General features: G+C 35.0%; 2 protein-coding genes and 1 long non-coding RNA gene across 12 annotated transcripts; all 3 read left to right on the forward strand.

Annotated features, from left to right (window-relative positions):
• Positions 1-11,654: 11,654 nt before the first annotated feature.
• On the forward strand, positions 11,655-60,666 carry LOC143241115 (uncharacterized). 8 transcript variants are annotated; one of them, XM_076484702.1, is made up of 8 exons: positions 11,655-11,892; positions 33,700-34,052; positions 47,934-49,818; positions 52,460-52,592; positions 53,471-53,653; positions 56,531-56,741; positions 57,994-58,126; positions 58,838-60,666. In XM_076484702.1, exons 2-8 carry the CDS (start codon positions 33,869-33,871, stop codon positions 58,881-58,883), a joined length of 2,775 nt encoding a protein of 924 aa, XP_076340817.1. In that variant the 5' UTR covers positions 11,655-11,892; positions 33,700-33,868; the 3' UTR covers positions 58,884-60,666. The 8 variants fall into 8 exon arrangements, with proteins under 8 accessions (XP_076340817.1, XP_076340814.1, XP_076340818.1 ...); XM_076484699.1 differs by having other exon boundaries at positions 11,664-11,898; positions 52,460-52,604; XM_076484703.1 differs by having other exon boundaries at positions 11,664-11,898.
• A 14,175-nt stretch (positions 60,667-74,841) lies between these two features.
• LOC143241118 (uncharacterized) lies at positions 74,842-196,523 on the forward strand. 2 transcript variants are annotated; one of them, XM_076484709.1, is made up of 8 exons: positions 74,842-75,493; positions 112,303-114,941; positions 125,332-125,819; positions 179,543-179,830; positions 185,369-189,660; positions 190,842-191,118; positions 192,731-192,871; positions 193,917-196,523. In XM_076484709.1, the coding sequence occupies exons 2-8, from the start codon at positions 112,519-112,521 to the stop codon at positions 194,072-194,074; spliced, it is 8,067 nt and encodes a 2,688-aa protein (XP_076340824.1). In that variant the 5' UTR covers positions 74,842-75,493; positions 112,303-112,518; the 3' UTR covers positions 194,075-196,523. The 2 variants fall into 2 exon arrangements, with proteins under 2 accessions (XP_076340824.1, XP_076340825.1); XM_076484710.1 differs by lacking the exon at positions 179,543-179,830.
• Positions 196,524-198,113: 1,590 nt separating this feature from the next.
• On the forward strand, positions 198,114-211,060 carry LOC143240020 (uncharacterized). 2 transcript variants are annotated; one of them, XR_013021521.1, is made up of 6 exons: positions 198,114-198,244; positions 199,194-199,261; positions 201,405-201,507; positions 206,234-206,329; positions 210,342-210,390; positions 210,804-211,060. It is a non-coding gene; the product is annotated as an uncharacterized LOC143240020 (long non-coding RNA). The 2 variants fall into 2 exon arrangements; XR_013021522.1 differs by lacking the exon at positions 198,114-198,244 and adding an exon at positions 198,458-198,594.
• Positions 211,061-237,291: the final 26,231 nt, after the last annotated feature.

Raw genomic sequence — 237,291 nt, forward strand, 5'->3', positions numbered from 1 at the left:
CAATGTAAACACACTTGCCATAAACTATCGCTTCTAAATATAACTAAATGTAACACTTGTGCTATATAACTATGTAACTATTTTTATAGTCGCTACAGGTGTATCAGAGTGGGTTCTTTCATTATCACCGTTTACTTTTATAGTTACTCAGCAAGTTATACTTATTATTTAACACTTGTAACTCATACCTATCCTTTATCACTGTAACTCATACTTATCCTTTATCACTATAACTCATACCTATCCTTTAACACTGTAACTCATACCTATCCTTTGTCACTATAACTCATACATACCCTTTATCACTGTAACTCATACTTATCCTTTGTCACTGTAACTCATACTTATCCTTTATCACTGTAACTCATACTTATCCTTTATCACTGTAACTCATATTTATCACTTATCACTGTAACTCATACTTATCCTTTAACACTGTAACTCATACCTATCCTTTATCACTGTAACTCATACTTATCCTTTATCACTGTAACTCATACTTATCCTTTATCACTGTAACTCATATTTATCACTTATCACTGTAACTCATACTTATCCTTAACACTGTAACTCATACTTATACTTTATCACTGTAACTCATACTTATTCTTTATCACTGTAACTCATACTTATCCTTTATCACTGTAACTCATCCTTTAACACTGTAACTCATACTTATCCTTTCTCACTAGAACTCATACTTATCCTTTATCACTGTAACTCATACTTATCCTTTAACACTATAACTCATACTTATCCTTTGTCACTGTAACTCATACTTATCCTTTGTCACTGAAACTCATACTTATCCTTTATCACTGTAACTCATACTTATGCTTTATCACTGTAACTCATCCTTTAACACTGTAACTCATCCTTTAACACTGTAACTCATACTTATCCTTTATCACTAGAACTCATACTTATCCTTTAACACTATAACTCATACTTATCCTTTGTCACTGTAACTCATACTTATCCTTTAACACTATAACTCATACTTATCCTTTATCACTGTAACTCATACTTATCCTTTATCACTGTAACTCATACTTATCCTTTATCACTGTAACTCATACTTATCCTTTAACACTATAATTACTATACTTATCTCTTTATCACTGTAACTCATACTTATCTCTTATCACTGTAACTCATCTTATACTTATCTCCTTATCACTGTAACTCATACTTATCCTTTAACACTATAACTCATACTTATCCTTTGTCACTGTAACTCATACTTATCCTTTGTCACTGTAACTCATACTTATCCTTTATCACTGTAACTCATACTTATCCTTTATCACTAGAACTCATATCTTAACACTGTAACTCATACTTATCTCTTTTCTGTACTGTAAACTCATACTTATTCTTTTTCACTAGAACTCATACTTTATCCTTTATCACTGTAACTCATACTTATCTCTTAACACTATAACTCATACTCTATCCTTAACACTGTAACTCATATACTTATCATACTTATTTCTCACTGTAACTCATACTTATCCTTTCTCACTAGAACTCATACTTATCTCTTAACACTATAACTCATACTTATCTCTTATCACTGTAACTCTCATACTTTATCTTATCCTCTTATCACTGTAACTCATATACTTATCCTTTTATCACTGTAACTCATACTTATCTCTTAACACTATAATCTACTTATACTTATCCTTTGTCACTGTAACTCATCTTATCCTTATACTTATCCTTTGTCACTGTAACTCATACTTATCCTTTATCACTATCACTAACTCATACTTTATCTTATCTTTTATCACTGTAACTCATACTTATCCTTTATCACTAGAACTCATCCTTTAACACTGTAACTCATACTTATCCTTTCTCACTGTAACTCATACTTATCCTTTCTCACTGTAACTCATACTTATCCTTTATCACTAGAACTCATACTTATCCTTAACACTGTAACTCATACTTATCCTATTTCTCACTGTGAACAGTAACTCATACTTTATCCTTTCTCACTGTAACTCATATCTTTATACTTATCTCTTTCACTGTAACTCACTTAACACTGATACTTATCCTTTATCACTATAACTCATACTTATCCTTTAACACTGTAACTCATACTGATCCTTTAGCACTGTAACTCATATCTATCCTTTCTCACTGTAACTCATACTTATCCTTTAACACTGTAACTCATACTTATCTTATCACTTATCACTGTAACTCATCCTTATCCTTTAACACTGTAACTCATACTTATCCTTTATCACTACAACTCATACTTGTCCTTTAACACTGTAACTCATACTTATCCTTTGTCACTGTAACTCATACTTATCCTTTAACACTGTAACTCATACTTATCCTTTATCACTGTAACTCATACTTATCCTTTGTCACTGTAACTCATACTTATCCTTTATCACTGTAACTCATACTTATCCTTTAACACTGTAACTCATACTTATCCTTTGTCACTACAACTCATACTTATCCTTTAACACTGTAACTCATACTTATCCTTTCTCACTGTAACTCATACTTATCCTTTATTAAATAGCTATGTGAATGCCCTTTCTATGAAAATAAGAATTATGAACAAACGGAACATAATATCGTGAACAAGTAACTTATCTATGTCGTGCCAAGAACTGGTTCCACTCTTCCAGATGCATTTGGCATTAGCTTCAAACGATGCACCTGTCACATGAACGACCTCGTATCCTGAGAGCGAGGTTATTAACCTAGATCCACATCACTTTTCTTAAAGAGATGTCGTCTCGAGCATAAAAAAATACGCAGTGAGAGTTCTGTGTTGGAAGGCGGAAACGTCTGAATCGAGAACGTGAAAAGGATCTAGGTAACGGGAAGTTTTCAATATAGCTGGATGTATGTCACCATGTTTGATGGATGTATGTCAGCATATTTGGTGGATGTATGTCACCATGTTTGATTTGGGGGTTTAGTTGAAGTAAGACGATGGTCGCTTTCTATTATTCGCTTGTTCACGTTTAACACTTGTACCCATCGTGAGTATGAAACCACGATATATAGTGTTATAAGTTCCCAAGATTGCCGCAGAGCCACAGGGAGAGAAAACACTTTCTACAGCTGCCCAATTTATGCGTTACTTATCCGTGAGTTTCGTGGTGAAGTGTCTTGATATAATCAATAAAATAATTTAAATATCTAAGCCTCATTATAATAAAATTTGATAGAAAGCTACACGAGGGCTGTCTGCGCTGGCTATCTCTAATTTAACAGTGTTAGACTAGAGGAAAAGGTGCTAATTACCACCATCCACTGCCAACTTTTGGGCTACTCTTTTACCAAAGAATAGTAGGATTGACCATCACATTATAACGCCCCCATGGCTGAAAGGACGAAGATGTTTGGTGTGACGGGGATTTGAATCCGTTACCCTTGGATTACGAGTTGAGAGCCTTAACCACCTGGCCATGCCAAGACCGAAATGTTTGTTGTCTTCATAAATAAGAAAGTGGAACACGAATCTGCAAGTTACAAAATATGTCGGTTGGGCAGAATCAGTTCATATTTTCAAACCTTGTTGAGGAATACCATTGTTTTTTGGCTCTGCTGTTGGTCATGCATATTGGCTTTGTAGAATAAAGAAAAAAGTAACTGAAGCATACACAAAACGAAGAAACCCCATTTGTAGAGATATATACATACAGTCATGTGAAAAGTTAGGACACTCTATGAAAGCCTATGTATTTTTGTAACATTTTTGGATATATAGATATTTATTCTCAATATTAACAATACTGAGAGATTATAGTATTATAACTAAACAATTAAAACTGAAGAAAAGACTTTTCAAGATCTTCTGTAAATGTAATTCTACAAAAATGCATATTCTAACTGAGGAAAAAGTTAAGACACCCCCACATATATTCCCACGTAAAATGGCTCAACTCACACACAGGTGTATCACACTAGGTGCACATGATTAGAAGATCGTTACTCAGCATTGTGAATAAGGCTTGCCCTGTTTAAACCTCAGACATTTAGTTTGGTGTGCTCCTGACTGTTGAAGTGAGAGTGAGCACCATGGTGAGAGCAAAAGAACTGTCTGAGGCCTTCAGAAAGAAAATTGTAGCAGTTTATGAGTCTGGTAAGGGATTTAAGAAGATCCCAAAACATTTTGAAATCAGCCATTCCATTCTCCGGAAAATAGTCAACAAGTGAAGGGCTTTCAAAACAACTGCCAACATGCCCAGGTCTGGTCGTCCAAGCAAGTTTACCCCGAGAGCAGATCGCAAGATGCTAAAAGAGGTCTCCAAGCACCCTAACATGTCATCAGTGGACCTACAGCAGGCTGTGGCTACTGTTGATGTGAAAGTGCATGCCTCTACAATCAGAAAGAGACTGCACAAGTTTAACTTGCATGGGAGGTGTGCAAGGAGGAAACCTTTGCTCTCTAAGAAAAACATCAACGCCAGAGTGAAGTTTTCCAGAGAGAATGTAGACAAAGAACAGGACTTCTGGAATAATGTTTTTTGGACAGATGAGTCCAAAATTGAATTATTTGGACACCAGAACAGAGGACATGTTTAGCGTAAACCAAATACAGCATTCCAGGAAAAGAACCTCATACCAACTGTGAAGCATGGAGATGGAAGTGTCATGGTTTGGGGCTGCTTTGCTGCAGCAGGACCTGGACAGCTCACAATCATAGAATCCACCATGAATTCTTCTATGTATCAGAGAGTGCTTGAGGATCATGTGAGACCATCTGTAAGAAAATTAAAGCTGAAGCGGAACTGGACCCTGCAACACGACAATGGCCCAAAACATACTAGTAAATCCGCCAAGAACTGGCTGAAAACTAAGAAATGGAGAGTCCTGGAATGGCCGAGTCAAAGCCCAGATCTTAATCCCATTGAGATGCTGTGGGGTGACTTGAAACGGGCTGTACATGCAAGAAACCCCTGAAACATCTCACAGCTGAAAGAATTCTGCATTGAGAAGTGGGGCAAACTTTCTTCAGATCGATGTAAAAGACTGGTAGATGGCGACAAGAAGCGTCTCACTGCAGTTATTTCAGCCAATGGGGGTAACACTAGCTACTAGGGGGTAGGGTGTCCTAACGTTTTCCTCAGTTAGAATATGCATTTTTGTAAAATTACATTTACAGAAGATCTTGAAAAGTCTTTTCTTCAGTTTAAATTGTTTAGTTTTATTCCAATAATTTCTCAGTATTGTTGAAATTGAGATTAAATATTTATATATCCAAAAATGTTACAAAAATGTACAGGCTTTCATTGGGTGTCCTAACTTTTTCACATGACTCTACGTAAAAACGGCTGATATGGATAGAAAAACTCTATGTAGAGGAGCGGACAACGTTTCGACCTTCTTCTGTCATCGTCAGGTTCACAAAGAAAGAAAGAAGTAACTGATCGATAGCTGACAACATGTTTGAAGGGGGTTGTGTAACTGAGTATAGGAATTAGAGGGCGTGCTTATATGTTTGATTATTTTTATTAATATAGGTATAAAGGTGTTTCTTTGTATTGGTTTATTTTGGGCTTGAGTTGTTTTATAAGTAAGTTGTTGTATATCCCATGAATTAAAAAATCACGAAACCATATACTGCTGCATACCATATATTCCCAATATCAGCAGAAAAATAGCCAATATTTAGCACAAAAACTTAGATCTATCCCATGTAAAAATTACACTGACAAATACCACACCAACATTATTAATAAAATACAATGTGATAACTGCCACGACTTCTGTATTGGAGAACAATTTAAAAAATGGAACTCAGGTCCAAAGAACACAAAAAGCCACCTTCACACGTTTTCGAACAAATAAACACAACATAACCATAGAAAACATCCAAAACTAAATAAAGAAACAAACATAAACAAACGCAAAATTAAAGAAGCCTTACTTATACAACAACTCAAACTCAAAATAAACCAATGCAAAGGAACACATTTATACCTATATTAATAAATATAATCAATTATCTTAGTACGCCCTCTACATTCCTATACTCAGTTACACAACCCCCTTTAAACATGTGGTTAGCTATCGGTCAGTTACCTCTTTCTTTTTTGTGAACTTGACAATGACCAAAGACGGTCGAAATGTTGTTCGCTCCTCTACATAAAAATTTTCTCAACCCAAACCGCCGTTTTTACATATACATTTTTCTCTACAAAACGAAGAAATGATCAGTTCGTGACAAATTCATTAATACGAAAATAAGAACACGTTGAAATTGATGAGTTATTCAAGTTTTTGAACTACCATATTAAAAGCATTCGTCAATTCCTCTAGGGCCCTGCATGGCAAGGTGGTTAAATCATTCGATTCGTAATCTGAGGGTCGGAGGTTCGAATGCCCATAACTCCAAACATTCTCGTCCTTTCAGCTGTGGGGGCGTTATAATGTGACGGTTAATTGCACTATTCCTTGGTGAAAGAGCATTTCAAGAGTTGGCGGTGAGTGGTGATGACTAGCTGCTTTCCCTCTAGTCTTACCCTGCTAAATTAGGGACAGCTAGTCCAGATAGCCCTCGAGTAGCTTTGCGAGAAATTCAAAACAAACAAAACTTTCCCCTAGTGGCTTAGCGATAAGTCTGAGTACAGCGTTAAAAATCCGGTTTTGTTTAACAATAAACAAAAAAAAATCGAAGTTCTCTCTCCTTGACTCAATGGTAAGTCTGAAGGCTTATAACGCTAAAAGACAGGTTTTGATACCAGCGTTGGACATAGCATAAACAGTCTATTTGATAGCTTTGCGCTTAATAATAAAAAACACAAAGTATTTAAGGGCCAGACATATTCTTGACGTACGTTTTGTTTTATCCAAAATGTTGTTTGTGCCATGCTACATTTTGATAGTTCTTTCTAGGACTAGAATTCCGTGAAATTTCGAATTTGCTTTCTAGCCTACCTGCAAATAAAAACATAGGTGTATTTACAAAGGGTGACTAATTTTCATGGTCCATAACCTAAACTAGTCCTATTAATCGATAACCTAAACTAGTTCTCCTAATCCATAACCTAAACTTCTATCTTTCCTTCCTTGTTTCCTTCAAAAACAGTTCTAACATTAGTTTTTATCAACGTTATCTAAATCTAAATATAATCAACAAACTAATCTTTCATTAGACTCTTCCACTAACCATCTGGTAGGTCAAGATGGCGCTGAGCTATTAGAATTCGTCGTATATCTTTTGTTGTTGACTTATATTGTCATTCAATTAAAACCAACATACAGATCAAAGAAAGAAAACTAGTTCACAAATAAAAAGTTTTAATTCTGTGTTATTCATGTTTATTCATATCAGGTTTTATTCCAAAGTACAAAATTAAATCTGGTTCTTTGTTTAATTATTCAACTTTCTCAGCTGTCGTCCGAAGACTTTACATCCACCACGCTGTACATTAAAAGTGAGATTAAATGTTTTTACATTACTATGATGTGATTAGAAACAAATCGGTAAACAGTACTAACTTATGGTGATGGCCCGTTTCTAAACAACCTATTATAGTGTTCTAACCAGGACATTGCAATTTTCAATTAAAACATAGTTTGACCAATAGCATTGCGATGACTTTCTTAACCTATAAAGTTTATCAACACCAAATTACTTCACTTCTGTTTAGAAATGATAAAATAATAGACGATCGAAGGTAAACTTTTTATTTAGTAAATCTGTTTGTTTTGGTTGAATAAGTCATGTTGTTGTTAAAAGAACGAACCGTCTACTAGGTTGTGTCGTGTCTTTTTTCTAAACAAATATTTTCTATATCTCTTTTTTTTTCTACAGTTAAACTCCAAAAATGCACAGAAGAACAACAGCAATTATCTTGTCCAGGGTTTCTTAAATGTAAAAATATATGGTGTTACTGTTGCTTTATCCGTGGTAATGTTTTTTCCTTAGTTCTTACAGTTGACTAAGTTCTCAATTTAACGAAGACTAAGGGCGCCAGGTGGTTTTAGGAAAATATTTTGTCGATGAGAAGAACGTGACTTACAAACCAGAATAACAATAAAAAGAGAACTTTGGGTTTGGCAGGTAAGGAAATTGAGTGGGAGAGTCCGAAATGGTGATCATAGTGCGGTTATGTTATGCAAGCAAACCTGGTTCAATATCTAGCGACGTCCTTCGTATTTCTGATGAGCTGTACTTTAGACCAGTCCAGTCTTACCTCTATGTTGAAAGCGTTATGACCTGATTCTAAGCGAAAATAAAATAAAAATTATGCACCACTTAGCTTTCCTTATTTAGATTCATGGTACATAGTACGATACAAACAAGTTTCAGGCCGTTCTGTACACAATACGAATTTTTAACCACTATGAAAATAAAAATGGGTCAAATATAATAATATAGAGCGCTATTGTGAAAATTTTTAATTTCAAACGAAGAAGGTGGTTTTCTTAGAGCTGTTTAAATTCCGTTCATATTGTTTTATCTAAGTTAAATTTCCTTGTTTACTTTGTTTGTTTTTGAATCTCGCGCGAAGCTACACTAGGGCTACCTGCGCTAGCCCTCTCTAATTTATCATTGTAAAACTAGCTAGTCACCACCACCCACCGCCAACTCTTGGGTTACTCTTTTACCAACGAATAGTGGGATTGACCGAACATTATAACGCCCCCGCGGCTGAAAGGGCAAGCATATTTGGTGTAACGGGGATTCGAACCTTCGAACCTCAGGTTACAAGTCGAGCACTTTCTCTTGCAAGATAGTAATTCTTTTAAGGCAACCAGTAAACAAATATATTTAGATTTTACTGATTACAAAATAACTAAAGCGATAGCATATCGACAGGAGATGTTGGAAATTATGTAACATTAGCGGAGAAGGAATACATCCCTAATACATGGGGTTTATCAGTAAACCTTCGGCATTTGTATTTTTAATGTGCTATAAAGCCGTCATTTTTTATGAATTACAAACTTAATTTATCCAATATATTTTCTGTTTTTAATAAATTTTGAACCAATATTCAAGGAGCCCCATTGAAAAGATTCTGCCCCAGGAAAGTGAGCGTCAGGCCACAGTACACAACTACGGGTCAACAACAGAGGGTCTACAAGAAAACTTTGTGGAAAAGTTTACAAGTATCCCGGATGAAAAAGAAGGATATGTTATAGCCAGTATTTTTAGACAGTGACGCTCATCTAAGTTGTTGTTTTTGAATTAAGTACAAAGCTACACAATAAGCTATCTGTGCTTTGCCCACCATGGGTATCGAAACCCGGTTTTTAAAGTTGTAAGTCCGCAGACATACCGGTAAGTCACTGGGAGGCCGCTGATCTATGCGTTTGAATAAACTCTGAATGCTACATTGAAGCCGAAGTTGTTAACTGATCATCCATCGTACAGTGTACAGTTTATTAAGGTATTTTTGTATTTCCAACTAAAAAAGCATCTTATCTGCCATCAAATCGGTAACCTCTTGAAGTCAGGCAATATGTAGAATTGTTGATCAAAAGAGATGGTTACAAACCAGCTCTAACTCATGCTCACACGGCTGGTATTAACGAAATAGCAATATTAACAGTCATTTTCTACAACGTTGAGGACCTGAGGGACTGAACGTGTTCAGTCATATATCGCGACTCGAACCATGGACTTTCAGATCTTCAGCCTAGTACACTAATCAGTAATTAACAAATCATTCGTTGCTATTGGTATCTTCTCAGTAAACTATTACCGAATATTTTACTGCACTAAATGTTGGTACAACAAACTTTCAGTTTGTTGGGGAAAGAGATAAGTTTCCTCAATTACATTGTTAAAATCTGAGGTTCAATTCTGTGTGGTGGACGCAACAGATAGTAGAAAATCGAATTGTACGGTTACTGGCAAAAATTATTAGGTGCTTGATCTTTAAAATAGTTAACAATTCATACTTTCATTATCTTTGATAGTTAAGTACGTTGAGGCTGAAAATCAAAGGGTGAAATATACGATCGTAACCTGAGGGTCGCTGGTTCGAATCCCCGTTACCAAACACACTCGTATTTTCAGCCGTGGGAGCGTTTTGATGTTACAGTTAATCCCACTATTCGTTAGTAAAAGAGTAGACCAAGAGTTGGCGGTGGGTGGTGATGACAAGTTGCCTTCCCTCTGGCTCGGAATGGCCAGGTGGATAAGACACTCGACTCGTAATGTGAAGGTCATGGGTTCGAATCCCCGTCACACCAACAATGCTCGCCCTTTCAGCCGTGGGAGCGTTATAATATGACGGCCAATCCCATTATTCGTTGGTAAAAGAGTAGTCCAAGAGTTGGCGGTGAGTGGTGATGACTAGCTGCCTTCCATTTAGTCTTACACTGCTAAACTAGGTATGGCTGGCGCAATTAGCCCTCATATGGCTTTGCTCGAAGATTTAAAACAAACAAATACATGATATTTATAGCAGTTCCCATTTATAGCCCATATAATAATATGAGATCTGTGAAGAACCCCTATAAATTTGTATCTTCCGTTAATTTGTTAAGCTACGTTATTGTATTATTAAAAATAATTTCTAGTGACGTATTTTCCGTACTTACTTTGTCCACCATTATAAAAATGAGCTCGAAATTCGGTTTTGTGGATAGAAATATTTACGTGTGTTTGTTTCTGAGGACAAAATTATACAATGGGCAGTCTGCGATATGCCCCTTGTGGATATCAATTCCCTTTTATTAAAATTATAAGCCCTCAAGCCAATCCCAAAATTATCTGCGTATAGTAGTGATATCAATGCACTATTTGTCACACAATATAGCAAAGATACTAGAGGAAAGACAACTAACTAGTCAATACCTACCAATGCCAACGTTTTGGGATAATCAACGAATATTGGAATTGACTGCCACTTTATAAGAGCTGAAAGAGCGAGCATGTTTGGTGACTGGATTTGAAATGACGTCCCAAACACTTTTTAAAAGATGAAATTCAGCTGAGACATCCAAAAGAACTAAGGATTTTTACTGATATTGGCTTGTTTTGTATTTCGCGCAAAGCTACTCCAGGTCTACCTGCACTAGCCGTCCTTAATTTAGCAGTGTAAGACTAGAGGGAAGGAAGCTAGTCATCACCACCAACCGCCAACTCTTGGGCTACTTTTTTATCAACGTATAGTGAGATTGATCGTCACATTATAATGCCCCCACGGCTGATAGGGGAGCATGTTTGGTGTGACGGGGATTCGAACCCGCGACTTTCGGATTACGAGTCGAGTGCCTGAACCACCTTGCCATGCCGGGCCGGTTTTACTCAGATAACGATGTTTAATATGTTTCCAGTATTTGCTGCCAAAGAGTAACAACCCTTGTTACTTTCTCCGAGAAATAAAAAACAAAAAACTTTTTTTCCCTATCGTATTTTAAAATAAACCGATGCGCTCTGTGCCTCATGATATGTTAGATCAACTATGCTTGCGTGAATATGATAACAACTAAAGCGAATAAACTTCGGGAGATCGTGACATTAAACTGTTATTCAACAACATAGTACATCTTAGCGGTACTTGGCTCGTTTTGGGGTCAGGAGGTAGGATAAAGCAGAGGTGAACAGAGTTAGCAAGTTCTATTTGAAATCTTATAGGTGGCGTTACCTTGCCCCTGGCGTTAAAACTTGTCCGCCAGATGGTGGGCATGTATGTTGACTAGGGGAACAACTATTACGTTCGCCCACGGCTCGTACCTGGAACTTCTCTTCTTGGATTTTTACGGTATTTCGTACAGTTACAGGTAGCAGTCTACAGGCCTGTTCAGGCTTTCTTCACGAACAAGTGTGAAGACATAGTGAACATTTTACAATAGTCACAAGAAGCCATTTTGTCCTGGAAAACGTATTTTTGAAGATCTTCTCATTGTTACCCTTCAAGTTTTCAAATCTAAGAATAAAAGGTACAGGTAGGAAGCAGTTCAAGTACTCTACATATTTTTTCCCCAAAGTGCTAAGCCTATTGCTTTCTACAACAATGACGAGGCCTTTCGAACTTTTATCAGTAATTTTAAATTCCTCCCAGTCTTTGGTGAATATATGTGTAGTAATTTTAAATAGGTGGTTTTATCCTAAAAACTTTAAATTATTTCAATGTAATTTCCAAGAATTATAAGATACACTAACGAAAGGCCATAAATAAAACATAACATTAAATTATTTATAAACGTATGTTGTAAAATTACGTACCTACTAAATAAATGTTATTTTTAAAACTTGTCAACACGTTATAAACGTGTAACTTAAAGTTAGAATGTACGACTTTTCGAAAAGAAAAGCCTAAGAGTTAGCGGTGAGTGGTGTTGATTAGCTGTCTTCCCTCTAATCTTTCTTTGTTACATTAAGAACGACTATTGTAGATAACCCTGGAGTAGCTTTGCGCGAGATAAGACAAACAAACAGAACATATGTGTCTGCCTTCTTGCATCATCAGCTGCTATGAAACCAAAATGACGTAATGAGTACAACTCCTGGATAGCATCCAATAAGTACACCAACGTAAAGCAACACTGCTGTACCCATTTCCTTGTTTGTATCATTACGAATGCTCCTTTTATCTACCTATCTTTATCCGCCTACCTATCACTACCTGTATGCTCGTATTTCTATCTATTAATATAGTTTGACGGTTTTGCGTGGTTGGGGAACACCAAGTGGAGTGTGTGTGTATGTGTTTTCTTATAGCAAAGCCACATCGGACTATCTGCTGAGTCCACTGAGGAGAACCAAACCCCTAATTTGAGCGTTGTAAATCCATAGACTTATTGCTGTACCAGCTGGAGACAAACCAAGTGGAATAAAAAACATTTGTCGTAATGAAATATCTTTAATCCAAAGCAATAAACAACATGTATGACATTACGAATCGTAGAAACTAATTAATAAATGCTGTGACGTCACTAGTTCACACACCATTGTAGCATTCATTATTTCAACAGAACCGTGTGTGTAAAAGCTGTACCTTATGCTTTAGCCTTTCACTGATAGCTTGACCTCTTTTTTCCCTTAAAAAGAAGGTTAAATATGTGTGTGTCAAGTTTTGTTACTCCAGTTAATTACCGCTACTTAGGTGATAAAAATAGAAAGGTTCTGCACAGTAGAATTCCTTGCACCGAAGAGACTGTTCTATAACAAGAAAGGTAAGGCAGCCTTTCAGAAGGGTGAAACTACAAAAGTTTGTGTTAAGTTTGTGCTGTATTCTCTTTCTTTATTGGAGTTCATGTTTATTATACCTTATTTTATCATGTTTAAAACTAGTAATTTGAAGAAAAAAAAAGATGGCGAATAGAAAGTTCGGGCAATAATAACATTTTTCGTACCAGTTACATAAATTAAGCCTAATATAAACAGAGTACAGGATAAAACGCTTTTACTGACATTGTTCCTCACATATCTTACAGTTGTTCGTTTTTTTAAGTTATATTACAGTAGTTTTTATTATCGTTTCGCGAAACGCTGATTTTAAAGCGAGTCGCACGAAAGCACGAAGTTAATGTCCTGTAGGAATCACTCTGCACACTGGGCTTATTTTGAAGTTGTTGTCTTTGTTATTTTGAAATGAGCATAAAGCTACACAATGGGCTGTATGTGCTCTGCCCACCACAGGTATCGAAACCTGGGTTTTAGCGTTGTAAGTCTCCAAAGATGCCCGCTGTGCTACTGGAAGGTGCTATTCAGACGATCCAGCTACTTTTTCTCCTACCGAATACACAACTGTTTTTATCTCTAGTGTCTTTTATCTTGCAAGGGCGTCGACTGTCTCGCAGTTACCATGGTTACTTACAAAAACATCTGCGAGAACGTGATTACAATTGGAGGACATGCAGACATAGAAACGCGTCTAATCGTTGAAATGGTGTTTCGGATCGCTGCTATAAATACACGTAGTGCGGAGTCTAGTTTATTTGTGCTGATAGACGAAACAAAAGTCCAGAGAAGAATTTCCGAAGTCAAGTGTTTATAGCGTAGAGCATCGAATAAGCTGTTCTAGTTTTACCAATCTCAGGAAATAGTTGATAGATGTGTTAAAGCGTGAGTTAAAAGTCTATTTTTATCTTTTCCTATTCTCTCTCTCTCTCTTTCTCACAATGAGTTCTCTGTGTTCAGCCTATCTCAGGTATCGAAACCGGAGTTTAGTGTCGTAAGCCTACAGACTTACGGCTAAACTACTGGGCGGGAATCAAGGGAGAAAATATTATACACAATTTTCATGTAAAACATACTCGTCTTCTCAGCCGTGGGGACTTATAATGTTACGGCTAATCTCACTATTCGTTGGTAAAAGTGTAGCCTAAGAGTTGGCGGTGGGTAGTCATGACTAGCTGGTTTCCCTCTAGTCTTACACTACTAAGTTAGGAAAGGCTAACAGCCCTTGTGTAGCTTTGCGCAAAATAAAACAAACAAACAGTTTTCATATTCTGTTTTGTTGGTGAGTGAGATAACAACAGTATAGGTAAAATACATAATGATAGGTGATGAGTAATTGCTTCTAAATAATGAACTGGTTGAGAAACGAAATCAAAATGTAATTCAGTCTAACTTTTCGAAGTTAAGGGTAGAGCTTATGAAAGACCCTTATCTCTAGCTTAAGGGTAGAGCTTATGAAAGACCCTTACAACGGCTTATCTCTAGCTTATGGTGAAATATTGGGGTGTAAAGAATAATCCACGACAATTCTTCTATAAGCTCAAAAGCTTATAATTCCAATATTTGTGGTTTGATCCCTGCGGTTGGCACAGTATAAATAGCCCGTTGGTCAGTTTTGGGCTTAAACAAATAGTTTTTCACTGTTAGCCTAGTGGGTGAATTTGGCACTAAGTGGAATCTCCTGAGACGACCAGGATTCGTGACGTATTTATTACTCGTGGATAAAATGTCGTTAACAAGGGAGTTGACAAAGCGACATTTGTGTACAATGTGACCGCTATAGGTCTAGTTTAATTAAGTTGTAAGTTGTTTGCTTGTATGGTAAAGTTTGATCACAGGTTCATATCAGTTATCTATAATAGATGTGAATCTATTATTTTACAGCTTTCCTCTCATGAATTCCTAACTGCCCCAACGGTAAGCCTGAGTACTTATAACGTTAAAAACCTGGTTTCGATACCATTCATGGTACTGTGGAAATAACTGTTGTCTATGCTACCATTCCTTGGCACTTGTGTAATGTTCAATGTTAAAAACATTTTTCTTTATAAAAACGCTGCTGTTGAGCAACATTTCGCATTTAGGGTCGTGGGTGCCCTATTACAGTTACAATGAAATCGCGCTGTTTGGCCAGACAGAAGTCGCTCAAGAGCTGACAATGGGTGCTTTTGACAAGTTAACGTTCTTTCAGGTTCGTCATGACCAGGTGCTTAAGGCGTTTGACTTGTAATCTGAGGGTTCATGGCTCAAATCCCAGGCACACCAAGCATGCTTGCCCTTTCAACCGTGGGACGTTATGATGTACAGTCAATCCCACTTTTCATTGGTAAAAGAGTAGCCCAAGAGTTGGCGGTGGGTGGTGATGACTAACTGCCTTCCCTCTAGTCTTACACTGCTAAATTAGGGACGGCTAGCACAGATATCCCTCGTGTAGCTTTGTGCAAAATTCTAAACAAACAAACAAATCTTTGCGTGAAATTCCAAAAACAAATAAACCTTTCCTTTGGTCATCGTTTCAAGATTGTTGGCGGCTGCCCTTCATATATCTCTTCACGAAGACTATAAAACAAGCTTTCTTCTTTCTTTTCTCACCCGCTGGATTTATAACGCTACAGTCAGTGATTCGATTCCCGTCGGTGGACACAGCAGATAGCCCGATGTGGCTTTGTTATAAAACAAACAAATCTTTCCGTAATTTATAAACGTTTTGCTATTTGTGTATATGTGGTTTTTGACAGTTGCCGATGGAAATAGATAAAGTTTTGTTTTCTAACATAAATTACGATTTGTATATAATTTTGTCTCTAAATTATAAGATTTTGTGTTATATGTTTAAGTGTTTATGGAAGGGAACGTTTGAAGTCCATATGGTTATTCTTGGTATCACCTATAACTCTATTTTAAGCTATCTGTGTTACACCAACATTATTTGTATAACAGTTTTATTCCGTAGAATCATTATGTATGTTCCAAAAGCAGGTTATGTTTTAAGTCACACAGCCGACGTTCAAGTTGAGCATGCGTATAACGTACCTTCTTTTTGTGTGATATCTTTTAATATGATTTTGGTCTTTTAGCTCCGAATAGGATGTGTAATTATATATCTACTTTTTGTGGATTTACCAGTCTTTGATTCTCTCATATTATATTACCCGGACCTACCGTATGTCGTAAGCACTTTTCATTTCCTTTTTGTATCTTTTTTTCGTCTTTGTTTTGGGTTTTAAGTGAGCACAGAGATTCGTAACTAATAAAAAAACGGTTTATTAGCGAAGTGCATGGGAGCAGCCTACATAACCTAAAAAAAAAAAAAAAGTTATATTATAGCTTGACCATCCATGACTTGTTTCCAGTTCCCGACGAAGCTACCTAGACTAAGACTTGTAACGCTAATTTGAACAATCTCGGTTGATTTATCAACCATAAAAGCAAGATTGAATGTCCTAGGCATTGAACTTGGTGTTGGTTTCTCTTCCAATGTGCAGTTGCATTATTTTGAGACATAGGAGTTTAGTAACCGGAATGGATGGTTGTCTTGGTTACAGATAAATACTTATTTTATCCTTGGGGTAAAGTCACACTAAAGGCTGTTGAGCTCCATTTCTTTATGTTATTCCGCTTTTTTGTTTGTTTTTTTATTCCAAGCCGGCGGCATGAAGTGATTAAAGATACCCTGTAGATACTCCAGAATATAATTACCCAGGTTTCAGAAGCTGGCTGCTACAGGACCACGCCTTAGGTATACGTTTAGTCCACGTCGACCTGTATCGTGCTGGACGTGGCGAAAGGGAGGTATTGTAAAGGAAACAATGGAACGGTAACCACGTGCTCACCAGGTATACGGTTGAATACAGAGAAGCTATTTTCCTTGCCTGCTCTTGTTAGGTGAAATAATTACAAAGACTAATGTTTCCTTCTAATGAGTAAGTAAAGTTTACCGTCTTTTCAAGTAATTTTATCAACTGTAGTAGTAAAATCTTTATATTTTGTACCGTCCGTTTATTCTACAGTTGTAGTATTCGTTCAGGTTAAGAGAACATTGGACTTAACTGTTTATTTATGGCTAGTGGACAAGGAAAAAGTTATGTTACCATCGTGTCATCAGGCTTTGTTGAGGAAACTAATTACGATACCTTAATGGTAACTAGATAATGTATTCACAATGGTTGTTGAAAAATTCAACCATTTATTTTCTACCATAGAGTTATCTTATCTTTAGTTTTCCGATTAGTTTTATTATTACTAGCGTTACATACGAACTTTATGTTTGTTTGTTTTAGAACAAAGTCACACTGAGGTATCAGCTGTGTCCATCACAGGAACCAAACCCCGGATTTTGCTTTGTAAGTTCGTAAACGTACCGCGGTTTCACTTGGAGGACTCACAAACTTTAAACAATGTACTAACTGTGAATTAGTACAAACTTTACTCTGCCTTCTTACATCTATAGTAAAATCGAACAAACACGCTGTATACCTACAGTTATGAGACTTCTTGTTTTAAAAACTAATAACAAAGCACACTTTAATATCACAATGAAGAAATAAAATGCAAAACAAGCTACAATTAGTGACTTAAGTTAGACTAAATCGAATCGATTTACAGGTTTTTGGTTTTTCTCTAAGTTCGTGGTTAAAGAACATTTCTTTTCCGTATTTCGTTTTTTTTTACAAAATTTTCCGTGTTTGTTGGTCGTTAACGAACCACAGTTCATGGTATTCAAAATTGTCTCGTGATGCACTTGTTCTTTTCCTTAACAGACCTTTTGCTGTTTGGAACAAATCTATACAATAAGCTATCTATATTGTGCTCCCGTTTAGTATCGAAACCTGGTTTTTAATATTATAAGCCTATAGACTTACTTCTGAGCTTCTAGGGGGATTTCTAGTCATAATTATTTTTATCATTGTGTTTCACGTATTCTTTTGTCTCTAACGCAGTTTCGGTTTTATGTTTACAAGTTTTGTTTCTCTGTTGAACATGCAAAACTTTATAGTTAAGTTACACTTAATGGTTGAAAAATCTAATTTGTTTTGTTTTATGGAATATTCTCTCATTTGCCTCTCTAAAATGTAGTCATAAACACAAGTTATCACAATAACAAAACAACACCATTCATAACAGATTGGACAATATGACTTGTGAAATAAAGAATTTTAAAACTGTCAGTGTTCACACACGCTCGTCTGTGTAGGTTCATAGTACAGTGTGGTTGTCCGTATAGGCCTATAATACCGTGTTGTTGTCTGTATAGGCCCACAGTACAGTGTGGTTGTCTGTATAAGTTCATAGTACAGTGTAGTTGTCTGTTTTGGTTCATATATAGTCTGGTTGTTTGTGTAGGTCCATAGTATAGTGTGGTTGTTTGTGTAGGTAGGCTGTACAGTTTAGTCGTCTGTTTAGGTCGACTGTACAATCTGGTTGGTTATTTACATAATGTAACTTCTACATTTTTTCACGGTATTTTCTCATGCGCTAGGAAAAAATAACTAATAAATTCCAATCCTTTAAGACAAATTAAAACATTCGTCTTGCATTACAATTTCTCAGTTTACTGATGGCCAAATAACCCAATAACCGAGAAAATCTTCCCAATACCTAGACTGTGTTCTCTGGCCTATAACTTCAGATGTTCGTTGGAATATTTACTTCTGACGGTCACGAAGACCTTTTTTTTTTTTAATTAAAGCTTTAATAACCTGCTGATCGTTACAGTTTGTCATGGTTTTTAGCGTAATAAGCCTTGAGACTCAATACTGAGCTACTGTGATTCCCATGGTGATTCAGCGAAAAAATTGAGGGTTCTATTCTCTGGATGATCAGCGCTGAGATAACCATTGCGTAGGCTTGTTTTAGAACAGCCAAAACTAAAACAATATCGCAAAACTTTATGTAGAAATAACATACTATTCACGTGTTTCAGTGTTATGTAAGACAGTGTTTTGTGATGCATTGAACTGATTGAAACGCCGATATGTGGATAATATCTAATAGAGACAATTTGAATCACTGTTATTATCGTGGCAAACAGAAAAAGCGAAACTTCTATCTCGGATATCTCTGAAATTGCAGTAAGTCTATTTCCTAGGCGCCTGCATATTTTAGACTAGTCACGTGTTCGTTCTAGAAGAATCAGAGCTTTCAACTTGAATAACTCCTTATGAGTGCGTCAGTTAAACGACCAGGTCAGAAACCCCTAAAGTTCAGGCATGGCTCTTCCTGATTTTGAAGACAGACAGCCAACAACAAAAGTCACCATAAAGGCTTGGTACAGCTCGTCGAACCAAATAATGAAATTTATTGACACTTTTATAACACGTCCACATCTCAATATGCGAACGAGTTAAGCGGCATCCCGTCACGTACTTTCGACCCTTCTGTACAGAGCCGACACTATAACATTTGTAGATGATCCTCGGCTCGTCTTAACAGTAGCTGAGGCACACGTGTCTGTTTCTCAAATTAGGTACAACAAATAACATAAGAATTTTGAACAACGATTTAAGCTATCGATTATACATAACATAATAGATATTAAAATGTTGATCATAAAAATTAACGAACAGACAATGAAATTGTAACATCAGATATGAGGTTAGAACGTGTATCAAAAATTATGATATTACAAAATGTAATTCACATTTCGTGTTTGGGCCCTGGCGTGGCCACGTGTCTTAAGGCGTTCGACTCGTAATCTGAGGGTCGCAGGTTCGAGTCCACGTTGCACCGAACATGCTCGCCCTTTCAGCCATGGGGGCCTTATAATGTGACGCTCAATCCCACTATTCGTTGGTAAAAGAGTAGCCCAAGAGTTGGCGGTGATAACTAGCTGCCTTCTCTCTAGTCTTACACTGCTAAATTAGGGACGGCTAGCGCAGATAGCCCTCGAATAGCTTTGTGTTAGATTAAAAACAAAACAAACATTTCGTATTCGGTTTAACACACCCGGTTACCCTTCGTTTTTGTGAAAGTTAAACTGATTAATAAAATTGGTAGAAACAAGCTATCATAAATTAATAGGCGAATTTTAGGCTTAGTAAAGGTTTGTTTGTTTGTTTTTTTTTAATTTCGCACAAAGCTACTCGAGGGCTATCTGTGCTAGCCGTCCCTAATTTAGCAGTGTAAGACTAGAGAGAAGGCAGCTAGTCATCACCACCCACCGCTAACTCTTGGGCTACTCTTTTACCAACGAATAGTGGGATTGACCGTAACATTATAACGCCCCCACGGCTGAAAGGGCGAGCATGTTTGGCGCACCGGGGATGCGACCCCGCGACCCTCAGATTACGAGTCGAACATCTTAACACGCGTGGCCATGCCGAGCCATTTGGTAAAAGAATTCTGTGTTAGCAAGTTCCAAAAAGTTTCTTTCTCGCAAAATGCGATTAATATTTGGACTTTATTAACGGTACTTTTTTTTTATCACAGCTACAAATTAGACGAAATATAAACGAGGCTTATCGCTTTTAATAACTGTTAAACTTGAAAGTATTCTTTGTTGATTAAGTAAACAATTTTGTGGATTGTTCTAGGCCAGCCCGATAATAAAATAGCTGTACCTTGCTCTGAAGTACTATTTGTTTTTTCTTATTCACGAGTTGGAAGACTTGTCACTAGATGTAACAAATGGTTATTGTCAAATGAAGTCCTCGTGTCCATTGGTGCGTTTCCCTTGAAAATAACATCAGTAATTTCTCGTAACAAGTGATCTCAAGCGATATTGATTTTTTTGATTTCACTGTCGATCAATTTAAACTTTCAAAATGCATTTACGTATACATACAAACACACAGAGATTCTCGCTTTGTTAGCGCGGAGTCAAAATTATGTTCTACAGAATTAATAGGTTTGTTTGTTTGTTTTGAATTTCGCGCAAAGCTACTCGAGGGCTATCTGCGCTAGCCGTCCCTAATTTAGCAGTGTAAAACTAAAGGGAAGGCAGCTAGTCATCACCACCCACCGCCAACTCTTGGGCTACTCTTTTACCAACGAATAGTGGGATTGACTGTCACATTATAACGCCCCCCCCCCGACTGAAAGGGCAAGCATGTTTTTGGTGCGACCGGAAATTAACATGCATCTAAGTTCATTTATGTATGCACAAAATACATGTCCACACGAAGGTTCAATTATTTTTTTTTGAGATTCAGGATTCTGAAGGAAACAAAGTTGTTAATTTATTATAGACAAACCAAACGGGGTGTAATACGAATTTACCTAACAAATAACTAGAGTTAAATAACAGAGTTAACATGAGGACAATAATACATGAATGACAAGGTTAACATGAGGACAATAATAGATGAATGACAGAGTTAACATGAGGACAATAATAGATGAATGACAGAGTTAACATGAGGACAATAATAGATGAATGACAGGTTAACATGAGGACAATAATACACGAATGACAGGGTTAACATGAGAACAATAATAGATGAATGACAGAGTTAACATGAGGACAATAATACATGAATGACAGAGTTAACATGAGGACAATAATACATGAATGACAGGTTAACATGAGAACAATAATAGATGAATGACAGAGTTAACATGAGGACAATAATAGATGAATGACAGAGTTAACATGAGGACAAAAATAGACGAATGACAGGATTAACATGCTTTACCTAAACAGAAAAAAAAAAAATCTTAATAAATTGTCATAGGATGGATTGTTTATTTCTTCTAAAGCATAATGCTACACAATGGACTATTTGTGCTCTGCAAATATGTAAATCGATTTTTAGTGTTTTAAGCCAAATTACTTTCTGCTGCGCCTCTGAGCATTTTCACGGATATTGCAAAAAGTTAATTTTTATGGGTAACCATTTTATTCTTACGTGAAACCAAAGACAGTTTGAAGACTTATGAAATGTGATAAGTTTGGCTGTTTTACTAAATTTTTCTTGTGTTAATTGGTACACCGTACTTAAAGACATGTAATATCGCGAAAATAGTTTTAGATGTAGAAGTCAGTATCGATAAAGTCAGTATTCATAAAGTGCTCATTAATATACTTAGTTGACACTAGATGACGCTTTACTTGTTTCCTAGCTTGTTTTTCACTCAAGTTGTTTTCAAGATTGACACCAGTTTATGATGCTTTAAATAATAAAATATTTTAACGAGCTAACTAGTTCACCTTTAATTTACTTAAGCAGACGAACAAATATAATCTCTAAGTGATGGAAAGTAACGTTCTAATCGCCATTTTTAAATTTGATAAAATTTTCCGCGTAAAACTTGATCAAATAAATTTGTGAAGTTAGCTACAATTCTTTTGTAAGATGTAATAGACGTTAAATATGAGCTGTGGAGCAAATTGTTTGTCGTTGTTTTAATTGTCTTTATTTCACGAGAGGTAAAAAAATTCAATTCGGCTTGTTAGAAAAATTTTGCTCATTGAATTCAGAAGATATGTTCTCTAGTCCAGCTCAGTTTGAGAAATTTTATCACCTCCGTTTCTAAAACATACTTGCATTCAAGAAAATCAGATCTCCTGTTTCAACGAGATATTTGAGTACCAATATTTATTACAGTCGTTTTGCTTCTTTCAGTAAAAAGCGCAGGTCGGACGGAGTCGAAAATTACCTTTTTCGTCGTTACTGAGATGGGCGTTTTCATCAAATGTCATTTAACTCGCTGCATGACTTTACTTACGAGTGACGTGCGCTCTTACAACTGAGTTATGATGGCGCTAGCCTCACTTACGTTTTTTGTTGCCTGCAACTTTCGACGGCAAGACGCCGGTGATTACCTACCAAACTTACGGCTACAGTCGAAACTGTGCAGTCACAGCTGTTATTGAATGGGCTGTTCTTGATATTGAACCGCGTGACTGATCATAATCCAAAATCAAATAATATATTTAACAAACAAATAACGAGTCTACACTGCGGTTTAACACGTCCGTATAACCTCCCACAATACACTTGTCAAGGTACACGATACACCTTGAATGTGTCTGAAGAAAGCTCCGTATAGATAGTAAGTACGCTACGATCGAGTGTTTCCCGGAGTCATGATTTGAATATACGATTACAGAATTTCGGTGACGATATATGTTGCGCCAACACTTTCTTATCTTTGAATTAAAGTTAATCGTAGCTGTTTACAGATATCTTTAGAGAAACTCTCTTTATTTCGCTAAAGTTTTAATCGCAAATACCATGTTAACATGCCACGTTAAACGTCCCTTATGTGACGTTATTTGAGTGTCAATTTGCAGACTTACGGATAACGTGTTGTTATACATTGGTTCTGTTGGTTTAAACATGTGACCCTGCCTATCGGCCTTCGGAGAAGTGATGGTAGACACCTGGTGGTCGTTACGCAATTATTCTAACATCGGTACATTTTGCTTCTAACCAGTGGTACAGCGCTAGAAACCTGGCTTCGATACCTGTGGTGGGCAAAGCATAGATAACCCATTGTGTATCTTTGTGTTTAATTACAAACAGACAATAAGTCCCCCCGTGCTGAAGCCCTCTGCAGCAAGATCCAATACATTGTATTTGTTTGAGACCGTATTACGTCGATAACATTCTTTATCTACCTAAAACACAATGCCAATAGAGGGCGCTAGAATAATTTATAAAATACAAAGATAGCCACGTGTGGAGAATTACCTTTATGGGACATAAAGGTAATTATATGAATTATTTTCTTTCTGCAATTAACGCAAGCAATATTTATACGTACAAACATACACACACAAAAAAAATATTAGGAAAAATGGTTTGTTTGGTTTGAATTTTTCAGAAAGTTACACGAGGGTTATCTGCGCTAGCCGTCCCTAATTTAGTAGTATAAGATTATACACTAGCCAACTTGTGGGCTACTCTTTTACCGAAGTATAGAGGGATTGACTATCACGTTTTAACGCCTGAGCAGATAGCCCTTTGTGGCTTTGTTATACGAAAAACACACACACACATCTAGTTATTAAATACGAAAAATACTACGGCCCATTTTATTTTTTTTAAGCGCAAAACTGCATAATGTGCCAAGTGTGGGTATCGAACCCGGATTTTTTCTCTAAGAGCCCACAAGATTATCGCTGATCCATTTATTAGTTAGCGCTTTGTTTGTTTTGGCCTTTAATAAACTTAGTATCAGTGATTTTTTAACAGTGAACTAGAGTTTGACAAAATTATTTATACTTCCAAACATCAGAGTTTGGAAGAATAACATAAAATCTGGAATGCTGTAGTAAGAAACAAATATGTTGTAACTTACCAGAATGTAAAGATGTATTCTGATGGATGATACACCTTTATCAAAAAGTAAAATGTATCTGATAGATGTTGTACTTTACCAAAATGCAAAGATGTATTCTGATGGATGTTACACCTTATCAGAAAGTGAAATGTATCTGATATATGTTGTACCTTACTAGAATGCAAAGATGTATTCTGATGGATGTTACACCTTATTAGAAAGTGAAGCTGTATTCTGATGGATGTTACACCTTTACCAAAAAGTAAAAGAAAATGTATCTGATATATGTTGTATCTTACCAGAATGCAAAGATGTATTCTGATGGATGTTACACCTTAACAGAAAGTGAAGCTGTATTCTGATGGGTGTTGTACCTTACCAGAACGTGAGATGTATGTTGCACCTTACTGCACTGATAATGTGATTGCATGTTGTGGCTCAGAGTTTCAGAGTTAGTTAAAGATCCCTTTTGACGGGTGTGTAACGTCGTCTAGAAACCCTTTAAAAAATTGTTTCATAACGCATTGCACTAGTTCGCCCCCAAAATAATCTTTTAAACTGATTAATCATGGGTTCTTAGTTTTAGATCTAACAAGAGAGGCCCGGCATGGCCAGGTGGTTAAGGCATTCGACTCGTAATCCGAGGGTCGCTGCTCGAATTCCCGTCACACCAAACATACATAATACATAAAGATGAAGGCCTCTCAGTTATACATAATTTTCATTTCTTGTCATATCAAACATACTCGTCTTCTCAGCCATGGGGGCTTATAATGTGACGGTCAATCCCATTATTCGTTAGTAAAAGAGTAGCCCAAGAGTTGGCGGTGGGTGGTGATGACTAGCTGCCTTCCTTCTAGTCTTACACCACAAAATTAGGGACGGCTAGCGCAGATAGTCCTCGAGTAACTTTGCCTAAGATTCATAACAAACAACAAACAAACTGACAAGAGGCCTGAAAATATCTGTGACCAGTATCTTGTGCTTGGAGATTAGGTACGTTGTCCACAAAACATACTCATATTTGATGACGAGAAACACATCTTTTAAACAAATAAGAAACCTAATAATTATATAATCTTGTCTAAATATTGTACATTTGTAACAAAGTTTCTTTTCAGAGCTATTCAAGCCGTCTACAAACTGTATTAAATGTACTATTCCTGTTGGTTTTGTAGATTACCTAACAAACTTATTCCTTTTGGTTAGTTGGAACCTGGCCTAATAAACTTACTATTGGTGGTCTGGTAACAGGTCTTTTGAACTTACTGTTCTTGTTGGCCTTGTTGATGTTCAATAAACTTATTGCTTTTCTAATATTTGCGCTACTCAGTGACCAATAGCAACGTTAGCTAGAGGTTCACAAATACGATCTGTAAGTTCTTTAAAATTCTAGGAGAAAAGATGTCTGGTCCAGAGGATTTATCAGTTTTTAAGTTCCAACTTTTCTCTTACAATTTAACGGTTAAAATGATATTTTTACATCAATGTTCTCCACCTACATTAACAGCTGAGGTTGAAACTCAATACTTGTATCTTCCTTTATAAAAACTGAAGAGGACAAGCTTAAAGTATAGTTCGTATTCGCTGTGTAATAAATGTTGTATGAGGAAAACGTTACGAAGTTGATCTATGGCTTAAGGTTATGGGAAAAGCTAAGGTCGTTTTTCACGTAAAAATAATAATAACAATAATAATAAAATTTGTCGCACTTGTTTGTACGTAAGCACAAAGCTTCACAATGAGCTATCTGAGCTTTGCCCGTCAGAAGTATCAAAACGATATTTCTAGCGTAGACTTATTCCTGAGCCACTAGGAAACATACAAATAACTATCTTGCCTCTTGCTTCGCGCTCCCATGTCTCTGTTGTACTTAATAAACAATTTCAGTTCACATTGAATTGTTTCGAACTCACAATAGTTATTGCTTTATTATATTACTATAGGTATTTGTTTATTACATTACTATAGGTATTAGTTTATTACATTAATATAGGTATTGGCTTATTGTATTACTATAGGTATTGGTTTATTGTATTACTATAATTATCGGCTTATTACATTACTATAGGTATTGGCTTATTATATTACTATAGGCATTGGTTTATTGTGTTACTTTATTATTGTTATATACTATGTTTATATTGTAAGATAAATAATGAGATAGGAATTATGGTATTACTCCTAACTCCACCCCTCACCCACCAGTGGCACAGCGGAATGTTTGCGGACTCACACTGCTGGAAACCTGGATTTGATACCCGTGGTGGGCAGAGCAAAGTTAACCCATTATATAGCTATATTTTTAATATGGGCAGAGCAAAGATAACCTATTATATAACGTTATTCTTAATGTGAGCAGGACAAAGATAACCCATTACATAGCGTTATTCTTAATGTGAGCAGGACAAAGATAACCCATTATACAGCGTTGTTCTTAATGTGGGCAGAGCAAAGATAACCCATTATATAGCTATATTTTTAATGTGGGCAGAGCAAAGACAACCTATTATATAGCGTTATTCTTAATGTGAGCAGGACAAAGATAACCCATTATATAGCGTTATTCTTAATTCTAAACAATCAACCAGTACTCCTGCATCACAATTTTTATTATTAATCGAAGTTGAACTGATTTCGACAATCGAGTAAAAACGTTATATTGATAATTATGGTGCAATAATTGATATATAGCCTGACACAGTTTCTCATGAATAATTGTCTTTCTTGTAAATATGCTCGACTTTATGACAAGTATCACTAAAGAAAGACCGTAAATGTACAAATCACGGCGTCAGTTTGCACGGGAAGTTCTGAAGGAAATTCGAGCAGCCGGAATGACGAACCGGAAGCTACGTCAGGGAAGTTAGTGATTAATACGTGTGGTTCAATTTCCTTGAGACTCGTGGTTTTCTTCCAAGTAGCCACTGAGCTTCTTCATGTAACATTATACCCATATCGTCACTGTAATAAGAATATGTCATCATTATCATGTTTAAAGATAACAAATGTTTAATAAATTATTTTAGGACTTCGAACCAATGACTGCCTCAAAGCATAACACAGTGGAAGATAAGTATGACGTCATTATGATGAGAAAAGAAAACGGATTGCTTAATTGTGGTTTGTTGTTTGTTTGTTTTACAAACTTGTTGAGAAAAGAGTAAAGTATACGATTCGCGTTGGTCTTGTATTCTACTTCCTTCAGAATTAAAAAAAACAAGGTAAGACATACTATTATTTAATGTAAACAACTCCATAGTAACTTATCAAACGTACCAGCCCCCAGCACCATGAAGGTAACCTTCATGAAATTTGACCGATTTTAATCTTTACTAGTATTAGTCCAGAGGTGAAAGTAAGTAACAATGAAACCAAACGATAACAGAAAGTGGAAGCCATGCCTAGTAAAAATCATTATGAACGTCTTTGGTGATTGTGTAAAAATACGTTCCAGATTCTATCGCTTAATCCACGTGTAGTTCTTGTGGCAAAATGCTGGTATTAATACAAACTCGAGTTGCTTTCGAAAGACTTTCTTTATCATCCCACCATTTTTATGTTAATTTGTTATGAGAAATAACAGTTATTAAATGATTTAACAGATTCTGAGTACAAGGAGAGAAAAATATTATTTATCTTGTTTTAACTGTGAGATTGACAAAAGTGTCATTGTGATGGAGAAGGAAAAAAGTATATAAGGCACTTAACTGTAATGTAGTAGAAAACGTTATTTATTGGTCACTTAACTGTAATGTAGTAGAAAACGTTATTTATTGGTCACTTAACTGTAATGTAGTAGAAAACGTTATTTATTGGTCACTTAACTGTAATGTAGTAGAAAACGTTACTTATTGGTCACTTAACTGTAATGTAGTAGAAAACCTTACTTGTTGGTCACTTTACTGTTATGTAGTAAAAAACCTTACTTATTGGTCACTTCACTGTTATGTAGTAGAAAATCTTACTTGTTGGGCACTTCACTGTGATGTAATAAGTAAGAAATTACCAGATGGACATTTAACTACAATTTTGGATTCGCAATCCAGAACGCTAACCATTATGCCACGCCCAACCCCGAAAGACAAGTAGATAACTGAGGTCAGTGATGTCGAGAAAACCCACTTGTAGAGAAATATATTTGTAAAAACGGCTCGTTTGGGTTGAGAACATTTTCAGAACCTGAAGATGACCGAAGAAGGTCGAAACGTTGTTCACTCCTGTACGTAAAAAAATTTTCTCAACCCAAAGAGCCGTTTTAACAAATAGATAACTGAGGTGTTTAACTGCAGATATAAGGTGGTTGTAGGTGTTGGGAAGTATTGATTTTGGTTTGTTTTAATCAATTAGTTGAAGACATGTTAATTAACATTTGTTGAAATACTTTTTGTTATCAGAGCAGAAATAACAGCTGTTCTTCTGGCAATTTTATTCATTGACAAACAGACAGTTATTGTGCAGCGGGTGAACAGTTACGTCATTTTTCTTTTTTTATGTTTGAAGCACAAGTGCTTATTGTTTTTTCTGTCGTATCTAAAGCAACATACTCTTTTTAATTATGGGCAGTGAAGTTGGGTGGGCTACCGCCCCAAACGAGTCTGTGTTATTAAATACTGTCCAACTGGCAATTATGTGGCTGTTACAATATCTCTATGCGCCAAAACGGGCGAGATGAAATTATGATAGCTTCTGTTCGAGGTACATTCTTTACTGTAATTGGAATGCAAAGAAAATCTTTAATATCAAACCATTGGCCATATGGTCACTTCAACCAAGGCACACTTTAGACACATGCATTTCAGTCCATTCATATCTTTACTATTCTGGAACTGGTAGATAAAACATTAAACCAGCCTACTAAACCGAGAGAATGGGCATATCTTGAACTTTCTTCGAATACAAATGTTCTTTATCTCAGACCGTCCCTGTAGACGTAACGCAGCTGGTTTAACTTGGAGGTTACGTTCAATTTAAAGGTGTTACGCTATAATTATTTTGGTCGTTCACGCAGAAAGTGTTTTGATATAATATCGTTTTATCTCCTAGACAACTGGCTAAGCCTTTTCCAGGCCTTTCTTTGTAAGCATTAAAGGCCAAACGAATGAGATTCTTTCGATTGACTAAAATAAATAATTTGACAAATAGGTGCGATGTTGAGTCAATAATTTTATAATTTAATTTCAAAAATTGCAGTTCTTGCATATTAAGTAGCAAATATTGGAATTAAATTCACGAATAGTTATTTTGCTTAACACTGCTTATGTATGTTGCCATCTATAAAATATTTCAGTAAATTATCACTGTTGTTAATACAAGTAATAATCGAGATATAAGTTAGTTGTTCTGTGACCCTATATACAAAACTGGCAATTGGAAAGGAAGACAGTTAAGGCTATGTGGAATAAATTTAGCTTTTGTAACGTTCCTACATATCTGAGGCCCGCTGTGGCCAGGGGAGGTTAAGGCGTTCGACTCGTAATCTGAAGATCGCGGGTTCGAATCTTCGTTGCACCAAACATGCTCGCCCTTTCAGCCATGGAGGCGTTGTAATGTTACGGTCAATCCCACTAGTCGTTGGTAAAAGAGTAGCCCCAGAGTTGGTGGTGAGTGGTGATGAGTTAGCCTTACCTCTAGTCTCACATTGCTAAACTATGTAAAGCAAGCACAATTAGCCCTTATGTAGCTTTGCGCGAAATTAAAAACACAAATAAAACAAACCTACATATCTGAACTCGTTATTGATCTAACCAGCCTACGGATCATTAACAGTTTCCGTTCATACGTTCGAATTTATAACTTTTTACAAAATAATTCGTTTTGTTTGCTTTCAAGTACAAAAGTACAGAATGTGGTGTACTCACTTCGAATATCGAAACCCGAATTTTAGCGTTACAAACCCCCAAACTTACCGCTCAGCTATCGACATGAAAGAGCACTTTTAAAAGAAGTCATTATTTTATTATATTTATTTTAAACCCGTACAGAAAACGGATATTTCGATCTGAATCTTAGTGTAACAAACCGTCAAATTTACCGCTGAGCTAACATTGAGGGGGCGCTTTAAAATATGTTCTTTGTTATTTTGTTTTTATTGTTGTTGCTATCGTTGTGGGAAGTGCTTTTAAAATAAGTTTGTTTGTTTTTATTTCTCCATACAGACGTTTAAGGATTTTTTCTATCACCACATTTTATTGCTATAGTGATTAAAATCACGCGCATGTGAAGACGTCTTAATTTCTTATCAAACCGCTAACTATTAGACAGTGTACTTTAAAATCTGCCAATCACGTGAGTTAGTTGGGATTTGAACTAGCACGTGGCCTTGATTCTATGCAGAGCTATTTGAGTCACAAGCTCTAATATCTATCACACATGAGAGCAACAGTTGAAACACATGCTGATAAAACTTACAATAAAAGTACCTTTACACTACAGATAAATATAAAAGAATATATTTTACTTATTCATTTATTATTTTATATTTATCTGGAATTTAAAGGTCGTTTTTTCCGTAATTCTTATCAAAGTGTGTAAATCACTCAGTGTGCGCTACAAATTCTGAAACTCATGCTATGTAACCAATATTAAATCGCTGTATTTTTCTTCTGTCAACTTTGGAACATTTAATATTATTACTAGCGTTTAACGTCATATAGCAACATTTATTTATTTATAAACCGTTCATATACGTAAAACTTCACTTCTTCCATTTCATTCAGTACCTACGGAACCAAACCACATTAAAGAAACATTCTATAAAACCTTCAGTAGTAATACCTACGTTCTTTAAAACCTTCAGGGGTAGCATCATAATTATGTAAATTCTTCATGGGTAATACTATTGTTATGTATAATAGTTACTGTAATAATCAGATTTTTTATTTTCTTCTGTAGATGAAAGCTGTCTTGTAATAAAAGTAAAATGTACTGCTTTAAATACGTGAGTTCTAAGTAAAGGTGGGAATCAAAGCCTAATTGGTTGATGGGTGAGCATCAGAGATACGACGCCCATTATATCAGTGGGTTATTAATTTGTTCTTGCTTCGACGTTAAAAATAATTAGTGTACAGTATAAATAACTGTGTTTTACTACATCCAACCTTCAGAAATTACATCTGCTGTTAATGTAAAGATAGGAAAAATGGAGAATTGTAGTGGTATACTTCTTTTAATGAGCAGTGTCCATTACTACAGCAGACAGGTGCTGCGTTCGTAAGATTTCAAAAGTGCCCCTCAAATAAATCGTTTTATATCCGTCATACTGTTTGGATAACAACACGTTGTCATATATATTATCTTGTTGCCAAAGATATGAAATATTTCATCACTCGAAAACGTTAATCTTCAATCAAATAAAGTGGTTGCAGGAACAACATACTTTGTTGAATGCTGTTGCGCAGATTTAGCAAGTCAGTTTTTATAGTTTGATGGGAACTAACTACAGATTGTTCTGAGGTTTAGGTTCAATGACAGATTTAATCCTATTCCTGTTTCCTAAACACAGAAGTACAGTTTACTTTATTACTGATGTTTCTACATTTAGGTCCCTACTAAATAAAGCACTTCTAAACACAGAAGTACAGTTTACTTCATTACGGATGTTTCTACATTTAGGTCCCTACTAAATAAAGCACTTCTATACACAGAAGTACAGTTTACTTCATTACTGATGTTTCTACATTTAGGTCCCAATTAAATAAAGCACTTCTGAACACAGGAGATCAGTTTACTTCATTACTGATGTTTCTACATTTAGGTCCCTACTAAATAAAGCACTTCTATACACAGAAGTACAGTTTACTTCATTACTGATGTTTCCACATTTAGGTCCCTACTAAATAAAGCACTTCTGAACACAGGAGATCAGTTTACTTCATTACTGATGTTTCTACATTTAGGTCCCTACTAAATAAAGCACTTCTGAACACAGAAGTACAGTTTACCTCATTACTGATGTTTCTACATTTAGGTCCTTACTAAATAAAGCACTTCTGAACACAGAAGTACAGTTTACTTCATTACTGATGTTTCTACATTTAGATCCCTACTAAATAAAGCACTTCTGAACACAGGAGATCAGTTTACTTCACTACAGATGTTTACACCTTCAAGGCTAAAGGGTTAAAGAATATAATTATTTCAAAACTGTATAATTCTGAGTTTGTAAAAGCAAACATTCGACAAACAAACCACTAAGTCAAAGACACTATCAATATGTCTTGTCTTTAGTTGTTGTTGTTGTTTCTTATCTCATGATTGGCAGATCGGTTAGAATTAGCTGTGTGGCCGCCAGGTGGACAATCAGTGACACTAGCAAGGATCTGGAAGTGAAAGAACTTACTCTGCCATACTTTATGAGTACGATACCATTGGAACTCGAGCGTTCAATCAGTACTATTAGTATTTATTCAAAGCTTGAAATAGATGTGTCACCGGATGAAGTACGAATTGTTACCGGTGGAAAATTGTGTGGGAAACGTCACGTGTGAGAATAAATAAATAAAACGTGATCAGGAAATATCTCTTGAAGAAGAATCAATATTCCTACCAACCGTTGTTGTTACATCTAGAAGTTACACGAAAAACCTCCAATGACTAATCGGTAAGTCTAAAGACTATAAATTGGGTTTCAATACCCGTGGTTGTCAAAGCATAGATAACCTACTGTGTAGCTGTTTAACAACAAAGTTATACAAGGGCTATTTGCGAATAGCCCGTTCCTAATTTAAAACTACAATAAAGGTGGCGAATCAACAGCAGCTACCGCCAACTCACGTGGTACTCTTCTCCGATTGACCAATCGAAATTAGCCATTATTCTTATAGTGGGAGAGAGAAGCGCGTTTGTAGGATTACGGGACTTAAATCTCAAACTCTTGATTTCACAGTCCATGCGCGTTAATGTCTGTCTAGTCACACACGCCCAGCTCCACCATAACAGAAGTAATGCGATAGTAACTGCCAGCTTTGGACGTGCGAGCTTATGTTACAAACGAGAACATTTTAAGCAGAGTCTGTTCCTTTACCTGAGCAATAACGTTATTAAGTAGTTCCAATAAACTAATATTTATGTAGAGAAAATTAAATATGTAAACAACGGCTGGTATGGGTAGACAAAGCACTATGTTACATCTTTCCTTCTTTGTGAACCTGGCGATGACCGAAAAAGGTCGAAACGTTGTTCGCTCCTTTACACAGTGCTTTCTCTATTCTTACCAGCCGTTTTTTACATATATAATTTTCTCGTCATCACGGATTAATATTTATGTAGATATTGTAAACAATCCTTATTAGTTCAACGCTGAAGTTTTTGTTGCTATTGTTTTGTATTTTCTCCAGTATTTCAAGACTGTAACACCGGATGTTTTTATGTTGATGGTTTTCACTATAATAATTACGAAGATGAAACAGGACACCAGGTGATTGGCAAAGATAACGCTTTCTGCATCTTAGTCCAGTTGTTGGTCTTTCGAACTAAAGGGGGCGTTCTAGCACGCGACCGACTGTGATGCGTCTCCTCAAGAAGCGGTCCCCGTCACCTCCTCAGTTGATACGATTGGCCGCTTTGCCTGGAGAAGACGTCACTCGAGGAACGCTCGGTAAAGAACTCCCCAGTTTTCGGAGTCTAACAGAACTAGAAGACAGGCGTGAGATTATGCCAGGGCTTGGGACGTCAACCAGGCCAATGAGAGGTAAGCCTTTTTACAAATATTGTAATTTATTGGTAGCGAGGAAAAAAAGTTTTGCAACTTGAAGTGCTAGAAATCTTCGAGTGCACACAAAGAAAACCTGTAACACTGAGAACAACAAGCGAGTGAGTGTACGGGAGTACTTCTTTGTTTGTTTTAGACTGCATGTGGGTACCATTGTGCCTGGAATGTACATTCGTTGTGCGACTTCTCTATAGTTTTAAACCATCTGTTTACCTTTTCTCAATTAGAAGTTAATATTCACAGCACGTGACGTACAAGAGTTCGTGTGAATGTTCACGTGTTTCTACACTTTACTTTTTAAAGCAAGGTGATTAGACACAGTTGTTTTGATAAACATAACACTGGTGAAAGGACGATTTTTAATCACTAGGCTGTAAGTAGGCGATTAGTGATATAGGTGGTTTTGTTTAACAGGTTGTTAGTAGGCGATTAGTGATATAGGTGGTTTTGACTAGCAGGCTGTTGGTAGATGCTTAGTGAAACAGGTGGTTTTGAAGGTCAGGCTGTAAATATGTTGCATCTTGTCTGGTGGTCAAACATTTCTGGAGAGTTGTTAAACGGATTACCACTTTACCGGTATAACAGAACCTATCTACCTCATCTTACCGGAATGATTGAACCTGTCTATTCCTAGAAGTCTTTAAAACATCCTGATAAACGAACATTGTCATAGGAACTTGAATTATGAGGTTTAATTTATGTAGTTTATACATGTTTCAATCATTCGTAGAGTCTTCTCGTAACCTCGAACCTTTATAGCTTTTGAAATAATAAAAACTATAGATGATATATGAAACCCCAATTAACAATGTTTGAATACAATATGGTTCAATTACAAGAGTTCTTGGATGCTATTTTCCCATCTCCTCCCCATCATTCTTTAAATGGAGCCAGGTAAAACCGTCTATTCATCAAGCCCTTTGGAGGAACTTAAAGCTAGAATCACGAATTATATATTTTCAGAGAATTAGAAAATAGGTTTGAGAAGCGTATCGCGACAGATGGCGCTTATGATGGAACAGTGTGTGTGTTTTCTTATAGCAAAGCCATATCGGGCTATTTGCTGAGTCCACCGAGGAGAATCGAACCTCTGATTTTAACGTTGAATGCTTTCATGCACCATTTATAGTTTGTTTCTATTGCGTGAATAACAAAGGTTATAAAAGTACAACATACACGAGGGCAGTTTTGACACCCCAAATACCACCAACAAAAGTTGAAGTGATAAAAGAAAGAGAAAGAAAGACGTAGATGGAGGTCCAAGTATCGCAGTCGACCCATGCGAGCACGTGCGGATTGAGAGAGGTGCTTTCCGCTTCACCGTAATAGCATTGTTCAGCAGGTATTTATTATACGGTGAGGTTTTGGTTTTGTCGTGTGGTGTTTTAAGGCTTAGATACCACTCCTCATGAGTGGTGTGTTTATTAGACTACAGATCCTGTATCACGAAGAAAGGTTTATTAGGACTTAAGGCTTTTGTACCTGTTTCATCGAGCGCTTCTAAACAAATAATACGCTTTAAACAAAAGAAAAAATATCGTGTTGTGCATCGCTCGTTTTCTTTCAAAGGCAGTTAAGTACGACCTAAATACACTTTGTCACATGCGACAATGACACGTGAAAAGGCTCGTGCTTCACTCACAAGTTATTTCACAACGATTCAATCCAGTTCAACACGCCCAGTCTGGCCAGGTGGTTAAGGCACTCGACTTGTAATCCGAGGGTCGCGGATTCGAATCCCCGTCACACCAAACATGCTCGCCTTTTCAGCCGTGGGGCCGTTATAATGTGACGCTCAATCCAACTATTCGCTGGTAAAAGAGTAGCCCAAGAGTTGGCGGTGTGTAGTGATGACTAGCTGCCTTCCTTCTAGTCTTACACTGCTAAATTAGGGACGGCTAGCACAGATAGCTCTCGTGTAACTTTGCGCGAAATTCAAAAACAAACAAACACGCCCAGTCATATATTATTTTATGCAGTTTTAGGAGTCTCCACGTCAGTATGTAAACATGGTGTTAATTTACAAATATATGAAATGACATGTGACATCTCTATTTATTATATGTAGTTTAGAAACACAAAAATACTTTAATAGGTCATTCGTGTCTCATTCATAAAACATTGTAATTTAAAGAAAAATATCTCTCAAGAAGCTATACGATAAAAGAAAAATATTTAAGTCGAGAGAGCCGGAGACGTTTCCTACAGAAAAAGGAAGCCAGTTTCCATTTATGGAAAGACATACTTCTAATGCATTTATACTTCTAATAATCTGGCCAGAACGTCACTTTTCGATGAAATTCGACGAATTTATCAGTGAAAGTAAAGAGCAATATCTTATAATACGTCAACTATACTACATTTGTCGTCTTTTGTGCCGATGGGTGCATTCGCTAAATACCAAGGTTCATCATGCCCGCCTGGATGCAGACTAGTGATGGTCTAAGAGCTACTAATCTCGTGAACCACAGCAGTTATTATGTGAACTAAAATAAGTAAATAGACTGTTGTTATTAATTGACATCATTAATTAATGGAAGTTTTAAACAACAAGTCAGAGACTGTTGATTTACTTGTAGTTATTGGGAATGCTGACCGTGAACCCAGTTTCCTTACATTAATATATGATGACAGTTTTATTAATGTAAACTCTTGTTTGTTTTGTTATTTTTCTGCTCAGACTCATAAATTAGACACGTGAAGGAAATAATAATAATAATAATAATAATAATAATTAGTAATAATAATAATTAACAATAATAATAATTAGTAATAATAATAATTAATAATAATAATAATTAGTAATAATAATAATTAATAATAATAATAATTAGTAATAATAATAATTAGTAATAATAATAATTAATAATAATAATAATTAATAATAATGATAATAAATAATAATAATAATTAGTAATAATAATAATTAATAATAATGATAATAAATAATAATAATAATTAGTAATAATAATAATTAATAATAATGATAATAAATAATAATAATAATTAGTAATAATAATAATTAATAATAATGATAATAAATAATAATAATAATTAGTAATAATAATAATTAATAATAATAATAATAATAATAATGATAATAAATAATAATAATAATTAGTAATAATAATAATTAATAATAATGATAATAAATAATAATAATAATTAATAATAATGATAATAAATAATAATGATAATTAATAATAATGATAATAAATAATAATAATAATTAATAATAATGATAATAATTAATAATAATGATAATAAATAATAATAATGATAATAATAATAATAATAAAAATAATAATAATTAATAATATGAATAATTATCTTTCAATTTAATTTACACATCTTTGTTAGTAAATGTAAAGGACGAACAAACTTGCATGTTAAATGTACACAATACATAACATTACTACTACATGGTTAAAACAAACTTGTTTGTTAACTCTACATTATTCATAACATTTTCAACACGTGACATTCAGTGCGATTACAGCTAAAAGTACTTGAAAGGCTTAGTGGGAAAGAAGGCCAAGTTTAGAAGCTTTCTATTGGACAATCCTTGATACCGTCATTACTAGTGTTATCTTATGTCTAACCACGTTTCGACTGGTATCCGCAATATAAATACTAAAAAAGAAAAGCTCTTATATAATATGTAATTTTGTGTTGTTGTTCTTTTTTCCATCCAAGTGTTCATCTTTAGACATTAAAGCGATATTTCTGTAGTGGACGACAGTAAACTGATTTGCTTATCAGTGGCGTAGTATGCGTCTGGGATTTTCAAGGCGAATTCAATAAAAGCAATGGTTACACATGAACATGGTTAATGTTGTATACACTTGATAACAACATAAAACGAATATATCGTACACGAATGCTCGTATTGAGTGAATCCTGTGATGTCATCCGAATGTCTTAAATTGCATTAAAGTATATATTTGTCCCTAACCAACATCTTACAACTTTGGTTTTTAATTAGATATGTATTTAAAGGTGGACATCAAAGTTTACCAATATTGTTGCTCTCATGTTGTGACGTAAACAGCGGTACAATATAAAATAAGAATACTGGATAACATCAGTTTAATTGTTTTCCTACTTAAGTTATTTCTGGGGTAAAAAGTAATGAATAGCAACATCTCTTTCAAGTTTTCTATCGATAAGTTATTAAAATGCGAGTACGTTCAATACGAAAAGTTTCACCTGGTAAGAAGTCGTTGTGCAATTTTACATATTTATCGAAATATCTTAGAATTATATTTATGTGTTAGTTTCTCATTGAAGTCGTGCTTCAATATAGAACAGTTATTCTCTAATGGTTTACCCAGCTTTTCATCTGTAACGGAAAGGTCTGGCGTACGTGATAAAAGACATACAGCTTTGGTTTCAGAGATACAGTTAGTGAGAGTTTTATAGTTCAGTCTCTGACGTCAATGGTTAGTTTCTAGTGATAAAACTAGTTTATCTCTTTTGAGTGTGAGAGTATGAATTTTGAACCTTGAAAAATAACACGTTCCAAGTTATTGTGGCTACACGAGAGCTCAGTTGAAAACATCAGGGCCCGGTATGGCCCAATGTTTGGGGCAACTGATTGACAATCTGTGAGTCTTGTCACTAAACATGTTCTCCCTTCCAACCGTGATGACGTACCAGTTAGTTTCAATATTCCTTGATAGAAAATGCTGCTCAAATGTTGCCGGTTGATAATATTGACTAGACACTGGTATATTAAGGATCTCTAGTGCAAACAGCTCTCGAGTAGCTTTTCGCCAAATTAAAAACAAAACAAAACACAACAACAACAAGTGAACTTCAGTACAATACGAATTTGTAATGCAATCATATCAGTTTTAAAATTAATTATAGGGTTTCTTCCTTTAGATAAATTAATAATTAAAAACATAAAAGTGGTTTCTGACTTCGGTTTCGAAGACATCCGGCAGAAGCTGAACGTTAATATCACCTTTGCTTACAAGGCTTACGTCTTGGTTGATTTGTTAGCGCTCGTGTTTCTCATTGTTCCACGTGTAGACCACGTTCAAAACGTCACTGTCCAACATGTTCCTTTACAGAGTCATTCAGTTTTCAGGAGAGGAATGTGAGATTTGATGTTTTTTACAGAGCTCTCCTCTGTTTTCACTCGCTTCATTTCTCGTCTGTTTGTTCGTTGTGGAAGTTTACACAAAACTACTTTAGGTTTAATGGTGATGGCCCTCCCTAAGTGACAGACCAGAAGAAAACCGCCAGTCACACCAGACATCGCTAACTCTAGGGCTGCTCATTATTTTATTTGATGGTCATATCGTGATGACCCCATGGGTGAAAGGACAAACGTGTAAAGCAACAGATTTCGATCCCACGGCCAAAATATTATGAGTCGCGCGCTATATCTACTGATTCTCACGTATAAAAAAACTGGGATTTGTTGAGATACGACACAAGTTAATCCCTACGTGAAACCACGGATTTAACACTGTGTAAGATAGGTGTGACATTGTTAACACTGTGTAAGATAGGTGTGACATTGTTAACACTGTGTAAGATAGGTGTGATATTGTTAACACTGTGTAAGATAGGTGTGATATTGCTAACACTGTGTAAGATAGGTGTGATATTGCTAACACTGTGTAAGATAGGTGTGATATTGCTAACACTGTGTAAGATAGGTGTGATATTTCTCAAACACATGTTGGTAAAAATGGAGAAGACGTGCTGGTTTAAATGTGTCGGGTTTCAGCCTGTTTTTTATTTACATGGTTTTTATTTTAGTAAAAAGCAAAAAGTCACAGCCCCAGGCAGGAATCTTCTAAGAATAACAAATAACTACTTGTGCAAGGACTGGCCTAAATTGTAGAGTTCATTGATTATATGACCTAAGTGTGCTAAAGTTGTGTTTTTCTTTTTGTTGTTGTTGTTTTATTTTGTGTGTTTTTATACTGAAACTGAACTGGTACAAATCTGCTTAAATTTAGTTAAAATAATCATAATACTTATAACTTTGTACCAAGAGAAGCGTTAATTTTAGTTAAAATAATGATAATACTTATAACTTTGTACCAAGAGAAGCGTTAATTTTAGTTAAAATAATGATAACACATAACTTTGTACCAACAGAAGCGTTAATTTTAGTTAAAATAATGATAATACTTATAACTTTGTACCAAGAGAAGCGTTAATTTTAGTTAAAATAATTATAACACATAACTTTGTACCAAGAGAAGCGTTAATTTTAGTTAAAATAATGATAACACATATCTTTGTACCAAGAGAAGCGTTAATTTTAGTTAAAATAATTATAACACATAACTTTGTACCAAGAGAAGCGTTAATTTTAGTTAAAATAATTATAACACATAACTTTGTACCAAGAGAAGCGTTAATTTTAGTTAAAATAATTATAACACATAACTTTGTACCAAGAGAAGCGTTAATTTTAGTTAAAATAATTATAACACATAACTTTGTACCAAGAGAAGTGTTAATTTTAGTTAAAATAATGATAACACATAACTTTGTACCAAGAGAAGCGTTAATTTTAGTTAAAATAATGATAACACATAACTTTGTACCAAGAAAAGTATTAATTTCACATATCTGTTATTGAAATCTACTCTCCCTCTCAGCAGAGTTTGCGTGTTAAATAAGGGTCAATCCTACTTTTATTTGGTAAAAGATTAATTAACAGTGGGTGGTTTATCACTTAAAAATTAAGGACAACTAATGTAGGTAATCCTGAAACAGCTTTGTGTGAAGCTTAAAAAAAAACAAAAAAAAAACTGAATGCTGGCAATATAAACACAAATTTATTTCTTACGAAAGTAATACAAGTTATTAAAATTTTAAAATAAAATAGTAAAGTACAACACCCTCTACCTCAGCGGCAAGTTTCCGAGCTTAAAACGTTAAAATCTGTATTTTAATCCCTGTGGTGAACTGAGCTCATTTTGACCTTTGTGTAGAATAGCAAGTGTTAAAGATTCTCTGGACGGTACAGAGTCTACGCTATACTACTGGTGAAAGATTGGGGTGGGGGTTGAACGACTATTGAAAGACGACATTGAGGGTTACATATATAAAAAACACAAAACCATTGCTTCTACTCGTAAGGTTCACCATCAATACACATAAAGCAAAGGCTTTGGAATTCTATCCCTCCAGATGTGGGGATGGTGGTGGCCATCGGCATCTGTTATCTGTTCAGTAAAGATGTAAGATGAAGAATTCTACTTTTAGTTAATAATCCATTCAAATATTTACTGTTAAATAACAACAATCTGTTGGGATCACTGCTGTTATTTTTGTTAATAAATTAAAATTATAAAATGATCTATTTCCTTCCTCTTAACTAGTAAAAAACTGGATGATGGCGATTTGCCAAGCCCGCAATTGTTTTACTTTACGCAGGGGTGGGGCGTACACGCGGCCGATCGACCTTGCACGTGAGATGCAAATTCAAGGTCCTGGCCGTGCTTTGTTGTGGAAGTAGAGGTTAATGCCACTAAAGGGTGTCTATTTTGTACAAAGAAACACCTTTAAAAAAAAGATAAAGAGGGTTAAAACCACCCCATTGTGTTTATTAGGCGTGCCAACAAGATCTTAGAAGGGGTGGAGATTATGTCTAAATAGGTGTTTAATCACTTTCAAGTAAATTAAAGTTGTCTGATATCAGCCTTTATAAGGTATGAACAAATTTTATTGATTCTGGAAGTATTCAAATATTTTCTGTAACAAATAAACAGCATCACCAAGTTTGAAAATACAAACATAAAGAATTGGGTAAGATCTTTGTATGGACAAACAAATAAGGTCAACGTTTTGAGCCACCAGGTGAAGGTTGTTTGATACATTTCTTTATATTACAATGGTATTAATCAGTTTCTTCTACTCTGATATTTTAATATACTTATAACATGTCTGTTCTGATGGATACGCAGTTACAATGGCGATAGTGTTATGACGATTTGTAGCTTTAAGCGCGTTCTTAAGGTCACTCAATGAAAACGAAAGCGTTTTTTTTCTCTTGCTACACGTTCTACTAGTTAGCCTAACTAGTGTTCACTCATAGGCTTAAGTTCTCTTGCTACACGTTCTACTAGTTAGCCTAACTAGTGTTCACTCATAGGCTTAAGTTCTCTTGCTACACGTTCTACTAGTTAACCTAACTAGTGTTCACTCATAGGCTTAAGTTCGCAGCTAACACAATTTCAAGTTATTTGTTAATTGTCTTACTTTTACAGTACTTCTCGTAGTTCTAGTATTTTGTTGAAATACAAGTTTAATATTCCCAAAACTGAACTGACTAACAAACCCAGTTATCAGCCATTCACTGTAACAGATTTAACATTTTCATAGTGTTAAAGTCGTTTTCTAAACTTTGAAGAAAGCTTCATTTATTAAGCCACATCCATCACGTAAAGCTAAAACTCCCTCTAGATAAACAGTAATTCAAGCGTATTATTTAACAAGCAAACAATACACCACAACAGTAAGCTTAGTGTCAAATAAACGTCTATTGAATACCTACTGCTCAAAAGAATTAACAAAAATATTTTTTTTTAAATATATTTCCATGGTGGAACGAATCAGCGAAATAGTGTTATTCGCCGCTATCGGTTCAGTTTATGCGAATCTTTTCAAAGTAATCAGTCACGTGATTTTTAATTTAATTGGTTAGCCATTTACCCTACCAGTATATAGTTGTCTCACACGCTGTTATTTCAATTACCTCAATGAAATAAATTACAGAATTTGAAGGGCCTCAGATTCTTCTACGAATCACTACTTGACTTCACAAAAGATACATGGGTGTTTCTCTCAGTGATGACTCCTCAGACAAATGAAAGTCAGCCAGCCGCAATAGGCTGTTGCTAACTGGCTACAGTTGTTGAAAAGTACTGTTAGCTAAAGTGGAACAGTTTAGAAACCAATGGTAGTTGTTCGAGTTATTTGCAATTTTCAATCGTCGAAACGGTGTCTTGCCTGTTCTAAAACTGAATCAGATGCTTGTAGCCTGGATCACATACCAGGTGGCACTCGAGCACAGTGGTGCCGGGAAAGTAAACCCACAACACGTGAAAAAAATATTATTTTTACAGAAAACTCATGCTTCTTCTTGCAGATGAATACAGATAGTAATGTGTAGAGTATCTGGAACCGGTGGAGAGTATCTGGAACCGATCCTGGAATGTGACTTTGAGAGATCAAGAATGATGTTAGATACACAAAAACAAGCCCTCATTCTAAGACCCTGCAGTCTTACAACCATGTATCAAACACACGTTGGTTCAGTCTTACAACTCTGTATCAAACACACGTTGGTTCATCGGCCATGTTTTCAGCTTCAGTCTGATGCATGAGAACTGTGTTAAATTGACCAAAACGACTCTTAAAGAAAAATAATCGGGTGTCCTAGTTACTTTGCATACTTGAACTCAATGTAATCCCTTCAAGGAACAAGAGCTGCCGAAAATATCCTAGTGGTGTGATCGAACGTACAACTTCACGTAGTTGTCATATTACAGAAGTCAACAACTGTAAAGACGTAAAGCCACTTATAAAAAATGTCCATTCACCAGAGTAAACCGAATGACTAATCATTTGATTTCATATCACACGACCGATTATCATATACGTGATTTGCATACAATTAAACCGAAGGAGATGATTGATAGCATTTTAGAATAATTATTGTTATTGGCGCTGTTTCTTGCTTTTTTTTTTTTACCTTTTCAAAAACGTTGTACGTTATAACTATCTATTGTTTGTAGCACGTTTGTTTGGTACTTTGATACGTTTGACTGGGTTTGTTTACAAGTAAATTATAACATTCATTGTATGGCTGGTTTTATATCAGTCTTTTCAGTTTCTGATAAGTGTTTGTATGGGAATACACTGGTTGGTAATAACAGAGTTATTTTAAGTAATATGGTTGTACTAGGGGTTGAAATGCTGTTCACAGTATTAGTTTCTCTGTCGACAGGGAAGTCTGGTGCACTACAGATGCTGTAGTGGTGAGAATAACACAAAGACTTGGTCAGGGCAGGATTTGGACCATTTTAGTCTCCTACAATGCCGTAAAAGCATGCCTTCGATTTTCCTTTCGACTGTGGTCTCTCTCTTTCAGAAGGGGAATGGCCGAATATAACCTAGTGATTTAATCGTGTTGGACTGTGAAGCCAAAGTCCATAGTTCCCAGTCGTTGGAGACAAAAATGCGTTATAAGAGAGACAATCAAATCCCCCATATTCTATTAGAGTGAGCCTGGCATGGCCAGGTGGGTTAAGGCGTTCGACTCATAATCTGAGGGTCGGGGGTTCGAATCTCCGTCGCACCAAGCATGCCCGCCCTTTCAGCCGTAATGGTGTTATAAAGTCACGGTCAATCCCACTATTCGTTGGTAAAAGAGTAGCCCAAGAGTTGGCGATGGGTGGTGATGACTAGCTGCCTTCCCTTTAGCCTTAAACTGCTAAATTAGGGACGGCTAGCGCAGATAGCTTTCGTGTAGCTTTGCGCGAAATTCAAAAACAAACGACGCAAACTATTAGAGTATCCCAAAAAGCTGGCGGTGAGTGCTGTTGGCTAGCCGCATTCATCTTATCTCTCAGCTCACAATTAATAAGGACTAACACAGATAGCCCTTACGTAGGTTTCCGCGAATAATCGTCACAAACAACAAAAAAAAGAAATTTCTTCGGGCGACATGCAGGTAGTTAAACAAAAATCCTTTATCGAGGCAGTCATCCATTTCTATAGGTCAAGTCCAGAGCACATAGACGTATGTACTTGGTATCTTTCTACCTAGCCTAGCCTTGCCCTAGGGGCGTTATCTTTAAATGAATATTAATCAGAGGCCGTGGCAAGAATGTTTTAATGGAAGGTTCAAGGCCTCTAGAACAAGATGTCGACTTTGGAAAGATGTCGGGGACGGGTTTTTATGTCAGTGTATACGTATCAAAATGTATCTGGTCACGGTTTTCAGGTAAGTGTAAAAGAGAGCTGCTATAGTAATATTTCATTTCGGAATGAAAGAAATATGATATCATACCAGCAGTGGAGTGAAAGAATGTTTAACACGATTTAATGGAACTCACCACAATTTGTTTATCTCTGATTGCTGATTTTTAAACTACCATATTAAACTATAATATCAAACTGATTATTCCATATCACGAGTATACATATCTACACTTTGTCTACAGTATATCTGAGGATTTGTAAAAAATATAATAGCAATGACAGATTAAAGTGAGTCACACGATATTCTGTAGATAAATATATATAAGTCAAGATTTGTCTAGATACGGACAATAGCTGAAATTATATGTATGTAATAGAGTTATCAGAATAAGTCGTTAAAAACAGGCTCGGACGTGTGCTGGTGGTTAGCACGCAGGAGTATGAATCGAGTATTTGTGGTTCGAACCCCGTTGCCACAAAATCGTTCTCACACTTTGAGTACGTTAGTGCGTTACAAGAGTGACGATCAAATCACATTGTTCTTATCTGAGAGTTCATGATTCGATCCACATTGCACAGTGTGATGATCGCACGTTGAAAGGGCGTAGCTGCGTTATAAGCGTGATGGTCAAATTCCGTTATTCTATTAGTGTAGCCCAAGAGTTGGCAGTGAGTGCTGTTGCTTGCTTTCTGTTCTATCAGTTAAAATTTAGGGACAACTAACTGAGATATAACTCTTGTCTAGGCAGGAATATCCGATAAAAAAAAATTAATATCTTCTACCTTTGTTTTTCGGACATTGCTACTGAATTATAATTAAAAACTTAAATACTTAACAAACCAAGTCACCGTCTAGGGTTGAGAATTGGCTCATGTTACGTGGATAGTTAACAAAGCATTGTGATAAAATAACTGTATTTTTCTCACACTTATGTTTATCTCAGGTTTACTGAGTCTGCTTTATCGATATATATATATATATGTAAATAATTATCTGGGAAACTAACACGTCTCTCAACATTTCTCTTTTGCATTGTCTTTATAATCACCAGTCTTAGCTTTAATATATGTATGTTTTTGTCGTATTTTGTTATTGAAGCTGGACAAAAAAATTATTTCACATTTTATCATAACTTCCATATTTTTTCTTACGTAGGATTGAGAGCGCCGAATTCCATGGGTCCTTTGCCCCAGCAGTAATTTAGCCTGTACATATTTTCGAAAGTTTCTTTCGAATATTTTTTGTTACTCAACTATTGCTATTACCCATCAATATTACTCGAGTTTCCACTGTTCGATTACTATGAAGCCAAATGATGGCGCTATGGCTCGGCTTTGCTGATTTGTGTGTTGCGTGCGCTCACTGTAGGTCAAATATTACTTATATGACTACGAACTTAACAATCCCACACACTGTATACTCCCATACGTATAATATCTGTGTAAGTACGTAATAAAAAACATTTATTTATCTTGATGAATTTTCAATGGTCGGGAGCAGTCTGTTGCTGAACGCTTGTAATTCTGTATTTTATAGTTGTGTGTTTGTTTGTTTGTTTGACGAGTCTGGCTCCCAGCTGGTACAGTGTTAAGTCTACGAACTTACAACGCTAAAATCCGGGGTTAGATTCCCCTCGGTGGACTCAACAGATAACCCGTTGTGGTTTTTCTGTAAGAAGACACACACGTACATTCCTGCTTGTTTCACAAGTTCTACTAACCAACAAGCGTACGCAGTGAAACATTTATTTTAGAAATGTGACACCTGTGTTAAGTCATCTTTTCTTTTCTATCAGTATTAATCAATAACAGTATTCAATTTGAAAAATAGCAAAGAAAATGTTATATTTATTAGTTCGAGTACCTTAGATAGAATTAACTTATTGCAGAACATGTCCTTCATAATATTTACCCTCCTCTGCGCATGCGTAGAGAAGCGGCAATAAGCACGGCCTTATGTTTTTTCCTTCGGCGACATTTTATCACCGTTACCTACTTCACAAGGATAAATTTGGTACTGGTCTCCCTGAAGATGTCCCAGGGTCAAATTGGCCTGTGGCTGATATGAAATGTGTGCTACGTTGGAATCCCGTAAAGAAAGGAAATATGTGCAGGTAGTGTTGAAAAATCGATAACTTACAATCTGTGTGTGGAACTACATTTCATTAGGATTGTTGTGCATATCAAACAAAACGATTTGTAATAATAAAGAAATATTTTAATACGTTCTACGTGTTTACCAGAGCAGTGATACATATTACATGAAAGGTGATAAAACCGTAACAGCACCAGGTAACGCATGTAAAATGTTTTAAATTATTCGCTTTAACAATACTACATTCATTAATATCTACTCGAGAGAAGGGGTCTATGAAGGATAAACGAAAATCTCCTGAATTATTGAACAATATGCTTGTTAACTTCTCCACTAGAGGGCAGTATGAGTTAACTTATAATAAACTTGTTAATTTTAACTCGCTCATAATTTATGTTCTTTTTGTTGTTGTTATTGGTTTTTTTTTTAACTTCGCGTACTTCGACTTAGGGTAAGCCTTACGAGTCCTGACAAACGTCCTTCAAAGCCTTGTAAGAATTTTCGAACACAGTAGCAACAAGTGTGCGTGGAAGCGTGAATTTTACGGCCTTAGTATCCTAGAGTGAGACCAGCTTGGTGAAGCGAGAAATTAGCCGGTTGTGTTGATCTACCTCAGTTGTTTTCGTACGTGGTTTACTGTGTGTAGAAGTGATGTTTCAGAGCTCCTAGCTCAGGTTTTTTTCAACGAGAAAACTTTGTAATTCCGTTTCAGTAGCGTCCTATTTGTTTGTACTTTTTTCTTAAATATTTCTTTCCCCATGGTAATGCACGTCATAATCTGTTTCTTTTTCTGGTAATTATAGGTTTCCCGTTTCCACGTCCCGGCAAGAAACATTCAACTCATCTTAAGTACGCTGTGTCAGTAGAGCCCACCAACACTTTAGGTAATGCCCAAGACGTCTTTCAAAACTCCTCAAGGCCAACTTATTTGAGAACAGCGTTTTCTCAAATATCTCTGGATCACTGTCCTACACAATGGACAGGGACGGTGCTTACCTCTGACCCCGGCAGGAAGATAATCAGTGCAAATAAGAATAGTGAGTGTGAGTCAGAATGCGGGGTGGGACTAGACAGTACTGCACATGCGCTAATGAACACAGTGTTGAACGACGAGAGTACAAAACAAATAAACAAAGGTGTCATGTACCGTAGTGTTTCAACATCAGCTTTACTAGACGTCGATTCGAAGCTGGTTCAGCCAGATGACGATGACGAGTTTGGGTCTACAGAATGCTTGTCAACTTCGTTGGTACCTAAAATCTCTTACTTTCCAACCAAAACTGTCAGCTGCGATGATTTAGTTGACCAACTCAGTCCACTAGATGGCACTGCTCATCAACTGACTAAGGCGAAATCACAGTTGGGAACAGTGTTTGAAGAAGACGGTTATCTCGAACATTTATCCCGACAAACCCAGGAATTTGAAACTTGCCAACAAAATAATCAGCTGTCAGTAGCAGAGGATACTGCTAGCTTGGCAAGCTCAGTGCAGCATCGGTCAGACGAATCGGGGTACGAAAGTGATGGTACCAAGAATGGCAATGACGACTCTTTAATTTCCGAGGAAAAACGACACACGTTTTTAAATATTAACGAAGAATTGCCACTCGTGCCCACTAGTAGTTCACTGGGTGTGTTAAGAGAACCTTCTGTGTCCTCTCTAGACAACTGTATGTCTCCAGCTCGAAGAACCTCCGACGGCAGTCTTCAGGGATTTGGTATAATTCTTCAGAAACTTAAAACTCAAACCTCTGGTCCCTCGATAGTTAAAAGAACTGCAAGTCAAAGCAGATCTCGCAGCTCCAGTGATAGTCGGACAATATCCAAGTCCTATGGAGACACCAAGGGCTTGAGGCTACGAACGCCAGCCATTTTGTCTCAGTTGGTTCTAAAAAGTAAAGAAAACACCAGCGCCGAGAAAGCTGCGAGTTCTGCTGGTGTATTTACAAACAAATGTGGCACAAAAAACGATACATCACGTCTTGAACAGTTTAAAGCCTGGACGTTAGATCGTAAGTTGCTGAGAAACAAATGGAAGAAACCTCATCTCTCCGAGTCGGACAACTACCAAAAGCTCGAAAGCCTTTCTCCCAAGCGATCCAGTTTATTCGAATCTTCCTTATTTGTGGACACAGTTCGAGAAGGTAGTAGTAACACAATCTCACCAAACACATCTCCAAATTCTTCTGAATCAACAAGGACTGCAAATGAAGTGGATAATAAAAATAAGTCGCGTTTGTGTGGTGATCTGAACTATCAGTTAAGACTGAAAAAGGCTGGCCACAAGATAGCTTCAACCTCTGATGACACTAGAAGACAATGGTTACAATCACAACTTTGTACTCAGCCAAAATCAGAGGATTTAGTAGTGTCCAGTGGATCGGTATTGAACTGGGGCAAGGATCTCGTAAAAGATTCTATTTCCTCAGAAATCACGAACTCCAGTTTTTATAAGAATGATAATAAATCTAGTGTTACAGTTCTTCTGGGACCGGATCATCCCAAGCACAAGGATCGCAATTACGTTACGATCCCAGAAAATATCACCACAGAGAAGGTTTTTAGTGTTAGTTTAGAAAAAGACGAACAGGGAGAGCTGGGAATCTACATTAGCGGAAGACAGGAAGGAGGAAGAAGTGTTGTAGGATACGTGATAGCAGCACTTGAAGAAAACGGACCAGCAGACAGGTAAAAAATAAAAATAAATTCAAACAGACTGAAATAAAGGTACTTTAGTTTTATTATAAGAGTACACTGTTAAATATCCCTATAAACACGCAATAATTTCGTCTTGTCTATGATTTTATATGTATGTTTAATTTTCTGCTTACTTCTAGAGTTTTTTCTTCAGCTTTTGTTGAAATTTATTTATTATATTCTCAGTTATCTTTCAAATGAACTGAAGCGTTAAATCTGAAATATGTATTTCCCATAACAAACTTAAAATCGCAAAAGAAAAGAAGAAATACAATGAGGTTTATTCCGTTCTTTGATGATACTTTTATTGTTAACCTCGTATGTCATCAGCCACTACTTAATGTGAAGATTACAGAAACCTTATTTCCTGTAGTAACTTCATTAAAACGATATTTAAGAGCCTTTCAGCCGTGGGGACGTTACAATGTACGTTCAGTCCCACTATTCGTTGGTGAAAGAGTAGCTTAAGAGGTGGCAGTAGGTAGTGATGACCAGCTGTCTTCTCTCTAGTCTTACACTGCTAAATTAGGAACGACTAGCGCAGGCAGCCCTCGTGTAACTTTGTGCGAAATTAAAAAAAACAAACAAACAATCAAGCGATATTTATGGCGCTTTCCTCTTCCGAGCAAGAAGATTCAGGGGACTAGATAGAAAACAAACAAACAAACACTGAAGGGGTTACAGTGTTTAGGAAAATCAAACTTTGGGGATATTCTTCGGGTGCAAGGGTTACACAAGTGGCTAGAGAATAGGTTAGAACTTCAGTCTCAGCCCCCCCTCACACACACATACACCCCCACCGCCACCCCTGGTTTCAGATCCCGGAAATGAAATATTGAAATACTGATAAAGACATTATAAAAATTGATTAATGCTGATAATAATGACGATTTTAAAATTAATACCAGAGTAAGTCAAAGTTATTTTTAAAATTATGGTGTTACACACGAATGCACAAAATGTAGTATTATATAGTTGATTACTAGCCAAGATCCCCAAGTTACCGTTATTTGAGCTTTGTACTTCCTGGTTCTTGTTTTATCCGTTGTTTTTCGTGCCTGATTGGTTGTTTTCAAGTTTAGTTGTCCAATCATGATCCCGCGAATTGCTGGTAAATATTGTTATGCATAATACGAAATGTGTCGCTACTGTTGGAAAAATTGTACTGTGTGCCACAATTTTTTACGCGGTAACGTTTGGTAGTAAAGTATACTAAATATCGTTACAGAAATACGTTAATTGAAATATATTTATACGAAAAAATAAACAAAATTAACGACAGTTAAAAACCGGCCCTTGTCAATAAACTTTTAACGCGTGGTAGTGACAGGGAATGGGTCGCACATTAGTATCTTCTTGAACTTTTGTTACATCGTTTTATTTGATGTTAAAATTACAGTAAATTTTAAACCGTTTTCGAATGTACAGCGTTTCATTTTTTATGTTTCTGTGTGCAACATGATAAAAACACAATTTAAAAAATAATTTATAAAATAAATAAGTTTAATTAATCAAAGGCATGCTTTAGCACCACATGGCGTTTTTATAGCTGGTCAGTTTCGTTTCATAAATTTCAGCCAAATCTGATTGTCTGCATGTGGTCAATACCAACTTCGTATTTAGTAGGCTATCTACAAGTTAAACAAAAAGTCAGAAACTTGCAGAGTGAACAAAAGGTAATCCTTGATAGTCATGGAACTTAAAATTAGTTTAGGCAGGATTAAAGTAAATTAGCTATATTCTTGTGCGCTAGCAATGCCACTGTGGGGCGCGCGCGCGTGTACTCGCTTCGTTGTTATTGTTGATTGATTTGAATTAAGCACAAAGCTACACAACGGGCTGCCTATGCTCTGCCCACCACGCGTGGCGAAACCCGGTTTCTTACGGTGTGAATCAGCAGACGTGCCGCTGAGGGTATTATTTCATCAGGATTTTTACAAGCCTTACCTTGACTGAAATTATTTCAGGCAAAACTAGAGTAATTGGATCTCGAATCGGTGAAAAGATAACGGAGCTACGAGCTAAAAGATTATACTTAAAAAATTCAGCGTCATTCTATAAGCCACTATGTCACGGCTAAAATTAAAAAGCTAAATCTATATACAAAAATTATAGCAATCCAACAGAGCAGACTATATGTATTGCTAGAGGACACTATAGATGAGACACTATATTCAGGTACGATGTGTGGGGCTACGAAAGGCTACGAAATGGGCTCTGTCCACTGAGGAGGATCGAACCCTGAATTTTACCGTTTTACTGTTATCGCTGAAGAAAATATTCAGTAATTGCATTAGCTTTAACATAATAAAGAAAGTTTGAAATGTAGCAGTAATAGGAATGGAATTTTGTAGGGAAAGTTTAGTAAAACTTGTATGACAATAACAACGTTTAAACAAAATACTGCAGTTGAAAAAACAACAATAATTTCATTTCATTTGCTTAAAGCCATAAGATATTAATCAGTGAAACATCAGAAGTCATAAAATAGCGAAATGTTGCTGTAAACCTTTTTAATTTTAATGCACTTTTATTATTAGTTTTTCTTAGTGTTAGTGTAACATTGTATATAGTTCTTATTGTTTTAAGAAAGTTTGTTATAAATGCTATAATGTTAATGCTTATACGTTAGGAGTGGTCTGCTGCAGAAAGGGGATGAACTGTTAATGATTAATGGCCAGCAGCTTCAGGGAGTCGAATTAGAAGAAGCACAACATCTTTTACGTACGTTCGATACAACTGTGACTTTACTTGTATCAAGAAAGGTAACTTTTCGTGTGCGTTTCTTAGCAATCCAAATATTTATTATAAATATAGTTGTAAAAATATTGCTGCCATCTATCGGTAAAATAATACATTTTAAAAACATACGAAAAACCACTAAGCTAATTGTACGAGGAAACCGTTGATACTTGATTATGCATCAAAGGGTGTAGTTTGCAAGAAGAAATGTGACGAAAATAAACGAGTTTTAAATACTAGTTGGAATTTGTTAAAGGCCAATAGTTGATTTGAAACGTTTCCAGAACAAGAGGAAACTGAAACCGTGATTCCGTTGTTTTAAAAATCGTGTAATTTAGTTCCCTAGATAAATCTTTAAAGTTAAAACTTGTGTGCTTCATTTACAATACAAAACGTTCAAATTATTTGAAAACATTCCAAATCAGTGGTAGCCAAATTTAGCCATAATAAATAAAGTTTCTATATTTTTAACATTCGTGCGAAAATTTTAATAAATTTCTTGTTATGATCTTTCTCATAATAAAATAAGTAATTATGAATTACTTATAAGATAGATGTTCTTAGCTTAATAATAAAAGTCGTATTTGAGCAACATTAAAATTTGTGTTAATTTAACTGTTATTAATTAGTTCTTTTAAGTGATTATTCACTTAACTTAGCTATAAAATAATACTAGCTGTTTCTGAATATTCGAAATGTTCGTAAAATTACGTGAACATATTTTATGTTATTTCCTGGTAGTAAATCAGTTATAACCATCAAATTTATAAAAACTGTTCATAGTTTAAACATTTAACTAGTTCTAACTATAATCCAAAATGAAAATTCTGTAGAGATATTACACAAAAATTAGTTTTGAATGAAATGTATTATAAAAATAATTGTATTTAACATTTGCTAGACAAGCGAGGGGTCAGGTCAGTATCAAAAATCTACCGAAACAGAGCTCCTAAACGTTTTACACCAGTCAACGCAAAAAGAATCGAATGGGTATGTGAACATAAGTTCTTCCAACTCTGAAAACAAACTATTAAACAGAAGATCTCACCCTTCTTCACAAAAAATAAAAGAAGAAGAAAATCAGGTAATTCAGTATTAGCAGTACAACTTGTTTTATAATAAATTAATACTAGTTACTATTACACGATTTATTTTCGTAATCACCGTATGTGACAAAGTTCACGCTTTTGATTAGTTTCGTTAATTGTCATGTGCTAATACTATATTTATTTTGAAAATTATAAATGGTATACAATTTAAACTTATACTCAGCGATTAATAACAGCTATACCCAATGTATTTGTGTAATCTTTGTCTCTCACACACATATATAAAAGAGAAAAAGCGAGCAGAAAGAAGTGCATAAATGAAAGTATTTCTAATAGTGATAACGGCAAGTTATGATTTATAGTGTAAGTAAGATGTATCTTAGATATTGAAGTACCAACAAAAGTACACCGTTATACTTTCAGTAACTATGAGTGAAATTAATAAAATATATTTGTACTATGATGGTATGATTTTGATCTTAAGATTTTTGGCTTATTACTTGATTTCTGTTTGACGATTTGGGGAACTGGAAAGTCTTCTTTGGGATTCAGTACTACCTGTCATCCTCCAATAATATGTTCTCATAATCTGCTGGCTTTCTTTATTAAGTAGTCACCTTCCCTTGACTGTAGACAGTAAAGGATCACAAATGTGGGATGTTGTGGGTTTGAGCATACTGATATTACTGTTTTTCCTTTTCTTTGTAACAGATTATATTTTATTGTTTTCACTTCTACACCTATGTCAAAACATACATATTCTAATTCTTTACATAATAATGTGTAAGATGATGTATTATTGTTAATATTTTCCTTAGTGCTGTGTTTCCTAGAATCATGATAGATTTGAAAAGGTTGTTTATAAACCTTTATTTCTTATGGTGTAAATAATATTTAGTGTGGGTGTAACATGCTTGCTAGCCACTTTAGTTGTATCTCCACCTAATATCAGTTTGGATAATTACCACTGGACTCGGCACAGTTTCTACAAGATGCTGAAATGTGTTTTCTTCATATGTAGTCTGGTTGATTAAACATTATAGTCTGTGGTTGGTTCACATCTTGGACAAGCGAAATTGTTCAGGACCACTGGATATTGTTTATTCTTCTAAAATAATGAAGGAACTCTACTGAGAATTTCTTGTGCCTTACATTACTTCTATTACTTGCACTGTTGGAACAAACAAAGTTATTCCAGTGTCTTATATTTCACTCTGCTACCATCACCAATCGTAGATTATTCACAGTTTGTGTATCTGAAACTTGACTTTCTTCTTTATGCCTGAGGTACGTGGTTATTGGACAGGTTATATGTCTGAGGTATGTGGTTATTGGACAGGTTGGTAACTACTGTTTATGACCTCATTTATTTGATATTGTTAAAGGAATCAAGCAGTTGGAATACAGTCTGACATTTGTTAAACATTACAAACCAATCCAGTCACAAACTGTCAGTAGCCATAGAGCTAATCAAAGAAACAGTCTTCATGAGTGACACATATGATAATACTCCTATAAAACTCAGGATGATCCTTAATTTTACTCATTGACTAGCAAATTAATTATAACTGTCTCTGAATCAGTCTCTATAGCATATATTAAAAACAAAACTGAGCTCAAACAAGATGGTTGTGTGTTTCACCAATATGTCATTTATTCACAACCATGATTTCATCAGTCAAAGTAACATTAAGCACAGACTGAAATGTTCTGTTAGAATGCAGAACCAGAAGTGTACTTGACATTCACTTAGAGACAAATGAGATGAACTGAAATTAGTTTGGTTGTTTATAGACACCTATTTATTACCATATTGCAAAATTCTACGTACCTGTGAAAAAACTAGACAGTAGTTGCTTTAGATAAACATTCATTGTCACTTAAGGTTGCAACTGTAGGTAAACATTCATTGTCACTTAAGGTTGTTACCATAGGTAAACATTTATTGTCACTTAAGACTATTACTGTAGATAAACATTCGTTTCTCAGTTAAAGTTGTTATTCTAGACAATGGCTCACCTTTGAGGTTACTATGAATAGTTGGTCTGGACTTCAAATAGGATTTTCCAATATTCTATATATTTTTTCTTAACTATTGTCAAAAGTCTTTATATGATCAAAGTATTCAAATTTATGAATCTGTAAATAATTTCAAAAATGTGTAGTGCTTTCAGTGTAAGATTTGTATTATTTATACTGGCTATTCAGAAACCTTTTTACTTTAATGATAAATAAAATTAATACTTTCTTCAGAGTAGCTGTTGTTAGGAAGCAAGGTTGTAGAATTGTAACATAGCCACTTTTATGATAATTATCTGTACAGATAAATATGATACATAAAAGTTATCTATGACTGTCACATAATCTTTCTGTTTCTTACTCTACTTTTGATCAGACCAGCCCTCAAAAGCAGAAACAACTGTCCAGATTGTACCAGTGGACAGTCTCTTGTTATATGATTACAACTGTCCAGATTATACCAGTGGACAGTCTCTTGTTACATGATTACAACTGTCCAGATTGTACCAGTGGACAGTCTCTTGTTATATGATTACAATTGTCCAGATTATGCCAGTGGACAGTCTCTTATTATGCGATTACTTTTTGAAATTTGAATTTCATTATATTTCAGAATTTGTCACATGCCTATCACTCCAGATGAAAAGCTTCTTACAATTTGGAGATGACATGTTGGTAAACATTATGCCCAAGTGGATGCTATTTTTAATTTCTTTGTGCACATTGTAAGTGTGTTGATCGACTATTTCTTCTCCAACCTGTTTATGCCACTTAAAAAAATGTGCAAATGTTAGTATTTAAGATAATTAATTCCTTTTAAAAGTAAAACATTTTATATGTTTAAACCAGAGACTGTACTATAAAATCTTATGAAATCCAACTTTCTTTCACAGGATCATGAAAACAGTTTTTGCACATTACCTAGAAGACCCAAGTCCTCCCAGCTATCTATCTCTACAGCACATTTTGAAAAAGGCCCTGGTTGTAAACGCCTTGGTTTCAGCATTGTTGGAGGAAAAGATTCACCCAGAGGAGATATGGGTATATATGTAAAGACTATCTTTTCTATGGGACAAGCAGCGGAGAATGGAAAATTGAAAGAAGGTTAGTAAATAAAGGTATTCAGATTTATGAAAAGTAGGCAGTTGGAATATTTCAGTATCTTTTGTCTTTATAGTAGAATTAATTTTAAGGTATACTGTTCATTAGCTCTTCATCCATGACATGTTATAGCATCGTAAGGTATACTGTTTATCAGCTCTTCAACCATGATATGTTATAGTATCTTAAGGTATATTGTTTATCAGCTCTTCATCCATGACACATTATAGTATCTTAAGGTATACTGTTTATTAGCTCTTCATCCATGACACATTATAGTATCTTAAGGTATACTGTTTATTAGCTCTTCATCCATGACACATTATAGTGTCTCACAAATAAATTATACAATTTAATCACTTCTAAAGACCAGGGTAATTGAGGATTTTGATATTAAAAAAAAGTGATGCGTCAGAAAGCATAAGATATTCAACAGAAGTTACTTGTAACTGATAATTTACTTTTACATTATGGGATGTTGAAGTTTACAAACCTGGTTTCTACCTCTTTCATGTAAAACAGTTAGCAATTATAGTGAAATAAATTCAGTCGGTCATGATACACCAAAGAATTTGATATAGAAATCTCAAATAACAATTTCTAAGAAGATCACATTGGAAAATTACTGGAAGTGTAAAAATCTGTTTGTTATTGTACTTCTAAAGTAAAATATTAACTGTCTATGGATAGGTGTGTTACTATAATCATAAATTATTCATCCATTTGTCTATTTCTGCAACCTTAATATTTCAGAAGGTATTTTAGCCACAAAGTATGGAACAAGAAAATTGATACTTGGATAAAATAGAGATAACTCTGGACCATTAAATGTGTTAGTTTTAATATCAAACATCACAAAATAGGTTGTTATAGTTGGATTAGTTAGATGTATCACTTCTGTGATACTACCTGAAATACATAAATAATGTGCTATTCAGAAATATCAGCTATATAAAAAGAACATTCAGTTATAACTTTGAAATTGACTGTTTCATTCTAGAAGATGTCTGTTCTATTGGACTGGTAACAACTGTTGTACTCAGCAATAACGTAAGATAAGTTTTATAATACTTGGGGAGTTCAGTTGCGAGGTACCTGAAGATCAGTTATTATCAATATGGTTTGGGACTCCAGAGTAGACATCCATGTATTGACAAAGTGAAATGAAACATATATTTAAAAATAATTTGAATAAACTCTGTGCCTATGTTCAGTTATTTCATAAAATTAATAATTCAATACACATCTTTTCTAGGAGATGAAATCTTTATGGTCAACGGTCAACCATTGCAAGGAATGTCTCATACCGAAGCTATTGCTACATTTAAACGTATCAAACAAGGTGTTATAGTACTTCATATAGGCAGAAGGACTGCTAGTAAGAAAAGGTGAGTTGAAGTGTTTGTTGCAATAAAATATTTATTGTTTTGGATTTAAATTATAAATTATAAGTAATAAGAGCCACCAAAATGATCCCAGATCACAATGTGTACAGACCAGTAATGCATAAAAATTATCTTTCATTATGGAGAGGGTCAAATTGTATACACAATGTTAATAACATTCTCAGTTAGCTTATGTATGTGTGAATGATAATACAGACATAAATATTACTGTGAGATAAAAGATAGATACACTTGTTACAGTGGATTCTCAGTTTGTTTTTAATGCATTTTTATTCTTTTATTTTTTGTTTTATTTTTACTCGAAGTAAAAATGTATTATAAAGAGGGCTTGTATGGATATTAAAAACTAATTTAAATAAAGTTTTAATACCCGTACCAGCCATCTTAAGAATAAAAATGATGCTTTTATTTACTGATAGTAAGTCAGATGTGAAATAAGTTGTGTAGTGTATACAACCCTCATGATGCAATGAAAACATGTTTAGAGGTGGTGGGTGTTGGATAATGTAAATACTTTATGATGACTGAGATAGTGTTTTAAGTACATTTTGTAGTTTTGCTGTATTTTTCACATACCACAGGTTTATTTTTTTATTTAGTTTTAGAATTTGTTCTTCTCAAGTGACTTCTGAAACTTTTGTTTGCTCTCTTGTTCCAGTGAGATTTAATGTCTGTGTTTTGTTTAACTTTCAGCCATCATGCTTCCAAGTCATGCAACAACCTGGACAAACTTTCTTAAGTATGAATGGCACAAACGTCAAACTAATTTATCGGCATCAGCTTACGCAGGACTTCACCTGGATACTGATGGTTATCCCAGAAAGAAAGAAGATATATTTGATCAGTGTGTTAATTTGGATAGAGAATAAAGTCCTTGAAATGTGTTGTAAAGCTTATATAGTAAACTGCTCAAACTTCTTTCCTGTGAAGTGTGACTTGTAGCTAGACATGAGATATTACAAGATTATTACTTGTTTTGGTGCTACAGTGTGAAACTTTTTGTATACATACAAAAATGTAATATTTTAGTTTTTGTTATCCCAATTTTACACACTATACTGTACAGAAGTTTGTCACACATATATTTATATGTGCATTTAAACAGTTTTGTTTGCTGGAAAACATCCTGTAAGATGTTGATCCTCTAAAAAGTAACTTGTGTTGTAAAAAAAGTATATACATAAATAGGTTGTGAATATTGAACTTTATAAATATTTCATCAAACCAGTAACTATGAATTCAGACTTTTTTTCATATTATTATCTTGTTAACAAAAATAATTAACCAGGATAATAAGAAGAAATCCATTCATCCTGTAATTATCACTTTTTACATTTGTGAAGAAATGTATTGATTGAAGAGGAAATTCAGTGTATTAAGTTAGAACTGCCTAAATATAATCCTTTGTTATACTTTCCAAGTGATATGTTTTTTTTTTTTAAACTCGTTTTATGAAATTCGTTCAAATATACCTATGATCAAATACATAAACACACGATACAATTCCATTACTTTAACAGGTGAAGACAAGAAGTAAAACTCACCTGCCGAAAGGTTTTATTGAGTAATTGATATTCATAGCTTCAGTATATTTTGAGAAAGTTTCCGTCACTGATTTTCATGTAATACATATGTGTGATAAATATTTAAAAATAATTTGCATGAAACGAATGTTTATGTAAAAGAATATAAACTTATAAAACAAATTCCGTTTTTTTTTTTATCAATTTGATGTTTGTTTGTTAACCCTAACGAGGTTTAAGATTTACACTTGAAATGATAAACTATTACATTAAAATTAAAATTCATTAATATTTCCGTGGGGTTTTATTTGAGTTAATAAGTAAAACATAAGTAGTAAAAAGACCTTTTCATTAATTTTGCTGTAATACCGTCTAGAGAATATAAAAGAAATGTTGGTGGTAATTTGGAAAAATTCTTCCATTTCCCTTACAACATCGAAATATTAAGCAAGAATATCTATATTAGGCTTACGAGGTATTCCGTTTTCATATATTTTTCTTTAATTCAAATTTTTAGCTTCCACTGATACACGCGTGATATATTCCTGAAAGCAGTTTAGTACAGAGTGAATTGTATTTGTTAATATCAGTTGGTTTGTTTACTCTTGCTTTCTTGTCACGGATCAAAAAGTTTTGTTTGGCAAATTAAAATTTCTTAACGTTTCAATTCGAACATTTAAAAGTTTTTTTTTTCGTTATTTATAATTTTCCACCCGAATTTACCACACAATTTGTTTACTCCACCTCGAATAACTTATTTTTTGAAAATATTTTTTAAGTTTAAATGAATCGTTGTGAGATGAACACGCACGCAGTATTCTTTGTATATTAGTATATATTGTCAGTCAAATAATTGTTGTACTTAGCTTGACGAAAACGACACGCCTGCAGAAAATTGTAAATAATCAGAAAGTAAAGAATTATTGAATATTTTATAATTATCATGTCAGTGATTTAATTGTCATATTAAGTACGAGACAATAAAATTCACTGGTTGTATGTGATGTGTTCTTTGTTTTTCAGTGACTAATTACTGTATGTATGTAAATGTAAGAATTGTGTTTTTTTATAGCAAAGCCACATCTGGCCATCTGCTGAGCCCACTGAGGGGAATCGAACCCCTGATTTTATCGTTGTAAATCCGGAGACTTACCGCTGTACTAGCGGGGGGCCAAATGTAAGAAATAAAAACAAACGACTTTCAGTACCATGTTTTTCACATCTGTATTCAGAGGTATTAGGAATATCGCGGCTATTAATACGAGTTTTAGGAAAGTTCCTTGTCAATAAATTTGAAAGTATTTTTAAATAGAGAGCTGTATGAAAAATATGCTTTGTGTCGTTGTAGAAATTGCAAAGTTACTGTCATCAAAAGATGTATTTAATATTTTGCAAAGAAAAAATGCAAGTTTAAAGTTATATTAAAATTTATTGTAAAATTAATTTGTGTAGTTCGAAATAATCAGCAGATGGCACTTCAAGCATGAAATTAAAGTTGATCAAAAGTGAACATGTAATCTTTGCAGCACAGTGATCGGTACTTTTGTAAGAAGGATTAATTCGTTAGTAACAGTGGGGAACATTCCTAAATTCAACGTCAAAACTACCACGACGTTACGATCAGTTGTACGCTGTTTATATTTAGAAGGCTTTGTTGGTATTTCCAAGATGGACGTCAGGCAAACGAAAAGCTTTACGGAAGTATTGCAATTTACAAAACATTGGGAGGTAAATGTAATAAAGTAAAACATTACTGCAAAAAGAAACAATTATAAATAGATAGCAACAATTGTATATCATCTATTAATATTTCAAGAAATTGTTATTTTCAAGTAATTGCTAGTTAACGTAAATTTGTATCTATTTCAATGTACTGCTATTACACCAGTTTAATGTAAAAAACGTTTTCGTGACAACATTTATAATGATCTGTAAGTGGCATGCATTTCATACAACACTTTCAATTTTGATACTCCTTTAGAACGTTGTGTGTGTTGAGTCCGACGTGACTTTACTTCAAGAAAACACAAAAGTTGACAAGACGCACCAACATCATAATCAGTATCGGTATTTAGGTCGTACCTATGGAGAGCGAGAGGGGGTCGGATTCACTTTTGACCTTTTCTCCCTCCTTTTCGTAAAGTTGTTTGTCTAAGTTACTGTAAGGATGAATACCAGCGTTCAACGTTGAATTTTGAAATACGCCCGTATTTCACTGAGAGAAAAATGAAAATTCCTTTGTAATGCCCTCTAGTGACTACTAGACGTATTTTCGAACAAATAGTTAATTTTAGCAGATTAAAGGATTTTTTTAATAATAAGTAAACTAGACCAGCGTTGTTATTCCTAACAATATTTTCTGATTTAAATAGTAATAATAGAAGCAGTTAGTTAAAACTGTTGGTTTACAACAATTAAGGTTTCATATACTTGAAGGAAAGTAGTAGTGACATCACCAGAATAAACCACAGCTACTAGCGTCATCTTGTGGTAAATAGAATAATATGAAAGTAATTCAAATATTTTAGGTGTAAACAAACATGCCGCTCACGTTTCTACCCGATTCATGTATCTTCATTCTGGAATGTGGACTGGAAAAACTAAAAACAAGTTTGTTGTTTTTTTTATATACGCAATATATTATTCGCCAATCTCTTAATTTTTATGTTTTACCAACAAATATTGGGATTAACTGCACATTATAACGCTCCCACGACCGAAAGGGTGAACATGTTTGTTGTGACGGGGGATTCGAACTTGCGACCCTCGAATTATAAGTCGCGTGCCTTAACCACCTGACCATGCATGGTCCATTTATTAGTAGTTGTTGTTTGTAATAGAGCACAAAACTACCCAATGGGCTATCGGTGCTCAGCCCACCAGTGGGGGTCTTTGTTAATACATACTTATGCATTACATATTCAACAGAAAAATAATAATGAACAAAACAGGTAATTAATAAACTTCTTAAAGAAATAAATTCATCATCTAGTTGTGTTTACATATCACTTGTCAATGTAAATTGAGCTTAACTGTTCTGAAACTTTGTATAAATAAGGAATTGTTTGTAATCTTATTAACGAACAATATCAACCAATTCTTAAACTTAGCCCAGTTCACAAAAACTGCAAAAAATTATAGTTTAGGCGGAATAAAATCAAACTTTGGTATTGTGCTCGTGTTTTTGTGTCAACTGGTTAGATGAAAACAGACACGTAAAACACAACTTTTCAGATTTAGTGATAACTCGAAGCTGCCACTGTACCAATACGAAAACCTTTGTCGTTATTGAAAACAAAAGATGAATTAAAAAATAGTCAGTGAAGAAAGTTACAAAAGGTAAGCTATGTTGACTGTTAACCTCTTAAGTGTAGAAAGTTGCAAAAGATAAGTCACGTTGACTATTAACCTCCTTTTCCAGAAGAAAAAAGTTACAAAAGGTAATCTATGTTGACTGTTAACCTCTTAAATGTAGAAAGTTACAAAAGATAAGTCACGTTGACTATTAACCTCCTATACAGAGAAAGTTGTAAAACATAAGCTATATTGACTATTAACCTTTTATGGGAAAACAGGTACAAGAGAAAAACTGTAATAACTATTAACCTTTTATGGGAAAACAGGTACAAGAGAAAAACTATAATAACTATTAACCTTTTATGGGAAAACAGGTACAAGAGAAAAACTATAATAACTATTAACCTTTTATGGGAAAACAGGTACAAGAGAAAAACTATAATAACTATTAACCTTTTATGGGAAAACAGGTACAAGAGAAAAACTATAATAACTATTAACCTTTTATGGGAAAACAGGTACAAGAGAAAAACTATAATAACCATTAACCTTTTATGGGAAAACAGGTACAAGAGAAAAACTATAATAACTATTAACCTTTTATGGGAAAACAGGTACAAGAGAAAAACTATTAACCTTTTATGGGAAAACAGGTACAAGAGAAAAACTATAATAACTATTAACCTTTTATGGGAAAACAGGTACAAGAGAAAAACTATAATAACTATTAACCTTCTATGGGAAAACAGGTACAAGAGAAAAACTATAATAACTATTAACCTTCTATGGGAAAACAGGTACAAGAGAAAAACTATAATAACTATTAACTTTTTATGGGAAAACAGGTACAAGAGAAAAACTATAATAACTATTAACCTTCTATGGGAAAACAGGTACAAGAGAAAAACTATAATAACTATTAACCTTCTATGGGAAAACAGGTACAAGAGAAAAACTATAATAACTATTAACCTTCTATGGGAAAACAGGTACAAGAGAAAAACTATAATAACTATTAACTTTTTATGGGAAAACAGGTACAAGAGAAAAACTGTAATAACTATTAACCTTTTATGGGAAAACAGGTACAAAAGAAAAACTGTAATAACTATTAACCTTTTATGGGAAAACAGGTACAAAAGAAAAACTATAATAACTATTAACCTTCTATGGGAAAACAGGTACAAGAGAAAAACTATAATAACTATTAACCTTCTATGGGAAAACAGGTACAAGAGAAAAACTATAATAACTATTAACTTTTTATGGGAAAACAGGTACAAGAGAAAAACTAATAATAACTATTAACTGTAATAACTATTTTTATGGGAAAACAGGTACAAAAGAAAAAAATAAAAACTATAATAACTATTAACCTTTATTGGAAAACAGGTACAAGAGAAAAACTGTAATAACTATTAACCTTTTATGGGAAAACAGGTACAAGAGAAAAACTATAATAACTATTAACCTTTTATGGGAAAACAGGTACAAGAGAAAAACTGTAATAACTATTAACCTTTATTGGAAAACAGGTACAAGAGAAAAACTGTAATAACTATTAACCTTTTATGGGAAAACAGGTACAAGAGAAAAACTATAATAACTATTAACCTTTTATGGGAAAACAGGTACAAGAGAAAAACTGTAATAACTATTAACCTTTTATTGGAAAACAGGTACAAGAGAAAAACTGTAATAACTATTAACATTTTATGGGAAAACAGGTACAAGAGAAAAACTATAATAACTATTAACCTTCTATGGGAAAACAGGTACAAGAGAAAAACTGTAATAACTATTAACCTTTTATGGGAAAACAGGTACAAGAGAAAAACTGTAATAACTATTAACCTTTTATGGGAAAACAGGTACAAGAGAAAAACTATAATAACTATTAACTTTTTATGGGAAAACAGGTACAAGAGAAAAACTATAATAACTATTAACCTTCTATGGGAAAACAGGTACAAGAGAAAAACTGTAATAACTATTAACTTTTTACGCCATTTAATAACATAATTTCAAGTCCTACAGAAACGGAGTCGTTTTCAAATATATTAAATGTTTTATAAAAATAGAATTTTCATCATCGTTTTGAATAATTTTTATTACCATTGAGCGTGCAACTTAAACATACATCTTACATCTACAAAAGAAGTATCTTGATATCACACTTTTGTATGAAAATATATTGAAATAGGTATAAAGACATATTTCTGGCACACGTTGTGTAACGTCATCACTGTGGCTAATTTGAATATTATAAAAAATAAAATACGTTCCTGATAACATGACTGAATATGAGCCCAGACTTTTATAGGTTTGAACAATTAGCCTGAACTAAGGAAAATTCTGATAATTAATTCAAGATCAAATTACAGAACTAACTGAGTGTGTTGTAAGTAGGACATATGTTACAGTGAGTCGTTAATGGTCGTTTAATAAAATAACCACACCTCATATCAACTTTACCTCAGTACATACCATAGATAGACTAATACATATTTATGCTAACTGTAAAGTCTATACCTGCAATAGATCTGAAGTAATGAATTGAAATGTTCAGATTTTGAGAAAAATAGACGCGAAACTGTTACTTTGTGGAGTTTGTGTAGATGAAAAAAGGTAAATGATCTTCCAGGTTGTGAAATTTACTCTCATAGGAATTGAAAAAAATTAAACTGTTACATTTAAAATATATATGTTACCTTAAAGAAATTGAAATCAAAATTGGCAGCCAAACTTGTAGCTGTACCTCCGCTAGTACAGCGATATGTCTACGGATTAACAATACTAAAATCAGGGTTCGATTCCCCTCGGTAGGCTCAGTAGATAGCCCGATGTGGCTTTGTTATAAGAAACACACACACAAAACTAGTAGCTATACTTATAACATTGATAGTAATTTTAAAGTAAATATTCATTCACTGGTTAGATAGACCACGTTTTTTTTCTCCACATTGGGACATGATGGTGGGTTAATTTGCACACTCAGTCCTCTAATAGTTGCACCGTTTTTCACATTTAAGATGTTTATGTTTAGATATCGTGACTTTTCGTCAGTACACACCAACAACCGAAAAAGTGACACCCGATAGTAGCAAATATTAGGTTTTGGATCGCGACTCTATTATTTGGAGGAAATATACACTTTACAGAATCAACCAGATTCTATAAAATATATGATGGAAACTTTTCCTCCATAAAACAGTGTTAATAGCTTCCTTTATAGCAACACAATAGAATCTAGATTAACAGGTTTTTGTCATCACCCGCATGCACTCCCTACAGCCGTATCAAGCATCATTTTTTAATTTAATATCATGTGACGCTAAACACTCTTTAATTAGGAAAATTTAATTTGAAAACTTGATATAGAAACTGATAATCTAGTTTGCTTGGCCTAATCAAGACTTCTGCATCAGCAGGTGATTTCACTCTATAGTTTTCTTGCTCTGAATAAGCTGTCTGTAAAAACTAAAAAGGGTTCAATTTTACTTTTAAGTGAAACTGTAGTAAAATTTCAGGCCGATAGCTCACGTGACTTTATAGTTCATTTGACTTCCGTATAGGCGTGCGCATAAATTTCGGCCAAAACTGAGCGGTTTTTATTGAATAAGTTTGCTCATGTAGTTTATGAGATATATTTATACCAATTTTAATACCTAACTGTAAGTTGTAAAGATCGATAAGTGTATGATATTTAAAAAAAATTGAAACTAAGTGCGTTTTTCTATCAAATAAAGTATCCGTACTCTTGTGAGAAGGAAACAAATAGGAAGAAAGTTAATCAAAACTGGAGATGTTAACTGCTTAACAAAGAGAGTTTGCATCTGACAGTTGCAAACTTTCTTAGTTAACCTGAAAGTGACCTAAGAAGGTCGAAACTTTGTTCTGTACTTTATTTTAATTAAAGTTTTAACACCCATACTAGCTGGTTATAAGATACATATCCCTCACGTGTAAAGTCTAGCATTAAACAATAAATTAAGATGGTGTAAAAACAGTTTCACCAGGGGTAACATCATCAGCAAAAGTGGGAGGAAGATGACCTTTACCTTCTCGATTCCGACGCTAGGAGTCTTTGTGATTTATCTCTGGCAAAGAAAGAGAAATACATTAATTCTCTAAGTGTATCATACTTAAATGATTAATTTATCAATATACACCGTAAAAAAACAAAAAAAAAACACACGAAAAACAATCATCAGTTTAATCTCGACAACAGATTTCGTCAGGCTAAACACCGAGTCTTACTTGTAGCATGTTGCTACATATTGCTCAATGGCACAGTGATATGTCTGAGGACTTACAGCGTTATAAACCCGGTTTTGTTACTCCTGGTGGGCAGAGTACACATAGCCCATTGTGTTGCTTTGTGCTTAACTTCAAATAAAAATAATGTATATCAATGTTATCACTAGTTTTGGTTTGTGTTTAGTTTCGAATGTTCGTTCAAAGCTACACAAGGAAAACCTGTACTAGTTGTCCGTAATGTTGAACTGGTAAACCACACAACGAGAAATATCTAATGGAGATATGACCTTTGAAATATGTTTTACTCATCAGTTGAGTGGCATATGACCTTTCGAATATGTTTTACTCATCAGTTGAGTGGCATATGACCTTTGGAATATGTTTTACTTATCAGTTGAGTGGCATATACTTTTTGATTCCTAACTATTTTCTGGGCGACAATCTCATTGAATCTGTTAAAGAAAAAAAGGCCAAGAAGTGATTTCCCACAAATTTGGTTTCAGGAAGGTGTAAGAGAATCATTCAAAATAAAGAATGTAAGGCTATGGTTAGGTTGTACCAATCAGTTATCAGACCTCACCTAGAATACTATATTCTAATGTGACCACTATATCTTCTTAAACAAGCTCAAAAAAAAATTATCTAAGATAGTAACCGGTTATCGTAATTTATTTAATGGACATGAAGGGTTAAATACAGCAGCTTTATTTATATTTAATAATTATATAACTAGAGATCAGTACCATAAAATATAAAAACAGAGCTCTGGACTGTATCTAAGGAAGTTATTTTACTCTCAAACAGCAATGGATATATGAAACAGTCTTCTGAAGGAAGTAGGTCCTGTGAAAAGTATAAATATGTTTAAAAGCTATCTTCAAATATATTTAAGTCACAGGGAAGTTTATGTGAACCAGGCGGTTGGGACTGGCTCCCTCCCCCGACACATGAGAAGAGTCAAGCCAGAATATGGAGGAGATTTAGGGACAATGGAATGTAAATCATGGCACCATCGGGTTCACAGTCTGACATGTAAACCACTAGGTCACGCTGGTTCCCACCAACAATATGTAGTTGAAATATTGTTGTGCCAAACTGTTTATATATAATTAATTAGAATCATTAGGGTCTAACTGTGGCCTAATGGTTAAGATTCAGGGGTCTCGGTTAAAAGATCCAAGGTTCGAGCCACAATAAGCCACTGAGTCTGTTCTGCACTTTTAAGTGTGGAAAACACTACAAATATGACGGTGAGTTCTGACAATCAGTTGAGAGCAACTGCAGAGGCGGTAGTTGATGCAAACTAGTTGCCCTTCATCTATTCAGCAGTTCTAAATCACGACTGCCTATGATTGAATTACAGAAGTCTCTGATCTGATTATGTAGCTCGTGCATTGCATAATGTAATCTTCAGGGTGGAAATACCAAAATATTTTTAAAATATCATAGTTTAAAGGTTTCTAATGCTAACCAGTTCTTTCAGATTACTGATACAAAGAATAATCGAAAGTCAGTGTATTTAGTGATATCAAAAACATATGTTTATGTGTCACTGATACAGTTTAATTTACTTTCCAACTTCTATCATAAATACGACGCGCTCTCGTATTTTCGTATATCTATTTCTTCGTTAAAACATAAACTCCGTATCCTCCAACTGACTGTGAAACTTGCTACTTCAACATACTCATTCACTATAACAAAATCACAAACCGATTATCTACTCCAGTCTAACTCGTTTTTCTTCATATGGAATTCGTATGGTTTCCTAAACTTTCGAAAAAATCTTAAGCCGCTAAACCACGCTCTCATCACTTGATAGTAAACATTCATTTAGCGAGAGAAAAACAACAAATGTTTAAAGTAAGCAAAAGATGTAGACTATAACACAATCGTGTTGTTTTTCTATAGTTCCTTAATATAAAGTAAAGAAATTACAAATACCGAGTAACAGGTCCACTTCCAAAGATTACAGTCAACTTATAATAACAACAGCTATCGATAAGATGGTAGTTCTGAAACACAATATTAGCATACAGCTGATTATAGCTTAAATTTAACCTTTTATCATACACGGTTGTGCCAGTTTACTTTGTCACGAGTTGAACTGGCACGTGCAGCACATAAAATACATTGCGGATAAACAACTATTTAGTGCAGGGGTCGGCAACCTCTATCCGCACAGGGGCCAGAGGCCATGTCTGTGAGTGGATGGAGGGTCACATTAGGTTTAAAACCTGAATTCTTTTTTAGGACCACCACGGGTCGGAGGGATGTGATATTTCGTTTGGGGACTGAGGGCTGGATCGGGTCCACGGGCCGCAGGTTGCCGACCCCTGATTTAGTGTGACCAATTGTTTCCTAAACATTAAGCACGATCAGTAAAATGTATAGCGCCCTCATATTATATAAGAAAATAACCATTACACTGTGCTAACAAAAGAAAGCATCAAAGTGTGTATGAAAAATGCCCAAACACGTAAATCTTACAGTCGCCCACATGGAAATGCCCAACCTACACAAACAATTATGTAGTACAAGTTACGATATTACAACCCTGACCTACTGACTTAGTCATCGTACATTCTACTTTACTCTCGTTTTAGAAGTATCCTTTAAAAATATGTTAATAGATTTAAAATCAATAAAACGTGGGATAGCAAATTACGTGAACGTTTATATTAACGACTTAAACGGTTTTTTGTTGTTCGGCCTAAGCGTATTTTATATTCTGACGAAGATAGAGGTAATCACATATGAAGTGCTTATATAAACTGTTCATATATAAACTGATTGGGTTACTGACTCTGTGAACTTATTGGGTTGCTGAATCTGTGAACTTACTGGGTTGTTGTATTGAGTTGTCACGAATCCCTCCCTTAGTTTTGTAGTTAGTAGGATCAAAACTGACAGGAGGACTCGGGGTGGTATAGAATGCCCCTTTGTAAAATCAAAACTGACAGGAGGACTCGGGGTGGTACAGAATGCCCCTTTGTAAAATTAAAACTGACAGGAGGACTCGGGGTGGTACAGAATGCCCCTTTGTAAGATCAAAACTGACAGAAGGACTCGGGGTGGTACAGAATGCCCCTTTGTAAAATCAAAACTGACAGGAGGACTCGGGGTGGTACAGAATGCCCCTTTGTAAGATCAAAACTGACAGGAGGACTCGGGGTGGTACAGAATGCCCCTTTGTAAAATCAAAACTGACAGGAGGACTCGGGGTGGTACAGAATGCCCCTTTGTAAAATCAAAACTGACAGGAGGACTCGGGGTGGTACAGAATGCCCCTTTGTAAAATCAAAACTGACAGGAGGACTCGGGGTGGTACAGAATGAGCCTCTCTGTTGTTGTCGTCTCGTTTTATCACCTCTTTACTTCAGCTTCATATACCGGATGTGTAAAATGAACACCATCCAAACTCCAATCTTCCATCGTAAGCTCATTTTAGACCTCACGAGTGGGGGGAGATGGGAAGTGTAAACATTATCAAATACACCAGTTGAGGCAGGACGCTTCTAACGCTCTAAAATGAATACCTGTCGTGGTTTTGGGTTTTGGTTGGTTTGTCTCCGTTTGGCTTAGTCCCCCCACACACACACACTAAAGAGGCTAAAATGGACTCGAAATATCAGCTTGGCATGATGTGGGTGTAGGAGTGGTTTCCAGGGCCACCGAAGACGAATCTAGGTTAGGATGTGTGTTCATGACCTCTTGCCCCCATCTGGATCCTGGAGGCAACCTTTCATATCGTTAGAAGTTAGCTGGGCGCACGTGCCCAGGTCATCCGCTTGGGGTTTGTTTTCGGGTGCAGACCCCCTTTGGAAGCTCAAGAAGTTAGCAAGGGTAACAGAGATCGGTACGAAAATCATAAGGGGGTTTCAGAGAAGCGTGGGGTTATTTTCTGCTGAAAATGTAAAATTTTGGTTTAATTAAAAGGACGATTAACAAGTGATTTAATCTCTTTCTTCGTCTGTCTCACTTTCACTGTAATTAGCCCGGCATTGCCAGGTGGTTAGGGTGATCGACTAGAAATCTGAGGGTTCGAATCCCCGTCACATCAAACATGTTCGCCTTTTCAGCCGTGGGGGCGTTATAATGTTACGGTCACTCTCACTATTCGTTGGTGAAAAAGTAGCTCAACAGTTGGCAGTGGATGGTGATGACTAGCTACCTTCCCTCTAGTCTGACACTGCTAAATTAGAGACAGCCAGCGTGGATAGCCCTCGTGTAGCTTTGCGCGAAATTCAAAACAAACAATTCACTGTAACTCCTAACGAAAACGAATTAGTTACTACATGGAAAATAGAACAATAATTACCCTACTTGTCTAGATTAACCAAATAACATGGTCCAGTTGTTCTTCTTTCTAACATGTTTTTTAATTCAAGCAAGAGATGGTCTACTGATTCTGTTGAATGAACAAATTTCTTGTAGTTTTTTAGGCCTACCATCTTAACGAAGCCGTGAAGGGCATAAAGGCATGCATTCCAGTCTTCTGGTAAGATAATTTTCTTCAGAGTTAATTTCATATTATTTGCGAACCGTGATTTTAATAGTTTACTTTGTACTGTTTGCTAGCGGGAGTTTCGGATGACGTGTTATACCTGAAATTTCCTGAATGTTTAGTTTTGACGTGTTGTCTCGAATATTCGTGAGATTTGGTGGGAAAATACTGAAGATAATAATTCAGTTATTTAACCAGTGTGGTAGTTAGTTAGCCAGAAGCACTGTAAATACTGAAATTGGTTTTCAAGAAAGTGGTCAGTTTACAAGTGGTTGTTTAGTTTTATTTGTAAGTTAGACCTTCGTCTGTAGAACTTGTACGTTACAGTCGAAGTAAGAAATCGCTTTCCGTTAAGTGGATTGGAGTTTGCACTATTTTTGCTGAATAAAAAAAAAAAACACGATTAGTTTTGTTTGTTTTGAATTTCACGCAAAGCTACACGAGGGCTATCTGTGATAGCCATCCCTAATTTAGCAGTGTAAGACTAGATGGAAGGCAACTAGTCATCACCACCCACCGCCAACTCTTGGATTACTCTGTTTACCAACAAACATTGGGACTAGTCGTCACATTATAACGCCCCCTACGGCTGAAAGGGTGAACATGTTTGGTGTGACCGGGATTCGAACAAGCGACCCTCGGATTACGAGTTGATTGCTTTAACCATCTGGCCACAGTAGGCCCATCAGAAAACGTCAATACTGAAACAATACTAAAACTAAAGGTTTTTTTTTTTTGTCCAGTGAAGAAATTATAACCGGACTGAATTTTGGGACTAAACTAAGTTGGTTTGTATTAAAAACTAAGAAAAAAAACTAAAAAATAATTGAATGTTTTTATGTTATTACTATTTTTGAAATAAATATGAATAGATAAAACTATATCCAGGTTCATAAAAAAGTTCTAAACCAATGGTCTTCCAAATACGTCGCATTTTGCCTCCTGAGTTTTTTTATTAATCTAAATCCAACGCTTCAAAGGATACGATACATAGTAAATTAAAAACTACCATGAAATCGAAGCAACTATTAAGTATAGTGTTTCTGGATGGGTGGTTTCATCTACAAGATAACACATCTGGCGTTCATAGCTCTGTTACTCTCGGAGAATTAATATGTTCCTTTCATCATCGGGTGAACCACGATGTTCAGTTCCAGTAAATGTTCAATTTTTTCTATCACTACAGAAGAACAAAAAAAGAACAAAAAAAAGAGAAGAACATTCAGTTTAACACAACTGAATGAAAACGCTGGTGAACTGAATTTAAACGACGAAACCATAAATAGAAAACCATGTTGTATGAGAACATTTGTCGATATGATAAAAGTATATATATTAGAAACTCGTAGATTATCCTTTAATGTTTCGTAGTCTTGTTGCTTAATCTAAAAATACAATTATGTTATAATTTCTACCAGAGGAGTTCCTAAAAACTTCGCTAAATAATTAAGAATAATTAGTTTAAATATGTGTGAACGGCAAACCACATAAAGTTTATGTGAAAAATCTGCTTTCGGTTTGTTTTGAATTTCGCGCAAAGTTACATGAGGGTTATCTGTGCTAGCCGTCCCAAATTTAGCAGTGTAAGAAGGCAGCTAGTCATCACTACTCATCGCCAACTCTTGGATCATTCTGTTTATCAACGAACATTGGGACTAATCGTCACATTATACGCCCCCTACGGCTGAAAGGGCGAACATGTTTGGTGTGACCAGGATTCGAACCCGCGGCCCTCTTATTACGAGTCGAGTGCCTTAACCATCTGACCACCGGGCCAAGACTAGAGGGAAAGCAGCTAGTCATCACCACCCACCGCCAACTCTTGGGCCACTCTTTTACCAACGAATAGTGGGACTGACCGTAACATTATAACGTCTCCACGGCTGAAAGGGCGAACATGTTTGGTGTGACCGGGATTCTAGCTCACGACTCTCACATTACAAATTGAGCGTCCAAACCACCTGGCTATTTCTGCCTTGAGTAACCTCGTTCTCAGCGGTGTTTTCGACCTTATCCTAAGAACATCTGACAAGGTCTGCTTATTAAGCATCAAAATAAGACTTTCAATATCTTTGTGACTACAGCAACGTAAAAAAAAACGTAATATTATTTTTTGAATAATTTTAACGAATATTTGACATACTGTTTCTCCCAAGTGGCATAGTGGTATATCTACGTACTTACAACCTTAGAAACCAGGTTTCGATACCCGTTGTGGGCAGAGCACAGATAGCCAATTGTGTAGCTTTGTGCTTAATTACAAACAAACAAACAATTATTGAAGATCAAGTATGAGTATATAGCTGTAGAACTTTCAGACAGCTCCAGTAAAGGACCCAAGAACTAACAGTTATACTTGCCCGAAACGTGGATATTTCTGCTAGTGTTCAATATTACACTTTAATTCTCTTTTCTCTGCTAGGAATGTTTCTTTGTTGTTGTTTTCAGATGTAAGTTTTTAATTTGGTTAAGTTGATTTTTTTTTCTTATTACATAGGTTAAATAAAAACTTCTTTTTACTCTTTGAAGACTCGATTATACACGTGAAAACTACATATTAGCCCTAGGCCTACTTTTTACTCTTTGAAGACTCGATTATACACGTGAAAACTACACATTAGCCCTAGGCCTACTTTTTACTCTTTTGAAGACACGATTATACACGTGAAAACTTCACATTAGCCTTAGGCCTACTTTTTACTCTTTGAAGACTCGATTACACACGTGAAAACTACACATTGGCTTAAGGCTTACTTTTTACTCACTACTACCATATTTCTTGAGTTGTATGTGGATTATCACACTTCGATATCTGCTAGGATCATTCCCTTGGAAGTACATTTTACTTCGCTAAATAACACATGACTAATCAACAGTATACAGAAAATTAGACAGTTAAAGGACATTAAACCATTTCAGAAAGTTGCTAACATTATCTAAACGGCCACACTTCCTCCACAGGATATATTGTACTCAGTCAGCACTAATTTCAGAACCTCCAAGGGAACCAGGAGATACCCCCCCCCCTTCCTCATCCCGCCTGTTACAAGGAATCGTAGCATACCTGTCGCCGTAGTCACGTCAGATAGCCGTATCAACTCGAGGTATCTCGAGTACGCGCACTTACAGGCAAGTTGTGGTTGGTATGTATGTAGCAGCTGGTGGTCGTACACTTGTTCGTTATTCTATTAAAGCTAAGTTCTGTGTGGCTCGCGGAAGAATATTGGAATAAAGAAAAGGAAGGCAAAGTTACTGAAAAACAACAACAACAACAAAAGGGATAAACATGAGTGTTTTGAATGTGTAGGATCCACACTTAGTGTAAGAAAATATAGGTTGTGAAGTCACGGAAGAATTAACATCATAGACTTGGACACGTCTACCTGTTAGGTGAGAAATTTTAGTGCCGAGGGTAAGTGAACTTCAGCGGCAGCGTTGCATGCTAGGATTATTTAATTTTTTTTTTTTTTTTACAACTCACCCTAACGTTAAAACAGGAAAGTTAGGCATAAGTATCTTCTGTCGTCTGATAACTGAAACAAATGGATAAGCCTAACGTCCAATATTATAGCTTGGTTAACTAAACGAAAGTGTACCTACTCCGTGAGGTCGCTAAAGAAAAAAAACGTGTGGTGGTGTTCGTCGCGACCAAAACAAACAAACAAACCACAAACCTGTCATATTCGGTGGTGATTCAACTGTGTTTGTTTCTGGACTTTCAACAAGGTAACCCAAGAAACCTTCCTGGTAAAAGCACTAGAGGTGAGTCTTTACTTGTTTACATATGTTGAACTTAGTTTTCACGTTCTTTATAAGTTTTTACATGGATTCTCGCGATGTGACGTCACACTTTTAGAAAGTAAATTTTACAGTTAATATCAGGACCGGATGAACGTTCTGTGGGCTTCCTGTTTTAATTTGTAATGTTGATTTCGTCTTTATGCAGATAAGATGGAAGTTGCTCATTTAACAGTTATTTTAATAAGTAAAATTTAACAACTTTGTTAAACTGCGTGATGGTCGGGAAGTTTAACCAGTCAGGATAACGGAAGCGAACAGAGAGGCTGTAACGTTTGGAGTACTGTTATTTTTATTTATTTAAAATCGGAAAAGAGTATATATAAAAAAAGGAACAAACACATGTACGAACATGCGAGAACACGCAGTTGAATCGAATAAATGAAATAAAAATAATATTAAATTAAATAAGAAAATTCTCCTGGGTTTATGTCAGTCACGGACCAAGTGGACTCAGGTTATACGTCTTCTGAAAACCATCATAGAAAGCAAGTGTGGCATGCTCCATCCAACCAAACAAGACACGACTGTCCCTGTTAAAACAATCACAAACAAATTATAAAGAATGGTGCAATAAAGTATAAGTGATGATTCGACGTCGACGAAAAGTAACTTGGACGTAACAAACACATAGATGACAACCTCTTGGCAGTGTGTTTATTAGGTCGATTCCAAAGGCTTAAATATATTCTTGAAATTCTGAATGGTCCCTTTCTGAGCATGCAGCTGGCGCCATTTATAGTTTTAATAATAGTTATATAGGTACTGTTGGAAAACATTCACAAGTTACGAGACATGATGTAGACCTTGAATTCTGAAAAAAACTCGTCGAAGTCTGTGATTCAAGAAATGTTGATGAAAGATTTATTCTACAATGTTGTAGGCCAGTTGATATATATAGTGGCTCTAATAATGAGTTTATCGTGGACCAGTAAATTAAAAGTGTGTAGGCTTCATACACCAAATGACGTTTTGTACATTTGTTCACTCCAGCTTGTTGAAGTTAAGCTCGTGGAGAATGCACATACACGTAATGATATTAACCAGTTAACGATGTATGTGCAAATCTGGCGTAAACAGTACAAAATATTGGTGTAAACCATAAGTTAAATCACAACCTATAATTAATTTCTAAATTTTCTGTATTATCTGTTAAAATTTCTGGTTTTAGGTTTTCACGACATAGTGAAATTTATTTACCTTTTTATTGTAATTACTTATTTAAATGTCCCCGGTGGTTCAGTGGCATGTCTGCGAACTTACAACGATGAAATTCGGGATTCGATAACCCGGATGTACCTGAGTGTTATTGTTATAATTTATTTTCATATTGCTTTTAATTAATTATATTAGTTAATTAGGTGTTATTGTTCAAATTTTCATTATGTTTAACTATTTAGTTACTAAGAATAGATGAATATAAAATATTCATTGTTCCATGACAGTAATCCTTGTTGTGGTATATGTAACCCTAGACTTTACTTCCTTGTCCTTATTCGATTACTTTAAATGAGAAGATAATTCACATTCAGTACACATGGTGTTTATTTATATTTTATTTTCGTGCTTAATATATATGACAAACAAGTTGCAGTTTCACAAGAATGTATGGAACAGAAGTTTCTGTTGCTATGGAGATTAAAAAAAATTATAATAGCAATTCGTTTCGCTTTGAACTTAGCTTAAACCTACTTAAGGAGGGTTATCTTCGCTAGTCGTCCTTAAATTTGAAGTGACAGGGAAAACAGTTAATCAACGCCTCCATATTCGTTGACTGGACTCGAACCCTCGATAGTGAATTAAGTGCTCTAACCAACGGGCCATTTATGATGGAAGACCAAATAAAGTTACCAGCTGATATAATTCGTGATTTACTTAAGTATGCATATATTTAGAAAATCACTAAAACTATTTAGACTACCACTAAGAATATTACATTCCGACCTAAAATGTTTAACCCGTTGGAAGTTTAACCTCGGTAACTAGGATGCCAGTTACGTGACCTAATGATTCACACAACACACGTTTTATACTGAGTGAAGTTCATACACTACCCAAGGTTCGAACCGTTTAGAAAAATACCTCTACACAGCTACTAACCTATTTATAATCAGTGATGTCGAGAAAACCCACTTGTAGAAAAATATATATGTAAAAACGGCTCGTTTGGGTTGAGAAAATATTTTACGTAGAGGAGCGAACAACGTTTCGACCTTCTTCGGTCATCGTCAGGTAGCAGATTTGACCTGTAATACCTGATCAAAATTATCATTAAATTCAGACCAGGATATAAAACACTACATGCAGACATTTTAAATAAAACCTTGTAAAATATCTTCTCAATTATATTTTACTTATGCACAAAAGTACACAATGGGTTATCTGTGTTCTGACCACCGCGGGTATTGAAACCTATTTTAGTGTTACAAGCCTTCAAATTTACCGCTAAACCATTGGAGGGGCTCTTCTTAATTATATTTGTTCACAAAGATACACAGTGGGTTTTCTGTGTTCCTCCCACTGTATTGAACCATTGGAGGGGCTCTTCTTAATTATATTTGTTCACAAAGATACACAGTGGGTTTTCTGTGTTCCTCCCACTGTATTGAACCATTGGAGGGGCTTTTCTTAATTATATTTGTTCACAAAGATACACAGTGGGTTTTCTGTGTTCCTCCCACTGTATTGAACCATTGGAGGGGCTCTTCTTAATTATATTTGTTCACAAAGATACACAGTGGGTTTTCTGTGTTCCTCCCACTGTATTGAACCATTGGAAGGGCTCTTCTTAATTATATTTGTTCACAAAGATACACAGTGGGTTTTCTGTGTTCCTCCCACTGTATCGAAACCAATTTAAGTGTTAAAAAGTTCTCATACTTATCTTAGAACCTCTTGAAGGGCTGCTCTTAAAGATATTTTTCATAATATGTTACTATCAGGCTTACCGATAAGTATTTCAAACACCACATCAGGATTTCTTCAAAAAGACGAACAGTTTATAACTACACTATGTTCATCATATTCGCTGCCGAAGATACGTTTATCTCATCAGGGCGGCTAGGATACAGAGGAGTGAACAAAGGACATTGTCTTTCAAAATAGAGTAAACCTGAGAAAAGTGTATTTGGAGACACGTAATGAATTATAATCACGCTTTGCCGGGACATTCACAGCATAAAAACTGCTCTTGAGTACGACAACGCCAACGAAAAGTGCCGTATTTTGTTGGAGGAATTGACCATACTTGTTTCAACATAGTTTCGCTGTCAACATATATCTGTGTGAGTACCATAACACACAACTGTACTTTTCTCTGTTTTAATCATAACACACATCTGTTGGTTTATCCTATCATTTCTTATGAAGTTCTTCCTTCTTCTGACTATAACACACAACTATTTGTTTATCCTCTCATTGCTGATTAACCCATCTCTGTCCTGACCATAACACACAACTATTTGGTTATCCTATCATTACTGAAGAAGTCCATCTCTATCCTGACCACAACACACAAATATTTGTTTATCCTATAATTATTGAAGAAGTCCATCTCTATCCTGACCATAACACAACTATTTGTTTATCCTATTATTATTGATGAAGTCCATCTCTGTCTTGACCATAACACACAACTATTTGGTTATCTTATCATTACTGATGAAGCCTATCCCTGTCCTGACCATAACACACAACTATTTGGTTATCCTATCATTACTGATGAAGTTCATCCCTGTCCTGACTGTAACACACATCCTTTTGTTTATCCTGTCGTTACTGATGAAGTCCTTCCTTGTGCTGACTGTAACACACATCTGTTTGTTTATCCTGTCGTTACTGATGAAGTCCATCCCTGTTCTGACTGTAACACACATCCGTTTGTTTATCCTGTCGTTACTGATGAAGTCCATCCCTGTCCTGACTGTAACACACAAATATTTGTTTATCCTATCATTACTGAAGAAGTCCATCCCTGTCCTGACCATAACACACAAATATTTGTTTATCCTATCATTACTGAAGAAGTCCATCTCTATCCTGACCATAACACAAATATTTGTTTATCCTATTATTATTGATGAAGTCCATATCTGTCTTGACAATAACACACAACTATTTGGTTATCTTATTATTACTGATAAAGTACATCTCTGTCCTGAACAAAGTACACAAATATTTGTTTATCTTATCATTACTGATGAAGCCTATCCCTGTCCTGACCATAACACACAACTATTTGGTTATCCTATCAATATTGATGAAGTCCATCTCTGTCTTGACCATAACACACAAATATTTCTTTAACTTGTTATTACTGATGAAGTCCATCCCTGTCCTGACTGTAACACACATCCGTTTGTTTATCCTGTCGTTACTGATGAAGTCCATCCCTGTCCTGACTGTAACACACATTCGTTTGTTTATTCTGTCGTTACTGATGAAGTCCTTCCCTGTCCTGACTCTAACATACATTTGTTTGTTTATCCTGTCGTTACTGATAAAGTCCACCCCTGTCCTGACTGTAATACACATCCTTTTGTTTATCCTGTCGTTACTGATGAAGTCCATCCCTGTCCTGACTGTATCATTATTAATGAAGTCCAACACACATTCGTTTGTTTATCCTGTCGTTACTGATGAAGTCCATCCCTGTCCTGACTGTAACACACATCCGTTTGTTTATCCTGTCGTTACTGATGAAGTCCTTCCCTGTCCTGACTGTAACATACATTTGTTTGTTTATCCTGTCGTTACTGATGAAGTCCATCCCTGTCCTGACTGTAACATACATTTGTTTGTTTATCCTGTCGTTACTGATGAAGTCCATCACTGTACTGACTGTAACATATATCCTTTTGTTTATCCTGTCGTTACTGATGAAGTCCATCCCTGTCCTGACTGTAACACATATTTGCTTGTTTATCCTGTCGTTACTGATGAAGTCCATCCCTGTCCTGACTGTAACACATATTTGCTTGTTTATCCTGTCGTTACTGATGAAGTCCATCACTGTACTGACTGTAACACACATCCGTTTGTTTATCCTGTCGTTACTGATGAAGTCCATCCCTGTCCTGACAGTAACACACATCCGTTTGTTTATCCTGTCGTTACTGATGAAGTCCATCACTGTCCTGACTGTAACACACATCCGTTTGTTTATCCTGTTGTTACTGATGAAGTCCATCCCTGTCCTGACTGTAACACATATTTGCTTGTTTATCCTGTCGTTACTGATGAAGTCCATCACTGTCCTGACTGTAACACATATTTGCTTGTTTATCCTGTCGTTATTGATGAAGTCCATCACTGTACTGACTGTAACACCCAATTATTTGTTCAACTTATCGTTACTTAATTGCTGCCTGGACTTCTTATTTATCTTAGATATGAACTGATTAATTTCGCTTTTTTAGACTGATTAAATTACTGAATACGGTGCTAGAAACAGACGCTATCAGTGGTGAATGTTACCTTAAGAAGTCGGAATTTGAAGAAACAAAGTAAAAATGATAATTGTACGATTAATGGAACAGGTGAGTATGTTTATTATTTATAAAAGAAAGTTAAATATTGTATGGTAACACGGGAACTATATATAATAAGGTTATACAATATAATTAGTGTAACAATGTACTACAGTCCTTGTTGCTTCACTGTAACAATGCGCACGACTCTTTCTACTGCATCAATCTGACGACAGTGTATTGTTGTATGCAAAATAGGTTTTGATTTTATCTGTTCCAACTGATTTAGGTGAGTTTGATGTTGTTAATTTGAATAATTTCACAGAAACTTCGGGGTGAGTTGGGATTACTGGTCGACTTAAATTGAAAAGAAATTTCGTATTGCATCCTAATAACTGGTAAAATTATTGTCACTCACATAGGTTATTTTTGTCATATTGTCCACAACTGAACGTTAAGTTGCAGTTACCTACCTTGACTTGAACAATACACACACTCTATACCACGTGAGTTACAATAACCTACATTGTGGAACAATATTATATGCAGAAAATATACATACCACGTGACTAATGAAGTAGTAACACCGGTTAATTTAAAAAAATGCGCACTCTAGAGACACAATATGAAACTGTCTTTTAGTTAAAGTTGGTTCCAAATGAAAGCGTAACGCTTGTTTTAAATTATCATTTATGACACTACGTGTTTCGCACGGTTATACTGTCTGTGACCTAGACTTTCTAACCCCACACACGTTTTGGTAGACATTCCAGTCCACTTGGTGTTACTTCTCGGAAACGGTGGCGTCAGAAAATATTTTGTTTTCTGGCTAATATCAGTACTGATGGATAATATACAACAAGTGAACTATTTTTACAGGTGTCTATACATGTTACAAACATTTGCAAGCGTATATAAAATAGTATAGTTCCAAGCGATCACCTGAGTTTGAAAACTTGTTAAGAGACAGGTTAACGTTGAAATGAAATGTCATAAAAACTACTTTTTGATGAAAATTATACAACATTTATTAGTGCTAGCTGTTACATGTGTTCACTTGTACTTCGGTGGGGTAGTGATAAGTTTACGAGCTTATTACGGCAAATTCGGGTTTCGATTCTCCACGATGGACACAGCAGTGTGGCTTTGCTGTAATAAAAAAAAAAACAAACAACCAAGCATATGTTTATGAATGAGCCAGCGAAGCCTTTTCTGGGTAATAAAGCTATTCAAACCTTTAGACTCTCTAGTCAAAGTGAAACATGGTTGTCGAGCACATATCTTTAATGTTATTCAAGGTGTTACTGTCTGGTTAATAAAGTTCTACACACGTGACAGTTTGTGATCCAGTTTAGTGCTACTCTAATGTTAGGAATATTCTCGTAGATGATTATGAGAAAGACGAATGTTGTGCAAGAATTTATTTTGTGTTTGACAGCCAAAAGTATGTCTTCTATTTCAAACATTTCAAAATTTGGCCAACGTCTGATTGGGGGCGCTAGAGGCACGTACGTAAGTTGTACTGCAGCTGTAAATTATATTATTATATTAATTTCCTAGGAATCATGCTCCCAGATCTCCTTAGCTTGAGCTACTTTTAACTGTTTTTTGTACTTTTAATCTAATGTTATTAAATTTACATGTCTAGCCAAGCACTTCTCTTTTTGCAATTTCTTCCTACACCACTGTAGTGTAACGTCCAACTCCAAGGGCTCAGAGTTTTTACTACGTGGCTGCATGATGATTTAGCACATCAGTCTAAAAGTCAAACTTCTAAAATTATGTGTAATTCATAAACAAACAAACAACAAAAACGATTCTGGTCTGATGAATCGAGATATCCGTTAATTCATTTATGTTGTAAAAAAATATTTACCAAATGGTTCGTATTGGATAGCATGACAAGAGTTCTCTTAAAAACTTTGCAATGTTTGTATGAGCCCCGAAGAAGCAACCAATAAACACGTTGGGCGAATATCAGGAGACAACATTCGTACCATGGACAAATGAGAAATAGCGTCAGTTCTCCCCCAGTCAGTCTGGTTTATGATAGAGATAGAATGTTGGAAAGTAACATGGTGATGTTTCTAAATATATAGAAACACATTTGTACTCCTTCAATCTGATTGGCGAATTTTAACCTTATTTATATTCTTACACGGTAATAATCGTGTGATTGGTAAACTGTGAGCTTATGTTTTCATGTGGTTAATAACTATCTAACTGGTGAATTGTGGGTTTATTTGTGTTTTTATATGGTGAGTAAATGTCTCAGTGAGGAGTTGTAGTCAATTGTTTGTTTGTTTTATATTGTGAGTTCAAAACGTTTGATTGGTGAATTGTTAGTTCATTTATATTTCTACATGGTGAATAAATGTATGATTTTAAATGAAAAATATCAAAAGTAGACCCTTTTGCCAAATTCCTTTAGTAAAAATGTCTCCCCTTGTGGCTCAGCGGTTAGCTTAAGGGCTTATGATCATAGAAATCGAGGACTGATCTCCAAGGTGCAGATCGTCAGTTAGGCATAAAGTTCCCAACTACGCTACCTTTTTTTTTTTTTTTTTTGGGGGGGGGGTTAGGCTTGAGAAGATTTAACATATCTGTAAAACACGGAATAAGATTCCAGGTAAAAAAAAAAGGTTGAAACAAGTGGTGACACCTAGTTAACGTGTACGAATAATGACCGAAAACACGAAACTCTTGTGTGTGATAACTGTAAATAACAATATTCGTCTCTGAGGAATTGGCTACATATACCAAACAAGTCCAACCAGTTGGATAAACGTTCCGGTTGGTTAATAACAACCTAATGTGCTATAAAGAAAGGAAAATACTGGATTTTTTAACACCTATATCTTTCGGTAAGAAACGTGTCTTTGATCGGTGTGGAGTTACAATTGTTAAATAAACGTTATTTTACAGGAAGTGAAATGATATGTTTTTTACTTCCAATACCAAATGTTTCAGTTTAATTTCTTAAAAGTATTAACGACTATGAAGCCACAAAAGGTTTAAAAGTGTCGTAACACGTTTGTTAGTTTTTCTTATTCACAACATTTGGCTGTATAATAAAGAAAAACATTTTGAAATATTTAACAACTAATTAGTTAATAAGTAAAACAACATAGGCTTCAACGTATAAAATTAGTGTTAATCAAAACTGTTCGGCTGCAAACAGAACAATTCGAAATTACTACTAAAATTTGTTGATTATTGTAGTGTTGTTTTGAGTAGGTATATCAAAATGATTTATAAGTCTCCCATGTTAGGGTTAAGGGAGAATAACTTTAACAGTTTTTTTTTAATTGTTATTTTTTGTTCCTTCTGTGAACTATGGATGAAAACGGTAAAAAACGATTTTAGATATTTCATTTTGATAGACATGTAAAAGGGCCTGGCATGGCCAGGTGATTAGGGCGCTCGACTCATAATCTGAGGTGTAGGGTTCGAATTCCCATCACACCAAGCATGCTCGCTCTTTTAACCGTGGAGACGTTATAATGTGGCGGTAAATACCAATATTTGTCGTAAAAGCGTAGCCCAATAGTTAGGGAAGGCAGCTAGTCATCACCACCCACCGCCAACTCTTGGGCTACTCTTTTACCAATGAATAGTAGGATTGACCGCACATCATAATGCTCCCCATGGCTAAAAGGGCGCACATATTTGATGTGAGGAGGATTCGAAACCGCGACCCTCGGACTACGAGTCGAACACTATGTTGAGTTATTGTTTTTTATATTGTGCTTTATTTACTTCTTTACTAAATAAAATTTCTAATTCTTAAAAGTTTCTTGGGGCCCTTTTGAAATTATTAAAACCGCTTTAAAAATATTATTGATTTGTTATAATTTTTTAAATTAACACATGAGCTTTTGATAAAAGTGTAAAATTTAAAATTTAATCGACAAAATGTTGATATTTTCAGTGTATGAAAATAACAAAATATCTTATATCATGTTATAGCGCATATTTCTCACTAGAGGGCCAAAACTTATAATATCAGCATCATTCAGTAATTTTAGTGAAGTTTGTGTGTTTATTTGACCTCTACATTATTCTAGGCCTTTACACTTGGACCTGCCAAGTATGATTTAATTAATAACAAATGTTTCGAATATTTGAAAAAGAAGTTATTTTGTTTTTAAAACTCACGTGTGTGCTATATCAGTAATAATTCAATATCATTTAGTGGGGGTGGCCTTTAACGGAACTGATGGGATTTCTCCAGTTTCGTCTTTCGTTACATGAGGTATACATACAGTCTAAGTAATTTCAACCATTACTGATACATGTGTATATAGGACAGAACACTGTTTATATTAACTAATTTAAAAAAAACAATTATACAACAGTTAAATCAATAAATTAATTATGTAAATAATTTGTTGACATCTATAAACCTCACATCGTGCACTGTACGTGTACGTGTACGTGTATTAATACAGATAAATCAATTTTTCTGTCCATAATAGCGGTTCTGGATTTTGTATACACAGGTCTCTTTCAGGTGTTCCACGAGAGGTCGCATAATTACTGAAGGAGGCGGCAGTGTAATGTATAAATTCCTTTGTGATGCGTTTGGTAAAAAACATCAGGTGGTTCGAAAGTAGAAGGTTAGAAGCTACTGGTTTACAGAGTATAATATTTAACAGAATTATAACAAATTAGTTACAGGGTGTGAAATTAATATTCATCCCGTTTCTCTTCTGTGGTTGAGTAGAAATTTTATATATTAATGGATTCATTCAAAATGGATGATTATAGACTTATAATAACATGATTATTCCAGCAATTTATAATAATAAGATTATTAAATAAGAAAGCAATATTAGCAATATGTTAGGCCTATAAGTGTTATTTGAGGTACAAACAGAATTTGTAGAGGTCATTATTATTGTGAAAACAAAGCTGAGTTATATCTTAGTATACACATAAAGGTTAATATTGCTGTGAAAACAAAACTGAGTTGCACTTTAATATACACGTAGTGGTCAATATTATTGTGAAAACATAGCTGAGTTATACCTGAATATACACGTAGAGGTTAATATTGTTCTGGAAACAAAACTTAGTTATACTTTAATATACACGTAACGGTCGATATTGTTGTAAAAAAATTAGGTATACGTCAATATACACGTAGAAGTTAATATTGTTGTAAAAACAAAGCTGAGTTATATCTCAGTATCAGTCAGATACACAAATGTGGCAGTTAACATTGTCCAAAAAACAAACTCGTAAATTGTATATAGAGGTGAAAGAGAATGGTGAAGTAAAACTAACTCATATTAAACTTGTAAATAATTCTTTAGCGTCTGTAAGCTACGTAAACGTCAAAATTAATTAAATGAAAAACGTCCACGTGAATATTAAGTTGTATTAAATAACAATTAAATATGATGGGTACAGTGATTGTAAGTCAGTCCATCTTGTAGTTCTAGTCCATTGTTCAAGTTTCCCAACAATCAATTTCTGTACTAAAACAGCCATATTTATCCATCTTTTACGCATGGAAACAAATACAAACAGAAGCAAAATTAAAGAAATCCTACTTATACAAGAACTCAAATCAAAATGAAACCATTACAAAGGCATACCTTTATACTTATATTAATTAATAACCTAATATTTAACTGCAACGCCCTCTACAATCTCGTACCCATTCGTACTCTCGTCTCTGAGATATGTGCCCAGCAATGGTCAGTTTCAAACTCTCTTTGTTTACCTGAAGATATTAGAAGGTCATCGTTCTGTACTTTATTTTAATTAAAGTTTTAATACTCATAAAAGATGTCTTAAGAATAAATTTTTACTTAAAGTGGGTTTTTCATCGTGAATCTTTTAACTTCTCTAATGTCCATATGTCCTGTACTGACATGTGGTCTTATTTGGCCAAAAACCAACTCCGAAGTTTTATCATGTTAAAAATATTGTTATGAACATAAACAACCAACCTTTCAATTTATCGTTTTCTATATTTGAAACCAGTCCATCTAGATGGTGTTCCATCTATTTGATTTTTATTTGAACAGTAGATCCATCACCGTCGTCATACATTGTTTTCAATAACCCATTCTGCTATATTAACAACTAGTCCATCAGAACCATTTATTAACTTTTCGTTTTATTATTTTAACAATCGACCTGTGAATGTCACCAGTTAATCTTCCAATATACCATTTTGTTATATCGGACCATCAGTGAGATAACAAGTCTTCCAACTTTCCATTGTAATGTATTAACAATCGGCTCATTCAGGGCCGTAGCGACTAAAGAACAGTGAATGACAACCTCAATGTTTCAAACAGTCCACTCTCTTCTCGTTTCGAAAAGTAAACATCGGTCTTTCTCGCATATTAATTATTTGTGTAGAATAAAAGGTCCATATCTTGCCCCCTGCGCATTTTGATATATTAACAACTGGTCCATCAGTGTCAGTAATCAACACTTACAGTGTCATGTTTAGTGATATTATAAATCTACACACCAAAGTCATTAGTCGAGTTCACCAACATTCCACTTTGATGACGTATAAAAACGTTTCAAAATACTTATGTTAAAAAAAACTAAAACTTTTCTGACGATTTATCGTGGAAATTAAAGTTATTATAATTTCAAACCGTACCAAGTCTTTTGATAATTTAACCACTCAACAACATGCTGACTGGTTCTCCTCGAAACAAGATTTGAGGTATGTTGACCGTCGTCTTAAAAAACCAGTTGCCATGCTGACAACGCCCATATGGCGCTGGCCTCAGGCCTGTTACTCGGTTGCCAAGCACGTTTGTACGTGTGTGTTTTACCTAACGTGAAGGCCAACGTCTTATATGCGCGTGCTGGAATCTTTTGCCTGTTTGTGTTTTCGTAATATGACCCAAAATCATGAGGAGGTTCATAAGATCTTAATTGTACAAACTCATCCTAAGTCATTATTGTTAGAAAGATCATTGAACTACGTTTCGAATTCTTTTCTAGGTTTAAAAAAAAAACCCACAAAGTACTGTCCTTTAATTATGGTAAAAGAGGTCGTATTCTCATAAAGTTCCAAAATTGATAATGGAGTCAATGTACTAGTAGCAACGTTTTTGTATATTTTTTCGGTCTCTTTTACTGTATCTTTATAGTTTGTCAATTTATTTAATGTTTTACGTAATAATCAAACATGTTGGTACTCCTGACTATAAAAGTTTGGGCAAAACAAAGTAAAAAATAGAATGAATTGTTTGTATGCATGTTTATTTCATCACAAGTTAACGTTTTTTGTTTTAGAATATGAAAAGCTGTACCTTTTAGATCTGACAGACTAGAGCACTGTTTCCCAAAGTGGGAGTAGTCGAAAATGATGTTGAATTTATCTGAATTCCAAATAAACAATAAGCCTGTAAACCTTATGATGAAATAGTGAAATGATACATTATGTCAAGAGGAGATGTTATTGTTTTTTACTTCGCCACTGTTTCTCAATCACCATGCTAAAGTTGTAGGGTGAGGGGCTCAAAGTGTTTTATTCACATCAAGGGGCCTCAGACAACTTGAACTCTCGAACCGTTAGCTCCCCTTCCCTTCGGGCTTATTTATTTAATATTATATAAGGTTGTGGTGTTTTATGGGACTCACTTTACTGTAACTTAGGGACTTTTATATAGTATTAACTAACGAACCGGGAAGAAATTAGGGATCATTTGTCACTCTCTGGGATCTCAAAGAACATATATTCGGTTTGTAGACAACAATCAGCTCATTGGTTCGTGAAGTATAAGCTTAGACACACAGGTTTTCGTCCAATAAAGACTTGGGTTTACGTAACATTTAGTTGTTTATGTTTTTTTTTAAATACAAGTGTTCTTATGATCTTGACTTCTGAGCAACCAATGCCATCCACTACAGATAACCTGAACATTTCAACTTTCACATGGTATTTTACAGGAATTGACATTACTTTAGCTTGGTGCTTTTTATATATCTACATAACGGAGTTTTCTTTACAACTCGCTTTATCACTATGATATTTGAATTTATATTTACTAACACTTACAAGTTACCTTTACATTTGGATTACCATAACTCACTTTTGTGGGCAAATTTGACCTTTTGGCAGTCATTGCTTTCAACAGATGATACCGAAACTTGATCCATTATTACAGACCTTTAAAGATGACCGTTATCAGAATAAGTGACCGCGCTAACGAATCAGGTGTAATGAATAATTAGATAGGTCGTTAGTTAATATTTATGTATAGTATATCCAAAACATTTAGTAAAATACCAATGCTGACAAAATCACTACATATTCTGTGGTTTTCTACCTGATCAAACCAGTGGGTAAATATGTTTTGGAACGAAAAGTTTTTATTTACAAAGTGAAGAGTCTATATCACTGTCTTTCTGTTTATATTATTCACTCACATCATGTACAATGTTGAGTTAATCTATTAAATTTTAGCTGAACATCAACAGTTTTATATTGTGTAGTTTTAGTTGGACATCAGTAGTTTTATACTGTGTAGTTCTAGTTGGACATCAGTAGTTTTATACTGTGTAGTTCTAGTTGGACATCAGTAGTTTTATACTGTGCAGTTCTAGTTGGACATCAGTAGTTTTATACTGTGCAGTTCTAGTTGGACATCAGTAGTTTTATACTGTGTAGTTTTAGCTGGACATCAACAATTTTATGTTTTGTTATTTTTGTTTGATATCAGCAGTTTTATAATGTGTAGTTTTACCTGGACACCAATAGTTTCATATTATGTAGCTTTAGTTTGACATCAACAGTTCTTATACTATTTAGTTTCAGTTTGACATCAATAGTTTTCATACCTTGTAGTTTTTGCCTGACATTGACAGTTTTCTCGCTTAGTTTTAGATCAGCATCAGCAGTTTTTATCTTGTGTAGTTTTAGCGTCAAGACGAAAAGCCACAGGGTTCGTAAAACGCACGTGCAAGATTTTATTCAAAACCAGTTTGTTTTCTTGACACACCTTACTGAGGGAACAAGTGAGCGATAATCATATATCAGCTGGAAGCATGTTCACATTCCAGACATTTCAGAAATAATACTGATCACAGCAGGTTCTACTAATAATTTCATGCACTTGTATAAGTCCACGGATTCCGCCATTTCGTGAGTCATTGTATATATAAATGCGCATATGTAGTATTTGAAATAATTATGGAGATGGTGAAAAAGGGTGAAAAATATATATGGCAATTAATACGAGCATATAATTCCTTTATCGTGTGAAAATGAACTGTACCGGAGTAGTATCACATATTGGTGGCTTACCCGGTAATTTGTTGTCATTCAACCACACCGAAAGTTCCACACTAGTATAAAGACTGTAAAGGTAAGGCGGGTTAACTATGCCCAGTAGCAATAGTATGATTCCTGTATGGTTTCACAGGTCTGAAATACTGCACGATAAGTGTGTAGAAATAAAAGTTTTGGCTGGTCAAGAATATCCCACGCGAAATGTTATACAGTTAGGCTTGTTTAAGACTATGGAGACGGTGCCTTAAAACTTTTGCTTTTTTAATAATATAATTGATTAAACTACATTACAAAAACTCTTCAAAAGTGTATGTCCTTTATAAGATGGACAACGGGCGACTACAGATGTTGTCAAACCTTGTTGTAACTGCTGGTGTGTATGTTACCTCAAGAAAATTATTGCGAAACTGTATCATTGGACACGTACAAGTTACAAAACCGCTGCTGAGAAACGGCAACGAAGAAACGGTTAAAATTTAACAGATGAACCCAAGTTCAATTTATTCAGAAAGAACATCAACTATAATTTGTTCCACGGCAGAGTGGACAGTCATATTTAATGCATGGCAAAGAAGCAAGATGATGACCAGTATAAGTTAATGGCTCCAAATCAGCTAACATTCTCGGTTATCTACACAGAAATGATGGCACCTTGACTGTTGATAGGTACATGCACATTGTAATTTGATTCATCATGTCATTCTCTTAGGAACATCGCCTATCGGGAGGGGATTACAAGAGAATGATCTGAAGGATAAAACAAATGTGGTAGAACAGTATTTTGACGGTAAATAGGCCAGTGGGACACTCATAACGTTAATTTATAAAGGACAAACACTTTTGAAGAGTTTTTGTATTGTAGTTTAATCAATTATATTATTAAAATTTAATCTACACAAGTTTCCAATATGGACATCCTTGAAGCTATATGGGCTTATGTAAAACCTGAAAATATTAAATAAAACTCCACCACACAACTTGGCCGAATTATGTAGAGTTGTGCAGGACTTTAAAAATGTTCCATAGCCTTGCATTGAGGATTATTCTAGGTATATCAAATGGCTTTCATACATAACTCTACTGTTTTGCACCACTATAATGTTGCCACTGCTTTCTGTATCTCCTGTTCCTTTCACTTGTTCACTTCAGAATTTGTAGATTAACATACATCACCTAACACTTATCGGTTTGGTCCAGTCCACCTTTTCCTTACTGTTGTTCAAGATATTCTTTTGGTTAAGATGAAACATTATGAATTTTTTATTATGCAGACAAAATTTAACTAAATCTATAATATAAGGTTGAACGTCGTATATCAGGTTTTTGAAAGATATCACAGGCGAAACAGCTAATTGAAAGATATTTCCTGGTTATATCATAACAATCCAGCTGAATTTACAACAATAGCAACAAAAGAATAAATTTACACACATTTCTTTGGTAAGGATGACTAACAACCTTCTGGACATGTTGGTCGTGTGTTCAGTACTCTGGAACAATCTTCTGGACATGTTGGTTGTGTCCAATACTCTAGAACATTCTTCTGGACACATTGGTCATGTGTCCAATATTCTAGAGCATTCTTCTGGACATATTGATCGTGTCCAATACTCTAGAACATTCTTCTGGACATGTTGGTCATGTGTCCAATATTCTAGAGCATTCTTCTGGACATATCGATCGTGTCCAATACTCTAGAACATTCTTCTGGACATGTTGGTCATGTGTCCAGTACTCTAGAACTTCTTTCTGGACGTGTTGATCGTCGTGTGTTTATTACTCTAGAACATTCTTCTGGACATGTTGGTCGTGTGTCCAGTACTCTAGAACATTCTTCTGGACATGTTGATCGTCGTGTGTTTATTACTCTAGAACATTCTTCTGGACATGTTGGTCGTGTGTCCAGTACTCTAGAACTTCTTTCTGGACGTGTTGATCGTCGTGTGTTTATTACTCTAGAACATTCTTCTGGACATGTTGGTCGTGTGTCCAGTACTCTAGAACTTCTTCTGGACATGTTGGTCGTGTGTCCAGTACTCTAGAACATCCTTCTGGACATGTTGGTCGTGTGTCCAGCACTCTAGAACTTCCTACTGGACATGTTGGTCGTGTGTCCAGTACTCTAGAACATCCTTCTGGACATGTTGGTCGTGTGTCCAGTACTCTAGAACTTCCTACTGGACATGTTGGTCGTGTGTCCAGCACTCTAGAACTTCCTACTGGACATGTTGGTCGTGTGTCCAGTACTCTAGAACTTTCTACTGGACATGTTGGTCGTGTGTCCAGCACTCTAGAACTTCCTACTGGACATGTTGATCGTCGTGTGTTTAGTACTCTAGAACTTCCTACTGGACATGTTTGTCGTGTGTCCAGCACTCTAGAACTTCCTACTGGACATGTTGGTCGTGTGTCCAGCACTCTAGAACTTCCTACTGGACATGTTGGTCGTGTGTCCAGTACTCTAGAACATTCTTCTGGACATATTGGTCAGGTTTCCAGTACTCTAGAACATCCTTCTGGACATGTTGGTCGTGTGTCCAGCACTCTAGAACTTCCTACTGGACATGTTGGTCGTGTGTCCAGTACTCTAGAACATCCTTCTGGACATGTTGGTCGTGTGTCCAGTACTCTAGAACTTCTTTCTGGACGTGTTGATCGTCGTGTGTTTATTACTTTAGAACATTGTGCTGGACATGTTTGTCATGTGTCTAATATTCTAGAACATTCTTCTGGACATGTTGGTCAGGTTTCCAGTACTATAGAACATCCTTCTGGACATGTTGGTTGTGTGTCCAGCACTCTAGAACTTCCTACTGGACATGTTGGTTAGGTTTCCAGTACTCTGGAACAGTATATAGTAACTCCCTTATGGTGTTAGTTGTAAGCTAAGTATTCAATCGTTAGTAAAACAGATGATTTCTTTTCGTTTGTGTGTATGAATCCAGGCTTCATGACCTTTGAAAATTCCTTCACAGAAAAGTATTAGTTTTATAAGAAAACTGTGTGTTTGTGAATGAATCTTAGCCGTCGAATCTTAAACATGTGTTTAGTAAGTTTTATGAAGTATATAACAGAAGTGTACCTTTCCACTGGACCTATTTCAACCTCCGGCGTGACACTGACATTTAAATCAATCAAAAACGTTACTGTGAACAGTTAATCATCTATAATATTTTATTAATAATACAAGAATGATTCTTTCACCAAATACTGGAGGAATAGTTATATTGTTTAAGTTTGTGAATGTGACTAAAAGGTTTCAATGTTCAGTACCCTGGTATCCTGATTTCTTTTATACCCATAATTTTTAGGATTCGAATTTAAAGTAACAATAATTTATTAACTTTAGAATTGTATATCTCTAGACTTACCGCTGTCTCAGTGTGAGTTAAAAAAGTAAAACACTACCTCTTGATTTGTTTTGAATTTCTCGCAAAGCTACGCGAGGGTTAACTGCGCTAGACGCCCCTAATTCAACAGTGTAAGAATAGATGGAAGGCAGCACGAATAGTGGGGTTGACCGTCACACTATAACGCCCCCACGGCTGAAAGGGCGAGCATGTTTGGTGCGACGGGGTGTATATAAAGGAGAAGAAATATAACAGTTCACCACATGGCGAGCTTGCTAAATAAATCTCTCATTCCAAAGATAAAAAGTCTACTGTAGTAGTTAACTGTTAGTTTATCTTAAAAAAAAAAAACAAAACGAATTAAACTCGCACCTAGTGGCCTAGCGGTAAATCTAAAAGGTTTAATACACTAAAAATCAGGTTTCGATGCCTGCAATGGGCATTGGATAAATTGCCAGTCATGTAGCTTTGAACTCAAGAACAAATTGACAAGTTTCAGAAACTAAAAAAAAATCGTTTTTCGCTTTAAGTAATATTAATGAACTAGGCCTTATTATTATAAAATATTTGTCAAGATGTTATTGTAAACGCTACTGTACATAAAGTTCGGTCAAGTTATTGCACCGTATTCCCTTAATCAGTTTTCAAAACTTCCGTTATTTGACACTACGGCAGTCGCCATATTTATCGGTCAGTGAGAGGACTGTTAGAAGACACAATTAAAAGTGTAACAGAAATTGTAGTTTTTAGTCAATATTACTAACTGCCAGACCTGAGGCTACTCTTATTCGATCCAGTAACGGGATTTGACCTTTACTTTTATAACTCAACCATGTCCTCAAATTGCGGAGCGTGTTTTTTGTTTTTTTTATTGTGGTACATCATACGAACCATGAATGTTTGGATTTGTATTCCAGTTACACTAATCGCTAGGCCACGTGATGCTTCTATAATGGTTAGAGTAAGTACAAAAAAAATAATTGTGTTAAAAATGGAAGTTGGATATCTTGGAGTATCAGGTTTTGTTTGTTCACCTTTAGTGCTCATTACCACGTAACCAAATTCAGTGACACTTTGCTTCTCTATAGGAAGGCTAGAGCACGCTGGATTCGTTATTCCAGAATTTTGTCTTTCCCCATGGCATATTTTTATTATTAGCACACAAAGATTAAGTTAAAACACACGTGTGTTATAGCTGCTTACGTTCGTTTATAACGCTAAAAATAGTGGTTTAATCTCTACGGTTGGCACAGTACAGATAATTCATTCTCCAGTTTTGTGTTTAATCATCAATTCACCATTAAGAAAAACGAAAGCGAATGATATTGAAAAGTTTTTTTTTGGAACAACATGGCACGTGCTAGCACAGCTTAAAAAAACAAACAAAATAAAAGCCTATCGACGTTATTAGAAAAACCGGTTGTTAAATCCACTAGATGACCGCAATTCCTAGTGGACGTGACCGTATCAGTTGGTGATATAAACAATGTATTTCTTGTTTTAATAGCTCCAGGCTAAACGTATCGGTTTGTTGGGATCAACATATTCCGTCAAAGTTCTATTTACGTTCAACATTTGTCTTTCCAAGGTGAAACTACGCCATCTTCTGTACCTTGAAATGTTGTAGTCGTAATTTAGAAAATAGTTGGTACAATTTTAACAGTGTTTTCTGTATGTCTCACAATCGTGAAGAGAATAACATGATTTCAGTTCCAACAAGAATACAGTTATTTATACTGTATGCTGGGATATTCAGATGTTGTATTTATACTGTATGCTGGGATATTCAGATGTTGTATTTATACTGTATGCTGGGATATTCAGATGTTTTATTTATACTGTATGCTGGGATATTCAGATGTTGTATTTATACTGTATGCTGGGATATTCAGATGTTTTATTTATACTGTATGCTGGGATATTCAGATGTTGTATTTATACTGTATGCTGGGATATTCAGATGTTTTATTTATACTGTATGGTGGGATATTCAGATGTTGTATTTATACTGTATGCTGGGATATTCAGATGTTGTATTTATACTGTATGCTGGGATATTCAGATGTTTTATTTATACTGTATGCTGGGATATTCAGATGTTGTATTTATACTGTATGCTGGGATATTCAGATGTTGTATTTATACTGTATGCTGGGATATTCAGATGTTGTATTTATACTGTATGCTGGGATATTCAGATGTTGTATTTAAGTCCTAGAAAGCTTGTTCGTAAAAACAAGAACAACTGGGTCCCAGTGGCTCAGTGGTGAAATTGAAGGCTTATAACGCTAATATTCAGGGTTCAATATCTCATGGTGGTCACTGACCATTGTACCTATTTTCGCTCAGTAGTAAAGAACCAAGTCAGCACAACTTGACACAATGATACACGAGGGAAGAGAGGGAGGTTCGACCACGTCTTGTTTCCTGTTGATAGAATTCGTGAAAACAGTATGTGCTTGTTAATAGTAAGGCACGTTTATGTAGTTTTGTTACAATTTTAATGTTTATTATGTTAAGAAAAAAATGGAAACATAATTCCTTATCATTTATGACGAACGAGAGTTTATTAAAAGTAGGAAAATTAGTTTTTCTTACACACATAAACTTCTTCGAACCATCTTTATAAGAACAAAAGTTAAATAATCCGTTTATGGGGCTCCCGTTAGTACAACGGTAAGTCTACGGATTTACAACGCTAAAATGAGGGGTTCGATTCCCCTCGGTAGGCTCACCAGATAGTCCGATGTGGCTTGGTTATAAGAAAACACTGTGAACACACACACCGTTTATGGTTTATTTCAGAAAGTTCAACAGTTATTTTATTAATGAGTTGTATCAATACGTCAAAATCACTCTTTGATGTAATAGTAATGGTTTGCTAGTCTGTATCAATACGTTTATGTAAAGTTCATATTATGCCTGTATCGTGTAAATATAGTAGAGTACCACAAATTGTTTAACATCTTCAGATGGAAATTGCAGCAAAAGTTTGAACCTCGTACATATTTGTCACCTTGTTTCTTCCATATATATTCACGTGATGTGGAAGTGGTCTGTGTTAGACACAATGTAATTCGTCCACATGATCATATTTGGGTGCAGATTATTTGACACGTATGTGTGTAAATTTTCTATATGAGTTCAGATTGATGTCAAATATGTGCAAACAAAAACCTCTCAGCTGCTCCTGATAAAATATTGGATGGAGTTTAATTTCTCCCAAGTTCATTCCTCTCTCCTAAGATTCCTCATTTATCACTAGATCCCTAATTTATCTCCAGTTTCACTGTATTCCGGAAAAAAAAAATCCTTCAAAGCTCAAAGTTTTTCTCTTTGTCAATATCCAAACGACTTAATGTTACAGCATGTTACTCAAAAGAACAACAAAAAACACATTTTCAGTCTGATAACATCCAGTCTTTTAACATACAACTGGTAAATCATCATCTTTAGTCTCCAGTTACTCTACACGTATACCATATTTATGTTCTAGTGTTGGATGATGTATTTTAAGCAATAAAGACATTTAGTAAACAGACAATAGGAGTGCATCTGTTTGTACTGATGTTTGGTTAGTGGCTAATACAGAGGTATCTATCTCGAGAGTTACTTGTCTCATCTGTCTCAAAATATTTCTTGAATGGACAGTACAAAGTCTCGAATACAATTATCTGGGGATTAGATAATACAATAGCATCTGTCTCTAAACTTCTAAAATGGCATCTGTCTCTAAAGGTAATTGAGAATTGGATAATATAAGAACGTCTCTAAAAGTATTTGGGGATTGGATAACACAAGGACATCTGTCTGTAAAGGTAGTTGAGGATTGGATAATAAAAGAACATCTGTCTCTAAAGGTATTTGGGGTTTGGATGATAAAAGGACATCTGTATCTAAAGGTATTTGGGGATTGGATGATAAAAAGACATCTGTCTCTAAAGGTATTCGGGGATTGGATGATAAAAGGACATCTGTCTCTGAAGGTATTTCGGGATTGGATAATACATAAACATCTGTCTCTAAAAGTATTTCGGGATTGGATGATTAAAGAACATCTGTATCAGGTTATTGAATATATATTTCTGTTGCATGTCGCTTTGCTGCAGCTACAGTATGTAAATCAGTTCTGTTTGTGCCTCTTCTTCTGATCTAATAATGCATCTGTTAGATTTGTTAATACTTTATTTTGACAGAAAACACCAGCAATTTTACCAGAACGCTCATGACGTTCTTTCACATTTCCTATCAACTCATTTGGGGTTTTCATGTCTGAGAGCATAATTTTCATCAGTATCATTTTCAGTTCGGCTTTTGTTTGTTATGTTTTATTCTAAAAATATTTTTTTTCTTTTCGTGCTCGTTACGTATCAAACCCAGATTACGGTTATTTTGTACTCGAATTTTTTAGTTGTTACTTATTTCATATTAATGATATAGTAGTTTCAACTACTGTAATGTAGCGTGTGTCTACTCTTAAATAACTAAATTATGTCAATTCAACTTTTACTTTAAAAACGGTAACATTTGAATTGGTTGGCCAAGTCATTTTCAAAATTGGCCCGGCATGGCCAAGCATGTTCAGGCGTGCGACTCGTAATCTGAGGGTCGCGGGTTCGCATCCCGGTCGAGTCAAACATGCTCGTCCTTTCAGCCGTGGGGGCGTTATAATGTGACGGTCAATCCCACTATTCGTTGGTAAAAGTGTAGCCCAAGAGTTGGCGGTGGGTGGTGATGACTAGCTGCCTTCCCTCTAGTCTTTCACTGCTAAATTAGGGACGACTAGCACAGATAGCCCTCGAGTAGCTTTGTGCGAAATTCAAAAACAAACAAACAAACTTTTTCAAAAACTCGGTTATTGTACGTAAAGAAATCAGACTTCATAGCTTCACTGCAGTTCTTCAAATAAAGAAGGGTCGAACGTTCTCCTTATTCCACTCAATACACGTATGCTATTAGATTGAACCGAATATCAATAGGATTTGTACAGAGAATGCGGTTAAGAAAAGATATGTTATCTATCGCATTATCCTTCGGACAACAAAGTCAAAAACAGAAAGGTACTCGACTCATATAAAAGACGTGCTGAATTTTTTTTCCAGTGGGGTTGGGATGTTAATGTTTGCTAATGCTTAAGAATTTCTTCAAGAGAGTCAGTTCTGTGACCTCCATAACCTTTGACGACTTTTTATGCACTTACAGCAAGGGTACCAAACCGTGTCTGTCTTATGGAACATTCGAACAAACTTTTATTCTAGGGCCCTAATTTTGAATTGACAGACTAGGGGGAAGTAAGGACCCATCATTAACTCTTGGACGATTCTTGTGTGACCAAATAATGGTATTTGACTGTAATACTTATAACGAGCCCACAGCCCAAAATGATGAACTCTTGTATCCGGCACACTAGTCACTGGACCCTGGTCAACTCTGACCAAACTATCAAAAGATTTGTTTTAATCAAAATTTACATTACCCAATCTGAAATAATTTATTAGACAAATTATTGTATTAATATTATGTTTAATTTGAAATAGTGGTATGTCTGAGAATAACTAGTATATAATCATTGACAAACAATTCTACAATGTTAATATGTATATATTTGTATGGTTTTACACTTTCCCGGATACCTCTATTTTACCTTTAGGCTTAACATGAAAGCTCAAAAACACAAATATGAGTCTGTATGGTTCAATATCTTTAACAGTTTCTATACGTGTCAAAAGTTGGCAAGTTCCGCATCACTCTACTTACTTTTTGTATTTTACTCCATCAGGTATAACTGGAAAAACCACAAAGTGAATATTAGGAATAATCTCCTGATTTATCCTACACATTCCACAATTTGTGAATGTTGACAAATATTGGTATTTGTGATAATGATGGTATAAGCTGTGGGAATTTGAATGCATGTTTATTTGTTTATGTTAAGCTACACAACTAGCTGGCTTTGCTTTGTCCACTGCTGGTATTGAAACCCCGATTTTAACCGCTGAGCCATCGGGGAGGAGAGATTATATATATGTATGTAAATAGAGTAAGTATGTGAGAGATAAGCTAACAACTTGTCGATATGCAGATGGATGTTCATATAATATAGATTACAAATATAATATCACCTCACGATAGGACTCTCGAGACTGGAGAGACGAAGAAAACTGGAGAATTGTGTTGGCCGCTTACGAGTTGACTGTCTTGAATCATGAGATTAAGCTTACAGAGTGTTATGTAAACACTCCCAAGTGGGTCAGCTTGAAATCGAGTTTTAGTACCTAATGTGGGTAGATCGCAAATGGGCTTTTACGTAGCCTTGTTGTTACCAACCAACCAACAAATATAACAGATTGCATGGAAGCAAAGAACGTACTTTGTTTACACGAGTTATATATTCTGTGAATTTGAGTTGCGGGTGGTGTTACTTACAACTCAGTTTAGCTTAATTAACATCTTGCTACCCAGTGGCACAGCTGTATGTCTATGGACTCACTCCGCTAGAAACTGGGTTTTGATATCTGTAGTGGGCAGAGCACATATAACAAGTTGTGAAGCTTTGCGCGTAATTCCAAACAAACCAAACCAAACCAGAAATCAACATCTTTCAAGTAATTCATTAGTGGTCATTTCTTCACAGACCTGATGTACAAACTTAATTTTCTAGAATCATAGTTTAGCAGAAGTGTTTATTTTTAATCAGGCATGATTTTCATCGTAACTTTCTCTTGATAACTGCCTTGCTTTTATTATTTACATTTTCCTTATTTAAGATCCAGTTACTTTAACTTGTATTTTTTTTTAAATATTTGTTCAACAGTTTTCCTGAGAAATGGGCCTTATTTTCAATTAAATTACCTCTGCTTGAGTTACTAGTGATGTCACATTGAGTTCAAGATGGGAAATTCTAGCGCTCTTGGCTGTCAACACTCATTTACACGGAAGTGAAACATGGCGGTAACCAATTCACCGAAATGTAATCACTGAAACAAAAGACTACGACTTCACACACAAGATTCGATTCAAACAAAATAACCAAACGTGGGCTTTTGGGTGAGAACAAAATAATCAAATTTGGATTTTTAACATAACATAATGTTTAGGGACAAAAAAGGGACCTGTTGGTCCATCTCAACTGCTCCATCCTCTAAGCCAAACTAAAAATATTAAGCAAATAAATTTTAAAAAAATTATAGCCAGTCTTATCATTCATATATCTATCAAACTATCTTTTAAACTCGCTCAAATTTATTTACAAAATGATTTAGATCATTTAGTAATTTGGGCAAATAAATGACAGATGGGTTCTAATGATGCAAGATAATGCATGTGAACTATCACAATTTATAGAATAAGTTTCTTCACAAGCCTTTTATGTGGCACTTTATTAAATGCGTTCTGAAAAATTCGGATACATCAAATCGACACCCTTACCATTATCTACTTGCGCAGTAAAATTTTCAAAACATATAAAGTAAAATTTTTACTTAGTGAAACCATATTGATTATCCAATAAAATTCTAAACTTTGTTAAATGACTTTTGAAAGTATCTTTTACCAGACTTTCCAAAATTTTTCCCACCACTGATGTAAGACTGTTAGACCTGTAATTGCTGAGACAACTTCTGTTAACTCCCTTGAAGGTAGGAGTGACATTCACTACTTTTCAATCTGTTGGTACTTGTCCACTATTCAAGAACTTTTAAAAAAAATTACATATCCAATCCTTAACGTCTTAACGACAGGATTTCCAGAAATTAAACCTTTTCGTGCCGAAAGGTAGCAGCACTGACGAAAGCGAACAAAAATGGAATTGTGAAGTGTGTGTATGCGTTTTCTCATGCGATGTCCACCGAAGAGAATCGAACTCCTCATTTTAGCGTTGTAAATATGACGACATACTGCTGACCCTCCGGGGAGACATCTTATGAAGGCAGTAATATTGGGTTATCTCACCGCGCGTTACTAACAAGAATTTTATCTTTTTCTGTGAAACGCCCTTGGTCGAAATAACTAAAGTTAACCTTGTCTTAATGCTAAGATCAGACTGCATTCCAAACAAAGTCTCAACCTTGTCTCAGCTCTCCAAATAGGCCAAGGTTAAATCCGGTTTCAACCAAGAATAAAGTGTTCCTCTTTTTGTAGAATCCCTATTTTCATGTTTGTTTGGATTTGGTTTTTATCTTCTTTTCCGGTATCTTTTATCTTGTTTTAGTAATATATTTAAAGGATAGTTTTAACCTTGACAAACGTGCTTTTTCGTTGGGCAGATAACAATTAATCTGTTTTAAGAGTATAATTTATTTATTCTTTATGATCGAAAGACTGAAACTGCAACGTTATCAGTTTATACAGCAGCAATATAAAATATAAAATGAGTTATTGAGCTAACCAGAACTTCTAACACAGTGTTTGTATATAAAAAAACTCGTAGTGATCTAATAGCACTAAAAAAAGAAACATGCAACATAAACTTTACATGTGTATATTGTACGTAATTTTACAAACGCATTCTCTGTTTTAACGTATCTTTATGCGAACACGCACATATACACATATTATGTTTTAGTAAGTTCCCAATGACAGAACGGTATGTCTGCAGACTTACAACACTAGACACCTGGTTTCGATACCCGTGGTTGGCAGAGCACAGATAGACCATCGTGTAGCTTTATGCCTATTTCCAAACAAACGAACAAAACCCTCTGCTCTAGCCTATGTCATTCTTTCCATCCGTAATGTCCAGATAGCATCCTTTTACGCATGCGCGCCAGATGTTCGCTCAAATTTATTTTGTATTTCTTGCAACCTGTAGACTATTCTTTTATAGTATTGATCTTGTGGACCTAAATACAGACGTGATGACATTTAACTTTTTCTTTCATATGGTTTCTGAAAATGGTGGGTTGCCTTATATTCGAGATCGCCCTATTATCGGACCAGTACGGTATATACTATTTTCAGTGTCCGATACAGGTACAATTATAATCTCTTCCTCCTGCTTGTTCGATACACATATAGTCTAGAATGTTTATGTTGATGTCCTTGCTGATCATATATCATTAAGTTAAAAATCAATGAAGAAAATGCGTTTCTAACTTAAAACTAATGATCATAAAGTTACTAATGAGTTTCAGTAATAACCTTAAAGATACTGATTGGTTACGTTATAACCATATGGTTACCGATGGGCTACATAAATAGCTATAGAGTTAATAATGGGGTACGACCTCATCAACTCTTTAAACACTTTATTACTGTTTGTGTGTTTTAGAACAAATCGACATTAAGGTATCTGCTGTGTCACCGCGAAGAATTGAACCATTGATTTTAGCTTCGTAAATCCATAAATTTTCCCGCTTACCCTCCGGGAAACAACATTATTTATCGGACCATTCTCATCAGCTATATAACACATATTTCTAAACCATTTAGTGCATCAAGTGGTTTCTACATACTTCAATTTTTTGGTGACAGGATCCATAAAATATATTTTAAAATGTTAAAAAAACAATGTTAACACTAATGCAGTTAATCCCACCGGTCACCGCTTGGTATAGCTTTATGAATGGTATATTATTTCACCCAGTCCTTGTACTACACATTAGGGTAGACGATTACCTGATCTTGGGTAATTGAAAGTGGTTTTGTTTATTTTATTTGCAGGTGAGTAAATATCTAAGTAGAATAACACGAAATTATCTCCCAGTAGTACAGCACTATGTCTGCGGATTCACACCATGAAAAACAGATAACCTGTTATGTAGCTTTGCGCATAATTCTAAACAAACAAAGAACACAAAAAGTTTTCATATTTCAGTTTTAACAAAAATATAACTTAAGAAATGTAATTGGTTCAAAGTTCAGTTTGATATATTGTTGGAAATACAACATAAATTTTAATTTTGTTTTCAACTGTGACTTGTGATAGTCTGTTATGAGTGTGTAACACATATTGTACAAAGCAATTTTCGAATCCCCGTCACACCAAACATGGTCGCCCTTTCAGCCGTGGGGTCGTTATAATAACGATCAATCCCACTATTCGTTGGTAAAAGAGTAGCCCAGGAGCTGGCGGTGGGTGATGATAACTAGCTGCCTTCCCTCTAGTCTTAAACTGCAAAATTAGGGACGGCTAGCGCAGATAGCTCTCGTGTAGCTTTGCGCAAAATTTAAATCAAACCAAACAAAGTGATTTCATCAACGGTATTGTTCGTAATGATTTGTAGTTAGTGCCATCTGTTGGCGTTTTGTTAAACGAATATGTCGGAGAAGAATTAGGGCTACTTTTATTTTTATATTTCATAATTTTTACATTTATTGGTAAATAATAACCACATTTATTTAATCTGGTTTAATGACACATTTAAGATAACACATTATCTTACGGAACCTCCGTAAAATTATTAAAAATTATTAAAACATTATTAAATTATTAAAAGTGTTGTTTAAACATTTCAACTATAACAAAGAGAAAAGTAAAGTTTTTTGGAATTTCGCACAAAGCTACTCGAGGGCTGGCTATATGTGCTAGCCGTCCCTAATTTAGCAGTGTAAGACTAGAGTGTAGGCAGCTAGTCATCACCACCCACCGCCAACTCTTGGGCTACTCTTTTACCAACGAATAGTGGGATTGACCGTCACATTATAACGCCCCCACGGCTGGGAGGGCGAGCATGTTTGGCGCGACGCGGGCGCGAATCCGCGACCCTCGGATTACGAGTCGCACGCCTTACACGCTAGGCCATGCCAGGCCGAGAATAGTGAAAGAACATTAAATAACTTTTGATGTAAAACCCAAGTTGATGGGGGGGGGGGTTGTTGGGAGGGTGTGTTTGAAAACTGAGTGATGAAACTTTACTGAGCCCGGCATGAACGGGTGGTTAGGGCACTTGACTTACAATCTAAGAGTCACGGGTTCCTACCAAACACACTCGCTCTTTCAGCTGTGGGAACGTTATAATTTTACAGTCAATCCCAATATTTGTTGGAAAAAAAGCAGGCCAAGTGTTGGCGGTGGGTGGTGATGAATAACTGCCTTTTCTCTAGTTTGTCACTGTAGTAGGGACGGCTAGCGCAGATAGCCGTCGTGTAACTTTACATAAAATTCAGAATAAGCGAACAAATTCTCTTGTTTTGGTTGTGTACGGTAGTTTGTGACTGATATATTTTATTCAGCTAATTAAATGTTTATAGGTTGTTTGTGAAAGGTCACCCGCTAGTACAGCGGAATGTCTTCGGATTTACAACGCTGAAATCAGGGGTTCGATTCCCCTTGGTGGGCTGAGCAGATAACCCTATGTGGCTTTGCTGTAAGAAACACAAACAAACAAACTGTTTGTGAAAGATTTCAGAACGTCTTTTTCAAACAAACCGCTGTTAATATATTTCATTCTATTTAAGAAATATTTTAAAACTTGATGACACAAAAATGGAATTAATATCTATTAATACAAGTTTTTAGATCGGCGGTAAGAATTTTAAGACATAAATAATATACACAGCAAATATTTCTCTTTATAGTTAGAGAAGCCGTAGAGACTGATATGTATACTTATTCCATTTGAACTACTAGATGGCGCCAAGTTGCCATTCTTTACAACACCGCACAGTTATAATGTTTCAGAATATGGCTTCAGCAAGACACAATAACAGATTTCGGTGAATACTAAAATACTGAGAGGACACTGGTTAAATGGGGAAAGGTTTTGTTTATGAGTAAATAAAATCTGATTAATGAAGGAAGGAATATGTTTAAGGGTGGAAGAATACTATTTTAAGGGTGAAAAGGCCATTGTTAAAGGGTGAAGGGACCTGTTTAATTATATAAATATTTTGTTTGTTTTTTGAATTTCGCGTAAAGCTACACGAGAGCTATCTGCGCTAGCCGTCTCTAATTTTGCAGTTTAAGACTAGAGGGAAGGTAGCTAGTCATCACCACCCACCGCCAACTCTTGGGATACTCTTTTACCAACGAATAGTGGGATTGAACGTTACATTATAACACCCCCACGGCTGAAAGGGCGAGCATGTTTGGTGTGACAGGGATTCGAACCCGTGACCCTCAGATTACGAGATCTCGTTTAATGGTGAACAGATCTTATGATACTTCTAATAAGTTCAAATTAAATTAAAAGTAGTGTAGAATTATTTTGATTTGAATTCATTCACTGGTCACAACAAGGAACCTTGTGCACCGGGAAAGCTCTCTTTTAACTGTCTTCGTAGATTCTTGGACGCAGCATGAACTGAAACGAGATTGGACAGTTAATTGTTATTCTATTCATACAATAAGATTTATATAGAAATTCGGTTTTAAAATATACATATATTGAAGGTGTTTAAATATAATAAGAGATGTGTGTCAGAGAATATCTGTAGAATAAAGAATCAATTCATAAAACACGGTTGGAATTAATATGTGATGCACGTTACACTTCAATCAAACTTATTGAGAGCTATCTATTACGAAGACTTAAACTGTTATGGTGTATTGTAAATATTCGCCCCCCCCCCCGCTAGTACAGCGGTAAGTCTACGGATTTACAACGCTAAAATCAGGGGTTTGATTCCCTTCGGTGGGCTCAGCAGATAGCCCGATGTGGTTTTGCAATGAGAAAACACACACATTGTAAATATTTTGGCGGAAGTGTGAGGTATAGCTCTATAAATTGAACTTGGTATATTTAGCAGCTGTAACAAGCATAATATTTATTCAAAATTGTATATGTTTTATTGAATATATTTAAAAAAATAAACCCTAATTATAAAGTTAGGGTCTGTCCACAATTATCTAGGGTTCTTCCTCTTTTAACGGTGGTCTACCTTTAAATAGGACCCTTCCAGCTTTAAACAAGGTCTTTCCAACTTTAAAAAGAAAATTGTAATTACAAAATTTTCTATACCATTCAAGAATCGATCCCCTGGTGGCTGAGAGATAAGTTTAAGGATTTATTTTTACCGGTCAAAATCGGGCTTGGATATTTGCCATAAATACGTCACAGATACGTCACCATGTAGCTTTGTGTTTGACAACAAAGATAAGGATCTTCTCTGCTCTTGTATCATTTACCACACTAAAAACAAAAGTTACCACTTAGACCAATGTTTCTAAAACGTTTGTCATCCATCTACCCCGACCTCTTTAATAAGTATGGTTCCTTCCTCTTTTCTTTCTCAAGTGAAAAAAAAGTGAGTTAAGCGTAGAGATATAAAAAAAAAAAGACGGATACCCATTGACATGTTGCAGTAATTACTTATTATTTCCGTTAATAAAACGGCATGGCCAGGTGGATAAAGCACTCGACTCGTAATCCGAGGATCACGGGTTCGAATCCTCATCAGATCAAACATGCTCGCTCTTTCAGCCGTGGGGGCGTTATAATGTGCTGTCAATCCCACTATTCGTTGGTGAAAGAGTAGCCCAAGAGTTGGCACTGGGTGTTGATGACCTATCTGCTTTCCCTCTAGTCTTACACTGCTAGATTAGGGACGGATAGCGCAGGTTGCCCTCGTGCAGCTTTGCGCGGAGTTAAAAAAAACCCAAAACAAAACCATTAATAAAATATATATTAAAATGCTTAATTCTACATTATTATACTCTATTAACTTTAACGTATTTGCTCATTTCTCCCAAGAGATAATTTGCGTTTCCCTGGTGGAGTACGCCCACACTTTGAGAAACGGTGACTTAGGCTGTTTTATAACGACTTTAATATTATTAATATGCTGTACAAGACAGTTACGTGCTGTAGACAGGCACTGAATAAGAAACAAAACGTAGCTTCTCGAACAGGAATGATAACACTCAGTTTTGTATAAAAATAACATTAATGTTAGTAACTAACGACATGTAAGGTATAATAACTCTCACGTGATTCAGTCTTTTGGTGCAGATTTCAGTTCATAACGCTATATGTTTAACATCAAACGTAACTAGGTTAATTTAAATTAATCACGATGTATCTAGTCTCTGAAACTTAAACCCAGTTTTGGGAGAAAGAACGAGAAATTCGGACCGAAATTACTAAATGATCACGTTAAGCCTTAAGATACAACAAACCTGGATGAATACAAGTACTAGTATCGTAGCTAACTAATAGTACAAGTTACTTTGAACACAGTTAACTCTCAAAGGTAAAACTAATAATATAAATCTTAGATGTTAAGACACACACACACACACATCTTCAATGGTTAAGCGATAAGCTTGAATGCTAGTTACACCTGAACAAGGGATTCTATACCTTTTAGATAATTTATTGTATCGCTTAACCTTTTAAAAAAATATGACAAATTGAAACAGAGTACTTTTGTAATCTGTAATATTATAATCAGACAGAAATAGATATGAATTACATGAGAAGTTAGGTTGAATTGTACTCTAGAAAAGATCTCGAACGTTTCTGAGAAAACTTCACAAATATCACAGAAGGTAAAGACATTAATGGGCAAGTTTCACAAATATTGACCCAAAATACGAAGAGTAGAATGTGATATTTGTCAGTTACAGATTCGAAAGGTGTACCCAACACGGCCTGTTAAAATAGAGATAATACATTTGTGAACACGATTCAAAAGATACTCGGACAACATACAGAAATAAGGACAAGATAGTCTTTAACATGATTCAAAACGGGTAAATATACTGGAACAACATACAGAAATAAGGACAAGATAGTCCTTAACATGATTCAAAACGTGTAAATATACTGGAACAACATACAGAAATAAGGACAAGATAGTCTTTAACATGATTCAAAACGGGTAAATATACTGGAACAACATACAGAAATAAGGACAAAATAGTCCTTAACATGATTCAAAACGTGTAAATATACTGGAACAACATACAGAAATAAGGACAAGATAGTCTTTAACATGATTCAAAACGGGTAAATATACTGGAACAACATACAGAAATAAGGACAAGATAGTCTTTAACATGATTCAAAACGGGTAAATATACTGGAACAACATACAGAAATAAGGACAAGATAGTCCTTAACATGATTTAAAACGGGTAAATATACTGGAACAACATTCAGAAATAAGGACAAAATAGTCCTTAACGTGATTTGAAACGTGTAAATATACTGGAACAACACACAGAAATAAGGACAAGATAGTCCTTAACATGATTCAAAACGAGTAAATATACTGGAACAACATACAGAAATAAGGACAAGATAGTCCTTAACATGATTCAAAACGGGTAAATATACTGGAACAACATTCAGAAATAAGGACAAGATAGTTCTTAACATGATTCAAAACGGGTAAATATACTGGAACAACATTCAGAAATAAGGACAAGATAGTCCTTAACATGATTCAAAACGTGTAAATTATTCGGACAACATAACAGCAATAGAGACAAGGTTTCAAGAAGAAAATTCTAACAATGAATAGCTTTGAACTCGATGAAACACGTGAATAAAAAGTGTACGAACGAGTTTTAAACAGAAACATCTATACAAAGTATAAAAGATATTGGTGTACTAGCTTCAAAGGGTTTTAAAGTTAGCAGACAAAAAAACCTCAAAGAGAAGTTAAAATGTGAAAATACTATCAAGGAAAACTACCAAAACACAGGAACACTAGTTTCACGTTAGTTTTTTGAAAGTGTTTGTTTGTTTTTGGAATTTCGCACAAAGCTACTCGAGGGCTATCTGTGCTAGCCGTCCCTAATTTAGCAGTGTAAGACTAGAGGGAAGGCAGCTAGTCATCACCACCCACCGCCAACTCTTGTGCTACTCTTTTACCAACGAATAGTGGGATTGACTGTCACAATATAACGCCCCCACGGCTGGGAGTGCAAGAATATTTGGCGCGACGCGGATGCGAACCCGCGACCCTCAGATTACGAGTCGCACGCACGCCTTAACGCGCTTGACCATGCCGATTTTTCGAAAGTGAAAGTGAAACTAAATGATAAAAACAGGAAAAAGATTTTCAAGTTTAGTTAATGTAAACTGAAAACGCAAAAATAAGGCAAGCATGAGGTAGGACATTTTGTTTATCGTATCACTGATAAACACGAATATCCGAAAATATAAAACAAACTTTTTCCTAATTTGAGGAGGCAGCGTTAAACATAAACAGTTCGAAATCAACTCGTACAAATTGGTGAAGTTGTTTCTTGTGAAAGATCCTAGAGATAGCGGATGTATTTTAAAACAACCAGTAGCACAGACACGGAGAAAGAAAACCCAAGAACTGGAATGAAATCGTATAGAAATATTGAACTCGCAGTTGATTAGTTGAGGCTGCTTTCACTGCGAAACGCAGAGAGGATTGATGACAATCTTACATGGAACAAGTTTCAAGAGATGTTATAAATATCATGATAAAAAAGATTTAATTTGTTGCTTATCATCAAGGCAAATAAAAGTAAAATGCTTAAAGAAACAGGTTTAATTACCAAGAACAGGATTTACGAAATGAAAGTAATTTCAAGATGAATCGCAGAAGCTAAAGACAAATCGAAGTCTGGAAACCGATACGATCAGAACTTAATGGAGCAGTTAACTAAAGACAGGTTATGAAGACGACGCTCTCTACAAAAAGTTCGTTGAGACAATATAGAGAACACGCAGAAACAGTTTAAGGGTTTAATTAAAAGGAAAGAAATATTTCATCCGCCATAAGAATGAATCAGAGGAAGTAAGGCACGATTTTCATGGTCAGAAATAAGAACAGTAGTGAAATAAGGACAAGCAGAAATCAAATTACTAGTCTTTATCTCTCAATAATCAAGCAGAAATCAAACTACTAGTCTTTGTCTCTCAACAATCAAGAAGAAATCAAACTACTAGTCTTTGTCTCTCAACAATCAAGCAGAAATCAAACTACTAGTCTTTGTCTCTCAACAATCAAGCAGAAATCAAACTACTAGTCTTTGTCTGTCAACAATTAAGCAGAAATCAAACTACTAGTCTTTGTCTCTCAACAATCAAGCAGAAATCAAACTACTAGTCTTTGTCTCTCAACAATCAAGCAGAAATCAAACTACTAGTCTTTGTCTGTCAACAATCAAGAAGAAATCAAACTATGATTCTTTGTCTTTCAATAATCAAGCACAAAAATCAAACTAATTCTATGTCTATGAAAAATCAAACTATGAGTCTTTGTCTATTAACAATCGAACAGAAATGAAACTATACTTTTTTGTGTATCGACAATCGAACAGAAACCAGTTTATGATTCTTTTTCTGTCAACAATCCAGCACAAATCAAACTATGAATCTTTGATGAAACTTAAACTTTGTAGACGAAAGGCAGAATATTCTCGAAACGTCGTCTTCCACAGTTGTCGTCCATTCTACAAAGTTTCATCATGAATACTCTGCCTAAACAATCTACCAAAAAAAATACGAGTCTTTGTCTATTAAATAATAAAGTGAGAATTCAAGTATAATTTATTGTCCATCAGCTTTACAGTAGAAATCAAATTATGATTCTACGTCTATCAACAGTGAAGAAGAAATTCAATCTGAGTCATCATTCTCTGTTAGCAATCAAGTAAAAACAAAACTATGAGTCTTTGTACTTTTTTGATACGCTACCAAAATCACGCTCATGTATTGTGTATTAGAGTGTGTAATTTGAAATATATTACACGGTTTCTTTTGATACGCAAAAAGTATGAACTACACCCGCGGGCGATCACGAGCATTGTCTATTTCACTGTTCCTAGTAGTACACCACTCTCATGCGGACTTCTTCAAGAAGAAGAGCTTTCCTCCTAACAATCGTCAACCTGTAAAAGGATTAACGACCTAAGGAAGATTTTACAGTTATTCTTCGTTATATCACTACACTTTGACTCACACGCCATTTTTAATGCTTGCTAGATTACAACATACACGTTAGAGCAACAGTTTAAATTAATATTTTGCGAAAGACAACGACAGAGGAAGAAGTGTGTAATAAGATGTACAATGTAGCAGTTTTTATTTTAAACCTCCACCTCCGCCATGGTTAGGTGGGTTAAGGCGTTCGACTCGTAATCTTAGGGTCGCGGGTTCGAATTCCCGTCACACCAAACATGCTCGCCCTTTCAACCTTGGGGGTGTTATAATGTGACGGTCAATCCCATTATCCGTTGGTAAATGAGTAGCCCAAAAGTTGGCGGTGAGTGGTGATGACTAGCTACCTTCCTTCTAGTCTAACACTGTTTAATTAGGGACAGCTAGCGCAGATAACCCTCGTGTAGCTTTGCGTGAAATTCAAACAAAGTTCTTTTAGTTATGTATGTATATACTGATGGAGAAAAATCTGCCATTTTTATATATAATTACCATTATTCATACCTGAGATGTCATTATCACTATTTATACTTCAAATATATATATATATATATATTAACTATTACTACACTTCATACCTGAGATGTTATTATCACTGTTTATACTTCAGATATATATATATATATATTAACTATTACTACACTTCATACCTGAGATGTTATTATCACTGTTTATACTTCAGAGATAGATAGATATATATTAGTTATTACTACACTTCATACCTGAGATATAATTACCACCTAATATATATAATCATATATATATATTATTACCATTTTTTACACAGTAGCTGTGTTGAAATGTTTTGTTTTATTTCAGGTTTAGCGACACGTTAAATGTTACTAACATTTTTATTCTGTGTTTCTACTTGTTTCAGATTAGTGGATCACGTAAAAACGAGACAACACGAACTTTGAAAACTAACATCTTCAACTGAAACTAAACTCTTCACAACCGTTTAGAAGAGGGCGCTGTTTGTTTTCGCACGTATCCAGAGGTTTAGGAAAAGACCAGAAAAAAAAAAGATGAGACCAGTTCTTAACCTTTCATTTGAAATTATGTACTTTTTAGAAGGAAATATTTAGTAACAGTCATGATGTATGGTGTTTCGAAACGAATTGTTGTTGTTGACGTGTACAATGACGTCGAAACAAGCCCAAAGGATTCGAATCAAACCAAAAAACCACGTCTCACTCAGAATGGGACATTTAATAATAAAACTTCAAGTGTTGAAGGTTTTAAAGAGAACCTTTCACCAAACGAAAACTTTAGCCCTTTGCCAAACCTACTAAAATCCACAGATATCGATGAGTTTGTTACCGTCCTTAAAGTTGAAGACCGACTCCCCCCTGTACCAGAGGGAGAGGAAGAAGAGGACGGAGATCATACCATGAATCACAAACAGGAAGTGGTTCCCACAAGAGGAAGTTTTGTAACGGTCTTAGAAGTAAATAACTACAAAAATGACGAAAAGAGTTCTGCTGACGAGAAAGTGATAGAGGAGGTTATTGTTTATCGTTTACCCGGGGAGAGGCTAGGCATGGCTCTGAAGTTCGAGGGGGGTGTTAACGTCACTGATAGCGTTTCAAGAGTCTTCATTCAATCGATAAATCCGGAGAGCCCTGCTGCGCGAGCGCAGTGTTTTCTTAGACCTTTACAAGAAGGAGATGAAATTTTAAAAATTGACAACCGCAGTGTATGTGAAATGACGCGTTTGGATTGCGTTACATTATTAAGGGACGCTCCTGTGTGTATCAAAATGTTGGTCAAACATCAAACCCCAAATTCTACCATCCAGAACGGAGAAAATACTATGAATGGCCAAATCCGGTTATTGGATAAAATTACAGAAGCGATAAAAACCGAAGATAAACCCCCGTTGCCGCGAAAAAGGAAGGGTCCACCCCCTCCTGTACCTCCGCGGAAACCTCCTTCCTCGTCTAACAGTCCTGTCACCTTTACACAGCAGGAAGAACTAGGATTAAGTGTTAGTGAAAGGATTGCTTCTATTGAAAAAACCCGTCTACTTCCAGAAAGGCCCCGTAAAAGACCATCTCAACCTCCACCACTACCTCCTCGTTTACCCAAACCACCCCAGGAGACAGACCACCTGCCAGAAAAACCTCCCTTTAGAGGTGGGGCACTTAGCATGAAGCTTCCCGGGTGGGAAGAACTTATGCAACGACGTCTCGCCCGTCTAGAGGATCCCGAACACCAGGAGGAGGACGGAGAGAGGCCATCTGAAGCAAATGTTTACACTGATCTTCTTTCTGGAGAGGATGTGCAGATCAGAGAGTCTGAGTCAGATGACACCGGGAGTTCAGTGTCAACTGTAATTGAACGATTTTCTAGAACCAGTACCGCTAATTCTAGCTTTTCGGAACATTCTAGCAGCCAAGAAAAACCGTCCAAACCATTCGATTTGGAACAGGTTCTTAGTCCTTTTGAACAGCTGGAACGAGAGTTGGATGACGACGAGAGAAACCTTGATATTTCTGATGATTCAGAACTTTTAGACAGTACTGAAGTGGTAGAGCCAGAAGAGTTTACCATCGAACCACCTGAATCCTTTCAAGACTGTTTTCTCTCAGACAGAGTGGTTGAGGATGACTTATTTCCAACTAAATCTGTACCCGATACCAAGCAAAATGAACCATATTCATTAGACTATTCGTGTGAGCCACATATTTTTAACATCGTGAACTCCTCAGCAGTGTTATCACTGGATGAACAAGATGTGGTACCAGTTGAACACCGAAACGGTCACAGCAATGAAATTTATTCTTATTACAATGTAGGTGAAAACAGTAATGAACAGTTAGATAAATTACATAAGACACTTGAAGTCTTTGAAAACGAAGCACTTGAACCAAAGGTCCACGAAAAGAACCTTAAAACCAGTTATATTAATTCACGCTCTCCATCTGAAGATAAAGATATATGTATAGGAGAAAGAAAGTCCTCTGTTATTGAAGAATATTCAAATGAAACGGAGCTATATGAAGAAATGAGCATTCCACCATGTCCTCGAAAAATAAAAACGCCTTTGAATAGTGAGAGTGAATTTAACGAAAGAGAAAAACTGAATTATTTTGACAATCATTTCGACGCTTTTCGAAAGTCGTCCTCTTTTGCTTTTCAGGAAACGAACAATGTCCCTAAAACCAGTATGGAAGATGGTACAACCAGTCCTGATGTTTATACTTATGAGGCAGAGAGAGAGAAATTGCAAGCTTTGAGCAGGTTTGAGACCATGGAAACAATTGAAATTTCAGAACAAAATTTTGAAGAATTGACATTTGCAAATGACAGAGATGATTCATTGAATACTGATCATATCAGTCGGGACAGAAGAGTGTACGCTACTGAACCAATGGCAGAAGTCACAGAAATCTCAGAGGTCTTCGACCAATCATTCAGTTCCATCGCCACCTGCGAATCGTCAACAGATTGTGGCTCAGAAGAGGTGTTCAACCAACAAAAATATATCATCCAGGAAGATGAAGAAACATTCAGGTATTAATGTATAAGTTCGATACATTATTTTCTAGTTTCTTAGACTAGCATAATCCTCAAAGAATGTTTGGTATATGGTTAAGTGAAAAACAAAACAACTATAGCGGTTTATTTTTGGCCTGAATTACAAAGTATCTCAACAGAATCTAAACCCAAATCTAACAGAAAAATAATTAAAGTTTATGATTTTTTATCACTTAATGTATCACTGCTTATAAAGTTCTTACTTTAAAATGGGTATACAAGGCCACAGTAAGAATATAGTACGTAAATACTGTTTCTAATTGTTTATATTTATAGGCTAGCATGATTATTGGGGTATAATTTACCGAAATAAAATTTTTAAAAACTTTACGCTTTTCAATAATTAAGCTATCCTCAACAGGAGACAGCTAATAAAGAGTTACTGTTCACATGGTAAACCCTTTCCCCACTCCCCCTGGTGGCATGGCGGTATGTCTGCCAACTTATAGCACAGTTATCCGTGGTGGGCAGAACACAGATAGCCCATTGTGTAGCTTTATGCTTAACTTAAAACAAAAGGACTGAACTGATTTTTAGTCCATTCTACTGACAGTTATCAAATAATAGAATAATGTTCTCACATCAATGGTTTTCTGTCAATACTGTTGACAGTTACAATATAATATAATTATGATCTTACGTTATTTGTTTTCTACTGATACACACGTGCTTTCATTGCATGGTTTCTGTCGAAAGTATTGCTGTAGGTGTATTAATTATGTAATCTCCTTTCCACAATGTTACATACATTTATACACGCACAGGTATAATGGTCGCCTTATACATTATTACCTCAATTTTTATACTCAACATTTGTACGTGAATTAATTTAGCTCAGATCTGAAATTTATTTGAGTTTTTTTCCACTTTGTTCTTTGTCTTTCTCTCTTTATGTATCATTGATAACTTCAGGACTTTTTAACCTCCTGGTAGAGACATTTACGTGTAAAAACTCACCCATTAAAGTCTAGAAAGCTGCAGCGACTCCTAATCGTTTCTATAGTATTTTGTTCTACGAAAACAGTTCAGTTTGAAAATCACAGTTTTGCGTGTTGGTAAAGAAACAATGAAAACACGAATAATGATATTATACATTCTCGTAATCAAAAAAACAAAGGCGCGTGAAATGCATGAACATTCCATTCTGCTTTATTTCTTCTTTTGATGTTAGACACGGTTTTTGATGTACCAATTAGTTGTAATTTGTTCTTACTTGGACATCACGAAAACAGTCTTTGGTCCACTTTTCTGTCTGTGGTCATGGACCACTGATTCGATGATAAGTGATCTGTTGATGGTATTTATGACGCTTCATCGCTTATAATGAACTATAATATTGGAACTTAGGTTTAGTATTAAATTATAAGAAAGCTACAATTTGGGGTTAGTATTAACTTATAACAATCCTGTAACTTAGGGTTAGTATTAACTTATAACAAACCTATAACGTGTAGATAACATTAACCTACAACAAACCTATAGGGCCCGGCATGGCTAGGTAGGTTGAGACGTTCTACTCGTAATCTGAGGATCGCTGGTTCGAATGCGGCTCGCACCAAACGTGCTCGCCCTTTCAGCCGTGGGGGCGTTATAATGTGACAGTCAATCCCACTATTCGTTGGTAAAAGAGTAGTCCAAGAGTTGGCGGTGGGTGGTGATGACTAGGTGCCTTTCCTCCATTCTTACACTGCTAAATTAGGGACAACTAGCGCAGATAACCCTCGTGTAGCTTTGCGTGAAATTTAAAAAACAAACAAACAAACCTATAATTTGTAATTAGTATTAACTTATACCAAACCTACCACTTCTGGATAGTCTTTATTTATACCTACAGTTGCATCAGCATGATAAGTGGAAGATCAACTAACAAACAGACAGATATTTCTTTCAAATATGTCCACGTCCTTATAGCGAAGCAGTATATCTACGGACTTGCTACGCTAGAAACTAGGTTTCCATATCCGTGGTGGCCAGAGCACAGATAGTCCACTATGTAACATTGTGTTTAATTACCAACAAACAAATATTCAAATATGGTGCCATTATTTTTATTTTCTATTGAAATTTTAATGAAACTGTTTTTACTGTTGTTGTACCTTCTACACTGCACACTGCATGTTACTGTACTTTCTACACTGCACACTACATGTTACTGTACTTTCTACACTGCACACTACATGTAACTATACTTTCTACACTGCACACTACATATCACATACCTTTTACTCTGCTGACTTTATGTTACTATACTTTCAACACTGCTGACTACATATCACTATACTTTCAACTTTGCTGACTATATATCACTATACTTTCTTCTCTACTGACTACTTATCACTATATAAAAGTGTGTTATCTTTATTTATGTAAGATAGTCAGATTGGTGTCGGTGTTATTGGGTGACAAGTAGTGAATCATGTTTTAGAGAGGGTTCGTTTTTGTATTCAGTATTTAAATCAAAATGAAGTCGTTTTTCTCGAGATTTTGTTCCTGATATTCTGAGGAAAACCAAGTTCGTATCTTCCAGTGACATGTTGTGGTGTACAGTTACCGCTACATCTTGTTATACCATCGTATCTTCCAGTGACATGTTGTGGTGCACAGTTACTGCTACATCGTGTTATACCAATAGGTTTTAGTCTGATACGGGCGCGTATGAGAGGTTACCCGCGTGAAGGGGATTAGTGGTAAGTCAAACACAAAACTTTCACGTGATTAAGAAATAACCCCAGTTTCACCCTGTGGCCTTGAATGTTACAGGAGGAAAACAAAATTATTTATGATTTGAGGTCAACGTATCTCTTTGGGTATTACTAGTTATTTTATCTCTTCTTGTTCTTATCATTTTTGTGAGGAACTCCTTCAGAGCTGTAATAGTTTCGATAAAAAATGGGTCCTTAAATTTGACATCAGTATGACTTATAGGAAGTACAAAACAAACAGCTAGTTAGGCCCACCAGTTGCAAACCAGAACGCCTATACATCTGTGCAGTATGTGGGCAGTTAGCAATTAGCATGCTAGAAACAAAGCACAGACCTGAATATAAATAAATGTCCACATTCCATGCATAACAAGCTTGTCAGTACAGAGAAGCAGTTTTATGGACCTAAGTTGTATTCATCATGGAACAAATAGAAGCAGGTTGTTTCTTGTCTTAATTTCTTTGTTTGTTTGTTTATTTTGGGCCTGGCATGGCCAAGCGCGTAAGACGTGCGACTCGTAATCCGAGGGTCACGGGTTCGCATCCCTATCGCGCCAAACATGTTTGCCTTTTCAGCCGTGGGGGCGTTATAATGTGACGGTCAATCCCACTATTCGTTGGTAAAACAGTAGCCCAAGAGTTGGCGGTGGGTGGTGATGACTAGCTGCCTTTCCTCTAGTATTAAACTGTTAAATTAGGAACGGCTAGGACAGATAGCCCTCGAGTAGCTTTGTGCGAAATTCAAAACAAACAAATTGTTTGTTGTGATGATGGAATCTGGTAGTTGTATCATGTTGGTTTATCCATCTGTAAACGATTCGAGTTAATAATAAATGAATAAATAAGTCGAGATAAACCATAAGCTTGTGGCATTTTATTTTAATTAACTTTTTAACTGAATCTTTGAAACTCCAGGTGTTTTACCACATACTAACAATAACCACTCGTACTGTCACATTTAATTGGAACATAGCTACAGAGGGAGCTAGCTGTTCCTAATTCTGAACTGATATACAGTAGCACCCACCACCACCTCTAGGGCTACACGTATCTGAAGGAACAATGGGATTTTACCATCATCACTTTTATAACTCATTCACTGCTCCAGTCCAACATGTTAATAATGCCTTTACCCCCCACCCCCACCCCGGCCTACAACTAAAAATTTAGTGTCGAATTTATTTCTATGATTTATAAAGAAATAAATAAGGCAATTAACACTAAAGATATGGCAACAGTTGTAAGATTCATGTTAGTAAGTTTAAAGGATAAATGGATTTATCACGTGGCAACCACCGCTATAATGAAGTGTCGGTGAAATAGCATGCATTAGAACTATATTTTGACATTATGTGGCATAGTGCAGATAGTACGATGCCAACAAAAATGACCACTTTTGTAATGGGCATGAAACAGCTTTCCCGATATGAAATATTCATAGATTCACATCATAAGGATGCGTTTATATTAGGGATTTAGAGCTTTCATGACATGGACATTCCTTTTGTTTAATGCATTAGGAAGCAAAACAGCATGGACCAACCGGGGTAATCAGGACAACCCAGAAAGAGGTATACAACAATTCATACCTTATTTGCGGCTAGCAAACTGCGACAGCTTGAAACAGGTGATAATACTCGAACTCAACGGCAAAAGCCCTCCACGTTTCTCAGACCAAAGTTCGAAACATAATTAAGAAAGAAAAGTTAGACACGACACACCAATTCAACCGTCTCACACCTCGAGCAGCTATAGAACGCTATGGTGTATATGGATTACTGTGCGATAAGCCCATGAAACAGGTGCTGAGAAATCATTGTTCTCATATGCTATATATCAGGCAGGTGGCAGCACTGCCTATATAGAGATGGTTCGGATTATTCATCAAAATGTTATTTTAAATATCTCCTCAATAGATTATCAGAACTTTGCAGTAATATACAGTTTCCTTGTATGACAATATTTGAGTAGGAATGGCTAATATCATTGTTTTAAGAACAATACAAACAAAACAGGATGGTATTTGCATTGTCTCTATCAGAATTGTCCTCTATCAGCTGTCCAATCAGAATTGAGTTTACTTTATCTTACTTTTATCTCGTAACATTTACTATACTGTGTGCCTGTGATATTATATAGTATATTGTTTTTAAAGGATTGATATTATCCATTCTTACAATTATTTATTTTTTTAAGAAAACATTTTTACCTGTAGATTATGGAAGGCATATAGGAAAGAGGGGTGTACTTTTGAGCGCCTTTACTACAGATCTATTTCCAAGGTGCATGAACGACTTTAGCAACATGCACTGAAACGAGGTAGTGAAGTTTGAAGTCGTTTTAATATAACATACTCAATCTCTGTATATTTCTTTGTGTTCAAGTATAAATTAAGACTTTGTGATCGGGTAACTGTCAGGCGTGATCAGGTAACTGTCAGGGATGATTTTTCGCTTTCTTGATAATTGCTGAGGTTTAATTTCGTATTACAATAAAATGTTAGAAACGAAAAATAAGATGATAGAAGTAACTACTTTTGTAATTATATGTTTCATTTGTAAAACTCCGTTGTATTTTAACCGAAACGAATTTTTAAAGTTTTAAGGTTACAAAGAAATACCTGCCTTTTACAGATGTTTTGTTTTTCGTTAGGCAGGGGTAAAAATATGCGTCGTTTATTCAAGCATGAGGTTGATTGTCATGTAGATACGAGGCTTAAAAAAGGAAATTTCATATAGCAAGACAGTTTCAAGGTTCGAAGCCTCATTTTACGCGACGAAGAATTAAAACAGGGTGATTGATTTCTTCACAATATTTCGTATCACGAAAACCAGAATACATGCACATACACACTGGGAGTGATTTTCAACTCCTGGACACTGTGTATTATGTAACTAATTCCTTCTGTTTCCCATATTCCTGATATAGTAGTATGTTCGAACTATACATGAAGTATATTTTTGTTAGGCCTAAACTCGTTGGTGTATTCAAATTAATTTCTACGAATGTCCTGAACTATACGTGAAGTGTATTCTTCGTATGCTTAAACTTGCTGGTATGATCCAACTAATGCCCGGCATGGCCAAGCGTGTTAAAGCGTTCAAATCGTAATCCAAGGGTCACGGTTTCGAATCCCGGTCGCACCAAACATGCTCGCCCTCCCAGCCGTGGGGATGTTATAATGTTACGGTTAATCCCTCTATTCGTTGGTAAAAGAGTAGCCCAAGAATTGGCAGTGGGTGGTGATGACTAGCTGCCTTCCTTCTAGTCTTACACTGCTAAATTAGGGACAGCTAGCGCAAATAGCCCTCGAGTAGCTTTGCGCGAAATTCAAAAACAAAACAAACAAAACAAATGTTCCAACTAATTTCTACGAACGTCCTCAATTACCCACGAACACGAAATAAATAATGAACAAAGGCTATATTTACTGCCGTTGGTTTCTTATAGCTGATACCTGTAAATAATTCAATGTCTTAACGTAGACATCAGGCTTAGCTTGAACTCTGTGTTTTATTATGTGCTATTAAGGATACTTTGTGTTATCAAATTCGGACGAAAATATTTAAAAGTGTGAATTTCTGAGCAAGTACTAATACAAACATGAGAGGTCTCTCCAGGTGTAGATGATTTTACAATAAAAAAAAACAATTTTCAGAAAACTTGCCGGCGTTCTATCTATTTATACGAACCTGGTAAAATGTGTTGATCTTAACACACTATTTTATGAGTAAAGTTACCATCTCCTTTGAACTTACGTGCTGTTTGGTGGCTGTACATTAGTTATTGAGAGTTAGTTGTTGTGAACAATGTTCTAAGTCACGTACAGCTATTACAACTAAATCTTTCTTTGACTGTGTTCATCCTGATGACCGTAATTAGGCACTGCTGACCGACACCTCATTTAACATTGGATTCTTTGTTGACGATGAGGCCATTCTTGAAAACCTTTTTTTTTCTTTGCAAACTATTTTATGTGTATTTCATCTTCTAAGACCATGTTTAAAGAGATCAAAACTACGTTGGTCCATTGGAAACATAATTAAGTAATTGATAGGAAGGTGTATCCATTGCAACCATAATAGGGTAATACTTTACAGGAAGATACATCCATTGGAATCATAATAGGGTAATTGAGTCTTAGGTATATTCCTTGGATCCATAGTGGGGTAATTGGTAGGAATGCGTATTTATTGGAACCATAGTGTAATAATTGAAAGGAAGGAACCATAGTAGGGTAATTAACAAAAACGTGTATCGATTGGAACCATAATGGGGTAATTGAAGGGAATGTACATGCCAAGTGAAGTTACAACTTATTTAGCCACACTTCGTAGCGATGACATTATAGGTCAGAGGGTTCTGTCAATTTGCCAATGAAGGCAGTTTTCAGTGTTTGTCACTGTTCTAAGCGTTCTGTAACAAAACTTCTATAGCCATAAAGCTGCACTTCATGGACTAACCAAGTATCTACTAAACATGTCATTTATGGCGCTTCGACTGTCTTCTCAATGCGACAACGCTCCTCTGTATATTGGCATACTTAAATCGTTTTTATAAAGTAAAATTATTTTTTCGTACTACGAATACGTGTTCAATATGCCAACCTTGTGTTTGGTACTATGTAGCTTGCTGTTACAACTATCACATCTACTAACGTTGTAATTGGGTAATATGTTGGGGGGAGGACTTGTTTATTTTTTTATCAACTGAGGTTTACTGAAATTCTGTAATATCGATACCTATGGTAGGACACGGCTACAAAAATACGAAATATTTAAAGAAAATGGTTGAAGAAACCATAAACCAGTTCGCTTTAGAGAATGTTCACGTGCGCTCTCTACAGTAGGACTGTGAGAGCACTATAAGAGAGACAGTCAAATCTCAGACGAGAATATTCCAAGATCTCCAAGTAAGTGCCGTTGACTATCTGCACTACTTATATTCCATCATGGAATAGTGCAAATAATAATACTTTTTTATCTTTGTTCGGATTTTTGAGACAAGTAATTTGAGATAATGTTATAAAACTTTATTTTCCAGTGCCTGGAAACGGACTATTAAGCTACAGAAGGTTAATTAATTTATATAAAAACAGCTTTGAACATACAAATTAACAAGCTACAGCCGATACAAAACCAAGGTGAAAAGGCATATGTCAGAACTACATTTTAAAATTTTCTTGCGTTTGTAGGCAGTGTTGTGCCACTGGAAATTGATGGCTTTTGGAAAGGGTGTGCAATTGTTTCTGGTGCAAAATACTTATACATTCAGGTCGGAAAATTTAAATTTCCAAGAGAGATTTTCTTCTTGTAATTAATGCATTGAAAAACAAAATAATATGAATCAGCTTAAGACACCAGGATTATGCAGAAAGAGACCTGCAACAAGTCATATCCAAACTATGATAAGTAAAGTGTGGTGTCTTATAACAGATGTGATTTTGCGGACACAGTGATAAGTGGTAAAAGCCATTCGCGTGATCCAAGCAAGAGTATGCAGCATAATAAAAGATTTACGTTTGAAAGAGCGATACAGATCGCGAGTACACAAGCTACCTCCACAGTTTATCCATTCCATGATCACATACTACAAACAACTGGAGATTGAAATTATTATTCCTACTATTACGGATGAAGACACAGTAGTCAAGTCGCTGTACGTAGTGCCTATGAATTTCTGTGCGATCAGGTTGATTAAATGTATGCAAGGAAACCGTCGTCTTCGTACATTAGATGAATTATGGAAAGCATGCATTGGTGAATTGTGTGCTTTAAGCGTAAAAATTCGTATGATTTTGCTATGGAACTGCATAACAAGATTATTGTCAACTTGCACGGTTGACAGTCAGAGTATGACTTGACGTGTTGACATGGACTGTGACGACCTGGTGAAGCTCTAAAATCGTTTTGTTTAGAGTTAACGCGATTAAATGAGAATTTAAGAACCGAATTAACACCAAAATAGTTTAAGATGTTGGAAAGTATTGAACTTTAAATCTAGAAATGAATCATGACACTGACAAAAGCAACTAAAACTGTTGGCCTTATTTATGTGTATATATATATCGATGAAAGTTGTTATATTTCTTGATAATCTAGCGCTTGTCTTCAGACGATGTCAACTGAAACTAATGTTTCTTGTTGTTTTTTTTTTATCATTTAGACGTTCTTTCTTGTCTAGCGTGCGTTTATTTAAGCAGAAATTCCTGATTTTTGGAAAGACGTGTTTTTATTATACTCACCAGAAAATTTTACACGCAGTTACCGCCAAAAGGCAGTGGTGGTTAAATGATTCTAAATTGTTATTGATGCTATGCCTAAAGATTATTAAAATACGAGGAAGTGGGCGAGTTTAAAAACGTGATGTTAAATTTAAGCAGCTACAAAAGTTTATGTTTCGGGTAAACATTTTCGCCATTGCTCCGATATGAAATAACACTTTTGACACAATCGTGACACCAAATATTCCCACTGTTTTTTGTCTGTTTTGTTCACTGAACACAGCAACGCTGCTCCATTGTCAGATAAACATAAATAGCCTAAACTCGATTCACTTTAATCGGTAACGAGTCCCTTCACCTCGGTTAATAAGGCTGGGTTACTGAAATGATGAATATATTAAACATTTGTTATCTATAGGAGGCGTTGGTGTGGAAAGTTAAAATATATTGAGCTTGAAGGTATTGTTTTCCGGCCTTCCAAAAACTGACTCACTCGAAGAGAAACTCACGACTGGGCAACCATCCAATAACTGAAGATAAACTATCGTTACCGATTTATCTGTGATATCGTGATTGTGCCACGTTGTGTCTTATAAATCAGAAACCTCAGATATCAGTTTTTTTCTGTAGACATTTCGAACTAATCTCATTCTCCAACTATTTTAAATGTTTTTACTTCGTCACCGCCAGAAAGCCGTTACTCATTTCGAAGGTGGAGTACAAAAACAAGATGTCGTTAAAGTTGTAAATGGTATGAATTATTTCTGACAGTTGTCGATGTCATTTATTATAAAAATGTCTAATCGAAATGTCTTCATATCACTTCCTCCCACTATCACCATCATATCTGCCTTAAATATTAAGTAATGGTCCTCGCCTATTTGTGCTAGACACGTTGACCACTTTCTCAGTTCCACGCCCTGATTACTCGAAACTTCCCAGTCGTGTTAACAATTCCTTCACGTCTTCAACCAGTAAAACGTTCAGGTTGTATATATTTCTACAAGGTTTAAACCAAGTTAGGCCTTCTGTCTATTATACAGTTATACACTTATCTATGACACAATTAAATCATAACTAAATATCCTAATGTTAAATTTATGTCTTGAGAAGAACTTAACGAACCATTATATGTTTGTAATTTTAGAAACCACATGTTTAATATTTAAGCTAAACTAGATTAACGGGTGCATGCTTAATGAAACTTTAACTTGAAGCAGTATCAGATTATTGTGACACACGGAAAGTTTTCCTGTTCACTTTTAACATTTAACATTAGTGACCTGCAGACCAAACTAATTTATTAGTTAAAAAGATAATGATAACAAATTGAGGATTTATTCGGTGAATAAATTGGAAGACCGCAACTTGCGATACAGTTAAGACAGTTTAGAGATAAATTCGTTTATTTCCTTCTAATGCTATTTATTGTGTCCTTCAGATGTGAAGTATCCAGAGAAACGTGGCATCCAGGTCACAAAACCGATGAAAGTTACCAGTTGGTCAAAACTCCAGAAACAAAAATACGTCCGTTCAAAGAAGAGTGTGACGCACTTTCTCAGGAGAAAGAAGAAGACGGTCCGTCTAACTCAATAAACAAAGAATCCGAAGGGCAGATGTTCAATGATATTTCTCAGTGTTTCACAGACACAACAACTAATGAGTTTCTGATTCTTGAAAATCAGCTAGACCTCACTGTGAGCTCAGTCAAAGCTGAAAATGAAACCAGTTTGATGAGAAACAAAATCGACTTGACTAGATCTATCCAGAATAAACCGAACAAGTCTTTTCAGGAACTTTCTGGCACCAACCACGAAAGTTATGACAGCAATGACGACGTTACCCTTAATAACGAAACATGCTTGATACCAGACGTGAAATATCCAGGTGGTTGTCATTTCGAAGCTCGGAACCTTGATGCCAGCCAAGGTAATTTTGTGACGTTTATCGCTCAGTCTTAATATGTGATATAATTTTCTACAGCAACGCATCTGGGCATAGATGGAAGAATTTCTGGTTATTTCTTTGTTTATGATTTCCATATTATAAAATGGTATAGTGTTCTGAAACCTTCCTTTTCTTTATCCAATAAAAAGGCAGTTTTATAACTGATCTTTCTTCGAAAAACTCATGAGGTGATAAATTTTACTTTTTTTTTTCAGTGTCTTGTAATAACTATTTTAATATTCCATCTGTATTTCAGTTTGGACACCCACAATTATCGCTTGCATGTTCTGCACCCACTTAGATTTAACCTTTCTATGTGAACTTTCGGACAGACATGGATAGCTTCAGTCTAAGTATCATTAGCAAAGCTCTAAAGTCTCAGACAAATCCTGCCTTCATTTCTTAGTCTAAAATACAACCAAAACTTGACCATAGTTTCGTTATTCTACTGCACACTATGATCCAATGTAACACATTGTGTACTAATCTATCAATATAAGATGCATATGTAAAATACTCACTAGGTGAATGATGTGCCCTCTAATACGCATGTGTAAATTCGTATCAATGTAATTAACTTTAAATACTATACAAGTTGTCATCAGAACATTAGACTGAATAGTTCTGGTAGTTTAGGGGTACGAAGATAACACACATACACACTGTCACATATTTCTTCACAAAACTTTCGTTTATATTGAGCAAAAATGAATTTTCTTTCTTCCTTGCATGAGTTAAAGAAGCAAGTGTTTATTAATCTACACAAAGTCTGCTGACTGATGGTTGATTCTTAGGATTGAGATTTACATGAGATCAAACGTCATGCTATTAAGTATACTATAGTTTGTGGTGATCTTTAAACTCAGAGAGAGTTATCGCAAAACTGTTTGACAGTCAAGATGAATCAGAAGATAAACTTCAAGCTTAAATATTATAAAATTTCATTAATACATGGCCCGGCATGGCCAAGCATGTTAAGGCGTTCGACTCATAATCCGAGGGTCGCGGGTTCGAATCCCGGTCGCACCAAACATGCTCGCCCTCTCAGCCGTGTTAAGGTCAATCCCACTATTCGTTGGTAAAAGAGTAGCCTAAGAATTGGCGGTGAGTGGTGATAACTAGCTGCATTCCCTCTAGTCTTACACTGCTAAATTAGAGACGGCTAGCGCAGATAGCCCTCGAGTAGCTTTGTGCAAAATTAAAAAACAAACATTCTTAATACATTATTAAGTGTAACATTTCGAAATTGTATTTAACCTTCGGCGAACATGATGAAGATTAATGTAGGTTTCTTACGCTAGGTGAAAAGGAAACAAATATCCTCATAAAACAAAAGAAAGCCAGTACAAACCATTCGTTTATTCGTGACGAATAAGTCGTTTGTCGTAGATGCTGACCGGTGCTTTAATTATGGTTTACATGTACACGTTTCTTATTATTTTGCTCGCAACGGTTGTTGACTCTTAAAATAAATATTCCAGTCGTCCGTTGCTGATGTAGGAATACGTAATCTAAAGGTTTCATTCATGTATCGCTGACGCTGGAAGTACAAAACGCAACACATCAGGTCATGATGTTGTTTTCAAATACTTGGCATAACTGAGATTCCTGTGAGCATACACAAGAAGTAGAACAAACACTGGAATCATAATAGAGGAAAAACAGAATAAGAAAAAAAAAAAAAGTCGCGTTCTTCAGATCGTAACAAGTGATACCGAAAGAAACTTAGATAGTGAAAAAAGTGAAGTAAAATATGTTGGTTATAAAACGAACAGTTGGTAGAAAAATGTAGGAAAAGAAACACAAAAAGTTGAATCAAAACGAAAATAAGATAAAAAGAAAGAAACATGATCGAAGGGAAGTTGATGTGGTATATAACGTTTTGTTTGTTTTGAATTTCGCGCAAAGCTACTCGAGGGCTATCTGTGCTAGCCGTCCCTAATTTAGCAGAGTAAGACTAGAGGGAAGGCAGCTAGTCATCACACCACCGCCAACTATTGGGTAACCCTTTTACCAACGATAGACCGTCACATTATAACGCACCTACGGCTGAAAGGGTGAGCATGTTCGGTGCGACAGGGACTCGAACCCGCGACCCTCGGATTGCGAGACGAACGCCTTAACACGCTTGACCATGCTTGGCCGGTATATAATGGGAAAAAAAAAAATCAAAACGGAAGGAAGAGAAAAGAATATATAATGAGAATTAGTGAAATAAAGTCTGTACAGAAGAGAAAGATAAAAAAATACAAGAAACAAAAGCAGAAGATAAACATATTGCTAAGTACAAAAATGGGAAGTTTGAAGAAGTCAGAAAGAAAAGTGGAAAAGAAGAGATTTTGTTAGATAGGAAGAAACGAAGGTTAGGGTTGGAAGTACTAGATATTAGGGTTAGACAAAAACAACAGGAGATATTTAAAAGAAAAGTCAGATTTTTCTAGCAAAGCTGATAGATAATAAGAATTGGATACAAGAATGGAAATTAGGACGCAAATAGACAAAGAAAATACGTGGAAGAGATCAAAATTATTAATTTATATAAAGTGTACTTTATCCATTTCTTTCATACTTTCAATCTCTCTTTCTTTCTTTCATTTTATCTTCTTGAAGTTTTAAGAAAAGCTATACAAGGCCTATATGCCCTAGTTATTTCTATTTTCGAAGTCATAGATTAGAGCGAAGGCAGCTAATTATCCACAGCTATTCTAATCGAATATTAGGGTTTGACGATCATTCTAATAACGCACCTATGATTCCAAAGTGTGGAGCATGTTGTGAACCAGGGATCCTCAAAAACATAATCCGGCTGATTGTGAGATAAAGAAAAAAAAAAGAAATTGGGTGGGAAATTAAAGATAGAATAATAGAAGAGGAAGATAAGTTAACTCCAAAAGGAGAGGTATTAGGAACAAGAAAAATAACGTAAAACAGAAGGTAAAAAGAAGGGAAGGAAATACGTTTGGTTTGAATTTCGCGCAAAGCTACACGGGGGCTATCTGCGCTAGCCGTCCCTATTTAGCAGTGTAAGGCTAGAGGGAAGGCAGTTAGTCATCACCACCCACCGCCAACTCCTGGGGTGCTCTTTTATCAACGAATAATTGAATTGATCGTCCCTTTATAACGCCCCCACGGTTAAAAGAGCGAGCATGTTTGGTGCGACGGGGATTCGAACCCGCGACCCTCAGATTACAAGTCGAATGCCTTAACCAGCTGGCCATGCCCGGCCGGGGAAGAAATAAATATTATGTGGATATTACTGAAAGGAAAATAATCAAGTACGTAGAAAAATGAGGAAGGAACTCATATTGAGAAAAATGACATAAAAATTAAAATGATTGACACCTTAAAGAGGCGTGGGTTTTTTAATTAGTACATGGTTTGGAGGCGTTAGGATCGATAACAAACCCTCGACCTGTCTATCATTCAGGCTGGAATGTTATTGTCCGTACGTGTCCGAATAGGGGCGAGGTGCACCGATGAGGTGATTGCAGTACCTTGTTTATGTAAACCTGCTTATCGTATTTAACATACGCACGTGCCCGTGTATCTCGGGTTAGTGCTCTGTGCCCCTGCCTGCCCTTGCATGCCTAGAACTCCCCACTGTAAGAACCTGTCTGGTATTGGCCAACTGTTCGTCCATTACAGAGATTTCTCACCTTTCATCCTTCCATCTCTGGCTACGGCAGTGTTACGTCAGCTGACGCAGTAGAAGCAACGTCTTCGTAGACAGGTAGGCTTCTGCATCATAGCTGTACTCTATATTAAACTTATCGTAAAGCTTAGATGATGATATAATTAAAGCAACTCTCTGTGGTGCTTGTTATATGTTTGGCTTTATTCATTGAAACTTTTCATTAGTTCACAGATAATCTCTGTGTTTTTCAGAATGAGTGACGTAAATTCCTTTAAAACGGTTATTAATCGTAAATAATTTAACTGTAAATAAATATTTTATATAACTTCTTACATTTTTTGGTTACGAATACGTAAAGTAACACTGGTCGTAATTGTGTGATATTTCGGGATCTCTGATTGATCTTATTTATGTGATATTTTCTAATCTGTAGTTGATCTTAATTATGTGATATTTTTTAATCTGTAGTTGATCTTAATTATGTGATCTTTCGGGATCTATAGCTGGTCTTAATTATGTGATTTTTCGGGATTTCTGATTAATCTTAACTTTGTGATATTTTCTAATCTGTAGTTGATCTTAATTATGTGATCTTTCGGGATCTCCAGCTGGTCTTAATTATGCGATCTTTCGGGATCTATAGCTGGTTTAATTATGTGATTTTTTCGGGATCTCTGATTGATCTTAACTTTGTGATATTTCCTAATCTGTAGTTGATCTTAATTATATGATCTTTCGGGATGTTATAGTTCATAACAGGTTTGATCACATGGAGAAAACAGTTTTGTTTTATTTTATTTCTGTCTTGAAATTAATTGTTAGAAAAAAAAAAGCTTTAAGTTATCAGTTAGTTGGTGGCCTGTGCTATCAGAGAAGTAGAGGTTTTTTTAAATCCTAGAATGTGCGTTGCAGACACCATCCGTCTTTTCAAAGCTATTTGTTAAGGCATTGTATTCGTAATATGTGGATCGTAGGTTCCAATCCATTCACCGAACATACTTGCCCTTTCAGCCATTGGAGCATTATAATATGTCAGTGAGTTCCACTATTCGTTGGTATAAGTATACTCAGAGTGCTGGGCGATGTTGACTTTTCTCTTGTTCATCACTTCCGAATTAGAAACGACTAGAACATAAAGTACTTGAATAGCTTTCTGCAAAATTCTACAAATAAAGAAAATAAACTGTTTATGCAACAAGTTCCTTTGCTTGTAAATCCTTGACTTTGCTAGTTACACGGTTCCTAATGGCACATATAAAAATTGTAAGCATAAATTTAATCAGTGTTGCAATTAATACTCCTGGTTTGTAATTTACACAGAAAGTTTGTTATTTCACCCATGGTCACTTCTTTACACTGACACATAAAGAGGTAAAAACATAACAATACTCAATAAAATGCGACACGTGGACCCCACCGATAATGAAAAGTATAAAAACGAGTCAGTTAGCAGAGGTTTTTCAGGACATGTGATCAGGGCACGTGAGGTCAGGTCAGTCTTATTTGTTGAACAGTATTTTTGGTTCTTCCTTTGATAGCTATAATATTATTTAAAGTTTTAGTGCTTTCCGTTATAATGACTTTGTTCATCCAATCTCCTTTTACTTCTATTTCGTGACGTGCATTCTGGAGGGAAGGAGGAGTGAAAAAGTACAACACATCAAGAACAAAAAAAGAAATGTTAACGAATCGCACGAGCTCTCACCACAGCAATAAATATTCAAGCCATACAAGTAGAAATGTTGGCGCTAAAATATAAACATGACATTTCGCCTTTTTAAACAAATTAGAAAACTTTGTTTTAATTTAAGCACAAAGCTGCACATTTGTAGTGTACACACACACAAAGATGTAACCCAGAATTTTAAATTAATGAGTCATGACGACTACCGCTGCGCCACCGATGGAGGGGTAAGCTGTGAAATAAAAACGACTTTTCTATGCACACTGCAAGGATCTAACTCAGAATCGTCGATTACTGAGTCCTTAAGATTACCACTGCGTTACCTGTTGGTGGGTTTTAATTTATGGTATATTAACATTTAACGTCTGAAAATGTCAGGATTATTTTACCGAAGTCAATCAGTACACAGAGAGTAAATAAACGTATTCAACTACAAAAATAACATTTTGCCAATAATGTCGTGGTAACTGAAAGCTGCTGAACGGTATTTGTGTGAGAACTTCTCGTGTTTCGTACTAATAATGTTAAGTTCAAAAACCTTACACTTTGTGTACTGTTCTTTCTATCCAGAAGAGTGTATAAACACTTCTCCAGTAAAGCTTCTACTTTTAGTTACTACCAAACATTGTATAATATTTGACCTTTCAAACTTACCAAATCGAGTTTTTCGACGGGTTACATTGACCTTTTTTGAGATGGGTTAGTATTCTGGAGTGTCAGTAGTTAAATTCTTTGTTTTCGAATTCTGAACTGGAGTAAATATTTACTTTGTGTTGTTTTTTGCATTAAAAATAGAGCATTCCAGCGTGTAGTACTGTTTATATATGTGTATAAAATAGATAACATGTAATATTGTTTATATATACACAGTTTTCAAGTAAATATAAAAAGGAACTAACTGTTACAATTCGTTCTTATGATGTTAGCGGAACCTAAGAAATACTTTGAAGACCATATACAATTAATTTAAAATGCCATGTACATTCATTGTTTCTAATAAGCATATATTGCGACTAATTTCAGCTTTAAGTTTAATGTTAATCCCATCGAATTGTAATTATTAACCTTTATTATTTCATTGCAGTAGCGATTATTTTATATTGCACTAATTTTAATTTGATTATAGTGATTATCCTGATTTATTAATTTAGTACATGCATTTAAAACTAACTTAAGTCTCTTAAGGCAGCCGAACCTCGTGATGTATTGTTATATTTACGGCCGTAAACGTTGGTAACAGCAAATATTAGGTTGAAGAATAATTCGTGAGCGTTTTTAAATAATTTCATTCAAGCATTACATGCAAGACTATACAATACTTCAATGCATGAACACATTACACCCAAAACATTTATTATGATACTTTATTTCATGTAATACCTAGGTATATAGTATGCATTTTTTTTAAACGAAATTGCAAGAAATTAAATGCGAAAAGCAGATGGTATCGAAAATGCTCGATTTTGTCCACTTGACATTCCATTTAATGAGCTGAAAATGAAAGCAAAAATTAAAGACATATGAAAATCAAACACACCATCTATTAGAGCAAAAAATTATCTACCAAATGACATGAAATATTTTGCGAAAGCGTTTCATTTGTGAATATATTTTTTTAACTTGAAAAAACGCTCACGAATTATTCCTCAACCCAATATATCCAACTAATGAAACAAAACATTATTGTGTATTATATAAATGTTCTGAACAGAAGTTAATATTAGACTGTAGTCTGAATTTATTCATTATCAAACTGTTGATTTTCTAGGTTGTGTTAAACGAATAAAAAATCACCAAACGCTATTAAGAACTTGGTCACTTTGAAACTGACAAGTAGCAAACGTGTTTTATATTTATTTCTTTAAGAATTGTGTATATTGTGATCATTTTTGCTGGTAAATTACGATGTGTTTTGTTTCGAAGCTGAAAACGTACTTTATCGAGGTATAATAAGTTTGGCTTCTTGTAAAATAATATTTTATTTTCCCAGAATGTGATTTTTAAACAGTTTTACTTTATTTTCAATAAGTGAAAAAACAAAGTCTTGTCTTAACATTTGAAGTCGGGTTTTAATCGTTTTACTGTTGGTTTGTCTAAAACCAATCACGATATGATTTATCTGTAGGCCTAATAATTAAAAACATGGCCGCTGATCATGCATTTTGGTAAACCATTTCGTTATTTTGCGTGCTTTTCTATTTTTGTCATGAAGAATCCCAAAGTCATGGGCAAAAAGTATATTTACTAAAGTTCAAGTTTCTGGGGTCAAAACGGAAACCTCCCAACTTCTCACGACATTTGTACAAGAACTGATAACATACGAGACTACAGGATGTGTAATATATAGACAGCTTGTACTGAAAGTGCTATCGAGTTGATTTGTTGTAGCTAGCAGGAATGAAGTTAGTACACATCACCCACTGTCAACTCTTGAGCTACTCTTTTACCAAATGAATTATGAGACAAAGAGTTTATACCTTTCTTATCTACATACCTTCTGTCTCCTTCTTATATCGATTTGAGAAATTATTGATTCGTAAGTTGCTTCTGTAAAGTTATTCAAAACAGTATTCATATACTGACATATATCCTTTTAATACCATACCACTCGATTTGTAGGTTGACAACTCGTCAAGAAACAGTAATGATAACAATAGTTACGTCGTCGTCATTTTTTCACAGATTATCGAGGTTCAGCAGACGATAAGTCAATAACATTCACACACGACTTTCTATAGTTTCATTACCATCTGATAAGAGACATAAATTGTACCTACAAAAATCACAGGTGAGTAAAGTCCAGCTAAACCAAAACCGAAACTAGATACATGTGATTAGAGTGTAGTCCACAGATGAGAGAAGTCATTAGTTCTACATCGAACACTCCTCCATTCTTAGTACTCGCGAAAAGTACCACACTGTCAGTTTACTTTTTCACTTTATCATGTATGTGTGTGAGCGACATCCAGAAGTGTAGTGGCTACGCCTGTTGCTCATGTTCGCCGCTTGAGGGCGTGGTGTATGACCGCTCTGCTGATTGACCGATAAACTCGTTCAAATTCGTGAGCGAACGTCTCCGTTCTCTCGTGCATTTTTTTGTCCCTTGTGAAACATTTTACATGTTTTAAAGAGAACATCAGATAAAACATACATTACTGGATTTCTAGTGACTCTGAAAATTCCACGAAGTTCTACTTTTCCGTTTTTATTGTAACGGAATAACAAGTTTAGAGATAACTATCATATGACTTCTTTGTAAAAGACTAGGTCGAATTTTCCTCATACTTCTTAATCCAAATGATTTTTATTTTAATTAATTAATTTATTTTTTGCATAAAAACTGGCTCGGCATGGCCAGGTGGGTCAAAGCGTTCGATTCGTAATCCGAGGGTCGCGGGTTCGAATCCCGGTCGCATCAAACATGGTCGCCCTTTCAGCCGTGGGGGCGTTATAATGTTACAGTCAATCCCACTATTCGTTGGTAAAAAAGTAGCCCAAGAGTTGGCGGTGAGTGGTGATAATTAGCTGCCTTCCCTTTAGTCTTACACTGCTAAATTAGGGACGGCTAGCACAGATCGCCCTCGAGTAGCTTTGTTTTCAAAAACAAACAAACAAACAAAGCATACAAACTATAAAATGTACCAGCTACGTTGAAAATGGCCTTTTCTATTTAATATTATCATTCAGAATGACTCAGAAAGAAAATCGGCTCCAGACATAAGATTTTCTTTCACCAATCTGAAATAATTATCCAAATAGTGTGCGGTATAACTAAAGCATTCCAGCTTATTTTTATTAATATTTTTATTTTGTTTCTTAAGCTCTATTTCATCATTCTGGTTCATCGAGGTAGCTCTGTTTGTTTATTTGTTTTTAATAACCAGTTTATTCAAAGTAATAACCGGTTTCTGTAATATAAAGCAGATGTATTAGCGTCTGATGGAAGACTGAAACTGCTCTTGGAGTCGGATGCGATTTCGATTTTTTTTATATCGTTTTAAGCTCAGAATAACGAAGCACAAGACGCCCTCTAGTCTACTGTTTGTGCGGGTTTTTTTGTGGTTCATGCTTGTTTATTATTATGCGCAAAGTTACGGTAGTAGCTATTTGTGCTTTGCCCATAGCGGGTACCAAAACCAGGATTATAGCGTTATAAGCTCTCAGATTTGCCGCTGAGCCACTAAGGTCTCTTGGTTTACTGGAAATACACATATACTTCATAAATAATGATCGTACCAATCATCAGATTTTTCATGACAGATATATTCGAATGCATAAGTAATTTTATAAGAGTGTTGATTCATACAAATGAGTGTTTGACAGTTTTTGGTACTTTATATCGTAAATTGTCGATTGAAGAAATATTTTAATTATTTTTTGTTTTAAACAAATTATTTGCTTCAGTTTCACAGAAAGCTAGTTTTTCGTTTCGTAATTTATTATTATCGCCATTCATGTTTCAAGTTAGCTTCACGTCAGACTGGTAGATACTTTTTTACAATGAACGTGTTAAACTGGGATGGTTTGGTATTTCTATTGTTAGCTTCACGTCAGACTGGTAGATACTTTTTTACAATGAACGTGTTAAACTGGGATGGTTTGGTATTTCTATTGTTAGCTTCACGTCACACTGGTAAATACATCCTAACAATGAACGTGTTAAACTGGGATGGTTTGGTATTTCTATTGTTAGCTTTACGTCACACTGGTAGATACGTTTTTACAATGAACGTGTTAAACTGGGATGGTTTGGTATTTCTATTGTTAGCTTCACGTCACACTGGTAAATACATCCTAACAATGAACGTGTTAAACTGGGATGGTTTGGTATTTCTATTGTTAGCTTTACGTCACACTGGTAGATACGTTTTTACAATGAACGTGTTAAACTGGGATGGTTTGGTATTTCTATTGTTAGCTTCACGTCACACTGGTATATACTTTTTTACAATTAAGGTGTTAAACTGGGATGGTTTGGTATTTCTATTGTTAGCTTTACGTCACACTGGTAGATACGTTTTTACAATGAACGTGTTAAACTGGGATGGTTTGGTATTTCTATTGTTAGCTTCACGTCACACTGGTATATACTTTTTTACAATTAAGGTGTTAAACTCGGATGGTTTGGTATTTCTATTGTTAGCTTCACGTCACACTGGTAGATACTTTTTTACAATTAACGTGTTAAACTGGGATGGCTTGGTATTTCTATTGTTAGCTTCACGTCACACTGGTAGATACTTTTTCACAATGAACGTGTTAAACTGGGATGGTTTGGTATTTCTATTGTTAGCTTCACGTCACACTGGTATATACGTCCTAACAATGAACGTGTTAAACTGGGATGATTTGGTATTTCTGTTGTTAGCTTCACGTCACACTGGTAGATACGTCCTAACAATGAAGGTGTTAAACTGGGATCGTTTGGTATTTTTATTGTTTGGTAGAACAAGTACCAATAGTCAAATATTCTGTTAAAACTCACAACAGTTGTCTAATTACCTAAACAAAAGGAACGTCTAATAAATTAGTTTTATATCATCATTACGGTTGCAAGAATGGTTACACTGCCATGTTTGTAACGTTCATAGGAAAAAATATCAGGACATTTACATGGTGGTTACAGTGGTACAATTTTATTATTATATCAGAGTTATAACAGTATAGGCTTTTCCTAATTATAACTAGAGAATGACATTCATTTAATAATTTCAGCTATAAGCCACAAGGAAACATTTTTCAATTATAGAATACGTTATTTGACATAGAATAAAATCTATACCCTTGTTATGGTTGTTTGAGAAATCTGACGTCTTCCAAGAGAGAAAGTAATAATTTGATTACTACTGAACCCTGGTTCCTGCCTGCTGGTTGTCGACAATCTTGCCCATGTGTGCTTTGCGTCACCCAGTGATACGTGTCCAGTGACAAAAAGGAAGTTCTTTGTCCGTTTTGTTTAATCTCGTGCCGTGACTGTCAGGTAATTGTACGGAATAATTACGTTTCAACAAACTGTACAATATTTCCGGAAGTCAGAGTCTGAGTTAGATACATACCGACAACAAGGTTAAAATCCCGAGTTTACCTGTGGTTAAGAAGTAGGTGTGGAATATCGAGAATCTGTTGACACAGGGTGTTAGGCCTACTGGGAGCCATTAGAAATCTGAATAATGTCATGATAGAAAGGTCAAATGAAGGTCATTTAAATCCTACTTCTGGTGATAATAATATTTTAAAAACTTGTATTGAAGTGAATTATTTTCGATTTAAAAGTTATGAGAAACCCATAAATAAATCGAAATTTCTGGAGTGTTGTCGCTGTGTTCTACAACATTGGTGGTGTCACGTCTTACCTCGGACTGGCAGTTTCAGACGTAGTGTTCCGATTAACTTCATTTGGCTTTTATATCGTGACGTCATTTCGGGTAACAAATTGCCTCCAACGTGCCTAAATACCCTATGGCAGTAGACTTCCCATGTTTAATACCTACTTCACTATAACAGGATAGATTTATTCCTGCAAAGAGAGTATGTTGTCTTGATTGGGATCTGGAAGGGCGAAATGTCTTTAATATATTATATATTCCTGTGTTGAACTGTGTTTCAAAATGTACTGTTGATGTCCAACGTAGGTATATTGTTGATATAAAATCGACAGTAAGATGGGTATATTGTTGATATAAACTCAACAATACGATGGTTATATTGTTGATATAAACTCAACAATAAAATGGGCATATTATTGATACAAACTCGACAATAACATGGGTATATTGTTGATAAAAACTTGTAAGCTTAAGAAGATATACGGCCTCTGAAGAGCTTTGTACAATTTGTAGTGTTTTAATGTTTTATTGTAAGAGAAGATATGAATATAAATGTGTAACAATAGATAATGGTCAAACCATTCTGACCTTGAAACTGACTTTTTAGGACATGTGATGAAAATGATTATGTTGGCTAAAAACATTTTTAGCAACTATTTAGTTAATAATTTGATTATTTTCTATAATAATATACACCACAATGACATATCTTTGTCCCAGCCCTAAAAGTTTATGCTACTTGTTAATTCTATGATGAATGAGAGAGGACTTGACGTAATTACGATTTCAAAAAGCTCACGATAAGTTACTCCACCAAAGATCATCCATCTATTATGGGTTGTGGAAACATTAGTTCATTGGATTGAAAGGCTAAACTGAGTACCAAGTGACAATCCCAGTTTTTGCGACACTTAGTGCTGAACCCTCATGGGAAGAGTAGTTTACTCTCAGGAGATAGAGCTCCTTATGTTAACAGTTTATTGATTCCTTGTTATTCGTTTTCCTAGCTATACCACACAGTACTTTCATTACCATTTCTATAAAGGAAGGTGTTAAGTTCTAGGGATATTCTTTTATAGTTGAGGGAGAAAGGACAACCTGCATCTTTGTACATCTTGCTCACCAGCACTTGTGCAACTAACCACAACACAACAACTAGCTATTTTCAACTCAAATCCACAAACGAAATGGAGTGTATTTGGGTTAAGTAAAACCTTAGAAAAATTACCGAATAGTTCTATATTTATAGAGTGTCTGCCTTTGTCTAAATCAAATCTTTAAACCAAAGACCTTAATATATAATACTGTATTTATAGAGTGCCTGCATTGGTCTAAACCAGATGTTCAAACCCAACACCTTAATATACAACACTGTATTTAGAGGGTGTCTACCTAGGCCTAGACGAGATCTTCTTGTTTTTAACACAAAACTATACCGTGAGCTATCTGCGCTCTATCTACCATGAATTATCGAACTCCGTCTTGGATTTTAGCGTTGTACATCTCTAAATTTACGGCTGATCTACCATGAGGATTGAATCAGATGTTTAAAAATCTGTATTTTGTAATTTTAACGAGGGGCCCACTGAAGCACAGTTTAAAACATAAATAATTTTCTTGACTTCAAGTTAACAACACGTAAACCTAAAATATTCATTTATTAAGTGCGTCTGTCGTCCGTGTACCTTCATATCTAACAGATGTGTTTCGGTTTTAAGTGGTTTGCATAAAAGGTGGCAGGCAATGATAAACATGGACATGATCAACATTTGTTTGATGTCGAAAGAAGCCGCAACGGACGAAACGACGTGAAAAATAAAAGTTCTCATTATTATTTGGAGTGCAAAGTTCGGTTTCTTCTAAGTTTATTATTAAAATATTGTCTTCTCTGTCTATTGATTTATGCACGATAAAACACGTTATAAATTAAGTATATTAGTATGTATTATCCTCAGTGAAATTCACATTCATGGTTGCTTAATGTATTTCCTGCTATTAGAATTGTCAACTTTCTGGCCCTCTAGCAGATCCTTTTATCTACTGTTTGCTTGAATTGACCGTAATAGTTTCGACGTTTCTTGTGCTGGTTACAGAAACCGTGACCACCCCGCAAGGCTGGACACAGTTGTTCCTTGGTTGCTCATGCATCTAACCCTAACCTATATTCAAGTCCAAAAAGCATTGAAACCAAAAGGAAGATGAAATAACAGTGATGAAGGTAAAACCATGGTTTCATTGTCAAGGTAGATTTCACAAAGATAGTTAACACCCCCTTTCCCCATTCTAGTGTGAAGAAACTCGTATGTCTCTGTTGGAACATTATCTTTCAAAATTCCTCCTCTCTGAGTCATTTTACTGCACTGTTCCAACAAACAGATTGTAAATACCACGACATATCGTCTGCAAGATGTACATCGCAAAGAAACGAACCATGTTCTTTTAACCATTAATAAGATGGGTATATTGTTGATATAAGCTCGACAATAAGATTGTTTATATAAACTCGACAATTAAATGGGTACATTGTTGATATAAGCTCGACAATAAGATGGGTATATTGTTGATATAAGCTCGACAATAAGATGGGTACATTGTTGATATAAACTCGACAATTAAATGGGTACATTGTTGATGTAAACTCGACATTAAGATGGGTATATTGTTGATATAAGCTAGACAATATGAGTAGTAGTATAGACTCACCTGTGTAGTTAAAATTAACCAGTTTTCGACTTTGAAAACTTGTTTTTGTTTCATTTTATTTTCTAGAAGAAAAACAGGACACTGGACAAACCGGCTTACGTTTGTTTGTCTTTTTCCCAACTGGAATTTTATATTTAAAATGTAACTCAAACACAAATACAGAAATATATAAAGAGAAACGACTAGATAGCTATTGGTCGACAGAAAGTCATGTGGTGTATGTTATTGTGACACAAAGCTACGCAATAGACTATCTGTCCAACACGCGAGATCGAACTCCGAATTTAAGCGTGATGTTATCAGCATATTTATTTCCAATAACGCTTTGTAACTACCAAGAGTAATGTAGACATCCTAAGAAATATAGATATTAGTGTTTAATGCACGTCGGCAAGTCTAGAAAACTACAGTCTAGTAGTTTTAAACATTGGCTTGAAAAGTTGTTTATCAGCGTAATACCATGCTAATCCGTTCGACAAATGGTTTGAGTGTTAAGAGTCTTTCTGTGTGAGAACAAAAACACAATCAAACTTCATTCTTATCTTTTAATTGCCCTCCTCTTGACGCTCTAATTAGACAGAAACTACGATCAATCTACACAATATAAACTTAATCCTCGCCCCTACACGCTGATTGGAAGTTAACATATTTTTAACATTTCTCCACTTACTTTGAGGTACGAGTGGAATTTGGAACATGATGTAGTTTCTAATTTTTATTATAGAATTTCTGTCTTTATTCTTCTTAGTGAGGTACCAAGCATGGTTTAGGGTTAAGTTAACCGGACTGTGTGTGTGTGTATGTTTGTGTACCAAGCATGGCTTAGGGTTAACTTAACCGGACTGTGTGTGTGTGTGTGTATGTTTGTGTACCAAGCATGGCTTAGGGTTAACTTAACCGGACTGTGTGTGTGTGTGTGTTTGTGTGTTTTCTTATAGCAAGGCCACATGAAATTATCTGCTGAGTCAATCGATGGGAATCGAACCCCTGATTTTAACGTTGTAAATCCGTAGATTTACCGCTGCACTCGGGGAGGGGAACAACCGGACTATGAATGTGAAGGTTCGCAATTCGTGTAGCGTTATAAGAGTTCGATCAGATCCCCATATTCGGTCATACAAGAGCTGACGAGAAGTGGTGTTGACTAGCTGGCTTCCCTCTAGTTCATCAGTTAAAATTAGGGACGGTTATAACCTAAATGGCTAATAACAGAAATATTCACACTGGTCCAAACATTAGATCAATGTTTCTCAACTACCAATCTGTTACAAGCACCTTACCGGTCAGTAGGGATTTCACGAAAACAAACAAAAACTAGGTATAAATATCTAAGTCGTAATGGTTGAGTTTCAGTGGTCCACTACGGTTGAGGAAGACAGCGATCCTATTCGTGGTGTCGAAAAGTTTAGATACAGAGCAGTGGTTTATAACTTGAAGCTCACGTAAGTTTTCTTTGTTGGTTTACGGTTAAGTATAAAGCTGCATAATGGGCTACTTGTACTGTATCTATCAGAGGTATAGAAACCCGGTTTTTGGCATTAACAGAACACCACTGAGTTACTAAGGGGGGGGGGTGCAGTGTGAGTTTATTCAGGTAATTAACTTTGAAGAATTTGTAAGTCAAAAACCAATTCCATGCATACCTTAAAAAGTGTACATAAAGTATCTTTCTTGGATAGGACCCCCTCCTCCCTTCTAGATTAATAGAACCCTGTTAAAGAGTCGACGAGGATAGAAGATTACAGTTCTCACCGAAAGTTTCCCGTAATTATAACTCGTGCCTGATCTTAATCAAAAGGCTGCATTGCATATCAGATGGCATGTTCAGAAAACCGAAATATTTTTAAAACTCTTTCACGTTGCATGTTCTTAAATATGCAAAGGAAAATGCACCTCTGGCACTTTTATAAAAGTTCCTAAGGCTCTGAAGAAGTCTGCCTGCATATCAAGGCCAACTAAATTACTGGGTAACAGACAACTTTCATACATTCCAACCCGTCCGCCGAACCGGTATGGTTAGTTATACCGAGCATGTTTCGACCGTATCATTTCTTTCTTTCTTTTTTTTTCGCTCTAGTGGTTGAAGGTTTCGCTCGTATCGCTGAATAAGCTTGGCTGTGTGATATTCAGGAGAACATTTAAACGTGTGAGAAGAAATAAGTCAGAGAAGATCAAGTTAAATTGCCTTTTCACGGGATAAAGGTTTTCTTCAAACCTAATTTACAATTACTCTAATGTGTTTATTTGTCCTCAAGCGCAAAGCACAGAAAGGGCTTTCTCTGCTCTGCCCACCGCGTGTATCGAACCTTGCTTTTTAGCGTTATAAACCATCAGACTAACCGCTGATTCAGCTGATAGCTAGTTTGTTTTTAAGTTTATCAGATATCAAATATTCATGGTTAAGTAGTTAAAGAGCTCGACTCGTAATCTGAGGGTCGGGGGTTTGAAAACTCATCACCCTAAACATGTTTGCTCTTTCAGCCGTGGGGGCGTTATAAATGAGGGTCAATCCCACCATTCGTTGGTAAAAGAGTAGCCCAAAAGTTGGCGGTGAGCGGTGATGACTAATTGCCTTCCCTCTAGTCTTAAACTGCTAAATTAGGGACGGCTAGCGCAGATAGCCCTCGTATAGCTTTGCGCGAAATTAAAAAAACAAATAAACATCTAATGTTATTGATATCTTATTTTAAACGTAGTTATTTATATGTATATTGTGTATTATATATGCAGTAAAAGCCTTTAGAAAGAAATGAACGAAATTTTTTATTTTATATTCATTGTTTTCTCATTTATATATTTTTTAAATAAAGCTTTTCCTCATGTCAAATAATTTTCTCCGTATATGATTTCGCGACGGCTAACACAGTATTTGGTATTTTACGTATATTAAATGATGTCTTATACGACACTGGCTAAAGAACCTCGTCAAAGTTTCCTAATGCACAGATATAACCATCCCTAACCTAAAGGAAGGTAGTCAGTTTGCAGCACGTGCTGCTTATGTGTTAAGCAAATAATGAAATAGATTGCCACAGTTATAACATCTCCCAGGTAAATTTGAGTATCATGCTCAATAGTATATCGTAGCTCGAACCTTGGACTTATCGATCTCCAATGTTGCACGCTAATTATTAGAAGTGTACTGTGGGTTGAATGACCTTTACTAGAATGTGGTTCCAGGCTCCATGCTGCCATCTAACTACCTTTCGAACTTTACCAATGTTCTGAGTAAAACAGCGAGGTCAATCTTATTACCATAAACCCTGACAAATGATTCCACTGTACGTGAAGTCGGTTTCTAAGACTTCCAGGACTTAACAGAAGTCCACTGGAGCTGTAATTTGTGGCTTGACAGGCACGAAGTCGAACGGGATTGCTGAGATTCCAGTGTATTTGACCATCTTTCTCAAGAAAACAGTAGTTAATATTCAAGTGTGTTTCGGAGGTTGTTAACTTATAAGACTTCATCTTTATCGAAATTTTATTTACTGACATTTTACCCATAACATGATATATTTCTAACTTTGTCACAGGGTTATTTCGTTTTTAGGGTTACTGGGTTCTCTGTCGTAACGATAGCCTTCATTTTGCGGATGAGGCCGTTGCTCTGAAATAGCTTGGAGTGTGATGTCTAAACGTCTTGCTTTGCGAGCTTTCTCGTTTTTATGAAGAACACCGACTGCTCCGTTCTTTAAGATTTTGTGTCCACTGATTCTATATGGTTTAATAGTCTTGCTATATCAATGTGATTTCTGAAACAGACTGCGACGTATTACGCAAACGCAAACTGACGTGGCAAGGGTTTAGTTTAGAGAGAGAGAAATCTGAAGAATTCTCTCTCCAACTGGGGTGATTAGGAACCTTGTGGTTCCTCTTCGTCCCCTTTCGTGAAAGAGTATTGAAATTAGCAAGGGTTTTTGTGTTTCTTTTATTTTGACTCTGTTTTGGGTGAAGGAGTGAGGTTGGTTGCAACTTATTCCTCAAGCCATACGTGTTTCAGCGAAAAGTTTGCGTTGTCGAATGGTCGAAATTTCGCTTAGAACCAATCAAAAAGGCGATAGGCGTATCACCTGACCGTAGTTTCAAGGTTCTGATTTGCGACGACACTAACCCCGATGAAACCCCAAGGTCGAAACGTTGGCTGAAATCAAAAGTTTTTTAATTTTATTATCTTTTTGTTTTCTAACTTTATTACCAAAATATCATTCATTTTGTTGAAATGATTTTTGTAATCGTTTAGCCTCCCTGCCTGCACAACTTCTCTTATCGTGATTCAACAGACGTACAAGCTTAGAAACGAGATACACAATAAACTGTGGAAGGTAGGTAAAAGTGTGGAAAAGCGTGATACTATTATTCTAATAACGGGTCGCGTGCTATTAACGAGACTTACTTTATACATATATTTGGTCAACTAGTAAATACACTGTAGGACATATGCATGCTGCAAAAGGTTTAAATAATTTAAAAAAAACGTTACGAAAAAGTACAACTTTCAAACACCAGAGGGCCTAATGATTACACAAACTGGACGTTATTTCAGATGGAGTGAGGAGTGAACTGTACTGAAATCGGTTGTGTCGGTTCAGCATTTGGACATCAACACCTGACCTGTAGCTCTGATTGCGCAAGTCAATATTTTTTTGTTTGGTCAGAACTTGGAAGTTTTCACGATGCATCAGACGAAGAGGTTAATTTTGAGTTCCAATAAATATGTGAACTGTTATTATGCACTAGGCAGTGGCAGCACAACCCGTCAAGTCTGTTTACAGATTAAAGTCACGAAGTGTTCCAAGTTGAAATTCAACACGATTCGGTGAGTAGGACTAGACCTTGTTAACCTAGGAAAAGATAGGCCGAATGACCAGCACGTGTCGCCCTTCTTGTGACGTTACTGTCTTGGAATTTGAATGTTTTGTTTCTAGAACAGAAGCAATTAAGGTAGATGTTTTGGTGCTCGCCGTCAGCAATTGGCAAATCAAATTTTTGCGTGTCCTATTGACTCTTGACTGAAACGAAATGTTGTTATAACCCAGTTAACTTACTGCTAGCAGCACCCATTGAATTCCAAACACATTTTTGTCTTTATTTAGGCTAAGCTAATAAGAGTTGAACATGAGTAGCGATGGTAAACCAATAAGCTGAACTCCACTGTTTGACATCCGCTGACTTACAGTAAATGGAATTTATTGTCGTTTAAAAATTACTTATTATTTACACATTTACCATTTTAATAAACATGGAAATCGTTTTTGTTGTTGTTTTATGTCCAAACGCATAAATGAGACGTTTTATATGTTTTGAATTTCGCGCAAAGCTACTCGAAAACTATTTGCGCTAGCCGTCCCTAATTTAGCAGTACAAGACTAGAGGTAAGGCAGCTAGTCGCCACCTATTAGGCTATTATTTTAAAAAAACAATAGTTAGATTGACTGTTACATGATAATGCCTATACAGCTTAAAGGGCGAGCATGTTCCGCGACCCGCAGTTTTGTCCTAAGCTTCCCAAACGTCAGTTTGTTTGTTTTTGAATTTCGTGAAACGTTACACGAGGGCTAGCTGCCCTAGCCGTCCCTAATTTAGCAGTGTGAGACTAGAGGGAAAGCAGCTAGTTATCACCACTCATCGCCAACTCTTGAGCTACTCTTTTACCAACAAATAGTGGGACTGACTGCCACATTATAATGCCCCCACGGCTGAAAGGTCGAACATGTTTGGTGCGACGAGAATTCGAACCCGCGATCCTCAGGTTACGAGTCGAACGCCTTAACCTACTTGGCCATGCTGGGTCCCTAACCGTCAGACCACGAAGTTTAGAAACTGTTTGTGGGATAACAGATTTATTTTAAAACTTTGTGTCGTCTGTGTATTAATGTGTTTCTTTTAAAAAGTAGATACAAACACTGTTGAATAAGGGTCCAGTTACGAATATATTAAGATTATTTTTACTAAAAACAACAGGGAATTTCGCTCTAACTTTGTTTTCCATAGAAAATAAATAACAGAAATACACTATCGATTCATACTTGGTCACACTATTGATCCATAGTAAAATACACTATCGGTTCATAGTAGAATACACTGTCGGTTCATAGTAGAATACACTATCGGTTCATACTGCAGTCACCTGAAGCGAATACCTGCCGTAATGCATGTGACACAACTGTTTAGACAATAGGGGAAAAAAAAACCGATAAAAGTATCTGGTATTATCAAGTTTAAAGGAACCTTACACCACACGTGAGCTCATCGGTCAGAAATCCATGGGTTTAGGTATACAATTTTCTAATTTTCAATCTTTAACCGGACGTAAAACAGCTAGTCATCACTCACCACCACAAAAGTTTTCTTTGCCCGGTTTTAAACTAAATGGAATTGACTGTCATTCTTATAACGCACCCACAGCTGAAAGTGCTGCACGTGTTAAACTTAATTACTGAGTGAACTTTTAGATTTGTAATCACTAGTTTGGCATGATAACCGTTAAGATGCGCCCGGCTTCGCACGTAGAAACAGACAAATAAAATAGTAGTACAAACTGTGTAGTGGGAAGGGTAAAATGTGCCTTAGTAAGAGAAACAAGTCCAACTTTAAGGTTGATACACCCTTTATAATTCTTAACCTTCAGTACTAGTTTTTTGCTTGAAGGAAAATACCCTTTTTTTCATTTCCTTAATCTGGTAACTTTTAATGAAGACAGGCTCAGTTTCATAGACTGTATATTCCTCCGCTGTATATTCAAACAATAAGGTACATACAAGATGGATAAATACAGTAAGTGTACTTGTGGGAAGAGTAAACAGTCTATAAAACTAAACTTCAGCAGGATACACAGAGGAGGAATAGAGTCTATAAAACTAAACCTCAGCAGGATACAGAGAGGAGGAATACACAGTCTATAAAACTAAACCTCAGCAGGATACAGAGAGGAGGAATACACAGTCTATAAAACTAAACCTCGGCAGGATGTTATCAGTCGTTATTATTGTTATTATTCGTAACTTTGTTTAACACAAACCGGAGTTTATTAGAAGTTATTTCCATTAACGTAAATAAAAGAATAATCCAAGCTTGTGTTATTTTTACGTTGTCTGTTGTTTCAACATTGCACTCGAAACCCCCAAGTGGCTCAGCACTAAGTCTGAAGGCTTAGGGCGCTAAAAATCGGATTTGGATACCCGTGAGTGGTAGAACACAGATAATTCCTTCTGAAGGTTTCTGCTTGCGTTTAAGAAAAACTGACTAATATATATTTATATGTATGTACACCCAAACATATACTTATGTGTGTGTGTGCCAAGAAAAGAGATAACGGCAGTATACCATGATAAATTTTCTCACCTCTGGGGCAACTGACCCCACCTCTAGTTTGCGTCACGATTTTGAATCCATGTTGTCCCACATCCCTGTTGTTCCACCATTACCTTGGGGAGAAATATGACACAAGGTGTTGTCGTGGTAACGATGTATGCTGTATGGGGTTTCTCCGTAGTCGTGGAGTCACGTCTTAACCTTTGGTCGTGACGTGTAAAGTCACCTCGTTTCCATTTGGAGGAGTGGAATGCATCTTAACCAGGTTTATTTCAATTATTTTTGTCTCAGAGATGACCATTCGCCACCTGGTGCGTCCTTGGAAAAGTCTTATTCCACCCTTTTTTTCTGAGAAAAGGAGTCTCAGCCCGGCATTTCCTGAAACGTCCTGAAAAGGGAACACTGCCTGATGATTGGTTATTTTTAAGACATCTGTCGTAATCAGGCTTGTAAATTAATAACGGTGGATTGCGTGTAGAATTGTAATCAAAGCAATAAAATATCTCGACATGTAAAAGGCTGTAGATACTTTCGTTCTCGTAATCTTCAAATGTTCTTCTTCGTTAGGGCGGGCTCGAATACTGTTACCGAAAGAGCTCGCCCTTTCAGCCTTGGGAGCTTTATGATGTATCAATCCATATCATTTTTCGTTGGTAAAGAGAGCCCAAGCTGATAAATATTGTTGACTAGTTGCCTTCACTCTAGTCTATGACTTCAAAATTAGGGACGGTTGGTACAGATATTCCTCGAGTGTTGTGCTCGGATGACAGTGGTAGCTTATGGTGTTCCAACTTTAAAATCCATGATTCGGTTCTATGTGTTGAACACAGAATATGGCCCATTGTAGCTTTGTTCTAAAACAAACAAACATAAACCTCCCAGATTCGCTCCAATTTGATGTGATTTATACTTAGCGCCATTCGAGGAGCACGTGAATACCTTTATATTTGTGTGGTTTCAGACAAAGTTGATACACACCCGTCCTCTTGAACATTTTCTGTACAAACTATAACTTATACAGTTTAGGAATAACATTTCTTTGCATTTTAGAAAGAAAGAAAATGTTCGTTCGATGTTAGCCTCATGAAGCTAATTTCCTGCTGGACTGGCGGAAAGCTATAGTTAATTTAAACTTTAAAAATACAATTAAAAACATACCGACATTTTTTTGTAGTTCTTTTTCACACAAAAAATAATTTACCTGAAAGGGAGCCGAATGTCGCCTGGAGAGTACAAAGTAAAACTTAAAGCATCTCTTATGTGACGTCTTTTAAGTGTCTACTGACTGATAGACAGACAGACAACTCACTACTATATAGTGGTGCGAGTGCACTGTCGCGATGTAATTAAAACGTTAGCATGCCACGTGGGAAGTTGTAGGCTTCACCTGCGTGATATGAAAATTTGAAGAGCAAGAAATGAAAATATACAGCCCTCTCTGTAGCTCTGTATTTAACTACAAACAAACTCTTAAATTTTGTTTTACTTACTCTCGAACAAAACATTTTCTGGGATCTTGCGGAAGGTCAACTATTATATCAACTGAACAGAATCCATTGGTTGTTTTATTTCACGCCTTGGTAATTCAACAGACACGATATGCCATTCCTATTTTGAAATAACATAGACTCTTCTCAGTTTCTGTTGCATACAAGATGCAGCAATGTTTCTGTTCTGTATCGTATCGTCCTAGTTTCTACTGAACTCATTTTGTGACACCAGACACCATATTATCGTGACTTGATTGTACTACCAACGAGACACTACACCCTTCCTTTTCCTACGTGAGCCCTGGATTAGTATCTTAATCTATGTGTCGTTTGTGTCACAGCACACCAGTTTGCTGCTCTGTTTGTGCAGCACTCTTCTTACTCGTGTCTGTGTTCTGTCTTCAGGATATTTTCTCTTTTCCCATATTACCATATCACGTTTTCAGTGCTACAGACACGTTACACTTGTTCCTATCCTTTTACCTACATATTCATAGCTTAAACAATATTTCCAAAAGCGCTAGTTTCTATCAGCTCTTGTCAAACACACGACATTCCTGTTGGCCAAGCTTTATAGGCTGGTGTCTGAATTATAACAGAAGATATATCCTAACACACATGCTTTGTTTTCCTTCACATTTCGTAAACGGTCATAACATAAAAAATACACCGAGTTTTCTTCGTTAGCAATGCATTTGGTATTGGTTAATAAAGTTAATTAAAAAATCAGAACTTACGTGATGAATTAATTAAAAGTTAAAATACGTAAGCCAGAAATATTTATGAAAGAATGCTTTATAGTTCGAGTCTGACAGAAGGAGATAAATAAAACTTGGGTAAGTATAGAGAAAGAAATCACACATTTAGGCAAAATATTTCTTTCTCTCTCTGTGTGTATCTACTACAGCAACCTCACTGTGTTTTTAGTACTTTCTGTCTATTTTTAAATATCCTCACTGGTACAGCTACATCAGTTTCTTAAACATCAACTGTTATTTTACCAAAACCTTACAGGTTTCTTTTTATCCTGTACAATGCAGATATACCAAAGAAGGCGCCCTCTACAAAGAATTGATGCTCGAAAAGCTTTCCCGGTTAATGCTATCCAACTAAACAGTATTAAGTTTCCTCAAATGATTCTGAATAAAAGGGGTAGCTAAAGACGTAGGTCTAAGTGTAGTTTCCATAACTATCGTCCTCTCAGCGTGTACAAACTACATATTATATATATTATTAGGGATGTAGTTTAGGTGATATGTACATTTGTCCTTGTTAATGTTATATAAGTTGCCCTGACACAAAAAACAGTTATTCTGATTGCAAATAAGCACGTGTCTTCAGTATGCCTACAAAAACTTTGTGTTAAAGATATGTAAACGTAGTAAATGTATAAAAAGTTGAACATTGTTACTGCTTCGTGATAACTTTAACAGTTACACTGTACCTTATAATGTTTTTTTCTACCGTAATATTTATTGTATAGACAGCGCCTGTGTATCTTCATTAAATATAAAAATGCGTTTACATATATTTAATCTAACAAAGCTTTTTATATTCACGTAAACATTCAACCACGTTGGCATTATATGGAATTAATAAGCCGTTTAGGAGTCTCGAGAACTTTAGTGGTTAATATATTCAGATGAAGATCTTGAGGTCCAATTTTCGACCTCGGAATGTGCCGCCGAACACGATCCGTTCTTTCAGCTGTGAATGGATTAGAAAAGCGAGTCAGTTCCTCTAATTGTTCAGTTCAGTTAAGAGCAGCCATGTAAGTGGCGGAAACTTTTGAACGCTTGCCCGACTTCTGACCAGTTGTTCCAAAATTTGGGATGGGGTGTGTGATTGCTCAGAAGAAGCTTCACATATGGCACCATTTATGTTTAAAATATCAGTTTGGGATCGCAATGGTGACCAGATATATAGCATTAGAGGGTTTTAACATGGATTCCATGATTGGACTGATCCACGGTCAATACAATACGTTAGAATTTTTTTTTTCTAGTCTTTAAGACTAAGTTCATATTCAACAGTCCACAAAAGGTGACTTCATGAGTTTAAATATATTTACTTCATTTTGGGCCAGTTCCAGCATTAATTAGACAATCATGTATTTTATTAATTCAGTATTAGAATATCTTTATTATCAAAATCACGTGGTGAATTTTTATGTATGCGCCATTTATTTAAAAGATTTCTGCATCACCAAGTGTTACATTTTCTAAGGGGCGTTTACCTAATAGACGAAGGCCAGGTGGCTAAGGCACTCGACTCGTAATCAGGAGATCGTGGGTTCGAATCCCCGTCGCACCGAACATGTTCGTCCTTTCAGTCGTGAGGGCGTTATTATGTTATGGTCAATCCCACTATTCTTTGGCAAAAAAGAAGCCCAAGAGTTGGTGGTGATTACTATCTGCCCTCCCTCTAATCTTACACTGCTAAATTAGGGACGGCTAGCGCTGATAGCTCTCGTGTGGCTGCGCGAAATTCAAAACAACCAAGCAATCTAATAAGGAGGATCTCGTTCTGCTAAAAGAACTTAGTCATTATCGATTTTTGTTACTGACCTTCTTATTTTACCTTATTGGACTTATCAAGTATATACAATAATTTATCTTTAAGTAAACGAAAATATTACAACTGGAAACTATAGGGAAAAGTGCCTTTTGATACTTTAATTGTTTATCTTAAAAACTGATATGTAACTGTTGTTACTCTCTTCTATTATAACGTAGAAAATAATTGACTTTATTCATAAAACTGAAAATAAGTCACATAAATAATGTAAGAAAATAATCTGTCTATATGTTAAAAGTATAAACAGTTTGTCTATTTGTATCCTGGTTCAGTAATACGTAGGTTGTTTCTGATGTCATTCTATGACGGTACATAGACTTCATTTGGTAAAACTGTACTGGCGTATCATGTGACGTAATAACACAGCTTTGATCTAAACAACTTCAAATCACCGGCCGTGTCCTGTCGTACTTACTGGTACGTCATCTCCATTTGTTGGATGAAACACGCCCATCAGAAGATTAATACTCGAGGGGTCAAACGCACGACAGATTAAGAGGATACTTCGACGCATGCGCTGATTGTGATTGGCTTCTTCCATATAAATAAAGGAATAATGGATGATGTCTGTAAGTTGGTATTCTCGCTAACGCTTACTGACTGAACCAAACGTTCTTTCCTTCATCCATGGTTTGTAAAACTTTCTTTTTTGTTATCTCGTGCTAGTTTGCTTGCGCTATCCTCGTCAGTGGATGCTGAATTTCACCCAGTCCCCATCCAATATACTAGTCTAGCATGACGTCATTTATCAGATTAGAAGTTTAATTATAACCTGACTAGGAAAGCCCTAATTTCTCTTTTATCAACAAGACGAACCAGACATACGCGATCTAATCATTTTATTTATTTCTTAATCATAAGTAGAAAGACAAATGGATGAATAGGTAACCCGCTTAGGGTAATCTGTAAAAGTAATCGGCCCTTCATATTTGTTTGTTGAATTTCGCGCAAGACTGCTCGAGAGCTATCTGCTTCAGCCATTCTTAATTTAGAACTGATAGTCTAGAGGAAAAAGCAGTTAGCCAACACCACCCACTGTCAACTCTTGAGATACTCTTTATTAGCGAATAGTGGAATTGACCGTAATATCATGACGTACCCTGACTAAAAGAGCAAACATGTTTGATGATGAAAATTGAACCCGCGACCAATAAATTGCGATTTTTGCTCACGACAAGTTGTATAAAAGAGGAAAGCTGATGTGATTTATATACACTGCTGGCCAAAATCTTAAGGCCAATGAACATAAAGAAAAAATATGCATTTTGCGTTGTTAGACTCAACCACTTATTTGAGTAGAGCTTCGAAAGATGAAAATAAGAAAAGGGAAAATAAAAATAAAAACTTCTTTAGCATTTAATAGGGAAAATGTGAACACTATTAAATTAGCCTAAATACATTTAACACTCGTAATTTTTTGTCTCTACCACGAGTTGATAACAACAGTAATACTAAATATATTTAACACTCATCTTAATGAAATGTAAGGTACAAAAACACAAAACTTCCTGGAACTGCAGAAAGAAGAAATAGATGCTTTGTCGAAAACAATGAGGGTCCATGGGTGTGGCCTAAGGTTTAACTTGCCAGACTATGAATCAGAGGATCAAAGGTTCACGTCCCGATTCTGCATAATTACTCCGCACTTTAGAGCCATAGTGCTTCTCACGAGTGACAATCAAATCCCATTATTTGATGAGAGTATCTCCAGAGTTGTGGCGGGTGGCGTTGTCTAGCTGCCTTCCTTTCAGTATATTTGTCTTCTTTTTTAATATAGCCGCATTCATTTTAATACAGTCATCTTCTATTTAATATAACTACCTTCCCTTTAATATAGCTGCATTCTCTTTAATATAACTGCCTTCATTTTAGTATAGCTGTCTTCCTTTTAATATAGCTACCTTCCTTTTAATATAGTTGCCTTCCCTTTAATATAAAAGTTCAAAGTTAAGGAACGGTGGTTCTTGTGTAGCTTTTCTTGAATATCCGAGAGAATCGAATACGCTTTATAAAACAACAGAGAAAGTATTTCCATGAAACTTCAACCATCGTCTATGAAATTCAAATCATACTGAAACAGTTCGCAAACTCACGTGGAATTGTTGTAAAACACACCTTCCCTCTTAACGTTTATTAAAATAGAATCCCACTATAAACAGTATCACAGTATAAAAATAATTCCACGATAAACAGAATCCTAATGAATCTTCGCTTCAGTAGATCTGCATAATTTGAACACCATTTGACAAAGGTTTGATTTGTATGCTAACTTCCATGCTTATTAGGTACATGTTTGTCAAGCTACAATATGGTGATGGTATAGACAATTGATTGTTAGAGTTAAAGATATAGAAAGTAGGGCGCAGCGGTATATCGTTGTGTGAACAGACAGCATTTTTGCAGTGTATTAGTTGTTCTCTTATTACGAACCGATGACGTACCTAGTTGTGAATGTGGTTATTATACAATCTTATCATCATCAGCCCGGGTTATTAAGTTGACCTATTCTCAGAACTGATATCTCGTGAATTCATGTTTTTTGTACTTTGTGTGCTCGTTAAATATCTTTGTAAAGCTTACTCTCTTTCTATTTTCTCATTTACTAATTTATAGTCCACATACTTAACTAATCAGTATACAGCGATGTTTTAGAGAAGTCTTAGAAGTGTTATACATTTGATAATTTAACTAACAAACTTAAACAAAGACAAATGTTGAAAAGAAAATACAAGGCACCATTTTGCTAAATATGACGTCACATTCTCTGAGTCTTCTGATGGGTTTATTTCTCTTAGAGCAAAGCTATGTCTTCCGCGGAAATCGAACACTGTATCTTAGCATTGTAAGTCCTTAGACTTACCGCAACCCCACTGGGAGATTCCTTGCGACTTAGTTGTAAGTGCACTGGCTTATAATTATGTGATTTTACCTTTTAAAAAAGGAAAACAAAAGATTAGTGACCCTCGTCAGTTCGCGGAAACTTTAAGGGCTTGTAATTCTAAAATTTAGGTTTCGATACTTGCGAATGGTAGAGCACAGATGGTCAATTGTGTAGTTTTCCACTTATCAACAAAAAAACAAAACCTCACTTGCTATATGTTAGACACACTGTAGTACAGAATTAGTTCTAACTGAGCGCAGTTTGACGTTTTATATTGAAACTTTGATTCATGTCATGTTTAGAATAGTAAACTTAGTCAACATTGTATTGCACTAGTTCTTAATTCTAGAAAATTCTAGAAAGTTAAGTATACATATGTTAAATAAATACAAAAACAATACATATGTATTTTACCTATATTATTCTGCGTGTTTTGATTTTATTATCTAGCTAAACGTTGTTATTTTTAAAGTATAAATTAAATGCCTCGAATTATAATCATCGTACCTTCTAGTAGAGACAGTAAAATTAGCCTTACATACACACATAGATAGATATACAGCAGAGTATAGGTGTAGCTTTGCCTTAATTACAAACAAATAATATTTAAATATTATGTTTCGCACACACACATTTCCAAAATTCACTCCTAACAAGCTAGGCCTAGGATTTATTTTTTTCTATAGAGGATCTCCTTTCGTTCTCTCCTTCTTTGCTCCCTGATTTCGGTTATTCATATATTTACCCTTATTACCATTATGGTATAGGTTTATAAAATTCAAAACATTTCAACTTCACTTTGTAGTACGATACAAAATAAAGAACATAAACCGCTTTATTAAGTGACAATTTATCGTTGAAAACTTGTTATTTAATTATTTTGATATTAGTAGACTTTACTGGTTTCCTTTGTAAAGTTTCTCCCAAATCGTTTCAGTGATATTCCTATGTGTTTTACTAATATTTAAATTTATAGTGTTAAAAATAACTATCGAAGCAGTAAATAAAATAGGTATAAAATAGAAATATTATGGAACTGTTTCCATCCACCTAACCATTCAATAGGTGCTGTATGGATTTGTTTGTTTAAAATTTTTGCGCAAAGCTACACGACAGTTGTTCTTTTGAATTAAGTACAAAGGTACACAATGGGCTATATGTGCTCTGTCCACCACGGGTATCGAAATCCGATTTTTAGCGTTGTAAGTCAGCAAACATACCGCTGAGCCACTGGGGGCGCTACACGACGGTTATCGCTGAAATAAGCATCAGGTTCCAAACAATGAGATGAGAAAAGCTAGAAAGAGGTCCTCTTTTACAGGTTTGGGGAGACGAATTCAAATTCAAGTCGTTTGACAGTAAACTACTATAGTTTTTTTAATAGCAAAGAGGAGAACTGCTTCAAGGTTAACTTACAGTACCTACAGTGAAGAATCCTGCGAGACCAATACAAGTGTGGTGTTGGTGGTCTACACAAAACTGATGGCGCCATGACTGCTGACAGGCACAAACAAATTCTTATCCATCATGCCATTTCTTCAGAAACAAAACTTGTTAGGCAAAGATTGATCTTCTAGCAAGAGAGCGACCCCAAGCTTGCTGCAAATAGTTGCGAGAAATTTGTTCGCTGGATGCTACCGTTCCTTTTTACTTTATTGACCGCAAGAAAAGACCACTACCAAAGAGAATGCTTTTTGACAGAAGAGTTATTCAATTCAGTATGATACATAATGCAAAAAAATCATGTATGTATACAATACGGACATGGGAAAAACAAAGAAAACAAATATAAACCAAATAAAAACAAATGTTAACGTGTTTTTGGTCCTTTCATGCTTCTTTTTTTTAATATTTTTAATTAGTTGTTGTTGTTTTGAATTAAGCCCAAAGCTACACAATGGGCTATCTGTGCTCTGCCCATTACAGGTATCGAAACCCTGAATTTAGCGTTGTAAGTCCGCAGACATACCGCTGAGCCACTGGGGGGCTTTTAATTAGTAGGAGGAGGAAGTTCATTTTCATTTCGTGTAATTTCCCCACGAAAAGGCCCGGCACGGCCACGTGGTTAAGGCACTTGACTCATAATCTGAGGGTCGCTGGTTCAAATCCTCATCACACGAAACATGCTCGCCCTTTCAGAGTTGGCGATGGGTGGTGATGACTACCTACTTTCCCTCCAGTTTTGCACTGCTAAATTAGGGACGGCTAGCACAGATAGCCTTCGAGTAGCTTTGTGCGAAATTCAAAAACAAACTGACTTAACCTTGCGATTCTACAACAGTGCCATCTTGTGGAAATTTTGAAACAAGGTGGTGATGCGAATTAGAAAATGTGAAGACTACTAACTGTTGTTAAACAATTAACTGTAGCTTATGCTATGTCGTTTTTTTGTTATATTGCCACGTGACTCGTAAACTTTTTATCAAATTTTTCAAATGTCAAGTTCTATTGCATTCACAACGTTATATATATGTATATATCACTTTTGTTACAAAGCTTATTAGCCTATGGTATTTTTATTCAGTAAAATGTTTTACTGCAGAACAACAGCATTGATTGTTTTGCGTATCATTTACGCATTGATTAATTTTGTGGGCTCTACATCCTGGCGCAAAATATATCATTTTTGGTTCAGATGAAACGGACTTGAATAATTAGCTGTATTTGAAGCTCCAGAAGTGCCTGAACAACTTTTGTCTGGCGCCCTCCAGTGGCTGAGCCGTAAGTCTAAAGACTTAAAACGCTAAAAACGAGGTTTCAAAATAGATCACTGTGTAGGCTTGTGTTCAGCAACAAAAAAATAAAGAACTTCTGTAGATAGTCCGGTAATTTTGATATTCACAAAACACGTGATAGATGAGAGTTGCAATAAATTCATAATCGTTATATTTTTAGCATGGAACGTACCTGCTAATCTCGTATAAGAGTCAAATTGAATTGTTGAACAGAAATGTTTGTGCAGATAAATGTTCTTCGCTTTAAACAATGAGTACTCAGTTCTGCGGGTAGACATAAGATGTCACTGCAAATTTATATACTTGTGTTGTCGCTGTTTAATAAAATATTTTCATATACATATTTTTAGATAATAATGTACCTGTTTCACGTATCTCTACTTGTGTAATTACATAGTTGCTTCCAGATAAAATTCTTGTATGTATCGTAGGGGGCGCTGTAGTAAATGATCGCAAGCGAAACGAAGGTGAAAGTCCCGGAGATAAACCGACAGGTTTCGGTTATAAACATACCAGTTACCGAACAGGAAAGCGGTATGTAGAATTTTTATAACTAGATCTTATAAAAACAGACCAAGAGAGCGATAAATTCGTTTGTCTGAATAGTTAGTATATGTCATTAAACTGAGTGAGTTAGGCAAAGTTTGTTTAAGTAATATAACGGTGAAAAGTTTCTTTAATGAAGACTGATTTTCAAAGACGTTTCTAGTGAAAAGATGAACAAAGATCTGAACAAGTGGGTTGTTCCTAGAGGTAAAAAGCTACTATTTTTACTAGGTATAGCCCTCGCCTCCCGAGTGGCTTAGCGGTAGGTTCGGCGGATTATAACGCTAAAATTCTAGGCTTCGTTCCTCTGGTAGGTCTAAAAATATTTTACTTTTACCGTAGCAACAGGAATTGGAAGGCAGTCTGGTTTAACTGGCTGGATCCTTGTAAATAATTAGAAAATGGTAAATGGATAAACAGACACTTGATTTTCTCACTTATTTCCGTTCAAACCCAGTTTTACTGCATACAATACAGTAATTATTACGAAGGAATACAAACTGGTGTTTCGTTATTAGAGGCAGTTGACAGATTCATTCAAGTGCAGCGGTTGTTTGTAGTTAAGCACAAAGCTACGCAACGGGCAATGGCGTATTTATGTAAGGGCTACAGGGGGATCGGGGCTCGTGATCTGAAATTTTATTCTATGTAAAATTGCATTGAATGAAGGGTCCACAAAAGTTATTAGCCCCTGGGCACAAAGAATCTTAAATCCGCCATTCACAAGAGCTATTTGTGCTGTGCACCCCCCGCGGGTATCGAAACTCGGTTTTTAGCGGTGTGCATTGAGACGTAACACGTAAAATGTCAGTTTCAATTAATTAGTTCTGTTAAGACCAGCATTTTAGTGAAGAACGTCCAAATCAGTATCGAGAGTACATTAAATAACTTCTGTAGATAACAAATATCATTTTATAACTTATATACTGAAAACTCGTTGACTGAAAACGATCTATGGCCCGGCACGGCCAAGCGTGTTAAGACATGCTACGCCTCGTAATCTAAGGGTCGCGGGTTCGCATCCGCGTCGCGCCAAACATTCTCGCCCTTTCAGCCGTGGGGGCGTTATAACGTTACATTCAATCCCACTATTCGTTGGTAAAAGAGTAGCCCAAGAGTTGGCGGTGGGTGGTGATGACTAGCTGCCTTCCCTCTAGTCTTACACTGCTAAATTAGGGACGGCTAGCGCAGATAGCCCTCGAGTAGCTTTGTGCGAAATTCCAAAACAAACAAACAAGAAAACGATCTTTAAGTTATTTTGATGTTTTTTTTTTTAAGTACTCCATTACAGAAGTTAACATTTAAACTTACGATTGGTGTTGTGTTATCGAAAGTTTTTCAGTAAGCCTAAGTTAAAAATATACTTTGAATCACTTGCATCAAATGGCTTACTTGTTTGCTCTTCAGCATAAAACTACATCACGAACTCTCTGTGCGAATGTATCGAATCCTAAGGAGTGCCAGAGAGCCATGGGGTTGGAGAAGCTCTTCAACTGGATAAATGGCTGTTATAAATGTAATGAAGGTAGACTTTGGTCTCGATTCAGTTTCAGAATAGTCTGGACGATCAGATCATTTGATGAAGAGGCCTAGCTGTTGACTTCTTTCATGAGTTAGAAATCATTAACCTGAACATTTTAAAGTAATACCAGGAAACTGTCACCTTCAACAGTAAACTGTTGTCGCTACTCTCTTAATGTAAGGTTATACAATGGGCTATTTGCACTTTGCTCACCTTGGGGGTCTCCAACTCCCGATTCTAGCGTTGTATTTTCACAAACTTATCTCTAACCTACTGTGAAGAGTGAGGCCAAAGTTCAATAGAGTTTTAACATTTAAACATGATTCATTAGTTACTTTAGGTTTTTGTTTAGAAAATCCGCTCTAACCCCGGATTTTATCGTAAGATTAGTTTCAGCCTCTGTATGGAAAACCAGACCATAAACGTAGTTAGCGTTTTAAGGAAATTAAAAACGTTTTCCGTACACTTTATCGCCCGTATTAGTTACTCTTTAGGCCTGTTAATACCCACGACATAATTGTGACTAATTAGTTCAGGATGTTTCAGTTAAGTTCTACGTGATGGAGTGTTGCTACAATTCACATGTCTTCCATAAAGCTTCACGTCATGTCCAACTTCGTCTCGCCTATCATAGATATCACATAAAAACTCTCAACAACGTAAAGTGAGATTTAATGCTGTAAATTTCGCACCGGCCTTCACGCCATGTTGATGACCTAAATTAGTGGTTTACAAAACTTATTAGATACTTCAAAATAAAATGATTTTTTTTTTCTACGTAAGATATTTTTTGCATTATTTAACTATGTACATAATTATGAATTTACCCCACCCACACACACACTGACACAGAGGTATGGCTGTGGATTTACATCACTAGAAACTGGGTTTCGATACCCGTGGTGGGCAGAGAACAGATAGCCTATTGTGTAACTTTGGGCTTAATTCCAAACAAGCAGTGTTATAAATTTAACGATCAAAAATGCTTTCGAATTTTTAATCTTTGAAAACTCACCTTCATGCAATTAATATTTCTGTGAAACTAAGAACGAATCTCAGATGTGATACGTTTTTTATTCGCTACTATTTTATATAGCTGTCTCTTTGAGAAAATTTCTGTACTCTTGTAGAAACTGTTCTAAGCCTACCATCACGTTCTCATTATAGCGTTGTATGGCAACATGTATACACTCCTATATTCTTACTTGCTACCCTTGAGTTAGATGGTGACTTTGCACCAAGCATATGCCACGGAACCTTCACATGTCCTCTACTGGAATCTAGTTGTTGTTTTGTTTAAATTAATCCATAACTTTAACCACTGAACATGAGAAATCCTTGATTGGAATTTAAAACTATTAATCAACAAAACAATCTTGCCTATACTGGTTGTTCAGATATTGTTTTAATCAAACGACTTACATAATCATACCAGTGCAACAGGAACAAGAAACAAATATTTGTTTGTCGATGGTCGCAAAGCTGCTCAATGGGTAATACACACTGTCTAACACAGGGATCGAACTTCTGATTCTTTCGTTATAAGTTCTGGAGCTTACCGCTTAGGTACCGGGTTGGAGCGAACATAAATTTGTTTTCGAATCGTACGTTTTGCTGAAATAAACAAAGCTGGTCCACCGGATGGAGGCAACAGAAACTATGTCATAACAGCGATTGCTTGTGTGAAAAATAAGTTTTATAAACATAATTAATCAATGTTAATGCTTTAATTAGTGATTAGTTATTTTATAACCATTTTATCTCCTTTCCCTGACGTTTAATAATTTTAAACATAGAGGGGGTTACGAAGGAAAAACTTTATCTAAAGCACCATTTTGATTTGAATATTAATTTAAACTCGTTAGGCCTAACTGCAGTTCTCACAATCATTGAACTACCTTTTTGAGCAAATGCCGTTAAACATGTTCATTTATTTGGTATTCTACAGTTTAATACTATTTCTGGAAGAGTTTCTTTCTCTTAACTGTTCAGTAATAAACAAAATAAAACAAATATACTTTGGTGTGGTTTCATATTTACCGTCTCCCTGTAGTACTTTCACTGTGGTTTCATTTTACTAGTATCACACTTACCGCTTCCTGTGTTACCACCGTTGTGTTTTCATTTTACAAGTATCACACTTACTGCTCCCTGTGTTACTACCGTTGTGTTTTCATTCTACAAGTATGACACTTACCCACCCCCCGTTGCACTGCCACTGTTTTTTACATTCTTCAAATAACACACTTTCTTTTATATTACCGTCCCCATCCCAGTAGCACTGCCGTAAGTCTTGGGGCTTATAACCCTAAAAATCGGGTTGCTCGTGGTATGCACAGCCTAGATAGCCCATTATGTAACTTAGTATATTTCACCTGTATTTGTGACTTACATTACTTTTCATTAGGTTCAGAAGAGCAGTTGGTTAACGCGGAAAACTCAAAACTTTTTTTTAAATATTATAAGTAATAAAATGTATTTTGTAAATATAAAATGATGTAGGGATAGCAGTATGAGAAATAATGCAAATAAGACTACAGTAATGATAAACACAGGTCACGTCTACGTGACCTTCAATATTAAAAGTTGATGTTACACTGTAAAGTGCACTAATAGAAAATGGTAGAATTCGACAGACCTTGTAACTAGCGTCTGTATTACTTAAGACATATTTTAACTCAACTAGGTAAGTTCTAGGCTCATAGATACAATAGAGTGATGTTTAACCTGACATAATCATGATATTATGATAAACAAGCTGCATACCAACAGTCAGGAACATATAACATCCAACTGCAGTCATATTTGTCAAGTATACACTTTACAGTGTAACTTTAAATTTTAATATTGAAAGTTGTATAGGGACGATCTATGTATAACTGTATCTTACCTGTATTCGTGTTTCATCCCTACATCATTTTATGTTTGTAAAATGCTTTCGTTGCTTGTTTTGTGACTCCTCCCATAACTGATACTTAGTACATTGTATGAATCTGTAATAAAATTTAATAATATTATGTGTATTGATTTTTTTTTGTACTCTTTCACTTCATGCATAATATCTGAGCTGGCTCCCTAAAGACACCGATTGTATAGTGTACAAAGCAATGAGTATTCTACATATCACAGTCATCTAATGTTCAAACATTATTGGTTGTCGAGTCCTGTTTTACCCTGTACGACGAAGCGATAACATCATGCACTAACTGAAAACACATAGAGTAGATTTAGATTTATGATATATACACTTTGACATTTCCAAATGATACATTTATATCATGTGCATTTTTTTAGTATTATCCAGTGTCTGTGTAGAGGACACCACCTATATGTTGTTACTGTCACTATTATTTCTGTTGAGCAGTTCGTACATCTGACACCACTTGAAGAATTTTTATATAAATATATATATATATATACATCCAGACATCATTACTAACACTAATCACTGAAAGTCATTAATTTCAACTTCTGTTTAATTTTCACCAACGAAAACATAGGAACAAGCTGAGAAAACACGCAAAAAACAAACGTCGTTTTTCTGACCCATAGAGATCGCGAAACAACTTTAATATTGACGTTATTTCTGGTGTTCGTCATGCGACGACATCTCATGACATTAAATAAACTACCAGAAATTACCGTGGTGTTGAAACAGTTACAACTTTGTGTTGTTAACAAAGCAATGTCTTGTGTGTGCGCGCGCTCACGGAAGAATATGGCATATCGCTTGCCAGTTCTTCCAATGACTAGGGAGAGAAGTGTTAATTGACTTGTATATGATGCTTGATTAATCGAGACACGCCCCCTGTATACTGTCATCAGGCGAAAGTAAGTGATTAATTCAATGTTTTTAGCTTGGAAGATGGAATCATTCTACTTGTCAGGTGATTTAGGTTACAACAAAAGTCCTTGTGAGTCAATCAGAACAGAATTGAGTAATAGTCTGATCAACAGAGTTGTGATAAAAACAATAAAAAACATTAATTTCTGTGACGTAACTTATGTATTATTGTCTGAGAAACTGAGTTAGAAATTCAGTATTCTGTGTGTACTTGTGAGAATTTGTTTTAAAACCACAAGTTCTAAATTTCTGCCACAGAGCTGAAGGAACAGAAACTGTTTTATCTGGTAGGGACAGTAATTGTTATATCTAATAGGGACAATAATTGTTATGTCTAATAGGGACAATAATTGTTATGTCTAATAGAGACAGTAATTGTTATGTCCAATACGGACAGTAATTGTTATGTCCAATAGAGACAGCAATCGTTGCATGTAACACGGACAGTAATTATTAAACATAATTTAGCATTTATATACGTATAGCCTAAACGTGGATATTTTTACCATGCTTATTACAAGTGACTACTTCGGTCGTGCCAAAGGGGTGAAAACCACAGTGTTCAGATCACAGTTGTCAGGATGAATCAGGATATAAGTTTAACTATTAAACAGTCATGGTTTAAAAGTTGACGAGAAAAGTACATTATGGTTTCAAAATTGGCAAATAAATACAGGTTGGAAAATTATTATTTGAGAGTAAACTTAGTCGATGAATACACCGCGTACCCTAAAACCAGTCAAGCAAAAAAAGAAAAGAAAAAAGTGGGTTGTGGTAAAATCTGAACTTTTTCAACCATTACATTATTCAAATACGGTTCTATTTTTGGTTTTCTTAATTTCTTTTAGATGTTTTTAAAGTAGTTTTTGGATTATCATTGATTTCATATGACAGACGCTTTCTGAAGGTCGCCATTTGTTCATCTCGTGAAAAACATGTCACGATTTATGCATATATTATACTTGGATGAATTGTTAATGTAAACTAAATATCACCACTCGATTTCTTCTCCACGTTCTTTAAATATACAGTAATCCTACACTGGCCTTTTGTAAATCAACTAAGTTACCCCCAGTGGCACAAACGGTATGTCTGTGGAATTAAACGGTAGAAAGCTGGTTTCGTTACCCTTAGTGGGCAGAGTACAGATGGCAGAAAGCTGGTTTCGTTACCCGTAGTGGGCAGAGTACAGATGGCAGAAAGCTGGTTTCGTTACCCGTAGTGGGCAGAGTACAGATGGCAGAAAGCTGGTTTCGTTACCCGTAGTGGGCAGAGTACAGATGGTAGAAAGCTGGTTTCTGTTACCCGTAGTGGGCAGAGTACAGATGGCAGAAAGCTGGTTTCGTTACCCGTAGTGGGCAGAGTACAGATGGCAGAAAGCTGGTTTCTGTTACCCGTAGTGGGCAGAGTACAGATGGCAGAAAGCTGGTTTCGTTACCCGTAGTGGGCAGAGTACAGCAGAAAGCTGGTTTCGTTACCCGTAGTGGCAGAAAGCTGGTTTCGTTACCCATAGTGGGCAGAGTACAGATGGCAGAAAGCTGGTTTCGTTACCCGTAGTGGGCAGAGTACAGATGGCAGAAAGCTGGTTTCGTTACCCGTAGTGGGCAGAGTACAGATGGTAGAAAGCTGGTTTCGTTACCCGTAGTGGGCAGAGTACAGATGGCAGAAAGCTGGTTTCGTTACCCGTAGTGGGCAGAGTACAGATGGCAGAAAGCTGGTTTCGTTACCCGTAGTGGGCAGAGTACAGATGGCCCATTGTGTACCTTTGAGCTTACTTTCCAACAAAGAAACGTTTTTATTTCAAGCATGTCATGATTAGTTACAAATAATTAAGTAGTTATTTGGATAGCTTATTTATGTCTATTGTTTGAATAGGATAAACATAAAAGTGATGTCAAATAAAGATTCGAGTCATCGCGTACCATGTTCACGAAACAGTAAACTCGTCTCATTTGACGACAGTTTTATTTTATTTTGAGAACGTAATATAAAACAACTAATTTTTACAAAAATTGCAACTCCATAAAGCCATAGTATATATATATTAAATAGTAAAAACTGTAATTTCTAAGAAACAACCAAACACCAAAAAAATACCTTGATTAAGCCTTAAGCAATCTCCAGTCATGTGACTTCATTGTTTCCTACTGTTCCTGTTCCTAGGTTAACCACTTCTAGCTGGTGAGGTAAGACTGTCTCCAAAGGTTATACATTTGTTGCTATGTTGAACTTGTAATAAAGTTTCTTTTTTACGCGTTCAACCCATCCATTAACGTTCGGGGGGTGAGGGGGTGGGAGATGAGATTCCAGCTAAGCCTACAAATTCATTATAATGAGCTCAGTTAGGTTGTAATCCAACTATTTCAAAGCTAATATATTAATTTCTAGTGATGTGATTGATATAAAAATAAAATAAAAAATAAGGCAAACATTTGAAATTTCGTAACTCAGAATAAATAGTTAGAAATAAAATGATAAAATCTACACGTAAATACTCATCTTAGCAAGACGACTGTTTTCAATGTTATTTTATCACTTATACAGTCAGTCATATCTCTTGAATTTTCGCTTATTTCGGAGACCAGCAATATGGACAACACTAATTTCGTGGGTGTTATAACTTCCAAACAATGAATAATTGGTTTTGTAATGAGTATATTTTATAAGAGTTATGGGTGTCCTATGAAATAGTAACTTCCTTTCTTACTAACCACGATAAAACCCCAATGGTAAAAGGAAAAAAAAGTTTTATTGCTATTATTGAAGAGTAAAGACTGTTTTTACTAAGGTGTCTAAGTCTCTACAGCGCGTGCTACAAATTTTAAAAAAACAGTATTAACTTTGATCACAACAAATCTCCAAATTCTAAACACACAGTGTTAAAGTGTTTATAGTAAACGTCAAATCGGCTCTGCAACGTTTAATTTAAGATCGTGTTATATTCGTGTAAAATAATCTATTCTTGTGTAGATTTGTGTTTAACTTCACACAAAATAAACCTTTGTCTCCAAAGTGACAGCAATAAGTCTTCGGATTTACAATGGGGTCGATGGGGCCCGGCATGGCTAAGTGGATAAGGCACTCATCTTGTAATCTGAGGGTCGCGGGTTTGAATCCCCTTCACACCAAACATGCTCGCCCTTTTAGCCGCGGGAGCGTTATAATGTTACGGTAAAGCCCACTATTCGTTGGTAAAAGAGTAGGGTGTGATGACTAGCTGCCTCCCCTCCAGTCTTACACTGCTAAATTAGGGACGGCTAGCACAGATAGACCTCGAGTGACTTTGCGCGAAATTCAGAACAAACCAAAACACTTCACTCGATGGACACAGCAGATAGCCCGGTGTAAATTTGCTATAAGAGCTCCGGAGCGGTTAGGGCGCTCGACTCGTAAACTCAGGAAGCTGGTTCGCACCAAACATGCTCGCTCTTGCAGCCGTGTGGGCGTTATAATTTTACGGTCAATTCAACAATTTGTTGGTAAAAGAGTATCCAAGAGTTGGCGGTGGGTAGTGTTGACTAGCTACTTTCCCTCTAATATTACACTTCTAAATTAAGGACGGCTATCATAGATATCCTTCGTGTAGCTTTGTGCGAAATTTAGAAACAAACAAACAAACATGTTATATAACCAGAATAGAGAGATACAAATAAGTACAAACTTTTCAACAATTTTCTTTGTTTTTATATCGGAAACCAGAGAAAAGATATTCAAATAGCTGGACTATCTAACCCTAAAGAAAGCTGGCGAGCTTAATGCTAAGCTTCACAAGCATATAATGACTGTTTTTTATGTTTAGATCAAGCTTCACAGACATATGATTATTTCTTATGTTACAATTAGACTTCATAAACGTGTGATTGTTTCTAATTCTCAAAAATTTACAGTGAATGCCACAATGTCTGTGTCACAAAAGATCATTTCACTTGAGCATGCGCTGACAGTATAGCGAGTATGACAGAACAAAGCATTTTTTCGATGTGGTATAAGTTAGAAAAACAATCTGACCTGGAGAACTTGTTTCAGAAACACTTGGTTTGTTTCAAAGTGTAAAAGTACCAGTTTCACAGTAGAACAAGTAGCTATCTGCACAGCCTATATGCCTGTACTCTTGACCAAATTCTTGGCATGCCTGATGTAAACCATCTGGCGGTTTTTTCGGGCACTCGTGCGCTTCATTTCGTTCCTTTCTTGATAAGGCTTTTATCATAAATTCCTCGAGCTTTTTCCCGCTCTAATTTACGTGGAGCTAACTACTTCTGAAAAATGGTGAGAAATAAATAGAAGCTTAAGCCTTATCGCACGCTGATAAGATAAAGGTTGAAGGAAATGCGTCCCGGTACTCAATGTGTGGCATTGCTTTAACTCTAGTGGTTTATTTGGTTTCAGGCTAAATCTACCGCCGTAATCATCGTGTGAATTATAAAACCATATGAACATATCTCCTTGTCGCTGGTCCACATAAACGGTTTCTCTTCCAATTCGTTTTAACAAGGCTATTCAGGAACACAGTGTCACATATTCATAAGATTCGCAAATATGATAGTTTAAAACTTCTTGAACAAAAACGAACACACAAACAACTTATTATTTGGAATTAAACTGAAATCATTAATATAGTTGTTTAAGTCTTATTTCTAAAAGTCATCTCATCATTACTGACGGTGTTTACGCTTTTAAATTAAAATAAATTCGTCAGAAATTAGATATTGACCTCTCGTGTTATAGTAGATGATGTGAGTGAAGTATCCTGTTAAATGTTATGTTATATCATGTGAGTGAAGTTAAATGTTATGGTATGGTAGATATGTGAATGAAGTACCCTGTTAAATGTCACGGTATATTAGATACGTGAGTGAAGTATCCTGGAAGATGTTGTTCGCGTTGGTAGGTTTGTTTGTTTGGGAATTTCGCACAAAGCTACTCGAGGGCTATCTACGCTAGCCGTCCCTAATTTAGCAGTGTAAGTCTAGAGGGAAGGCAGCTAGTCATCACCACCCACCGCCAACTCTTGGGCTACTCTTTAACCAATGAATAATAGGATTGTCCGTTACTTTATAACACCCCAGATTACGAGTCGAGTGCCTTAACCATCTGGCCATGCCGGACCGCGTAGTTAAGAGTAGCCTAAGTGTTGGCGGTGGGTGTTTTTGAATAGCTGTCTTTTTTTTCTAGTCTATCAGTTCAAAATATTGGAAATAGGATCACAGCTCTTCTGTAGCTTTAGGCGAATTTCCAAAACAAACCAAAATATCTCCTATAATAATATATATCATTAAGTATTATCTATTATGATAACACTTAACTTTTGTCAGTCATGAAACTACTCGCGCATCTTACAATCTAAATGCATATTTGCGCGCACTTCATTTCAACAAATGTAAATCGAATGTGGGTGGATGTAAATATACTTCAAATGATATTTTGTACAACAACTTATGAAAAACTTACCAACGTTTTTAAAACGATTTAGCGTTAGGTCGTAGAATAAGGTAATACGTTTATTTATTGATAATATTAAATACGGTAAAGTTTATCCGTAACTAAACTAGAGCAATAAATGTGCACAAGTTAAAGTATTAATTTATCTCTTTATCGACTATAGGCCGTAATTATTAAATGCTTAATTAATATTACACAAAAAAGTTGTTTGTAGTTAAGCACAAAGTTACACAAAGGGCTATTTTTGCTTTACCAACCACGGGTATCGATACCTGGATTGTAGCATTGTAAATTTGCAGACATACCGCTGTGGCAAATAAAATAATATATTGGACAGTAACCAAGATTTTGTTATATTTTTAGTTAAAGAAGAATAAATTTTGGAGCTGGCGCACTTCGCCAGATCGTTTTTGTTGTAAGCTGTATGATCTGACGAAAAGTGATAACTCGAAACGTCATCCTTCGTTAAATAACAATATACCTAAACTTTGGCTATTGTTCAATACATTCTTTTGTTTCCATATTTTTGTTACCTGTGTATATTTCTTTTATCTAATGTTAGGCCTAAGAAAAATAGTCTTGTAGACTTCGGTGTATCCGATGAGAATTTTTCTGTATTGTCCTAAAAATCCTATATTTCGAGAAATACTGTTGTAATAAAAATAGTAATTTAACTGCAAATGTTTTGCGAGTATTTGCTAGTTAATCACAACACTTAGCCGCCTAGTGGCACATTGGTATGTCTCTGGACTTAAACGATAGAAACAGATGGCTCATAACTTTGTGCTCAACTTAAAAAAACAACACAAAATCAGTGAAAATTTTAGTAACAATAATGTTAATAAGTTTCACAGTCTAAATTTCTAGAAACTAAAGAAGAAAAAGATGTATATCTAAAGCTGAACACAGTACTAAACAGATAAATAGGTGGATAGTTCTACATGTATGCGAATTTGTGGTTTTGTTGTGCTGGTGGAGTCGTTATCCAAAGTTTTAAGAACTTGTATGTTAACTTACTTATAAGAAACGGTTAGAACAACTTGATGTGGCACGAAATAGGAAGATATCGGTCACGAACATTATGTTTATCAGCAATGAGACAAGTAAAATAGGCCGCGATATATGAATAGTTTATAGGTGTGTGACAATTAATAGTGTTATATGTTAAAATCGCATTACTTTACTAAGTTTCGGCATAAAAAAAATTATGGCCTTGAAAGTCATTTTTTATATCCTTGTTACAGAAACCAACCTTGTGTTGTGCTTGTATTGGTGTAAGATCCCTCCCTTTATGTTGTTGTCAATGGTCTAGAATGTTAAACTTTTTCTCATCTGTATGCTAGTTCGTTCTGGGCAGTGTCTGGAAATTCTCAAGGTAATCGTGTTCCTTTCTCTACCTTGAGGTAACTTGTCTTACGCACCCTAGTGAGTAACAGAAGAGTTTATAATTTGGTTATATTAATGATATAGATTTTACACAAGTGGATTGGTACCCTGAAGTAACCAATTGTATCAAGGTTGTATATATGTGTTTTTGGTCGAGCTCCAATTTTCCTTTTAATTACACGTTTTTGACATTTTTCTAAAATATTACCTCTGTTTCTTTTTGTTTTTGTTCTTTTCTTTTAGGTTTGCATTTCATTATTTAAAAATAAAAGCGTTTTCTTGATCTAATGTTTGCGTTAGGCATTCTTTTAGTTTTTTCTATCATTCCGTTCTCATTGTGTTTCATAAACTGTTTCTTAAAAGTCTTACCTATTTCATATCTTATGTTATTTACGGACGAACATAAACTGAATAGTTTTCACTTTTTCTAAATAATGGCCATTTTAGATTGGATAAATTTTCTCATACGCTCAGATCAAACGTCGTATTAGTTTGGACACAGAGTAATATCATTTTCATTTACATAAATCTACATATTACTTAGAATAAAAATATGATACTTGGTTTAAATGAAGAGTCAGTTGCTTGGATAGAACGTTCATTGTTTTAAAAAAGTTCACATGGTTAAATTTGTAAATTTCTTTGGATAAAACTGGAAATTAGTTTAAATAAATAGTAAAAAAACTTTCAGATAACTATATTAGTTTGGTTAAACTAATTTGGTCATATTGTTGTACGAAGTTTCCCTCTTTCCAACCTGTCCCAGTAAAAATACATAAACATTAGGCTCACGAGATAAAAAAAAGAGGGTTGGTTTGTTATGCATTTTGCGCAAAGCTACTTGAGGGCTATCTGCGCTAGCCGTCCCTAATTGTAAGACTAAAGGGAAAGCACCTCACCCAACGCTAATTCTTGGACTACTGCTTTACCAACGAATAGTACGATTGACCGTCACAATATAACGCCCCCACGGCTGAAAGGGCGAGTATGTTGGTGTCACAGGGATTCGAACCCGCGACCCTCGGAGTAGGAGTCGAGCGCTTAAACTACTTGGCCATGATGGGTCAAAAGAAGGGGAATATACAAAATTTAATCCAGAACCCAGGAGCTTCGAAGGCCCTGAGGGGAGCTCTGGCTTTCGACCGTAATGGATGTATCTATGGAACAATTTTCACCTGGCCATGCAGGGCCGTCATATTGTAAATCAGATGAGTTATACATTTATTTGTATTTATATCATTCTCTGTAGACTTGTAGTCTGTGAAAGTTTCTAATAGAGATCGTTTCTTAAGTAGAAATAACTTGAAATTTTATCAAAGTAATGTTTATTGCATAACATAATCTTATAGCCTTGGGGATTTTTGTTCCATTGAGTTTTAAATTTTTGTCAAGAAAAAAATCAAGGGAAGAGTTTTCTTAGCAATACATATATAATTATAATAAGTAAAATAATAAAGAAAAACATTGGAATTTGATGGCAGTGTCTTCTTAATAAATTACTTTTGAGAATCACGTTTTAAGTTTTTTCTTCAAATGCTATTATTTCAAGTACCTCAAAAATAACGTGAAAACCGCATAAAGTTTATAGGTCTCTAAATGATGGAAGTGTCAAATAAAATAAACTTACTGCTAAGCTAGAACATCGGCAAGGCAAAGCCATTTTTTTAACAGTAAAACGTCATGTTTATTTGTGAGACGTGTAGCTATGCAGCGATGAATTCATTGTCCCCTCCCCGTAAATGACCTTCAAGATTTGAAATTATTGATTTTTTTTAGTTACAATTTGAGGTAAATGTACTTATGTTATAACAATGCATGATTAACGAGGACTTAGGTTTATTATACCCGCCCTGGGAAGTTACATTATTTTCTTAAAATCTAATTATGTTGAGAAATTATATTGTCTTTTGAATCTCATAAAATAATATTTTTATTCAAAATCACTACTGTTATTATTAATTATTTTTTCAATTGTTTAAGTTTAAACAGAATCATTATTATTACTGAACTTAAATCTTTTGGCACATAGGCCTAGTAAAGACACGTAGACCTTGTAAACCAGTTAGGCCTAGCAAAGACACACATAGACCATGTAAAGCCAGTAAAGTCATTTGTCTTCGAGTTTGTCACTAAAGAGATAAGGAGGCTTTAGAATGCTTGTACATGAATGAGAAACTGCTTTATTTTAGTATATTAATATTCTATTAACTGTTTATCAGAATTTTGTCACAAAAAAAAAATAGTTGACTCATATCTTTCAGCCCGACACTGTAATCGTTTTTTAAACATATATTTGGTTTCTATATTGTATTTTTTTTCATTTCCAAAATGAAATGAAAATATTTTATTTGTACTTCACTTCTAAAATACCTTAATTTTGTGTTTTATGCCGCAGCCAGTACAAACTTGGAATGTATGTATATATGACTTTAATATATTACAAACCAAATCAAAGGTCTGTCAAGTACTTCAACTAATTTATAAACTGGTTTATAGATGACAAAGAAATACGTTCTGTGAGCACATTATATACGTACATACTTCCTACTTTGTGTTACTTACAATGACATAAAATCATAACTTCAGTGTTTCAATCAATAACATTTCTAATAGCATTAAAAACATTTTCATGCGATATGAAACTTTAATTTCAAATTTACATATTGCTTGAAAAACAAATATGCTTAAGCTATTTGGTATTTACAGATTTCGAGTTAAAATAGTTTCCTTTTTATAGGTTAACTGTATGTTTATAACACACAATGGGTTGAGTTCTAGTCACCGTTGGGGAATCGACCTTGGATTTTAACGTTGCAAATTCATAAAGTTACCGCTGATCAACTTGATGATGAAAGATAAAGTCTACAGTGTGTTTATAGTTTAAATTTTATTAGGCCTTATGAAGGCAGACGATACACATGCACACTTCTCCCAAGAGAACTAGATTTTCTAACTAATCCTATATCACAGCAAGTGTTCACAGGATAACTTTAAAAAATGAAAGTGATATATACAGCGGAGTTGTGTGGTAATATTTTCAGAGCTATGTTTGAGCTATAATATTACTTCAAACTTTCTTTTTTATTTGTATGTGTAACCATTCTGACAGTCTTCTTTAAGTTATTACAAGTTTCTAAATTACTAAAATCAAAAAGAAACTTGATGACCTGCACCATTACGAAGAGAAGACATTTAGAAAATGTCCAAGTTATTGGATTTTTATTTTTTTAATTGTTTTTTTTCTGTGTATTTTATTTGTATCACAATAGCAACACATATTTATTAAGATCTAATTGTAGATGTAATGATATAATTTAAAGGTACAATTGAACAAATGATTTTGTTTTTTTGTTTTTGAATTTCGCACAAAGGTACTCGAGGGCTATCTGTGCTAGCCGTCCCTAATTTAGCAGTGTAAGACTAGAGGGAAGGCAGCTAGTCATCACCACCCACCGCTAACTCTTGGGCTACTCTTTTACCAACGAATAGTGAGATTGACCGTCACATTATAACGCCCCCACGGCTGAAAGGGCGAGCATGTTTGGCTCGACGGGGATGCGAAGAACAAATGATAAACATAAATGACCATATATTCTTGTTTGACTTATTTCAGAACTAAATCATATTATTTACTATTGGCGGTACGGTATTATTTTAAAATTAACGAAATAATATATTTGTTTAACATATCAAATAGAGTAGCCATCTACATTCAACATCTTTTGTTTACTGAAATTTACAAACCCGTTATGATAACAGAATCGCACGCACCTTACTATCTAAATACTCATACGCTAGCACATTTCAACAGATATATGCCCAGCATGGCCAGGTGGTTAGGGCGGTCAACCCGTAATCTGAGGGTTGCGGGTTCCATTCTCCGTCACACCAAACATGCACGCCCTTTCAGCTGTGGGGACGTCATAATGTGATGGTCAATCCTATTATTTGTTGGTAAAAGAGTTGTCGGTGTGTGGTGATGACTAGTTGCCTTCTCTCTAGTCTTACACTGCTAAATTAGGGACGGCAGATATCCCTGATGTAACTTTGCGCGAAATTAAAAAGAAACAAACAATCAACTGATGTAAACAAAAGGCGGATGTAAATAAACCTCAGTAGACATTTTGAACAACAACATATTAGGAGTTTGTAAAATGTCTAAAAAGTTCATAGAATAATGTTATAATTTTATTTACTGATAGTATTAATTACGGTAAAGTTTAGCCTGAAGTAAAACAAAAAACGTATGCAAATTACAGTGTTAATTTATCTTTTCATAGAATATAGACTGTGCTCCATAAAAGCTTAACTAATATTAGGCCTAAGACAAATGGACTTGTAGATTTCTGTGTCTGCAATTAGAATTCTTATCTATTATCGTATTAATTGTGTAGTTAAGGCAGTAATGTTGCAATAATAATGTTAATTTTACCGTAGAAGTTTTACGGCTCTCTGCTATTACAATAATAATATTGTATTTATGTAATTAAAACAAACTGCTAGTTCTTTGTTTATAACAGTTGCAAAAAATTAAAACTTGAACATTACGTTAGACATCTCATTATGCTTTTTAATTTGTTTTTGTTTTCTATCAACTGCACTGCTTAACTTGGCCGAGAATTTAGCGATGTTTGAATAAGAGGTACTTTCTGTTGATTTGCGCTAGCCGACCCTACTTTTGAAGTTATAGACTAGAGGGAAGGCGTCTGTCGTCACTACTTGCCGCTTATTGTTGGATTGTTCTGTCGGAATAGTGAAATTTGACCATAAATCTCATAATGCACCCGCGGTCTAAAGTGTTTGTACTTAAGGATTGTTTTCATTCTTTTGTTATTCTGATATATATTTAATTTGTATTATAACTGTTAATTTTTGTAACTTTAGTTGCTACTCCTATAGTTAGGGTTAGCGAACACATTTTAAAGAATCGTTTCTCCATGAAATTGACAAGAATGTATAAAACAAAATAGCTATCACCTTCAAGTTTGTCCTTACGTTGGCAGGTGTAGAGACGATTTTTTTTTAGACCATAAATAATGCGTTAAGAGACTTTCTTGTCGCGTATAAAACAAACTGATCTATGGAAGTTAGTATAATATATTGGTGTAATCATTAGGGATGCAGAGACTTTGTAATATACCTTGCTGCTAGATACGATCTATGTATGTATACGACCTTATTCAAAAATTATAAGTTTGGAACAAACGTGTACGTCTTTTTGAAAGTTTTACTGTCTTGTAATGGCGATTTCTTAAAGTAAACGGCACGAAAAGTTATGCGTTTGTTTCTGTCATTTGTCAACTATGTACAGAATTGCTATATTCAAGGCTGTGAAGATAAACTCCAACTTACGGATGTATGTGTGTTTTTGTTTTTTTTATCTGTAGTTAGGACGAGCAGGTAACTGTGTAGCATGTATATTCCTTTTACGATTAAAGTTTATTTTTCTCACGATAAGTAAATACCTTTTTATCTAATAATTCACTGATCGTTTAAAATAAACCCGGATCACGTGTGATTGATAAACTATAAGCCTTATATTGACACATCTGCAGCATTTATGACAAATTCATGACATTTCTATGGGCAAACAAATATATTGTTTAGACAAGGATATCACGTGTGTGTGAATTGTCAACTCCTTACCGATAAAATGAACATGTGATAATTGACACTTTAAATCTAACAACCTGAGGCTGTAGTTAATTTTTCTCAACATTCAGGGCGATATAATTGTTTCGTTTAATATATAAAATACCTTACCCTTTCTATAATTGGTGGTTCTTTAACCCTGTTCATAGATCAGACATCTCAGCTTTTGGTCAACTTGAAATTACTCTTGTGTGACGTCGGCCTCACGCTCACGTATTCTAATTAAGATAATCGCATTCATGCAGTGGAGAAATTCATGTCATAAGAAAAGAAGATGATTTTAGTAATAAATTAACAGCAACTTCAGAATAAATCATCACGCAAACTCATCATAAATTTGCTCTTAAAGCCCTCTAGCGGGGGCTTTTACGGATGTAAAACTGCATATTTCAAGCGAATCTGTAGGATCTATCGTACAGAAACAAATTTTTATGTTTCTAGCTGTAGGTTATTACCTAATGTCACTTAGGTCGCTATGTATCCGGGTGTCGTGAACGCTTTTTATTATTACATAATTACCCGAGTTTCTCGCTTCCCATGTAACCACTCCACTCGAACTAACCCTGGACAAGTTGAGATCTTAATATTTTTAACAAATCCTTGGATGAGGTGGAGGTCAAGACAAATAGAAGATAAATAATCATGAAACAGAATCTAATACATAATAATCAAATTACACAATAATTTTAGTAATAATAATGGATGTTTATTAACATTATATTGGTTCATGTTTTGTTTTGATGTCCCTCTTCTCTCCAGGCCCGGGCATGGCCAGGTGGTTAAGATACTCGATTCGTAATCTGAGGGTGCGGATTAGAATCTCTGTCACAACAAACATGCTCGCCATTTCAGCCACGGGTGCGTTATAATGTTACGGTCAATCCCAGTATTCGTTGGTAAAAGAGTAGCCCAAGAGTTGGCGGTGGGTAGTGATGACTAGATGCCTTCCCTCTAATCTTACATTGTTAAATTAGGGACAGCTAGCACAGATAGCCTTCGAGTCTCTTTACTCAAAATTCAAAGCAAACGCTCTTTTCCCAAAGGAACATTATTTCTTGGGATAGAGGAAGCGGAAAATGGGTAGAAGTCCGTATTTTGAAAATATGTTAAACATGAATAGGTACAATATTATTTATCAGTATCCGTTCAAATTATTTGTTTATTATTTAACAATTTTCCTAAGTATTCAGTGAACATAATAATTTGTATCTTCACATAAGGGGTCGGCAAACTGCTTCTCTCCCGGGATTGTCATCTATAATGCTCAACTCAGTTACTTCAGACTTAATTTATTCATTTTATATACTTGGTTTGCTTTGTTTGTTTATTTTGGAATTTTCACTAAAAACTTTGCAATAGCTATCGATGCATGACCATCCTCAATTTTAACGTTTGGGCTTGATAGGTTCGAAATAATGCAGCTAGTCAGTAGTATCCACAGCAAACTCGTGGACTGGTCCTTTTTTACTGAAGTGTGGAAGCTGACTGTTACTTTTATGGTACATGCATAACTCCAAAGTGCTAAACGCGTTTCGTTTGTTGTTTTTTTCTATGACTGCATACGCAACTAATGAGCCTTCGGTTTTATAGCTCTATGTTTTTAAACACGTAAAATTATTGAATACTTTAAACATGGATTTCAAATATTTCAAACTAGTGCTTTTCTTTTCTTTGCTAATTAGGCACAAAGATTTCATTATTGAAAAATTAAGTTCTCAGCATGTCCAGTCTAGTCCTTAGTGTTTAGAGTTTGTGTGGGAAGATAGAAACTTGGATATTATAATTAAGTTTAACGATAGGAATTGAATCATCTATAAAAAGAGCGATCACAAAATAAAAATAATAATACCGCCACAGAAAGAGACACGTAACTTTCTTAACAAAAATCCATAACCCGAGAGTGTCCGCCATATTTAACATCTTCATAAAAATAACGTTTTCCGACACTGCAGGTTTAGTCTAAGAAATGGAAGACGACCTCCGTTGCTATTTCAATACAAAAATATTATTTTACCTTTGAGCAACAGATAATACATTAAAACTGTAGTTTTGTAAATAAAAACGCTTAGAATATACTAGCGTAACGTTTCATGAGCTATTTATAAACAGTTGTGTTTCTAAGTGTTTGTTGTAGCAATACTTTTTATAACTATCAATTTAACTTGTTTGTTACGTAACAATAGATTAATAATCTATTGATAAAGTTTGATTTGTTGTATTGTTAAGTAACAAATTATAATTCACTTTTATATACATTTTTTTAATTATTGTGATTTTAAGTGATCCACTAATAACACTTATTGTTATCTTGCTGGGTAACAAGTAATCCGTTGAAAGAGTTATTTTGCTAAGTAACAATTAATTTAGCACTTTTTGAAATATCTTATTTTTGATAATTAAGGTACTTGTTAAAAGCCGTAAAACAGGTGGTGATAAAGTGTGTAAAAATACAAACTGTTACAACAATATTCCAAGGTTCATATTAAGTCACATTCGGGTTTTTGTCATGATTTCATATATTAATAGAAGTTGGTTATATGAAGGAAAACGTGTTTCTTTGACTTCGGGGCTTCAGTTTTTGTATCAGAACTTGAAATTCCTGTGCAACTGCAAATGTAATGTTTTGTTTGATTAAAATAACCGACGTATTTAATACGTTTTTGCAGATGTTCATAAGCAAAATTAAAGAAGTTTTTTTATGATACACTAGAAAAGGTATTTATTATTCCTATAATTATGCATATTAAGATTAGCGAAATAGGACCTGACATGTCTGTTATTCAGATTTGGTCACTCGTCATCTTCCTAGAGTAAATCTTAAAGTGTTTTTTTTTACAGTTAGCCCATATCATTGACGCAGTGGTAAGTTCTTTGAGGGCTTGTAATGCTAAAAATTGGGATTTGATCTCTGTGTTGGTCACAATATAAACAGACAATTAATGTAGCTTTTCACTTAGCAAAACAAACTGGTAGTTTTTATTGTGGGAGGGTTTCAAACTCCGGACCACTCTATAAAAAGGTCCAGCATGGCCAGATGGTTAAGGCATTCGACTCATAATCTGAGCTTTCGCGGGTTCGAGTTTCCGTCATACCAAACATGTTTGCTATGTCAGTCGTGGGGGCGTTAAAATGCGATAGTCAATCCCACTATTCATTGGTAAAAAAGTAGCCCAAGAGTTGGCGGTGGGTGGTGATGACTAGCTGCTTTTCCTCTAGTCTTAAACTGCTAAATTAGGAACGGCTATCTCAGATAGCTCTCGTGTAGCTTTGCGCGAAATTCAGAAACAAACAAACAGACATGTTATATAACCAGAATATAGAGATACAAATAAATACAAAGCTTTCGACAATTTTCTTTGTTTTTATATCGGAAACCAGAGAAACGATATTCAAATAACTAGACTATTTAACCCTAAAGAAAGCCGACGAGCTTATTCCTAGGCGCCACTTGGGTGATATTTAAAGTGACTACCGTGTGTTTATGTGAATATTCGTATGTTTTTCTATGTCTTTAGTTGCAAATAATATTTGCATACTTTTCTCTCTCAGCACACATATATTCGTGAGGTCGTTATATTAAAATTATCTGATTATCTCTGTATTTATCCATCTATCCGCTGATTTTTCTTTATGTGTACTAGCAACAAAACGTGTGTAAATGGACAGTATGCAAGCTTACTTCGTATTTTAATGCCAGTTTTAGCTCCTCCTATTAACTGTTTCTCCCATTAATAACTTATCCAACAGATCTTAAGTATCTAAATATGATTTTCTTTTTAATTAATTGGAAAGTTGAAAATATTATGTATCCTGAGTAGTGTCAGACATTCAAAGAAATAAGCAAATAGGCCTAGGTGCCTCAGTGAATTTTAACCCCTAAGTAATCGATTTACCACATGGGTGTAATGTTGATTGAATCGCGTCATAGACTTAAAAGAACAGCATTAACTTGAATACTTGAATTTTCTCCAGATGCTGAATCTCTGGCCAATTTATCATCCAACCAAACCCCTTGTAGTGAAACGAGTCGACCTATAGACCTTAAACATTCCACCACGCATGAGGTCGTGGCGCTATCGGTCGACCCGGGTGATGAGACTGAAAAGGAAGCTGGGTTTGAGGATAAAGTAGAACTATTGGAGACCTCTTCTGTAGAAGGTTTCACAGCGAATAGTAACTGGGACTCCTCGCCGTCTGAGGCTACACTATCTTTGAGAGATCCTTTAAAATCAGTGAGTTCTGAGGATCCAAGTAAAACAGGTATCGAGTTGTTCGCCTTTATATGACGTTACAGATATCTGCGTAAAATAGTATATCTATATGTTAAATCTGTGTCTCTCTCTTTCTTCGGTATTTCAATTACTAAAAGTGCGGAATTTTTACGAAATAAGATAGGTTTAAAAAAGTTTTTATTTCTGTTTCCACAGCATTTTAAAGATATCATGCGCACATGATATGCACTGTCTTGTTGCATAAGTTTCTACAATATTTGTATGTGTAAGAAACGTTGCACAATCCTTGTTTGTCTAAGTCGGTTATATGGAAAGTTTTGGGGTTATTTCGGATAGTACATTTAGTAAAAGCTAGAAAAGAAATTCCAGAGACTTCAGTTTGAGTAGGTATAATATTCATGACTGATATTTGTTTACATCTTTGGGCTTACAAACCTGCCCTGCCTATCGTCATATATTCCTCTTTTATCTTATTTTACAAATACGATGATTGATATTTGTTTTGCGTTACATAATAATCATTTAAAGAATGAGAGGTTAAGTGCGGTACACATTTGTGAAAACAATTTTGTGATGTTTTTGTTTTGAATGTTCGCGCAAAGTTACATAAAGGGATTATAGCTGCGATATGCGACAACTATTCCTAATTTTGAGTTAATAGAATAGAATGATTGTTTGTTTGTTTTTTTGAATTTCGCGTAAAGCCACATGAGGGCTATCTGCGCTAGCCGCCCCTAATTTAGCAATGTAAGACTAGAGGGAAGGCAGCTAGTCATTACCATCCACCGCCAACTCTTGGGCTACTCTTTTACCAACAAGTAGTGAGATTGACCGTCACATATTACGCCCCCACGGCTGAAAGGGCGAGCATATTTGGTGCAATGGTGATTCGAACCTGCCACCCTCAGAGTATAAGCCGAACTCTTTAACCTATCTGGCCATGCTGGGCCAGACTAGAATGAAGGTAGACAGTAAACAGCACCTTCCGCCATCTCGCGAGAAACTTTAATCGAATAGTGAAAATTTGACCGTCATCCGTGGCTCAGAGTTTGTAGTGCAAATTTTTGGGAAGTGATAGATAGTTTTTGGATTAATATTATGGCACGTTAATCATTAGATCACGCATATGTAAAAAAAAAACAATAAAAACTTTAAAAGAAATATGTAATTTGATTTCGTCCATTAATAACTTATGATTATTACCAGACTCAGTACAAACCTGAATTTTAAACATTTATTAAGTATCCGATGAGTTGATCGATAGACGATTACACTGTTGACAAACGTGGACTTCCGAGAGCTTTGAGCTAGAGCATTTGGAAGAGTTTATTCTACTTGTTAGAGATAGCAGTCCGTGGACGACCCGTATTTCTGGCATTTGGAAGAGTTTTCCTTTTTGTTTCTGTTCGGTGTTAGCGATACGCATGTAACGGTTTGAAATGAACACGTCGCTACAATCAGGGTTGTCCCCCACTGTTACATCGGTAAGTCTACGGATTTACAACGCTAAAATCAGAGGTTCGATTGCCCTCGCTGGACTCAGTAAATAGCTTGATGTGACTTTGTTATAAGAAAACACACACACACACAATCAGGCTTCAACAAAAACAATTTATTGACGATAACATCACAGCTAATAAATAATTTATGATAAATAATAATGATATTAGGAGAAATAAAAAAATTATCCCCACCCTTCAAAATCAGCAGCAAATACAATATTCAAACCCTATCTTTCAATACCAGAATCAAACATCAATATCTACCGTTGAATAACTATTTCGTGACTCTTTTTTTCTCTCAGTGAAGGTTCTGGTAGGTTATTTATTCACTGAGTTGGTCACGAGAGTACAATCTTATGTGAGCATAAATTTACATATAATTCTGCTACATTAATAGTAGCTATACGTCACTGCTAGGGAAGATGACGTCAGTCTCTTTATACATACATATTTATTCAAAATGCAAATTATTGTGCAGAGGGCGAGTTAGTGTTTTAATGTAACTAAAACTTTGTAAATAAACTAAAGGATAGCAAGTAGTAATAAATGAAAGATAAGTACAACCATAATCATATATTTAAAAAAAAGAATTTGCTATCTCACACGTGGACAACCCACATTTCTGGACGCTTGACGACGTACTGACCTCAATCTTCCGACAAACCTCACTGCTATCTCACACGTGGACAACCCACATTTCTGGACGCTTGACGACGTACTGACCTCGATCTTCCGACAAACCTCACTGCTATCTCACACGTGGACAACCCACATTTCTGGACACTTGACGACGTACTGACCTCGATCTTCCGACAAACCTCACTGCTATCTCACACGTGGACAACCCACATTTCTGGACACTTGACGACGTACTGACCTCGATCTTCCGACAAACCTCACTGCTATCTCACACGTGGACAACCCACATTTCTGGACGCTTGACCACGTACTGACCTCGATCTTCCGACAAACCTCACTGCTATCTCACACGTGGACAACCCACATTTCTGGACGCTTGACGACGTACTGACCTCGATCTTCCGACAAACCTCACTGCTATCTCACACGTGGACAACCCACATTTCTGGACGCTTGACGACGTACTGACCTCGATCTTCCGACAAACCTCACTGTTCGACATTCACCATCTATATTACACTAACTCTGTTTAACGTCTTATTTTCAGTGCTAAGAACCTTCTTGTTACTAAGACTAACTTTCTGGCAATATGTGCAACATAACGCTATCATGAAATAAGTTTAGTGGGTGTTTTTTGAACAGCTCGTCATTCTTTACCCTACTGAACAATAATAGTCAACTATTCGAGTTTTGGGTCTTCTATGGAAATTCATTGTACTTCGTGTGTGTGTTAACCCTACTATCAGAAGTAATATTTAAGGGATAACTTATAGGTGTATGTGATGGAAGAAATAGGTTGGGAGTTATTAATAGGGCCTTAAATATATTCCAACGGAATATTACTTGTCAGAAATATTATTTGTGTTTGAATTTAATTACGTTACAAACAAAAATTAAAGCTATTATTAGCTTTAGTAAGGTTAAGGTACTTGACTCACAGTCTGCAGATCGAGGGTTCAAATCTCACCACCGAATATGCATGCCCTTTCCGCTTGGAGTATGCTACAATGTGATGGTTGGTTTTACTTGGCAAAGAGTAGCCCGAGAGTTGACGGTAGGTGTTATTGTTTAGTTACTTTTTCTCTTGTCTATAATTTGAAAATCAGGGATGGCGTGAAATTCAACAAACAAACAAACATTCCTATTATTCTTTGTAAGAATTATTTCGTCAAATTAAGGGACGATCACGAAGTTTCTGACGTGTTGTGTATTTTATAGAACAGTAATTAATTTTGAAAGATATGAAGATGTGATTTGTAGAATTAGTAGTTTAGCTGATATTCTTGATAAAGAGAAAAAAAAAGTGTGATTTAGCACGTGAAGACTTGTATACACAATATAAGATCCAAATACAAAGATCTGCGCAGTCGCGTGCATCTGGCAGGTAAAACTCGCAATTTCACCAGGTGAAGATTGAAACACGTAGTCATTGTTATTAAAATTTACTAAACAATTAAAACCAACATTTCATGTTCACGCGATTTTAATAACTTAATTGAAGCCGTTAACGGCTTCAACTTTAAAAAAATGCAGTCTACATGTACGATGTATCGACCACCTCTATGTCGTCTTTAGGAGTTATATGCAAGACATACTAATATATCTTCGGCCCGGAATGTCCAGATGGTTAAGGCACTCGACTCGTAATCCCCGGGTCACGGGTTCGTAATCCCGGTCCTACCAAACATGCTCACCCTTTCAACTCTGTCCCCCAGTGATACAGTGGTATATCTGTGGAGTTATACACTAAAAACCGGGTTTCGATACCCGTGGTAGGCAGAGCACAGATAGCCCATTGTGTAGCTTTGTGCTTAATTCAAAACAAACAAACAAACTAACATATCACTTTTCTCCTCGGTGCCACGTGATATTACACTGTTTTTTGTATTTACATAATTTCTTAGTCAACTTTTATATCACATCACACCAAATATCAGTCGCCTGATTTGATGGTTCTTCATCTCCTGTTTGTACATTTTATTATTTCTAGCAATTTCCTTACATTTGTAGCTATAATTTTTCAGAGTTCAGCTAAAATTATAGTTTCTTCCCATTACACTTTGTGTTTGTGTTGTTTTTACATGTTCTGCCATAGCCGAGTTTTGTATTTTATTATTTCTAATGTATCCTTTCTCTTCCTCTAATCTGTAGTTTAAATTTCTTCTTGTTTGATCAATATAAATATTCCAAGATTTACATTCTATTTTGTAAACCACAGTGACGTATTTAGCGAGGGGCTAGAGAGGGCTCAGCTTTAGAGTCCGTGATCTTAATGAAAGCCCATTGATAATTTCATTCTAGATATAGGAATCTCATATTTTCGGGTTAGAGATTCATTAAAAATTAGATTCATTTGAGTTGGACAAACACTCCAGAACCACTCTTAAATATCAGTTAATAGGACCTGATAATATGTTTGTTGTCGTGAATAAATGATGTATTTGTGAAAGGTATAATTGCATTGTTTTTCCGCATATTTTGTAGTCCTATTTTTTCGTGTACAACGGTTTACTTATTTATGCTGTATGTGAGTTTATAAGTTAACATAATTTCAAGCCATATATTTACGTTTAAAACTACATTGATACTAAGCCTAGCTTACACACAAAATAAAAAAAAAATTAGATTTTGACAGATTTATACTGAACTATTTTGATTGCATTACAAAATTTAACAGGATGTTGAGAGTCCAATTAAATGGGTCCCGGCGTGGCCAGGTGGTTAAGGCACTCGACTCATAATCTATAGGTCGCGGGTTCGAATCCCTGTCACACCAAACATGCTTGCCCTTTCAGCCGTGGGGGCGTTATAATGTGACGGCTAATTCCACTATTCGTTGGTAAAAGAGTAGCCTAAGAGTTAACGGTGGGTGGTGATGACTAGCTGCCTTCCTTCTGGTCTTACGCGGCTAAATTAGGGACGGCTAGCGCAGATAGCCCTCGTGTAGCTTTGCGCGAAATTCAAAACAAACCCAACCTATTTAATGGGATATCTTCAAACTACGCATGCTTCTCGAACATTTTAAATTTCAAGTTGTTGTAGTACATGAAGGGTGTTTAACACGGATAAAGCAGAGCTGTAAATCCCAGTCAGTTGTTTATATAGTGACTTGCCTTACAGTTATATTACTGGTCTTAAAGACATTTTGGCGAAGTTATATCAAGAATGACCAAAAAAACTTTACAAACAGCACAAATGTACACTAGCCTATTAATATGAATGTATAGACCCCCACTAGTTTAGTGGTAAATCTTTAGGCTCATGACTCTAAAAATCAGGTTTCAATACTCGTGGTGGATAGCGTACAGAAAAAAACAACATTGTGTAGCTTTGTGCGTAACAAAAATTAAACAAAAATAATTAATACATACACACATACACATATTTATAATGACTATATTACATTAGTTTTTCCCCCTTGATAGATGATAAACTTAACGACTGTGTTAACATGGAACTGGATGGAAGCAATGAGTTAGATGATATCCAGAAATCCTCATCGTTTCTTCTGGAACATTCTCGTCAGCCTCCTGACGGACACGAGTTTCCCCCACGATATAGTGAACTTCGTCATTCACCGACTGTGAGGTCTCCAAGCCTTGGAGGAGATTCTGGAGTGTTTCTCGACGATCAGTCTGGGGATTCATCACAAGGATCCGATCCCGTTTACCTAGGTGACTCCATCCAGTCCAGCAAAACTAACTGGATCACTGCTATTGAAACTATATCTAAATACGAAATAGAAAAGACAACAAACAGCAATAACATGAAACAAGAAGACCATCCAGTCCATTATGTGACAAGTCACCAAACGACAGATCGTTTCGAATCAACATCCATTCCTCCTGACCCTTTGCTCAATCTCAAAACAGATTCCATAGAATCAAACAAGTTTTCTATTTCAGAAGAAAAATCGTGCAACAGAACTCCAGAGAAATCAGCAGAAATTTCTTCCGGTGGAGAACTAAAATGTATAACTCGCACTACTAGTGGATCGCTACAAGACAAACCAGTTGATTTAAATAAGAAGCAAAATTTGACTGACCAAACAGGTAGGCCACTTTCGCTTGGTAGGAAAGACATAGAAATGAAACAAAAAAGTGAAGAAAATTTAAATCTTAAAAATTGTATTTACAAGAGGCTATTCAACCAGAATACGATCAGTGTTAAAGACCGCATTGCAATGTTTTCCCGAACTGAATCAGATACGAGTGCTGATTTTTCCGATGTCGCGCAGAAAACAATCCAATCTCGTGAGCAGCCAGATTTAAAGGAAAATAAAAATTATCCACAACTACATCTTTCCGACTCTCCATCCACGAACAGCACTAATGTAGAAAATCGAATGAAACGACCAAGTGAAAAATGTAATGTTGCTAATGTCGTTTCTCTCATTCCGAAAGAAGAGTTTCAGAAAAGAGACTCTAGTTCTCAAAATGAGGTATATTCAGAAATCCAGAGCTCCTATAATTCATCATCAGATTTGACCATTAATAAGCCAGTTTTTCATTCAAAAACTTGCAAATCGAACGTCTCTAACACAAAGAAAATCCCAAACGAAAGTGAGTTCTCCAGTGGAGTGGATACAGACCTTCAGTCGTCAAGTTACATTCGTCACTTAGGAGGAAAGAGCTCCAGCTGTAGTGAAATTAGCATGACAAATTCTCGTAGCCAAGAGGACTTGTTAACTCGGCCCAGTAATTGGAATTTGTTTTCTTTACTGCAAAAAACGTCTAAAACCAATACTTCTAAATTCAAAGGACTAGTCATTCCTGAGCGACCTATCAGTTCTAATGCTGCAGTAAACTCTTTGCCCACAATAGCTAGCAAAACTGGTAACGTAACTTCAAAACCAGAACCAGTAACACCATTAATTCATCGTCAGTTAAGAAAGGAAAGCATTGACCCACCGGGTAAAGCAAAGTCGTTACCAAGAGGTCTAAGTCTGGACTCAGAATATTCAGTTAAAACGCGGGATACACTAAATGGAACAAATAAGCAATCATTATTGTCGGATCCACCTTGGAAAAACTACAACCCTAGTCTTCCCAAATATTCCCCAGCTTTTAAGAGGAGATCTTTTCAGTTACCCCGATCAAATGTGACATCTGTTTCGCCAACTCCACCTTCTTCGTTGACCTCTCCTATGTCTCCTCTTCCTACCTCGCCTTCCAGCATAAGTAGCTCAAACACTTCTTCGTCAGTCGGTATCACTTCTCCTCCAACTGTTAAACAACAAAGCGTTTTCCAATTTTCCCTGTCCCACAGCAAACCTGTGACTCCAGTTCTTCCAGAGAAGCCCATAATGCCAACTGCTCCAGTGTTATCAGATAATGAAGGAAAAGATTATGAACAATCAATGGGATCTAACCCATCTCTGGATGGTGATATGAGAAAACCTACGAATTCTTTGATTCTAAAACAAACCAAGAATTTTCCATTTTCTAAGGCAACTTCATCTGTAGGAAACAACTTGTTTGAAAAAAATGACAGTTTTGGAAGCTTGGATCGTATAGCTACTAAAAACAGTTCCACATCTTGGGACAGAAAATATCAGCAAAACGGTTCATGTTCGTCTGCAGGTAGCAGCTCTTCTAACTCCTCAGAATTAAAACGTAACAAAAATCCACGAGATCAAACACAGACTTATAGTTCTGAAAGCACTGCATTATCTCTAACAAGTTTTAACATGCCAAGAAATAACTCTAAATTCGATTCTGAAGAAATAACGAATAAATATATGCCAGCAAGTTCGGAAATTCATGGAAAGTTTATGGCTAAACCAGTATGTATTGGCGAGTCTGAAACGTCACGGCAAGAACGACTTTCAGAACGAAAAGCCAGCATTGAAAGCCCTCTTCCTAACTACAAGAATATTCCTTCACTTCCACCAGCTGTCTTCCATAGACAGTTATTGGTAGGAGCTGAGAACAACAATAATACTCTCCAGCACAACAGTAACCAAAAGTGGTCAAACCAGTCTTTTCACAGTCGCTTTTCTTCTGACAATCTTGAGAGTGACGATGACTCTTTCTCGACTCTGAGTCAGAGGACAGAAGACTCAAGACATACAGCTGATGACTCTTTGTCTGATACGACCACAGATTCTGTAGATCATCCTGCAGATGCAGAATTCAAACCTCGCCGTCTTAGCCAGCAAAAGACTGTGTTACGTATGCGTCAAGAAAGCCCATCTGATGGTACCAAGAACTTCAGAGCTCTCGCTGAGCGGTGGGAACAGAAGTCATTTGATGGCAGTCAAGAAATATCTTCGCCTCCCATCCTCCCTTCTACCCACCCTCCAGTGGCGAAAAGGGATTCGCAGTCTAACCTATCTCAGAATTTTACCGTAAAACTCCCACCTTCTCTCATGCCAAAAGTAACAGATAGGCAGCCATCTTCGAGAAGAAACAGTGTTTCAAGTCAGATTTTCAACAACAGTTCAGTGAGTGAAGTTAAGATGAGGGAAAAAAGGCCATCAGGCCCTAGACCAACATCCTTAATAGAGGAAGGAGAAAAGAAAAAAAATGGTAATCTGTGGCATAAACACTCTAAATCTATCACAAGTAAAGAAACAGCGGAAAGTTTTAATCGTAGTGGAAAGTTAACGGCCTCCAGAGAACTCATCAGTAGAAGTCGTGAGTCCTTGGATCTTTTGTGTACCAAAAACAGGCCGTATATATCGTCTTCTACAAGATCTATGAGTGTAAGCGATATCTGTAAAAATTTCGAAAACAAAGCAACTAATAAAGAAGCATCCTTGTTGCCAAAATCTAAGTTTGTTGGTCGAAATTCTTTTGACAGCCGCTCTAGCTTAGACATTCGGTCTGTGGGACTTGGAATGTCTAATGGGAATTCTGATTTGATTTTTCATCATCGTGGCCATAAAATTTTCAATGATTCGGACTCAGCTTTAAAATCCGAAAGTCACTATCGCTCTGAAAATCACGCAAGCTCAAGCTGTCATCCTGACAAGTTCAATAAGATAGTCAACTCGTCAGATAATAATGAAACATCTAATCTCAACAACACAGACATAAAATATGGCCACTGTAGGATTCTTGGTAAAGCCCAGTTAAATAGTCCTCGAACTAATGAAGATCACCAAACTTTGAGTTTACAATCTGACGGTCGTGATAAAAATTTCGATCCATGTTATAAATCGAGTTTTGGAATAACAGGAGCTCCAACAAGATCTCACAGTCGTTGGTCATGCGATGATGATAAATCTATTGCAACAGCGAAATCTGTCAGTGAAAGGTCATCTAACCGTACAAATCTCTCTCTGACATCTAAACCTGATTTGGAACTGAATGATCAATATTCTAACCCAACTTCCAAGAGAAGCATCATGAACTCGAACCAAGAAGGAAGGGACATGTTAAATGTAGGAACTGAACACAAACGTTTCTTCTCGATCGATTCGTCTCCAAGTGAGTCAGGGAAAAATATGCACCCACAGTACCAATCAAATACATCTTTAACCTCTGGTTCACTGGATCGTTATGGGTCGAAGACACATGAAATATCTTTGTCTGAGGCTACCTCTTCCCAAGAACGCCAAAAACTTCTTGAAGAAGCTATCCAAACCCTTAAGGATGAAGCAACAGAAGGCAAACAAGAAGTAGATGTTGTGACTATTCAGAGAGAACTACAAGCTGGAAGTATTGGGATAACCCTTGCTGGAGGGGCCGACTATGAAGTTAAAGAAATTACGGTAAATTTTTTTGTATTATTTAACTGTTTGAAGCAACTCATTATAGAAAATCATAGTATTTATAATGAAACAGAGAAAAAAAAAAACGAATGATAAATTTTGTAGTATCACTTGACTAGCTTTATTTCTAAATAGTAGCACACTTATATCAGTTTTTATTATATCAAACTCGTCTTTAAAAACTACTGAAACAGTTTTTGATTTTATGGCAGATTTTATTTTAATGTTGTTTAGACTGTTACAGAACATTACTTATTAATTAACCGTTATCAGGAAGAAAGATTTAAACTACAATGTCTATATTGCATTATTATTGGATTAAAGCTACCATGTCTATATTACATTATTATTGGATTAAAGCTACCATGTCTATATTACATTATTATTGGATTAAAGCTACCATGTCTATATAACATTATTATTGGATTTAAACTACCATGTCTATATTACATTATTATTGGATTTAAACTACCTAAAGGTCAGTAGGGTTTTGCTTCTTTTGAAAAAGTAGAAGAGTTTGCTTCACTGATAGTTAGCCTCTTTTTCAGCTTTACAACTTATTTTGAATATACTGGGGATCCAAAGTAATTTGTAAACTTGAAAACGAGGCTAAGTTACCAGTGAAGTAGACTCAATCCTTCAAAAGTAACAAAACGCTGCTGATCTTTTAGTCTTAATTTTAGGTAAGTGAATTCTACTGAAACAGTTTCTTTCCCATCTCCTTCGATTTGTATTAACTTGAAAGGAAATCCAAATTTTTCATTTTATTTATGTTCTTTTCTTCCTTTCTCTCTTCTGTGAATATTTATTGTTATTGAGAGGTAAATTTTATGATTAGAAATATCATCCAGCTCATTGCTATTGTGTCGCCATCTGTTGACATATGGTTGTATTTCGTTCACATCGATATATGACACAATTAGAAACAGGCTACTATCTTCAAATCAATACTCAAACATTAATTTATGAAACAAATACACATCTTCTCATGTCGAAACGTTGTTCTGTACTTTATTTTAATTAAAGTTTTAATACCTATACCAGCTGTCTTGAGAGTACAATTTTATTTCAAGTGGGTTTCTCGTCATCACGAATTACACCATCATTCTCTAAATTGACAATATGGTTTAAACCCACACGTGTCTTGTAGTGTTACTTTACTAAACACCTTTCATTCGCAGGTACATAAGATTATAGCAGGCAGCTTAGCAGACAAAAATGGAAACGTCAAGAAAGGAGATCGGGTCTTGTCTATTAATGGATGTAGTCTGAAAGGTTTGACTCACCAGGAGACACTAGATATCCTGAAAACTCCACGGAGCAAAGTTGTCTTAGTCCTTGCAAGATCACGCTCGAAATATTCAGAACCAAAAAGTCCTCACGTAACTCACCATTTAACAAATGGTTTCCATATCGTTCCAGAAGAGAGGAAACAAGAAAAAACAAAGGTTCAGACAGGTAAAGAAACATTACATTTTAAACAGTAACGACAAGTGTGAATGTATTAGTGTCTAATTAATTGTATAACCTTGTCACAGCCTCGTGATTAGGGTACTCGTGAGCTGTTTGAGGATCCCATCCTCAAACATGCCCCACGTTTCAGCCCGTGGGAATATTCTAATATTGATAAAGAGTAGCCCAAAAATTGGCGGGGAATGATGTTGACTAGCTTGCCCATGCCTGTAGTCTATCAGTGGTATGTTAGGGACGGCTACCGAAGATATTTCTTAAGTAACTTTGCGTGAAAATAATCCAATAATTGTATTCTTTATATCAGAATAATTAGTTCCTGTGAAAAGTACCACAGTAACTTTAATAGAAACTGTATATTCAAAGAGAAGTGTTAACAGACTGTTGCGATTTGTTTTTGTTTGGAACTTTTTCGGAATCATGTGGATATAAAAAGCCAATATTTCTGTTGCATTTCTGTGTTTTTGATCTTCAGAAGAAAATAATTGCACATTAGTTTGTTTGTAGTTAAGCACAAAGGGCTATCTGTGCTCAGCCCACTACCAGTATTAAACTCGATTACTAGTGTTGTAAGTTTGCTAACATATCGATGTGCTATTGGAGCCTCTACAGTAATGTTCTATAAAATGTAAGAGAACCATTTCAGAATATTACTGTTTTAAATAGTTTCATAACTACTAGTAAAAAATCTAATAACGAAAAAAAAAAACAAACAACACAGAAAGCTATCTTTGAATAAGACTAGTTTCACCAGAGGATATTTAGGGCTTTGTCTATTTAAAGGGGGCCCAGCATGGCCAAGCGTGTTAAGGGGTGCGACTCGTAATCTGAGGGTCGCGGGTTCGCATCCCCGTCGCGCCAAACATGCTCGCCCTTTCAGCCGTGGGGGCGTTATAATGTGACGGTCGATCTCACTATTCGTTGGTAAAAGAGTAGCCCAAGAGTTGGCGGTGGGTGGTGATGATTAGCTGTCTTCCCTCTAGTCTTACACTGCTAAATTATGGACGGCTAGCACAGATAGCCCTCGAGTAGCTTTGTGCGAAATTACAAAACAAACAAACAAACTATTTAAAGGTATACTCAGACGTTTTATGATTTTTGAATTTTAAAGCTTTCGATAATAAATAAACTTGGTATTCGAAAAATTATTTAATCTTGAACACAGACTTCGAGGTTAACCTTTGTTCGGAATACTAAGTTTATTTGTTATATCCACTATTGTGGCTGTATAATGTGAAGAACTGAACAGTGACCAATGACACGTCTTATTCTCTTCATCTATCCAGTGTATAAGTGTTTTCTCATACTGACTACAAATCACGTTCACACCAACAGTAGGTTTGAAAGCTTTGAATATTTGTTTGGCATTTTGGAAAAAAAAAAATCTGAATATTTTAACCAAAATTTTCAAATGAGCTTTTTTACTTTGAAAATAGTGCAACTTTAAAAATATGCTCGTGTTAGTAAAACAAAATGTAATAACTTTTATTACATAATAGAATAACTACACTTCAGAATACTAGTTTTGTTGAGATACATCATAATTCTAGAACTGTGGCCACTTTAAAATATAATCCAGTTTTTTTATTCACCTCTGTAGCAGAGCCACCAACATCTTCAAAAGGACGAATTATCACTGTTGAACTACGGAAAGATAAAACAGGAATAGGCTTTAGCTTAGATGGAGGAAAGGACTCGCCTGTTGGAGATCGCCCTCTAACGATAAAAAAACTATTTAAAGGTAAGTACTCATCAAATTTATACTTTCGTATCAGAGTCTAGTTCAAAAGTATTTAGTTTGCATACTTTTTAATATCTTACAAGCACAACTTAACTGCAGAATGATTCATCAAAGTCAGCAAACATCAGACGAAAAAATTAAAATATTTCTGACATAATTATTTCCGATTTATTTTGTTTCGTAATATTATTAAGTTTGCATTTTCCTGGGTACTTTTTAAATTTCGTAGTTTCGTTTTGAGTTGGGCCCGGCATGGCCAAACGTGTTAAGGCGTGCGATTCGTAATCTGAGAGTCGCGGGTTCTCATCCCCATCGCGCCAAACATGCTCGCCCTTTCAGGCGTGGGGGCGTTATAATGTGACGGCGATCAATCTTACTATTCGTTGGTAAAAGAGTAGCCCATGAGTTGGCGGTGGGTGGTGATGACTAGTTGCCCTCCCTCTGGTCTTACAGTGCAAAATTAGAGATGGCTAGCACAGATAGCCCTCGAGTAGCTTTGTGCAAAATTCAAAAACAAACAAACAATCGTTTTGAGTTTACTTATTGTAAAAGCTGTAAATTGTAATAAAATATTTCCACAGTCCAGTTAATTTTTAAATCGATGAACATGTTTAAGTTTGAGGTCGTCTTTCGGTTTCACCCTCAGTTACACACTTTCCGCATGTGTGTTTTCTTATAGCAAATCTACATCGGGCTAATTACTGAGTCCACCGAGGGGAATCGAACCCCCGCTTTTAGCGTTGTAAATCTGCAGACTTACTGCTGTACTAGCGTAGACTACACAATTTCTACCCGAAGAAAAGTAGTAAATAAAAATAACCGATTAGTTAAATGAAATCTGTTTACAGTGTCACAATTTATTTCTAGTAATGTTTATAATACTTAATTTTCTTACTTTCAGATTGCAATATTTTAACGTTTTGTAATCTTTCATGGAAGTTTGCAACATCAAAAACTTTTGACTTTTACTATCCTAGTTATAGAACTTGAAGGAATTATATTTCCTAATTATTTATATTTCTTTCTTTTTCGTTTTATTTGTAAGGTGGCAGTGCTGACAGAGTAGGTCTGTTGAAAGCTGGGGACGAGATTGTTTCCATGAACAACCAGACAGTAACCAACATGACTAGGACTGAGGCTTGGAATTTCATGAAAAAGCTACCAGAAGGACAAGTTTTTATATCTGTAAAACAGTGTAGTTGAAGAAACAACCGTTGATTATAGTCATAGAACAGTGTAATTAAAAAAGCTTATAAGACGAATAGTTTTCTGTAAGTGTTACTAAATGTATCACATGCACGCTTTTCTACTTAAGAAATGTAGTTGGATAACTGTGATACACAAACGTAGAATATATATTTTTTTAATTTCAGTTATTTTACGTATAAACCAACTTTGTGGAATATATAAAGAGAAACTCCAATATCCAACAGTGAATTGGAAAAAGTCAACTTTTTGTAATGGGTGGTAAACTTGCTCCTGAATTTTGTAGCATGTCTTTAAACCTACAAATATTATGGGATCCTACATATTAGATCAGTTTTGACCATTCGAGTGACAAGAGAAACTATACGAACAACATTATGTTTGGTTGTTATAAAGAAGGTAATAAATGTTTATATACATCTAGAAATATCGTTATAACAGTAACGACACTCAAGTGATGTAAAAGTGTTTTTTTTATGTGACTTACTTTTCTTTATACTTTGCAAATGAAAACAATAATGAAGGTGTATTTGTACGTTAAATAAAAAGATTGTATTTATCGCCCGTGATAGGTTATGTAAACTACGTATGCTTGAGGGAGTTTTTGTTGAAAGATGGTGGCTTATGTAGACCATAGAGATAAAACTCACTATTTATAAATAGGCTGTATCGTCATAATAATGTGTTTTATTTTCAAAGCTCTGTCGTGAGCTACCACAAACGTATGTTCATGGTAATAAACATGAAATGGTATCATATTGGATATGATATATATCGTAGGTCAGGGGCCTCGGTAAGTATTTTGTGTGCCATTAACAATATGTTTTCGTATCTTATATCGCTGTTGGGTAGGTTCTAAACTAAACGAGTGAAGTGTTCATATTTGTGTTCTGTTTTCTGTACTTTGTATCCTTACGATATAATTTTAAAATCTCTTTAATTAAGTACTTATTTCGTTATATTTAAGTGAGGCATAATTAAAACTGGGTCACTGCCAAGCAGTAAAAACGAATAAAAAAGTTAACACTTGTTAATTATATATGTATGTTCAGTAGTAACTTCTGTTAGGCCTCATTCCAGAAATGTTAATACGAGCTACTAAGTTATAGATGTTATTTGCCAGAAAGAAGATAATAAACATTAACTTATTTCAAAATATGCAGATATTTTTGTAGTATAGGGAAATTAAAAACGTGTACTGTAGTTATACAAGTTGTGCTAGTGATGTGATAAAAATATAAACTATTAAAGAAATAAAATAAAGTTATTAAACATTCTTGATAAAGAAAAAAAAAAACATCACACTGTGAAAGTAAAAATAACAACCAGGCCGTTTTTGCATTAAATTTTAAAATAAATTGTTTGTGCATATTTTTATGTTTGTTGAAGTTATGTAACAATGTATGATGTCCGAAATTGTTTCAGTTGTATAAGTTTTAATCCGTTTATATGTATTCCATTCGTACAGCCAAAGTTACAATTTCTAAAATATAATTTCAAAGCCCGTTAATATATTGCTGCCATCAGTGGCACAGCGATATGTTTGCGGATATACCATGTTAGAATCCAGGTTTCGATACCTGTGGTGGGCATAGCACAGATAGCCCATTGTATAGCTGTGTGCTTAACTACAAAGAAACAATAAATTGCTAAATTAGGTAGTGACTTGTAAACATAAATACTTCGAACTATAGCTGTTTGATAACGCTCCTAATCCTGTCCGTAGATGTCGCTGTTCTCATATTTTATTCTACTGAGTGAAATTTTTGTATACACGGTTTTATGAAATTTTCATTGTTTTGTGTAGAAATAGCACATCTTTTACTTTAAACGTATATAAAATAAAGAGCCAAGAAATCTGTTGCTTTAAGGGTTTTTCATTTTAATATTTTTAAACGGTTACTTTGAGCGAACATTTTATTTTCACTTCATTTTCTACTGCTTGTTGGCAGGTCATGGTGCTGTGATATACATATACATGGGTGTTTGAAACACAGAAACGTGTGTGTAACTAACTGGTAATATTGATTTGTAAAGGGTGGTGTTCATAAGACTGGTAATGATATAAAAATATAAGTAAAATTACATAAGGCGCTAGAAGCTCGTCTTATGAATTGTGTATATACAGTTTCACCGTTAGTAACACACAGTGCATGTATTAATTATTTAAGGGTTCGCCGGTGTTTGTCATTGGTGGTGGAAAGTTAGTTCATTTACAGTAATACCTAAACTCGGCTGTTTCACTTGATTTAAAAAATTCATGCCTTTAATGTAACACTTTTATTACTTTATTTGTACTACATGTTGGCCTGTTTATATGTTTTATATTTTTCAGATATTGAAATGTAAATTTGTAATCGGTTTAAACATACATACCTCCTTGCTGGGGCTTAATGTTTACGCCGAAGCCATGAAATCTAAATAAATTCGTTTCTACACAGAAAAATTGCAAGAGTCAGTCATTTTCAACTATGTGTTCACATCTACATATATATAAATATATTCGATATTTCAACATACAAGTCTTTACATATTTCCTGCTTTGATTACCCAGTTTTCTTGTTTGTTCATTTAGTGTTACTTTTTATCTTCATCCATCGATTCAAAGAGTGTGTATCGATAAAAAATAAATAAAATTACCTCAACAGAAAGTAGGACCACGGAATTATCCAATCATTAATAAGTAGTGCGATGTGTTTATTAAAATGAATAATTATTTTGAAGGTACATTATAAATAAGTCATTCAAATACCTAAGTAAGTTACATTTTATTATATAAATCTTTCATTCGCGTATATTTTAATATCGAACAAATTGTATGATGAAGCCAAGCAGTCAGAGGGTAATTTAAATTTTGACCGCAGGGATCTGATTCAGTCTAGAAGCAGGTATCCTACGACTAGGGCAAACTGAATGTGATGCTAACGGTCTCCTGCTTTGGTCAGGTGCCCATTAAAGGGAGTTAATTACACACACACATGTATATAATTATATAATAACGGTTATTACAAATAATTGATACTAATAATTATTTATACATAAAAAAATACAAACTCACAATCAATATTCAGTCTTCTATCTATCGACAGTTTAGTCCACTAGGCGCAAATTACTTTTATGTTGATACATAGATACGCTTCACTTTAGGGGAATGTTAGCTAGCTTCTTGTTTCATTTAACGTGATTTACAAACTTTTCACAGAACGTCCGAAGTTAACTCTCTGAAGATGAACAGTTTGTAATGTTCGAAATCTACGAACGTTTCTAGTCAAATTCTTTAGTTTCCGATGAATTAGCGTTAATTACAAGTATAGCTTCCGAGGTTTATAGTATACTGACTGTATCTGGCCAATAAATATTCTGTCCCTTGGCGTATTGTGATGTTCTGCTTTTAGAAATCAATCACTTAAGATTCTCAAAAGTCCAACAATGTTTGAAGACACTAGTGTTTTCGTAAACCATATACTGTTGATTCTTGCTCTCGAAAATTTTCAACAAATTTAGAGAACAGGTGGGACTTGCGCAATACACATCCAACAATATACGTCATATGCATAAAAACAACTACACTGAAACAAATGTATGTATTAAAATAAATGTTTTGGGCTTAATATGTTTTCCAAAATGTAATTGATACGTCTATTTTATAAACCTCGATAGAGTAAGACAGTAATATTTTAGAAACTGCATAAATACCAGCACTGTACTGTATATCACTCCATTACATCTGATTTTATCTAACAAACTTTGAATTTTTTTTTATTCTGGATACACAACAGAATTAAGAAGTTTAGAAAAATCGATAATTGGATTACACGATAAGATAAAACTAGTTACTGTGCTACGTACGATAAATTAGAGAAGCAACACTTTTTATGATAAAAATCATGAAAAGGTCACGTACTTGCAAAAGCCAATGTTAAGGTTAGGATTTGAATAGATATCGTCAAGTTCGTTCTAAAAACATACAGTCTTGAATATTTTTCTGTTATCTAATAAAAGATATAACAAATTAATAACATTTCAGGGTGGAGAGCACATTTTTGTTCACCCCTGTTGGTCTTTAGATTTTCTAAGGATTTGTGTTAAATTTGGTTAGTTGACAGTTGCAGAAACAATATATCTCAGTTTTCAAAACTTTGAATGGCTCAAAGATACAATTTTTTGGTAATATATTTTTTAATTTTTTTGTGTGTGTATAGTCTGATATTTAATTTTGTTTCACCAAAACGATATAATAAAATAATATTTATTCTTAGATTATCTCTTGAGAAACAATGCTGTGTTCAGTAGTTTTGTACAAAAAATATACTACCTATGGTTAAATCGCATCAAGATGTTTCAGAAATAATTTGAAAACTGACACTCGGTTGTCCAAATATTGAATTTAAAACCGTCTTGTGTAACCAAATTTGACAAGGTAATTGATATATGCAAGTCTAGGCCACACTGTCTTGCAGTTATTTAGTGTGTGTTTAATGTAATTTGAAAAGAGACACACAAGGATAATCTATTTGGTAAGTTTAGAGCAAACTTTACACTAAAGGGACCACTGGAAAAATGTATATCTGATAATTGTAATGGTGATTTATTTTGTTTATTGATATATAATACTGAATCTTTATTTTCTTTAGTGATATCAGACAGTAAAGTTTTTTTCTACTTACTTGTATTTCACATTGAAGCTTACTTCTGTTTACTGATATGTGACACATAAGCTTTCTTTTGTTTATTGATATCAGACAGTAATGTTTCTGTTTACTGGTATCTCACACTGAAACTTTCTTTTGTATATCAATATCTGACAGTAACACTTTCTTCTGTTTAATGACATTCAACAGTAAACCTTTCTTTTATTTACTGATAACCAACAATAAAGCTTTTTTTTTGTTTACTGATATGTGACACTGACACTTTCTTATGTTTACTGATGTCTGTGTTTACTTTATGTTTCAGATAAAGAAGTTTAATAATACCTAAACTGTTTGATTGATTTATGTGACAACAAAATGGAACAAAGTAATGTAACGTGTTTTTAGCTATAGTTGTGTTTGAAAAATCATATTTTTTTTGTAAATTTATAAAGTTACATTTTTATTTTAATGTGTTTGTCCAGAGCCAACCAATTCAGGGGATGCATTTCACTGGATGCCCAAAGAACATATGTGCTTCTTGTTTTATTTGGTGAGTCATATTCAACAGAGACTGCATGTAGTTGTTTTAGGCCTTTTGTAATCATTAATAATTTTAATCTCTTGATGATTTAACTTGGCTCCTCCATATTTTTATAAATATGAAAAATATTGATTTTCTTGTTCATTAGTTTACGTCAAGGATAGGTAGTGCTACCAATACTGAAGCAAGACACTGCTATTTATAATTTAAAATGCAAGTGACATTGTATTATAGTGATCATTGTGCTGTGTGAGACCTCTGTGTAAACTGTCCTGTTTTTTTCACTGAATAAATTCTTAAATTCACTTTGTAGTTACATAAGCATGTTACACATTTTTTATGCTACTTTCAGGAGAAATTGTAGACTTTAGGTACAGGTGACAGTCAAAACTTAATAAGTAGAATATCCAAACTGTTGATTGTGTTAAGAATCTACCATATTCAGAGGATTTTCTCCCCATCAGTAACTCAGTGATAGCTTTGAAAAATTTTACTTATAATAATCCAGTTTTTGTATCTGTGATGGGCACAGCACATATAACCCATATTTTAGCGTGCAATTAACAGCAAACGTTTCTTTTCCAGGTTACTGTTTGCACTGATGAAGCTCTTACCTAGCAAAACTAAAAAATAAGTTTTTTATAATTTAAATTAGATAATATAACAGTAAAGTTTCAGACTTACAATTTACATAAATTAGATTTTTTATGAATATTTAACCTCATTTTTCTCGAGAATATATGGCCAGTGTTACTGATAACTGAACTTTGTAAGAAGATTTTTTAGTGTTTCTAACAGATTTTATATGGATAGAAAGCATGAGTAAAAGTAGATAGTTTTGGACTTCTGACTCACTCTGTCAGTTAACTCACTACTAACTTTCACAGACAGTTGAGAAAGTCAAGACAAGAATATAAGATCAAAATAAGATGTTAATATTAGTTTAGAATGCAGCCATCATAGATAAATGTAACTTTTCCTCTGTATATTTCAAAATATATAGCATAACCTTTTTAATGATGTAACTTTTCCTCTGTATATTTCAAAATATATAGCATAACCTTTTTAATAATTTTTCAAAGCATTTTAGTTCACATAGTGTATGAGTTGCATCATATTGTGCATGAGCTGAACGCCTTTTTTCAAGCACTCCACAGTAATGCTAAGTACTCACAACTAAGTAATAAATACAGTTTCTTTGTGTTCACAAAAGTAGACTTGGTTTTAACTCATAAAAGAAATTTTAATGATTGTATCATAGACCAACAATCAATTATTTCTAATGATTGTATCATAGACCAACGATCAATTATTTCTGATAATCGTATCATAGACCAATGATCAATTATTTTTGATGATCGTATCATAGACCAACAATCAATTATTTCTAATGATTGTATCATAGACCAACGATCAATTATTTCTGATAATCGTATCATAGACCAATGATCAATTATTTTTGATGATCGTATCATAGACCAACAATCAATTATTTCTAACGATTGTATCATAGACCAGTGATCAGTTAAAAACAGGAAGTTCTCTTAATAATCTTGTTCCATGATGAGGTTAATGTTTTACTATTTTTGCTTATTGCCAGAAAATCCTATTATGTTGAATGTTTTGCTGTCTTGAATCTATTACCTTTCTCAAGAAGTATTACACAAGGAAAGTTTCAGTTAAAGTTGACCAGGTTTATTTTCTTAATATTGTTCTTTTTTTATTTTCTTAGTTTTACTTCCTGACAAAATTATGTCCTTCCCTGTTGGTTATAGGGTCCTAATCATAAAAACTTTAAACTGCAATACCGTTACTGTTTGTTATGACATCCTAATCACAAAATTACTTTCAGTATTGGAATTAACCTTCTAATTAGTGACTGGGTTTCCTATGCATTTTACACGAGTAATAGCACACAGTTATTTTGGCCAGCTTATTACACTAGTTCTTTTTGCACACAAATGTTTTATTTTTTTTTGTAAATTATAGTAAAATTGTAACAACATGATTAAAACCAGTTATTTGACACCTATTAATTTAGGTAATAGTTGAGGAATTAAAGATGATATTCAAGAAGGATTATCTTATAATTATTAAAACATTATAAAATTTATCACACATATCCATAATCAAAAGTTATTCTTTATATTAGGTGCTACCTCAGAGAAACACTAAAAGAGACTGCTGACTGTGAAAACATGAATCTTCTGACTTCATGTTTTTTTGTCCTACTTCATTCCCAGGGTAATAACCAGGTGAGTTTTTATCACTATGTGCATTGATTACTTCTCATGCAGACACTTGTGTGCCAGTTTACAAACTTGGCCCTACATGTGAACACTACAGTAGTGTTAATGTTTTTGTGTCAGTTTACAAACTTGGCACTGTGTGTGTGAACACTAAAGAGTGCCAACTGTTAATTGTCAGTTTACAAACTTGGCACTGTGTGTGTGAACACTAAAGAGTGCCAACTGTTAATTGCAGTAGTGTTAATGTTTTGTGTCAGTTTACAAACTTGGCACTGTGTGTGTGAACACTAAAGAGTGCCAACTGTTAATTGCCAGTTTACAAACTTGGCACTGTGTGTGTGAACACTAAAGAGTGCCAACTGTTAATTGCCAGTTTTCAAACTTGGCACTGTGTGTGTGAACACTAAAGAGTGCCAACTGTTAATTGCCAGTTTACAAACTTGGCACTGTGTGTGTGAACACTAAAGAGTGCCAACTGTTAATTGCCAGTTTTCAAACTTGGCACTGTGTGTGTGAACACTAAAGAGTGCCAACTGTTAATTGCCAGTTTACAAACTTGGCCCTACATGTGAACACTACAGTAGTGTTAATGTTTTTGTGTCAGTTTACAAACTTGGCACTGTGTGTGTGAACACTAAAGAGTGCCAACTGTTAATTGCCAGTTTTCAAACTTAGCACTGTGTGTGTTTGAAATGCTTATCTTAATTTCCATCTTAAAAACGCTGATAGAAGTAAATCATTTCATAATTCAAGAACAACTATATAAAATATGTGTACAGGCATGCTTTGTACTATAGAGTATTATTCAAGCAGCTGAACTCTGTAGAGATTTTTCTCACTTTTCTAATGGTAAGTTATAAATATGAAACAGATCTCTGTTGTATATTACTCATTTTAATTCTTCCTTTATACATCAGAAACTTGTTTTCATATCTGTTCAGATCACAATTACAAATTATAAAAAATACACAAATAGTCCACTCATGTTGTGTGAAATCACTGGATCAGTTACAACATTATTGCTGTTGTAGGACACCACACATATAGTTAGCTCAGCAATGTAACTGGTAATTAAAATACAGTATACCACATTTTAAATCCTTAACAAAGACTCTTTATCAATTATCATCGAATGGAAGAAAAAAATTCCAAAGATACCTGAGAAAACTTGGAAACAAAAATGTCTTAGATGTTTGAATGATGATGAGATGACAACTGTTAAACAACACATTATATTAAGTTGCTACTGTAGATGTTATAGACACGGTTATCAAAAATTCAGTAAAGTCACTAGCTAAAACCAAATTTAATTAATAAAACAACAGTCTAGTGTATGCTGTGCATTAACAATTGCAGCATTACATAATGTTGAAAATACTTCTTAATAAATACAATATAAAAATTAATTACCTCAACTTTTCTAATGTTACTGTAACAAACTAAGTGTGTATATATGTATTTATGTATGTGACCGAAACAATAATTATAATGTAGTGCAACCTATCAGATGTCACCAAAAACAAAAATATATTAAAAGTATTTTCAGTTTGGGTATTCTAGGTTCAGACAATTAGAAACATAACTACAGTACATGCAACAACCATTTCTGTATCATAGAACATCATTTTAACTACTCTCCTAATAATAACACAACTTTCCTTAGGACTGTACTTGAAGGTTTGATTATATCTTTATTAATGCTATTTACAAATATAGTTTTTAAAAAAGTAACTGTTGTTTTTTCAATAAACGTTACCACATTTAATAGATAAAAACATTACAGTTTGTATTAGTACAATCCGAACACTTCTTCCTAGCACTATTTGCCAGAAAATAAAACATTTTTTTTTAATGTTCACTTTTTCTAAATTTCTTTGCTATAACACTGTCTTAAAACAGCCGAGTGTCTGCTATCACTAACTAGTAAGCTTCCCACAGGTTGTTGAGTATCATGAATGTTACTAATTGTTTAACTTTTGTTTCTCATTTCAAGGTTTTAATTGGTTAATGTGCAGCTCCTACTGTCCTGTCAAAGTACATGACATGTGTTACTCATGAGATGCCTGTAAGCATACCTTGTGATAAAAATTTTATTATTATTTTTACCTAATCTACCTTATCTAACCTAGAACATTTCTACTTTTTACATTTTAGTTAATTTTAAAATGAAAATCAAGGAACACATGAAAACAAGAAATAAGGTACTTAGCTGGGTCATCTTCTTTTTGCTGTCACCTGTCGATGATACTTAATCCCACTTTTTAATACTAATTGTACTACTGCAATAAATAACGTTTTATTTAATTAAATAGTGTTCCAAAGAACAAATAATAATATGCAAAAATCAGAATATATTCCAAAGCTATCACAATTATTCTGGCTTTCGAACTGTGTAACAAAAACCGTTAGAAATTCACCTTAACTCAGGGTATCTATCCTGTGGAAATAAAGCTTAAACTGGAAGCAAAAGTGACAATTATGTCTCTAGAAAACAATATATCATTTGATAGATGTAAACGTTAGCTTTCTGTTGGTTATAAATAATATAATATTAAATGTCAGAGAGAAGTACTTGTATTTGTGAAAGACAGAATGTGGAAGGTGGGCATGGCATAAGGGCTTTTATTTTCCAGTTTATGGCTCTGAAACCAAATAAGATTGAAGGCTATAAAAATTATGGTTTGCCTGAGAAATAGCTTTATTATAATGAAGAATTAACATTGAATTCCAAAATTCTTGCACAAATGGTAAATAAATTAAAAACAGAAGACATAGGTAATAAGTATCGTGATTCTCATGTTAAGGAAGATTGAAGTTTTTAAAAAAATATTTCCTTATAAAATTAAGAATTGAAAACTTCAGTGATATTAAAAGCATTAATTATGTTTTGATGTCAAGCTTATTTATGTATGTTGATAATAAAGTAGTTCAATTACACTTTGAATTTAACTCTGTGAAAGATTGTGACCTACACAATATCTAAGGGTTAACAGTGTGACTATTACAAAGGTAAATTAAGATACTTTGGTGTGGCAAATGCAATTATAACACATGAATGAAAAGTTTAGCTCAACTCATCTTTAGCTCACTAAAGAAGACTGAGATCAGAATATAAGGTTTTAAACAAAGAAACGTAATAACAGGGAGGCAGAAGAGAAAGTGAGCAAATAACAAGATACAAACTTTTATGTGTCACAGGTGTTGTTTATAGTAAGGAATTAATACATATTAATTATATTATACTATATTAACTCAATGAAATTATAATTCAAGTGTAGAAGAAGTTTCAATACAACTCACTTGGGACCTATAAACAATTCTAAATGTAACAAACAGTCCTTACCTTCCTCTCTTTTTAGCTTTTAGTTTCATTTAATATCAAGTAGTAATTAAAAGAGTTGTGGTTGTGAGTCTTGTAGAAATATAGGATGGTCTATTTTGCATTCTTATACATGTCATAAAATAAAGGAGGGAGATTGGTAGTTTTACACTGTAGAATTCTAAGTGCAGTTTTATTTCTACTTTAAAATTATATGTAAATATTACACGTAACTGCTTTTCCACAGCTGGCTACAGAAAGAGAAAGGTTGCAGGAGTTGAGATGTTGTGGTTTTAAGCACTCAGCTCCTAACCCTTAACTCATTTTCCATTGGTGCTGGTTAGTTTTATATTGGCATCTGGATATTGTCTGATATGTTGAATACCTTCAGTGTATTTGGATGCTATGGCCACAGGTGTTATCCATTGTGACAACAAAGACTGGTAATTCAAAAATAATTGTTAAATTTTTAAGTTTCTTTGTAAAGTTTGATTTCTATATGTGTGTGTATATGTATAATATGCATGTGACATCCATTTTTTTGTGTGTAAAATTTTATTAAGATACTGTACTGATATTCAAATCAAATTACATTATGTAATTTTTTCCATTGTCATATACATGATGTTATCAGCCTAATGGAAACATTATTTCAATACCTAAAGGTTATTATGTATGGTTTTAACTTTCATTTTAGAATAAATCTACACAAAAGCATTTAAAGAAATCTTCATAAAAGTATTTGAAAGTTATATGTATAAAAAAGAAAAGTTCTATTTAAAGATTTCCATGTATGTTTTGTGTTACATTACACTGAAAATAAAGAAATATAACACATTGAATACTGAGAAGTCCAGGGCTGTGGAGAGCCATTATGGGCCCCAGAGCAGCAAGCATTAAGCCTCCCACTCACACTAAGGCATTATATATAGGCTCTCCTCCTGAGCCCCAGCTCCCCTGATCACTCTTTTTCATCAGGTCTGGAGAAGTCAACACATATAAATTAATGGTTATCTGATGATGCCAAACCATAGAAAGTTTGATTTAAACCACTAATGAGTGATGCACTGTTTGGCCTAGTTGTTTGTGATTGTTAAATGAATTGTTTTGGTTTTGCCTTCATAATATGATTAAAAGTGTGAAAACTAATATTTATTATATTCATCTTAATTTTCACTGTGTGTTTATTTTTCCACAAACTCTTTCCATACTTTTAGAGGTGCCATGATCAAACTTGGTAGGTGAACACAGGGTTGCTTAGGGATGTCCTTAGCTGCACAGCATAAAGTCTCCACAAATGGTAACCAAAACATGCCTGTTAGACCCCCTAAACATGATGAGGGTCTAAAACTGGCTGTTTAGGGTTTCCAAACCCAAATTTGACATTACAATTAGTGTTTTTGGTCTCCTTAGGATCCTGAGGGGTGCTATCCCTGAAACTGTGTTCATACCATAACTCACAAGCTGGTGAATCCAAACGTGGTAGATGTTCTTGGATTACACAACTAGGTGGGTGGACTAAATGTTTGTTTTTCTAGGTACAGACCCCATCACAGAGTAGTTTTAAAAGTAGTTGAGGATAATTTAGGAACTTAATTAGTATAGTTAGCTTTTATGAATAAGAGGGGAGCTTTAAATCATACAGCAGAACATTGGTATTTTATGATGGTACATACTAAATGTCTGGGTGTAATGAAGGAAACCATAAAATGAAGGGTGTGGAATTTTTGTAAAAATAATTTTTAAACAATCTAGTTATTCCCTCTTTATTCCTAAAAACACAGTGTATGTGATGTCAGTTTTCTTTATATACATCTATACTACACATGCATAGTTTCATCTAAGCCTATTCGTGGGTCAATCTGTGCATTCCAGTAATGACAAGTTTCTACATTTTCCAAGTTGATGTTGAGATTTTCTACTAATTTATATGCTGTAACGTATTATAACAATTACCATTTAACTTCTGTTTTCTTTTAAGTAAGAAAGAAAGTCTACTTTCACCATACAAAACAAATATTTCAAGATACAAGGAAAATAATTATTTACATTAAGTATATAGTTATTTTTCAAATACTAATAGGAAAAGCTTCTATTCACAATGTTTGTTTTCCTAGTATAAAAGACTTCAGGGTCTCCAAAATCTCAAATAAAACTCCAAAATTTTGTGTACTATAACAGCAGTTAAAAGAACTGTCGATTTCCCCTTTCCATACCTACTCAAGGATATATCTTTACTCAGCTATGTTCAAGTCCATTTTTCTAACTACTCATAGATATCTGCTGCATGTAGTCAGTGACTCTCCAATATTAAAACTAGATGTAGAAAGGTCATACACATGTACTAAGTTCCTAATTTAGAAAAGGATTATATAACCTTAAAATGTTCTTTAAGGCTTACATTTCATGACCTATCTTTGTGTCAAGTCCTCATGTTATGAACTCTCAATCATTTCAATGAGTTGCATTAAAACTTGTCCAAGTCAGTATGAATATAGATATTATAAACGACCTTTAACCTTGGTAATCTAGTGTTGTGCAATATTGCACTAGAATTTTGGTCCACGTTAAAAGTGTGGTGTCATTACAAGTCTTCTAATCCACATTTTTGTTCTATGCCTTATTTTCTCCAGCTCAAACAACCAAAGAGTTCAATAAGAAACAAGAAACATAGGAGATAAACTGCCAGAAGTATTGACTGTAAGAATAAAACAAAAACACTTTTCTGTACTTTTATATGTGTGTTTTTCCCTTGAAATCTCTTTTCATTTTATCCTCTCTATAATTTTCTTGGATCCTGCTGTACTGGAAATATTTCATATTGTGTAGTATAAATTTGCTTCAATATTACCTAGTATGGTGTTTTGGCATTTTGAAACTTAATTATTTAAAAAATAATAAAATTTATTGTGTTCTTTTGTATTAATATCAAATGATCATTTCTGACATTGTACGTTGCCAGTTGGTCCATGTGATATGCTCACACTGTGTCATGCTTGTATTGTTTAAGTACTATAAGCACTAACTGAGTCTAGCCTCCTGGATTATCAAAAAACAGAATATTGTCATAGTTTGTAATGACCTTTCAAGTGTACAAGTAAATTTCTTGGCAGACTTATTAAGTGGATAAGAAGCTACTTTATGACATTTTACATATTTTTAGTGGTGGTGCTGGGGGGGGGGCTTGAGCCCCCCAAATGAGCCAAGCCCCCTCAGCCCCCCAATATTGTTACCTACATATATTCATAAAATATGGAAGACACAATCGTCTATGTTGCTTAACAATTAGCATCAAAGAGACATAGAACTGTAGAACTCAACATCTTCATCAAGATGGAAGTATGTGTCATGCATCCCATAGCAACGTACTGAATGCACTGAAACTCGTGTTGTATTGCTGCTCCCTGTGTAATGCCATTCTATCTTGAGCTTTAACGAAGATTAGACAACCCTAAAGTGTCTTGTGGAGGGGGACAATGTTCACAGAACCACTGAATCAAAGGGCCTGTGCATCCTCCTAGATCAGCAGTTCGTAACCAGTCTAGTGGCCATAGAAAAACTATTGCTGATGATAAAACAGCTATCAGACCACCTCCAGTCACCTGACCTGCAGCTGGCCTCTGCAGAGGATGTAGTACAATCTGTCATATCAGAAATGAGAACTGAAGAAGCATGGAAAGACTTGGAAGAGTCTGCTGAGGATACATGTAAGAAAGTGGGAATATGTACTGAGACGATGTATCAAGGTGGAGAGTGATCTGCCCCCAGACACCTGGACAAATTCATAATCACATCTAGTACTGGCCAAAGAAATGAACAAACACAAGATGCCAGGAGACACGCCTTCTTTGCCATCATAGACAGGATGCTTAACAAGCTGAATAGAAGATTCTCCTCTGATGCCTGCAGTGTTCTGATGGGTGGAACTGCATTGAACACCAAACACTTCACATTTCTGGACAAACAAGCACTTTTAGGAATGGCAGTAAACTATGGTGTGGCAGAGGATGACCTCACAGTGGAGGTCCACCAGTTGAACTGGCTAATTGCCAGGAAGAAAGACAAGGGGCAGGAATTATCCACACCATTGGATCTTGTAACTGTGCTGGAGCCCTACAAGGATGCCTTCATGGATCTCCACAAACTTGTATACATCGCTGTGACCCTGCCTGTGAGAGAAGTTTCTCATGTCTGAAGCTTCTCAAGACGAACTTGTGTCAACAGCAGTGGTAACAACTGCACCAGCAACCTTGCTGTCATATCAGTAAACTCCAGGAGGGCAAAACAACTTGATATTGATACTGTTATAGACACATTTGCTGCCAATCATCAGAACAGGTGCATTGTTTTGAAGTAATATTGACTATAAACACAACATGATGAAAGATACTTAGCCTGATAGCGACCTTACTTTTCCTCAGAGTGTATTAACTTCACATGGGATAATTCGTTTCTGCTGTGTAAACTATGTCTTTATGTTATATTTCTTTTGATGTGTTGCTTTACTCTTAATGGTATATTAAATGTTCAATCTAAGCTAATCTTGATTTTCTTTATTATTATGTATTACCTTCAGTGGAATTTAGGTGAGTTTCCTCTTTTACATATATGCATATTTTCTTAAACAGATTATTTCTAATTTGTAATAATGAATTATTAATCAGAGTGTGAGTTTCCAATGATAACTGCATTGAAAATGCAGTTCAAAATAGCACACCTTTTTGAAATGTACCTTGGTATTTACATTATTATAATTTACCATCTATACTTAATATTGATGGCATTTTGGGAAGCTCCTCCACAGTGTAACAGTTTTATCTGTATGTGTGTTATCCATCTGCTACTTGACTAGGCCTAATGTGAGTGAAAGATTATAAAAGTGAAATATATTTTTGATAAACAAAAATGGAATTGAACTCTTGCACAGCAATGTGTTTGACTTAAACTATCAACAAAGTATAACTAAACTAATAACACATGATAAAATATATTTTTACAAATAGCTTACATGTTAGTTTCTAGTTTAAAGAATTTAGTTGAAAGTGTGATACATAAATAAAAAAATATGTGCTTTATGAGTTAAATATACACAACTTTTTCCTACTTATAACTTCTTTAGTGCTGTTTGGGTATTTTGTCCATCACTTCCTGTCAGCATATTCTATTGAGAGTTATATGCTAATTACAGTTTGTGAAGAGTTATGTGAATCTGACTAAACAGAAAGAAACTATCTTATATATTCCATAATTAGCAAATGGCACAGCATTAAAGTCCAGGCTTTATCCATAAGTTTTCTAATATATTTTTGTATAAACATGCTAGGAATTATGGATGAAACCAAAGTGTATTATTCAAAACAACATTCATAAATTACAGTTACATAAAAGTACAAAATAATTAGTTGAATAAAATTAAGAAAATGTTCAAATAATACTCAAAAAATTTATATAGAAAATACGTATCTCTTTCATTTACCTGTATTTTAATGTTATTTAGGGTTTGATTATTTCCCTTTTGTAGCAACACTGAGGAACAAGAGAGATGATAAACTTCAAAGTGCCAAACTGGGGTAAGTAGCAGCAGGTAAGGGTGCACAGATTAAGATTTTATTGACTGATACCAATAGCCAATGATAACAGAACCATATAGACTGATATTAGTGCAGATACGTTATTTTAAACTACTGAAACAAATTAATATTTATTCTATAGGTGATTTATTTTTAGTTGCATTTATTGCAAAGTTTCATCAAGAGCATTTACTTTTACAAAAGAATAAAAATAACTATAAAATAATTTAGAAAAATATTTTTTGTTGTCACTTATAAAAACACTTAGCAAAATAAAGATACATATATTATAACTTTTGAATTGTAATTTTTAACTTTATCACAGTTTATAGTAAAAGTTTTATATATCTAAATGTGATTATTAATCTCCACACAAAACATGTCACCATAAAAGTATTCAGTTTATTTTACAGAATTCAGCCCAACAACTTTATTACTTCAACAAACAAGACAGCTTTCAGTTTCAAAACAATGTGAATATGTTTATTAATATGTGAAATGTAGATCATACCATAAAAAAATATAAAAATAAATTGATAGTAATAATAATAAAAACTTATAATCAGTTTCAATAATTTACTTAATCAATAAATAAAAAAACATGTCAGAAGTATATTCATGGCTTCCAAGCTGTATCTAGTATCTGTGAATGAATGATTCTATTCACAAGAAGCAGTATTATTGGTTTATCACATATTAGTCAGTTACTTTTCTTGTCTAAAAAACTTTCACTGGTGATGCCTCCATTTCATATTTTGCAGCACGTAGCTTGTAGTCAACGTCCTATTGTTGTTTCCAAATCAAGCCCTTCTGAGAAAGTTTTATAGCTGATTAGCACTGTCTGTTCACAAACTATAACCAACACATGACCATCAGCTGTTTGTGTATTATGACATTCTATTCAGCAAAATGTAAAAATATCACTATACAATATAAGGAGGACAAATCTTTCTTAGTCTTCATATGATTGCTGTGCTAGTGAACCCAATAGTACAAGTCTAAATTATCTCTTCGTCAGATAGGTTCAGTAGTACCAGAAAGGATTAGCCTTGATATTGCATGCCTAATATGAGAATGAGGTTGATGCAGTCTAAAGCTATCTAATTAAAATGTTATGCATATTAAGCAGCAAAACTATTATTCTTTCCATGAACAAGAAATATTTACATTAATAAAATGAAAGAGAACAAAATATCTGGTTTATTTCATATATTATTTTCAACCTCATTATCTTATGGCTACCTCTGATATCAAGGATAATACACTTTAAATCCAACAATTAAAAACACCTGCATGTCTTTGGCATCCATTCCTTGCCTCAGACAAATATGATACAAAAATATGGACATAGAATATGTATTGAAAATATTTAAAAGAATTGGATTTATTAATAAAATAACTCTAGGAGGAAATAACATGTCAAAACTTAACATATAGAAACAAAATTTATTTGACAAGAAATAACTTTAACTGCAATACTATTCTTCAAATCTTTTTATGTAAAACGTTTTTAGTTTTATGACAAACATGATATTTTAAAATGAAATTGTACTTCAAAACACTTTCTTGTGGATATAGGTGATGATGTATCTCCAGCAGTAGATGCTTGAGACAATGTGTTTGTTTTGTCTTTTGAAGTTTTTTTTTATTTACTTAAACAAGAAAAAGTGTCAGGATAGTATATAGAACCCTTTATGGTATACCAAAATGAAAAGCACAAAAAATCCATGTGGTCCATATAAAGTTTAAGAGCTACTGTTCTGGAGTCATTTTGAACTGGTTTTCTTGGATGTGGCTCCTTTGTATGTCATTTCTTTTTGTCATGTGCCCATAGCTTCAGTTCATTTAGCAGCTTGGACATGACAATTGTCTTTGAAGAAAATGGTCTACTGGAATGTAGAATGGAGTTGTTGGTGATACTGAGGTCTCATTAGGATTGATATCCCAATCTACAATATTGCATCTGGTTGAAGAGGAAGCTATTTTCAATTATGATGGCAGTGGTCTTATGAACGATTGCATTTTAGGCAGCTTTGCATGTTTTAGATTCAGAAAGATCTCTTTGTTTTGGCTGTAATTAAGTATAAAAGTCACCGTGGCTTCTTATTTTGGAGTATCCTTTGGTGGAACACTTGACCATGTGTCAGGAACTCTCCTGCAGTGACCACAGATACTGGAGTAGATGGTATAAGTTAGACTGAAGGGGGAGTTTGTTTCTTGCTGAGGGTGCACTTTGATGGAGCCAACTGTTGATTTTGGCCAAGCAACTCAAAGTTTGAACACTAATGGAGAACTTTCAGCAGATTAGGACAATCTTGATTGTGAGAGGTACGTGTCAGCAGAAAGTAACTCTTCAAAGACTTTTTACCAGCTGCTATCAGACCAACAGTGGCCCTCAGATATTTTGGTACCTCTGAGAAATTGTTGATGTGGTCATAGTAGACAAAGATAGCATGGTTTTCTGTAATTGAAAGAAATGTGTGGAAAGGTTGATAGTAAAGACTCTGGTAATTTATGTTTGATAAAAGGTAGGATACTCAAAAGTTCAGGAATTTTGTCTCGTACAACTAAAATCAAGACAAATTGAATATACTTGATCAATTCTGTTCTTGTAAGGTCAGAAGTTCAGACATTACTGTAAGGTTCACAGATATAATCAACATATTTTAAATAATGAGTGTTAAAATACTTACACAAAGTCAGTTAATAATTACTTCTGATTCCATCGAGATTTGTGCCAACTTACACAAACTCAGTTAATAATTACTTACTTTTGATTCCATCCAGATCTCTGCATACTTACACAAAGTCAGTTAATAATTACTTACTTTTGATTCCCTCCAGATCTGTGCCTACTTACACAAAGTCAGTTAATAATTACTCACTTTTGATTCCATCAAGATCTGTGCCTACTTACACAAAGTCAGTTAATAATTACTCACTTTTGATTCCATCAAGATCTGTGCCTACTTACACAAAGTCAGTTAATAATTACTTTTGATTCCATCAAAATTTGTGCCTACTTACACAAACTCAGTTAATAATTACTTACTTCTGATTCCATCAAGATCTGTGCCTACTTACACAAACTCAGTTAATAATTACTTACTTTTGATTCCATCTAGATCTGTGCCTACTTACACAAAGTCAGTTAATAATTACTTACTTTTGATTCCATCCAGATCTGTGCCTACTTACACAGTCAGTTAATAATTACTTACTTTTATTCCATCCAGATGTGTGCCTACTTACACAAAGTCAGTTAGTAATTACTTACTTTTGATTCCATTGAGATCTGTGCCTACTTACACAAAGTCATTTAATAATTACTTTTGATTCCATCAAAATTTGTGCCTACTTACACAAACTCAGTTAATAATTACTTACTTCTGATTCCACCAAGATCTGTGCCTACTTACACAAACTCAGTTAATAATTACTTACTTTTGATTCCATCTAGATCTGTGCATACTTACACAAAGTCAGTTAATAATTACTTACTTTTGATTCCATCCAGATCTGTGCCTACTTACACAAAGTCAGTTAATAATTACTTATTTTTGATTCCATCCAGATCTGTGTCTACTTACACAAAGTCAGTTAATAATTACTTCTGATTCCATCAAGATCTGTGCCTACTTACACAAAGTCAGTTAATAATTACTTTTGATTCCATCCAGATATGTGCCTACTTACACAAAGTCAGTTAATAATTACTTCTGATTCCATCAAGTTCTGTGTCTATTTACACAAAGTCAGTTAATAATTACTTCTGATTCCATCAAGTTCTGTGTCTATTTAAACAAAGTCAGTTAATAATTACTTCTGATTCCATCAAGTTCTGTGTCTATTTACACAAAGTCAGTTAATAATTACTTTTGATTCCATTAAGATCTGTGCCTACTTACACAAAGTCAGTTAATAATTACTTACTTTTGATTCCATCCAGATATGTGCCTACTTACACAAAGTCAGTTAATAATTACTTACTTCTGATTCCATCAAGATCTGTGCCTACTGATGCGAGTAATGGTGAGTCGCATTGGTGGATCTGTTTGAAACTCCCTTCTAAACTGTCTTTGCACTTCAGCTACGTTCTTGCACATCCAGTGACACTTTAAGATAAATTTCATTTTCTCAAAGCTTAGTCTTGCTTCTACCATTACTTCAAATCAGGTGCACCTGTAAAAACAAGAAAGTTTGAGTGAATTATAACTATTAAAAGTGTGTACACATTTTTTTGGGCATCCTGTATATATTGCTACATGTTAAAAACTTTGACTTAGTTCATTTTAAGAGTTTGTCCAAGAATAAATAGTATATTTTTCCACAGCATATATTCCTCATTCATCTTCAAAAACAATATATATATATTAATGTATCCCTACTATTCAAAATACAAACAATAACTGATAATGCCTGTTATATTTTAACATAATTTTTTTCATGCATACAAAAATTCTTAATCCTCATACACAAAACTTTAAAAAGTTTATTCCTTTTCTATCAGATGTTATTATTTTGAAATATGTAATGCATACACAATATTAACTGATTCCAATGGATGCCTGTTGTCCACATCTCTCCTGGTGTGGGTACATCAGAAGAATTCTTTATATATTTATTGTGACATCCACATCATTGATCATGGAAGCAGAAGTTAAATTTTGTTTAACATTGGGCGTTATTCAGTCTAGTCACTGATCAGATGTGGAAAACCAGTAACTTCATGTTGAATATAACAAAGTATTAACTTTGTTGATTCTTGAGATATCAACCTTCAAATGTTAGAGTGATTCCTATTATTATTCCATAATCACTTCTTAAACAACAGTAAAGATAATTAACATGTAAAATCATTTAAGATAATTATGTCCACTGTCTGAAATGAAGTTTTTCCCAATTCTGTATTATAACACTTAAAATGTATTACAGCTTTATTATCTATTTTAGTTTCGTTCTACTTTTGACATGAAATGCCTTTCTTGATTTCAATTCTTTAAAACAAATCTGATGCTATCAAGATTTATAATGTGATATAAGACAACAAATAAGCAAACAATCTGAACAATAACAATTTACCAACAAAAAATTTATCATTTAAGAAGAAAAAAAAACAGAGGTGGTTACAATAAACATAGAAGTATGGAAATATATATTTAAAACCTTAAAAACAAATGAAAAATAAAATGCAGAACCAGACAAATGCAAAACAAATCCATTAATAAGCATAGAAAAATGGAATAATACAAAGCAGGAAAAAACCCATCTAGTTTTTTTGTTTTTACAATGATGATAAAAACAAGTTATTTTATGATGATGATACTTAGCTCAAGCCCTCAAATAAATAAAATAACAAAGGTCCCTTTACCTCGTGCATAATTTATTTTATTGGTTTCATGACCACTGTGGAAGGCATATCTGTTGTTTAATGTATGAGGTTAAGGTTACCTCACTCCTTGTACTTTCACATATCACTAATTGTGTATGAATGAGGTTCTCTGTGGGCCTGCAGAAGTAGCCCAAATGTAGAGAGACAATGGAAGATACCCATAACATAATTTAACTTGCATATTTTTTAACATGTAGAATAATTTCTCATTTGTACTTCCATCCCAGTAATTTTTCTAGATAAAGCCAAACCTTATTGTGGTATTTTTTATGTGGAACAGTGGTGTCAGTAAATTAGCCTGATTGTCTGCAGAACTCACATATCTGTTTTTGACTCGCCAAGCATTTACCTTCTCCTTATAGCTGTATCCTGCAACTTTCATGACATGCTGTGTACCATTCATGAAATATATCTTGAGTAAATCATCTAGATGTTGTTGACACATTCTTAATCAACTGTGGACCCACTTCCATTTGTTAAATGCCAGGCACCACTCCTACAGTTTTTCATTCAGTTATGTGCTTTGAGAGAAGTTTCCAAACAAAGCTCATGCCACTTCTGTAGTCATATATTCATGTAATTTACTTTGATGACAGTTTTGAAATAGTTTCCTTCCTTAGCTTAAATGGAATGCTGTTTTATTGAATCACTTCATAACCTATACAAGTCACAGGATTAAAATAAGGTGATTGAAAATGTAAGTTACCATAAATCATGAAAAAACAACATTTGTATCAATACTACTATGAGTATCATGCTTCATTATTGCTGACAAAATAAACTGAACTGTTCATAAAACACTTTTTTTCAGTTTAGGTACTTTAATCCCAGGAATATTTGATTTTATCCACAGCCAAGCTTATGTTTCCACTGACTCTATAAATTAGTTCACTAAATGAAATATTTTTTCAAACATAAAATATTCTCTTATGTTAAACAAAGAAAAAGTAATACATCCTATGAATTTTTATTTATTAATTTTTAAGTATATTTTGTCATAAATGGTATAAGGTAGTAGTAGTTGTTGGTTTCTGATTTTCTTGCAAAGTTATTTGAGGACTGTCTGTACCAGCCATCCCTAATTCTGAAGTGGCAGATTAAAGCGAAGAAGGTACACAACACCATCCATAACCAACTCTTGGGATACTCTAATTGAGCAGTTAGATTTGAATGTCACTTTTATAATGCATCTGAGCCCCCAAATGGTGAAGTGCATATTTTTGTTTGCTGATGATGAGATGTAAATTATACAGCCTCAGACTTGCAGTCCAGTGATTAACTATTAGGCCTTGCTTTTCCATATACGAAATGACTGATTAATCATTACAGTTTGGTTACACCAGCTTTACCTTTATGAATGGTAATTATGTGGGTGTAAAGAATATTACTTATTATTAATTACATGATATTTCTTGACCATTTTAAGTGGTCCAGCACTGTTAATTAGCAAGATTACAAGTTAATATATCTCAATATCAGTACAATCTTATCCTACCTGACTTCTGGATAGCAGTATTATTTTCTGTTCTACACCCAATGGAACACTTCTTGTTTGCATATTTTTGCATGATCCAATCACGACTGAAATTTAATCAACCAATCTGTTACATTTTGAAATAAGATTAACAACTGCTTGGTCATCTTGAAAAACATTGAATATGACAACTATAGTTAGATAGGCTTAATATTTTTTTAACTTTACAGTTATTCATACAGTTACATATACATACACACATTCCTACACTGATACAATATAGGATTGTACATATTTCATCTTATAAGGTATTTTTAACATAAAAATTCATATGTTACATTTATTAACTTTCAGGTGGTGTTAAGAAACATAAATATTACTCTAAGTATCTTAATTACCTAAACATCTGACCAATTTTTTTATGTCTTTTAGATCAGATAAGTAACATCTAAATGTCATAACAATCCACAATAGAAAGTTAACAACATGCATGTTAAACTAATTCATACATTTTAAGGGCAGGATCTTTTGTATCTTATAAATCAGACACACAAAATACCTGACATCTATCTGTGACAAATATATATAAATTGTGTACAAGTTTTCTTCTGAAACTTTTAAAGTGAAGTTACTACTAATTATCTTATAGAAGAGATTTTCCACTATTAAGACACTGATACACATAATGAGCTGTTATAGAAATTTTTAAAAACTAAGCAGTTTGAACATTAAAACAAGTTAATTTAGATTCCTTGTTATTTAAATAAATATTACTTATATTAAGATATTTAGCAGCTTTATCAAAATTTTCTTGAAAAGTGTTTACAGTTTCTTTTACAAAAGATAAAATTATCCTTATATAAATAAATATAAGCAATCTATGGTTATTTACCTCCTCTTGAGCTTTTTAACTTTTCTGGTACTTGATCTGATTTAAATGTCATAATTAATAATTTCAATAAAACATAAACTAATGTACTACACTGTTTAACTTCCATAATTTGTACATTATTATCACTTGAAAACGTTTTATTACTCAGTGTATTAATAATACTTTGAGCTTCACAGACAGTTAAAAGTGGAGAATAGTTTGATTACAAATATTTGTGTTACATTTAAATAATTTTTTGTGCTGACCTTGGATATTTACTTTTTAGTTACTAAAATATTTCTGCATACAATACAGTAAAATTACTTACTAACTGCAATAAATATATTTTTTAGACATGCTATTAATAATCACATAATTTATTCTTATTAACACAAGCAGAAATACCTGGCAATATCAGACTTAAATATTAGTGCTATAAATGGCAGCATAAGCTGCTCCTTTCTGTAGAATTGAGCCACAGCAGATGACCTGGTCATTCAATGCAAAGATATCCGTACGATACGACATGCAATGTCACTTTTGTTTGGTTTCTGCTTCACATATTTTATTATCATCTTCCTCATAAGTTGAACGCAACTGCATTGTATGAAAGTGATCAAACTGAAACTCATATTGTTCATGTAATTATTTATTCATTTAAATTCAATTTTTATGAGTTATATGTCCACAGAACTCCTTTACTAACTTTCATCCAAAATGCTTCAGACAATTCCTCATAATAACGTGAGTCAGTAGAGAGCACATGAACAAATCTATTTTATTTGTGTATTTCCCATATACAATTCCATGTGTCATTTAACAACAGTTATAAATCTAATCTAATTAAGTCTATCTTTTTCCTTTTATTATTAATTATATTACTAAATTCCTGTTAATATTATAATTTATCATTTTCATTTATATTGCTTTAATATATTTTTCAAACTTTTCTCTTATGAATTAAATCTTTAGTCATTTTTGGTTATCAACATGTATGTTTCTGATGTTTGTCATTTACAATATAACACATTTATAAACTAACATTTTCTCTTCTTTCAATAACTATTTAATCTCACAATTCTGTAGAATTATTAATCACACGTGTTTAAAGTATCCTTAAGATACCCCCTTTTTTCTTTTGTCTTAAACTTCAATTTATTTTTCCATGTTATTTGTAAAAATATTTATTTTGTATACAGGAGTTGAACTTGAAATTTTATCCAGTTTTATGTCTATAATTATGATATTGCTTGCCATTGTAAAAGCATTACCTATAATTTTCATCTTTGCATATTCTGTTACACATGTAATAACCAAATCCTTTCAAAATGTCTGAATGGTCTTCAAACCCAACTTTATAATTTCATATAATACATTCATGTATTTGATAAGTAGTCCATTTCTAGTGTCCTTCATAAATTAATATTAAAATAATTTATATAAGAACATAGAGATATATATATAATCAGAATATTTATGACATGAAATTAATATTTGATGTGCACACACATATAGGTTCTACTGGTTTAGCACACTTAAGATTAAAATCATGTATTTCAATTCCTAATGGGAGAAAGCGTGCAGATTGTTTATTGTGTAGTTTTTCAGAAGAACAAATGAACAAAGCTAGTAAATGTACAAAAGAGTCACGATCAGCTACAGAAATGTGATACAAAACAAAATGAGTCACAGATAAAAAAAGAATAAACTCTGAAAAGATAACATAAAACATGGTAAACTAAACAAGAAAATATGGAGAATATTTTCACTGTGCCCTTTTGAATTACAACTGGAAATAGCAGCAACATGAATACAAAAGGGTGAGGGGTAAGTTTCTCCAACTTTTTGTTGTTTAAATCTAATTTTTATATTTCATATTTACAGGATTTTTCTGTAATTAAAAACAGTTACATTTGAATACATAACAGACTCACTGTTTATGAAACCACACACTTTCTTGACATCAGCTCCAACTTTTGTCATAAAATCCTACATTGTTAAGAGTTTAAACAGAAGCCACTATCCACTTCAGTTACTTTTATGTCACACTTAAACTCTACTAGTAAAATACAAAATTTTACAAGTACTAATGAATATAAAAATTGTTAGTTATTTTTACATTTAAATAAAGTTATTTTAAGAAATATTGCTGACCTGTAATACACATTAACTTACCAACGTCTGCTACCCTTGGAATTGTCACTCCTTTGATTTCTGCACACAGAAGGAGGGCTGTCTGCTAAACACGTTGATGTTGTTTCAGACACTATGAATATCATCTTCAAGAATTAAAAATTTATTTTAAACTCTCAAATACATTAGATTTATTGAAAACCAGTAATCTTCTTTCTTATTTTCAGTGTTTTATTACTGAATTACAAGTCAATACTCCAATTTATTTCACATTACATTTTGGCAAAGGTATATGAAAATATGAGGCAAAATCAGCTTTCCATACTAATTTTAAAATTACTAAAACTCAAGTATTTCATTTTCTAAATACTATAAAAATTTTATAGAAACACTAATAAAAATAATACCAGAAGCTGCATTGATTAGGAATATTTACATGTACACATCTGTAATTGTTCTCTTTTGTCTCGTTGTAGAAACTTGTAGCTTGGAATACATAATGACCTACACTAAATGAACAGTAGTGTTAACTTTTAACATTTTCAGTAAATTTCAATCAGTGAATTTTAGAACTATAACAGTCCATTTCCATATCATCCAAGATTTTGCATGTGAGTGAGATATTTAGGTTTGGTTTTTCTTGTTTTAAATTTTGTGCAAAGCTACTCACGGGCTATCTATGCTAGCCATCCCTAATTTTGTAGTTTAAGACTAGAGGGAAGGCAGCTAGTCATCACCACCTCTTCGGCTACTCGGATTGTGAGTCGAGTGCCTTAACCACCTGGCTAAGATATTTAGGTAAACTGACTATCTTAAAAGTATCCAGCATCTATGAAAAGGAAAATTCAGAAAATGTTTTGTAACATATAAATTTGAACACAGACAGAAATGAGAAAACAAAGTAACACAAATGTGTAAGTAAAATCAACCTGTATTCTCTGGTTCACTAAAGTGGGTTTCTAAATAATGGTAATTTTAAGCAACTCCCCTTTCCCTCATCACACAAAACATAAGAACCAATTTTGTCCTTATGGAGTTGTCTGTGGTTCAAGCTGGACTTTTGGATTGAGCATCATTTCTTGCATCTTTCAAGTGTTAACAGCAGTTGCTCATCATATATATATGTATATATATATATACACACAAGATACCATGCTCTGTCATTCACACTAAATTGATAGGCAAGAAGTGATATAACCAATGTTCAAGAACTATGGCATTATAGAGAAAATCTGGATTGAAAACATCCAGTCAATTCAATGTGTGATACATCAGGGTACAACATACGATTTAGGATTGTGTGTAAAATTACCAACACCATGATTCAACCTTTTTTTAGGGAAAGAGAATAGAAACGAAAACAAAGCAGTTGGATAGGTCATCTCACGTAAGACAAATTCTTTACTTGCCTAGATACCCATGTTTTTGTATACACGACATTTATGTATGTAATTAAACAAACATAAACTGGTGTATAAATAATGAACTAACACAAACACATATCTATCAAGATACACAATTGTCATATGAAGTATAATAACGGATTTTAATGATATGTTGAGACTCTCAAATCCTTTTTGTATAACGTACTTAACCTCTGTACTAACACAACATCAACATACAACAACCTTAGTGACCAGCATCGTTCAATTCTGTTTTCATGTGCAAGACATGTAGACACTGTGTGCTTTTGCCACAAATCTGTAGTTCCCTTTTTGCACAAATGAAACCAGCTGATAATTTATGAAGTAGGTAATTCTTGAAAATGCCAATGCTTCAGTCCAGTTCACTGTTATCACTTCATTCATTTAGCTACACTGTCAAGATAAAGTTGTTCCAAAACACAGTTCTATCTACATTATAAATACCAAAGTCAGCTCTTCAGTCAAACACAAAAGCCTTTAAAGAAGTTTGTTTCTTTGATTTGTTTAAAATTAAGCACAAAGCTACACAGTGGGCTAACTGTGCTCTGCTGGTATCTAGTGTTATAGGTCTGCAGACATACCACTGTGCCGCTGAGGGGCCTTTAAAGAGGAAATACTAAATATTATTTGAAGTATAAATAGTGTAAATCATTTTCAGTTCCTCATGGAACTCGCAAGCATTTATTTATAATTTATTTGTATGTCAAGTACCAATCTTAGAAAAAAAAATCCATTCAATTTCAAACATTACTATATCAATTTAGTGGGAATCAATGTGGATGGAAAACAGATTCCTGCTCGACCTTTATAACCAAATTTTGACATATAAGCTGTAGGTACGAAGCTATGAAACATTACTTAGTGGAACAGAAAAACGGTTCTAAAATCGAGGAACTGATATAGAATCTGATGAATATTCTGGAAGTAATACATTCTTTGTCTTTGATCTTACACCCGACTAATATATTGGGAATTCAGACTTTTACTTCGTAAAACAGGAACATTTAGGAATAGAAATATATTTTGGTGGAACTTTAACTCAGTACTACAACTCTTCTCGCGCATACTGAATTCCAGTCCATTTTAGAAATTGATCATTCCGGAAAAAAACATCACTGATACGTTAGAAGCTATGAGCACTGTAGAGATTTATTCGATACACTCACACAATTTGTGTATGACAAAGAAACTTCGATGTATTTTTGCAGGTGGTCAACTAACTGGCCATGCAAATATATAATTATGCATCGTCAACTTGGATCCGAGTCATAAACTATGTCTACTTTGGTTGAAATGAGAAAGGTGAATATTTTTATCCATCAGACCTGCCATAAATTAACCTTAGCATCAGAAGATTCATGACAGAAAATTGTCAAACATGAACTTATAATAAAAACGTACTTCAAGGTCCACATTTGTCTGTGTGTAAATAGTATTGTATATATTATGCTTATTACTGTTCTAGCCATGTGTCAAAACGTAGACTGTTTGCGAAATTCAATTATAATAAGATTATTAATGATATGGCTGTTCATTAGCTGGCTGAAAAACGTTTTCAGTTGAATGTTCCTTATATGGATTTATTATTTATTGTAGTTCATATGGCTATATCATTATTGTAAATTAAAATAAATAAACACAAAACAAAATATGTTCCAGTGTTGTTCATTTTTTTATTGAGAACGATGATATAGTACAAAAATATAAAATAATATTTTTTTTCCAATTTGTTAAAACATTAAATAGCAATAAACGTCATATTAATAATATAATATTTTCGATTGATACCTACAGATGGAGCGAGATACAAACGGAACTATGTAAGCTCTTCTATGTAAGCTTATATTTGTCAGAAACAAAAATATTTCATATCTTGGAAAACAGAAACTATACCAAGGACTTGGATAATATTACATGTATAGTAATTAACTTTAATAAACAAAGGTTAATGAGTTATTAATTATTTTCACTTTGCATATTCTTTAGCTACATATTTTTAATTTGAAAACTAATCATTTAGTTAATAATTAGTTAATCATCTTTCATTAATACAACATTAATTTAAACACCAGGTGTTGAACACTGAATGGTTGTATTTCCTTAGATAATTATTGAATTTTAAAATACGAACGATAATTTTAGGCCACTCTGTATACAAGTATAAATATAAATACATATGTACAACAACAAATTTAAGCCTAAGGTCTTTTAATACATATATAAGTATAAATAAAAAAAAAAAAAAAAAAGATATATAAATTATTAGTACCGCCCTGCCGTGCTTTAGTGTGTTATTATAAAGATAATTTTGTGGTTTGTCGGTTAAACAAACTATATAAGAGTACTACTATCATGAACCGAGCATTATCCTGTGCTTAAACTAATGTTTATTTCTACGTCATAATATAACGTGTGTTAGAATGAACTATAACCCTATAATATACTAATTATGTAAACTGTTATATACCATCAATAAACATGACTGATATTTATAATAATATATGTATTTATTAAGAAAGCTCAAATGAAAGTTCCAATTATAAATAAAACAATGCAGAACAAACGTCTGAAGATTTTAATATCCTTCATTCTATGCTGGATATCCTAATTCCGTTAGTACCAGTTAGGTTAAGGCGTTCGACTCGTAATCTGAGGGTTCGAATCCCCGTCGCATCAAATATGCTCGCCCTTTCAGCTGTGGGGGCGTTATAATGTGACGGTCAATCCCACTATTCCTTGGTAAAAGAGTAGCCCAAGAGTTGGCGGTGGGTGGTGATGACTAGCTGCTTTCCCTCTATTCTTACACTGCTAAATTAGGGAGGGCTAGCACAGATAGCCTTCAAGTAGCTTTGCGCAAAATTAAAAAACAGAAGCACCAGTTATGTGGGTAATCTTACTCTTCACTCAGGGTCGGCCCTTAAAGGGGAGGGGTGTACCGAGGGCAAGGCACTTGCGCTCCCGACAGAACGGGCCTCACGTTAAGCTCATTTGATTTGTCACGAACATAAATGAAAAGTCTTAACTGTATAAAATATTCTATACCACTTCTGAAATTTCTGGTCCTTTATGCTTGGAGTCCATTACTTTCTCTTCTGTTGATTTTTCTTCAGGTGTTGGTTTCTAGTTGTTTCGTATTCTTTGAAGGAAGCTGGAGTCTTTGAGTTGTTATCTTCTCTATAGACTCATTGTGTTAACCACGCTATGCGTGATCCGAGTAAATATAGTGAAAAAAAAAAAAGTTATAGAAGACAACATAAGCAACCTTGTCTAATGACACAGTTAAGGCACGTAAAGGTTGTTTACGAAGCAAGAGAGAAAATGTATTAGAATATAACTAAGCAAAGATAAATTCCTATTCAAAACTGTGAAATGATTAAAACCATGATAGTTTAACTACTACAGCTCTGTGTATTCTTATCTAACGACCTTCCCATCTGACCTTCAATTTAACTGAAAGTGAATTTCAAGTATTCTTTATTTTTACTTTATTATTTAGTATCTTGTCCGTAAATTATGGTACAATGAAAAACCATCACGTAATTTACACTGAGAGATATGGACACTTGTAACGCTATAAATATATAATAAAAACATTTTACTTGCTACCAGCAAATACGGAAATAGAAGAAAAACATGGACTGAGAGTAAAGTGCAAACTCTGTATATTTCAAATGTTATCTATTTTACACTTTTATAGTTTTAGTATTATTGTGCGTCATTACGTTTTATAGCATTATGTATATTTATATCAGTCATAATTTATATATATATATATATGTATATAAATTCTGTTTTATTTTACAATCTTCGTACGCAATAAGTTTACCAGCTCACACTTGCAGAATAGACGAAGATACCAGACGTTTAGTTTTAATAAAATCTGGACTTTTACCATACATCCTCAACTAAGCCCGCCATGGCCAGGCGGGTTAAAGCATTTGACTCGTAATCCGAGGGTTGCGGGTTTGAATCCCCGTCGCACCAAACAGACTCTCCCTTTGAGCCGTGGAGGCGTTATAATGTGACGGTCAATCCCACTATTCGTTGGTAAAAGAAGCTCAAACGTTGGCGGTGGGTGATGTTGACTAGCTGCCTTCCTTCTAGTCTTACACTGCTAAATTAGAGACGGCTAGCACAAATAGCCGTCGTGTAGCTTTGCGCGAAATTACAAAAAACACAACCCATCATCCTCAACTTGGTAGGGCGTAGCTAGTGGGTAACATACTGAATTATTAAACTGAGGAACCGTGGCTCGCATCTCGTTACAACTGCGTCTGTACTGTGATAAGTACAGCTAAGGACGAGTGGTTTAGTGTGCTTCGTACATTTCTATATAACTACCCAAAAGCTTCCTCCCTCCAAAAATTTTTAAAATATCATACACACACAGGTAGATCAACAATACAATGAACAATAAACAAACGATAATAAATTCCAAGATACAACAAACTACAAAACCTTACACTGCTTCATACAATATATTCTCGACATCAGCGACAAATAAAATTATAACAAAACACAACATTCCAGTAAACACTAAATTTATTCAAAAATCAGGTACAAAACCAAAATCCATGCAATGTAAAAATTACACTGACAAATACAACACCAACATTATTTATAAAATACAATGTAACAACTGCCACGACTTCTATATTAGAGAAAAAAGCATTTTTATATGCAAAAACGGCTCGTTTTGGGTTGAGAAAATATTTTACATAGAAGAGCGAACAACGTTTCGACCTTCTTCGTTCATCGTCAGGTTCACAAAGAAAGAGGTAACTGACCGGAAGCTGACCACATGTTTGAAAGGGGTTGTGTAACTGAGTGTCGGAATGTAGAGGGCGGTGTTAGATGTTTGAATATATAATTTTATATATTTTTGCATATAAATTTCTCAACAAGTGGGTTTCTCGACATCACTGAGAGAAAAAAGCAGAAAAATAGAAATCAGATTAAAAACATCTAACTGCAACGCCTCCTATAACCCCGTACCCTTCTACAGTCTCGTCCTCAAAGCATGTGTCCGACAACTGTCAGTTGCAAACTCTCTTTGTTAACAAGATGATGGCCTAAGAAGGTCTTTTTTCTTCTTCAGAAGTCTGGTGGTGTCATAGTTTTCAAATAAATGTTAAAAAAGTATAGTTTCCTTGATTTCCTAAATATTCATTTGTTTTATTGTTGGATTATAGAAGGTTCGTAATTATGACTTTGTATTATTACTCACAGTGGTAATTATTACTTTGTCTTATTACTCACAGTTGTAATTATTACGTTGTCACTTTACTCACAGTGATAATTATTACTTTGTCATATTACAGTGATAATTATTATTTTGTCATATTACTCACAGTGCTAATTATTACTTTGTCATATTACTCACAGTGATAATTATTACTTTATCATATTACTCAGTGATAATTATTACTTTGTCATATTACACACAGTGGTATTTATTACTTTGTCATATTACTCACAGTGCTAATTATTACTTTGTCATATTACTCACAGTGATAATTATTACTTTATCATATTACTCAGTGATAATTATTACTTTGTCATATTACACACAGTGGTATTTATTACTTTGTCATATTACTCACAGTGATAATTATTACTTTGTTATATGACTGATAATTAACTAATTATTCTAAGTATCTTTCACTGAATTGCTGATAAATTTTATTTATCGTGTAACTAATTCTTGAAATATTTACCCAGGTTAGTACTGGTTGAAGTTTCTAGATTTTACTTATCCATGAATTTTTAAAATTAACGAAATGTGTGTAAATATATCATGGAGTTTTTATTGTTTTGTCTACTTTAAAACAGAGTTATAGAAACTAGAATTATCTATTTTAATAAGACGCATTATACTGACACAAATGGACTGAACGTGGCCTAGTTTGGCGTTCCGGAATGTGTAGCTGATCATTGATAATTTGTTTCGTGCGTCACCATTACACAAAAAACAACAACAAATTGAGCTTCACATTTTGGACCAGTGGATGCATTATAAGAGTGACGGTCAGATCTCATTATTCGGTTTGAAAAGAGTAACCGAAATGTTGACGGTTGGTTGTGTTAAATGGCTGCATTTCCTCTAGTCTGGACCGTCATGGCCAGGTAGTTAAGACACTCGACTCGTAATCTGAGGGTTGCGGGTTCGAATCTCCGTCACACCAAACATGCTCACACTTTCAGCCGTGGGAGCGTGTTATAATATGACGGTCAATTCCATTATTCATTGGTAAAAGAGTAGCTCAAGAGTTGGCGGTGGGTGGTGATGACTAGCAGCCTTCCCTCTAGTTTTATACTGCTAAATTAGGGATGGCTAACACAGATAGCCGCCGTGTATCTTTGCGCGAAATTTAAAACAAACCAAATCCTCGAGTCTCTCTTGATAGCCCTGAAGAAATTTTGCTCGAAATTCAACAACCAACAACTGGTATCTAAGACCAATTACTTTAATCACTAAAAATGAGACACAAATAGTTAGAATTAATCACGGTTAGCAATAATATTAGAAAATAAGTCGTTTATTCTATGGTAGTTTTAAATTTCACGCAAAGGTCCATGAAAGTTATCTGCGTTAACCATCTCTAATATAATAGTGAAAGACTATAGGGAAGGTAACTAGTTATCACCACCTACCGTCAACAAAAATAGTGGGATAGACAGAACTTCATAATGTCCCCATGATTGAAAGGTTGAGCATGTTTGATAAGTAGGATTCGAAAGCATGAATTTCACGTTGTGAGTCAAGCGCCCTAACCGCTTGGTCATGCCAGGCCACCATACTACTAAATAGTTATTATTATTATTCACAATTATGCTTGTGCTATAATTAACATTTAACATTAACTGACTTTTACTACTTGTTTATTATTACTTATTTAGAATAAAGTGTGTTTTGGATAACATCGTAACCTTGAAAAAGAAAGAAGACAACATAAGTTAACCGTCACCTGTTTCATGCAAGTTATTGACTTTAAACCAATTAGAACTGAAACCTTGACGAGAGGTTAAATATTTTGACACAAACAATAAGTGATGAGTGTGAGGAAAAGGTAATAATACCTGACATTTAACAATATGATGCAGTAAACTAGTTATTATTATTATTATTTTTTGAATTTCGCACAAAGCTACTCGAGGGCTATCTTTGCTAGCCGTCCCTAATTTAGCAGTGTAAGACTAGAGGGAAGGCAGCTAGTCATCACCACCCACCGCCAACTGTTGGACTACTCTTTTACCAACGAATAGTGGGATTGACCGTCACATTATAACGCCTCCATGGCTGAAAGCGCGAGCATGTTTGGTGCGACTGGGATTCGAGACCGGTTACATTGGGAAATGATTGTAGTGTAGTATTGAAAAACGGTTTGCAACATAATGGTTTAAGGATGCAATGTACTAAATTTATAACTCTTATGACCTGTCTTAAAAATATGATCTCAACGTGACTTTTTATCTTATCTGTGTTACTTACACTTTAAATAAAGAGACAGTTTATGTATTGAAGTTACCTTGTTAATTTGATAAACGTTATAGTTTAAAGTTTAATGTACATAATCTAACAAATGAGTCAAGAAACAAGAGTATAATTAAGGTGTGTAGTTTTTTTTTTTTTTTTTTTTTATAAACGCCAAAGTTTAGGTTTTCGCTGTCAAATATTCTATAGAATTAAATAATGATTCATTTCAAGAACAGTAAAACGTGTGGTCGAATTTGCTTGTTTTGTTATGCACAAAGGTACCAAATGGGCTCTCTTTGCTCTATCCACCATAGGTATCACAACCCAGTTTCTAGCGAAATAAGTATGCAGTTACTAAAGGACAAGGTCGAATCCTCCTTGTGTAACGTTTTATTACTTACATATGTATCAGTCCGTTAATTATAAAATTTATTAGATTTCAGAGAAGTAATAAGAAATCTAAGTTAAATATGATTCATTGCCTGTTATCTACCTTGGATGCCCATTAAGTATGAGTTATTGCAACTTATGTACGTGTATAAAATCAAGTATGAACCACTGGAATATATAACGTATCTACCTCAAAATGATAGTTATTTGTTTGGTGTTATAAAATTACGTATTTTACAAATAAAGGTTCTCAGAACTGATAAAGGATGTTATTTATCATTGGAATTTTTAAGTGACAGTTAACATTCAGTACTGATACTGGAACAAGAAAATTTTATACGATATATGTCCAACGATAATTTTGACAAACTCTAGATAAAGGGAACAATCATTATTTGTTTTTCTTCAAATTAAACCTCTGAATCTGAAGATACTTCAAATATGTTATGATCACACGATATAGATTTATAAGGATGTTTTTAAGAATTTACATAATTTATATATAAGTAGATCTTATAATTTTTTTCAAGGGTTATATAAATTTGTTTGTTTGTTGTAGAGCAAAGCCACCAGAGACTATCTGCTATGTTTACTACAGAGAACCAAACCCCAGAAATTAGCGTTGTAAGTCCTTAAACTTACCGCTGTTCTATCAGTGGACAGCGATATGAAATTAGGTTGTTTCTTTGAGATCGTGTTGTGTGTATCTATGCTAATTTCATTTAGCAGCTGTGGTCTAACATCTCTGTTTATACTGCAGTTATGTTACATTTGACCTTATCCTTACATGGCAGTGCTGTCAACGTATCTGTACTTTCATACCCGTTTAAGTAATGGCTGAGAATTAGCGATAATTACTTGTTTCACACTATTTACACAATGTGTATTCAACAGTTGTCATGATATATTCGTTTTTATCTCTTTCACCGGTGATAATATGATAATACCAGATCTGTACATATGTCAATTTTTGTACAAATAGTAGTGACTATTTTTCATGTGATATTTTTAAAATATCGTGATACACTATTGATATTTATAGCGAAGTGTTTTACAATCAGAAACTGACCTGTTATTTGGGTGTTTGTTTATTGAATTTCGCACAAATATACTCGAGGGCTATCTGTGCTAGCCTTCCCTAATTTAGCAGTGTAAGACTAGAGGGAAGGCAGCTAGTCATCACCACCCACCGTCAACTCTTGGGCTACTCTTTTACCAACGAATAGTGGGATTGACCGTTAATATATAACGCCCCCACGGCTGAAAGGGCGAGCATGTTTGGCGCGACGGGGATGTGAACCCGCGACCCTCAGATTACGAGTCGCACGCTTTAACACGCTTGGCCATGCCGGGCCATTGTTTGGGTATATTCATAGTTATCTATTTATAAGGTTATGTCTGTACTGACTTGTTCAAATGTATGCTCATGAGTCTGCAAACTCTTTTAACCTGAAGATAACTAAAGAAGGTCCAAACGTTTATTTTAATTAAAGTTTTAATACCCGTATCAGTTGTCTTAAGAATACAACCGGGTTTGTCTTTATCATCACGAAAGACTTGTGGACTTATGTTTGTTCACACAATGTCGAGGATGTTTCTTGACTTTAAAGTTTCAGTTGTATTTATTTTATATGTGTAGAGATAATTTTTATTTGTTTTGTGTCATTACCTGTTTCAACTGTGGTATATTATTCACGCACTTGTCTGATGAAATACTGATGATGTCATGGACATACCTTTTGTTTTGTGTCATTACCTGTTTCAACTGTGGTATATTATTCACGCACTTGTCTGATGAAATACTGGTGATGTCATGGACATACCTTTACTTTTATTATAAACATCGAGTTTATAAAACGATGATTTAATACACATGATATGCGTTTGTTTCGTTAGCGAAGGTATTACACTTTATTTACATCTTTATTTCTTCCTCTGTAAGATTTTGAGAAATCTGTTAGAAACTGAGAACAATCTACCTTTCCAGAAGTGTTAGAGTTTTGTATATTTTTACTTCATGTCGATAACTTTCAGTTGTCATAATTGTTAAAAAAAATGTAGTGACCTGTTTTATAGTTGTTACGTGAAGATATTTTTATTTAAGTGTAAGGAATATGCTAATGTTGATTTATATGTGTTATATACTTCAATACAAGTGTTAATGCGTTTCTTTAGAGCTAATGTGAGGTTGTACTCGTTTTTATCTACTTTGATAGTGATTATGTTATATTTTCGACAGTACCAGTGTTTCAATTGCATTAATGTGTTTAGAGAGTCTGAAGTGACGTATTTAAAGAACTAAGATAAGTTATTTACAGTAACTGTTTACTTGTATTGAGTTCTTTGTGGCTGACGTCTTCCAAAAATAAAATCGCGAATATTCAAAATAATGATAATTACTGAATACGTTACTGATAGTGAGTGCCCGATAGATATCACCCTTCCATAATTACTGAATACGTTACTGATAGTGAGTGCCCGATAGATATCACCCTTCCATAATTACTGAATACGTTACTGATAGTGACTGCCCGATAGATATCACCCTTCCATAATTACTGAATACGTTACTGATAGTGAGTGCCCGATAGATATCACCCTTCCATAATTACTGAATATGTTACTGATAGTGAGTGCCCGATAGATATCACCCTTCCATAATTACTGAATACGTTACTGATAGTGAGTGCCCGATAGATATCACCCTTCCATAATTACTGAATACGTTACTGATAGTGAGTGCCCGATAGATATCACCCTTCCATAATTACTGAATACGTTACTGATAGTGAGTGCCCGATAGATATCACCCTTCCATAATTACTGAATACGTTACTGATAGAGAGTGCCCGATAGATATCACCCTTCCATAATTACTGAATACGTTACTGATAGTGAGTGCCCGATAGATATCACCCTTCCATAATTACTGAATACGTTACTGATAGTGAGTGCCTGATAGATATCACCCTTCCATAATTACTAAATACGTTACTGATAGAGAGTGCCCGATAGATATCACCCTTCCATAATTACTGAATACGTTACTGATAGAGAGTGCCCGATAGATATCACCCTTCCATAATTACTGAATACGTTACTGATAGAGAGTGCCCGATAGATATCACCCTTCCATAATTACTGAATACGTTACTGATAGTGAGTGCCCGATAGATATCACCCTTCTATAATTACTGAACACGTTACTGATAGTGAGTGCCCGATAGATATCACCCTTCCATAATTACTGAATACGTTACTGATAGTGAGTGCCCGATAGATATCACCCTTCCATAATTACTGAATATGTTACTGATAGTGAGTGCCCGATAGATATCACCCTTCCATAATTACTGAATACGTTACTGAATAGTGCCCGTTACTGAATACGTTACTGATAGTGAGTGCCCGATAGATATCACCCTTCCATAATTACTGAATACGTTACTGATAGTGAGTGCCCGATAGATATCACCCTTCCATAATTACTGAATACGTTACTGATAGTGAGTGCCCGATAGATATCACCCTTCCATAATTACTGAATACGTTACTGATAGTGAGTGCCCGATAGATATCACCCTTCCATAATTACTGAATACGTTACTGATAGAGAGTGCCCGATAGATATCACCCTTCCATAATTACTGAATACGTTACTGATAGTGAGTGCCCGATAGATATCACCCTTCCATAATTACTGAATACGTTACTGATGGTGAGTGCCCGATAGATATGTCTGCCAAACTTAATCATTCCTCAAAACATGCCATCTTTGAAATTTGAAGTGAACGAGATCGCACATCTAGCATTTAATCTACTAATTAGAGCTACAAGTCAGTATATCTACTGTGTTCAGAGACCTTGGAGGAATTGAATTTCACAAAATGACTGTAACACACAAGCCATTTATGACAGTCTTATGTGCAACGCTGTACCTTCAGTGGTTCTGCTTCACTTTGGTTTGTTTTGAATTTTGCCCATCGCTATATTAGAATTATCTGTGCTAGTTTTCCCTAATTTAGTGGTGACAGACTATAGGGAAGGAAGACACACAACACCACTCTCCGTCACTCATTGGTTACTCTTTTACCAATGAATAGGCCCGGCATGACCTAGCGCGTAAGGCGTGCGACTCGTAATCCGAGGGTCGCGGGTTCGCGCCCGCGTCGCGCTAAACACGCTCGCCCTCCCAGCCGTGGGGGTGTATAATATGACGGTCAATCCCACTATTCGTTGGTAAAAGAGTAGCCCAAGAGTTGGCGGTGGGTGGTGATGACTAGCTGCCTTCCCTCTAGTCTTACACTACTAAATTAGGGACGGCTAGCACAGATAGCCCTCGAGTAGCTTTGTGCGAAACTCCCAAACAAACAAACAAACAAACAAACAACCAATGAATAACAATGTCCCTGCGGCTGAGAGAGCAAACGTATTCGGTGACGGGGTTTCGAAACCAAAACCCTGGGATTGCGTACCAACCGTGGTTATCAAATCGCGAATTTTAGCCTTAAAAGCTATCAAGTTTACAACAAAGAGACACTACGCGTAGGTGGCAAATCTCTTTAAACGGTCATCGGAAGAGGTATTATAATAACTCACGAGGTACTATTTTATCAGAGTATTTAAACCTTTGACATAAGTTATAAAAAACACTACTTTTAAGAGCGCTGAATATGTATATAAAAATAGAATAAATGTTAAGAAATTTAAATTTCTTTCATTAAATAGAGGGAGTTACGGGATCTTAAATAAGAGTTAAGTTCTTGGGCAGTTTAACGAAGTAAGGAATACCATTCAAAGCTTGGTGGCCAGGTGGAATAGGCACACGACTCATAGTCACAAACATATCGAAAGTCTTATTTTGATGCTTAATAATTTACTAAGCAGACCTTGTCAGATGTTCTTAGGATAAGGTCGAAAACACCGCTGAGAACGAGGTGACTCAAGGCAGAAATAGTCAGGTGGCTTGGACACTCAATTTGTAATGTGAGAGTCGTGAGTTAGAATCCCCGTCACACCAAACGTGTACGCCCTTTCAACCGTGGGGGTGTTATAATGTGACGATAAATTTCACTATTCGTTGGTAAAAGAGTTGCTTAACAGTCGGCGGTGGGTGCTGATGACTAGTTGCCTTCCTTTCTTGCCCTCTTACACTGCTAAATTAGGGACAGCTAGTGCAGATAGCCCTCGTGTAACTTTGCGCGAAATTCAAAACAAAGCAATCAAAGTTTGGTGAAGATTAGATTAGTTTTCACAATAAAAACCCTCGACAATTGAACATTCTTAACTCCGTTTTTGTTATTGTTTTTAGTTTAACGAATTTTGATACAAAAGATTCTTATTTTATTTTTAACGACAAAAATTTCTTGATCATATTTATGGAATTGCCATGGATTCTAAGGTAGCGCCCTCTTTGGCCAACCGTCTATTGAACTATCATGGAAAACAAGGGTTGGGAAATTTCCTAAAATCATTCAGTTTATTATTGCAGATATGTGAATGGAATTTTCACCACTTTCAGAAATTTTGATCAAGTTTTTTTAATTTATTGAAAACTTAAAACTTTTAAAATCCATTGTCGAATATGAAGACCACAAACGGTCGTGTCTATAGGGCCCGGCATGGTCAGGTGGTTAAGGCACTCGACTAGTAATCTGAGGGTTGCAGGTTTCTACTTTGTAGAATAATACAGATTAAAAACGAATAATAATTAACTGCCGACAAAAACTATAATTTCCACGTGTCAAGTCGTTAGGTTCTATGTAGCAGAGAAAATTGTAGAAATGCTAAATCTGTTTTACAACATAAACATTCTTGATACCAGAGATATAGCGTGTTTTGCATGATACAAATCACAAGCAGGTTTCCTAAGCCTTTATTAGAACGTAAACATTGTTACTTATCAGAAATATATTATATTTAGCGTCATATAAGTCACGTGTAGATGTTTATATGTTTAATGAAGATTAATTGCTTTACAAAGAAGCCACTGAATAACATATTCAAGTACTTAATTACTATAGTTGTAGCAATATACAATATAGTGACAGCAGAGTGTAGCTGCTACTGACCATCTCAATTTGGCTAATATCACATTAAACCTGCCTTATTCAGGTATATAGATCACTTGTACATATCTATACAAGGTTAACTTGAGAATATTGACGAATTAAGCATAATTATTTTTTTATTTCTACTTGTTTCTTTCTTTTTTAATGAAAACTACACAATGGACAGTCTACGCTGTATCCACTTCTCAGAATCAAACATTAGACATCAAAATCTACTGTTGATCCACTGTTTTTACAAAGCTATTTTATGGCAGGTTTTTACTTTGGAATCAAATATTGTAATATTTTACTGCATGTGATCCAAATGTTTTATATTTTTAAACCACATATTACATAAATTTCGGTCATCGTGCAAACAGAGAAGAAGATACATCGAAGAATATACACGTTAAAGTATCAAGTTTTTGTTTTGAATGTTTGTGCAATGACACACAAGGATAAGCCATCGTTAAAGTATCAAGTTTTTGTTTTGAATGTTTGTGCAATGACACACAAGGATAAGCCATGCTTGTCGTCTTTAATTTTGAAACAACAGACTACGGACAGGGCTGTAAGTCAATAGCATCCACTTCCAGCTCTTGGGCTACTATGTTTGAATAGTGGGATATGACAGTCACTCTTCTATTAATTATACTGTAACGTTACTTCAAACTAATATTACCGCAAACTGAACATTGCACTCAGTCTGCAGACATACAACGAATTTTATTATATTATGCTGTTTATGTCTGTTTACTTTGGCACAAATCTATACAAAACGCTGTTTGCACTCTGCCAGTCACGTGAAATGGAACCCTGGAATTTAGCTTAGTAAGTCCCTAAACTTATTCTGAGCCGACTGAGGAAAAGCTGTGAAAATATATTCATCTCTATAATAACTACATTGTTCTACTTTAAACGTTTTTAAAAGACAATTCATTGGTACAATCCATATTCATATATATTTCATATTATTTTAATAGAAATAGACCTCGATGGATCAGTGATATGATTCCTGAATTAAATCTGGGCTCGATTCCCTTGATAGATAAGATACTGAAGGAAATCTCAGTAATATCTATTTCAATGTGGTATATTCATTTCATACACAGCCGTGAATAAGGTTGTTCAATCACATGTGACATTATGATTCCTGATCCGGAGAAAGTAAATCTAGATCATAAGTCAGGTATCTTTAAGAGAAATGTGGTTTAATTTAACGTATCTTTAATTGACTGTAGCCCATTGGTTAACATGGAAGAATAAATGTGGTTTACTTCAGGGTCTCTTTAACTGACTGTAGCCTATTGGTTAACATGGAAGACTAAATGTGGTTTACTTCAGGGTGTCTTTAATTGACTGTTGCCTATTGGTTAACATGGAAGACTAAATGTGGGTTACTTCAGGGTGTTCTTAACTGACTGTTCTCTATTGGTTAACATGGAAGACTAAATGTGGATTGTTTCAGTGCATATTTGGTTAATTGTAGACCATTGGTTAACATGGAGAACAGTGAATCTGTGAATTCAGTTTGCTTTCCCTCACTTGATAAAACAAATGGTGCCCAAATTTTGGGGCTACAGGTGCATTATAGGAGTGATGGTCAAATTCCACGATTCAGCCAGGGGAAATAACTGAGAATTTGAGGTTGATATAGTTGATTAGCTATCTTCCATCATCAGTAGAAATT

The sequence above is a fragment of the Tachypleus tridentatus genome, chromosome 13, assembly GCF_004210375.1.
Source record: "Tachypleus tridentatus isolate NWPU-2018 chromosome 13, ASM421037v1, whole genome shotgun sequence".
Taxonomy (NCBI): Eukaryota; Metazoa; Arthropoda; class Merostomata; order Xiphosura; family Limulidae; genus Tachypleus; species Tachypleus tridentatus.

What these genes read in the sequence shown, in the direction of transcription:
- LOC143241115 (XM_076484699.1), top strand. Translation starts at nt 33,869, where the DNA reads ATGCGTCTCCTCAAGAAGCGGTCCCCGTCACCTCCTCAGTTGATACGA. An exon ending in GAATGGAAAATTGAAAGAAG is followed by an intron (nt 56,742 to 57,993) that starts GTTAGTAAATAA and finishes CATCTTTTCTAG; the next exon opens with GAGATGAAATCTTTATGGTC. An exon ending in AGGACTGCTAGTAAGAAAAG is followed by an intron (nt 58,127 to 58,837) that starts GTGAGTTGAAGT and finishes TTTAACTTTCAG; the next exon opens with CCATCATGCTTCCAAGTCAT.
- LOC143241118 (XM_076484709.1), top strand. Translation starts at nt 112,519, where the DNA reads ATGATGTATGGTGTTTCGAAACGAATTGTTGTTGTTGACGTGTACAAT. An exon ending in GAAGATGAAGAAACATTCAG is followed by an intron (nt 114,942 to 125,331) that starts GTATTAATGTAT and finishes TGTGTCCTTCAG; the next exon opens with ATGTGAAGTATCCAGAGAAA. An exon ending in GATAAAAAAACTATTTAAAG is followed by an intron (nt 192,872 to 193,916) that starts GTAAGTACTCAT and finishes TTTATTTGTAAG; the next exon opens with GTGGCAGTGCTGACAGAGTA.